This window comes from Haliotis asinina, chromosome 8 (genome assembly GCF_037392515.1).
Source record: "Haliotis asinina isolate JCU_RB_2024 chromosome 8, JCU_Hal_asi_v2, whole genome shotgun sequence".
In the NCBI taxonomy this organism is placed as follows: Eukaryota; Metazoa; Mollusca; class Gastropoda; order Lepetellida; family Haliotidae; genus Haliotis; species Haliotis asinina.
The window spans coordinates 37,668,048-37,900,272 of NC_090287.1; the positions used below are offsets into that span (position 1 = coordinate 37,668,048).

General features: G+C 40.2%; 3 protein-coding genes across 14 annotated transcripts; 1 reads left to right on the plus strand and 2 right to left on the minus strand.

Moving 5' to 3' along the window:
- The first annotated feature begins 28,820 nt into the window (after nt 1-28,820).
- On the plus strand, nt 28,821-179,651 carry LOC137293771 (papilin-like). Of its 11 annotated transcripts, none has more exons than XM_067824485.1 (52): nt 28,821-28,984; nt 45,819-45,972; nt 55,991-56,088; nt 57,875-57,935; nt 58,359-58,470; nt 58,939-59,075; nt 59,874-59,997; nt 60,792-60,872; nt 61,332-61,498; nt 61,912-62,050; nt 62,783-62,927; nt 63,612-63,825; nt 64,535-64,720; nt 81,017-81,137; nt 87,144-87,320; nt 117,837-117,965; nt 118,304-118,435; nt 120,383-120,514; nt 120,699-120,833; nt 121,018-121,158; nt 121,548-121,688; nt 121,908-122,048; nt 122,311-122,451; nt 122,787-122,927; nt 123,988-124,128; nt 124,525-124,665; nt 125,272-125,412; nt 126,006-126,146; nt 126,732-126,860; nt 127,182-127,316; nt 128,282-128,407; nt 130,188-130,313; nt 130,650-130,775; nt 131,278-131,397; nt 135,611-135,919; nt 142,680-142,856; nt 143,468-143,653; nt 144,128-144,240; nt 145,379-145,424; nt 147,090-147,251; nt 148,578-149,027; nt 150,265-150,552; nt 151,728-151,832; nt 153,071-153,238; nt 154,201-154,620; nt 155,467-155,664; nt 172,342-172,467; nt 172,838-172,967; nt 173,522-173,676; nt 174,564-174,836; nt 175,196-175,468; nt 176,800-179,651. In XM_067824485.1, exons 2-52 carry the CDS (start codon nt 45,907-45,909, stop codon nt 176,925-176,927), a joined length of 8,094 nt encoding a protein of 2,697 aa, XP_067680586.1. In that variant the 5' UTR covers nt 28,821-28,984; nt 45,819-45,906; the 3' UTR covers nt 176,928-179,651. The 11 variants fall into 11 exon arrangements, with proteins under 11 accessions (XP_067680586.1, XP_067680592.1, XP_067680589.1 ...); XM_067824494.1 differs by having other exon boundaries at nt 28,826-28,984; nt 59,874-59,993; XM_067824491.1 differs by lacking the exon at nt 175,196-175,468.
- Nucleotides 179,652-180,856: 1,205 nt separating this feature from the next.
- On the minus strand, nt 180,857-207,534 carry LOC137295446 (transcriptional adapter 2-beta-like). Of its 2 annotated transcripts, none has more exons than XR_010957566.1 (17): nt 207,279-207,534; nt 207,082-207,141; nt 200,271-200,371; nt 198,907-198,947; nt 197,887-197,937; nt 197,157-197,213; nt 196,933-197,036; nt 195,704-195,776; nt 194,793-194,955; nt 194,090-194,169; nt 193,857-193,928; nt 192,552-192,659; nt 187,303-187,352; nt 186,690-186,730; nt 186,230-186,315; nt 185,011-185,073; nt 180,857-184,022 (listed from the first exon to the last, which is right to left on the minus strand). XR_010957566.1 is itself a non-coding variant. In XM_067826819.1 (17 exons), the coding sequence occupies exons 1-17, from the start codon at nt 207,369-207,371 to the stop codon at nt 183,900-183,902; spliced, it is 1,323 nt and encodes a 440-aa protein (XP_067682920.1). In that variant the 5' UTR covers nt 207,372-207,534; the 3' UTR covers nt 180,857-183,899. The 2 variants fall into 2 exon arrangements, 1 of the variants encoding a protein (XP_067682920.1); XM_067826819.1 differs by having other exon boundaries at nt 192,595-192,659.
- A 5,084-nt stretch (nt 207,535-212,618) lies between these two features.
- On the minus strand, nt 212,619-230,672 carry LOC137295445 (uncharacterized). Its single transcript, XM_067826817.1, has 3 exons — nt 229,608-230,672; nt 215,455-216,451; nt 212,619-214,941 (listed from the first exon to the last, which is right to left on the minus strand). The coding sequence occupies exons 2-3, from the start codon at nt 216,436-216,438 to the stop codon at nt 213,244-213,246; spliced, it is 2,682 nt and encodes an 893-aa protein (XP_067682918.1). The 5' UTR covers nt 216,439-216,451; nt 229,608-230,672; the 3' UTR covers nt 212,619-213,243.
- Nucleotides 230,673-232,225: the final 1,553 nt, after the last annotated feature.

Below are 232,225 nucleotides of genomic sequence, written 5' to 3' on the forward strand. Positions count from 1 at the left end.
AAGGCGTTGCTTGTTTGACAATGGAGATATAATTTTGTTCTTCTCGCACGGGTCAGTGGTTTTTCTTATTGGCGGTCAACGTTCTGTCTGCTTTAAACGATGAATCACCAAACTGCTCTATGTAAATATAACCTTTGATAGATGGAGTCACTACTCCGAGGAATACTTGGAATAAATGAGAGCAGTATCTGATAATGACGAGAAAGTGTATTCCTAGTAAACTACATCTTCGTGTTTTCAATATCATTTTTTAAAACTTTCACGGAGAGAAATTACTTCACAGGTAAATATTGTATGTGCAAGACTGTTACAGGTAAACAAAAACCTCATTCTAATTTTGTTCGCTTCCCTCACAAATTGCCCAGCACAACGGAAGGTGCTGACATACATAATCACGTTTTATAGTTGGGATGTGCCTGATATATAATTATACAACACGGAGCTCATTACTTATCATTCCGTGCTATTTATGTGTTTATATACTCTGATGTACCGGGAACATTTATCGACAGTCTGACTCCGTTGTTCGCATAACAGGCGTTACTGTCAGTCACGAGAAAATAAAATGGTTTGAGGGATCGGTGAATAGGCTATGGGAAGTTTTGGTAATATTCATCCTAAGTGATCATTCGACATTACGCATGCATACTGACGCTAAAACAAGCAGATACACTAACACTAACATAAAACATCGTAGGTAGCAAACAGAAGTAGAAAGTCGTCATTTAAGGTAACTGCTGTTTATACCGAAGTATAAAACGAACTTATTGGTGTAACGAACATTAATAGGCGAAATGGATTTAACGAAATACAGGTATGATAAACTACGGTTGTACTAACTACGGTTATAGCGAACTGTGGTTATTGTGAACTACGGTTATAACATACTTCGGGTATAACAAACTGTGGTTATTATATAAACTGCAGTTATAACATACTACGGGTATGACGAAGTGCGGTTATTATTAATTATGGTTGTAACGCACTACGTCTATCTCGAATTAAAACAGATATCCCTCGTTCGTTCGTTCGATTCCCTACATGGGTGCAATGTGCAAAGCCCATTTCCGGCGTTCCCCATGTTATTACTCGAATATTGCTAAAAGCGGCGTAAAACTAACTCACCCTCACCTAGAATTGGTGAAGCGTCATAAAACGTTCACTCACTCACGCGCTCTGTGCCTGGGGTCACCGTGATGGTGAGATTGAGGATTAACGTTTTTTGTTCTTGTTATAAAGCTGATGTATTCTTTGATGTTCACGATGTCAGTCAATGGATTGTCTGCTCCAGACTCGATCAGTTACTGACCGCCGCCATACAATATATCACAGTTCAAAATTTTCCACTTAACACTGCAGAGAATCTAAAATCAAGTTCTGGAAGCCGTGTCATGACTGTTTCATAATGCTGCAAGAGAAACTCATCCGAATGAATTGGCACACGAAAAGCAAATCTCATCTAAAGATGGCAATTATGAAATCCTCCTACGCATCGAACTGAACACGTGGCATTTAAATAAAACCCGATACAGGCTGTTATTTGCTGTACATGTATATATACTGTATTCCTTACGACAACATATATACCCTGTCGGTAAAGGAAGTGCGGCTTTGATGAGGCGGCGTCAATGAGGCAGCGAGTTGTGTTTTGCCTTGACATTTCCCACCGACAGGCTCTGATGAACCGTCGCTTTCGTCTCAAGGTTCCGTCTCACTAAAAACAGTCGATTGGGAAATACTACCACAAGGCTGGCAGACGACATCGACGAAAGGTAGGAGTTTGAATCTATATTAGATGTTCCTCTTTGTGCAAACCGTCATGTTTATAATATCGGACGTCGAGGAAAGTAAGAGTTTGTTTCGTAAGATAAAAGTTTATTCATGGAGAATGTAGACCTGATGCAAGTCAGCATATAATGGACAAATTGTTTTGTAGAAATATTATTCGAAAACTGAACAGAGTTGGCTTTATCAAAACAAACTTAGATGTTTGTTTTGTGACAGTAGCATAAAATATGTTTACGGGTTATTTTGCGCTATTACAGGTTGAGGCTCAGTAATTTGGCATGAGTGCTATCTTATTAAACCCGTATTTATCTTGACTTCTCGTGCGTCAGGCCTGGGTTGCCAGATGGGTCGATCATATAGGCATTTTATATAGAGACCTCACTGACATTGTGACAAAAGAACCATAACTCATATAGAGTCACAATGTCACTTACTGACGCCCAAGGCCACACAGGATTGTCCTCACGTTTTTCGGTCACATTTGTCGATAGTGTTCCTGTGCTTTAGATCCATATGTGTAGTTGTAGGAGCAGTCGTAATAATTCTTGGGAGTGTTTAGCCGTTGGTGACGTTGTCAGGCGCTTAAGCTCGGTAAATTGCAAGGCTTAATATTTAGACAGTTTAGAGGGCTTGCTAACCTTTCAGCAACAGACATGTATTAGCATGGGCTTTTTTCATAATGGTTGCTACACCCGTGGTTGCAAAGTATGTTACAGGTGACTGCGTTGCTGTTTTGGTTGCTTAATATCATTTTTTGGATATTGCTTGTACGCGTTTATTGTGCGATTTAAGGTGACGATGAAAGGTGAGAATGTGTTTGCTCAGTATCTCTAAAGTAATTATATAGTTACAAAAACCCACGATTTTGAAAATCAGTGTTATTTTTGATATTCTACAAAATATTCTTACACAACGGCAGAAAACAAAATCTAGAATATAGTGTGAGGGAAATTCCGAACAACGCATTCATCAGAAGTATATTTCTTAATATAGCGTTCATAAAAAAATCCACGTTCAACGCACTAAACTTATGAGTGGCATGACTTCACTTCTACAACAGCTGCATGGGTACGAGTGTACCCAAACGCCCATCACCATGACAACATGCACCACGATCACAAGGCATCACTGTCATAAGCATGTGATGCATCTCTCAGCAGCATCGATGCAGCAAAAAAAATAATATACCTATTCATCATCATGATAATAACTGCATTCATACGTTGGTTTTGTGGTCACATAAGCAAGCTCATGTATATTCATGTATTCATGATTACTGTGCACTAAAGCCTGCCTGTTGCAGGTTCAAGCGGCACAAAATGCTAAAAACCCTCTGTGTGTGTGTGTGCGCGTGTGTGTGTGTGCGTGCGTGCGTGCGTGCGTGCGTGCGCTCTTAAAAAGTAAGGGACCTGAACTTTGGAATCTAGTAGAAGGAAAACCCATTGAGGTACCCCTTACAATGACATTCATCTTGTGTATGCAGTATTATTTGACGTTATCACCACACGCAAGCACAATGCGTGGGAAGCACGTGCAGAACATGGGAGCCTCCTTCACGTGCATGGGGTGTCATTATGAATCTTGGCGTTTTTCAGGCTGGTTGATAAATCACTGTAGACCATTTTTCCGAAAATTTTCTTGCATCTGTGCATGGTCAGGGTTTTCAGGTTCAAATCACACACTACAGACTGAAAATTGTGAACCTGAAATTTTCATGTCATACTCCAGTCACCGAACAAGGGGGATAACTGAACGAACAGGTTTGCTTTCAATGAAATCCAAGTGGTGATACCGTGATGCATTCTCAAAACATCCATTATTATTGTATCAACATTGATTCAATACCATGTATCTCCAGTTTCGACAATAGTACATTGAAAGTACAATTCCCCACTTTTTTTAAGAGTATAATAGCTAAGAAAGAAATGAGAGTGTTAAACACGCTCTGACTTATATTTCCAGAGTTTCTGAGGCCGTAATGTGGAATTGACAAAATGTGGATATTCCTATCGCAGTTACATCAAGGGTTTGTCATAAGGCTGACTGACGTGCAAAGTAAACTGTATCTTCCTAAAAACTAGTTTCCTTTGTCGGTGTACTGGCAACGGGACCCGCTCACCTGCTTGAGGGAAGGGGGGAGGAGATGGGGGATGTAAATGTTCACAGATACGATCATGGCGCCCAGTCACTCTTATCGGTACAATTACAGATAAACATGATAAACATGTTAATGATAGACATCAGGTAGACATGCTCTAGCGTTACATGTCTATGATTACAAAGCATGTTGGCATGCTGAACTATTAGTGAGTACAAATTAGCGTCAATACTCAGTGTTATTAAAGTCTTGTTCAGACAAGCTGGCGATAACCAATGCACGCAACTTTCTGTATATTCGAAATCAGAATATAAGTTAGCACCTTTTAATTAGTTTGTTGAGTTTGTTGTTGATATACGCAATTGGGATACGATAACATCTCAGTTAAATCGGCAAGTCTGACCACCCGATCCTGTATGTCGCCCCTTAAGACATGTAAAGGTTACTGAAGATCCACAATAATTCTAACACGGGCCTTCCCGGGTCCATTTCATTTTACCATCAATGAACATAACAGACGACGACGGGGGTTTGTTAACTGCGGTTATAACGAACTCACAGATATCACTAAGTTTAGTTCGAGATATCCACAGTTCGTTATAAACACCTTCCTGTACTGGGGTATGACGTTCGACGTGTGTCATACTGACATCTCATACTCCGTGATCGGGTGGGGGTGTTAGCCTGTAGTGGTTAAGTCGTTGGCTCCTCACCCCGAAGATTCGAGTTCAATTGCCAGCCCCACAAAACAATACAATGTATGAAGTCCAATTCTGGTGTCCCCCGCCGTGATATTGTTGGAATATTCCTAAAAGCGGCGTAAAACTCAACTCATTTACTACTCGCGCCCCTTTCGTGTAGTGGGAAGCGCTGTCTGAGAGTCTCTCACAGTCCCTGATCCACATTATGTCCCCAACTGCCCAACCCCTCTCGGCAATGTTAAAGCCCTAAATAAAGCAAGTCTAGATTTCCTCAGGTTCAGAATATTAATCTCCCATCTTACTGGGCTCATTTTCAATTAAAATGAGATTATTTGTTACTATCAACATTGTATCTATTCTAGACTAAACGTTCTATCAGCGGCCATATAATAGCTTATTATATGGTCACTGGTTATATATATAGTCCCGGAACACCTCAACAGCCCTGGTGCAGCAAATCTGCAGATATTTTATCATCAACCGACATGCATGGAACCAAGAAAGAGACGCTGATGTTGGTTTGTGAGCGGCATTCTGAGAATGCAGTTAGTATTGTTGCGCTGTCGGGTCCTTGTTGACCGTACCTACTCTCTGGGTCATTGTCAGCGTTCACAGTAAATATCATTTCTCTTGCGAATGCTTTGAAATACCAATAGAAATTGATGTTATGTCGATATATCATCTAATTACAGGAACATACATTACAAAATAGCTTATGAGTAACCCTACATGGTGTGGAAAATCCATTTGTTTTGTGAATTAGTATAATTGAGTGAATCAGTGAATAAGTGCTGTTTAACGCCGCCTTTAGGAGCATTCCAGAAATAGCACGGTGGGGAACGGCAGAAATGGTTTTCTCACACTGTATCCACGTGGGACTCGAACCTAGATCTTAGGTGTGACGAGAGAACCCCAGCGTCTTGAAGAAACTAGACTTATTCATATGACGGCGTGTTGCAATGTCAGGACGTTCATATCATTTGTCCAAGAAGTTATGAAAGTAGTTTAACAGCCTTGATAGAAATACTAAAATGAGCAGTGTTGGATGCACAATGTCACCTGACTAAAATGAGTAACTGTTTTAATTTAGCAAAATATTACGTCTAAATTTCCCTCCGAGAGGCAGCTGGCAAGTAACATTATTTAAACGCGAATACAAAATTTTTGAAAAAGAAAATTTACCGTCACATTTTGCTGAGTAAACCATAAGAATAGTTCTGATTCAGCATCTTATCCTCATATGGCCAAACGCATTTTTTGTATTTTTTTTCAGCAACTGGGTCAAAGTTCCATATAGGGAAATAATGTCTTTATATAATGTAATGAAACAAAGAAAACGAGTGTTCTGAGTCACAATGCGGAAAAGTAAACTCTAATTAACTGTAGTTTTTGTTTAGGCGCTGTATGTGTGTGAAATAGGAACCATCGCACGTTTATGAAGCTGAAGGCGCCACTTGAAACACGAGATATTGGGGAAGCCGGAGAAGGGTGCACGAGGCGCCCTGTTCTAGCGGCCAATTATTGAGAAGTGGTGAACACAGGATTGATATGTTCATTTCAGTCCTTGACGTAACAAATGAACTTTTCTTTGTTGATAAACAGGTGTTTGGATCATGCAGCATAGTATCGGTTTTATAACAACACCACCCCCCACCCCCACCCCCATCCCAAAATAAATACAAAAAAACACACAACAAAATAAAAATAAACAAACAAACAAACAAACAAAACAAAACAAAGCAAAAATACCCCCCCCAAAAAAAACAAACAACTACAAAAACAAAACAAAACAAAAGAACAACATACAAACAAATACAAACAAACAAACAAGCAAACAAACAAACAAACATAAACAGCGAAAAACGAAAAAAACAATAAAGCCAACCAATCAACCGAACAAACAAAGGTAGGCGAGTAGTTAAAATGCTCGCTAGTCACGCCAAAGACCCGGGTTCGATTCCCCTTATGGATATAATGTGTAAAGCTGATTTCGTGATATCGCTATTACGTTGTTAAAAGTCGCGTACAAACCAAACCCACCCACGTGCAGTCTCGCGCTCTCCCACCACTTAACGTTCAGCAAACTGACAGTGACACGTCTTCCCAGCGGTCACGAGCAGTGATAGCTCTTGCATAAGCAAGTTGCTCGTTCAGCTGAATTATGAACTGTAATTTCAGCACATTATATTGTTACATAAGTCGTGTAAGCATGGAAAAGTAGCCATGACCTTCAGTTCAGGGAAACCAAATTGAGGATATATATGTCACATAGATTTTGTCCTAATAACACTGTGCTGTGGAAGATCATGCCTATCATTTTCAAATATAAAGAATGAAAAACAATTCCAAGAACATCATTAATATCACTTAAATTCTTTTAGTAATAGCATACATAACATATTGCAGCGACAGATATAGTTTGGTACGAGGTGTTTTAAATTCGACCTGTTTATATAAATGCCCATATTCTGAAAAAATGTCACCAATTCGAGAATGATAAATCGTTTTAATATTCAGTTCTTTATTATGTGCAAACCCGTGTTTGAAACTGAATGAGTACTGTAATATTAACACTAATAGTATGTACTGCAGCTGTACTGCTACTACTGCTGCTGCTGCTGCCACTACTACTACAACTACTGACCCGTGAAGGTCCGAGGTAGAATTGTCCTTCAGCAACCCATGCTTGCCATAAAAGGCGACTATGCTTGTCGTAAGAGTGGATCGGGTGGTCATGCTCGTTGACTTGGTTGACACGTGTCATCGGTTCCCAATTGCGCAGATCGATGCTCATGTTGTTGATCACTGGATTGTGTGGTCCAGACTCGATTATTTATAGACCGCCGCCAAATAGCTGGAATATTGTGGAATGTGGCGTAAAACTAAACTCACTCACTACTACTACTACTACTACTGCAGCCGCTGCTTCTGCTACTACTGCTACTACTACAACTGCGACAACAACAACAACTACTACTACTGCTGCTGCTACTACTACTACCACTACTATTGCTTCTACTACTGCTACAACAACTACTACTGCTACTACTACTGCTGTTCCTGCTACTGCTACAGCAACTACTACTACTACTACTACTACTACTACTGCTGCTGCTGCTGCTGCTGCTGTTGCTGCTACTGCTACTACTACTACTACTACTGCTGCTACTGCTGCTGCTACTACTACTACTACTACTACCACTACTACTGCTGCTACTACTACTTCTACAACAACAACTAATACTACCACTACTACCACTACTACTAATGCTGATACAACTACTACTGCTACTGTTACTACTTCTACTACAACTACTACTGCTGCTGCTACTACTACTACAGCAACTACTACGACTACAGCTAATTCTGCTATACTACTGCTAAGACTACAGCAACAGCAACAACTACTACTGCTACTTATACTACGACTACGACTACGACTACCACCACTGTTACAACTGCAACGACGACTACTGGTATTTCCCAATATTATTTATGGATGTTACATCGCATACCATCATCCTTTAATCAATATGTACACTTTTCTTCTTGACAACCAACCCATAGAATCTCATACACTGTGACATAAATGCGTTTTGATTGTGGTCATTCCAAGTATTGTAAGTATAAACATGTATGTTCCATTAAGTGAGCTTATAGTTCAGTGGGTTGATGGAGGTGGTAGACCGGTGAAAGTATTCACACCCCTCCCTTCCTTCAAAGCTTGACAAGGCGAGTATGTTTCTTTATTTAGGTCAAGTGTTGTCTGAATTATGTCAAGTATGTGTATTCGGCAGTTGCTATTAAGGATATTAAATATAAGAAAATCGGTTCATAATCAGAGAAATAAACACGCGGATGGATGCTGTGTAAACAACATAGTGTGGAGGAGGACGTGGGGATATAGTAGGTGGGTGGTTTTTGTCAGCGATTATTGAGGAGACACGGTGAAAACGGTGATGTCATTCTGCAGGTGCTCATTGACGGACTGTATGTGCGAAATGGGGAATGCGGCTGTGTAGGTCTGCCGGTTTAAAACGTAGACACTTCTGTACACAGTGGAGCCAGGATCACTGGATCAATGGTGTATGGCATATCCTGATTCACAATACTTACATATCCTGATTCACAGTACTTACATATCCTGATTAACAGTATTTACCTACCTTGGCTGACAGTGCTTACCTATCTTGACTAACAGTACTTACATTTCCTTCTTAACAGTACTTATCTATCTTGGCTGATAGTACTTACATATCCTGAGTCACAGTACTTACATATCCTGATTAACAGTACTAACCTACCTTGATTAACAGTACTTACATATTGTGATTAACATACTTGCATATCATGACCAACAGTAGTTATTTATCCTGATTAACATACTTGCATATCCTGACCAACAGTACTTATTGATCCCGATTAACATACTTGCATATCGTGACCAACAGTACTTATTGATCCCGATTAACATACTTGCATATCCTGACCAACAGTACTTATTTATCCTGATTAACATTACTTGCATATCATGATTAACAGTACTTACATATCTTGACTAAAAGCATACATGTATCTTGATTAACAGTACCTACACATCTTCATAAAGAGTACAACAGGGGGACTAGCAGTTACAGGTGTGTAAGACCAATGTTGTACATGTACCTATAGCAGTTTAACAAAATGTAACAAGGATAACACATACATACACATAACGTCAGTGTATCATCTACCAATACACTGATACTTTCTGCCAAAATAGGGATACAACCTCAAGAATCGATGGCATCCACCACCATAAGGAAATTGACTGACAATAAAAGGATATCATCTACCAGTGTATGGATAGCATCTGGCAATATATTGAAAATATCTACTATTATTTGCATATCATCCGCCAGTGTCAAGATAACATTTATCATTATATCGTCCAGGAAAGTAGAGATCTTCCAGTGAAAGGATAACATTTAACTTTGTATCGTCCAGGAAAATAGAGACCTGCCAGTGAAAGGATAACATTTAACGTTGTATCGTCCAGGAAAATAGAGACCTGCCAGTGAAAGGATAACATTTAACTTTGTATCGTCCAGGAAAATAGAGACCTGCCAGTGAAAGGATAACAGCTGCCTATATACAGTGTTCCCAGAAATTATTGAGAAAATCTTTGTTTGTTTTTTTCTAATGATGCTAAGATTGGAAAAAGGGCTTTCACTATGCACTAAGCATACTAAATAAGGGAGACAACTCTTGAAGGCTTAGAAGGCAGCTCATTACGTCAATAGTTATCTCCCTTGTCTGAGCAGACGGCTTCCTGTGTTGACATGGCAGAATTTACAGCAAGAGAGAAAAGAAAGCTCATTCTAGATGATTTTGAAAGGGGTGAGGCTGATGCTAAAGTGTTAGCTTGTAGACATGGTATTCCTCTGTCTACAGTATGCAGAACTTTGAAGAATATTCAAACAGGAACCGGGATAGAGCACAAAGCAGGGGCAGGTCGGCCTAGGAAATTCAGTGTTGTGGATCGCCGAAGACTTGGACAGATTGTGAGTAGGGGCAAATTGAAAAGTGTTGAGAACATCAGAAATGAAATGATTAGCAGAGGAAGTCCTCAGGTATGCAATGAAACAGTTAGGCAGGAATTACAGAGACTTAATTGTGTGAAAAAACGTGGAAGTCCCTCGCCGTTGATGAAAGATGCACAAAAGGAAAAACGTTTAAACTGGTGTCTGGCTCATGAAAATCAAGATTGACTTGTTCGACTCCTCTTTCCAACCATATGTTGTCGAATGAACCCGTCTAAAAATACCCAAACAGCTGGGCCTTAGTAGGTAACATTGACTGACAATGGTATCACTGAGATTGAAGGAGAGCAGTATCTGGTCGGTAGAATACTGACCATAGATACATGTCACTCATATCCCTCACACTTTACGAAAGAGGAAAGAAAAGTAAATTAAAGGGAGAATAATCGATGCTTAATACCCGTCTTTGTAATTCTCCAACAGCACTTTACCTGACCGCGATAAAGGCTTATACGTGCACGAAGCTCTGGAGACATTGCAGGACAAAATATTCAAATCTGATAGAAGGCAAAGCCATGGGGGGTGTCCAGCTGGTATTATCACCGTTTAATAGTGATTCATACACCTATGCTGATGACAAGGCCGGAATCGCACAATGGACGATTAATGGAGATCTACTGACGATTCTCGGGTTTTGTTGCCTATATTTGTATAGATTGACAGTGTGTTGGTCAGCGACTGGGGCAAGCGTGGTGTACGGCCATACCTCCATATGTGTCAGCACCACAGTGAGAGATACACCTTGTTATTGATAACATACACGGGTCTCGTTTTGTTTGAACAAAACGTTCCCGGTAACGTGGACATAGCGACACAGTAGAATTGTACTTAGAAATGGTTTGTAATTACTCGTTGGGTGTGGTTGCAATGTCTCCTTCGGCCATATAAATCGCGATTTTTATTGTTGACTACCGAAAGAAGGTGGGAAGTGGTTGCATCTAATGTCTGCTGATGTTTGTGAAACTATTGTAAAGGTGGGCCTCTATACACTATGTCTAATATGCGTGAATCTGAAAGGTCACCTGTAGGCTATTCCAACCCTGTTTTGTTTGTTTGTTTGTATACTGCAACACTCAGCAATATGCAAGCCACATGTACGTTAGATACATAGTTGAGTGTAGTTACAGATGGTTCAAATGTCACACATAGATAATCAAGTAGAAAGCATGCATACCAGACGGAAACGTTTAAATATTTAACTTTTAAGGTTCAAATGTCAGCTTGTCATAAGCGATGACACTCATTTTGTTGTACGTCCAAACATGAAGTCTATATAAATGTAGTCGATTCGGACCCACTACATGAGGTAAAAGGTTCGCGTTCACCATTGCTGCCGTTATAGAGTGACGTGCGTACGTGTGTGCGTGCGCGTGCGCGTGCGCGTGCGTACTCATGTGTGTGTGTTTGCACTGTTGTCCAAGATAAGGACGGTGTATTGAGCAATCCCACAGAGACACGTAGATGCTCATGATGTTGATCATGGGATTTTAATATTGTCTTGTGCTCCAACTGGAGGACATCAACAGAATGATCCTGTTCACACCAGTAAATGTCTTCCTGTGGGGGAATGAGGACCCGAGTCTCTAATTGATGCCTCTCTTGGAGTCGAGAGAACGTATTCAAATGTAGAAAGCAACAATTCTTGCGAGGTCAAAGATTAAGAATTGGTTGCCGCTGTCAAGGACTGGTTGACAGACCAGCATTGTCCATTTACAGAACAGCAATAACTGACCTGGCGAACAGTATTGAACTTCAAGTCAGCTATGTTTGAGTGGTGAGTTAAAATGTAAAGTCACATCCGCCATGTTTCAGTCGTATTTCAGCCATGGCGTGACTATGAGTAGTGTTATATATGATGTATAAACTGAAGCAATATCAATATCCGTCAACAAACTGTAGTAATATTAATGACATATCTAGATTATTACAGATGTAGACTTTAAAGTAGCAACCATAAAACAATATTTCTACAGAACAATACAATATATAATGGGCTTTAGACCCCCAACAACTGAAATTAGACCACCAGGGACTATGGGGACTTGCAGTACTTTGGCTTTCTGCATGGACCCTATGCTGGATTTACCCCATCTCTTCAGTCTCTGGCGATAGTGACTAATTCTGGCCAAAATTAAAGCAACAAATACTCTTAAAAACAGTTGCAGATAAAATATGTCTTGAACGATATGGACCTGCAGTATAACTATGTTGGAAAATGGCAAAGCGCAAGATTCTATTGCAGTCCCATGTTTTCCAGACTCAAAACATTTTGATGTACGCTCTTACATTTCATTGACCCAAGTGTAACGAGGATAGAGCAAGACAGGGTCATATCGCAGGTCACACTACCGTCAAGAGAAATAATTATTTGCATAGGTACGTACAGGAGGAATCTGTAGACAGATTCCATCCGAGGCATGCCCTCCTGTAATGAGTGTCACTGGGACAGACATTTCCTGTATACAACATAGCGGAGGTGAATAATTACCGTCTTGCAAGGATATGATGATCACACTGCGAGTATGTACAAACGTATGTCCACCGGCTCTGACCAGGTCATCTGAAGGCATGCCTGTCTGGATTTCCCAGAATTCAATCTTTTTCACGAAGTCACCAGACACACATTTTACGGTACCACCTCAAAACAGTTGAATTATGAAGCAAAGATATATCAATCAATGAACATGGATAGAAGGTTACAGATGTTACATTGGTGAAACTTAGCAAAACCGTAGTCGCAGTATGTTGCTGATTGGTGTGGTGACCTTATTATTATATTATAAGTTCTTCACTGGTCCAGAAGGGTCATGGGTTGATGTACCCTCTATGTTTATATTCCCTCTTACCGAACACCTCAGTGTTAATTTTGAACTGTTTGAAGCACGGGTATTGGATCATAATAAGGAGTACCGGAGTTAGGCAGCCCAAACACTGCTAACGCGGAGTACCAAATACTTTCTCACAGTTCGGCATTTACGGCGGGTAACATAGAAAATGTTACTTGCTTGTAAGCGGGGTACATATATTGGCTAAGCCAGTCAGAAAGCGACATTCATGTGTAAAGTAAGTTAATGGCAAATGTTATCCTTGAATTGAAGGGTGACTCTAGACGGGCGGATATCATTTTTATATTGGCATACATTATCCTCCTGTAGAGCAGATGTTATCATTCTGTAGACATGTGCTGTAATGAGGTATTGTATTTATCGGTGAGATTTACGATTATTAACATTTTGAAAATGCCCGTGCATTACACTAAAGTCATTTCATATACATGCTGGAAGTAGTATGTGTGCAGTTTTTGCATACACCTTCACCAAGGTATGCTCCCCATGTCCTGAATGTGTCCACTACTTCAGGCAGCCACGTGACGAGTTGTTCATTTATTTCAACACATTATACATAGCCAGTTACAGATTGGATTTACAAGTGTGATGACATTCTTTGGTATATTCAACAAGTACAATATACTGCTGGAAAAGTTCAAGAACACTCCTTGTATTTCTATAGTTAATATCCCATCCTAGTGATACAGAGGGGTGGTGAGGTAGCCTAGTTGTTAAAATGTTCCCGCCGAATACCAGGGGCCGATTTTCCATGGGTACGATATGTGGATCCCTACCTACTACTATGATATAAATCATACAGTGAGTATTTATTGTGATCATGAAAGTATACGAGGACACACCGAGCAAGGTATTCTCAAGGTATACACGTGTATGTATTCATGTCCCAATCATCCTATTCCGATACGTGTTAACTGATACACAAGCTAACAATACAGCACCCACGCCTTGCCCTCTACATGGCCACAGATCAGCTGGCTGTCCCAGCTCTACTTTGATATGGGGCAGGGTAATCTACCCAACCAGTCATCCAGGCTTACATTACATATAGCTGAACATCGCCAGGTAAACCCGGCTTTGTTCAATTGTACCCAGCTGTCAGACCGCCCTATCTGTGTATATATTTGATCATAGTTTAAGCCTCATGATGGAGAAAATCCTATGGTTATGCAAACCGTGAAGATCTGGGTTAGAATTGATCTTCAGTAATGCTTGTCGTCATAGACGGGATCGGGTTGTAAGGCTCGCTGACTCATGTCATCGTTTCCCACTTGTGGAGTTAGATGCTCATGCTGTTCATCAGTGGATTGTGTGGTCCACACACTATTATTTACAGACCTCTGTGTATTTATTAAGGAATATAGACTCTGTCCTTGGCTCACTACATTAAAAACTAGGTTTGCCTGGGTGCTAATCCAATGTTTATTACATCTGGCAACCAAGACGATAAATATTATATCTGGGAAGATAATTAAGCTGACCATTGCTGTGAAGTGATGGGGCAAAGACCCCGTTTAAGTTCCGCTAAGCGCTGAATGTTGAATATACAGTGGAAGTTGTCTAAACCGGCACTCACTTGGACTGAAGAAATAATCCAGTGTGCAATGTGCCGGATTATGGAGCTGATGATACATGTACCAGCAACGGATGGGACTGAGATTATTTGCCAGTGTTGACAACTTGCCGGATTGGACAGATGCCGGTTTTGATAGCTTCCACTGTAAATTGTATCATGCGTTGTGAAATGTAAATGGTGATGTTTAGGATTCGTCAATGCTTCTTTAAGTCGTCAAACAGTCGTAAGTTACGAGATGACTACATTCAGTGAAAACGAGAAGAGCTCATTTCCACCACCAAGCCACTCAAACGCGTCACGAGGTATGTTCATTGACGCGGTAGGGATTGAAAGCCTTCACGCCACTCGAGGGATATCTCACTATGTTCAGACTCGTTAGCATCAATTTACACAACTAAAGGATAAAATCTATTGATCAGGGTTACTCTGAAAAAAACATTCCAGCGAAATGTCTGCTCCCGGTATGGCGTGTGGCTTTGTTCACAAACTCACAAGGCTATAACTATTACAAAATATCGTTTTTTAAGTTTGTGAGACTAATACTACCCTGTGTGGTCGTTCACTACCCATTGAACGGGGAACGCCGTCTAGGATGTATTTTTTAAACTACCGTATCGTCTCTCGTCATCAAACCTATCTAATACAATATGGCTTTGTCAACATGAACGCACAGGTGCAGAACAAGACACTGTCAAATCTGTCTAAACACTGATTAATCTTTAAGCTCCACTTCATCGAGGATTCTCTACAAGTGTCATGTTTTCCACGCCGGTGACTTATTAATCATGGGATGAGTTTTATGTATAGCCCCACCAACCCGGATAATATTGGTTTGGGGCTATTGTCAAAACATACAATGATGAGTTTTACCTATTCAAACCAGCCAACACATGTAGCGTTTTACCTGTGATAAGATGTTGTTCGCATGGTCATTCATGCTGGTTACATTGTCAGAAGAATAGAAGGAATTGTGTCTGAGTACAGATGCCGGGCAAAGACCAGCATGTACTTGAACTGGATTTGACCAATAGTAGTTTCATATGGATTCCTTCTCGGCACTTGTGCACGTGTTCCTTGAACACCTGGCTGTCCGTTTCTCTGCACTCCTCACTCGTAACAAATAGTGAACTGTGTCAATATTTTAATGATAGTTTGTTAACCAACTTTTTTATTTTAAGGAAAGATATTCTGCAAAAAAACCTCACAGAGTTGGTATGACGTTCTGATTATGATCAGCGTTTCATTGGGTATTTTATGTTTATTAGATTTCGAGCTACATGCCTACATTCATCGGTCCGCGTTTGAACCATTTGGACGGTAGAAGGGACATTGTCGGGTTGTCGGCATTTCTAAAAAGAAAAAAAAGATAAAAGAAGAAAAAACTTTGTCACGCTTTTGTTAATTTTGGCTCTTTTTGAGAGAGCGACAACGCAACAATGTCCTTTCTAGAGTTCCATAGTTTCAAACTTTTTTCATAATGTCCGAGAGGGGACATCGTCTTCATCGACTACGGCCGCGAACAAGACAGCACAAGACCATCAAGCAGCTACTCCGGCAACGGCATTGGTCTGTCGTCCCGTGCGATCCCTTTATCTTCTCGTGAACCAATTTGTAATCATTTGTTTCAACGTCAGCGTCTAGATGAACACGGACCGCGTTCTTCAACCTGTTTTGTTACCATTTTCAGAAGCCGAGACAGAACACTCTTACAGTAAGATGAACTAACGCTTAGTATTTGACAGTATGTGTTGGTGATGGAAGGAAAGGATTATATTTAAATTAAAACGAGTCCATAGTGAAATGGGAGATTCAGAACCTAAGAAAATTAGGTCTTGCTTCATTAAGGGCGTTTATAGCACGGCAAATGCATGTTAAACTACTCTGGATCATTATCTGTGACTCATGCTAACAACACGACAGCGTTCAACAGGACTAGGTCTCCTTGGCTGCACAGTTCTTTCCTTAAACCTTAGACTGAACACTAGTGGGGTCGTCTAGACAGTCCGATCAGATCGCCTTCAACCACCACAGTGCAGGCTACACCCGGAAGTCGCACTGAGGGACGAGTGAAATCCGATTTCACAGTGACGTCATCATTTTGTGACGACACCAAGGCATCTGGATCAGTATGGGCGTGGCATTATGCACATAGTAGTCCTATTCGAGGGCTGGGACAGGTAATTAACCCGGATACCTAGGACGGGAGGGTTATGAATTTGACCCGGATACCCGTCTCAATATCCGTACCCGTGGTGATCATCTGACTAATGCATCAAACAATGTACGGATTAGACAGGTGCCGGCGTTTACAGGTTTCACTGTAACGCCTTTTGTGTCCAGGTTTGATGTGTCGATGTTACCTTCTTTAGCCATCAGTTTACGTTTGTATCAAGCGTCGTGTAAATCGAATAATTTACGTGGGTCCTTTCACCCTCGACATAAAGGTGTTCGACTATATGTACAAATCGGATGTTCTTTAATGTCTTTTGGGTAACAATTTGACCATTTTATGTCAAAAGAACCGCGCAATGAAACCATCTGTATACATTTAGCCGGACTTTGTGTCTGTAATAATTTATTTAACACACGCTGGAGAAATATTCCAATTGAATAATCTGATTTGAATCAACATCAAAATTTCCCCGCAAATTCCACACTACCATGACCAAAGCTAAGAGACCCCCCAACAACCACACCCCACTGGTTTTGTAACAGAAGCTGAGATCGTATACATTTCCCGTTTCCCATAAAATTAAGTTTAGATTCTCACACAGGACAATAAAAGTAGTTTGAATTGTTCACGTCTCCGTATTTGCTAACGCCGATGTTGCCATACAGCACAGTGTTGGAGACCAACAAGGTCCGCTTTGTTCTGCGGGGTAGGGACTCTGCCTGTGTGTAGAATCTCCCAGGGGTCAGGTTTTGGGGCGGGGCTGGTTGCACGGTGTGCAGACAAGCAGATTTTTCAGCTGTTCGCAAGTCTCACTCAATTAGGCATTGTACTGGTACGGAGTGCGGTAGGTACACAGGTGAAGCCGGATACAGACAAATGGTTGTATCTGAGATCGATACACAGGAAACCTGATGTTGTTAATTTGGAATATATGACATTAGTAGTCTACTGTGCACCCATTCGAAGTTTTTTAAATCGATACATAGGTAGTTTTGAGTCACATTTTGCTGCGGTAGATTCTGCAGAATGATTTATTAAGTCATACTAATTACTTTGCAAAAGCAAATGCCATGACGGTTAAAATAAACCCAAAGCGTGTTGCTGTAGTTCGTTATAAGAGTTTCTACTACTACTAAAGTATGTACCCTTATATTCCGACCGTTATTTCGATATAAACGTATATGCATATATTGATCATGATGTCTTTCATAATTCTCTTTCATCTTCAGCAACTCACGCGTGTCGTAAAAGGCCACTAACCTTTATCACGTGGTGAGGCTCACTGATTTGGCTGACACACGTCATCGTATCCCAGTTGCATAGATCGATGCTCATGCTGTTGATCAATGGATTATCCAGCTTCGATTATTACAGACCTCTGAGTATTGCTGAATGAGGCGTGAACCACTCACTCACTCATAATTCTTGTTTCACACATATGCATGCAGCCACCAGGTGCCAGGTGCATCCTATGACATATCAAAAGTGACCTCGACCCTTGTAAACCTGATGGCGGGTTCCGATAGACATGTACATGTGTGTTGTGAATGAAAACCTTGCTGGCAGCAACGACCGAGCGCATAGCTTACCATCATCAGCTTGTGTTTATGATCCAGGAAAAAACAAAATTCAAGACACGTTCCTCTTAAGCGTAGGCTGAATGAACTTCATACAACGTTTACACACCAGTGTTAGGTTCTTATCCATACAGAAACTACAGGTGATGTTTAACACACTGACATCTTCGCCTTCGGCTACTGTCGAATTCCCTCCCTTTCTTCCCTTGTAGGAACACCAGTTTTTCCTCGGTTTAACCATCTGAGAATTTCACCAGCGGTATCATCTGTTCATTCTTTTTGTAGCATAGAATAAAAATGAGATAACTTTGGTGGGTATCCCCAGCAACCGTTTAAGTTAACGCTTGTTTTGGTCCCACACATTTGTAATGAGTTATCGGTGTGTATAATGGTGATAGTTATATTGTTTGTTAGCTTGGATTCAGAAGTGACACCATGAAACACCCATCAATATAACATATTCCACATTTTAAGTAAAACCACTTCAAAGGTGAAACATCATACATTACAGATCACTGACATTGCACTACAAGCTACTGACGCGGGTTAGAATTCATCCTCAGTAACCCATACTTGTCGTAAGAGGCAACTAACGGATGGGGTGGTCAGCCTTGCTAACTTGGTTGACACATGTCATCGATTCCCAGTTGCTCAGATCGATGCTCATGCTGTTGATCACTGGGTTGTCTGGTCCAGATTTGATTATTTACAGACCGCCGACATACAGCTGGAATAGCGTAAAACTAAACGCCTTCACAAGTCACAATCAGTATTTATCCTACAATTTGATGAAACTAAATAAGGGAAGAATTTATTAAGTCATACCACTTTGCATATGTGTGAATGTGTGTGCGTGCATGCATTCTGTTACGTGATCGGATCATGGGTTATATCATGCTGGAGAATGAACTCCATCAGATGGCGTGGATGGTGTAATTGGTCCCATGACCTTAGTAACATCTGCCAGAGTGGCCTCCCAAACATGCCGATTACGTTAATGATATCATTGGTAGAAGGGTCATCACTCCTTGAACTTTACCGCTTCTTTGTTGGGCTGCATCGTCACATTCCTTGTTGTTTTCTCGTGATTGCAGAGATTGGGGTTCCTGACATTGTGTAGCGGTGTAAGTATATCCAGAGTATCTTGTTTCCCAGAGAAACTCATTCATAGAGTGTTGTGAAGTGGGAAAACTTATCAAATTGTAATGGCGCTGAACGCCACGGACCACGGGGACAAGGCACATTGTTCTTTCACTAAACATCGTTTAGTTAAACAGTGTTGTATGTATTTCAAATTAGTGTTCCATTGAGTTTAATAAGAAGTGTGCGTAGGTACTGAGATCATATTTGATGACGTACGTTAACGATCGGGTACCAGACTCACTGACTCGTAATCGTATGCCAACTGCGTTGATCGATGCTTATGATGTCAATCACTCGGTTGTCTAGTATTGAATAGAGTATTCATAGATGGCCATCGATCATAGAGCTGACAGGAAAACAGTAACGATTGTCAATGGATTAACACATATGATTTGAAAAGTTGGTGCATGTTTGGACGGTTACAGTTCAATCACTAATCGATGAATTGATTGTGTTATTTAGCCACATTTGAATCATATAGTCATGTTTGTTAAACAAGTGTTTTTCTTTAGATTTGGATCATATGTGTCAAAACATAATATTCAAAGTGAAATATATTATTCAGGGTCTTATCCATTCAGATTGACAGGAATGTGGTCACTGGATCGATCGTTATCTTGGCACATTAACACAGTCACAAGATATCAAACAGCGTTTTAGTGCTTTGCTGAATATATCAAATGACTCGTACATTAAATGGTGACTTGATAGCATATTCATTACCCTATGCTTAACTTGTGATGTGTATCATACTGGAGCCTGTGTTGTAGCCCAAGTGTCCGTTACTTCACTCATGGGCCTTGATAGTCTCAGATCAAAAGATGTGGTAAGTCTCTAAAGGCCATTAGATACATACAGTAGTGTGCATAGATGTTCAAGCTGTGTACTCCCAGTAGTTTGGATTAGATCTTATGGTGAATGAACAGTCACCATTGTGTAGGTTCACGTGTATTTGTACTGGTGCTTTCAGTAGTTGGACTAAATGTCTAGTTGTAAACGTGCTCGAAGTAGCTGGACTGACACCTTCAGGTGGGTATATGCCTAGTTGTACACGTGTTCGCAGTAGCTGGACTGACACCTTCAGGTGGGTATATGCCTAGCTGTACACTTGCTCGCACTTGATAGACTGACACCTCCAGGTGGGTATATGCCAAGATGTACCTGTGCTCTCACTGGCTGAGCTGACACCTGTAGGTGGGTATATGCCAAGATGTACCCGTGCTCTCACTGGCTGGGCTGACACATGTAGGTGGGTATATGCCAAGATGTACCCGTGCTCTCACTGGCTGGGCTGACACCTGTAGGTGGGTATATGCCAAGATCAACACGTTCTCTCATTAGCTGGGCTGACACCTTCAGTGACACCTGACACTTTCAGTTTGGATATGAAGTGTAAATGTTAACAAAGACGTCTACAGACGTAGAAGTACCACGTGCACCATGTCTTTTTAGCACCACCCCTGGAGACAACGCATGGAATGAATACGCATCCATGGGATGTGATACTGAGTTTGACGGTTTTCAAAAAGGTCGATAAAGCACAGTTGACCATTCATGTTGAAAATCATCTGTTGTCACACACTTGTTAGTATTTTGTTCTAGAAATGAAAATCGTGCACATGCAAATTTTACGTCATTCACCAATCACCTTTCAAAAGCTATTAGTGTACAAACAAGTATGCAAGTAGTGGTAAACTCAAAAAACGTTCGTTATTATCACGTCAACCTTGTTTGACACCGATATGTATTCCTTTTTTATCAATCGTAAACTAGAAATGAATCTTCTTCAGGTGAAATCCGAATCACCATGACATCATTGTTATGGGGTCGTTCATCTAATGGGTTTAAATGATCACCAAGTCCATCATGGCCCAGTGTTGTCCAGCGTGTAGAACAAGATGACTGGTCAACCACCTGTCCGTTAACTGCAGCTGCAGGTGCCGTGACCCTCATCTTATCATTATCACACAGACAATACCACTCAGTTGCCTTTCAACATGGTGACAGGGGTGAAATATAACCCTGTATCACCGTGCGGTAAGCGTCCCATACATGCCTTGACCAATGGTCAGTTCAACCAAGACACCGAAACCAGTGCTGTGGGATGAAAGTAAGTACTGTTCAACACACATTGCAGTGTCAAATACTCTTGTAGTCTTTACCGGATCAGTCTCTGTTAATAATCAATCACTGTTTTACCGTCGTTATCTAGATCTTCAAAACTAAAATACATTTTAGAACCTTGAAGGTGATCTGTCTTTACTGAATATAATTATACTTTTAGTACCTTGATGCTTGTATGTGCCATCAAACGAAACATTCAACATTTTGGTTGTATCAGCTTTGTGAGCTATGTGTACACTGCCTGTTGGTTAGTAACCATTACCTCTGTTATGTGGAGGAAAATGTATGTGTATATGAATCACCCTTTCTGATTAACTGGACTGAAACAGATTGATTCTGTAGGGCACACGATGAACAATGCTGGGGTGATGTCACAAGCCAAATCTGCCGAGTCAGCCAGATTGAATGTCAGCGTTCGAGATTTCACAATCCGTGTACATTGCATTTGTGTTTAATATATTAATGTTTTGATGGCGTGTCAAACACTGCCTCATTTTCACTTAGAACAGAATGTCTGGCAAAAGAATGGATGCAGCTAATAAAATGTATTTGGCCTAAACCTCCACAATCGTTACCTGACGTTAGCAGGGTTACAGAAACACTGCAGTCTTAAAAACATAAGTGTGATACACATGGTAAATACATCGTCATCGAATAATCGTTTTTATTTGTTTCACTTTTAGTTCCCGACAAAAATGGATTTATACGGTCTACGTGAAATGGTAGATAGATGTATGTATGAATGTAGCATCACATTGTTAATAGGTACATTAATTCAGTGGAACTGTAGTCAAATAATCTACAGCTCCCATGGAATTCAAGATTAAAACCCCGGGACCCTTGTTCAGTTACCTGTATCATGTGTCCCTGCACGTGTCCAGGTGTCTCTTGGTGTGAGACAAGGAGATTACTTGAGCCCCTAGATAATTCACTAGATTATCACTCGTGTTAAAGCAGCAAGTCATCTTCTTTCAAGAAACATAGGCACATTGTATTCAGGTTTGCCATACTCCACTCCATAAACGACAATGTACACGTTGGCGTGACGTCCCGACAAAGCCTCTGTTATCTGCCTATAACGCACATGGGAGTGAAGTGCGTGGGCGCGCCGAGAAGGTAGCATATCAAACAGTACGATTTTAAAAATATTAAACTTTGCAAACTTGAAAAAAATAGCTGAAATATTTGCTTACGCAAGCACTTACAGAAACTGTGTAAATGGCGTTTGCTACTGGTGGAGTGGGACGTGTTTTATCTTACTGCCTCGTACTCGAACACGTGGTGTCATAGCTTATTTCAGTGATTCATTCATATTAAAGTTTACCACTAGTTGCATTTATTTTGGCATGTAACCGAGACTTCTTTGGCGACAACGTTTCGAACATCGTAGAATATATCTTGTCCAACATATGTCTAACAGATGTCTAATTTTGGTTATATAAAGGTGTTGAGAAGGGATATACAGCTGTGTTTCTCCGGTCCCTTATACATAATATTATCGTCAGTGGATTTCAAGCCTCATAAATACAGCGACAAAGCAGACGGTTTGCTAGTTTTTATTTAACGCCGAACAATATTCCAGCTAGATGTGTATAAATAATCGAGTCTGGACCAGGGAATCCAGTGATCAATAGTATGAGCATCGATCTACGTAAATGGAATACGATGACCTGTATCAATCAAGTCAGCGAGCCTGGCCACCCGATGCCCGTCAGTTGCCTCTTTCAACAAGCATGAGATACTGAAGATCAATTCTTCACCGCAGTTTTAAGGTGGACAGAGCAGACTGAGTTAACATGGCTTTACGCTGAGAGTAGCTTTGAGAACTGGGCTACATGAGAACTGGGCGACAGAGCAGTGTGGTTCATTGTCTGGAACTAAAGCATTAAATATAATGATGATCTGATGGAAGCCTGACATGTGTGTTTTGGTCCACCCTATCCCACCCTTGAAGGCTCAGCGTGTTGACTTCCCTGACACATGAGTGCCTAGTTGTGCCACCGTCATCCTGTAATGATGCACTTGACCAACTTCTGCTCGTCATCAGCGTGTGTCACGACGTTGACATGGTCGACATTTGCTGCAGGGACGTTTAACCTTTGATAAGTACTTACACATCTACATACATAGGTGTTTATCGGGAAATCTACTGATCCTAGTGGGCCAACTCAGAACACGGTAAACGATTGCTTGACACAACTGCATGACGTCGCATAATCAACGTTGCTACTCCGTGGATATTCATTGTGTTGATATGTTATTGTGCAACGCAAGCTGAAATTTGCTTTATTTCGCACATGTCCCATAACAAATGATCCCATAGCTCTAGAGCATTGGCATCATGATGTATATGACAACACAAGGTATATCATTGAAAAAGGTTTTGAATATGTATTACGCCTTTGTATTGGCTGGATTGATACATGGTATATCCTGTAGCGATAAACCATTGCCTCGAAGAAAGCAAGGCATGTGAATCCAAAGCAGATGGTTGAACTAAATGAAATATGGACAAATATGGAACAAATACCGGATTGATGATATATTCACACGCAGTCGTAGATTTCATCTTTTTCCAAACGTTCCTCATTCTGTGTACTTAAACGTAGAGAAAGAAACCATTTTAGCATTTTGTCACAAACAGGGATTGCTTCTTGATTATATTAACCCCGCTGTCCTACAGTGTTTTGGAGCACTTCAGCAGTATCTTTATTACCTGATATAATACAGTTCATGTTGTCATAAGGTGAACTATGTTATACACGTGAATGGCATAATGTCTTGCCATGCGCATATGTAATCCTTCGTCCAACGAGTAGCAATGTCGCAAGTCTGGTTCACCAGCTCAAGCATGTTGTCATAGTTTAAACATGTTGTGAACTAACTATGTCTTCAACCGGCAACAAACACGGTCCTTGTGTTGCGCGTCTTGTCCTTCCTCCAACACTGTTGGTTGAGATCCGAGTGTCAACATGCTTTCTGCTCTTCAAACAAATACACTGGGAATTATCCGCGAGGAGACCGACAGAGGCTGCTAGATCCTTGAAGACGAGGAGCAGAGTGATTGTGCTTATTGCCATGGAGGATAGCTCCAGGCATTCTTTTTATTATTACCGGCGAAGGGTGTGCCATAACAGGAGTCGTCGAACTCTGACGGTTGTCTGTCTGTCCATCGTGTCTTCTTTTTTTCAAGGTCGTAATCCATAATCTGTTGATGAACATAAGTTGTTCACTAAGATCAGTGTGTGAAACTAGGTCCGTCACATCGTACGAGACGGGCTAGATTTCTGACGGATGGTCCAAATTTACGTCTTGCCAGCCTAATGGTCTGGTAATTTTTTTTGATAATATGCTCCATACATCTGAGTAAATGGACCATATCATAAAATCTGTTTTTCAAATTAGACTTGATGACGACTTTTTGAACATTGAACTGTCTTATCGCAAGTTCAAAGCACTGCGTTGACATATATTACCACTGCAAGAGCGACACCTATCAGTGGGTGGAGTCGGATTTCTGTGAAAATGACTTGTGAAAAGGCTGTTAGACAGTAACTACAAGTTTCATGCCCATGAAATTATTCATTGTAACTTAAAATAGAGTTATTGTAATTAAAAATAAAATTTAGCTGTTTTCTTTGGATTGACTGGTCTGGGTAAATTCATTATGTGCTGGTAACATTTTGAAGTTGAAGTTTTGAAGCACTGATGCCTGACTGGGTGTCGGGCTTGTCTCCTACACCGTAGGGATGCATTTCAGTAAAGAAAAAACCCTTGTCTGTTCGTGTACTCACTGTCCCATATATTGTTTCCGATTCAGCAATGTTACTGTCATACATATGTATACCAATTGTCACGTTTTTAAATTACTTCTCGTGACTTAGGTGAGTAGGGGACAAAACAGGTGTTCTGAAGTGGCTGAGCGAGAAGGCGAATGCCCGGAGACGATCATTAATTTACCGTGACAACGTCATGAAGGAACTCCATAGTCCAGGAAATTCTCGGTTAGATACACAGATGTCTAGCAGTGTAAATGCATTAAACTGCAACTGACGACGCACTGATACCGGTTTAACCAGGCGAGTGATGGATGTGAGTGAGGCTGGTGCGGGTTTTGATGTCGCGGCGTCACCTGCCATTAACTGCAGGTATGACAAAGGAGCAATAGATATATTTCAACACAACAGTCATAGTCCCAATGTATGCAAAACCTGAACAAGTGACCATCATCTCCATCGAAGGTGGAGACACAACAATCACACACCACTGATATGTGTTTCTTTCATTCTATGTGACATTACGTTGTGACTTGAGGTTCTTTAGAGGCATTTAGAAATTGGTAGTCTAGTATGAGACAAAATGTTATGGATGTCAACTTCTTCTTTATTATTTTCCACAACGTTTCTGGGCTATTCCTTGCTCTTTCTATTCCTTGCTCCTTCATCCACTTCACGAAGGGGCAAGGAATAGCCCAGAGGGAATTTACGTGTTCCCCATGATAGCATTTAATTGTAGTATTTAGACAGACCTCGAGTATTCCATCAAAGTGGTAAGAGTCTGAGGTATATCACTTTGACTTCAGCTGAGATACTGTTCGAACCAAACTCATCCCAACCTCCAAAGCATGTTGAATTTAAGGCATCAGTGAGTGAGTGAGTGAGTGAGTTAAATTTTACGCCACTTGACCAATATGTGGCACACCAGAAATCGCCTTCACACACTGTGCCCATGTGGGGAATCGAACCCGGGTCTTCAGCATGTCGAGTGAACGACTGAACTACTAGGCTACCCCACCAAAGACATTGGTAAGAAAGGCAAAACATGAGCATATATTTGAGCGGATATAACGTGTACGTATAACAATGTGTGAAAGATGAGCGAAAGAGAAGGGTTTAAGCTAATGTGTTTAACTTTAGCATCCAAAACTGTGTTCCACAGGAGATATCGCTTGTGTGAGATCAAACGATATCTCCATACGCACTCATTTATCTGACCTTGCTACTAGTCCAAAAGGAAACATACATCAATTCAACAACGAGTTTGTGTAACGCCGATAACACAGATACCTGGGTACAAAGAAGTACTGTAACATTTGATTGACATTTCCCGGACTGTCTGGAAATGAGTCTCCTGATGTAATCCCCGCCTGATATGAAGGTAGAGTCAGGTGATGATCTTACCCCTCTGACCCACAAGGTGAGCTGGTGTTATCCCAACAGGTATCACACAGGCCAGTTACATCTAGTCGACTAAGATGGCCTGCAGCGACAACAGGCTCGTATTGCCTAGGCTTCGTGTGAGATCACTTCCGGTTGCGTTTGCAGTTACTGAGATATCAAAGCAGGTCGTGAAGAGCAGAGTGCACAACCGTTTCCTGTAATTCGAGGACGTCTCAAGCTGTTTCGGGTACGTCTGTCTCACAGCTGAAGTGCGTCTGTCAAGAGTTGACTGTGACTGGCCTAGATGTCGATACATCTGTTCTATGCCATCGTCCTACAATTTAAGTGTCCTTGTCCTGTATATCTGCATGTGTCTGGCCTTCAGTGAATGTGCAATTGGAAGTAGATCGTGCCATACAGGTGCTTTGTCTAACTGTTGGAATGTGTCTGTCTTTCGTGTGACATTGTGGCCTTCAGTATATGTGCAAGTTTAAGTAGATCTGTCACATGGGTGCTTTGTCTAACTGTTGGGATGTATCTTGTCGCCATGTAGTGTTCTGGCCTTTAGTGAATGTGTAATTTGAAGTAGATCTGTCAAACATATGCTTTGTCTAACTGTTGGGATATGTTTCCTCGTGTATTCAAACCTTGACTCAGATGCATACGTGTCCTTGAAGTAGATCTGACAGGCATTTATTGAGTCCAGCACGTTGGTATGGCTGTATCTGTCTTGCTCGTGTGATGTGTCTTCTGCCTGGAATGAAATACATGTTTCTGTATTGTGAAATACGTGTTTTCTGCAGTAGGTCTATCTTGAATTTACTGTATGCTGTTTGCGTGTGTCTGACCCGCCCTGTAAGATGAGTAAAATGTAGACTTGAGTTTGGTCCGTCCAGTGTGGTGTATGCTTTCCTTTTTAAGCAAATTTACGATTTGTCCTTGAAGCAGATCCTTTACACAGTTGAATAATATTCTTCGACTGACATTATGTGAGACAGTTCCTGTACAGACTGGTGGGACATGTGTGCCCTGTCTCCTGAGATACGATGAGTATGCATGAGTTTCATCACGAGGCAGGATGCTTCTGCAGAAATGCTGCAAATATACTACCACTCCTGTTTTCCTTAACTCCCACTAAATGATTTTACAAAAAGACACACTGGCTATACCTTCGACGAAGATACTCCTTAAAATCAATTTAATGAATATTAAGATCGGTAAGGTTGTATTAGGAATCAAGGGCTGAAAATCCCCACATTAATGCAGTGTGTAGCTTATTAGAGGTCGGGGTATTGATACCAGGGATGTGACACAGTTCCCTCACTCACACTAAAGGCAGGGCATTGACACATCACAATGTCATTTTGTTCAGCCTCATAACAATGATCCTGTTATATACATAAAGGTTAACCTTTCATGTTACAGTATCCCTGTGACTACAGACCAACGTGGCTCCCAAGTTAAACCCTAGCAGACAGGTGAACTACAGACGAATACCAATACAATATAAACCCCCAATTAATCTAAATTTGATTCAGTTTAACTTAAAATCAATAACCGCGTTCCGTGTGATAAGTAGCAGTTATGTGTGTCACACAAATAGCTCCCAGTCCACCTATTAATAGTGCCAGCAAAACCCCGCCTTAAAGGCGAATTTTCTTCAGACGTAATAAATCCGCATGTCCCTTAGTCTCGTTAGACCAGAGGATTATACATAGGCTAGGAGATAAAATCCAGCCTTACGTTATGGGATGATGCGTGCCCTAATATTTGTACCGGTCTCGATACAGGTACCTGTTTGATCGGCCTAATCTTGTCAGACGAGGGGTGATACGCAGGATTAAACAGCCAGCCAGCAAGCCCAAATGTCACACAGCCACACGACTCCCATTTCAAGTTAAATAGGGAATGAACGCTTGGGTTTAAGAATCATCTGTGTAACGATTTCTAACTTATTTGTCACAGCTAGTAGATTTGGACTAGCTGTGTCCCCTCGCGACAGTAAGTGGACTGTTCCAGGTATACAAGCCCATAAACCATTCTTCCGGCTCGGACTGTCTGGATGGTGCAGTGAGTGGAGGGGAACAGGGAGAACTTCTTAGTCCCGCTTTATTTTCATTCTGTGCAAATACGTTTACATACTTACAGCTGGATTTACCTTTTACCTATAGGGTCTTATACACTGGATATTATCACACACCGCAGAACACCAGACAGGTAGGAAAGCTTTTGTTTTATCATAATCAAACTAAGATGATACATGAACCTACCTAATTGCAAAAAAACCCCCATAGTTTAATTCGATCATTATTTAAGCGTTACATCATGACCGATTAACAGCCGAAGGGCGTTCGCGCTGTGTCAGCGCTGTAGACGCTTTCATTGAAACGGGATAACAGCCTGCAGTTCTTGGCTTAGTCAGACCGGGTGTTATGATCTTTGTCATCAGTGTACATCTTTGGGTAGTCAGTTACTGAATATAGGCACAGAAGCGGGTGGAAAGTGTTCGTGGCATCTTTTAGTTCACTGATAAAGTATCACCGACAACTTCCATAAAGGAGATAATAAGCTTTCGCCTATGGGTGATTTAATACACTGTTTGCTTATCTAATAGTGTAGTTTCTGTCTCATCATTTACCCAACAAACACATAATGTGTGTACATAAAACTAAATAAAGTGTTTTTACGTGACAGAGACTGAACGTTGAATGACAACTCATACTCGAGACGCACTTAGATACAACCCACATTTGATGGTCTGTGCCTAATGTATTCTAACCCACACATTTGAGGAAGAAAAGTGAAAATTTCATCAAAGACAGCATTATCATAACGTGAGGAAAACCGCTGTTCTGTTCAACGTTAAATGTTGTCTTCGCGACAGAGGGCTGCGTTTGTTTAATCAATTCAGCTTTCTCCTTTTGTGGCTGGTCTGAAGCTTGAAATAACTCCCGATGATTTTTTTTCTTTCTTAACTGGGACGTCTTGAGAGGTTTTCACTGTATTGAAGTGAGTGACATAATATGCGCAGTATTGACAGACTGCCTGTTTGATATGATGTTCCCGGTAGTGTCAATACCCCGTGTAAAGGCAGCACACCACAGTGACGGGGTGCTCGGCGTCTATACATTAAGGAGTGATGGCCATGATCTTTAATCTAAACTATAAATATTGTATTCCTTTCTGACTTCTGAATCAAAAGGAAACATCTGTTTTCTGGTTCCCCGTCATAGTGGTGACGCTTTCATACATCGAGGCGAGGAGTGCTTCCTTTCTAATGCATTCGAGAGTCGGGAAACTCACTGCATGGATAGTTTGAAATGTTAATGAGATCCGGTCTAGTGGGTTTGAATAATTACCACAATATTTATCGAAAGTTCAAGATCACAAGTTTAGACAAAAACTGTATAGGACATTATTACACGACGTCATGCGCCTCTGGTCAAAGTGAAATGGAAAAATCATTGTGACATTACTTCCAGGGAGACATTAAGGTACTTTCTTTTTAACAGTTGTTTGAATCCATTACCAGTTCTGAGCTTGTTGTTGAGCACAAACAAGTCCCATCATCGACTTTTCCGTCGCAGAGCATTAGCTCGACCTTGACATTAAAGCGTCAATGAAGTCTTCAAAATTCTATTGACGTTGTTGAAATCCTACCCGCATGTATCAGCAGGATAACTAAAGTTCACGTATCTGTGACGATGTCTCCAGCCATGGTGTCTGTGTCATGCCCTGACGTAAGGTCTCAATCCGTGTGTCAGTGCCCCGTCAGTGTACGATGGAATCCACACTGAGGGTGGGTGTTGAATGTCATTGACCTGTCAGCGTCGACACTTACCGTCTTCATAGGGAGTTCTTTCACTGGTCTTGTCAGTGGAGAGACGGCGTTTTGTGCTAATGTTTGTATTCAGAAACATGGATATATTATTCTGTAGTTGAATACGGCTGCGAGCAATATGTCTCTATGCCACATGTACTGTAAAGCTTCCATAGGTGTCCCTCTTGTTGTTTGTTATGGAAAGGATCTGGGGTTTGCAGATGAAAACGCTTTGGTGCCATGCATATATGGTCTTTATACTATACTATACTATAACAGCGACGACTGTCTGGTATGTTAATGAATATTTATGTTTATAAAACACTTTTGATCACATGATATAAATAGTGGCGAATATGATCAATATCAGGGTAACTTGACATGCACATGCAATGCATTTCAACGAAACAATGATAAATTTCTTGATTTCATATATATACCCTATTTCCGAAAAGCACTCATACAAATTAAAATGTTATATTTCAGGTATAGTTACATGCACACAATCTGCGTACAGATGAGCTAAACTTCCTATTTAGATCTTACTACAGGTCTTGTGTTTCACAGCGTAAAATAGTGCGAATTGTTCCTTTACTGAAATGTTCTTTAGTTGTTCATTCGTCAGTATCTACATTCTACTCACTGATGTAAGATGAAATACCACAACAATTGGATTGAAACCAGATTGCACTTAATTACCCTCACATGTTCCACAACACACGCGTTCCTCAACACCATGCTACAATGCAATGTCAAACAAACTGCCAACACACCTATCCTAAAAACACACGTTCAAGGACACAATGTCAACATGCATGTCCGAAGAGCACATGTCGAAAATACCTGCAATAGACGTCGCTGCACAGTTCCAATAACACCTCCCACCACCAACACACTCGCGCACACACACGCACATACATTTCCACCTTACGTACCTTGCAACGCACATGCTAAAGGCAACGCACAGTAGTCATCGTATATGTCTTAGGCATTGCTAGTGTACCTTGTCTGCATGAACGGTTCCGAGGATAGTTGTGCCTTATGTGCCCTGTTCTGATGGGTTGGCGGGATAGCCTTGTTTTTAAAACGTTCGCTCGTCACGCCGAAGGCCCGGGTTCGAACCCCACATGGGTACAATGTATGAAGCCCATTTCTGGTGTCCCCCGCCGTGATATTGTTGGAATATTGCCAAAAGCCACGTAAAATTATACTCACTCACTCACCCCACTCACTCACTCACTCACTCACTCACTCACTCAAACAGTGCATTTATGATGATATTCTAACACCATGAACGGACTCTTTCTTCAATGACAAAGAATTTGTGTGAATGAAATGTTCTCTGTATTGGGAAGTACCAACTATAAACTATCACTATGTCGAACACTCATTCACGAGACGCCTCTGGATCATATCTGACACACCCGGCCTTACGGGACGGGTGTCTTCTTCGAGATTCTCCCTGCCACGCTGAAACTCTGATGTATACCACACCTTACTTCTTGCTTCGTGAATTTTCATTAGGTCGCAGACGTCTGTTTACTGTCACGACTGGATGCCACAGTTCATCTTCCTTGTATGCATAAGTCGGTCCTTGTAAACATGACTTGAATGAGTAAGTTGTCTTCGGTGTTTGGTCACTGAAATGTCCATAGTTAGCTGCGTATCTTATGGACCTGAGTATAAGTATCTGGTACCCCCTGAGAGGACTGCTGGGGCTTGTTCCCGGCCCGGTCTTTAGTAAATTATCTGTCAATTATTATTCAAGTGGAATGTTTCCCAGTTTCTCCTTTATTAACGTTCTGGAATCATCTCCGATCCATCATGTTACGATAACTTACAGTTTCACTTCCTGGTATCTCAGCGCTTTGGCGTTGGGATGTCAAGACCTTTCTAACAAATATTAACTCCTCTGTATGCCACAGACCTCGTTTGATTTGAAACTGTGTACAATGTAGTCTACACAACGATTATGTTTCAACCAAGTCATCGAACCTGACCACCAGATACCATCTGCGCGGATCGCTGCTCGTGCTGATCACTGGATTGTCTGGTAGATACTCCATTATTTACAGACCACAGCCATACAGCTGGAATATTGCTGAGTGCGGCGTAAAACTAAACTCACTCACTCACTCGCTGCCACTTACGACTAGCATGAGTTGCTGAAGACCAATTCTAACACGGGCCTTAAAGGTAGTAGGTATAAGCATTGCCTGTTCCCGACCATCCTTCACAATGTTATTAAATATGTGGGTCACACACGTCAAATTGCAGTTGATAAATGTCCTTTTCTAAACCTTAATCATGAAAACGCTTTCCATTTGAGCTACTGTTTTGTTCTCACAAGCGGACTCAAGGTGTGTGAATTGGGTCACCTCTGTGTTCGTCATTGTGATATACCGAAGGAAATTCGTAATGCTCGTTACAGGTAAATCTACTTGAGCTTCTCTCTACCGACAGACACTGAACCTGTTCAGCACAAAGTACCCCCACAGTATGTGTGTTGTGAAAAAAACGTCTTTGTATGGAAGTCGGTAAATACATGCTTAATTCATGAATATCAAAAATACATTAGAGCAGTCCAACGCTGCCTGATCCAACACGGCTCTGTTATAAATCCTTTGTATTCTTATAGACAAATCTTAACATTAATGGATTATATGAACACCCTTTTCCACAATATCCGATATAACACGAAACCTGTATGTGTTAGTATGGATAAAACATGATGGCCCTAAACACCAGAATGAACAGAAATGAAACCTAGTCTGTTTCACAGTCCCTGAACCACAATATTTTCCCTACTGCCTTGCCCTCCCTGCAATGCTAAAGCCAAAAAATGAACCAAGTCTACATTTTGCTAGATATTTTCTAGACTTGCGTGGGCTTTCTTGGATAAATGTGCTTCAGGGTCTATACGACAGACTAAGGTGCTTCCTCAGGTTCAACCCGTGAAGGTCCCGGGGTAGAACAGGCCTTCAGCAACCCATGCTTGCCATAAAAGGCGACTATGCTTGTCGTAAGAGGCGACTAACGGGATCAGGTGGTCAGGCTCGCTGACTTGGTTGCCACATGTCATCGGTTCCCAATTGCGCAGATCGATGCTCATGTTGTTGATCACTGGATTGTCTGGTCCAGCCTCAATTATTTACAGACGGCGGCCATATAGCTGGAATATTGCTGAGTGCGGCGTAAAACTAAACTCACTCACTCCTCAGGTTCAGGTTCTGAACCTCTGGTCTCCCTGGGGCTCCTTTTCAATTAAATTGAATTATTTGATACTGTCAAAATTTCATATATTCAGAGACTAACGGTTAGTCTACATAAAGCATTTAAACACCACACTGAACACAACATGAAACCACTATGCGCTAGTGAGGACATAATGTGACACCCACATATACTCCAGAATTTACATGAAACCTCTAAAGTTGGCAATATATCATAAACGGACCCCAGAACAGAAGGATATACACTACTCAGATGCCACAAAAACATTCTCTGTCGGTTGTTCCTTGTATGTAAACATGTATACACATTTCACAAATATTTCACGACTTGTCTTCATGAAGCTGTCATCCTGAATATGTTACACACATGACCCTCGGCCGACAGTCACTCCATACAGTGGAACACGTCATACAAAGTACTGTTTCAGCACACCATATGAGGCATTCTACCGGCGGGGCATGCTTACCTTTTAACTAACACATGTGTCACCGATGTTTATTAATCTTTGAAATTTTCACAGCTAATGTCTGCACGCCCGTGGGAGATGATCGACTAGTTATCCTCTAGGGCATTATGCAATTATATAACTCTTGCTACCTGCGTTGTGTACAGAGAATATGCAGATGTATGAAGTATATGGGGGACCTGTGGCGTATCTACTGTCATGATAGTGCTGAGATGCATCAAATCTACAAAACTGTGGAACATGGTCTCCATTTGAAAGGCGATGGTTTGGTGTATGTGTATACGATTTAATCCCACGACGTCTTGATCTGTCGTACGCATAGCATGTTAAGGTAGAGGGCCTCTGAGATCACTGTGAGGAAGGGAGTCCCCTGGGAAACCGTTGATGCTTCATGTTTACCGGACAATATGATATCCAGCACCTTGACGTGTGACAGATGATGTCGTAGTTTCCTTTCGAACTTCTACTTCATCTTTCCCTGCCAACAGCACCGTGTGTAACAAGAGACGATGTTGTTCTGCATTATGTCGGTCTGTCAACAGGTGCAATTATAAAGCACCGTGGTCCTGACGCCCCGCTGTTGCTTGGACCACTGATGTTGAAGTGCCGTCGTTCACCCTGTAGGGGTCACAGCCCACGGGTCAAGCGGAGACCAAAATAATTCTGGCTTTTATGTTCAACATGTTCATTGCAGTGACAAACGATGCTACGATGACAATGTGTCTTTTTCCATTATGAAAACTGTCAGACTGCCGAAGACCGAACATCACTATGCCGGTATAACCTGACTCTGGTTTGCAGGGATGAGAATGAAATGAGTGCAAAGTGATCTGCTGACCAGTTTAGTAACTCTGTAAGGCCATTAACACTCCAGCTCATCATCATCATCATCATCACCATCGTCGTCGTCGTCGTCGTCGTCGTCGTCGTCAGCATTTTGTTGTTCGCCACTTTTGCGTACAAAGTTTCCGTTTTCGAGCAAAAGATAAGTATGCTAATTAATGCATGTTACACGGCAAACAAAATAACCAGTGTATTAACCGAAGAACCTCCCGTGAAGATCAGGGCTAGAACTGGTTTTCAGCATATCCCATGCTTATCGTAAGCGGCGTAAGGGAATAGGTTGTCTGGCCCGACTTGGTTGACACATGTCATCGTATCTCAGTTGCGTAGATCGGTGCTCATGATGTCAGTCACTGGTTTGTCTGTTCCAGGGTCGTTTATTAAGAGACCGTCGTCATATAGCTACAAAAACGCTGAGTGCGGCGTTAAACAACAACGATATTAGTGCTACCTTGTACAGAGGCAAATCGTTAATGAATGCCGATAACAGAATTAGCCGACAGATGCTATCACATTTTAATGTGACATGTGACGCTGGGAACACGAGGGTGTACATAGTGGTTACCCCAGCGATTGTGTCCCTTCATGTACACCGTGTGACGTAGAGAGTACACTGAGTAACATTTGGACATAACCAAGGTGAACTGTATGAATGTACGGAGTGCTCCCCCACAACATAACTGCATATTAACTGATAACAATATTATTGTCATAGGTGACGTCACCAACACGTGACATGCACATGAACGCTTCGGGATAAACATCTGCTAAACGTTCCGAACTTCCAGTCAAATGTATACAAATTATTTAAGGCACAGTTGATATATATGAACCAACAGTACACGAGTGTTCTAAGTATGCAATTAAGTGTATATTTACCCTGTGCGTCAAATGGAATTGGTGCAATATGCAATTTCCACTTCCGCTTGTATTTTCTCACGTGAACTACGGCAGGGCTGCTCCCTATTCCATTTATCATTAGTAGTTTCCTAATATTTATTATTAAAAAGGTCAGATGTCGACTCGCTTCATACAACTACCTCGAAATTGTATTATAACAGTTGTCTCATCCACGAACCGTGACTGTCGCTGGCAATGGCCCCCATTCGTCTAATGACTTCGGCAGCAAGGCTATTTCACAGGGGTATAATGTCTCTATTTTTACAGTGCATGTTTATTATATAAATAACCTTATCGTCTCACATGTATAAGGAAAGCGGATAACTCATATTACGAAGCACTTGACTTTTAACTTCACACCAATCTTGTAGCCTCAAGCAATACGCCTGCTATTATTCTGGTTGTGCAAGATGTTTATCTGATTTGAGCCTTTACCATGAAAATCACGCTAACGATATGGACAATAAAGCCGGTACACGCGACGGTGCACCTGTGTGACCTCTGCCCTTCCTATTTTAGGGTCAAATGTCACCTGGTACGGTATATGATGAATGTCATTACTATTGGCGCGGTGGGGTAGCCTATTGGTTATTGCGTGTAAAGAGGTGTTTTGAGTTCAAAAGAACCTATGTTGATGAAATTTCTTAATCTTTGCTTACTTATATTATCATCTGTAAATGGTACATCAATCCCTAAATAAAATCATACATTGGCTGACGTTTAAACAGATCTTTTGATTTTAGTCACGAGTGATAAACATTCACCAGATTTCCTTATCTGTTTGAATGTTTCGCAATAACCTAAAGGTTTCTATAACTATAAGATGTGCTTTATAACCATGACATCAGTTATTGGTTTGTCTGGTCCAGACTCGAACATCTCAACGTGTCGTCTGTAAACGGACGTGCTACAGCACCAAAGCACATGCATGTCTGTATGTAAATATTGAGATGTATGCTTGACATGCTAGAATTTAAGAGATAATAATAATAATTCATTTATATAGCGCCTAGTATCCATCTGACAAAGTGCTCACTGGACACTGTAATCAGAATCTGATTATATCTCATCACGGATAACCCCAGCTTCCTGCGGGGCAGTAGAAGGTTAACAGTCTCATGCCATCTCGCCGGGTACCCCTGTTCTGCTGAGTGAACAGAGGCCATTTTGAACAAACTCAGTTGCCTAAGGTGAGATCACATGTAGCACCTGTGTTTCGCTGCGGGGCAGGACTGAAGTCCTAGAAACTCTCAGGAGTCAAGCTGTCAAAACCAGTCACTCATCCAATGGCTTAACTTCTACTGATTTGTGATTTGCACAATATGTCATCTCTGTGCACATATTTCTAGCATCAAGTTAGCAGTCCAATGCATTCTTGAAACAGTGACCTTTAAAAATGCTTGGTCAGTCAGAAACCTTTGGAAAAATATATAGTAAGCGTTTATCGGATTTCAGAGGTGTATCGATGTCTTGTCTCCAGAAACACTATCGAAAGTGCACTCAGGGAAGGTGAGGCGCATCATTCAGTGCAGCCATCTCCCTGGAGATATCACTTGCAGCGACGAAGGCATTAAATACAGTTAAAGCCAATCCTTCATTGTTGTGACAAAGAGCAGTATTACTAATGTGACGTACAGATGGACACGCTTCAGGTTCCGTCAATGGACGTCTGGGAGTGCTCAGCTGGAGGTATGGGGACGAGTCGATATGTCAGACGTTCTCAGGGGGAATATGTGCATGCATCTTGGCTGGAAGGTAGGCTCGATTACCCAGCATATTGTATCACTATTCTATTATGCGAAATACGCTCACTGGGTCTGCCTTCTACCAAACGAAGTGTCGGTAGTGACGTCATCATCTTCATGTCTCTGGTCTTGAAGTTAACACAGAATTTCTCTCGCTCGTTGGTGTGATCTGATTGGATAGTTTTTTTCCGGAGCGTCATTGGACTACGGTTCACGGCACCGTTTTCGTGGGTACAGGTTATGTACGTGTCTTACACAGGGTAACCGAATTTTGTTTTATGACACATTCAGAACAATAATGATGATTTTATTGTGGCTGTTGTGTTATTTAAAGACAGATTAGTTTAAATGTGTGTGTGTGTGTATCTCTCTCTCTCTCTCTCTGTGTGTGTGTGTTTGTGTGGACAGCTGAAATGGACGCAGCTCGTAGTCGTTTGCCTTATTCGTGAAGGCAAAACGTCTTTACAGACTGGTCACATGCTGTTACCGCCTAGGGTCCGACCTAGTCGGTCTCATAGTCCCTGAAACACATTATTTCCCTACTGCCCAGCCCAGTCTGCAATGCTAAAGCCTTAACTAAAGCAATTCTAGGTCTCCGGTTTCCTTGGGCTTCCTTTTCAATTTATATGGGTTAGTTTCTATTGTCAAAATTATATATGTTCAGAGATTAAGCATTAGTCCATGCCCTGTCCAAAATGCGATCGTCCCACTATTACGATAAGGCTGTGATAGACGACCTAACTTTAGTTTCGACAGCCCCTAACACCCAGAAAGCTCTCTGCGTCGGGACAGATGAACAGTTTTCTAGACTTGACTCGCTGTTGGAACTGGATGCCCTGTTAACGCGGTGGTTTAACATCAGACCAATTGTTGAAAGTTGTTGGTTGACATCAGCGGAACGCGGACGCTATGTTCAACAACAAATCGACACGACAACAGGAGTGCATGAAGGTTGTTGACGTCCTCGAGGATGCAATATGGTTTTGGTGTTTTCTCGTATAAAGAAACTTTTTGACCGTTTATAAGAGGCGAGGTGTGAATGTATAATCAAAACGTTCATTATGTATTATAATATGATATCAAAACAAACATCACTACTTGATTACGGTTAACTGGGGTTGTTGGTTGGTGGGGTTGTGGTTGTGGTGAGAAATTTGGCTACGCGTGGGGTTAGCAACGTGGTTGGAAGGTCGACCGCGTGGTGAGGTTGGAGTTGCGGTCGGAGACTGGTTGCTAGGAGGGGTTACGTGTGTAGTCAGAAGGTTGATTGTGAGGTGCTGTTTTGGTTGGGGCTGTGGTTGGGCCTGAGTCTGAATGGTGATTGTGTAGTGTGGCTGGGGTTTGGGCTGGGGTTGAGGTTGGGGTTGAGGTTGGGGTTGAGGTTGGGGTTGAGGTTGGGCTTGGGTCTGAATGTTGATTGTGCAGTGTGGTTGAGCTTGGGTCTGGTGGGGTTTGTTGCTCTTTGGCGTGATTGTAGATGGTTTGGTGTGAGGGGTTTTGTTTGAGGTAAGGTAGGCCAACTATTTTATAACGCTATTTCAAGGATAAGACGTTGATGACGGATGTATTCTTACTAAATAGGCCAATATGAATGAAGAGATATCCAAGATATTACACACATGTGCTTCCTCGCTAATGCCTACACCTTTTCCACATCTGCCCTCGTGACATGTCCGCCAACATTCCATGCAATGTTACACATTTTGTTCAGTCTACTCTGCTGTCTGTGGCGGTGAGTCCACGATGTTGACTCGGACATTGTTTCCACATTCCCGTCATTCAGAGTCGGCGTATCGGGTTCACAACAGGAGCCCACGAGTTTGCCCCGATCCTATCGGCTAAAGAGAGTGTTTAACCCCCTAACCCTTATCTAAACACTCCATGGCAGCAACGACTGCTCCACATACGCCACGTCACGTCCATGACGACCTGGGTTGTGGTGCACCGCTACCTTCGTCGACCCAAGGTAAATCCCCAGTGAATGAAGCAGGGGGTTGTTCTGTTGATGAGGACGTTGACTGTGTCCGGCGTCAGTCCAGCCTTTGTGCAGTGACGACCCACTGGCACATTGCTTTGTCTCACCATTGGTAATGATGGAAAAGGGGCGCACACTGGGGCAAGATGACAGTATGAAGGTCATTGCAGGTGAAGGTCATTTCAGGTGGTAGGATGAAGGGATAGAAGACGATGGTTCCAGAAGTGAGTCCCTTAGGAGCGATGAAGGGGAGGTGATGAAGTCCTCGAAAGGGTCACAAGTCCACTAACAGTGATGAAGGGGGAGATGATGAGGGTTCCTGAAAGGGTGAGGATGATGAGTCCCCTTTGTAAGATGAAAGGGGATGGGGGCGTGATAGTTTGAAGGGTCTTGTGGAAGAGGGAGAACGATGGGGACCTAATGGAAGAGGTTGGTAGGGACAGTGAATGAGTTAGTGAATGCGGTTTTATGCCTCTTTCAACAATAGTCCAGCAATACCACCTCGGCGGAAATCACAAATGAGCTTCACTCATTGTACCCATGCAGGGTATGCTATTTTGGAGGTATAAAGATGTATGTAAATATGCAAAGTCCGCGCTAGGTTGAAATAATCTCCAGTATCACAAGTAACATATCTCATGCACACTATCGGTGACAGTAACATGCGACATTGCAATGAACATTTGCCGACGTCAGCAAAACAGTTGGGTGACGGATACACATATACTGTCTGACCGAATCGTTGAGTCGTTAAGTGGATGTTAACATGTTTCAGCACTGCGATGACAGTAAGCATCACAACATGGGTTTTGTCGTGTTTTGACACCTGTCGTGTGTACGCACTTCACAAACAGGTTTCAAAACACGTCAAGACCCAGTCCAAGTTGAATGGTACTGTAATAATGTTTCTTATCAAACCCTTCTCATTCATAATTAGTAAGGCAAGACCTGTAAATGCTTTGGTTGGAGCGTTTAGCTATTGTTTAGCTATATGCGGGGTTAATGTGTTACTTGTCGAGTCATCGTAGAACAGGATTTATGTGGTGAAATGTGCAGTGCAGACCCAGACCAGTTTAGCTGTCGACAGCTCCGTGATTTATGAATAAGCATACATACAGTCCATTGTCATATTCCGCACTTTCAGGAGCTTTGGTAGTTAAAGCGTTGACCCGGGCTCGAATCTCCATTTCTGGTGTCCCCTGCCGTGATAGTATTGGAATATTGCTAAAAGCGGCGTAAAACCATACTTACTCGCTCAGTCAATCCTGCACGTTCAACATAGGTTCAGATATTATCTCCCACCTTGTTGCGTAAGGTTGGCTGGTCACGTGACCTCTTATGGAAATCATACGGTGTTTTTTGTGGAAAGATCTTGGAAATTTAGTTCGATAGTGAGATTCATCAATACCCAAAATATTGACCTTATTGCTACCCAAATGAATTCACAAAAGAAAAAAAATATAAAAACTTTGGGTGATTCTATCGGTAACCTTTTGTACTGAAAGATCTTAACAGTGTGGTATCAATTGAGTGAATTTAGTTTTACGTCGTTTTTAAGCAATATTCTAGCAATATCACGGCTGGAGACACCACAAATGGGCTTCACACACTGTATCCATGTGGGGAATTGAACACTGGTTTTCAGTGTCACCAGAAGGCTAACCCACCGCTCCAGCTATCAACGGAAGAGGGCAGACCTTGGACAGTAATCTGTATATATGAACTTCCAAAAGTGTGCACAGAAAGTTTCAGATACCTTTCTGTAATCCTTAGAGCGTTACCTGTGTCATACCACACACATAATATTGACCTGGGCACATACGTCACAACTCTAATTTATAGATATCATTACAACTCCAATCTGTTCTGTGGACAAAGTGCACAGACCCTTAAACATTCAACGATGTTCATGTCGTCTGCTGTCTACCGATTGTGCACACATTTCACAACCTCTCCCTGATAAGAAGACTGTTGTTAGAGTTAATGCTTGTGCACTCTACAGACGGACCTTCGTGTGTTTGTATTTGGACCAGCTGTTTTGTCAGAGGCCCTTGTGAGTGTAGATTTGAGCCTGTGATTTATAGGTGTCGTTACGTGACACAGTTAAGACTGAGATAAGTCTATTGTGCATGGTAAGACATTCCAACAGACGACACTGCAGTACCTCCATGTTCCACTTTCTAACTGCTTGTCGTGAAAGTATTATATATAATACCTCAAAGGACACTTTGTCCATCCATATTGGGGGCGGTGTGGTAGCCTAGTGACTGAAACGGTCGCTCGTCACGCCGAAGGTCCGTGTTCGAGTTCCACGTAGGTACAATGTGTGAAGCCCATTGTATTTCTGGTGTCCACCGCCGTGATATTGCTGGAATACTGCTATAAGTGGAGTAAAACCATACTCACTCACCATCCATATTGACATTAACAGTCATAATAAGTGAGTGAGTTTAATTTTACGCCGCATTTAACAACTCTCCAGCAATATCACGGCGGGAAACACCAGAAATTAGCTTCACGAGAATCGAACCGTCATCGGCGAGTCGAGCGGCGAGATGCTCTAACCACTAGGCTACCCAACCTCTCCTAAATCCAAATGAACGACAACGGGATTGTTGTAGTAAATGTAATCGAAAGATTGTTTCAGTAAATGTAAATTCGTCAACGAGGGTTAATTATGACAGTGAAACTGGGTACATTCTCTTGCTAGACTGGTTATACGACTCAGAACTGAACCTAGTCCCGTAAGTATTTCGGGGTTTGCAACTAGGATATTCACCTCATTTTAAATACTAGTACTCATCTTCCTTGCACCCAGTCTGAATCTGAAGTCCAGATTTGTTCTTGTCCCATGGATCCATGGAAAGTTCTGACTACTGACGCGAGGGTCAGATGAGTTCAACTCCACTTCAATTTATTCTATCGGGTCTCAGGCGTCTAGCAATTTGGTGCAATCGTATATGTTTGTGCAGAAGAGTGTGTAGGTATGGTTGCGTGTGTGTGTGCGTGAGTGCATGCGTGTGCGTGCATGTTTGTAGGTGTGTTTCTGCGTGTGTGTGAATGTCGTTGTAGCATGTAGCATGTAGCATGTGTCAGATCAATAATTCATTCTGTTTGACATACAGTTATCGTAACTCAAACAAAACATTATCGAGCAAGCCAGCGAGCACCTGTTTAAGTGAAAGTTATATATATCTGACATGTCTGCTTGGACTCTTGTCGGTGAGCCACCTTTTATATTTCACGTACAATTACAGAACAGGGGTTCCCAGTGGTTGATTGTGTGTGTACTGGATACAGGGTGCAGGGTAGATATTGAAGGTAGGCACGAAACAAGACCATGGGAAAGTCCACTATGGTTGGATAGCCATACACACCGAGTGTGTCGAGAACGCATTCATGGCGACACATACACGTGTCCTACAACTTTATGTTATATCATATGTTGTTATCTTAGAAGCTACAGGTATGGATAACATAGTAAGCTGGGGCGGACAGAGATTGTCTTTGTGTGTGTGCGTGTGTGTGTGTGTGTGAGAGAGAGAGAGAGAGAGAGGGGGTGTGTATGTGTGTGTTTGTGTGTGTGAGTGCGCGTGTGTATGAAAGAGAAAGAGGAACTGTGTGTGCGTGCAAATTTTATTTTCACCCTTTTTCACAAGAGTGTCTGTGGTGTTTAAGGACAAGGGGCCGCCCCTGCATTCCCCCTCTTGATCCGCCTATGATAAGCATGCTCATGTTGAGATAAAGTTTTACGTCGCGTACATGATTAATGGTACATTAGCTGGTTACAACTGTACTTCGTAATACGTATTCCACTTATTATCAACCGTTCCTTTTATCGGACACTGCGTTTGAATCGGAGTTCATAACCTCAGTAGCAGACGTGTGGCTCGGGTACAGATAACACAGTGGTAGAGCAGGAGGGCAAGCCCAGTCTGCAACAAGAGGACACATTCAGATGCTCTGTGTGTTGCTACTTGAAGTACGACGACGCACGAGCCAAGTGCCACCGACACGTACTTAAAACTGCATCAAGAACATCACGCAGAACTTCTCTCTGAAGTCTTCTACAGACCGTTCCCCGGAAGTCAACGGCCTTGGTGACTGAACTCCTTACACTTTGACCCCGTGACAGGGTCGGTGACTGGCTCAGCCGCCACGCTTTGTCAAGTAACAGACGCACGACGACATACTTATGTTCAGTGAGGGGGCGTTTTGAACATGTCACACTGCACTGGTTGAGGTCCACCCTTTAAGTTGTAGTTGACAAGCACTTTGATTGAACGTTATGATCAGACACCGTCATCAAGATATAACATGTTGCATTTCCGCTCCGTCCATGTCGTCATTGTCCAATGTGATTTATCTGCTTTCTTAGGAGATTTTTTGGGTAGCCTAATGGTTAAAGCGTTCGCTTGTCACGCCGAAAATCCGGGTTCGATTTCCCGCATAGTTACAGTGTGTCGCCCGTTTTTGGTGTCATCCGCCATGACATTGTTGGAATATTGTTTAAAGCGGTGTGAAACCAAACTCACTCACTCTGTATAGTTTACCCTTGAGGATCCGGGTTAGAATTAGTCTACATGCTTGTCTCAGCAAGCGACTAGAGGAATTAGGTGGTCAAACTCGCTGGCTGCCTGATACATGTCATCAATGCTGATGCTGTTGGTCACTGGACTGCTTGATCCAGACTGGAATATGTGCAGACCACCGTAATATAGTTAAAATGTGCTCAGTGAGACGTGAAAAAAAAGAATATCGAAAATTCGTCGCCATAGCTCCACCTGGAAGTGATGTCACCACTTCACTTCTTTTGAACGCGAATTACGAGTAGGATTTGCGGCCTCGTCCACGCAAAGCCTTGTTTTGTTTATTTGAATTTGGTAGAATGCTGTTAATGAGCCATTAACTGTAAAAGATGTTTATTTTGGGCTCTGTCGCAAGGGGTGGGAAGTAGTTTTTCAACAAAATCCATGTAGTTGAGACGGCACATGAAGGTTGAGACAAGTAATGGCCGTAGTTGCCGTTTGTTTTAATCATGAAAACATTTATTAGAAGAACTATTTTGGGATCATGCCATTCGATATTGTCTCAAAACCCTATGGTAGCAATAGTCCAAGGCCTAAATTTTCGAAGCTCTCTTAGCGCTAAGATAGTCGTAGGTGTCATACATTCACATTAACTTACGACTAGGTTAGCGCTAGGAGAACTTCAATAATCTGGGCCAAAGGTTTTAACATACTTGAAAGACTATATATGACACCAAATGTTCGAAGGAGATTTTCCCGCTTCTGCATATATGCCCTAAAGGTATGTGCACCACATATCTCATCAGACAAAAAGACCCCTCTTTAAGTATAGTAGATTTAATCTCCGTCTACACCAATTCCCAGATCACATCTTGATTGTATTCAGTGTATGTGCTTTTATATATAGGTATCTGTTTGTTTAACAAGCCCTCGCTTCCCTATTTCTAGTGCGGGGTATGAGTCACACCCCAGCCTTCATACCTCGGCAATACTATAGGGGTACGTGCTGAAAGCACGCAATGTATTGATGGCCTGCATGTATAGGATCACACTGTCTCAACAAGTATACAGAGTTACAGCATCGTATTTTCTGTGAAAAGTTAAATCAAATTATGCAGGGTCACGGCTGAGAATAAAATATGGCATTCCTTTGACACTCAAAGCTGATAGTCGAGTTGCACTTGCAAATGATAATTGCAACGTTAGGCATGTCCCGTCCAATTGATATAAGGTGTGTATGGGATAGTATAGGACATGTTGCTTTGAATAACACTCACGCACAACACGACACGAGGCGTCTGCCCGATGCAGGTCTCTGACGCTCACAATCACGGGTATTGCACTTACAAACACAGCTACAAAAGCAAGGTCAAAGTAAAGGACTCTCGCATCTTTGATGATAGTCACATTCCCTAGGTGAACATCGGACTCTTGCCAACATCAACGAGGGCATACAATGAAACATGCAGTTGTTAGGAGATCAACGATGTGCGATACAAATGATGGCCCGCTTCAAAGACATGCTTATGTCTGTTTCAGTCAGAGCCAGTCAGCATCATTGGCGGAGTGACGAGGTGAGAGCAGACGACACCAATGACCCAGGCAGTGTGAGGACCTAACCTGGAAAATGATGCCAACCGGAAGTGCTTGTTCCATAGCCTTGGTGGTATTGTGCTGTGTGTCACACGTCACGGTAAGAGCTGACAGTAAACTAGGAACATTCTGAACTGATATAAACTGAATGGTCCGTAATATTAACCCCGATGAGTCAGTGTCTCTCTGTTTCCAATCGTCATTTCTCATCAGTTAAAATGTACATTCTCTCTTTACCATGTGGGTTGATGATTTTTACATAATTTTCGTAGAGACTAGCGGCTCCATTCAAACAGGAAAGGGTCACCAATGAGATGCGAGTTTGGAACGTCAAGACTTGCTTCATTTCATGCTTGAAAATTTAAGTTCCACGCGAGTGACTAAACCAACCCACTTTGTTGCTTCATTGGTTGCCCAGGCGTGACTTTAACGCAGCAGCATAAGCGTTGAGCTGGCGGTAAAATACTATGGATTAGGGTCTGTGAGAAATACTACTTAATTCATGTGCACTTGCAAAGGTCTGTTTGTGCCGCCAATGGGACAGCGGGGTATCCTTGTGTTTAAAGCATCCTTTCGTCATGTCGGAGACCCGGGTTCGATTCCCCACATGAGTACAATGAGTAAAGTCCATTTCTGGTGTCAACAGCAGTGATGTTGCTGGAGTATTGATAAAAGCGGCGTAAAATTAAACTTCACTCAAACATTGTATCTACAATGAAGAGAGCAATACCTAACACCCTGAAGGCGAGGTTTTGCTTTTGCACATCACTTTTCTCGGGGAATCTTAGTGAGACAGACTGAGTATGGTTTTACGCCGCTCTTAGAGATGATCCAGCAATATCATGGCAGATATATTTGAGACACCAGATATGGGCTTCACGTGTTGTACCCATGGGTACATCGAATCGAACCCGGGTCTTCGGCATGACGAGCGAACATTTTGATCAATAGGCCTGAGCATCATACGTCATGATCACTTCAAAGAAAAACTGCAAAATCAGGCTGAGTCGCATACATAAACGCGTTGTGTCACCCACCTACTTGTGTTGTCTGAAATCGGAAAAATATATTGCAAGTCATGGACGATAGTACTTACGTAACGTCCTTTGTCGGCATCACTGACTAAACTACCACAGGACAACAGTGTGCAGTTGCCTATATACAGATGTGTCGATCTTTGTGGCAGAGTTTGAGGAACGTACACGTGACAGGATATCTCATCTGTATGCAGATGTGTCGATCTTTGTGGCAGAGTTTGAGAAACGCACACGTGACAGGATATCTCACCTGTATACAGATGTGGCGATCCTCGCACCAGTTCTCAAGGAGCACACGCGTGAAAGGGTATCTCACCTATATACAGATGTGTCGATCCTCGTACCAGTTCATCATAACCGCTCAATAGTTTCACTAAATATTTCTACGACCCTCGAACCTGATTATTCCTAGTGCACCCATATTTCAGCACCCCTTCCTGGTTCACCCAACCGTATTATCTATATCTGTACGTCAATGCCAACCGTCCAATCCCAAGATAATCCACCCGACCACACCAGAAGCCATTAGAACCCCTCCATACCCGAAATCTCTGTTCACAAAAACCCAACAATTACAGCACCGAGAGTTTGCTTGGCGATCACACAAACGACCGAATGATTTACGATTTATTGCGATGACGTCTGAATGCACGGGTCTCGGGGTTGTTATACTATCTGTTGTAAAGTAGCAGGGAGGGGAGGTTAAAATGGCGACTGATGCATACGTACGTTCCTCATTTCGCTGTGAGATATCAGGGACACAAAGACCGCAGAGTATCTGTATTGTACCCCCCAGCCACGACCCGAAGATAAAAGAACCTGTCGCTCTAGTGTGGATGATCTGTGACAAATCAGTTAAAAGAAGCGCCATGAATTACTACTGATTACATTGCCACGGTCTCGCGAACTCAAGCAACATGTTTAATCACTGTATCGTCCCACGCACCAATAACACTGAAAGCTCTCTTTCCCAACTTGTAATAGGTGTCTTTTATGGAGAATATGCCCACAATGTGTAGGTTGTATCTCAGTGTATTCACGCCGAGGCTGGTGCGGCATTATTAACAAGTAGATAATATGAGCTTGATAATCCACAAACCTGGGCTCCGTTCCAAAAGACGATCTTAACACCTACGATCACCTCAGCATAGTCTGTTTCACAGTCCCAGAACCACATTATTTTCCCAAATCCAAAATCTGTCTCACAGTCCCCGAACCACATTATTTCCCCTCCGCCCAATCCTGTCTGCAGAACCCGTGAAGATCCGGGGTAGAACAGGTCTTCAACAACAATTGCTTGGCATAAAAGGTGACATTGCTTGTCGTAAAAGGCGACCGACGGGATCGAGTGGTCGAGCTCGCTGACTTGGCTGACATATGTCATCAGTTCCCCATTGCGCAGGCCGATGCTCATGCTGTTGATCACTGGATTGCCTGGTCCAGACTTGATTATTTACAGACCGCCGTCATATAGTTGGAATATTGCTGAGTGCGGCGTAAAACTAAACTAAACTCACTGTCTGCAGAGTCAAAGCCCTAAATGATGCCAGTCTAGATTTCCTCGGGTTCAGGAACTGTTGGTTTTCATCACAGTTCTATATATTCAGGCACTAAGCGTTAGGCTAACCGCTTTGTGTCTATATTAGGAATACCGCTGTGATTATGAACCTACAGTGACGTACCGTTACAAGGAACTCAGAGGGGTCACTGATATTAGTTCACATAATGGTCACATTTGGTCACATTTGTATATTTCATATATACATAGTGTTAGTTACAGTAGAGAGCTACAGACATGAATTTGTTTAATACACCAGTAGTGTGCTTTCCCCTTACCCGACCATATACACACAAGAAAGTAATGAGAATACCAAGCGTACAGTTGCAGATATATAAGAAGTAGTTTCCGAAATAATAACACAACAGGGATCTTCTCCTACATGTTTCAATCGTGTATCTTCAGGGAGAAGATAATGAAGAATGAGATAATGAGAAAATAATCTCATGACCATGCTACGATATATAACATATATAATTATATCCGGAATCTGATGTCAGTCAAGCTGAGGCTAACTGTCTAGTCTCGCGCGACCTCGCTCTAAATCCCTTTCATTCAACAGTTCTTAGTGAGGGCAAAAACATCGCATTAACGAGAATTTGCATGTTAGTGGTCTTGGGCAGAATGTCGGGGCTTCCTGAAGTGACAGATATAAGAGTCTCGATAAGCAACATGATAGTGTTACCAATTAGAAACTGTATCCTGCAGTATGTGGTGATTATAGCACCACACGTTAATGGGTGAAAGAATATTTAACTTACAGCACAGTAAACAGCAACATCATCGTCTCATCTTGAACATCATCCACCCACTTTTGTGTTCAAATCACCAACGGGCACCTGCGACCCGTTGGTCAAGGAGTAAAAAAGACTCCTGATTAATGGGTTAACGAGGCTAATTCAGCGCGCTGGTAGGTGGCAATGTGGTAGAATATGTACATGACTGGTCTCAGTCAGCAAGAAGGGAAGACTTATCTGATTACTCGGCTGCTGGTGTTGTTGTTGTTGTTGTTGTTGTTGTTGTTGTTGTTGTTGTTGTTGTTGCTGCTGCTGCTGCTTTAGTCCCTCATGTAGCATCATCGCCACTAGACTTACGCTTAGTCTCTAACTATGTAATTTTGGTAGAAACAAATGATAACTTTTAAGTTGAAAATGAGCCCCAGTGAGAAGGAGCCTGACAGAATCTAGACTTGCTTCACTTAGGGATTTGTGATTGCAGGAAGGGCTGAGCGAAGTGATTGTAATTTGGTTCACAAACTGTGAGAACACACAACTGCTGCTGCAGCCTCTCAGCCTATGTAGCACCTCCATCGCGCTTCCATCACAACACGTCTACTTCATTGACGGTGTTTTTTTTTTCTGGAAAATGGCCCCAGAGCACCAAGTGTATGTTTTCTGTCGTCACTTAGTATGCCGTTGGCACTACAACCACTGGGGCGTTGAAAGTGTTTATGGTGGTTTAAATAGACTTCTTGTTTCGATTGTTGGAGCCTTGAGAAAGCGAGGTAAAATAAAAATCACTTACTGTAAAAGTTCAAAACCAGAGTACGGTATTCCTTGAAGCTGCAGACATTTCGGAGAAAGAAAACTACTCCTCTGGGCAAAGGAGGTTTTTTCCCTGCTGAAATAAAAAAAATGACGACTTCAGCGTGACCTTTTCTCTCACTTGAAAATATCAAGGTTTCAGTGTTTTGTGAGCGTGTTTTGGGATACACGTTAGTGACTCGAAACCAACTGTCGTTTATTTTACAATCTGTTAAAAGCTAAGTCAGTTCTAGCCATAGATTGATTAGACTACGGCGTCAATCGATTCCAGCTTTTACACTGTGTCCATGACGACGAAAACATACTGAACATAATATGCAGTTGCACGTATCATTATTTTTGAATGCCTGTAATCAGATATTCAGTCCTGAGCCCCGTGCCTCAAGGCGATCTTAGCGCTACGTATGTCGTAAGTCTATGTTAAAGTATGGGAGTTACGGCTGTCGTAAATCTATGTTAAAGTATGGGAGTTACGGCTGTCGTAAATCTATGTTAAAGTGTGGGAGTTACGGCTGTCGTCAGTCTATGTTAAAGTATGGGAGTTACGACTGTCGTACGTCTATGTTAAAGTATGGGAGTTACGGCTGTCGTAAATCTATGTTAAAGTATGGGAGTTACGGCTGTCGTAAATCTATGTTAAAGTATGGGAGTTACGACTGCCGTAAGTCTATGTTAAAGTATGGGAGTTACGGCTGTCGTACGTCTATGTTAAAGTATGGGAGTTACGGCTGTCGTAAGTCTATGTTAAAGTATGGGAGTTACGGCTGTCGTAAGTCTATGTTTAAGTATGGGAGTTACGGCTGTCGTACGTCTATGTTAAAGTATGGGAGTTACGGCTGTCGTATGTCTATGTTAAAGTGTGGGAGTTACGGCTGTCGTACGTCTATGTTAAAGTGTGGGAGTTACGGCTGTCGTACGTCTATGTTAAAGTATGGGAGTTACGGCTGCCGTACGTCTATGTTAAAGTGTGGGAGTTACGGCTGTCGTACGTCTATGTAAAAGTGTGGAAGTTACGGCTGTCGTAAGTCTATGTTAAAGTATGGGAGTTACGGCTGTCGTACGTCTATGTTAAAGTGTGAGAGTTACGGCTGTCGTAAGTCTATGTTAAAGTATGGGAGTTACGGCTGTCGTACGTCTATGTTAAAGTGTGGGAGTTACGGCTGTCGTACGTCTATGTTAAAGTATGGGAGTTACGGCTGCCGTACGTCTATGTTAAAGTGTGGGAGTTACGGCTGTCGTACGTCTATGTAAAAGTGTGGAAGTTACGGCTGTCGTAAGTCTATGTTAAAGTATGGGAGTTACGGCTGTCGTACGTCTATGTTAAAGTGTGAGAGTTACGACTGTCGTAAGTCTATGTTAAAGTATGGGAGTTACGGCTGTCGTACGTCTATGTTAAAGTGTGGGAGTTACGGCTGTCGTACGTCTATGTTAAAGTATGGGAGTTACGGCTGTCGTAAGTCTATGTTAAAGTATGGGAGTTACGACTGTCGTAAGTCTATGTTAAAGTGTGGGAGTTACGGCTGTCGTAGGTCTATGTTAAAGTATGGGAGTTACGACTGCCGTAAGTCTATGTTAAAGTATGGGAGTTACGGCTGTCGTAAGTCTATGTTAAAGTATGGGAGTTACGGCTGTCGTACGTCTATGTAAAAGTGTGGGAGTTACGGCTGTCGTCAGTCTATGTTAAAGTATGGGAGTTACGGCTGTCGTAAGTCTATGTTAAAGTGTGGGAGTTACGGCTGTCGTACGTCTATGTAAAAGTGTGGGAGTTACGGCTGTCGTACGTCTATGTTAAAGTGTGGGAGTTACGGCTGTCGTACGTCTATGTTAAAGTGTGGGAGTTACGGCTGCCGTACGTCTATGTTAAAGTGTGGGAGTTACGGCTGTCGTACGTCTATGTTAAAGTGTGAGAGTTACGGCTGTCGTAAGTCTATGTTAAAGTGTGGGAGTTACGATCGCCTTAAGGCTACGATCGCTATGAGGAACGGGGCCGAGAACATCATGAACACAGGAAGTAAGGCATCATTGCAGTGGCCTGTGATTGGTCTTCTTAGCATCCTTATGTATAACATTTGGTCTGCAATGAAGAAACTGTCCTTAGAGAACACAAGATTACAATATGTGACTCGAGAGAGACGAGGAAAACGACAAGAGAAAAATGTTAAATCCGGACAATCCAGTGGCCTACGTCAATAACATTGATATACGATGGGATAATACAATAGCATGCATCAACCTAGTCGCCGAGCCTAGGCTTACAATAAGTCCCAGATGATAGCTATCTTTCTTGAACACATGCCGCATTTCCTCCAATAAGCGCCTGGGCGCTTATTATTTTTTTTCAACGGAGTTCCAGACCCGGCACTTAGTAGAAGCCTGGCACTATTGAGTCTAATTAGCTTAATTGAAAGTGAGCTGGTTTATACCGGCGCTTATTAGACGAAATACGGTATACCTAATGCTGAAGTCGATGCTGCTGCTGCTGCTGCCGCTGCTGCTGCTGCTGCTGCTGCTGATGATGATGATGGTAACAACAAATCTATATAAGCCCAGAACAGTTCTTAATTTTCTGAGACAGTCTAAACATTCTCGAGCAGAGCTTCTTTTAAAATATGTTCTCCCGGCCCTGGGAGGGAGACAACCCAATCCCATTAGTCGCCTATTACGACAATCATGGGTTGTCGCAGATCACTTCTAACCCCAATTTACACGGGATGAGTGTCTCATATGATCCCCACCGTGCAGGAGACAAGGCCTATCGAGTCTCACAATAGACAGTGTCATTTGTAACAGTGTTACCTCACAGCAGGAAACAAGATATGAGTAATGTTGTTCTTATCAAAACCTAATGAGACACGTACACGCCCTACCATCCCTACAGTGCATGGATCCGACTTTGTTGGTGTGTACAGCAGGTGCTTGTCACTAAGCTCGATTTGTCCTTGCCTCTGCACGAATGTGTTAATTCAGTTTTGCGCTAATCTTTGAATTTGCTTTCATGAACATGCTTCCCACACGCCTGTCATTTTTGACAGTTTGGAGGAAAACCACTAAAGTCAGTTTTTTTCATGACTTAAGAAACAGCTTTATGCAGGCCCTCTGAAACGCAATATGACATCTAGTCCGTGTGTAAGGTCTACTTACTACATATAGTGCATGTACACACATGTATTGTCTTCATACTACGTGGGCAACGTTAAATGGAATGCTTTAGGTCTTTACATGTTTCTTGTAAAACCACACCTGAAATATTTTCAGCTCGTTTCATGGATTAGTTGAAATTCAACGTCTTGACGAATGCCTTACTCGAGTGTTCGAGGTGCGTTAGCTCTGAAGCTGACACATTCTCTGTACTGATCACATGACATGATGTAGCCAACGCCTTTCAAAGAAAAATGGTCATTGAAAAAGAAATGCACCTGAAAAATAGAACATGCGGTGTGAGTGAGTGGGATTAGTTTTACGTCTCAATATCACAGCCACATCACTTTCGGGGGACACAAGAAATGGGCCTCACACATTGCAGACTCGATTCTTTACAGACCGCCGCCGTATAGCTGGAATACTGCTGAGTGCGGCATTAAGCAACAACCAAGCAACCAAGATTATATATTGCGCGATAGTCTCAAGAAGGCTGTATTCACCCGAGTCGTGTTTAATGTAATAGCGCCTCCATGGTGTAGCGGTCCGAACGTCCTCCCGGAGAGCGGATGGTTGCAGGTTCGAGTCTCTGTCGCGTCATACGAAAAGACGTCAAAATATGGTGCTTGTTGGTCCCTGCCTGCCGCTCGGCATTAATGGGTACAATAAGGACTGTTCGGTTGGCGTGAGTTGGAGTGTCTGTCAGAAGGAGTATCTGAAAATGAGTAGGTGTGTATGCTCGATGCTTGGGTGAATTAATGCCTAGCTGAGGAAGTTGATGTGTCTGACAAATGAGTTTGTCTGGTCGAGGGAGTAAGTGTGCCTTTCCGGATAAAGTTTATAAAGTTTGAATGTGACTGGATGCTTGTTGTCAGTGTGGGAGAACAGGAGTGCCTGATAAATAGTTCCCTTTTAAGCCAATGTGAAGTCAGTATAATGTGTCTGAGTGAGGTATTCATTGGGGCATAGTATCTCAATGAACTAGCACTATAAAAACATCTTCAGTACAACGTTAAAACCCATTTCACCTCACCTTTCTATTAATTTCTGGAATATATTCCTTCACCCTGTACTTTGTGGTAATTAAATGTGTGTAACCCTATGGAGCGGTGATGCGCTTCACGTGTGTATAAGAGATGAGCAGTATGCACGAAACGAAACAAACCCCCAAGAGATATTGACCACGCTGACACATACAGCTGTGCGCACCCTATTATCTCGCCAATATGTTCTTGACCATACCCGGTCATGGATAACTGGTCACCATAAATAACATTACGGGAATTACGAAAAGCATCAAAAAGTATTACGGAAAGGCTTAGTGTGTTGGGAGGTTCTTTAAAAGTCCAAGGTTGGACGTAATAGTTGCCGACTGCACTTGCATACGAAAAGACAGTTGGGAACTTCGTGGACAGTTTTTCAAATGGAATGGTAAATGTATCTATAGAAAGGTGTGCGACAGAACATTATATTGTAATTCCATTACTAACCGAAAATTCAGATGCCTGTTCTGCTGTCCCCCGCCGTGATATTGCTGGTATCTTGAAGTAACAGGCGTAAAACCACACTAACACAGTCATATACCTGTGCTGTTGCATATGACTAAAGGAAATTTAACACTGATCTTTCTTGTACTCATTTGTCCTGTTTGAAACCTAGAAACAAATTTAACACTGAGCTGTTTTCAAAGAGGTAGATATTTTATGTATACGTGTCTTTTTCTTTATGACTCGGGAGCAATTGCAAATTGAGTACTTACACAGGGCGCTATATGCCAGACTTTTATGCCTCTCGTTTATAATGATACGTTTCATCAAAAGAATTTGATTTCACCGTTGACCTTGTGAGGAAAGAAACACTTGAACATCTGAAATTGCTATCCGGTACACAGCTTCGTTTATTTCTAGAACAATGGAGAACAGCGTTTAAATAACATCACAGAAAAAGTTTACAGTATATTTATAACCTATGCATCCGATTGATAGAATACGTAAAACCACGTTGTACAGTTCAGTTGACTACCTTCAAGACTTGCTAAGCATGCATGCAACAATTAAACCATTAGGAAACTTTACTCAGTATATTTTCACGTGTCTCTCCTTTACTAACCAATGATCAATTTATGAGAGAGTGTGTTTAGTTTTACTCCGCTTTTTGCAATATTTCAGCAATGTCGTGGCGGGAGACGCCAGAAATTGTCTTCACACATTGTACCCATGTGGGGAGTAGATCCCATACGGAGGCTTTAACCACAAGGCTATCCCTCCGCCCCTATCCAAAATAACTGATAAAGCTGATATTGACAAAAGACATTTTAAAATGTGTGTGTGTGTGTGTGTGTGTGTGTGTGTGTGTGTGAATGAGTGACTGTGTGTGTGCGTGTGTTTTGTGTCTAAGACCTGCATCATTCCACAATTCTTTAAGCTGACGCACCTCGATATAACTAAAATGCTGTTCAAGGGGCGGTGGGTTACCCATGTGGTTACAGCTTTGTTTCGTCACGCCGGAGATCCGTGTTCGATTCTACACATGCCTACAATGTAAAAAGCCAGTTCCTGGATCCCCTGCCGAGTTAAGACTAAAGGCGATGTAAAACCATACTCACTCACCAAAAGAGATGTTAAACCCAACCCAACTCTATTTCGTCTATCTGTGCCAGTTTAAGGCCACACGCGACGCATTCGAGGTATCCCATAAACCTTTGCAATACTTGTATATCCGGTTCGTCTGGTTCAACACAAGCGATACAGAAACAATGAGACAGAGAAAATATCAATGACATTTACATTTCTGGAAAGTTCTTTGTGATTTTATTAACATCCTCCTATGTTATATTTGCAGGGTGACGGCATGTGGGACCAGTGGAGTGACTTCTCTCCCTGCTCCAGGTCTTGTGGGGGAGGCGTGCAGTCGCGCACTCGGGGCTGCTTACACAAGGGGTACGGGCGCATTACATCTGTGATGTGACGTTATGTCGTCTTATTTATATCCTTCCTTTAATTAATGCATTTCATTGCTGTTCAAAGTTCAGTTACTGAAACATTGTTTTAACATAATGTTGGCGGTATGGAGCATAGTGGTTTTCGTATGCGTACGTCAGGCCGAAGGTCCGGGTTCGATTCCCCACATAGGTACAATGTGTAAAGCCCATTTATTGCTTGAATATTGCTAACAGTGACCTAAACCCACACTTGTTCTTACCTACTCGTTCACCAATGAGCCAATGAACCAAATTTAAACGTCTGCTCGGAATTAAACGTCCATCAATCACTAGACTTCATTACACACTACCTTATTGTGAAATAATAATGTGTTTACACTAGACTGTTTTCCAAAACAACTGTGATCAAAGAAGCTTCAATATAAATCCATGCTTGCCATGAAAGGCGACTATGCTTTCTTAAGAGACGACTAACAGGATCAGGTGGTCAGGCTTGCTGACTTGGTTGACACATGTCATTGGTTCCCAATTGCGCAGATTGATGCTGTTGTTGTTGATCACTGGATTGTCTGGTCCAGACTCGATTATTTGCAGACTGCCACTATATAGATGGAATATTGCTGAGTGCAGCGTGAAACTAAACTCACTCACTCACTCACTCTATGGTCATTTATCTGTCTTAAGGTAATGTAGATTTTACTGTCGCTTCAAACAGTTTTATATCATGTATTGGTGGAGCGGCACACTGTCAGTGGCACTCCTTTCATGTAAATATTTATTTAGGATTAGAAACTCCTCAGTTACCTGAACTCCTCTCATGTATCAAGGATTATTCATTCTTAAAGTTGATTCATATGATTTCAATGACACGGTGTCGAAGTAAGCAAATGAAACACTTTGATCCTTCTGTTTGATATCAGTAAAATACAAGTCAGCTCTGCAAGGCCCTTGCATGTGTTAACTGTTGGAACATGAACTGGTATTTTTTGGAGCTTGCACTAATCGGCAATGGCTAAAGATGTATGGTCTACAAGTGAGCAGGGTAGTTAATTCTATGTATGTTTTTCTCTTTGATTAACTAACATGCATGTACATATATTTGAGCCAATTAATGTTTGTTTTATTACATCATGGAACATGATGTTGTTAGTTTTGTTTAGACTGTTTTAAACAAACTGTTGTTTTGTTTATAGTGATATGTTTAGAGTTGAATGAATGAATGAATGAATGAATGAATGAATGAATGAATGAATGAATGAATGAATGAATCTTCTCATATATGGTCACAGGTGAAAATAGTCATTCATGAATTTTAAAATCAACTAAATTTAAACCATGAAGTGTAATGTTTGAAACAACTCAAGGATGTGCCAGGCAGTGTTACAGTTTCCACTTACAGCAGTGTCGTAAGAAAAATGCTAACCTTGCATTCTGTATCCAAGGCTAGAGACCACCATTGTACTAGTGAAACATTCAGTTTTGCCCATGTAGATCTATGAATACCATCATTTCATTTACCTTAAGCATGCAGTACTGTTTGGTTACACCCTGTGTCTGACAGAGATTCTTGGTACCAACAAATTCTTATCTTTTCCAAATATTCAAATATCTGACTGAAACCTGGCAAAATTTAGATCTTTAAAATGTGATGTGACAAAATCTCACTGTGTGGGCAGACACAAGAGCACCAGTATATAGGTCAACCTCTGCCGGTGATGTCAAAATGATGTGTTCATTTTCAGTGTGTGGGTTTTATGAAGCTAACAATGATTTTTGCATTTCAGCTCCGGCAAGGGTATGGGATGTGTTGGCCCCGACCATGAATATTCCTCCTGCAGCACAGATGTAAGTGATTTACAACACTGTAACAGCTGACTGGCATGAAGCAGTTGGGAAATACTGTGTAGTTTGAGTGATTGAAGCACTCGTAAAATCTAATCATTTGCCAAGTGAGGCGTTGACATTTTCCTTAACATTTAAATGCCCATCACTTCATTCCAGTGTCATCCATTCACTTTCAAGTGGTTCTAGTCAGGCCTTTGTTTGATTGTCCAGTGTTTTATATTTATGATTAGATTAACCAATTTACATGCAGCATTGTCAGTGTTTACAAATATACTGAATGGTGAAAGAAATGCATGTTTTGAAAAAATGAAATCTCATAAAAGTAAACATTCATGTTTATGTCTTCCGTATGAAAACTTGACAGAAAATCCAAGTTGTAATTCTTTTGCTGTTCAGTATATAATGGTATGTGTCTATATTCAGCCATGCCCACGTGATTCCGAAGACTTTCGTAGCATGCAGTGTGCAAAGTTTAACCAGCTGCCAATGATTCTGAATGGTCATGCGAGGAGATATGACTGGGTGCCTCACTTTGGTAAGGAGAACAACAGCTTCAATATATGTCATGTGTGCACCACTATACACACTTGTGAATCACTGTATCACACCAGTGTTTGAAATGAAACAGATATTGAAGAAATTGTTGTACAAAAATGCAAATAACATGTGTGTATATAATTCCAAAATCTTTCACCTTTTTCCATGGCACAAGTGGCTGACTTTACTGGTTTTGCAGGTTTAGCATACTTTCCCAACACACAGACACACAGACACACAGACAGACACACACACACACTCACTCACTCACTCACTCAAGAAATTTGGTAATTTCCTTGGTTGACTGTTGCCTTTCATTCTTTGATTATAATTATTCATCAGAACATCTAGCATGGAGGTCGAGCTTTTAGAACCAAGTTTCACACATCATTCATATTCTAGTTTATCATGTGACAGGATTTATATCTGAAGTGATTGGTGCTGATTAGACTTAACTTCCCTCCAGATGAGAAGAACCGCTGTTCTCTGAAGTGTCATGCGTTGGGCACATCGGTGGTGCGTGACCTGGAGGAGATGGTTACAGACGGAACGCAGTGTGACAGTCCCGAACACTTTGGCATCTGTGTTGGAGGAGTGTGTCAGGTGAGCTAACTGGGAAGGTGATGGACCTCCACGGATTACACTATTTACTAAAACTGAGTGGGTGAGCGGGAAGGTGGGTGGGTTTTGAGGTAGGGAGTGGGTGAGTTAAGGGAAAATGGGAGGGAGGGAGGGAATGAATAAGTGAAAATGGTTTTATGAATCTTTTAGCAAACGTCCAGCAGTAGCTTGGTAGGGGAAGCAGGTTTCAGTTATGTGGGGAATTGAACCCTATTCCTCAGTATGATTAAATACAATTACGACAAGGCTACCCCGATGTGCCAGTCACTGACCATTGGGAGGTAATGCTGCAGTGAAATAACCATGTCTGGTAGCTTGAATACTGAATGGTTCTCAGACTTCAGTCCTGCTCCACAACAAGGCACATGTAACATGTGATCTCACCTTACGCAGGTGACTTTGTCCATACTACCCCTCAGTTCACCCAGCAGTGAATGGGTACCCGCTGGGTGTAACTGTTATGAGATGGATGACTGTTCACTTCCTTGTGTCTCAAAGGCTATTTGGGTTGTAGTAGACACTGATCCATTGACCAAGGTAATGATGCTAGCTCTTTGAGCACACACTTGGATCTGGAGGCTAGTATGCATCTCATTCTTGCTTAGTGGGTGTTACTGGAGGTAATATCCTGGTTCTCTTTATAGGCATCATTATTACTCAGTAAACCGTTATTTTCAAACAAAAGAGCAAGATACACTCTTTGACCTCTGACCTGTTCCTGTTGCTGATACAGCATATTGCTGCCTGTATTTGTACTGACCTCTGCTTCGTGTGTGACAGACTGTTGGGTGTGATCGTGTGATTGGCTCGGTGATGGAGGAGGACCGGTGCCGTGTGTGCGGAGGGGATGGCAGTGCGTGCCTAACGGAAAAGGGGGCCTTCACACAGGATAATCTAAATGTAGGTAAGATCAACCAGCAACATGTTGCATCATTTCCCTTATTGCGTTATATGACATGACTTCATTTCCTGTCATTTAAAATTTATTTAAGTGATTGCCAGTGGAAGCTTGTCTTTGGTAAAATGGCAGGAATCTGTTGAGGTGGGAAACGGTGTATTACTTACCTCCCCTTCATCTCAGTAGAGCCAATACAGGGTGTGTGAGTCTCTTAAATTTACTTCTTCGACAATCACTCCTGATGTGAACCTTATTGTAGTTATATTAAGGCCTTTAGACCATGTGGGGTTTTCTGTCTTTATTTGTTGTTTGTTGTTTGTGCTCAAACATTCAGAAGTTTGAAAAATGTAATTGATAATAGAAGTTATTTATTTTTCCTGACTGTAAGTCATAATTAGTTATGTTCAGAGGTTCAAAGACACATTTTAAGAGGTGTTATTTATGGTAATACAAACCACTAAACACTAATTCGTTCATTTTCCAGTAATGGGAAGGATAGGATGTTGGGATGGTAATTGGTTTCCTTGTTTCTGGTCGGAGGGAAACCTCACTGCTTTTTAAGCATTTCACATTTTCACACATCATTCTCTATTAAATCTACTTAGTTTTAAAAGAAGTCTGAGTTTAAGTAGAGTTTAAGGTTATCCCCAAAGGGCTGGTGTAGAAATTTACTGCTTCAAAATCTACCGGACAGGACTTTGGTCCTGATTGATCTAAAGTCAGTTTTATATTACTGCTTCTTTACATTTTGTTTACAAATGACATTTCCAGTCAGCAGACTAAATGCATGTATGTTTCAGGCTACCATGAGATCCTCACCATTCCAGAGGGATCCACAAGCATTGCGGTCAAAGAGATGAAACCAAGCCATTCTTACCTAGGTAGCTTTATGTCCCATAATGGTTTTATTGACCTCTCCATTATGTACAGTATATCAAGGCACCTAATCATATCTTTTAAATACTCAGTGCTATTGCCGTAGAAAAAGTGAGGCATCTTAGTTTATATAACCGATTGCTAGTCATCATTTTCTGATGATATAAAATCGTCTAGGCAGAGTTGTCTCCCTTGATGCGTTTTTGTTGTGTGAGTTTGTCTTCCTGGATGTGCAGCAATGTTATCAATATGTATTTTTTAAATCAAATGTTATGCATCTTTGGCAGATCTACTAATCTGATCTATAGTAACTGTATTTCTGCCCGTGAGTGCATTAAGAACTGCATCCAGTTCAAAAGCATAAGCATCTCTGCCAAAGTAATCCCAGAAATATAGAAATATGTAAATATTCAGTTTATAGTTGTCTTCAGTTCAAGATTTATAAAACATGTCCTTTGCTCCAGCTCTGAAGAATTCTAAAGGAATGTTCTACATCAATGGGGGCCGAGACAGGACATCCCAGAAAGCTTTTGCCGGGACCATCTTCCAGTACTACAGTGCTGAGAATAGGGATGACAAAGTGGAGTCGATCCTTTCAAGAGGTCCTACAAATGAGACTCTTATTGTCATGGTGAGGCATATGCTAGTGTGTTCCATCACATTTCAGCAAGTAACAGAATATGACATCCTGCAGCACTTGACATTCACCAAAATTCCCAAACAAGATCACAGGACTGTAACTTTTAAAAATCACTGGTCCTTACAGATTCTTACTGGCCATGCTAAGGGACTCTTAATATCAAATTCAAATTTTCACTTGCTTGGTAGAATTTTATCTTAAAAATGTCAAAGAGCTAAGACTTCCTCCTCATAAGGCTTTATTCAGTCAGAATCAAAATAAGAATTTTCAGAAAACACCTACTAGACTGTTGGAAAGCACTTTACAAAGTTGTGCTGGTCAATGTGTTATTAGACTTGGGCAAGTGGGGTACTGTGAATGTGGAGCCCTGTCCTGTCTTAACTGGTTGTCCTCTTCTTCTCCAGCTTATTGCAAGAGATGGAAACCCGGGTATAAAGTATGAATACTCAAGTCCACAGTCTCTGGTAGATAAGGCCAATCCCACTGACAGGTTCACGTGGGTGTATGGACATTGGACACGGTGCTCAGAAGAGTGTGGTACAGGTACGCTGTGGGCTGTACCCTGGGCCCACTTGCACAAAGCAATCTTAGCGCTACACTGATTGTAACTCTCATTCACCAACATAGACTTAAGACAGTCGTAGTGATAAGATCGCTTTGTGCAAGTGGGCCCTGATCTGTAACAGCCTGTGACTATTCGGTTAGAATTGATTTTCATTAAAACATGCTTGTCGTAAGAGGCTACTTACAAGATTGGCTGGTCAGGCTTGCTGATTTGATTGACACAGGTCATTATATCCCAACTGCATAAAATGATGCTAATGCAGTTGATCACTGGATTGTCAGGTCCAGATTTAATTATTTACAAAGCGCTGTCATATAGCTGGACTATTGTATATTACCAAACCAAACAAACCTAATCTGTATCACAATCCCTCAAAAGCCATTAGTTTTCCACTTGACTAGCGCTTACTGTAATGCTGGAGTTATCTTATTTCCATAACTATAGAAACTAACTGGAGTTCCTTTTCAACTTGAATAGAATTTGGAATTTTTCTGTCAGAATTGAATGGTTTCAGAGACAGAGCTTGTTTTGTATGACACCCTCTCACCAAAGTACAAGTTCTTTGGTTGATTAAAATCAAAATACTCTGTTGAAACTCAGACCACATTAATAGATAACTTTGGGAAAACCATCAGAATTTGGGAAAGACCTGTGTAATTATCTGAACACACTGAAGGACACTTGATGAAGACACATATGTCTGCTTACAGGGTATCAACTCAGAGCTGTGTCATGTATGGACCGACAGTCAGGACAGACGGTTCACACAAGGTCATGTGATCTTCTTGAGCGACCTCGTGCTAACCAAACCTGCAACATGGGATCTTGTGCGGAAGACAGGACGAACGGATACAGGTGATCGGGGAAAACTTGATTATCATATGAACAAGATGTAATGTGTCACTAACCAATCAAAGATAAACTTTGTCTGAATCAAGCCATCACACAAGTAGTTACAATGTCTGTGTGATGCGGCCTTCCTTGTTTTTCAAGAGTGTGACCTACCATCCCCAAACTTATAGCATCACTGACCTCATGCACAGTGAAACACATGAAGATAAAGATATGGGTAACACTTAAGCTGACACAAATTGCTAGGATACACCTGGAAAACTGTTGACGCATGGGCACATTGTTGAATTTAGATACATTAAGTCACCCACCTGTATTTTTCTCTCTCCTCAATAATAGAGAATACATAGAGAATCCTACCAATCTATCTACTGATACCAATCATATCATTCAAGTCTTCGGGGGATATTTTACCTTTATCAATGGGTGTTGATGTAATTGATATCAATAGACATGAGGGTGTGATTTGGTTTAACATAGAAAATCACTCTTCATTAGTTTTCAGTGACAAATGTACATATCTGAACACTGTACTGCCATTAGACTTGCAGTGCAGTGATGTCACATTATTGTGATGTCATCAAGGTCATGATGTCATAGCATTGTCAGGGCATTGTACAAAGTCAACTGCCTTCTGATGTTTGTTACGACATAGTGACTGTACAGATATATGTTACTGTGTTGCAGCTGGGTGTTGGGCCACTGGGATGAGTGCTCCGTCAGCTGTGGGGTAGGGGAACAGACCCAGCTGGCCTACTGTCAGGAGAAGGGCACCATGGGACAAACCATCTTTGTGTCCGATGATATCTGTCTGAGGTACCTAGGGGAGAAGCCCAAGTACAAGCGAGTGTGTGAAGGAGAGAGTGGTTGTCCCAGATGGGCCACAGGGGCATGGAATGAGGTGAGTAAATCTCCACATGTATGTATATTTTGTTTGTTGAATGCCACACTCAGTAATATACATGTTGTATCATGTCAGCCTGAATAATGATGTGAATAAACGTGACCTGACGTACAAGTGATTCCCTACACACATCATCAGGATATGATGAGAGACACATGACGATCAGGGTTGGAATTGGTTCCCCGCAGAAGGGGACACCACATTTTTGTATGTATCCATGTGGGGAATACAATTGTCTTCGGTATGACGAGCGAATGCGTTAACCGCTAGGTTACCCCAGTGATCCGCTTGTCATAAGAAAGCTTGTAAAGAATTGAGCGACTTTGTTGACACATGCTGTAGTATCTAGCATTCCTTACCTGTGAAGATAGGGGTTAGAATTGATCTCCAGTAACCCATTCTTGTTGTAAGAAGTGACTAACAGGATAGACTGACCAAGCTCAGTGACTTGACATGTTATTGTATCTCAGTTGAATAAACTAACGCTCGTGATGTTGATCACTGGATTGTCTGGTCTAGACTCGATTGTTTTCCATTTAGCTTGAAAATTGCTCACTGTAGCATTAAACAAGCAACAGAGATAATAAACAGTGATATACAATCAATCCAGGTGCTGAGCCTGATGCGCTTAGGGAAGATTTATGAGCTTATATCAACTGTTATGTCTTGTTATGTATTTATCAGTAATTACATTGTTTTGTTCCAGTGTGGTGTGACCTGTGGGTATGGATACCAGACTCGACGTGTGTATTGCCAGCGGGATTCCGACGGAGAGGAGCCCACTACAGTGCCAGACTCGGAGTGCCGAGATGCAGACAAGCCCGAGGGCAGGAAACGATGTTTGCTGAGTTCATGTCCAGGTGGCAGAGATGGCATACTGAAGGAACTAGAGGTGAGTCCGGTGTGAGACAACCTGTCTTCAAACAGGCTTGAAGTTACAGAGATGACTGCCGGTGTCATAAATAGCCCAGCTGTATGTGGACACTGATGGAAGCAGCTGTAAAATATGTAGAATTTCAGTTGAGATGACAAAAATTGTTGTCTTGAGTCTGTATGAAGAGTTTATCTGAACAGTTTTGTTTTCTCCATTAAAAGGAGTGATACGGAGATGTACTATAGCTCTGATGGTATGACATGGAGCAGATGTACTATAGTGTAGTGAGTATGACATGGAGGTGATGGACTATAGTGCTAGGGGTATGTCATGGAGAAGATGTGCTGTAGTTCTGAGGTATGATTTGGAGGAGATGGATTATAGTTCTGGAGGTATGACATGGAGGAGATGAACTAAAGTTCTTGGGTATGACATGGAGAAGATGGATTATAGTTCTTGTGTATGACATGGAGGAGATGGACTATAGTTCTGGGGTATGATATGGAAGAGATGGATTATAGTTCAGGGGTATGACATGGAGGAGATGGATTATAGTTCTGTGGTATGACATGGAGGAGATGGATCATAGTTCTTGGGTATGACATAGAAGAGATGGATTATAGTTCTGGGGTATGACATTTAGGAGATGGACTATAGTTCTGGGGTATGACATGGAGGAGATGGATTATAGTTCTGTGGTATGACATGGAGGAGATGGATCATAGTTCTGGGGTATGACATAGAAGAGATGGATTATAGTTCTGGGGTATGACATTTAGGAGATGGACTGTAGTTCTGGGGTATGACATGGAGGAGATGGATTATACTGCTGGGGTATGACACAGGAGGTGTTCTCTTGGTAAGTTCTATGGGTATGATGTGGAGATGTACACTAGCGCTGTGGATACGACATGGAGTACTATAGTGCTGGGTGCAGGACACTGTCCTGTGTGTAATACATAGAGAGGAATTACATGTGGTTTTGATTATGTACACCAATATAGAACAGATTAAAGCATACATTTTTACCCTTTAAAAGCACTAATTGAGTAAGGAATCTACCTCACAGGAAGAAGGAATTCCACCATCAAATTACCTCACAACTTACACATTTTTGTATGAACCACTTGAATTGTTTTTTATTCATTTGACATCACTTCTACTGAGGACTTAATCCTGTATCAGTTTAGTTCCTCTGCATGTCTTAATGAAACCAAGATGCTGACGGGAACTACTTGGTTCGTTCCCAATACTAAACCTACCAAGACTGGTTGTAACCCAGAATACACAAGTGGGACTGTGTAGTCTCTCTCTAGACATTACAGGTACTTTATTAGCCATGTGATATTTCCCTCGCTCCCTTATTGCAGCTGTCTGCTCCAACACGTAATGCAGCCTTTAGTGAGGGCAGAACTAAATGTGTCTTGATAGATTACAAGTCCTTTCTAATACGTAGTAAGATGTTGTGAGTACTTTGCTCGGAGATGGGTGCATGGTATCATTGTCTGGGTGTGGCACATTAGTTTGTCCCATTGCGAATGAATGCTGTTAGCTGTTGTAAGAACGATGCTGCTGTAACCACTGCTTCACAGTTAGTGAGGAATAGGGTAACGTACCTTAATGCTAAGGTAATGTAGCCCCGTGAAGATTCGGGGTAGAATAGACCTTTAGCAACCCATGCTTGCCATAAAAGGCAACTATGCTTATCGTAAGAGGTGACTAACGGGATCGGGTGGTCAAGCAGGCTGACTTGGTTGCCACATGTCATCGGTTCCCAATTGCGCAGATTGATGCTCATGTTGTTGATCACTGGATTGTCTGGTCGAGACTTGATTATTTACAGACTGCCGCCATATAGCTGGAATATTGCTGAGTGCAGCGTAAAACTAAACTTGCTCACTCGCTAAGGTAATGTAAATGACATGTTAATATTTCTTGTATTTTTTTTATTATTATTTATTTTTTTTGTGTGAGGCAGACATCTTGGGCAGAAGTCTTACCGTAATGTAAACCCTGAATAAGAATAAGAAGCAGAATAAGCTTCAGTTTCAATGCAAGATTATAAGGTCCCATATAGAACCTTTGAATTGATCTTCAGTAACTCATGCTTGTTGTAAGACTAGGAAAGAGCCAACTAACAGGATAGGGTGGTCAGGCTAGCTGACTTAGTTGGCATAACACCAAAGTTGCTCAGATTGATGTTCATGCTATTGATCACTGGATTGTCCCATCCAGACTTGAAAATTTACAGACCACAGCCATGTAGCTGGAATATTGTTGAGTGCGACTTTAAACAACAAATAACACAAAACAAAAGGTCCCCGTGCTCCTTCATTTAGCTCCCAGAATTCTGCAATTCATGACTTCTGATGAGACTTGTCAGAGATGCTGATACAGCAGTATAAAGCTGCTCCCTGAAGTTAATGGCTGTCATAATGATAAAGGCAGGACCATGCACAGTGGATGCCTTGCCCCTATACGTCTATGTTTAGAGGGGAGCTATCGCCTCTGATAAGTAGGTATCATGACATATGTTATGAAGTTCAACATGACCCTTACTGATGAAAGTAAGACATGATCTGTAAATAATTATCAGAAATTGATGGAAAGGCCAGATGACCGATTTATCACTGCATTGTTTTCAAAATAAATAATGGTTTCATTATGGAACATTTTAATGTTCAAATTTGAACATTCATCAATATTGTTCTGCTATCTGATTGGACTGTTTTATATTAACTCATACAAGCTGATTGGCCTGTACAGATATGATGAAATATAATTTGCCCTTTTCTCAGTTTGTATCCACTGTGGATGGTAAGTATGTCTAGTGTCTGTGTAGTGTCACACAAACATTTTTCACAGAAATTAGTTTCTCTGAGAATTTCATATACTCCCTTGGTGGCCTCTTGGTGGACAAGCCCAAACAGCTGTAGAATGCTGTACACCCTGATAATGACACATGCAACTCGTATTATTATTTTCATTTGGTATGAATCATCTTTTATGATAATATTTGCCCAAACTGTAAGTGACATGAAGTTTAAATTCCATTAAGCACTTGGTAATTGAGAATGATGAAAATATGCTCTGCAAGTTTCCTCACAGTGATTTCTTTTATTGTTGATGTATATTTTCGCTATCATTTTGCCTCATGAACAATGGTTGTGCTTATTGTATTTGTTAAATGTATGTTGGGGGTTTGAATTTTTTTACTCAGAGGGTTAAAGGGGTAGCCTAGAGGTGAAAGTGTTTGCTCATCATACTGAAGACCCTGGTTCCATTCCCCATATGGGTACAATGTGTGAAGCCCGTTTCTGGTGCCCTCCATAGTGATGTTGCTGGAATATAAACTAAAACTAAACTCACTCACTCACTCTGACTCGGAATACTCTACCACAACAATAGCATGACATCACAATAGTGGTTTTAAATCTCTTTGTGCCTGTATGAAACTAAATACACGGGTGTGCACAACACAGGGATGGCAGCGAACATCTATATCTAGAAATCTGGTTCAAAAACATTTGCCTTGCTGTGCATTTACTGAAATACTCATCTTACTTTTGGATGTTTACATCCTTGAACTGCCGATCAAGTTGCCTGGCTTTGTCGTTATACCTGTTGACCTTTTTTTCTTTCTCGCTCATAAAACGTTGTATGTAGCAGCACATATATATAGAGTTGGTAATTTGCAGTGTGTTGAGCCATGTTGTTAGCTAATGAGATGGTATTCTCATGTCTTGGGAGGAGCTGCTTCATGCTTTGCCTCCAGCATTAAAGGTGTACTGTTATCCTTTCAATCAAACTCTGTCACGTGGGAATATTTTGGGCAGGATTCAAGATAAACTCTAAAGTGAGGCATCTGTACACCTGAAAATTAGGATTTTACCTAAATTTTATAAATGTTATCCAAACATTGCTAAGGTGAAAACAGCTGATGGAATACTTCAGACTTAAACACCCTCAGCAGCATATGTACTTTTGCTAAAAATCTCTATTAAATAATCATTTCTTACTTGTTTCATTTAAGCCAATATCAAAGATGGGTGTATAGTCTCTTTTGACTCAGTATGCAATAGAAGATGCTTGTTTTTGTCACACATGTGTACACCTTACTTTTGTCTTTAATATATGCTACATAACCTTCAATGGGATTAGTCTGAATTAGTGTATTTAAGTATATACTAGTATCTCACCTATAAGAGTCTCAGCCTTGTGTGTCACTGAAAGATACAAATATCCGTGTCAAAAGTGGACTAGTATATATCATTGTTTCTAATGTGATAAGGTGAGCAGTTTCTGGTGGAATATGGCAGTAGCTTCGGTCAGTTTCATCTGCGATCTATTCACTATATCACAGCCATTATGCTATATATGCAGGGGCTTGCTTTTTGTCTTCCTGGTGTGCTGCAATAAGGGACAAATATGAACTGAAAATTATATACTGGCACCTAGAGGCATTGTATGACAACTAGAAATATTACTTGACAACTGAAATATTTATTTGACATCTGTAGCATTTAAGTGGCAACTAAACTCTTTACTTCACATATACATTATGTTTGAAAGCAATTTGCCTGATGAGAAGTTATTTCTTGACATTGAGAATAATTCCTTGATGGATAGAAGCATTCCTTGACAACCAGCAGCATTCTTTGATAATAGAAACATTACTTGTTAGCTAGAAGCATTATGTGACAGCTAGAAGCATTCCTTGACAACCAGCAACAGTCTTTGACACTAGAAGCATTATGTGACAGCTAGAAGCATTCCTTTGCAACTAGAAGCATTCTTTGATAATAGAAACATTACTTGTTAGCTAGAAGCATTATGTGACAGCTAGAAGCATTCTTTAACAACCAGCAGCATTCTTTGATAATAAAAAACATAACCTGCCAGCTGGAAGCATTATGTGACAGCTAGAAGCATTCCTTGACAACGAACAAAAGTCTTTGATACTAGAAACATTACCTGCCAGCTAGAAGCATTATGTGACAGCTAAAAGCATTCCTTTGCAACTAGAAGCATTACTTGACAAGAAGAAGCATTTCTCAAACAACTGCCCAGCTTTAAACTTTTTTCTTACATGATACTGGTAACTAAGCATTTTGCAAACATTGCGGCATTGAGAGATGAGTTGTAGTCAGTTTAGTTTTGAAAAATGATATGGTATTTAGCAAGGAACTCAACTCATGTGCACTCTCTTAACTTGAATATTACTTCTCCTGCTAAACCCTTAAATTAGCTCTTCTGCCTTAGTCTGCTTGCACAAGCAGTCAGGTGTAGATGTGCCCTCGCGTTGCATGTAAACAGGCATATGATCACATGTGTTTGCCTATCTCTGGGACACAAACATTTTTTATGATAATACGTGTTTGCCTACCTTTTGTACAGAGTCAGTTGCAGTCTTGGTGTTACATGTAGATATGGGTGTAATTACATGTGGCCACCTATCACCTATCTACACAGGTATGATCACATGTGTCTGCCTTGTCTGGTACTCAGACTTTGGTTATGATCACAGGGGTCTAACTTCCTCTGGTACAGAGACTTTGGTTGTGATCACAGGTGTCTGCCTGCCTCTGGTACAAGAACTTTGGTTATGATCACAGGTTTCTGCCTACATCTGGTACACAGACTTTGGTTGTGATCACAGGTGTCTGCCTGCCTCTGGTACAGAAACTTTGGTTATGATCACAGGTTTGTGCCTACATCTGGTACACAGACTTTGATTGTAATCACAGGTGTCTTCCTGCCTCTGGTCCACAGACTATGGTTATGATCACAGGTGTCTGTCTACCTCTGGTACACAAACATTGAGGTGAAGGGTATCCACAGCGTTTAATGTAAACATCTTGTTTGATCTCAGATACATGGCCCCAAAACCTTGAATGCTTACAGACATTATTGTGGGAAGCTAGTGTCTTTATCTTGAGGGAACATCAATGATTGTGACTTTTATAGGGATGGTGGTGAGAGATTTGTTACCCCATCTTATGAGATAATAGTAAGTAAAGGATCATTAGCGGAAGACAGCTTGTTCTAATAGTGGATACTGAAAGGTCAGCTTTCTACTTTGACGTGTGTTTTTAGAATAGGAATTGAATAAAATATTTGATGTGTCTGTGAAGCTGCATGTGTGAATTTGAAATCTCATTGCAAGTGCTTGTGGATTACCTGGCTGTTCTGCCAGCAAGTAGTCTCCCATCATGAAAAGTGACAACTAAATAATGATCGTTTGTCAAACAACTTTTTTATTCAGGTTTCCATTATGTTCAGTTATGAGACAAACCATCTGATGTAGTCTGTCCATTATTCAGGTGATATCACTGTAGTACCCATCAAAAATGTGTTTCATACATGTGGGGAATCAAACCCACGTCATCAGCATTTGAAGGTAACGCTTTCATCCCTAACCTACCTGAACAACATTGATAGTGAAAATTAATAACAAGATACACACACACACACTGATCTACAAATGTTCAACAATGTGCTCAACATGTAAATGCCTCAGGCAAGAGAATGGCTCCAGTAGTCAGTTAGGATAGTCATCCAGTGTAGTAAGAAAACTATCCATTGATACAAACTTGAGTGTCTTTGTGTCCACCTTCATGCTGCTTGTTCCCCTTACACTCGACAGGCTTGATTAGGAATTCATACCGACATGAACATACTCTGGGTTGCTGATAAGTAGGTAGGCAAATATAGTCCTCCATTTGTTACCATCCATGACCCTGGATAACTGGCCAGTTTGTTTGTCCAACCTATTAGCAGGTCAACACTTTTATAAGGGATTATCATTATAGAAGGGCAGCTGACTGCTGGCTTACATTACAGGGCGTTGGCTTGCTTTGACCGCTTTCTGGGTTTAGCTCCGCTTTAGAGACACATACATTTCCAACAGTCTGAGATTTTCTTATCAAGGGGAATGTGGTTATTTCCATGTTCATTATCAACACATCCTAATAATTCCTGAGAGAAAATATTGTGTTGTGTTACTGTAAGAGTTGAAAGCCATGTTAAACTTCACTTATCACTTATTGCTCGTTTGCTCCCTTGCTCACACCCTCACTCACTCACTCACTCACTCACTCATGAGCGAAAACCTACCTTGGTTAAAAAAGTTATACAAGTTGTTTTGTGCTTCAGAATATTCTAGCATGTTGGAGGTAATATCATAGTTTAACATGATACTCTCCTGACAGTCGGCCAACTTGTTTTAATTTGTCTTGATAGCCGTTGCGCTGCCTTCCCATCCAGGTACTATCAAAGTGTGGTGGTAGCTTGTGTATACACATAGAGCCGGTAGTTACAACAATCCACATTTCTCATTAATTACCTCTGATTGCCACCTTTATCTTTATGTATGAAGTTGAGTGCTTGAGTTATCAGCATAACGCCTTTCCAATTATACTATATTGAATCATATCATGTACTGCCCTAACCGTATGTAATTTCCTCTGTCTCAACTGTGTAGTTCCCTGTGTTTAATATTTCATCATGATCCCCCTTAGAATACTTCATTTACTGCTAGTTTAGTCTATGCTGCTAGGCTGGATTTACATTGCCATCAGCTGGTGTGAGGAAGCCTGCAGGTAATGGCCGTTTGGGGACTACACATAAAAGATCAGCCTCTCTTCTTGAGGACTCTGCAGAATCTCTGAACACTTGGGGCACTTTGTTAATATGATGTGCACAGCTGTGCTGATTTCATAGGGAGGTATAATATTTATCTTTCTTGGACAAACACCAAAGTGTTCAAGTGCTTTTGAATTGAAATCCTAGCCTGCAGCATTTTACACAGAGAAAACAACTGAATATTGACACCCAACTTGGTTGCAGTACTTGACACAGAGAGAAAACATGAATACTTACACCCAACTTGGTTGCAGGACTTGACACAGAGAGAAGATATGAATACTTACACTCAACTTGGTTGCAGGACTTGACACAGAGAGAAGACATGAATACTTACACCCAACTTGGTTGCAGGACTTGACACTAAGAGAACACCTGAATATTTACACTCAACTTGATTACAGCACTTGACACAATGAGAACACCTGAATATTGACACCTAACTAAGCTGTTGTACTTGACACAGAGAGAAGACATGAATATTGACACCCAACTTGACTACAGCACTTGACACAGAGAGAACATGTGAATATTGACACCCAACTTAGCTTCAGCACTTGACACAAAGAGAGAACACCTGAATATTAACTCCCACCTTGGCTGTTGTACTTGACACAGAGGGAACACCTGAATATTGACACCCAACTTGACTACAGCACTTGACACAGAATGAACACCTGAACATTGACACCCAACTTGGCTATTGTACTTGACACAGAGATAATACTGATTGACACCTAACTTGGCTGTTGTACTTGACACAGAGGGAACACCTGCATATTGGCACCCAACTTGACTACAGAACTTGATACAGAATGAACACTGAATGAATATTGACAATTGCAGCCAGAATGAGTACCTTAACAGAACATAAACATCTCTGATATCTAGGAGATGATTTGACCAACCACATTTTTCTGGAACTGCCTGACATGTACTAGAACTAAGTCTCCTTCTATCAATACAGAAACCATCTGGCCTCCAGCTAATGTACAATAAAGAGCTCTGTGATAGGTGATGGGGAATGGCAGTGTAAACAGGATGGATTGAAACTATGGGTCCACTGTAGACGTATCAAGTGTGATATTCATCAAATTTGTTACGTAAGATTCCTGTGGAAATAATTATGCTGGACTAAAAAATGGTGGAGGGTGGCTTGCATGATGATGAAAGAAGTGACTTCATACCCGAAATGAAGTCATAAGTCAAAATTTCCTCAGCATCTGAGTCTCTGATTTCCTTTGGGCTCATTTTCACTTTTAGTGTAATAATCGCTTTCCATCAGATTCATATATTTTATGAGACTTAACCCACAGTATGATTCTTTCATTTGGTATGGTATTCATCTAGAACCAGACATTGGTATCTGATCAGAATTGTGCATTGTTTCAGTTTTGAAGTTTTAAATTGTTTGGGTGGCATTTTAGAAGTTTTGAAGTACAATCTAGAACAGACTTTATGGATAACAACTTCTTTCCTTCATGATTCCAATGTTTCGATACAGATTCTTGTACAAGATGTGTTCTAAATTCTGAAGTTGTTTGACAAGCAGTCCTCTGTCAGTCACAGAGACACATTTCTGTACTCGGGCTGAATGGTGTATAGGTGGGGTACATGTGTTCCAACCAGACAAAAATACCGCATGCCAGTTTCCGCAGATGTCCGTGTAGAGTGATGCAGGTCCCAATGTGTTTATCATGCGGGTCCCTGGCACACGCAAATGTTAGGGTCATTACAGATGCAGAAATACACATATAGAGACATTAAACCAGAATGTCCTTTGATTTATGTTGTAGTCAGGCAGTTGGTTGGGAGATCACTCTCTATGATTAATTTCTGGGCAGGTATTTGTGTCCATTGAACTTTACCGCTGACAAGCAGCTGAAAACCACCTGATTTTCTTATGACTGTAGTTACTCTGTTATGCCATTGTATGTTCTTTAATGCTTTTCACTTGTATATATGGCTGGTATGACATTAACAATCAAGGTTTTGTTTTTGAATTGATTGATTTGTAATTGCACTGATATTCAGCTACGCATACAGAATTTTTGGTCAAACTTTTATGTTTTCAGATTTACATGAGTCAGTGAGATAGATTTAAGAGAAATAAACAGATATAACATCCCCACTGATGCCTATTGAAGCATATTTGCTTTTGTGTGTGTTTGTTAATGGGTGAGTGAATGAAAGAGTGAGTCAGGCTTTAATGCTGTTTTATACCGTATCCCAATCACTGTATCAGCTTAATATCTGAGGAACACAAGATGTGATGTGTGACAGTTGCCAGTACATCGACGCACTGGAGCATGGATATGGTGTATACAAACCTAGAAATATAGTCAAAGCAAATGATCTTGGCTTCATACCTGCAATCATTAATGTCTGGCTTGCCCAATAAATGGTTGTAAAATCAATCAATTAAATATTTATCTTTATCTACATGTTTGGGTTTTCTTGTTGAATGATAAATTGAGACATTTGGTCCTACAATACATTCTGTTACAAGAGGATTATTTTGAGTAACATAAAGGACAATTGTATGGACTTGATGGTGGGCTTCTGCTTCCACAGGCTTATACAGATGCAGTGTTATCAGACAGAAGTTTCCAAAGAAATGCTGTCTTGAATGATGCAGAGTAAATGGGTTTTGATAGAAGGATCAGAGGCCTGCCTGTATCAGACTACTACAGGGTTTGTTTGCAGGCACAGACTGGTATTTGTGAGAAGGCTTATTTTAGGGATGGTCTGTGGAAGCGTTGTTTTAACTTGAAATGCCCACCGCTCTCTCTTGCTGATGACTTTGATATGGACATCAGAATGTGTACATTTTATAATTGTTACCCCAAGGATTGGCTTGCAGTTGTACCTCTTGGGATGGGCTTTCAGAGTTAAGGAGAACTGTATTTCCTCTAATGGGTGCCCAGGCTGCTGTAGTACAGTGTGAGATAGGCCGTTGGAGTTAAGGAGAACTGTACTTCATCTAATAGGTGCCCAGGGCACTGTGGTACAGAGTGAGATTCACTGTCAGAGTTAAGAAGAACAGTATTTCCTCTAACAGGTACCCAGCTGTGGGCTTTTAAGGAGAACAGTATTTCCTCTAATAATAGACACTGGCCTCATGTAAGTGCTGGGTACAAAACGGCAGGAAACTAAACAATAAGTGTGTGAACTGATGGTAATATTAGATTTGAATAACTTACATCTTAAAATAAATTCTGCATGCACATAATATTCTCTTTCAATTGTCAGTGTTTTTCAGACTGTTGCTTTTACAATATTGTAGCTAAAAGATTGTCATGAAAAGCTTTTTCCGTGAGGAAGCACTATGGGATTTTAGGGGAAATATGGTATGTTTAATCTTGCTATTAAAGTCCCACATCCTTTGCACTGAATAATGTTTTAAGATGTGTATTTTGGATAGATAAAACAAATAAACTATGGTCCAGCCATTGTAATATGATCTTAATGTAATGAGTCTTAATTTCTCTGATAGCATGACTCAAAGCACATATGGTTTACCGTGGAGTCATGCTTTTGGGGGACTGCCATGGGGCAGTTTCTTGGGGGTGTACCATGGGGCAGTTTGTTTGGGGGAGTACCATGGGGTCATGCTTTTGGGGGAGTACCATGGGGCAGTTTTTTTGGGGTAGTACCATGGGGGAGGTAAAATGGTGGTAGCATTGTGGGATAGCACCATGGGGATATTACCTACAAGGTACTACCATAGGATATTGCAGCGTGGGTAGTATTGTGGGATAGTACCATGCATAGTACCTTGAGGATAGTGTTGTGGGACAGTACCCTGTGGTACTTGACAGCTAACATAAAATTAATTTCATCTTTTTATATTTTCATGAGTGAGTGAGTTGGTTTTTGTCACTTTTAGCAGTGAGTGGACATGTCAGACAATCAGTAGATGTATCAGGCAGTTAGTGGGTGTGTCAGGCAGTCAGTGGGCTTGTCAAGCAGTCAGTGGGCATGTCTTGCAGTCAATGGGGGTGTCCTGCAGTCAGTGGATATGGCAGTGAGTGGTCGTATTCGACGGTCAATGGATATGGCAGTCAGTGGGTGTGTCTGGCAGTCAGTGGATATGGCAGTCATTGGACATACAGTGATGGTGTCAGTTCGCCTGGAGTCCTGTGTGGAATCTGACTCACAGGGTGTTGATTATCTATATATAGTGTTTGTCAAGCAAATGCAGAAACCAGTCCTAAACCAGTCTCTTTAACCAGTCTCTTCAGATATTTTATATTTGTGGAAGAAGGTGTTTCTTTTAAGTAAACTGTGTCAACATTTCTTTAGTCTAACAGACTTTCAGAATCGTTTTCCTGTTATCAAGTAATATCCTATTAACTGATCTTACCATACCAACTGCAGCTTTTTCTAAACTCACAATTTGGACTCAAAATACAAACTGAAGTCCATTTCTGGTGTCCCCCTGCCGTCATATTGCTGAAATATTACATAAAAGTAAACCCAGAAACTCACTCACATATATTTACTTGTCTTCACAGTTTGTTTTTCTGTAGATAAAATCTCAAAAAAAAAATCTTTAATGTGCCCCAATCACTAATCAGAGCTGTGGTCCTTAGTTACCAGGATCTGCAGATGTGAACCTTGTAAAGTAGGTTATAATTACTGGTGTGTCACCACTGCATGCAAGTCAGCACAAATTTCCAACCTGTGAAAGTCTGGGTTAGAATAGATCTCCAATAACCCTTGCTTGTCGTAATACGGGACTAACACGATCCTGTTGTCAGATTGACTGACTTGGTTTACACGTGTCGTCATATCCTAACTTTCACAGATGATGCTCATGATGTTGATCACTGAATTTTCTGGTCCAGACTTTATTATAAACAGACCCCATCATATATCTGGAATATTGCTGAGTGCAGTGTAAAACTAAACTCTCACTCACTCACTCACTCACTCACTCACTCACTCACTCACTCACTCACTCACTCACTCACTCACTCACTCACTCACTCACTCACTCACTCACTCACTCACTCACTCACTCACTCACTCACTCACTCACTCACTCACTCACTCACTCACTCACTCACTCACTCACTCACTCACTCACTCACTCACTCACTCACTCACTCACTCACTCACTCACTCACTCACTCACTCACTCACTCACTCACTCACTCACTCACTCACTCACTCACTCACTCACTCACTCACTCACTCACTCACTCACTCACTCACTCACTCAAAGTATCCAGTGAATGTTAGACATGAAACCAGCATGCTATGACCTGCAATAAACTACATTTGCAACAAACATGCTTGTAATGAAGTGACAGATATCAAGAACTCTTGTTCTTGTTCCAGACACCAAAAGTTGTTTTTGTTTTTTTTGAGTTCCTTATAAGCTGATTGTAACTGACTTACAATTAAGTGAGTGAGTGAGTATGGTTTTACGCCACTTTTAGCAATATTCCAATGATATTACGGCAGGGGACACCAGAAATGGGTTTCACAAATTGTACCCACGTGGGGAATCAAACCCGTGTCTTCAGTGTGATGAGCAAATGCTTTAACCACTAGGCTACCCCACTGGCCACTTACAGTTAATAAACTGTGACAACTGATATGAGAATTACACCTAAATTCAGCTGTCATTAGTTGATTTCTTAAAACGGTACGTGAGTGTGTAAGTTTAGCTTGATAGAGCTTTTAGCAATATTACAGCAATATCAATAATGGGATTCTCACATTGCACCATGTGGGGAAACAAACCCGGGACAGTGGCCTGAAAAGTGAACACTTTAACCACTATGCTACCCACTGCCCCAATTTTTTTAAAGAAACAAATGCTTCAACATTATGTTTTCTTTGTGTAGCAGTGATTTGATCATTCCATTGGCCTTGAAACCTTGAATAAGCTGTCTAGACACTATTTATAATCATACTTTTCATTGTGATGGAGACAGTCCTTTCCAGACAAATGAATTAGTTTTGTGGAAGTTGGTATGCATGATCATGAAACAACCAGTACACGGGTAGTATTGTTAAAGTAGACATTGTTTTTAGCATTATGACCTACTCACAAATCATAATGTCATGTAATGTGTTGACTGTTTAGGTTCGTTGACGTAACTGTCAATATGATAATCTCAGTGGTTCGGTGACAGGAAAGCTGGGCTTACATTAAGCTATGATGTCAGTGTAAGTGGTTGAGTATCCTGGCCATCAATCACCTCCCACAAATGTTCCCCTGACCTCCCCTAGAGCAAGAGCTGCCCCCAACACAGGCAACAACAATGGGCTATTTCATTCATGATTCCATGCAAGCTTCACCACATATAATGTCATTTTTAACTAAGACACTTGCATGTGAGACAGTGAACCCTTTTCTTTAGCAATTTGCATTTTAAAGAGATGATGACACAGCTGGGGAAATATAATTATATATTGCCATCAGATTCTGGACTTAGGTTTGGTGCCTGCTGTCTGATGTTGGTTGTATGCCTGGTCCCTGGTCTGGTCCCCGAACAGCATTATTTCATTACAGCCCATTCCAACCCCTACCCCACCCCTGCAGTGCTAAAGCCCGAATTGAAGCAAGATTTCCCTAGGTTCTAACTCTTCCTTCTCACTGTGGTTCCATTTCAATTTAAAAAGAGTTCTTTGTTTCTATTGACATCATATCATATACATTTTTGCAGAATAGATATAAGTCAATTGCTCGGTTACGTCATAGCAAAGGACATTAAAATATGGTACTTGGCATTTGGCCTTAATGGGTACAACAAGAACTTGTCGGTTTTGAGTCTGTATAATGTGTCTGAGTGGTGTATTCATGCTTAACTATTGAATGGTATCTCAGTGAGATAGCACTATAAAACAAGCTGAAGTCTGGGCTGGTACAAGCAGCCACAAATATACATGCATGCATGTCATCATATGAGCGAAATATTCACCTGAGTAGACATATTCACCTGAGTAGACAAGTGCTCAAAATATTAATCACTGGATTGGGTCGTCTAGATGCAATTATTTAGAGCCCACTTGGTTTGTATTCAAAACTCACACAATTATGCACTCAAACATGTGCATGTGCATGCAATACTGCTGAGTTGTTTATAAACAAAACACACAGAAATATGCTCCCATGCATATATGCACACACACAACATGGCTGAGTATGTGATAAACAACACCCCCATAAGGATGCTCTCACACAAGCTGAAACTGGGAAGTCTACCTTCTTGCTACATGAGGAAGGTACTTTATGTTTCTGCTCCCAAGAACAAAGAAAACATTGCAATGATTCACCCCAGATTATATTTTGTGTATATATCACTCATCACCTACATGTTTCCCTACAGTTAAAGGGGCAGTAGGGTAGCCCAGTGGGTAAAGTGTTTGCTTGTCATGCCGAAGACCCAGGTTTGACTCCCCACATGGGTATAGTGTGTGAAGCCCATTTCTGGTGACCCTGTCATGATATTGCTGGAATATTGCTAAATGCAGTGTAGAAAACATACTCACTCACTCACCCTTCAGTTAGATCTTCATTCATTGTTGTCTAAAACTGGTTGAAGTCCAGAGAAGAAAGCTTCTTTCTACACAGAGACTGATATATGAGATGAGGTCTCGTCTCATATGAAGTGGTGTCATCAGTGCTTTGTGTTTCTGTGCACAGGGACAATAACAGCTTAAAGGAGTCTGCCATGTCCCTCCCATACCTGTTGTGTTGTCATATTCTTGTTGTGCTCCTTGTGATCCTACATTGTGCTGAGCCACAAGCCTGGCTTGGTAGTGTTTCAATAAAGAACATTCACACATGGCAGCAGTTCAACTGTGCCAGGTGAAGGGGTCACACATTGAAATCATTGAAATAGACCTGCAATCCTAAATGAGTGCTCCTGGGGTCCGGTTACAGGGGTAATCACTGTTTCTGTGGCTTCTTGGGAGGAGAAATAGATGACACAATGACTTTACTTCTTGTCTGGGACAGAGGTGTGATGTGATGAAGCACCATTTAGATAGTAACTGTGGGAAACATAACACCGTTAGGTGGAACAGTGTTAATTGCAGTACTTATAGATTACAGGAAATGAGAGATACCAGACTTCATCTAAAATAGGAACCACTTAAAATGGAACTAAAACATCACATTCACCTTTTTAGAGTCAGTTTAATTTGGCTAAAACAACACAAAAACAAGTTGTTTCAGTGTAGGATGTTTTATATAATTGCGCAGACATTTCTGTATTTCTGTGTGAAATGTGCTGAAGTCTGTTGGCAAGTCTTTTAATGATGTTGGCTTTACTACGCAGATGGTTTTTGATAAGGACATGCTTCGTCATGCTGATAAAACGTGTTAACTATGATTTGTCTATCTGTGGTATCCTTCTGTTTCTCATACTTTATGATTCCCCAGTCCAGCTTTTAACTTACACAATGAATCATGTTGAATTTCAGCATGTGTTTTAAAATGATAAAGTTTTTAGTCATTAATTAGAATTTTGTGAGGTAGATCATACACATTCATACACATGATTTTAAACCTTTTTGTGTTCGAAAGTATGATATGCATTGTCTCACTGAAAATTTCTATTTCAAATTTGTGTTTTTTCTACCTATTTTATTTGTTGGAGAAGTTGATATTTCTTCCTCCTGTAGTATTATCCAATTCTTCCCTTGCAGGGGAGGCCAATCTCTCCGCTGCCAGTCCAGTGTTCTGCAACTCGATATGGTTGCTGTCCTGATGGGGTGACTGCTGCACAGGGGCCTAACTACCGCAACTGTCCCATTGCCAGGACAATCGGTATGTACATCCTCGTTGTGATGTTGCCATGGAGACTGATTCATAGATCCTTGCTGTCCCAATGCCAGGAAAACGGATGCATAGATCTTTGCTGTGCTGTTGGCATGGAGACCAGTTTGTGTCTCTTTGCTGTGCTGTTGCCATGGAGACTAGTTCATAGATCTTTACTGTGCTGTTTCCATTCAGACTGGAACACAGATCCTTGTAGAGCTGTTGCCATGGAAACTGATACATAGATTCTTGCTGTCCTGCTGCCAGGGAAACTTATAAGTGGATACCTGCTATGTTGTTGCAAGGGAAAAGGAGACATAGACACTTTGCCACCTCGATGATGATAACACTTTTACGATTATGCACAAGCTGAACACAAATTAGTATGAGATAAAAAAATGTACCCAGATACAAACATCATATCACCATTATAGTTTTGTGTCTATGTAAGTGATAGTAAGTTTACTTATGGCAATATAGTTTTATGTTTTATTGCTAAAGCTTTAATGAAACGAATAGTTTTGTCCTTCTTAATCAGCATGTACTTAGTTGATTGCTTGAATCCGAGTATGCCTGAAATGGAGGAGACACATGCAATCTGCTACAATCTCCATTCAGCTGGGGAGCCTCACTGCCTGAAATACTACCCTGTCAAGCATGCAGGCTGAGGAATTACATGTCAACCCGACCCTACCAATAAACAAAGAATATGGGCTTCTAGTGTAAATTGCAATCTTCCATGATTGACTTCATTTCTTTAAGATGGTTGTGTTTGCCAGGTCCTGTACAATCTAATTCTGGTGTTGGAGGGTTGGGCACTGCATGGTTCTGGTTGTGCACAATGTATATACATATATCCCCATATGGGATCAGTTGTCGTTGACCGGACTTCATTTCCTCATCTTAAGTGATGGATTCCTGCAGATGGGTTGTAGTCTTCAGCCATGCCAGATTTCATGATCATATGAAATTTAATAAACTTGTGAGGGGATAAGTTGTCATACTGACTGTATTTTGTGAGGAATGGTCAGATGTAAAGGGAGGGAGTGGCGCTGGTGAGATTAGGAGGAGCCGTGAACAAATGGCAGATAAGGCACTTAAGCAAGATTCTGAGTGTCGATTTGTGTGCACCAGATATGTGCAGTATTATTATCAGTAAGATTTATTGCCAAAGTCTATCACAGCTATATGAGAAGCCATAAATAATGACACAGGTCATTTTAAAAAAATTTTATTAAAAAGTTATAAGTATGCACTATGTAGTGAGCTATTGTGGGAAAGAGGAGAGTGTGTGACACAAACTGTTACATATATGGGGAGCATAAATAGGTCACATTAAATGACTCGTTGGGGACAACAGAATATCATACAGTCCTTGCACCAGTCTCAAACCAAGAATGTACAATCTAATCTGTTGTACAGAAAATGAAACAAATATGCCCAGTATAGTATCGTAAACTAATGGTTCATTTACATTTTTAATTAAATAGTACCACTACAAGTGATATATTAAGAAAATATAAATACAGAATCTTAGATAGGATTCAGATAATAGGAAAATATGGAATATTAGTTTCATCATCATCTGTAATAGGTTAGCGAAAGAGTCCAGCTGAAAGTAACAAAAACTCTCCACATGGCTTGCCTATATTGTTTTTGGTCATTAGAAATATTTGGACAACAGCTGTTCTGAATAGATGTCATAGTGACAAATTGTATGAACTATTAGTTCATGATGATATCCCATGCAAAATAATAAAGCAAAATCCCTTGGCTCCTTTTTATTGTATTCTGTGAATATAACTGAAGAATGTTCTTTTCTGTAATACATGTTAGTTCAGCATTAGAAGTGTTTATTTTTTTATTTCCAGCTTTCAAAGTTACTCTTTCCATTCTTAATGACCATTCAGTGGTAAAGTGTGCTTCAGAATTTAAAGTTTCTGTTGTAAATGTATTAGCAACATATACTGATACATGTTCACAAGTTTCATCATATCTTACTGTTGTTTTTTAAAAAGTTTAAAAAGCTCAGTTTAGTTATTTTTTATTGAATTTGTAAAGGAGAAATTGTGGTATCATGAAAGCACATTGCAAGAAGTGCTTATCACAGAAAATTGTGTACAGTAGTTGTTGGCACACTGACTTCACAGAGAGACAACCACCCAGCCCACCCAGCCCCACCGGCCCAACCCACCTGTCAGGTATTGGAAGTGTGCATCACTGAACAATCATGAACAATGCTATAGTGTCCCTTAACCATGGGTCATTTATACATGTCTTGCTGGGTCTGATTCAGGTAATCTCATTGTCAAGGGACGAAATAGGATTGACATGTTTTCTTCTGACGAGTTAAATTCCTCGAACAAGTCAATGAAGTAAGGATTATTAATCATTAACAAAGATGGGAATACATTTTGCTTCTGTTTAATCCTTGTTGTGTATGACATAGAACAATATTTCATATCTGTAAGTTAAAAAAATTAATGCTTCAGTGTTAAAGTGTGAACCCTGATCTGTCTTTGCTCTGGATAAATGTGATGCATTGTGAGAATTTTATATTTGGTTTCTATTAAGGATTATTTAAAGGATAATTTTGTCATAATTGGGCAGTAGGGTACTTTTGTGGTTAAGACCCGGGATCGATTCCCCACATGGGAACAATGTGTGAAGCCCATTTTTAGGGTCCCTAGGCATTGCTGGAATATTGTTTAATGCAGTGTAAAACTAAAATCATTCATAATGAACATCTATGGCACAGATTCGGAAAAGATTTCAAAAGCCAATTTCTTTAAACCTATATCCCAATCATTTCCCAAAGTGTTTTATTTAATATTTTACTTTATACGATAAAATTTTCTTTCTGCAGAGAGAAAGGTAACATGCATAGAATGATATAGCTTGGAAATTCCTTTCATGAACCAAGAATCTTAACAGTATTATGTGATAAACTGTAAGCAAACATATTCTGGATCACACATCAGGTTGGAAATGTTATTCACGAAAAGGCTGATCACCCATTGTTTGTGTAACAATGGAAAAGAAACAAGGCCGACTAACACCATGGAGGTGAAAAACTATATGACCTGAGAGACAAGTTTTAAATCAATGACCCATTCCCCCATCACATCTCACAGTCGGGGCGGGTGTTGGGGCAGAAATGGAAGTTTGCTGTAGTCCATTGTGTTTCCACCTTCACAGTATACAGCCTTACCTGCTCATGTTTTACACCACTGGGTCCCAACCCACAAGATGTTCATACAGCTATGACATTTGTAAGACTATTCTAACATATGGACAGGGGTGGAAGTAACTTTTACACAGTGGTACAAGTAAAATCACTTGCTTTGATTATTTTTCCATTTTACAGGCTAATTTTCTTGTTTAATTTTTAGGTAAATAATATAATTAACATTGGATAGTGAAATGAACATCAATACAGCATGATATACTAAACTGCTTGCCTGACAGAAAATAACACTGAACTGGTACGTTGGGCAATGAGTTATATTCACCCCTGTATATAAGAGTTATGACAGGATGTAATGATATGAAAGCTTTGTGAATCAGAACCATGGTGCTCTCATTCTGTTTCAGGACTAACTATTGAGACAAAATAGCCAAACAATTTGATTGGTTAGTTATTAGCCTGGGGGTTGTCAAACACTTGTCAAGATGTAGTTCCTCAAAGTGGGGATTGAAATAGATTTGATAAAAGATGAGAGCAGAGATAATCAGATTCTGTGAATGGAGGAAAGTGGTACTGCCTTTACATACAACAAAACTGGGAGGGGCGTGTAGATTTTGGATTGTCATTAATCAGTAGATATCTCAGCATCTCAGTGATTTACCTGCAGCTGATAGCACCTTTTGAATGGCATTAAGAGAAATTAGATTAGGTTGATTAAAGCATGCCTCATCAATGTCTCTTGCCCTGACATGAAATGCGTGTTCTGTAGTGATGAATCTTGTCTTGCACAAAAATGTATCACGCTACATTATTTGTTAGAAAAATGATGAAATATAAATCTGTTAACCAGTTGAAAAAACAAGGATGTGAAATCGTTTACAAATTATGTAGAAAAAAATAGAAAGGTATTCCTATTAAAAATATATCATGAGGTATATCTCGTACAGTATGTGTTGTTATTGATCTGTCTTTGATCAAGTTGTTGTGATATCCCTGTTTCTCACATATGCAGTTTGACAAACTTACAAAGCACTGAGGTAGGGCAACCTAACATAATGATTGTCCATGAAATGAGACGGAACGCGTCAGTTTCATCTGAGTTTTCTGCAAGGTTTGTAGATGGTTTAGCCAGATGACAGGGTAGTATAAATCCCATGCTCAGCCGGTAGCTACACTCAAGCATGCTCTCCACTTGCTTCTATGCGGCGGGCTCTGAAAGAATGGGAAACAGCGATTTCACTTAAAAGTTCTTGAAACTAAAGTGCAAGGCAAAGGAAACTATAAATTGGATTTAACCAATGAATTACAAATATTCAGTTCTTTCAAGGAAGCTAACACCCTCTAAAACACTGCAAATCTAATGTTAAGCTATGTTACTCGTATTAAAAAATTTAAGCAACTGATATTAAATAAAACTTTCAGTTTTGTTTAATTTTTAGCTCCATCAAACATGGGTTTCTACATTTTGTGTTGCTGTTTAGGATCTTTCATTAAATTATGATATTAGTCATAGAAGTGTTAATGATTAAATATGAAACATAAAAAATGTAAAATAATATTAGCCTCTTAGCTGCAAATAATCATTAATATTGCTGCAAGAATCTGAACAATTTGAAAAGTTTATTGAAAGGAGAATATTCATTCAAGTCATTAGGTAATAATGAGTATCAAGTAGTGGTGAGGAGGGATTGACAGTTTAGAATAATGACTCACTGTGAGGAATTAATGTCTGTTTGAGTGTAATGTAGGCAGAGTGGCATGAAATAAAGTGAACTTTGAGTTCATTTGTGCTAAGGATGTGTGGGACTTTGACTTGACCTGATCTTCGGTTTATCTGACCATATAAATACCAAGGACAGTAAATTTCATAATGAGAGAAGTCCCGTGATCAGTGGTCAGTCATGAGATGACTAGCGTCAACAGGGTGGTCAAACATCACCGGGAATACATCCGCAATTGTCAAATGAGCAGGCAAGCAAGTTGAGAGACATTTCTTTTGTAATGTAATAAAATGGCCAGGGAGGACTGTCTGTGCTGACAATGGACTAAGTACCAGAGGTGATTTTCAAGAGAGGGGCTAGTTACAATAAGTGGACAGAATCCGGTGAATTAGAGTGGTAGCTGTAGTGGTGACTTCCTCTGGTCAGTCAGTCATATCAAAAAGCGTTCAGGCTAGCATTGGCCGTAAGCTAGGCCCCTTCAGCCAGGCGTGTGAGAGGGGCTTGATAATCACAGAGAACCTACCTACCTATCCCAAGCAGAAGGCTGTGTTGACTAGGGCCGTCTGCCTGCTTGTTTGCCTGCTCACCGACCCACCAACAGACACTAGCAGCCAGCATACTCTCAACAAGTGGCTTTACTCTTGCTGGGATACGCTTGTCTCTAGGGAACTTCCAAGCATCCCTTTTCATCATATGTTTTACCTGTGTCCATGCATACATTGCCGTCTACTCATAGCTTAATTGTTTCACTGGGATTTTTGAAGAGGCTGCATGTGAATGTCATCAGGATGACAGGAGTACCTTCTTAAAGAAACAGCCTTTTTTCTTCTTGGTGCAAGGTGTAATAATTGAGAATGGCAGAAGCTTTGATGCCAGTGGTTGTGTCACTTGCAGCATGTCGTCTGGCATCAGATCCCGGACCATGTGATGCATTTACTGTCAAATGGTTCTATGACGTCAGACTGGCCAGTTGCAGTAGATTCTGGTATGGTGGATGCAAAGGAAACAATAATCGCTTTGACACAAGGATTCAGTGTGCAAAATCTTGTGAAATGGTGCGAGAAAAAGTTGAATTTGATGATAAAAAATATAATTCTGAATTTACAGATCGGTGTAAACTGGAACGATCCCGAGGACCGTGTGCAAATTACACATTAAAGTGGTACTATGATGACCAGGCTAGCATGTGTAATATGTTTTGGTACGGAGGATGTGGTGGAAATGACAACCGATTCGATAAGGAGGATGAATGTGAATCTACCTGTGTAGCTAACGATGGCACAGGTAAGTTACTTATTCTCATTTGCTTTCATCCACTTATTTACAATGTTTCAAGTTGTTATCTACTGATGTATTACAGGATTAATATACATTTTATCCTGTTATCTATCAATTTCCCTGAGTCTATATACACAGCTTGAGCTAGCCTGTCAAATGTTTGTCTAATTCATATCAAAGGTTTGTGAAAGACCCACGTGGGAAGGTTGAATTTCAGTTGTTAGACAAGCTGGATAGATTAGCATGGAAACACCTCCTAACAACAAAATGATTTCAGGATTCAAAGTATGACATACATTTACTGAGAAAACATTTCAAATTGATAACAGCATCGCAAGAAAACCTTGAAATGTTCGGCTTGTTCCTGTTATATAATAAAAAAGCTTGCCATAGTAAAATATTAATGTGAACAAATTATGTAGTAGGGAACTATGTTTGAAATTGACTTTTTGTAAAAGAGATTTTGAGCCTGTGATCCAAGGGCATACACTTAGTGACATTTGAGGTACAGAGTGCTACAAGCAGGTCTGTCCCAGCACACAGATCAGCTAGGAGCAGTGTTTTGTCAATACTCTTGTGGAAAAAAATTCTTCGCATGTTTTATCCATCACTATTTCTTTTAAACTCAAAACCAAAGACATTCCAGTTTCTGTGGGAAAGGGGGGACACTGTTTGAACTTGAAAATGTAAAAATTTAAGTAATGGTTGTCCAATGCCGAAATAATTACTTCTGTAGTCAGCTAAGTGTACTGAACAGTAACCAAACACAGATTTTATTCCAAATTTTGTATATAATTTGTGTGTTTCATTTTTCTATTAGCTGAAGATAAACATAACCTCTTTTTTTTTTCTTTTTTTTTTTATAGAGGATATAGACATCTTTTCAGCAACACCCAGCATCATGAGTATTTGATATACACGTGCTCGTGATACAGTCAGAATGGGCTTCTTTTTGCAGACACTTTTTTTCAAATATGGATATGGTTTTGTCACTGTGTGTTTTTGAAAAGAAAATGTCAGTGTTACTGCTTTGCTTTAAAGAAGTATGTATTTGTGTTTTTCCAGCAGTAAATATCTGTGTATGGCTAATTTAATTATTTATGTAGCTGCAAGTGACAAGCCTTGAGTTGTGATCTTTCCCCCACTCCGACTGTGTTATGAATAAACGCTGACTCAGCTGTTTACAAATGTCGCTGTAAAATAGTTCAAATTACTTTGATGTCTATGTCAAACAGTAAGCTGGGTGCGTTTCAATACATATCTTCCTTGTTAAATGCTCCAGGGGTTAGAGTGGGAAATTATGTATTTTAGTAAGATCTATGTGCAAACTTAGAAAACAAGGGCCGAGACCAAGTACCCAAAAAGGAGATCAGGTTTTTGTATTTTCCATTGCATGGAGTAGTTGCCCACTTTGGAACCTACCCATACCTCAGTGCTGGTCTGTTGCTGTGTGCTAGTGTTGACTTTGTTATTTGTAGATGTGAACAAACAGTGGCGGCACTACAATCCAATGAATCATATGTTTGATGGACGACAGTGAGTCACTTGGACTAGATAGACAAGTCATTGACACCCGTCTTGTCTTTTTGCTCTATAAAGAATTATCTGTTACTCAGCTGTAAAGGGGAATGCACTTGTCTGTGTGTAGCAGTGTTCTGTTGATCACACTACTGTAGTATAACTTGGGGGCATGTACGTTGTTTGTAGCTCATGAATGTAACGGAACTAAAACTTGTTTGTGTCACCATTAAGATGGATGATAGTGTTGGTGACCAGAAAATACACGAGTTTGTGACGCTGACCGGAAAATACATGTGTTTATGAAAATACATGTGTTTATGATGCTGACCAGAAAATACATGAGGTTTAGATGTTGGCCAGAAAATACTCATGTTTGTGACATTGGCCAGATGGATGGTCATATGGATGATTGTGTCAGTGACATGAAAATGCATTATTTCTTTAAGAAGCTGGTTTGATGAAGAATAACATTTCTTATGGATAGACAACTATCGATTTCTATAAAGAAGTTAATTTTGTCTATCCATAAAAATTGTTCTTCTTCATGAAAATGCCTTGCTTGTGATTGCAGATTATAATTGTAAGTGAGTGATGGACCAGACTACACGTATGACTGCCTTGTTGAAAAAAGCACCACGCGTATATATGATAATATCTCTGACAGGCTGCCAGTATATAAAAAATTGTACCTTTTACAATCAAATGGTCACAAAAGACCAATCATTAATCTGGTCTTCAGTTGTTCGTCTTGTCTTTGCTCAAGTTCAGTTTTGTTGTTTCTCTACAGTCACTTGAGACTAAAGGTCTATATTTAAATGAGATTTGCGTGACTCAACTGTATTAACTGAGCACCGTAATCCTGACGTCTATGTAATCAACTTCCCTAAGCTCATCAATACCTATACTGTCTAATAATCTGTGTTATGACCTCTAATACTTTCAACTGCTGATTACCGATCACCACCAGCATGGTCGAGCACATTCATTCAATGAAAATTTCTAAAGAGTTGTGACTTTTGTTCACAAGCTGCTTGATCAGATTTACAACATTCAAGGTCAGAAAAGATTAGTGGTAGGCATGTGGAGGACATTTGTAAGTAGGACCTACTAGTGACAGAAAGGATGTCTCGAGCTATCTCCTATCTTGGATGTACAATAATTGACCAGCCTTTGCAATTATTTTCTGACAGGTACCACTCCTGGAGCAGGATATTCCCACCCTTTTGCTAACACTTGGTATCATCACTGTTTGTTAGTCAAATCAATGACATAAATGTGTGGCACACTACATGTGTTATACAGCATACATATAAATGTGTGATACATGGCCATATAACATACATATAAATGTGTGATACATGACCATGCAGCATACATATAAATGTGCGATACATGGCCATACAGCATACATATAAATGTGTGATACATGGCCATACAGCATACATATAAATGTGCGATACATGGCCATACAGCATACATATAAATGTGCGATACATGGCCATGCTGCATACATATAAATGTGCGATACATGGCCATGCAGCATACATATAAATGTGCGATACATGGCCATGCAGCATACATATAAATGTGCGATACATGGCCATGCAGCATACATATAAATGTGCGATACATGGCCATGCAGCATACATATAAATGTGCGATACATGGCCATGCAGCATACATATAAATGTGCGATACATGGCCATGCAGCATACATATAAATGTGTGATACATGGCCATGCAGCATACATATAAATGTGCAATACTTGGCCATACAGCATGCATACAAGGTGTGATCCATATAAATGTGTGGTACATGGCCATACAGCATACATACAAGGTGTGATACATGGTCATATGGCATGCATAGAAATGTTTGATACATTGCCATATGGCATACATATAAATGTTTGATGCCATATAGCACACACACAGTGTATGATACAGGGCCATATAACATACAATGTATGATGCATGGCCATACAGAATACATACAATGTGTTATACATGACCATGTAGCATATATATACATGTGTGCTACATGGTCATACAGCATACATAAAAATGTTTGATGCATTGCCATATAGCACACATACAGTGTGTGATACAGGGCCATATGACATACAATGTATGATGCATGGCCATACAGCATACATACAATGTGTGATACATGGCCATACAGCACACAAAAAATAAGTTATACATGGCCGTATAGCATAAATATAATTGTGTGAAACATGGTCATACAGCATACGTAAAACAAGTGATTTATTGTGGTAACACTTGAGTGATATATTGCCCAATACAAAGCAGACAGAAAACCCAGTGATGGTCAACACAGCAAGACTTTCATTGCATGTTTAGGTTGCCAATGCAAGCTAGTTTTCCAAGTCTATGTGGGAATAGACAGAGCTGAGTGAAATACCACATGTCAGTATCTGTATCGATACTGTAAAAAATATAATCCCCTGATAACATTTGTGAAGGGAGAACTCAGTGATGTGTTCAGGTGATATATGAGGCCTGTTTTGATCAACCAGATGCCATGTCATGTACATATACTTTCTATAATCCAGGTATACTTCTAGAGGTATTCTTCAGTACTGTAGCCCCAGAACTAGACTGATACCTTGTCTCTAAAAATATTTAATATTGATAGAAGCAAACAACTTCTTCAAATGAAAAAAGACAATGGAAGATTAAGAACCTGAACTGGAAATCTGTGCTTGTTCATTCAGTGTTCTGGAGAAGTCTGTCTCACATCAGTCTGTCTGTCAGTCCCCAAACCACATTTAATAAGTTTCCCTTCTGATCACATCTACAATGAAGCAAGTCTAGATGTTCAGGATTCCGAATCTCCAAACCCATTGGAAGCTCCATTTCAATTTAAAAGAAACAGTTTTGTTGCATCAAAACTATATATATTAAGAGACTAAGTAATCATCTAGACACTTGTGTAATAGAACGGGCTGGGTTGAAGGAAGCAAGTGAAGTTTGTGGACTGTGAAACTGATTGCTTCACTGCCACTTGGTAGAGGTGGCACTTTGTACTTTATACAGCTCCCAGAGTGAGTGCTCTGCAGGGGTTTCATAAAAAGTCCCTGTTTACATTGTACCTCCTATGGTGTTTCATATTCACCTGCCAGCATTCTTGTGCATCATGGATGCATGCGCGGGGCAGAACTGCAGCGTATTGCATGATGCGCCCACAAATGAAGCAGATGGGTCTAGATAACAATATTATGTCACCTGACATTCATGGTTCTTCATATAACAGTGAATAAAAAGATAATATTTTGCTCTGTCAGCCATTATTTTCCAAGCATCATGTATCCCGAATCTTCTAAATTCAGTCTAACCTTGTGCAGCTTGTATGAGAATGTGATCACTTCTTTCTTTTTTGAAGACCTGCCAGCTGTTTGTGTTGTTAATGGGTGCTATGTACAAGTTTGCAATCAGCATCAAGTGTCAGCTGTATAAGATTGAGGAATAATCACACAACTGTATCTCTTTAGACAGACATTAGTTCCAGAAATAAACTTATATTACTTAGGAAAATATGTCTACAAAATAAAATTTAAAAATCAAATCAAACAGAGCTCCTAGCATCATTAATGTCAGGGCTGTGGCAATCTAGAGAAATTAGATTTGAGTCATTTACTTTTTTGTTCTTTAGCGTCTGAGACACGGCCCTGTATCTCCATTTGGGCCCAGTTCTATTAGATCCGCTATGTGTAATTATTTGAGGGCCTGGTACTCTGTGTCTATTATCATTGTGTTCACTGAAATAAACATTATGCATAACACCCTCTGACTTGATTGCTAAATATTCTTGAAAGCTAATTTTCAAAACGACAATGGCTGTTGACATTGAGCCAAGACCCTGTAACAATGAAAGTGTTTAGTGCAAAAGTCTACGTGTTCCCTCCAAGGACTGTATAATCTGTTAAACAAAAGTCTGTGTGGTCACTCTACGAACTGATTTATCTGTTAAACATGCTGTGAACAAAATATTAACATTTTTATTATTCAAATGTGTGTCTTTCTTGGAGTATGTGGGATATGTTCCTTCTTGTCAGTACCTCCCTCCACCTCACCTTCCAACCACTCTGGCCACATCCCTCTGATGTCCGCAATCTCAATACAACGTTCATTAACCCTAAGCTCACCAAGTTTACTAAACTAAGATTTATAGTGTAGGTGATAAGACAGGTTTGGAGTGGCACTTGAACCTGAGACAACAGCATGGGTGAACTGAATACCTACTGCCTGAGAAACATGCCTTGAAACATGCATGAACCAACACAGGTTCATTGTTGGGAGACCTACCCTTTAGCACAGATTGTGAGAGCAAGACCTCGTAGCGTTAGTAGCATGGAGCACCTCAATAAACATGGGTGTAAATTGCATGTCAAAGCCAATGTGGGCTAGACACCCAGCTGTGTGGAATGCAAATGTTCAAACCTGTGATTAGGCTGTGTGTTACCTGTAATTAGGTTACCTGGAATTGCTCAGATGCTGTCAATGAGTACAGTGATCATACAAAGGGCTTTAAGCTGGAGTCCATGGATTCCCACGTTTGTCAGCCTTTTACGTTTCCTCAATACAGGTGTTATCTCATCAAGGTTCAAACCAACTGTATAAGTACTTCTCCGTTCTTTTTCTCTTATCGTGTTTGTTATCAAATTGCTCGCAGTTACTTAATAAATCATTCTGGGTTCTTCATGCTGTTGAAGTTGTCTGGTGTCTGTTACATCCTTCATGGCAGCTTCTGGCTAGCACCAGATTCCCAGTGCCACCTGTACGCTGCTGTGAGAACTATTTACCTGTGTAGAAAGTCATAACTCGTGTATGCTAAGTGAACTTGGGTGAGTTTATGTCATTTCCAACAAAAGTAACCCTGTATACAGTCAACGCCAGCAGTAACAAAACATTTTGACTGTGCCAAACTGGTTGCAGGATTACAACAATATGACATGGATATCTTTATGTCATCAACATTCAGATATCTGATAAAAGTGTGTAATCTGTTACTGAATCACTCTGAAACATGATATAGTTACAATCATGATTTTTTTTTTATAAGATCTGGATATTTTTTTCCTTGTGCTGGATATCATAACATGGATTAGATAAAATATTTACACGCACAGTTGTACCTCTCATAAAAATATCATCTTTCTGATCTGGTGTGATGAACAATCCATCATAGTCACTACAAACACTAAATATTCTCTATATTGTGGTGTTAATCAAACTGTAGCTTACCTGGGACTTGCCCCGAAGTCACCAGTAAATAACACACGTGTCATCTCTGTGCCTCAGTGGTCTTGAGCGGCTTACTTGGCTGTAGCTTCATCAGTCTGTAACTTAGTAGTTTGAAGCTCACATGGTTTGTCCTTATTCCCCCTGTCTGTAACTTATTTGGTCTGTTCTTAGCTCCCCCGGCCCCTCTCTCTGTACCTTAGGTGGGCTGTCCCTAGCTCCCCTGGCCCCTCTCTCTGTACCTTAGGTGGTTTGTCCCTAGCTACCCCGGCCCCTCTGTCTGTACCTTAGGTGGGCTGTCCCTAGCTCCCCCGGCCCCTCTGTCTGTAACTTGGTTGGTCTGTCCCAGCTCACCCCCTCTGTCTGTAACTTAGTTGGTCTGTCCCTAGTTCCCCTCTTCTGTAACTTAGTTGGTCTATCCCATCTCACCCCGTCTGTCTGTAACGTAGGTGGTCTGTCCCTAGCTCCCCTCTTCTGTAACTTAGTTGGTTTATCTCAGCTCACCTCCTATGTCTGTAACCAGAGACCATATAATAGAGGGATGGCCCTCAAGCCAATGCATGAAACCATCAGCGCTGCAGCTTGTACTGCACAGCCTATCCGGAAGCTGACTGAAACGTGTGTTCACTTCAGTCATAGATTTCGCATATTTTCATTCAAAGGTAAGATTGAATTTTTCTCATTTATTTTCATGTACATACTTACATTTGCAACAATGTGTCTGAGGTTTATTTGGGATGCTAAAGCATGTACATGTTTTTGTATTTGATGAATGCTGTCATGTATGATCGTTGTTCTGTGAGAACAATGGTGGTGGAGCAAAATCGGCGAAAGTCCCGATTTTGATTTTCAATAAGGGCTACTCATTCTCAATACCAATCCTTAGTTACCAGGATGTAATAAAAGCAGATTAGCGAAAGTTTGATTTGGTGGTATCTATAAGTCTGTGGAGGTCACGTAATTCCTTATTTTGACTCATGCGATACGACAAAAAATGAACGTTTTCTGAAATATTTACTTGATTTTCGCACGCTTTCACAACAACAGCTTACTACTAGCATTTTTAAAATAAGTAGGTGAACATTCACGGCAATTTCATCTTTTGCTTGGTACCAAATTTATATGGCTATGATCGGTATTTTATTTTTTATGACTTTTTGACTTAAACCCACCTTTGCATCATGTACAGCACATTTCAATTACCATGTAGCAGACATTTAACATTCATTTTGTGTGTTAATATGACACGAACATATATTTAATTCATTCTACAAAAGTCTCATGCACTTATGGGTTGACAATAATTGTACATATTTTCATTTTTGTTCATTGTGTTTATCATGAATTAATATATTTTATATATATTTTTATCATTATTCTTCTTAATGAAGTTTAATTATGAGTCAAATTACCTTATTCAGCTATATATTTATATCATTACACCAGTCATGGAGTAAACTTATCATTATTTTGTCTTGTAGATGCCCAGGAAAAAGAGTGAGTGAGTTTAGTTTTACGCCGCACTCAGCAATATTCCAGCTATATGGCGGTGGTCTGTAAATAATGGAGTCTGGACCAGACAATCCAGTGACCAACGACATGAGCATCGATCTGCACAACTGGGAACCGATGACACGTGTCAACCAAGTCAGTGAGTCTGACCACCCGATCCCGTCAGTTGCCTTTTACGACAAGCATAGTCGCCTTTTATGGCAAGCATGGGTTGCTATTTCTACCCCGGGACTTTCACGGGTCCCCAGGAAAAAGAAGTTTCAATGAACAGTCATTGATGATTGCAGGTAAGTAATAATAGAAATAATATGTTCAAAATCATGTCTCTGTTAACTGAGGGTGCACACCAAAGAAATCATTTTTTTCAATGAAAAATTGTTAATAAAAAGTTGATAATTTGTAGTTATTGGTAGTTATTATTCTATTGGTATTTGTATTATCCGTTACCAGCAGAAATAATTTTAAAATATCAAACCATTTGTATAATCAAGAATTAATATTGCTTCTTTTCCTATGTAAGCAAAGATACAGTGTTAGTTAAGTTCACTATCCCCATCTTGACAGTAAGTAAACAATGTTGTTTGAAAGAGTATTGAAAACCAGCTATTGTATAATTTCAACAAGTATTTCGAGCACTTAATTCTTCTTATTTTTTCTTTAATATCAAAATTGTGCATTTCTTTTTTTTCAGTTCAATAGATGCACTGTTTGACAGAGCATTGACCTCACTGATGAATGCACAGATACCCCATGCCGGCATGAAGAGACAGATTCTGATGGTTGTCCTGCCATAAAATCTGTGGTATAGCAAAAACTACACGAAAATGTGAATAAGTCTATGATGGCTGGTGACTTCTACACAGGTGTGCATAATCTGAATAAAATATTCCTGTATGCACATCTGATGATATATGATCCAAAGTACCTCTCTGTTGCTTAATAATGAGCTTCGGTTGCCAAATGGTGTAACTTTATTCTCACAATAACTATGGAGTAAATAAAAAAATTGACTATCCATATAATTTCGTTTTTCTTCAACTATAAAATGGTTTATTACATCGGAATCTGTACTGAGGCCTTTTGCAATTTGAATTTGATCATGACCAAGTATTGAACCTGACTGTGATGCATATAGGGTCACAAATATACAACTTTCCTGCATCCATCATATGAACTTATGTTAGGTTTGAAACTGTGTGGTTGTTCTCTTTAAGATATCCATGGACGAAATTGTGTCTAGATTTGATGATTTTCATTTACGATATCATGTTTTGATATTTTTAAAAATTAGTATATTCTTTAGTGTTATTCTCAATTTCAAACAATTGACAATCATATTTGTTTTTAATGAAAGAACATTATCTAAATGGTTGCATATAGCAATACATATACATACACATTTATTTATTTTTTTTATAAAATAAATAACATAACACCAGAATCACACCTGCACAGTTCCTATCAGTTGGAATTCTGGTACATCCACAAAGATATGTGATGATAAATTTTTCATGGTAAGTAACAAGATAAAATTAGAGTTATGAACCCTATGAAAATGATTAATTTCATCAGGTAGTGTGCTTTGGGGGCGGAGATGCCCCACAACATTCATGTCATGACAAGTTCAAGTTCTCAAGTCATTGTTTCATTCTCTCTCAATCTACTGTGAAAGAAACGGTCAAATGGTCACAAAATCAGCTATGCGCGGTTACTGTATAATGTTGTACATTGATGTTTGTGAAAGTGGCCCTAGTGGCTTTAGTAGTTCTGAGTAGCTTCCCTTTGCAAAAACTCACCTTAATGTGCATAGAGATATTGTGATGATACGTTCAGCAAACATCTTGGATATTGACAACAGTACTGTTACGTGACTAACCTAAAACGGATTGGATTTCATGAACGATACACATTTACAGTGATGTTGTCAGTTGACATGTGCATATGAGAGACAAGACAAAGATTATGATTATTGTAATCAGTTTATTGGAGCTGTTCATGTAATCTTTGACTGTCAATAGCAGCCGGTGAAATGCAGTTAAGGAATTAACTCCGGTCTGGATATTACGCAATAGTGTTTACGTGGATATCAGAGTGCTCATTTGCAAATGTGTGCGCATCTGTTGCGCATGTGTAATGGTAACCGGAACAGGAACTTAGCAGCAGGGTGGGCTAGAGTACAGTGAATTGGGGATTACTGAGCGCTTGCAAATGAGCACGCTGTAGCGAGCGTGCTCTGTAGAGCTACTGATCTGTCTCTCTGTACCGCGTTGCTGTATCCTTAGTCCTTGGGCACCCCCTTCTAGATCCTTAGGGTTTGAGAGTAAAGGCTAGGGTTGGCTTACCTTAGATGCGATTGTATCCATACATATCTATCCGATCCATGAAGGTCCCGGGGTAGAATAGGCCTTCAGCAACCCATGCTTGCCATAAAAAGTGACTATGCTTGTCATAAGAGGTGACTAACGGGATCGGGTGGTCAGACTCACTGACTTGGTTGACACATATCATCAGTTCCCAATTGTGCAGATCGATGCTCATGTTGTTGGTCACTGGATTGTCTGGTCCAAACTCGATTACTTACAGACCGCCACCATATAGCTGGAATATTGCTGAGTGCGGCGTAAAACTAAACTCTCTCACTCACTCATTACATATCCATCCATTGTGAATTTGAAACACGTTTCAAATATCATCGCTTCGCTGGATTGGCTGCACGACATCTTGAAAACAATGGCTAGGTGTGGTTTCTTGCTTTGATGAATGCGTAGGCAGGGCCTAGCTCTGCGCATGTGGAGTAAATGAAAACAAACCATAATAGTTTGTGATAACTGTGATCGTACTGGTGGTCCCAAGGTAGCGTGTCCGCTAATTAGCCTAATTAGCACCCGTTTGGAATCCCACGACCCCTGCTGAGAACGTTCGATCCCCGCGAGCACAACGAAAGAATCGGAGAAGTGCACCCGGTAAAGTGCACTACTCCCGCAGGGTGTTGATGTGTATCAGTTACATGCCAGACCTAGCGCTAATGTTTAATGATAAACTGTTGGAGAGGGCCGTCCCTCTATTATATTGTCTCTGCTGTAACTTAGTTGGTCAGTCCCTAGCTAACCCTCTCTCTCTCTGTAACTTAGTTGGTCTATCCCAGCTCACACCCCCTGTCTAACGTGACTGGTTTGTCTCCAGTTCATGTACATTGTGTATAGCTCACCTGGTCTGTCCTTAGCTGATCCTCTGTGTCTGACTCTGATCATTACAGATCCTGAAATGTAGTGTGGAAGAATAAAGAGATTTGAATCCATAAAAATCTAGGTCTAGTCTGTCAGTAACTTTGTCTTTGGCCTACTTAGTCTGTTAGTAGCTATCCTTGTCTCTTTGTTTACTCAGTCTGATTGTTACACTTTCTTTCTACAACATACTTTGTGCCTTTAACTTTGTCAATATTTGTTCATAAGTTTGTAAGTGGTGATGATCTCTGGATTATAGATCTGGAGATATATGTAGAGGACAGACACAAGGTGGCAATAATCTCCTCATGATAGATCCAGGACTGTATGACTGGACAGACACAGGAAGGCAATCATTATCTGGAATATAAACCAGTAATATAAAATGGAGTGTGTTATCCCAGCACCTGTACAGTTTAAGTAATGCAAGCTAATCCATGGAAACACCTTCAGAATACCACAAACATGGCATTTTCAGTGATAGAAGTCATTTTAGTGTCTGTTACATGGTGCTTGGATGAATGTCCTGGAGATGTGCCTCCAAGTCCAATGGCAATGATGTTGGATAGGTATGAGTGTGAATGATATTCCCAGGGGGCAGTGTCTCCAAGATGGAAGTGACACTGCTCCGCCCATTCTATGCCCTTTATGTCCGGGGTATGTCTCCAGTGTGTCGCCAAACTGTACACCTACACAGCTGTATATGACACAAGGCTAAGCTTGCCTTTCATCTTCAACCATGGCATTGGGAACAAAATCTCAGCAGGAGTTACCTGAGTCTGCATTAATTTCACCTGAGTCTGCATTAATTTCAGAAAGAATGTTTAAGGATGTTTAAGGACTATGTCAGAACAGATTTGTGTATATTTTTTTGAATATATTTTTTATTTGGTTATTTAGACTAAACATTTCACAAGTATTATTCATAGAGGTAATGTAAACAGAATGTACATTTAGATGACTGTTTGAGGGCAAAGTTTGTATACATATACTATGTTGTCTGATGGTGTGAATATATAACAGTCAAAGAACATGTTTTCTTGGAGCTCAGCTAGATTATGCATGAATAGTACACAGATATACCACATGAAGTAAGTCAGTGAGTAGAGTAGGACTTGGACAGTGTTGCAGTTTCTCAGTATATCATGGGATGGCGGTCTGTTGTTGCAGGAGGGGGAAGCCTGAATTTATGCAAGATGTCAGATGTATACCACGTCTGAGAAACCCACAAACCTTTGTGTGTTGCTGAAAAACCATGATTCAAACCTACCACCTTCACCATCTTCTGGTGTCCCCAAGAGATGCAACTTCCTATGGTTAAATGCTGCGTGAGAGCCTTATGTTGGACAGCCTGTGCTCACAGTTTTAGCTGCGTGAACATGCAAGACCCATAGAGAGCATTAGGAAGTGTTATACCACTTTGAACAATATATATCAATTTTCAACAATAGCATCGCTGTAAATTATTCCACCACTATGTGAAATCAAACATGAACTAAAACTTTACTCTGTTAGAAGTCACATTGATAATATGTTGTAGGTGTCCATTTAGTATTCCAACTATATCTTGTAAAAACTGTTGACAATTTCTTCCACACATCAGTTACACTAGTACCAAAGAGTTCATTTTCAGTCATGGTTTTTGGAGGATATACCAGCATTTTTTTTAATAACCAGTTCTAACATCAATTGAAACCTTTAACTTTTCAAACTCTCATTCAAGTTTGAATGACATTTGCAGGTAGGGATTCTTTTCTTCTTTTAGTGGCTTTTTGCTGCTGGTCTGATGAAGAGGATCACATTTATGAGTAGACATCAACCTCACTGCAGTATATGTGATGCTTCGGTGAAGATCCTAACACGGTTATCATTCACTTCAAATGTTGCATCTGTTGCAGTGTAGATGTTATCGATAAAAGTGTTTCTCTTATGAAATATGTGTTTGAAATCTCTGAATTGGAAACACTGTAGGTATGTCTCAGAATGAAAGAAAACTATCGACATGATATTGCACACAGCCAATCGATACTCTGAGAATGTGTTAATATATAATGTAATATTTCACCTCACTGGAGCCCATGCATTAGTTGGGCTTTATATATCCCCCACAAACAAACACATTCGAGACAATGAGGTGTGAATGACATCAGTACAAACATCTCTGTGAGAATACAATTCATTAAGAAGTCATAGTTTTGTCTGTGAGAATGTTGATGTTTTCATCTGAGGTAGTGGATGTGCTTGCTGGGGTATTTACAGAGCAGACGGCCTATTCTCAGAGCAGACGGGTGAAATGTATAGCCAGAGCAGATGGAGGCGATGTCCAGGGTGTGACTGTCTCCTCATGTTTCTAACTGTCCATCACACTGTCTGTACAAACACTGTCTTGTTGTTATGTTGCTCTCAACTTGTGTTCATGTACAAGACTAGAGTCAAGAAACGAACAAGCTCTGACGCCATGTCATGTTGACTTAATGCTTCATTCACATAGTGATTCACTGAAATGAGTTTGTTTCTTTAATATGTTTATGATACTTTGGCTCTGGATCATCCATGTTGTGTTTCTAAAATCCAGATTGCACAGAACAGTCATTATTTTCAAAATGAAGCAATTAAGGCTTGCCTAGTCACACTGCAGCCCAACTCACTCACCTCATCTGGTATGTCTGTGGGTTAATGTGTGACAATTACTGGCCCACAATGTTTAAGTTCAAAGACAGGAAAGATTCTGATGAAGGCTGTTTCCGTGAATATCTACAGTGTGCTCTATATACTATACCCACAGATGCTGAAGGCAAAGTCCTGAGCATCAGCAGACCCAGCAGCAAACATACCCCCAACTAGCAGTCCTTTCACCAGTTCTTGATCCTGGGGAGGACTCCATGGCTTGTCTTGGGATGTATTTCACTTTTTGAGAGATGATTGCTCTTGATGTTGTGTGAGGGGAATAGTCTTTTGACCTGGTTTGAGGGGAATAGTCTTTTGACATGGCATTAGAGAAATAGTCTTTAGACATGGTGTGAGAGGAATAGGTGTAGATTTCACAGACTTGTTCTGTACATGGAGAAAACAACAGTCAACATACAGGATACAGGTAGACTTGTTTTCTTGCTCTCGCCAGGAAAGTCACATATGCTAGTACAGGGAGTAGAGATTGGAGAAGAATGAATGGCTTCTTTCATGCTCAGGATTAAATTCTGGCTTAGATTTCATGTTTGTTATGTGGCCATGATCCCAGGTTAGGCCTTTTCATTTTAGGGAGGCAGTCACCACAAGCCACAACATAGTGGAACGGTTAGCAGGGGAAAATCCTCCCCGATATTGTAGGAGGAGGTGAATCCCAGGCGTCTGTGAGGAGAAACAGGTTTCACAAAGTATCATGTATAAATGCCAGTACTGATGTCGTACATCATTAATACAACCTGTTTGTCTTAGTGACAGGCAGGATAAGAGGCTCACAGTAGACAGTAGGTACTGGAGGAAATACTGCTTGTCTAGGAACAACTAGCCTGGTGCATATGCTACTCAGAAGAAGTTAAGGCTCAACCGATTCTTTCTTAGTATGACAGATTAACTGTAGTGCTTCAGTTTGTGAAGAGTTCCAAATGCCAGATGTTGAATGACAAGATGTGACAAGTATCTCATGTCATGGATTTTCGGACACTTAAGAACACTCACTCTTTAGTCACTAATAGTGTGTCTTGCCGTCCCTGAAAACATTACTTTCTCTTACTGCCTAACCCTCCCTGCAGTGCTAAAATCCCTGATAAAGCAGGTGTAGATTTCCTTACGTGAAGGATCTCTGAATCTTCCATTTCACAGTAGTCTGTCTTACAGTCCCTGAACCATATATTACATTCCCTACTGCCAAGCCCTCCTTGCAAAGTGAAAGCCCAAAATGTCTAGATTTCCTCAGGTTCTGAACTTTCCATTTCACTTTGGCTCCTTTTCAATTTAGATAGGGTCATTTCTTATAATCTAAATTGTATTTTCATTGTATGTGTTAATCTAAGTTACTGATTGCATGATTAACTGTGAAACAAGCCACTTACTTATAAAAGACAACTCCAACTTAAGCTCATCATCATCCTAGTACAATATATTATAGTCTGTCTACAGTCCCTGAAGCACATTATTTTGCCTACTGTCAAGCCTTCTCGACAGAACTAAAGCCTTAGATGAAGCAAGTCCTAGATTTCCTCAGGCCCTGGCCTCCATGGGGCTCCTTTTCAATTAAAATGGACATGCTTGTTACCATCGAAATTATATATATTCAGAGACTAAGCATTAGTCTACATATATTACAGCACATAAGCCGAATTTGAGGACCAAAAACAGCAGTTTAGAGGCGGGTATTTACAATGCCTGACTGATGCAACACACCTTGTTATAGCACACGTACCAGTAGATACTGCCATTCTAGCATAGAAGTAAGGATGTTAAAGCCACAAAAACTTGGTGTGCTTTGTGGCCGCAAGATTTGTATGATCCCCAGGGAGTTTAGATTGATAATACGATGTTGAGATTTGACGTCCAGTGATCAAATGAAAATGCACCATTGCCTTGAGTATGCACTTGTGCATGGATATGTGCGCTATATAAATATCCAATAATAATAAGAAGAATATAATGTTATAATACATGATGAATCTAAAGAAATTATCTAACTACTGTTTGGATTTGTGGTCAGCACTTGCGAGAAACATTTTTAATATATCAAATTAAATCCAGGATAAAAACTCATTTACTGAGAATGAATTGGCTGAGACAAATGTCAATATGTTAAGCATTGTGAATGCTTACATGTCAAATGTTAGTATAAATTACATGATGGATTTGATATTTGTTTTAAAAAGATATAAAAAGATATAACTTTACATTTATGGGCTTAATGCAGGAATCCGAGCAGGTATGTTTAGTAGATAAACATTTTAGAGAAGTTTATGTAATGATTGTTTGTGTAGGTGTCCTCATGGTGCAGGGACTTGCCAGTCAATCATACATTACTGAGCTTGTCAAAACATAATACTGTAGAACATGGGGGTGCTATTCCGCTCTCATCTCATTTCAGCTATAGATCGAGTAGGTGAGAATATTCCAACAATATCATGGCAGTGGACATCTGAAGTTATTTCTATGTACCCATTGTACCCATGTGGGGAACCGAGCCCTGATCTTCGGTGTGATGAGTGGATGCTTAGGCCAATAGGCCACCACACTGCCCCTTTGCTGTAGATGATGTTCAGTGACTCGAGGGTTTCTTAAAACCAATGATTCTTTGGAAGAATATCTTGTCAGAGGACATTTATATATTTGATTCCTCAGTGATGTCAGATGCAGTACCCACTTTTCATTTGTTCCCATGATTTATCAGATTGATAATTGAATTGTCTTTGCATGTGTTTTTGATATTCTTTACTGATGGTGCAGTATATGCTCAGCCTTTAACACACACATAGATATCACCGCTGTTTGATAATGATTATAAACACATGATCATAATAAACATACTATCACTGCATCATTTCTGTTTAAGCAGACATTTCTTGTGGCTATGAATAATGTTTGTCATTTTCATTCCATTCACAATACTTCAAGGACTATATGTTTGTCCAACTAGGGATCAGAGAATCAAGAGTCAGTGTTTTAATCCCAAGTTAGTCTATGATATGGAAATAATATATTATACACCATGAAATATTGCTGTTAGTGTTAAAATAAACTAGATGTTTTCCCCCTACAAAATGCAGCATATCTTCGCCAACAAGCAGCATGTTTCCTTGAACCTGCTTGCCTTGCTATAAACATCGCTGAGGCACAGGAGCATGCCCCATCCAGTGACAAGTGACCGACCAAGCTCTGACGCTCACACCACGACACAAATATTTGGCAATTAAATCTCCAGGCAAGTGTCAAATCTGGCAACAAATAAGAAAACTAAATCATTGAAGATTGTCAAGTGAAAGATCAAAGGCGAGTGTGGTATGACAGTAGTTGGGAAGAGTGATTGCTGAAGGCAGACGCGGCATGTAGATGTCGGGCTATGCCGGGTATTCACAGAGGTCAAGTATCAGGCCAGAGCGCTGTCACTTACTACCAGAATATACAGCATATACTTGTCACAAGTAGCAAGGGTACATTGATTAGAAGACTTTTAATCATTAAACGAAGTAGGAGGAATACTATCTTTACTGTAAAACCTGAGATGGTGAACTGTGAGGAATGTTACATCACTTGCAGCTGTAGTTCATTACATGCTACGCAAGAGAATATGTCTGTAGCATTGCACTGAAATCAGAACAAACAAGATGAACCACAATACTGTTTTCAGTACGTTTCATTCAAGTCCGATTCAGTTGTGTTAACATTGATTTTGGTGAAATCATGTATATTCTTTGTCACATAACCTTATTGCTGTTCACAGCGACCATAATTAGATTACCACTGCTGACTTCTTGAAGGAAATCTCAGCTGTAACAAAATGCAAACATATAGTGTAAATGTCATCACTCATTATAGATAACTTTGTTTACTGTATCCATTTCCATCACTGCCATGTTCAGCTATATACACATAATAAATTTCAAGCTAATTCAAGCACACCATTGCTAATTGCATGTTAATCTATGTATTATTAAGGGTCATTATTTTATGACGTAATAAAATCTTTTATGTTGTTAATCATTTTTTGTCTTTAATTTTGTGTTCCCATTAACACATAAAGTTAAGGGCTTTGGGTAATTTTTTGAGGGCTTTTGGCCAAGAGGCTTTTTGTATCGAAGGGATTTTGTTCCAAGAGTATTTTGTCCTTGATTCAGCAATATGTACAAACTGTTGATGGACAAGTCTTTTTCATGACAATCGATAATACCCATTCAGCCTAAACAACTTAATGTCAGTCAAACTATGATACTCAGAAATCTAGGAGACAATTACTTTATTGTTCATAATGATAACAATGGCTTAATCTTATGAATTCATCTGCTTCATATTTGCTTTTTTATTTTTAAAAGTCAGTTCATAAATGGATTACTTGTTTTAAAATGAAAAAGAGTTTTGAGACTTTTGTGCTTTTTCATACAATATTAAAACTGTACAAGACCACAAATGTAGACTACAAAGTGTTCATAGCACTTTGACATTCTTCAGCCCATGGTAAACTGTGGAATTAAGACATATCGTAACAAAACGAATGTTTTGTGGATTGGGACCTTGAATGTTTCAGGGAGTTTACTATAGTTATAAAAATATGTGGAAAAAGTTATTACTTTTCACTTTTTCTGTAAGGATAATTAATAGGACACGTGTTGAAGCCCATGTTCAATAGAATCTGATCCAGCAAATCATTAGAACTGGTTATTCTCTGCTGTTTTGTTATTTTATGTTCTACATTCACAGTTACTGTGAAGTATTTTGCCCTTTAGCCAGCGTCTATTTCAACCATGTATTATTGGGTAAGAAGACAGCTCATGCATGGACAAAAACACATTGTAGCAGTCTGATGAAAGTCATTAAACATATAAGTTCTTCTGGCCCATCTAACTTACATTACAGCGGTATGAAGATCAAGACGAGATGAACGTTACTTAAGATGGCGTATGGTCAGCTTATTGTTAAATACTTAATGTAGACACCCTGTTTGGATGAAAGGTTAGCCAATGATACCTATGTTCAATAAAGAAATCACAAAGGGCGTCTATTAAAGCTCATGTTTTTATGACAGGACGTAAATACAGTTCAATATATCACACCTTCCTGACTCAATTTAATGTAATAAATATCCTTCAAGGTATCCTCCCTGTAGTTCCATTAGCAAGCGATGCATGTATGATGTGTCATTTTGCAATAAACTTGAGTGTGCATGGATTCTTTTATATGCTTGTCTAGTTGTGAAGCTGCCAACAAACTGTCACTGTCTGGTAGGTTTCAATAGAGGTGAAATGGGCACTTGTATATTTCAATGTGACTGTTACGATTGAACAAACGCGTACCTCCAGAGTGGATAATATTACTTGTGAGGGGAAATCCATGCCATGAGATGGTTACTTGCCCATGAGATTGACTACATTAACCTTTCCAGGGACTGTCTGTTTAATATATTTCCTTCATTCACAAAACTGAGTTAAGGGCCGCTTCTCCATCTTGTTGACACAAAGAAAGCAGTGTTCTACCATACCCCTGTGATCCTACACCCCTTATATGTTCCTGAACAATACCGGCACCATGCGGACTCCATTTTGGGGACAAGTTTTGTTGGTCGACGGTTGGTTTACCTGGGTGCATCAGCGAGGACTATCAATTGAGTGTTATAATGGGTCCCAGCAGGCCTCCTTGCTGGTGGTTATAGGTGGGCCCGAGGCATCACATGATTGGCCTGCAAGTTTCACCCTGGTCAGAATACAGCACTACAATGTTGAGACATATCTCTATAAATGGGACGGCTGTCCAATCCTGTGTGGCATATCATAATAGAAATCGGAATGATATTACAGTCATCTCTTTGAAGAAACACTCTCCTACCACTCATAAGATGACTGTCATTTATTTATTCTCATTGTGGCAGATCATGAATGTTGTATTCGTAAATGATACAATGACCTCATCATTATATGTCATGTAAAGTAAATCCATAAAGAATGCAATAAAAACATCAAAGATAACTTGACTTTAAGTTCAGATCTGATGCACGTCATGTATCTGTGTCCTGACCTTGTTGTTGTATTATGTTCCCTACACCAATGGAAGCCGACAGAGAGTTAATAAGGATACTGAAATGGAACTTTCCAAAATGCAACTTTTCTCAGATATTTTGATTTTATACTACTTAATAGAAATTACAGCATTCCTGATTTTCAGTATAATCAGTTCTACAATCCAGCACATTGCCTAAACCGGATTATTTCTTCAGTCCCAATGAGTGCTGGTTTAGACAGCTTCATTTTCATCCAGGCAAGTTACACTTTAGAAATATTGCAATAGACTTCTATAGATTTGCATTTGTTGTTCTTAGCACAGTGCAGTGATTTGTATATGGTTTATTGTCAGGATAATTTGTTTTTCAGTTTGCCTTGAATTGAGTGTCTTACAGTAAAAAGTGTGTTTAAAGAAAAATCATAGTTTGAGTCAAACATTATAGTTTGTTATGTACCTTTTTTACACACTGACGTGTCTCCATCTCTGACAGGATGCAACACAAAGCACTTCTGTCAAGATGGAAACATAGCCAACACAGGTATGTTCCTGGCTGCATATACGTGTGTGTGGAGTGGACATGCAACAGCAGTTGACAAATTACCAACATATATTTACTGGAAGAAGAAAGATGACATAAATGGAATGTCTTCACACAGAAGATGTATATCCCCTTCCATTTTGCACTGCTTGCAAAAACTGGAATTGATGAGCAGAATGTGCCACCTTTCAGTGAAATATACTAATGTTTTAGAGATATAAAGTGAAAAAAAATCTAAAGCTATCTTTTCCATTACAACCACAAGAACTGTCCATTAGTGTTATTTAGGTCATCAAAGAAAAAAACATTTACTTATGTAATATAATGTACTTATATTCACTGGTTAACATTTTTGTTCATTATTTCAGAGGACCTTTAACATACTATGCACAAATGTTGAGGCGTAAATATTGTTTTCTTATTATTTGATGATCAAATAGGTTTTAAGCCATGAAAATTACACATATTAGATGAAAAATAATGTAAAGAATATTTGTTTATCATTATCTAAGGAGCGGAGCAAGAGTTCTCCTAAAACAGAACATTAAATAAAAAAAATATCTGTTTTACAGCATGGAGCACCTGTGGTATAAGGGGGATGATTCTACATCAGTAACCATAACTTGAGAAGCCAGGACAATTCACACATGTATACCTGTATATTACATGTTTTAGAATCTGTTACTTTTTAACACTTCCCCTCAAATCTAAATGCATCAGTAAAGATATTTGAAGTAACCATATCTTGAATAAAAACACTCATTCATTGCATTACTTTTACATTTTTGTTTATATATTCATGTGTATCAAACAAAAAGAACCTATATGTCTGAGTCCCCTCAAAATAACATACACCAGCAAAAGAAACGCAACTTTTTTGTCAAGTCTGTAATAGAAGATATGCTTAAACATGAATGTGTACTCATATGAGATTTCATTTTTTGGAAAATTGTGTTTCTTTGCTCTTCATTATATTTTAAGAAATAAATATCTTATGTTTAAAAATGTTGAATGTCTGTATAAGTTTCATATTTATGTGAGCCCTTCCAAATACCTGTACTGAGTAATGCAGGACAGTTTGTTTGAATGTTTTGATGGGAACAGTTCACCTTTAAGTAACAAGAACATTTTTCAACTCAGGCTTTTCAAGACTAAGACCTATTACTGTACAATATGGATGTTCTATTGCAGCTACATGTTTGTGTTAGGTATGGTGTTGAAATTGACGCAGCTTTGTGGAGGTCATACAATGATGTGCCAGTAACACTAACATGGAATCAGACATTGCATGCTTAGCTTGTGAGCCACCATTGATTCAACCTTTCACGTTGATATAAATAAGTGATGTTTTTTTCTGAAATGCACTAAGATGGAAGGGATTAATCCCTTTTACTGTCCCATACTCGATGAACTGGTTACCAAAATAGTTTAATTAATGGTATCAAACTTTAATCATAATTATATCTTCTGTGAGTAGTTGTCATGTCATCATGCAGGATTTGGGATCTTATTGTAGCCCTTCAACATACCACACAAACACAGATCCTTAAGATGTAAATACCCAGGGATCACCAGTCTGAAAACTGCACAGGCCAACCATGTAGTCTAAAATGAATGTAATTCCTAAACAGTTCCTAAAATAAACTCATAACGTGTAATAAAATGGAGCTTCTTCACTTTCTGAGACCCTGTGGTAATCTACACTTGCCACATATTCATCGGCAATGTTAGGTGTATTTGTTGTAGGGTTTGTATGGAAGACTTGAAACCACAATAAACAATGTTAATAAGGAACATGTTTATAGCAAACAGATGTAATGAACTGTTATTTGGTTCGGAATACTTGCTGTATATTTAACTTGAAAATGCATATAATGGACAAACTATAATTAGTAGTTCCTTTGGGTTTGTTACAGTATAGGAAGCATGAGTTACTAAGTGGGAAAACTATCAGTTGGTAGCAATTAGTATTTTCATTTTATACCACTTTCAGGAACATTTCAGCAAAATCATGGTTGCGAAGTGTTCCTCTAGCTTGTCTGCATTTGAACTTGGGTCCTTAGCATGATGAGTTGATATTTCACCAACGGGCTAACCCCACCATCACACAATAAAATTGCCTCTGTTCACCTAGCAGAAAATGGGTACCCGGTGGAATAAGTCATGTGACTATAACATCCTAGTACCTAACAGGCAGCTTGGGTCATTCGGGGTAATAATGAACTGTCTACACTATGAGCATGCTGTCAGAGTAGATTTAGCAAAATATATATGGACTAGTTATGAATTATAGATAAACTGGTCATTTTGACATTAATCAGTTTTTTGACCTTGTGCAAGCCCATGTCCTACAATGGAGATAAGGCTTGCTTAAACTGACACACATGCAGCAAATTCAATACAAGAGGAAAGAAATATGAGCAATTCAAACCATTTGGTAAGAAATGGCAGTGCATGCCACCAGAACTGCAGACAGCTACATTGTCATCAATGATAAATGGGTTGAGTGAATGTGCAGCTAATTACTTTCAAAAGCAATATATGTTTTGCCTGGAGTGGTTGCCAAGTTCCCCGATTGGCAGCTTTTAAATGGACAAGATGCTAAAGAAGGATGCAAGGTTGTTAAGTACACAAGATGGCATCTAGGCCGCCTTGCTCAGGTAAATCAGTCTTTGAAGGGGGATCTCATAACATGGAAACATGAATTCAACACGAAGATAATGGAGTGAAAAAGATGTAGAAACCAACAACTTAAGGACTTGTTACTTGTCAGTTTCTTTTCTGAAATCCATGTTGGACAGTTTTACCTGTGATGGCACGACACCTTGCATGTTGTTGACTAAGGTCAAGCTTCATGACTGTCACTATGCATTAGATGGATGGAAAGTGAATACTAGCTAGTTGTTCATTTCATGTGTTGTTAGTAGGGTCAGTTGCTAACAGTGTTTACAGTGTTACAAATATGGCACTACATCCGATGTTCACTTTGCAGTGTCAACTTCTGGTAAAACAATCAGTAATGGGTTCTTCTGGCAGCATGGCTATAGTCAAGGATACTGTTCAAGCAGACATTCTTGTGGTGGTACTTGTTTGTCAGTTTGTAGCATAACTTCCATTTCAGTCTTATGTATAAAACACATATGGATTAAAACATATTTGGTTTTGTGTTCCCCAGTGTAACTACATGTAGATTTTTTGTTAGTTAAGTGTATTGCACATACAAAACCATCATTAGCCTGGATGACGGAAGGATGTTTACTCTGTGTGAACTAACCAGTTGTATATTTGAAAAGGATTTGGCTGGTTTGTTGTTTAATCCCACAATCCGCGCGCCATATTACAGCTAAATGTTGTTCTTCTGTAACTAATCACGTCTGGACCATACAATCCAGTGATCAATAGCACTGACATCAGTCAACACAATTGGGTTATGATGATATGTGTCAACAAGGCCACCAGATTCCTTTATTCTTCTCTTGTGACAAACATGGGTTGCTGAAAACCAATTCTAACCTGGATGTTCAAGGGTATTTGAAAAGGAAGTAGAGGGAGTAGCCAAGGGCTGATTCCTTTCATATTTGTGGGGCTTCATTTTCAAATTTGTGAAGTCATTTGTTTGTTTCTGTTTATGCTGTTGACATTTTACTGTATTATGTCAATTTACACCATTACCTTACCTATGCAATAAGTTTATTGTAGACGTTACTAAAAATTGGTATAAACTTCGAATTTAGTTGCGTGTTTGTAGTTATTCATTGGTGGGAAAGAGTTCAGAATATGCCATCTTTGAAAACTGTAGAACTGTGAAAAAAAAAAATGTGTGCAACCTGACTGTGTTTTCAGTGCTTCGTTATCCTAGTGTACCTTAATCTGACATGTTTCACTGCAGCCACAAGTGTCGGATAAATGAGAGCTGACTGTACTTACGTTTTAAGCCTAAGGATATCAGTTACTATCATCTTTATGGTTAGTTTAACAAATATGGTTATGGTTGGGTTGAGTTGGGTAGGGGGAAGGTTAGTGTTTATGAGGGTTGATTGGTGATAGGGTTTGGTAACATTCCCATGCTCATTCGCTCCATCTCAGAGAATTGTGTAAGTTCTGTTTGTTCAAAAATGCATATATTTCTTATTTGTGATAACTTACCACTCACTTTAAAAATGTTGGTTAGTTTACGAACAAGAAGTCATTCCAAATATTTTGACTTTAATAGTTGTTTTAAATTTTAATGCTTCGTTACCTTTTCAGATTTTTTAGTTTCCTAACATAGGCAGTGCATGTGACACTAAAGAATATGGTTGCTAGGTTACTGGTCTTCTATAGGTATACTGATTATTGCAGCAGAACTAGAATGTTTTGCAATAAAGTATACTTGAAGCTTGCCTTCTTGTAATTTTGAGGAATTATGACTTTATTTGATAGTACATTCACCAGATATGTTTGATATAAAAAATTATTATTAAATCATGTATTCATTGAGTTTTGTGGCATCAAAACTGGTGCAGTTTGATGTATAAACTTTCAAAGGAGGATGAGGAATTCATTCAACCCCATGACCCTTGTTGAGGTCGTAGGTGTCAAACAGACAGTTAGCTGAGGGAGAGTCGTAAAGATTCCATTCAGCACTCCCCCCTTGTAATTGGCTCGGAAGCTAATTCATTGTTAAAGTTTCAAGATTCATTTAGCACTACATAGTGTTATGGGGATCAGTATCATGTTCCAAGTAGGCAGTTGTATTCGCTGAAAGTGCAAACGTGTTGATAAAATCAGAACTACAGACACAAGTACCTATCAACAGGCTAAGATTCCTTCACAGATTGCCATTATTTGCTTGATGGAACAAACAAAAGAGAGATTCAGGAACAGAGGTGCTTGAAAAAAACCACCCTAAGCTTTAAGACTGGAAATACAGCTAATTCAATGAAGGAGAAAATTGGTCATTACTGAGCAGATGCAGTGATCAATGTGAGTGGACATACAGAGGTCAGTTAACGTCCAGTCAAGGCTGACCTCCAGTGCTCACCTCAGCCAGGTGTGGCTGGTTCACCTGCACGATTGTCTGTGGTACAGACACGGTCATACATTTCAACAGTATCACATCACTTTCTGTAGTCCTCAGCACATAAAGGGGCAGCTACAGTCTGCTAGAGACATGAGTCACATGACACCATGAAATAGCCTCTCAGTGGGCTAGTTCTGGATCAGTGGTTTTTCACTTAGCTCGTACCTTTTACATAATTGACAAACTTTAACGCCAACCATACACAAGAAACCTACACCTTTTTCAGCTTCAGCACAATGACTCATGAGCGTTTGATGAGAGTCATAATGGAAAATTACTAATTAATCCTGTTAAGACAGAAGATACGTAGTGAAACATGACAGTAATTTTCCTCAGACAGAGAACTTGTGTGAACATGCATGCGTGCAAATTATGTCGATGTTGCACTCCATGCTGCCTTTACGATGCAGCTGATGTAATGTTATCTCTTAACTCTTGGTTCACTCAGTTAACTGGCACTATCAACAATGTTTCACATTTTTTCACCATAAGTGCATGAAATGTGTATGCTAAAGAGCTTGTTTCAGCATTTAAAGTGATGCACTATATTATTTTGAGATGCTTCTGTGAGTTTCTTGACCTGGTTCTTGTTTCAAATATAATACTTCATGCACTCAAATAGATGGTTCCTAAGGAGATGTGCATTAGTGCTACAGTCTTAAAGTTTTTATCATCTTTATACAGGATACTCTCATCTACATAGAAGAATGTTTGCTACAGTTTCGCTACTTTGCATTCAGCGTTTCCTATATTTTTACATCTTACTGAAATCATTTTCAATTAAAACATCAGTTTCAGGAAATCAAATACCATTCGATCATGTTTTTCAACCAATCAGATTACAGAACACACTGATTTTTGGTTTACAATTTTAATTAAACTATCAATGTTGAATAATGAAGCAACTGAAATAAATCCTTTGAAACATTTACCTGAAAAATCAGTTTATATAACAGTCAGGTGGTACCTCAATCAGCAAATATAGTTTTTACAAAGTCAGACAAATTGCACTTATAAATTAAGCCCAAGGTTGCATGAAAAAAGGAATGAGTGAGTGAGTTATAATTTAACCTCACATCAGCAATCTTTTTGAAAGCCATATAGTCATGTTACATATAACAGACACATAACAGTTGTTGATAACTTGAAAATATGTTGTTACAAGATAAGGTGATAATTAGATGGCAAATACCTTCTAAGTAGATCATAAGATCTGATGAAAGTGTCGTCTACATATATAAAAGTATCTTCAATGTAGATGTATCATCATATATATGATAATTTGATTTTTAGACTATGGCACAAGTAGGCTTCCATAGATTTCAGTTGGCTTATGCTGTCAGCTATCTTACATCTGGTATTTCACTATATCCGTAAAATCTCCAAAAAACATGCTCTCGGCTGTGTGAAAAATGTCCATTGTTGATTTAATAAAATGAAGACAATGCAAGTGCCATGACATGTACAAATTGTTTGTACATGCATGTCATGGTAGACATATCTGACATTGCTTGATGTAAAATTAGTCTGCCTAACAGGCGCAAACCCACACAATCTGAGACAAGGTCATTGTACATCAGGATGGAGGTTTAGGGAAGGACATGGGGATGGAAGTAACTGTTAAAAGTGAATGGACTGCGGTGTGTGCCCATAAATCACTAACTCTCACTATGCTTTCTATGTAAGTCAAAGATGACTGTATTTAAGTTAACCCAGTTGTGTTCTAAATGACAGCAAAATAGATGTTATTCACATGTCTTGTAGGTTTTCTTATTAGCCTACTTTCATCAGTTAAATGTCATTTAAAGTGAATGTTGTGTTTCAAAATAAAAAAATATTTTTGCTTACATCATTTAAATTGGTTCTCTGTCTGTAAACATTAAACAGCATGTCGTATACATATCTGAAAATATATTCTGAAGTGTAGTGTAAAGTATGTTATAATAAAAGTCTTCTTCCCATGGCACTGACTGTCTATTTAATGTCACAATGCAAAAACAACAACGAACTTTACTGTAAGCACTTAAAACCAGAAATAGCCTGTTGGCAAGTCTGTTTTAAAGGCTTGGGCCAAGATTTTTGAAGCTCTCTTAGTGCTAAGATAGTTGTAAGTTAATGATAATGCATGGCAATCTTAACGCTAAGAGAGTTTAAAAAATCTAGGCCCTGGTATTACATCGTCTGGTCAAAAAACCTGTTCAGAGTATTACAGATATAGTTTTAAAAAATTCACTAGTTTCATTCAGTATTGTGTGCAAAAGTTTGGGTGAAATTATGAGCAGTGTTAGCAGTTGGTTGCCCTAACTTACCGTAATTTACAGCTGTAGCTATCATGATCAGGTTACCACTTCTGGAGATGAACCCTAGTAGTCTGAGAATATGTAAAAGTATCATAAATGCCACGCTTTGACTTGAAATAAGTTTAAAATAAAGAGTTAATTATCAGTTTCTTCTACAAGGCTTTGTGATTGTTATGTGTATAAATAATAACAGCTAGTTACGCTTGTTGATAACCTGGCTGTTCTACCAGCAAGTGCCACCCCTTGTACAAAATAGCGAAAGGTGACAAGAAAATGATGATCGTTTGTTAAACAATTTTTTTATTCAGGTGTCCCAAATTATGAGACACATCATCAGAGTTGGTCTGTTGCAATTATTAGATTTTGTGTTAGTGAGCAATTCATCGGTCTCAAATGGAATCAAATGGACTGTAGTTACTGGGAGATGGATATTATATGCAAGAAACTTCAGGGCTAATTACTTACTGGTGTATTTCCATGTCTTGACGATCCTTAAAGATTCAGGTTAGAACTGGCACGTCATCATATACCTATTTTGTAGATTGATGCTCAGGCTATTAGTCACTGGATTGTCTGGTCCTGACTCAATTATTCACAAACTGCTGCCATATAACTGGAATAAACAACAAACATAAAACAAACCTAAATTTCACTTTACTGTGAGGTTAATATTTCACAAGATAACTACTTTGTAGAATTGATACTGCCAATCATGAGATAACAAACTGTTTTAGGAATTTTGAGAGATTTGAGTTTTATGCCGCTTTTAGCAATATTCCAGCAATATCATGACAGGAGATGCTAGAAATAGGCTCTGTACATTGTTTCCATGTGTATATCGCTCTTTGGTCTGACCAGCAAACTCTTTAACCACTAGGCTACCCAACCTTTCCTTTAGGGATTGTGAACATCAGTTCAGTCAAAAACTTCTCACACTTGAAATAAAACGTACAAATGTGTTCAGGTAGCAAATGCAGTTGGCATTTCGTTTGACATCTGCTGATCCAATCCTTCCTTTCTTATGTTGAAGATGCTTATTTCCTGCAATAACGGCTATGTAGTAGCCTTTCATGTTCTTCAGCAGTTTATGATTTTATGTGTCCTATTGTTGCATTGAAAGGTAATATTCTGTGACAGTAAATTTCCTATAATTACATTACATTAGCTGCCTTTGATCATATATTCAGTCCCCTAAAATGAATTTTTTGCAAACTCAGCTATATTTCACAGATTAACTGTTTTCAGTTTAATATTCAGACTGGTAATAATATTGAATATTCAGTGGTAACAGTGAAAATGAAGAGCTTGCAAAAGTGAATACTCTTCTCTTTTTTGCCCATTTTACATTTAGTGACTGTATCTTCAGTGAGCCTTCTCAAAATAAACAAGGTTGGTATGTATTTCTGACATGCAGCTATCAAGTATCTCCTACTTGTTTACTACCATGCTGAGGGCTTGTCAGACATGTATTTTCATTTCATGAAGGGAAATATTTGTCCAGTGTGCCTTTTGCATACACTGTTAAGTTTGTAACTTGAACATACAAGCAGCCTACCATGTCTAAAATCGACATCAGTAAATAATAATGCTGACAGGATTCCATGACAAACTAATTAACTGGCTTTGATGGTTTTGTAATAAACAGCCAGCTGATTATGTACCTGTCTGACAATAGAGAGACAGCAGGAATGCAGTATTGTCTAGTCTACAAAGTTTTAAAACTACAGCTTTATATCAAACAGGATAATAGGTCTTAGTTTTCCATTATCCACCATAAGTTTCAAAATTAATTTCTGTTTGTTTAATTGAAATTTAGAAGAATTATTCACATAACATTAAAGACCTCATTATTGAGGGTTTAAGAAGTACTGAAGGCAACTTTTTTCATACTGCTTAATACTGTGATCTAGCAACTACTCAGTATATTTTTTGTTGCATAATTAGATAAAAAAGCAACAAAATCATTTCCAGGTATGATCAAAGTATGATCACTACCATAACGTGTGTTTTTGAATGTTTGTGAATCACTATCAAATAGAGATCATGTCAGGTGGCAAAAGGGTGAGCGTGCCATGCCCAACATATGACTGTGGTCACAAACACATGCAAAGTCAGCTCAGTTGTTCAAATGAAAGAAAATGGAACTTGCATTATAAGTCAAAACAGGAAACAGGACTATTTTATGTCTTTTTTTTTTGAGTACAAATAAGGCTAATGAACAAGAGGCTCTTTGAATGATATTTGTCTATAGCCTGTGATATTATTGTAAATTGAATTAATAACCATCCTTCCCTCCTCAATAAGTGAAAACCACCTAATTAGACCTATTAGCTTTTACTACACTACAGTCCTTGGACTAATGACGAAAGTAACAGACTGCTTCTTAACCATCACTTCCTGCTTCAGGTGGTGCTCCGTGCAGCCCGGGCAGTTCCAGGTGTCGGAACCTCGAGAAGTGTATCCCTAATGCACGAGTCTGTGATGGTTTCAATGACTGTGGGGACAATTCCGATGAAGAAGACTGCCAGACAATAGGTAGGTCAAACGTGCTATGAGGGTAGTCAGTCATACAGACCGTAAAGCAAATATATCCAAGAAAGCCCACACAAGTCTAGAATATGTGGCAAGTCTTGATTTCACAGCTTCATGTAAATGAAGAAAGTCTTGTGGCTCCTTTTATTTTGTTTAACTATGAGCATTTTTTCTGTAAAATATGTTCATTTCTGAGAGTAGTTCTTAGCCTAGCTGAAAATGTTGGTTGATAAGGCCTAAGTCTTACATGGAAAGAATTGCATAGTATTGATAAATTTCTGAAGTAGTCTTAATGTTATATTCGTGTTTATTCATTAACAATGTTTTGTTTTCCATGGTAGAAGCCAACAAGCAGTGCGGGCCAGGTCAATCTATGTGTAGCAGTATCAAGAAATGTGTTGCTGACTCTCAACGGTGTGATGGACACGATGACTGTGGAGACAACTCTGATGAAGATGGCTGTCAGAGCACAGGTACACATACAACCAACATGCTCAATAACATCACTCAGACCCACCATCTTCATGCACTCATCACTTGAGAACCATGTACATCGCTTTGGGTGCATCCTGTATTTTGGTGTATTCAGGGATAAGAAACCCATCATTAATTAAAGATGGAGGGATAGATTGAGTGTCAGTAATTTTGGTGTACTAATCCCTGAATGTAATTATACAACCAGGCTATTAGGACTAAAAAAAATAACTAAATATTCTTGAGTCAAGGTAAGAAGGGTGAATGCACTGGGTTACGATTACTCTGGTCAAATGTTTGACCCCTTGAATGACCTGCCTGCAAACACAAACTGCAAGCAATCATTTGTTATTTAATGTCTATTTCTCCAGGAACCTTTTCAAATATATGTTATTTTTTCAAGACCTTTCTTTAGAACCTGTCATGTTGTTATATGATCCTCCCAGGATTCTCTTTGGTTTTTAATTAGGTTTGTACGTAGAGATAAGCCAGGCATAGACAGATTAATACATCTGATTTGCTGAAAATGTGCTTTCCCTACAGTGTCCTTTTCAACATGGATAGAATTTCAACTTTTTCATAGTCTCTCATCTACCCTTAAATATCTGCTAAGTAATATAATGATATAATACCAATATTTTAGTCTATCCCAAGAGCCTGGATCCTTTCAAATTGGGTTACAAGTGATGAGTGCATGTTACATCTAACAAAATAATCTAATGGTAACAGCATGACAGTTATCGAGCATGGATTCATTAATCAGTAATTGTTTGTCCGACTGAGCTAATAAGATGTATGGTAATGACCTGTCAGGCCCACAGATTATACATACTGACAATGTCATCTCTTCTCTCTTCTTTTTCTTGTCCGTCAAATGGCTGTGTTTGTGATTATACTAGCACACATGAAGTGTGAAGTAATCTGATGAAATATCAGAACTAATATGGAAGGGTTGTTGTTGGCTCGGGTGATATAGCTGTTATCCTCTGGTACTAACTGACATACAGATATGTGCTTTAACCAAAGTTAGAATACAGAATGGTACCTGGTGCCTCAAACGGTGGATTTGACTGCTTCTCAAATTGAAAGCAGTTCATGATACAGTTTTGGCTAACTTGTGCCAAGAGAGACAGGTGCATGTTCGGTACTGGCAAATTTCAGTATATGCAGCTCTGTGTATTCCAGTAAATGCTTGTCTTTGTGTCCTTCAGCATGTCCTGCAAAAATTAAACTGTCATTTTCAGAAGCATTTAGTGAACTGTGAAGGGTTAGAACCCAGGTCTTGAGCAATCCAAACTTGAGCCAACTAATGGGATCAGGTTATCAGGCTTTCTGACTTGTTTGACACATATCATCGTAACACAATGCGTAGATTGACGCTCATGTTGTTGATCACTGGATAGTTTGATCTAGGTTCGATTACTGAGAGACTTCCACCTTATAGTTAAGATATTGCTGAATGCAGCATTCATTAAACCACAAGCAAACGTTTAGACAAATATGTACCGGTGCTTCTATTCTGAATATTACCATTTTGGTGTACAGGAGTGAGTGAATTGTTTTATGCCACACTCAGTATATGGTGGCAGTCTGTAAATAATTAAGGTCGAACCAGACAATCCAGCATTGATTGGGAACCTATGACATGTATCAACCAAGTCAGCGAGCCTGACCACCCAATCCCATTAGTCGCCTCTTACAACAAACATGAGTTACTGAAGGTCAATATTCTAACCCGGACCTTCATGGATCTGTTGTACTGGAAGCATGTTTAACACTCACAATGGACTCATGCCAGAGTACCATTCTGTATTCCAATTTTGGTTTGGCTATATATCTGCATTCAGAAAAGTACCACCTGTGCATATCCTAAGGACCCAACAACGACTCCTTAAAGAAAACTAACTGTTGTGTTGGTGATGTGGTAACTGTACATGTACCTGCAGATGGAAGGGACGAGTGTAGTCCTGGCTCTTCCATGTGTCGACGAATCAGGAAGTGTGTGTCTGACTCTCAGAGGTGTAATGGTCATGACGACTGTGGGGATAATTCCGATGAGGAAGACTGTGTAACCAATGGTACTGGTGCTCAATTTTGGTGAATGTTTCTAGTAGTCGTAGTTGTAGTGTTTGTCCAATAATAATGGCTTTTAATTATAGATCTACATGGTCTAATTGCTTTTGTGAAAATTAATTCATTTCATGAGTAATAATGGCCTGAATGACGATGCATGTATAGCAATGTAGCGTACATGATTGACAGGTGTCAGTCAATGTGGGACTGGATCCTCCACATGTCGCAGAGTCAGGAAATGTGTGGCAGATTTACGTCGGTGTGATGGATACGATGACTGTGGTGATAACTCTGATGAAGAGAACTGTCAGACTTATATGGAAGGTTATTCTAACTTCTTATAGTTCTCCAAGCTGTAAGCTATACAAAGTAGAATCATATTAATTCAAATCTAGTATTGGTTAAGTTCGCCAAAAGTTTTCTAAAAATAGCTAAATCTTACAAAGGTCATTTAAAATATTCAAGAATATTATGTTCATCACAAATCTTACCATTACTTATTCACCAGAAACCATCAGAAATCCATGTGGTCGTGGAAGATCAATGTGTCGTAGTGTCAGAAAATGTGTGGCCGACTCACAGCGTTGTGATGGATTTGACAATTGCGGGGATAACTCTGATGAAGAGAACTGCCAAACCAAAACCAAAGGTTGTTTTGTTTTATCTACCAACCTGACTCCTGATATTTCCAATCTCTTGAATGTGAACAACATAAACCTTTAGACTACTTAGACCTTGGATCTTAGAAACATGTTTCTTGATGCACAAAACAAAAAAAAGGGCAAGAATTTCTTGTAAATGGTATATAGATCTGCAGACTAAAATATTAAAAAGCATAATAAGTAATGTGTTGACAACTATGCAAAGGTTGAATTGTGCATCCATCAAGACCTTTTACACAGAACACTTTCTCAGAAGGAGAAACATAACTAGTTAATATCTGGTAACTATCGAGCAGATTTTGTCCTTTTGATGTATACAAAATCAGTACTCTGAAATAAATTATACACAAATGAAGAAAGCCAATAATATTCTCAGACACCAACAGCAATCCGTGTGGCCGTGGACGATCCATGTGTCGTAGTGTCAGGAAGTGTGTGGCTGACTCACAGAGATGTGATGGATATGACGACTGTGGTGACAACTCAGATGAAGAGAATTGTCAGACAAAAATTAAAGGTTAATGCTGCAGTATTTATAGAGATAGAATACAATGATGCAAATGTCTAGGTCTGGCTGTAATGTAATTATTAAGTAAACGTTGAATTAGTTAAAGTAAAATTAGTTTCTAACCTCTTACTTTGCTTTCTTTTTATTAACATATTACACTCACTATGTTTTTGGACTTAAGGCTTAGAATAGTCTGATATTAAAGTGAATATTGCAAATGTTTAACAGACAACAACAACAATCAATGTGGCCATGGACGATCCATGTGTCGTAGTGTCAGGAAGTGTGTGGCCGACTCACAGCGTTGTGATGGATATGACGACTGTGGTGACAACTCAGATGAAGAGAATTGTCAGACAAAACTAAAAGGTTAATATGAAAACGTCTGTAGCTGGTAGGTTTTAATTGGAAGATGTGAAAAATAGGACTGGAAGCATTCTATTTTCTTTGTTAAGATAGCAAAACCTAAAATTGGATTTTTAATAGACTCAGCCATGCAAACATATTCACATTTCACAATAGATATCATTTACGTATATAATGATTTATTTGTAGTTATGTAAAATATCAGGGTACATTTATAATCCAGTGATTATGTTTTTTCAAACTATCCTGTCACAAATTTTAACAGACAACAGCAAAAATCCATGTGGTCGTGGACGATCCATGTGTCGTAGTGTCAGGAAGTGTGTGGCCGACTCACAGCGTTGTGATGGATATGACGATTGTGGTGACAACTCAGATGAAGAGAATTGTCAGACAAAACTAAAAGGTTAATATGAAAACATCTGTAGAAGTAGAATACAATAAAAACATCCAAGTGTCTGTAGCCACATGTATAGTGTGTCAAGGAAGTAAACCTTTTGGGAGATCAGGCTCGCTATTCTCGAAACATTCGTAACCTTACGAACTTCTTTAGCCCATTCTTAACACATTGGCTACGATCAAAGTTACGAATTCTTAGGGCTACGAATGTTTCGAGAATAAGGGCCCTGATACTTGCTTCTTTCTTGTGATGACAATTAACATATTCTGGGAACCAACTAATTTTGGACAAAAAGACAAGAATAGCTTGATACTGAAGTGTCATTTTGCAAATTTTAACAGACAACAACAACAATCCATGTGGTCGTGGACGATCCATGTGTCGTAGTGTCAGGAAGTGTGTGGCTGACTCACAGCGATGTGATGGATATGACGACTGTGGTGACAACTCAGATGAAGAGAATTGTCACACAGGAACTAAAGGTTCTTTAAATTGAAACTCATTCCTCGCTAACAGAACTTTACAGGATGTATTATCGGACCCTCTATTATTGTGGGAGTTAATGTTGATAATGTGTCACACAATCGCAGCACCTTTAATATGATCGCAGCCATCCTGATTGCCTGTTTCAAATTGAAACAACTATATTATCGTGGTATTGCTATTTTCTTACTTTGACTCGTGGTACAAGAAAGTGACACTGCCATATGTTTACTTCAGACAAGTTATGGATCCAAATAGTTTTGATATTAAAAATTATTTTGGAGTTCCATTAAGTAAGATTAGAAACATCATGTTTTTATCCAAAACACCAGAAACTTCTGTTCATTGGGATATGAGGTAACAATAGAGTTACAAAATAATTTTTGCTGCTGCATGCAGGGTGAAGTTTCACATTGTCACTTCCTGTTTCAGGATGGAAAATATGCAGATGACCTGATAGTCATTGCAGGTTTATTCTGATGAAGTAATTTTTGATTCGTGCAACATGCAATGGCAGGTCACACTAGTTTCAAAATGTCCTAGAAGCTACTGCAAAGATGAATATTTTAATATTTCTTTGCTTAAATGTGATGTTCCAATGAAAAATTTCCTTTTTCAAGAGCAATGAAGTTTTTTTGGAATTTGCATATGTAAACAGCTGATGCGGGGTGTGGTATTTCCAGCTTTGTCGATGTTTTCATGTGTCAGGATAAAGCAAGAACCTGCAATAATAGAGAGTCCCAGTATAATTTTGAACCATTGTAATGATAACAAATGGCTTTCCTTGAAACTGAAGAAAGTAGTTCCTTTGTTAACCTTACCACTACAACTGTCCAAAGTCTGTTTCAAGCAATAGGTTGTGGGATAGCCTTTTGGTTAAAGCTTTAGCTTGTCACACCTAAATCCCAGATTTGAATCCCCATATGATACAATGTATTAGTACCAGGGGGGACAATAACATCAAACCTAATGCATTGATCTTGTACACAAAGATTCAAATAATGTGCTGTGATAATTTTTGAAATACAAAATGTATGAAATGTCCAAATGATTTTTCAGGCAACAACAATAATCCATGTGGTCGTGGACGATCCATGTGCCGTAGTGTCAGGAAGTGTGTGGCCGACTCACAGCGATGTGATGGATATGACGACTGTGGTGACAACTCAGATGAGGAGAATTGTCAGACAAAAATAGATGGTTAGTGTTAAAGTATCACCAATTGGTAGACTTCAGTAGGAAACAGGAAATGAATAGGAGTGGAAGTATTATCAAATCTGTTGCAATACCAGTTAATGCTGTCATGGAAACGGTGGCTGTGATGACAGCTCAGATGAAAAGAATTGCCCTCCAGAAATATAAGATTAATAAGGAAGCATATGTAATGGTGCACCATGAAAAATTATGGAACATTTCTTCAGTGGCTAGATTGTATCAAGCAGATGAACATGAATTTTGTTTCAGGAATATCATTTGCTTCTCTTATCATGACAGTTAACATAATCCTTTCACTAACTATGCTTTGGATTAAAGGATTAAAAATAACTTGATGTTGAGGTTGCCCTGTAAATGTATTATTTTGCAAATGTTTAACAGACAGCAACAACAATCCGTGTGGTCGTGGACGATCCATGTGTCATAGTGTCAGGAAGTGTGTGGCCGACTCACAGCGATGTGATGGATATGACGACTGTGGTGACAACTCAGATGAAGAGAATTGTCAGACAGAAATAGATGGTTAGTATGAAAGCATCACTACTTGGTAGACTTCAGTAGGAAAATAAAGGTAAAGGTTAATATTGAAGCATCTGTAGAGGTAGAATACTGAAGAGATGCTAATGTCTTGGACTGTGTATAATAGATAAACATGAATTTAGTCTTAAGGCCAGACCAGTTCTATTTCTTGTTTTACAGATTATGCCCCCTGAAAACTTAAAGGCAGGTGTGAAAAAAACTTAAAATATAGTTTCCAATCAAAATAAAATTCCTGCTAAATACTCAAAGTGTTTTACTTTTGGCAATTTATTAAGTGAATATTGGTCAAAAAAAGGCAACCTAAAAAGTATTTTCTGGTGAGTTTACATTTTTAGCCAGTAATAACATTAGGATTTTATTTTTTGAGCGGAGGAAATTAATTTCTTATTTTTTTTCTTATTCTTGAAAAAAATATGGCAGCTGGATCCGTAAAACAAGAAATAGAATTGGTCTGGCCTTAGCAAGATCTTTTGCTTCTCTCTTATAATGACAATTGGGATATTCCTCTCGCAAACGATGTTTTGGGCTAAAGGATTAAAATAATTTTAAGGTATCCTTAAAATGTATGGTTTTGTAAATGTTTAACAGACAACAACAACAATCAATGTGGTCGTGGACGATCCATGTGTCGTAGTGTCAGGAAGTGTGTGGCTGACTCACAGCGATGTGATGGATATGACGACTGTGGTGACAACTCAGATGAAGAGAATTGTCAGACAAAAATAGATGGTTAGTATAACAGTATTACTAATTGGTAGGTTTTGGTAGGAAAATGGAAATGAATAGGAATGGAAGTGTTATAAAATCTTTGTAACAGGTAACAGTTTATGTTGTCATAGAAACTATGACTGTGATAACAGCTCAGACGAGTGAGTGAGAGAGTGAATTTGGTTGTGATGGATATGACGACTGTGGTGACAACTCAGATGAAGAGAATTGTCAGACAAAAATAGATGGTTAGTATTAAAGTATCACTAACTGGTAGACTTCAGAAAGAAAAAAGGAAACAAATAGGAAGGGAAGTTTTATCAAATCTGTTGTGAAACATGTTGTCATGGAAACGGCGATTGTGGTGACAACTCAGATGAAGAGAATTGTCAGAAAGTAATAACAGGTTAATATGGAGGGATCTGAAAAAGTAGACTGAAATAAAACTTACAACTATTGTATATAAAGTGTTTTGAGCAAGTATAAATTTTTTTGTTCAGTTTTTTTGCTACTTTCTGATGAAGATGATTAACATATTCTGGTAACTAATTAATTTTGGAGAAAAGGACAAGAATAGTTAGATTTTGAAAGATTTTATTGCAAATTTTGCACAGACAACAACAACAATCCGTGTGGTCGTGGACGATCCATGTGTCGTAGTGTCAGGAAGTGTGTGGCCGACTCACAGCGATGTGATGGATATGACGACTGTGGTGACAACTCAGATGAAGAAAACTGTAAAACCAACAATGAAGGTCCGTGTGAATAAGTTAGATTTTGTTTATTGCATATATTATGGTACTGAAATATAGAAATATGTATGTTCACTGCTTTTTGTTTTAATATTAATCTGTGCCAGATATAATTACATCACCAGCATATCTCGGAGTTATCTTCCATATACCCTCTAACATGATCCTTGTTTTCTTTGTCCAAGCCTGTGAAGCTCCGGGTTAGAACTGGCCTCCAGCAACCCATGCCTGTTGTATGAGGCAACTAGTGGGATCAAGTGGTCAGGCTCACTAAATTGGTTCATGCATGTCATCATATCCCAAATGCATAGATTGATGCTCATGCTGTCGATCCTCTGGTCCAGACTTGATTGTTCATAGACTGCTACCGTATAGCTTGAATATTGCTGAATATAGCGTTATAGAACAAACAAATAAATCTTTGCACCAAAGGGAGTCTGCGATCTGTGGAATGTTGTTAACATGGAAGCAAGTAACTTTCATGATTGTCAGGAAATCACCATACATCTTCTATATGTCATCATTGTAATTAAAATCCATGAATTTTATTCTGCCTGCATCATCACTTACTCTGTATCACTTTCTCAGACAACAAAAATCCATGCGGCCCTGGACGATCCATGTGTCGTAGTGTCAGGAAGTGTGTGGCCGACTCACAGCGTTGTGATGGAAATGACGACTGTGGTGACAACTCAGATGAGGAGAATTGTGAAACAGGTGGGGATAAACATATCTGTCACCAATAATTACAATTCATTTGTTACAGTCGACAGACAACAATGACTCTAAAGAGTGAGTGAGTGAGTGAGTGAGTTGAGTTTTACACCACTTGTAACCATATTCACAGCAGGAAACACATGAAATGGGCTTCATGCATTGTACCCGTGTGGGGAATCAAACTCGGATCTTTGGCATGATGAGACAATGTTTTAACCACTGGGCTACCTCGCCAGTCCAGTAGTGACTGTCAGTATGAGATGTAAGTTTGAGATAGTGATATGAAATATATCCATTGTAACATGTTTCTTTTTCATCTAGAAATTGACACCAATCAGTGTGGGAGTGGATCTTCCATGTGTCGCAGTGTGAAGAAATGTGTGTCTAATGCCAAGCGTTGTGACGGATATGACGATTGTGGGGACAACTCAGATGAGGAAAATTGTATCGATTCAAGTGAGTACCTACTGATTGTCATAAGAGCCGACTAACAGGACCAGTAGGTCAGGTTCGCTGAATTGGTGAACCCATGTCATCGTTTTCCAGTTGCATACATTGATGCTCCTACCGTTGATCACTGGATTGTCTTGTCCAGTCCTGTCATAGCTTGATTATTTACAGAATTTGGCCATATAGCTAGAATATTGCCGAGTGTGGCATAAAACTAAACTCACTCATGTGAGTAAATATTGAATAATAGTGCCAGGTACCATAACATATTGTGCATAGACTGTTACACTGGTCACAAACACATGGAAGGGCAAGTCTGTTGTCTACCTGATAAAGTATGTTGAAATATGGTCCAAGTGAAAATGAAGTATATTGACAGCTCTGCCGTTGTTGAATATGCTATTTAAGATGCCTCATCTGGTGGGGCAAGGTAGGCGAGCTGATTGAAGCACCAGGGTAGTGATTCAAGAATAGCTTGAGGGGTGGGACTGAGCCCACCTGTGACCGGTGTAAAAACTTTAGAGTCAACTCTTCCAGTGTTGTCACAACCTCTAGTGTACAACACAATACCCTGTGCACTTAAAAGAACCCACAAATCTGTTGGTATATGACCAGATGGTGGCCGTATGAATACATGCAAACACCTAGTTGCGGGTACAGCAGTATTCAGTAAGCTTGGACAAAGTACTGTGACTATGTGTCTCAGTCCACCCACCTGTTAATGGGTGTCTTGTAAGGATGCGAAAACTGAAATAACTCAGTGCACCTAGTGGCAGCAAGAGTTGTATGATCCCTGGGGACTTGAGATTGATAGTACCTGTGTTGAAACTGACATCCATTGAATCAGGGAACAAATATCAGAGCCCTCAGCATGTACCAGCTGCATGGATATGTGAGCTACATAAATATCCAATGATAGTAATGATAAAAAGCGTTTGTCTAGGCTTATGGATGTATGTGGTACATTTCAGTTAACAAATGCCGTAAAGGCAGTTCCATGTGTCGCAGTGTCAAGAAATGTGTGGCCGACGCCAGGCGCTGTGATGGATACGACGACTGTGGGGACAACTCAGATGAAGAGAACTGTGTCGATTCAAGTAATTACCTGAGTTTACTTGAATTCCCTTAAATAATAGCTACAAAACGATTTAAACAATCGTTATAAGAAGTTTCTGTTGTAACTGAATCTGTTGACCAATCCATTTATCCAACAATCAGCTTTATCTGATGCTTTTGTTGGTAACAATTTGAATAAACGTAATTTAGTCTCATTAATCTCACAATCCAGCATTTTGACTCCTGACAGCCCCAATTAACAAGCGACAGTATAATGACTTGGTAATTAGTCATGTTAATCTGACATTGAGATAATTGCATGTGAATACACTGCATGTGTCTCTCAAGATGTTATGATCTAAGATGCTTTGGTGAAAGATTTGGTTATCAAATGATTATGCTCTTTTTGCATATCGTCACTATGCCTTGGCGTCACTGTGCCATTCTAGTCAGCCCCCGTGTAATCGAACACTTTTGCATTACGTCACAAGGAAATCAACTTCATGGTGCATGTCAGTCGCCATCGCCTCATACAGCCTGCTACAGTAAACTTAGCTCTATTGCTTCCTGTTTCTTGGTTTGCAGTTGCGTGACTCAGCTGACATCACTGGTGGAAACATTATGTATATGTTTTCTGACAGATAAAATGTCTCATAGTTCATCTCACAATTTTTCAGCAACACGGTAACATTCGCTATGTTTACTTTCCCACAGTGCAGTTGTGGATTGTTGGAGTACCATCCTCGTGCTTTTATTATAATAGTTCAGGGTAAACTATACTTTATTACAAAAAACATTGGGGTAGGGCGAACTTTATTTCCTAAATATGTGAGGAGCAATGAGGATTGTGATCACAAATTCTGCCATGTGATGAGCATCATATAACTGCTGGAAAACAGAACGTCAAATATATTTATTGCTTGCCGAGGGAGCAGCTGTTTTGTCGTTTTATTGTTTACACCCATATTTGAATGCAAGGACTGATGAGGGTTTCATAAATGTTAAATGAAAATAGGAATTGATTTTGAAAACAATGAATATTACCTAAGAATATTAACATGTGATTGAAACAGGCAGTTTGATTGGCTGACAAGTCAACAATCAACAAAATGTCTCCTTTCCTGCATGTGTTCAAGAAAACATTTAGCACTTTGAAAAGGCTCAGTTCTTGTTGAATTCATGAATAAGGTTGGAAACAGATACATTTATTGATATTTGTTACATCTACTCTTAAATCCATAGCCGTTCTATTCTGATTTCTGCATAAAAAAGTTGACACATAGATCTGGAGTTCTACTTTCTCAGTTTTCACACAAACGAATATCTTGACATATGTATCATTTAGCTGTAAAACGTGTGATCTGAATTTAATATGTCCTGTTTTTGACTGTGAAAGTGATCTGCAACACACAGGTATTATATATTACAATACGGTATGGCAGATTTACTAGTAATGTGAAAGAATAATGTATTTTGTGTTGTATATGTGACTTGCTACTGACTGATAAATGACAATGTTGATGGTTTTGCTGTTCCTAAGTAAGTCATGCAAGACCCCCCATCTGTTTGTTTGTCTTGGACACCTGTCAAGATCTAGGCTAGAATTGATCTTTAGTAACCCATGCTTGTCATAAGAGGTCATCGCATCCCAATTGCGTAAATTGATGCTCGTGCTGTTGATCACTAGATTGTCTTGTCCATACTTAATCATTTACAGACTGCCACCATATAGCTGGAGTGTTGCTGAGTGTTGAATGAAACTAAACTCACTGACCTACTCACTCTTTGTCTTGGCTTATGGACATATGTGGTACATTTCAGTTAACAAATGTCGTAGAGGCAGTTCCATGTGTCGCAGTGTCAAGAAATGTGTGGCCGACGCCAGGCGCTGTGATGGATACGACGACTGTGGGGACAACTCAGATGAAGAGAACTGTGTTGATTCAAGTAATTACCTGAGTTTACTTGAATTCCCTTAGATAATAGCTACAAAACGATTTAAACAATCGTTATAAGAAGTTTCTGTTGTAACCTGAATCTGTTGACCAATCCATTTATCCAACAATCAGCTTTATCTGATGCTTTTGTTGGTAACAATTTGAATAAACGTAATTTAGTCTCATTAATCTCACAATCCAGCATTTTGACTCCTGACAGCCCCAATTAATAACCGACAGTATAATCACTTGGTAATTAGTCATGTTAATCAGACATTATGTTTACTAAACTCACTGACCCACTCACTCTTTGTCTTGGCTTATGGATGTATGCGGTACATTTCAGTTAACAAATGCCGTAAAGGCAGTTCCATGTGTCGCAGTGTCAAGAAATGTGTGGCCGACGCCAGGCGCTGTGATGGATACGACGACTGTGGGGACAACTCAGATGAAGAGAACTGTGTTGATTCAAGTAATTACCTGTGTTTACTTGAAGTCCCTTAAATAATAGCTATAAAACAATATATACAATCGTTATAAGAAGTCTCGTCGTAAGAGGCTTGTCGTAAGAGGCGACTAACGGGATTGGGTGGTCTGCTGACTTGGTTGACACAGGTCATCGTTTCCCAGTTATGTAAATGGATGCTCATGCTGTTGATCACTAGATTGTCTTGTCAAGACTCGATTACATACAGACTCCCACAATATAGCAGGAATATTGTTGAGTGTGGCGTAAAACTAAACTGAGTGACTGACTGATTGACTGACTGACTGACTGACTGACTGACTGACTGAGTGACTCTCTCTCTCACTCACTCACTCACTCACTCACCCACTCACTCACCCACTCACCCACCCACCCACCCACCCACTCACTCACCCACTCACTCACCCACTCACTCACTCACTCAAACACCCACTCACCCACTCACTCACTGCCTTGCCTTATGTAAGTATATGGTGCATTGTTTCAGTTAACACATGCCAGGAGGGCAGTTCCATGTGTCGCAGTATCAAGAAATGTGTGGCTGACGCCAGGCGCTGTGATGGATACGACGACTGTGGGGACAACTCTGATGAAGAGAACTGTGATGGTGAATACAAATTCTTGTCATGTATTTCTTTTGAAATTACAAATAAACCAGTGTATGTAGATAAGGCTAAAACAACTGAATTCAGTACAGTGTCACATATAACATTACTTTGGATACTTGATTTGCCCAAACTCATGCCATAAACCTCTACAGTGAGATGAGTGAGTATAGTTTTAACCACTTTGAGCAATATTCCAGCAATAATCTCAGCATGGTACCCTGGAAATGAGCACCACCCATTGTACCCCAGTGGGGAATTAAACCCAGAACTTTGTGTTATAAGTGAACACTTTTCCCACAAGGCTACCCTGCCACCCTTTCCCCTTTATGACAAATACAAAACAGAGTAACAGGAAGTACACCTTTTAGTATGGTGTGGCCAGGAGTTGAAACCACCAACCTTCCTTTCAGCTTTTTGTACTTTCTATCTCCCAGTTCATGGATACTACATCCTGATAACCAACACAGCATGGTATAGAGTCTTTTCACTTGCCAGCCATCAAAATCATCAGCTTTGTCAAAGTGATGCAGTCTTGCACGACATCATTATTTGTGTACATACTGAAACATCACATTGCAATAAAGCATAACAAGATGCAAGTTCTTGCCTGTTAAGTATCTTGCCTTTAATTGAAAAAGTTGGATTCAAACCTGAAACTATGTACATTTCTGAGAGCATGGATCACTGAGCTCATGTTTGTAGACATTTAATTCATGTAATGAAAGACGACTGAATCCTTCAAGTGCTCTACAAGTCCATCAAGTACTCCTGCTTGTATTGTCTCAGTGAAATGCACACCCACATCGACTGTAATGTGAGAAGACAAGCCATTCACATACCTTCTTCAGATCTCACCTAAGGGCCTCATTGCCGGGTGTTTGTTCAAAGGATTACATAATCACGAAGATCAGAGCTAATTCTAGTGCTAAGTATAATCTCTTTAGATGGATATTAGTCCCTGAACTTACACTGAGGTTTAGAGTGTACATAGAATGAAGAAGCTTCACTAGAGCTGTTGGACCAGTGGGGGATAGAGTGGACATGAAGGGAAGACTGGTGTCTAGCTAATCCTATTGTATGCTGTAATGAGGGCTTGAACTTTGGATCTGTAGGTATTAGTGTAAACATGGGATATTAAGATTATCTGGGTGTGCCGGTTGCTGGTCTCATCATAGGCTGAGCAATGTAGGTACCGGGTTATGGGAGACAGAAGATTATCCACACTGTTAGATGTGTGGACTTGTATACATGGCTTACACCATATCCATTTACTTGCAGTACAAAGGAAGCAAACAATTAAGAGATAAACATTTTCTTGGTTTCAGTCTAGAGCTTAGTTACTTGTGACTGACTGAGAAAGTGAGTAGGATTTGACACCACTTGTACCAATATTACAGCACTCATGTGTGGAATCTTACCCAGGTCTGCAGCTTAGTGAGTCAATGCTTTAACCATTAGGCTACTCCTATACCCCTACACTTGATTGAATTCTGAACCACATATATAAACCATCCTTACTTCAAGACACCCACCCATCTTGAATTGAAAACAGCATGTTAGCTTACATTGTATCACCTTTTTAAATTGTTTACAAATGTATATTGAAATGCCAAGGGTTGAGGATGATGATGTTTTCAGTGTAATTTCAGTCTGAACTTGAATGACAGAATCACTGAAGGTTTCATACTCATGGCATTATTATGATCATTAATATTTCTTCCAGTGGCATTTTAGAGGTTCAGAAGTACAATATAGAACAAACTTTATGAATAACAACATTTCAGTTCAGATTCTTGTACCTTGGTCCATTCCTGCTTGCTTGACAATGGTACAATGGTTTGTACTGAAATGTCAGACTCACAAATAAAAGAAGTTGTTATCCATAAACTTTCTTCTATATATTGTATCATTAAGACAGCAGGATGATATGATGTTACACATAGAGAAGGACCAAATTTCATTATCACATTTGACCTCTAAACTACAAGTTCTTTCTTTTGCAAATAATATTGCCAAATACCATCAGCTACAACTTTGAGTTCCATAACCTATAAATTGTCCAGATAATAGCTTAAAACTGCCTCCTGACAAAGACTGAAATGATGTATTTTTATTTACCGTGAATCATTTGTCAAATCATCGGTTTTGATCAGAATGGACTATTGTAATTTGATAACCTCAGATTAACTAAACAAAAACAATTAAATTCCATATTCATGGTAGAATTTGTCTTGGTTCCATTGAACTGATCAGTTTCTGTAAACCGTTTAATATTCCATTGGGCCTGGGTTATTTTAAAAAAAAAAATAGATAATTTTGGAAAATTCCTAAAAGCAATTTTATCATAGCAAATGAAAGGTTTCAACAATAAGCATTACATGAGACAGAGTATATTTATGTTTGTGTTTCTATATTTTGCAATACTGTATGGGTTTTATATTCTCAACAATTTTATTACTTTTTGGTGAGGTATGTTTGAGATAATTTCTGGATATTTATAGATTACTTATGAAACTAATAATTAGAGGTTATCATGCAAGTGTGTTTAGGATGTGATTATGCTGTATTAAGATGAATCTTTGTATCTAGGTTATGACTAGTAACAAACATGTTATGTAACATAACAGTCTGCTTTAATGAATGTTTACTAAATACCTGCAACATATGTCATATTTGGGATTTCACTTTCTTAGTAATAATGACATATGTTGCATTTGACCACTTTCTAAATGGCATCGTGTAATCATACTAAATACCTGCAGATTTCTTAATGCAGTGGTATTACTTTGGTTTCCTCTACATGGGAAAACTACCTGTTATATACTGAAACAGTTTAGACACCATGGTGACATTTTAGGTCAATGTATTGATGACTACTATTGCTTTGTGGGACTGACTCACTATTCTCAGATTCACTGTTAATTTTCTATTGAGTTCAGACCCGTGAAGATTCGGGTAAATATTGATGAGCTTGCTGACTTGCTTGACACATGATGTTCATTATGTTGAGTCTTGGATTGTCTGGTCCAGATCTGATTATTTGCAGAATGCTGCCATATTGCTGGAATATTTCTGGGTGTGGTGTAAAGCTAACCTCACTCACTCACTCTAAACATTTCATGACCAGGCCTTGTTCTACTGTAGAAAATGAAACATTAAGGACAGGGGTCTCTTCAGTATGTGTTCTTTGGGAGAGGTATGTATGTCATCAATGACAAAACATCTTGAGTGTTTCCTCCTTCAGATGATTCAAATAGGCAGTAGACGGTCAGCAAATGCAACGGGTACCAAAGTCCATGACTATTTCATTAAAATCTGTTGGTTTGCTTCACTGATACCTCACTGTGTGGAGACCTTTGGATGTTTCCATAGAGGTCACGTCAGGTGAACCAAGGCAGCTGACCAGCATTAGGCTGCTACATTCTCAACTATCAGACATGCAGATCTTATTTCTGATTCTCTAATATGAACAAGATCATGAAGATCTGTATGCAAATATGTACAGCTGTGCTGTTTCTAAGATGCCAAATTTAATACTTGTTGAAGATTTATTAAAGGCACAAAATACATAAAAAACAGGTGTTGTTTGGGACATAAGTTAACTATCCTCATTCAAGGCTATCTGACAACAACTGTGATGTTGAGTTCCTGTTTCCGAGTCAAATGGTAAAGAAATGAAGCCAGATTGTTTTAAAAAGTTTAATCCTGATTGGTCAAAGAACCCATGCATGCTGTATTTTGAGTGACTGGTGTTTATTATCTGTTGTTACTTGTTTGGGTGGCAAAAGATAAAGGTGAATTCCAAGGTTATCTCAACATATATACACAAGAATGAACCCATGAAGATCTGGGTTAAAACTGATCTTCCGTAACCAATGCTTGTTGTAAGGGGCACCTGAAGGGATCAGGTGGTCAGTGACTGACTTAAGTGACACATGTCATTGGTTCCCAATTACATAAAAGGATGCTCATGATGTTGATCACTGGATTATTTACAGACAACAGGAATATTGCTGAGTGTTATGTAAAACTAACCTCACTCACTCACTCACTCACTATGTCACGAATGATATTGTGTCATCAAGGTCACCGTCAAGGTTATGACTTGAATGATGTCGAAGTATATGCATGTCATACCCAAACCTATCCTGTGTCTTTCCACATAAATACTGATTGAATGACAGCTGTGTAAATGTTTCCTGATGTCTGCAGATAACCAGACATGGTTCATCGACTGCGGTACCAGCACCTATGGCTGCTGTCAAGATGGTCAGACAGCTGCTGATGGACCCAACCAAGAAGGTTGTCCCAACACTGGCAACTCCAGAGATGGAGAATGTCAGCGTTCCCGCTATGGCTGTTGTCCAGATAGGGTCACACCTGCTGCTGGCCCACACAACTATGGCTGTGAGGCAGAAGAGTGTGAGAGATCGACCTACGGCTGCTGTCCAGATCGTAAAACCAAGGCAACAGGCCCAAACAACCAGGGCTGCTCATCTTCTCATGGGTCTTTTGATCCAGGTAAGCAGAATAATAAAAGAAATTCTTTTAAATTGTGGGATAAAATGTGAAAGGCAAAACCTTTTGTAAGTCTTCTTGACTATAGAATTTGGTGATATGTTTCCACAAATTTATTGACAATGTTGAATGTTTAGTAATTGCATGTGTCAGTAGTTCTAGATACATTTTAAAAATATTCAATGATGAGTAATTGAGCTGAGTATAAAACGATTTCTAAAACATTTACCTGAAAAATGTCGTTACTTCTATTGGACCCAGGATATCATTCTTGTACCCACTTTGCATCACACAGCCATAAAATGTTCCTAGCAAAACAGACATCCCAGTTCTCCTACAGTGCAGTCAGGCTGACTTTATGTAATATGATGTCAAACATCATCAATTTTTCATGCTGTCTTTGATACTGATGACTTCAAGTACCTGTTTAATGTACTTCAGGCATGTTTCTTTCAAACAGCATAAGAGCTTACAATGGTAATGAAAAGCAATAGAGTGGTGAAAAATATGTAATTATCATTAATTATTTGTAATATGTAACCAGATATTGCCAAAAAAGGTACACATGTCTTCCCTACTAGCAACACCCATCACTCACGATTTCAATAAAATGTTAATGATTGCATGGATACCACAGACTGCAGTACTCCTGCCTGGCAACTGTTCTGTGAACCATGGCATACAGAGAATATTGTTATTATACATGCGTGGTATTACTGTGAATGTAGTGTCCATCCTGAGATACTGGAAACACTATCTGTGGTCAGGTTGAGAGGTATTCCCACAATTTACCTACAAATGACTGGCCTTCATACTTCCAACACTGAGTTGACATTCTCACAGGGGGAGGTAACCCCCCATGTTTTGCTTGACCAGATCCCAGATGTAGGAGGCCTGAATTTTCCTGATGGCCAAAATAACATAAATATGCAAGGGCTGTGGTATTTAAGTTGAATGTTGTCTGGACCTGAATGATTGAAACATGAATCATGGAAACAACATCCTTTCCATGTCATTAGTAAGATGATATGCACTGTTGAAAAGTAGTTCTCATGGTAATGTACCTCAAGCAGATGTGAAGATGGATGCAGTCTACACTGATGTTTCTTAATATCATCGTTACTGATTATTTCCTCCTGAACATTGCTTTGATGAAAACACATAATATGCCACATATGTTGTACATGGTAGTAATTGGAGCGTCTTATATTCTCGTCAAGGCCAAAGTTATTTGTTGAGGACATGAAAAAATGCATGTTTTGAAGGAATGCCAAATTCATGCATTTGCTGCAGGAGTTTGTCTTGTCTGATATCAGCCAGCAGACGGCAAACTCTGGATGCTTGTTTGCAGTTTCTGATGTCCTTTTCCTATGAGTTGTGATATACTCTCAGTAACTTCTGCACATTTTGAGATTGATGTAACTGACATGTAGTTTCAGAAGTAAGGGAGATGGGGTAGCCTAGTGGTTAAAGCGTTTGCTTGTCACGCTTGTACCCATGTTTGATTCCCCAAAAGGATAAACTGCTCGAAGCCTATTACTCTGTTGTGCCATGCAGTGACTATCAGGAGTAATGTTGCCTCATTAGAAAATGTCTATTTAAGTAATATAAATCCAAACTCAGCCCAGAGCTAGTTGTGATTTTTGAGCCGAAACAATTTAGATTAGTCCAGTTATTCTGGACTTGAGTTTGATGCCTTGTCCAGTTGTTTGATTCCTTGTTTTAATGTATTCTGTAGGGTCAGAAACACATGAATTAATATGAAATGTGGGCGCATCATCATGTCAGGTTCACTGCATATGGCCGAAAACACTAACATCCAGAACAAAGCTGACAATAAACAATAAGAATTGAGAACTGGATATAGACAGTGCTCCTCATGAAGTTCCTCATCAAGTGTGGCCAGATTGTCTGTACAGGTTTATTTACTTCTTTTGACAGTCACCAGCCATGTACATCAGGGTCTTTGCTCCTGGTAAACAGTCAGACGATCTAATGACTTGTAATTACAAGCAAAACACTGCTCACATGTGAAGCTAACCTGCCAACAGACCCTCAAACAAATATTCCCGATCCAACCCTACTGTTATTTTTCAACTTAAATTTACAGCAAGTGTCCATGACTAAAATCAGTCCATTGTATCTATTAGTTGTTTATAAATATGTTCATTATAAAAATTGTTTACTGTAGTTTATAGTCTTTCATAAGCAAATATATCCCTGAGGACCTGGGTTAGAATTGATCTTCACTAAACTATGTTTTGATGTAAGGGGGGACTAATGGGATTGGGTGGTCTGTCGCTCACTGACTAGATTGACAAATTGTGTAGATCGATGTTCATGCTGTTAATCTCTTGATTGTTTGATCCAGACTCAGTTATATTCAGACCGCCACCATATAAGCGTTGACTTATCATGCTGAAGAACTGTGTTTGATTCCACAAATGGGAACAGTGTTTGAAGCCTATTTCTGGTGTCCTCTGCTGAAATTTTGCAGGAATATTGCTGAAAATGGTATAAAATTAAACTGGAACCTATGTTTTCAGTGAGACTGGTGAACACTTAACCATAAGGTTATGATACTGCCCGTCAAGGTCATTTAAGATTCCACACATTGAAAGACTTGGAAATATATTTTTGTAGGCAGCTCTCAACTGAGATTTGAGGCCAAGGTCTCTCAAGTGGATATGCTTATAATATTAGGATAGCTGCTGGCAGCTCCTGTTAGTAAGGAAGCTAATGGCATCAATTATGTGTTTAAACATTGTACTGTAGAGGGGAAGTATTTTAGGAGTTGTATAACTGTATTGGAAGTGTTTATCTCTTGTTACTTGAGTAGCCTTGGGCAAGGGAGCATGTAGTGGTTGAACACAGCTGTCATCTGATTGGTCAAGACCTGTCAAAATGATTCATAATATACTGAAAAGCAAAAGAAACATTGCTGGAGATTGTGTAGACATTCAGTGACTTGTTGTTGTTCATCTCTTGTTAACCTGGCCATATGTGCTGTGTTCAAGTGAATGATTGCCATTCAAGCTGTCAGTTTATGCCTTAGTGCATGCATGATGCATGTGCATCTTGATTCCAATGTTGTATTTGTGCAAACTCTGCCCTTTCCAGAAACCTAACCTCCATCTCAACCACACAAAAAAACCTTATTGGACGAAATGACCACCTTTCATGCTTTCCTCAAACTTGACTTCCACTGTGTATTGAAAAAAAAAACCAGGTTCAAATGCTCCATTGATACTTAATGTCATTTCCAGTATTACACTGTTTCTTTTGCCTTTCAATATAGTTAATTCAGTCAGAGACCATACAATAAATATTTCTCAATATGTCTCTGATTCAGGTGTGAATTACTTTTGTAGTTATTTCAGAAAATGAAACTTGTTTCTACAGTTCAAAAAAGAAAGTACAATGCAGGTTGCTTAAAATTACACATGTAGTTTGTGAATCTACTGGCACCCTTTTTTGCTGTATCTTGGTTTTTGTGGTTCTCCTTTAAAAATCATAAATGTAAGATTTAACAGTAATGTGTGAGAAAAAATCTAATAGTTTAGCTCAGTCTAAATAATTTACATGCATGTTTATCAGTGTTAAAATGAAATAATTATTTTTATTCCTGTGTTATGCTGAAAGAATAATAATCTGTTCATTTTGAAATAACAGATAAACCAGTGCAAAATTAGATATGCTTTCCATAAGTGACAAACAAATATTTTAAAATACAAATCCAGATCTTGGGTGTTAATAACAAAACTTGAAAGATAGGAAAAACTGGCATGAGAACCCTTAAAAAATAGTTGTTTTTACAGTAGATGTGAATAACAGAAATTCTCTAGAGGTTGTTAACGTGGGTTAGGTCTGCCAAGCTATCTACTGGGTTGGTGGCAATATCAGCACTCCGGGTCTCAACAGGTGGTGTTGTAATGCTCTATACCCTGGGGATATAGCTGTTAAACACCAAGCACCTTGCCCATACAGCCCTTATCATCCAGTGTCTTTACCCGGTATATAAGTGGAGTTTCATATCCATTGCTTTCATTTGACATTTACATTTCCAGGTGATATACTGATTTCAGTATTTTGCGAAGAATATATACTGTTTTGTTGGCATCAATTCTACCATGAGAGATTAATCAGTATTAGAGCTTGCTTCTCAAGCCGTATGAGACAGATGTACGCAACTGCATACAAACAGGTGCATATTGTATTTAGCACAGATGACAGTGTAACTGCTGGTTAACAAAACTATTAACTTGATAATTGGATTCAAGCAAAATATTACAAATGTTAACAAAACATTTCCATTCTGGGCTACGTTTCACATAACTATTGTAGCGCTGAAGCTGTCGTAAGTAGGTGTTACAGTTTGTGAGTTATGAATGCTATGAGAAAAGTTACAAGATCTTGGGCTTACGAGAGCATTGTGAAACAGGACCCTGAATAGTGAAAAACACAGCTTTGATAGATGTATGAACACATCCCCATCACATGATAGTTTCTTTTTTGTTTCAAACATATATGTTTTCTCTTGCCTGGTATGTTTGTTCCCCTACAACAGTTTTAGTCATTACAACATGTTCAGGCACGTTTATCTAATTTACAGTGATAAATACAAACTGTTGATGAAATTCTCTCATGTTGTCCAGATAAGATGCATGTGAAGCAGGAATATAGCTGATAGCTCTACATTACTTTGCTGTTAGATTAGACCTGAAAAGAAGAAGAAAAACAAATTCATAACGAATAACAGCAAGTGATGCCTCAAGTAAAATTTTCCGGATGTGATAAACAAAATTAGCGGTTTGGTAAACTTCAGAAAACATCAGAGACCTTATCGAAAATGAACTGCTCGAAATAACAAACACATTTTGCAGTGCGTGTCTGATATGTAAATGTATATTTTGAGAGATGCGGCCTAGTTGTATAATTTCCTTCCTGTAGAAGGGCAATGAGGGTGGCCAGCATTGATTACGTACACAGAGGTAAGAGAGATAGACAGGAGGCCGATACCACAAATATCTTGGGGTCACATACACAGTACGAGAAAGGTTAGACACAAACAAAATATGAGTTTTACTGTTTGAGAGGTGATTCACCTCATTTCTATTGCAGGACTACTGACATGCTGCACACATCTGACATCCTTCAGAGGCTTGTTACATCATGTGGATTCAGATGTGTTGGGTGTTCAGATGACCTCTAATTATTTTTATTGTTACTTTCACATATGGTATTTGGGAATATGTAAAACAGTATTATCGAAAATTCTGTTTTCCATTGTTTTAAGAGCTTTTTGATATTCATGTGATCAAGTGATAGACATTACTGTCTTTTATTAGGGACCTTTGGGAATTTACAGATTATTTGATATGGTATTATAAAACTTTGTTGATATGATATTGTTTTCTATTGTTTAAAGAAATTTGTGTAATTCATATGACCCCTAATCAGCATTGTTGCTTGTTTTGACTTGGGAATTTTGGATTAAATCATCAAATCTCTATCTGGGTATCTAAGCTAAATAAACACTTGCTTGCAAGTATGAATCTTGAGCGGAGTGTCTTTGGGAGCAGGGTCTAGGTTTTCAAAGCTGCCTATGTGTAAGGATAATCATAAGGTAACGTTAATGTGTGGAACTTATGACTGTCTTAGCATTAAGAAAGCTTAAAAATCTAGGCCCAGGACCTTGAGTTTCACCTGTGACTCTCTTGCCTAGAGTTTCACCCATAAAACTTAAATTGAGTCCCACCATTATACCTCTACTTGAATTTCACCCTTTACTCCCATGCCATAGGATCTCCCCTTACCTCATTTATGAATGATGGCAAAATTGCAGTATGATGAAAAGTGAAGATTTTATTGATGCTTCTTCCACTTTTTTTACAATGTGAAGGTGTCACATTCCTTGAATTTTTATCATTTCGCTGAGAGTTGCTTTAGATGTCAATTAGAACAAGAGTAAGATGAATTAAGTACCTCTTTGGCTGTTAACTGAGGACCAGGGTTAATCCCATCAGCTGTTCCATGCTTCATCTTTGTCAGTGGAACAACTGCAGCAACAATAGTATGATGTTAGCATTAGTGTATATTTTTCGAAAACACCATACACATATTACTACGGAACATTGAGGTTACATAAACTATAGTCCACAAACATGCTTTCAAACCAACTGACTGATGTGCAAAACTTTCTTTGCTGTGTGTTTTCATTTGACATAAAAATATGTGTAACAAACTATGGTTAAATGAACTAAAATTAGTGATCCCTAGGAGTTAGTTTGTATAGACTGTAGTTTAGTGTGGTATGTCCTAAAGTTGGCCTTTAGTTGATTGTGTCTCAGACCTGACCATTGTGTAGGAATGTACATCTGGCAGTGTTTAACCAGATACCTGTCCCTGTTGTGAAATTGTTGCTTTATAATGACATTGTTGTCTCGAGGAATTTTTGCCATGGAACAGTTTTTTACTATAGGCATTTGTTGGTTACACATTTTGGGTAGTGTCTGTCTAAAGTGTCTGCTTATGATGCTGAAGACTTGGGTTTGATTCCTCACATGGGTACAATGTGTGAAGGCCATATTTGGTGTCCCTTGCTGTGATATAGCAGGAATATTTCTTATAGCAGGATAGAACTATACTCACCCAGTCACTCCATTAAACATCTACACTGGCAATATTTGTTCTAAATGGCATTCATTCCATGTGGATCTGATCATTGTTGACACATTGGTTGATGCATCGTCTTTTCCTTCAGCGTCTTGTGGCCTGCCAGAAGAGAAGGGGGAGTGTTCCGAGTACACCGCACAGTGGTACTTCAGCATGGCGATGGGCACATGCTCACAGTTCTGGTATGGTGGATGTGGGGGCAACGCTAATCGCTTCAACAACCAGAGTGACTGTGAAAAATCCTGTGTTCATGTGAAAACTCCAGGTGAGGCATTTGCCATAATGACCTGTGAAGATTTGGGTTAAAGATTGACTTCAGAATAATACTGGGAATGAATTTCTACAATTGTTAGGCAAATGTGATCATATCTACAACATGCAACTGTCTTCAGAGCTTGTCTTGTCCATTGTAAAGGCAAATGTGGTTTTTGACAAGATCTCATGTTATTGGGTGGTCAGACTTGCTGATTTTGATCCATGTCACCATAACTGACTTACATTGATTATTTTCATGATGTCAATCACTGACTTGACTGATCTGGACTGGATAATCAACATGGCCATCATAATATAGCTGGAATATTGCTGAGTTCAGCATTAAACAACTTGCTTGCATTGTCTCCATACAGAGATTTACTGTAAGGTTTGGTTCACTAACGGGGGCATGAGGTGGCATGGTGGTTAAAGCGTTTGCTCATCACACTGAGGAACTGGGTTTGAATCTCCACATGATCCCTGCAGACTACTCTGCATGCAAAATAACCTCAAACTGCAGTTCTATGCAGTGCTGGTGATAATGTGGATATATCAGAGGAAGAAAGTTGAATTCATTTGGACAAGTACATGACCATGAAAGATAAATGACCATTTTTGTAGACTCCTGTCGTCTGCCCAAGGCCAAGGGCCCCTGCAAGGCCAGGAAGCCAAGTTACTACTTCCATCACCAGAGTGGGGAGTGCAAGAAGTTTACTTATGGTGGTTGCCGTGGAAATTCCAACCGATTCCACTCAAAGGCCGAATGTGAAAGGAAATGTTCAGACTCCACCTACATTGATTCAGAAGGTGAATATTTTTTAAACTTATCATGAAGAATCAGTGTTTGAAATGTTAAGTATTTCACTGAATTTTATGCAGGAAAGGCTTTATGGGTGATAAAATATATAGAAATGTCAAGATTTTTCTTTTCATTTTGTGAAAGTGTTTATATATTGATGCCAGACATTAATCTGCAGTATGTAAGCGAATTCAGTTTGCTTGGGAGTTCTACTGCAGTATCATGACAATATAGAGACTTTCTGCATGTGTGATTTTTCAGTGTTTAAATCTTATTTGATGAAAACCTGTTGTGATATTGCTGGAATATTGCTAAAAGCAGCATAAAACTAACTCACTCACTGTTTGATTTTTAATTTACAACTTTGCTGTCAACCTTTCTAATTAAAACCCAGCAGCCATACTGACAGTGAAAAGGTACAGATCTCTGCATCTGGTATTTTGAAGGATGAAAAGCTTGTAAAAAATGTTTCTGTCTTCCAGATGATGATGGCCCAACAAAATCCCTGTGCCAGTCATCACGCTATGGATGCTGTCCAGATGGCCGAACTCCCGCCAGTGGGGCGAACAACGCAGGCTGTCCAGCCTCATGCCAGGTAATGGCCACCAACTCACATCATAACTGCATCATCGTCAAGTAAATCAGGGAAACTATCAGTGTAATGTTAGCTGATATAGTGGGTGAACTGCATGTGATGCCCCTTTATTATGGTTAAAACTGTCTGTTTGGTCCAGTGGATAGAGTGTCTGCCTACCCAGCAGAAAGTCTGGTTTGATCTTTGGGTGGGTCATATCAACAGACGTTAACATGAGAATGTCACACGTTGTGCTTGTGCAATGCATTTGAAGGGATAGAATAAGGAATTGTGTGCTCATTGTCGTTATACTGACTTACAGTCAGTCTCTTACTAATACAAACATCCACACACATACTTCACCCATGAAAGTCTGGACTGGAATTGGTCCCTAGCAACCCATGGTAAAGGGATCAGATGATGCTGACTTGTGTCTTGTATCCTATCCCAGATGCCCAGATTGATGCTCTGATGTGAATCACTGGATTGTCTGGTTCAGGCTTGATAGTTTACAGACAGCTTTCCTCTAGCTGGAATACTGCTGTGTCAAACAACAACAAACCAACCATAATAATAGAGGGTCATATAGTTCTGACTAACATAGCTGAGTTTGTTGTGACGAGTTCTGGAGAAAGATAGCTGCTCCTGTCAGTAAAGGAATATTCTGCTATTCCAGAAGTGTATTAGAAAGTATAGACATTACCCAGTCCCTTCATTTACACAAAGGGTGGAACATTGCCTCAAACATTGTCTACCTGTAGTGAACATGTATGACGGATATACTGACATTAACAGTGAGTAACAGTGTTCTCCACAAGTTGTAATGCCACCTCCACTTGTATCCCAGTTGCACAGATCAGTGCTCTGATATGAATCAGTGGATTGTCTGGTCCTGACTTGATTATTTACAGACAGCTTTCCTCAAGCTTGAATACTGGAATACAACAACCAACCAACCAACGAACCAGTTCCCTGGAGAAATGGAGGGTCCTATAGTTCTGACTGGCATTGCTGAGTTTGGTGATAAACAATAAACAAATCAGCTAAATGTGCTCACATGCTGCTAATCAAAGTGCAGTAATATTGAACACAACATTATATCCCATTTCACATCACCTCTCCCATTGCCGTAGCTGAATCATGATTTATTCTATTGCAGTCATCACAGTATGGATGTTGCGACGATGGAGTCACTGAAGCTCAAGGTATGCACTATCAGTCTTTGGAAGAGTCTTTTAATATCTTCAAATATACAGCATGTGAAACCCATTTCTGGTGTTCCCTGCAATGATGTTGTTGGAATATTGCTAAACTTAGCAGAAAACTAAACTCATTTAGTCAGATATACAGAATTAAAGTGCGCCTCTCAAAATATAAAACAGATTTATTCTTTGTTAACAGAAAGGATAGCTGTGCTTCATATAAAGTGCTATAAAAGTAATGTTATTGACCAAAACAACACAATAATTTGCCATTCATCTTATTAATGTCTTATCATAACATATACAGTGACAACACCATTTCCTGATAACAGGAGACAGCCTGACACATCTCAATGTACATTGTCAGTATCTAGTGTGACCACTATGTAGACTAATGCACGGTTGGCAACAACCAGACTGAAAACAGCCAGGAAGATTTGATCCAAATGTCAAAGATTGGCCCAAACCAGCTAGTTCTACTGAATAGTTCTGTTCCTATCCTTCTGTCTCAATTTTGTGGGGAAGAGTTTTGGAGAAAGATAGCTGCTCCTGTCAGTACAGGAATATTCTGCTGCTCCAGAAATGTAATAGAAAGCATAGGCATTACCCAGTCCCTTCATTTACACAAAGGGGGAAACATTGCCTCAAACATTGTCTAACCTGTAGTGTATGGTGCCAGACATACTGACATTAACAGTGAGTAATAGTGTTTGACCACAAGTTGTGATGCCACCTCCACCATAACACTTCCACTCCCAAACTGATGATGTATATTGCTTTGTCACTAAAACATTCTTTTGGATGAGAAACCATTACTGTGGAAGCTGTCAAAACCGGCATCTGTTCAATCCGGCAAGTTGTCCACACTGGCATAAGATCCCAGTCCTGTTCATGGCTCATAGATTTATCATCAGCTCTACAATCCAGCACATTGTCTAAACCAGATTATTTCTTCAATCCCAGTGAGTGTCAGTTTAGACAGCTTCCACTGTATGTCTGTCCAGATGAAAGGTGTTTGTACTTGTCATTGTCCTTCAGAACCTTTGACAGATTCTGTCAAAGCAGAATGGGTCTGACTGACTGTGACATGGAAGCCAAATGAATCATGTGTTGGATGCTCAGTTGTGTTACTAGAACACTTATTGGTCTATAACCAGCAATTTTCTGAAGATGCACTGACTGAAAATGGTTGTATTGTTCATGTGACGTGACATGTGGATGACCAGTCCATGGCACATCATGAGTGTGTCCCTACCTCAAGGTCAACAAGATGTCATCATCACTATGCCTTAAATTTTTAGTTTTTCAAGTTCAGAATAAATTTATTTTTATTGACCTTAATATTAAGCTACCTGTGATGATCCAGGTTAGAATTGATCTTCAGTAACTCATGCTTGTCGTAAGAGGTGACTAATGGGATCAGGTGGTCAGACTTGCTGACTTGGTTGACACAGGTCTTTGTATTCCAGATATACAGATTGATACTCATATTGTTAGTCTTGTCCAGACTTGATTACTTACAGACTGCCACCATATAACTGGAATGTTGCCGAGTGTGGCATAAAATTGAGCTCAATTACTCATTATATGAAGCATGGTTGTCAGGTACAGATACAATAATGTGTGACTTGAACTGTGTATGACAGGAATGTCTTTCTGTCGGCACAGGACCCAACATGTATGGATGTGAAGCAGGGTCTGGTAGAGAACCTTGTGAGAACACACAATATGGCTGCTGCTCTGATGGTGTTACCATGGCGACAGGATACAACCAGGAGGGCTGTGATGAGGACGTCATCATTGGGGAGGAGAATACTAAGGTCTTTGGAGGTCAGTATTTTGTATTTTGTGTCCTCCATTTCTTTATGGACAGATAGTCCCCTGAGAGTGATTTCTTGTAAATTATTGGCACATGGTGGCTTGCAGTCAAGAGCACTGTGGGCTAGTCACAAATCAGGTCATGTTAAACAACACTTGTCATGAAGAGCAGTTGAGTAGGCAACCTTGTTGACAGCTTGAATCTGACAGGTTCTAGGGTTTTTGGTCCTGCACCACACACAAGCACATGACATATAATGTCTCATTAGTAAGTAGGGATGTCACGATACATAAGATTCATTAAATGAAATATGAGTGTCACAATACCCATGTCATGATTCGATATTTATCACAATACCTATTTTCACAGCATTATTGTGTAAATTTAGTAATATGTTAGCATTAATATTTCATATTTTGTAATTGTCCATGAAAAGATCAGTATTTTTATTCTCAGATATTTAAAATTTCCCATCTTTGTTCATGAAAAATAATCCTTTATGACTTTCAGGACATAAGAAGGCATCATACAATTGCAAAATGTAAATGATACATAAACATATTTAAACCAATACTTTCAGAACTAGATACTATATCATCTTAGAAAAAGTACTGACGCATTGATGTATCTTGGCATCCATATTAGTAAGTAACTTTGTTTGAAATTTGCCTCTGTTGAATGGGTACCAAGTAGGGTGAGATGGTTAGATGATAGTAATCTTCTATGGCTTCTTAGACAGTATACGCTTTTAACTCCCTTTGGATCTGTGAGAGAAAATCAGTTACAGATTGTGTCAACAGAGGGCCTGGAGTGCATTATAAATATCCATTTTATATTTATAATTATCCCTCACAACACGTTTTGCGGGGAGTATTAATATACACTCTGTCAAAGAGTAAGCACATCTGTACACATTCGTCTTTTCTGGAGCAGAACTTCAAAATCGTTAACTATTTCTAAACCAAACTTGCCCATAGATCTGATGGTGTACTGGTGCCTCTTGGTAGTTTTGGAATACTGAATAAAATATTTTTTGCGTTTCCAGGGCAACAGGTTTGACTTTGACTGAATTTGGTGGTAGTGCTCTTTTCTGGAGCAGAACTTCAAAACCATTCAGTACTTCTTCACCAAACTTGGCACATAGATAGATCTGGTGGTGTACTGGTGCCTTTAGGTAGTTTTGGAATTCTGAATAAAATATTTTCAATACTCTCCTTCCACAGCTAGTAGACATATTCATGAAGAGTATTTTACCATTGCAGGGGAAATTGATGACTTTGTCTCCTTGTTTGTTTACTGCTTGTGCAGCGTGCATCGATGTTGATTTAATTTTTCAGGTAAACCTAACCCTTGTACACAAGACAAAGACTCAAATCGATGCAAGGACTTTGTGGTCAAGTGGTACTGGGACAGAGAGAATAAGCGCTGTGATAGATTCTGGTTCGGTGGCTGTGAAGGCAGCCTTAACAGATTTGACAGTGAGGATGAGTGTTTGGGACGCTGCAGAGATGCTGGCAAAACCACCTCTGTTGAAGTTAACAAGTGTCAGCAACCCAGGGTGAAGGGTTCATGTTTTGCTGAGCTAACCCGCTGGTACTTTGACACATACAGTCAGCGCTGCCTGGCCTTCCTCTATGGTGGTTGCGGGGGCAATGATAACAACTTCATGTCAGAACGAGACTGTCAAAAACACTGTGGAGGCAGTGTGGCAACACCTGCAACAACTGCTGCACCTCCAACAACGACAACTACAGAAAATCCTGGAGTGAAGCCAGAGAAGAGCTCAAGTGAGTGATGGTTGACTTTCTTTAGAACACTTGGATTGCATATAAAATTGTGATGGCAACCAGTCATTACTTTTAATTGTCAGTCCTAATGAGGAGAATGAAAATCTCAGGTATGAAACATAATTCTGTGTCCATTCATAAAGCACTAAACGCCACACTAGGTATGCACATAGTGCTAATAATCAATAGCACAGCACATTATTACCCTGGATAACCCACTGGTAAACATGGCTAGCTCTTTCACTTAGTAGTATATCATGCAATGTAGACTTTAATTGCAGGATTCCAGATTTAGGCACCTAAATTCTGGTTGAAAGCAAATATTCAGTTTCAGTTGTATTTTATATTTCCTAAAAGATAACAGGTTTTAATCATAGTAATAGGCAGTGTATTTAAACTGTGAAAAATTGTGCTTGGACTGAAAATTATTTAAACAATTTAAGTGTTGATGAAATGAAAGCATATGCAGTCAAGCACTGTTGTCTCAATATTCATAGATCCAAGGAAAAATACCATATATCTGAAGTCTGAGACATCTGACCAGGGCATATCATAACATATCACTATGAATAGAAACAAACAAAAAGTCGATTTTGTGTATTTATGTTTGTAGAAACAAATTTACTCACAGGGATTGCAATCAAACATGCTACAGCTCATGTTAATGTGTCCATCCTGAATGGTACAAAGGTTGGATTTATTCAACAAAAAAACTAAAGAATTCTGAAACTTTAAATGTAATTTAGTTTCGGAATATTTTCCCTCTTTCCAAATTTAAATGCCTAAACCATGTGTGAAACATTTTCATCCACATATTTGTGATCGAAATGGTTACTTGTATTTGGTTGTATATTGTTATATTTTGGTTGTAAGTATTATTTAAGATGAACTACCTGCAAACAATGATACGTTGAGCACTGACCTGACATTAGCATGTATGAGTGTGGCCCACTGGCGCCTGTCATTGTGAGTGAAGGTGCCCACCCACAATCAAGTGTAGTTGCTACACTGACAACAGCAAGGAGTGTGCATCTACGTGTGGAATCAATTTCATCATCATACATTGCATGGGCACAAGCCTCCATTTGCTCGACCTTTCACAAACCAATTTATATCATTGCTGTGCATCTCCTGTGTTTTTTCTGTGCCAGTCCAACTTATCCTTGTTTGCCAGTATGTACATGTACTTGCTGAAACCAATGCATTTCCTGTATCTCTTGCTGGTGTTTTGTGACAGTGCTGATGGTGGGTCAGGACTATGTGAAAGTTGGCCGCCACATCCGTATCAAGTGCGATGCTACAACAATGAGCTTGGACTCTTCACGTTTCATTGAGTGGTTCAAAAATGGACGCCTTATGAATGCCAGCACCAGTCCACGAACGGGCATCACCCTGTCCTTGAAAGGCTACATGATGGTCAGTGAGATGACAATAAAGAATGCTAAAAAGTCTGACTCCGGGATGTTCTATTGTCGCAGTCGGCCAGATGGGGATGTCAAAAGCATGGCTGTCAAAGTTGTAGATGGTCAGTATAACTTGTTCAGTTGGATATTGTGACTTTGTGTTTTGATTGCGTGTTTCCTCTCTTGTTGGTCTTGAGCGGACACAGAATTGGTCTTTAGTAACCCATGCTTTTGTCATAAGAGGTAACTAATGGGATCAGATGGTCATGCTTGCTGACTTGACATGACATCATATCCCAATTGATGGTCACGCTGTTGATCACTGGATTGTCTAGTCCAGATTTGGTTATTTACCATATGGTTGCTACCATATGGCAGAAATAGTGGTGTAGCGAGAATTTCCCTTTAAATTTACTTTGTGGATCCTGAGTCATGAACATAGTCATACAAAATTGTCAACAAATTCTAAGTGGCAAATCCAGACTTCCAACTGTTTCTTTAGCCATGTCACTGATGTTTAACCATCTCCCTCCCCTCACAGTATTCACACTTTTAGTGACATTGGATCTTCATCCACAAGAATCATGTAAAATATTCAAATTCATCTATGCCATTTAAAAAAGAAAGGAATATTGGATTTACAAGTTTGATAAAATGTGTATGATGAAGACAAGGAGGAAATGAATGATGAAAAGAGATTGAGGGAAAATGTGGCAATTTATTCCATTCGTGTGCAAATGTTTCATATAATTGGTTTCTCCCATATGCATTGGCATAGGCTAGTGGCATGCATGCAAAATGGAATATCCCCTATTTTGAATGGTATATTCCTCAGACATCTGATAATATTTCATTGTCAAATTTGATATTGAATGCTGTGAAATGTATACATAGGATTATTGCTTAAGCTGTATTGTATTGCTACAGTTTTTAAACTTTCATCTTCACCTGTTTAAAGCCATGAACCTGAAATGTACATAGTGGTGACATTCAACTGTGCAAAGATGTGGAATTGAATTCCAGAATTCCTCTCATTGTCTCTCAGTACCACATGCTTTCTCATATTTGTTGGTAAACATGCCTAGTGGTTAAACCGGGTTTAATTCCCCATTTGAGTAATTTCTAGTGTCCCCTGCCGTGGTATTGCAGGAATATTGTTATAAGTGGCGTAAAACCATACTTTCAGGACATTACTATAATGATCTAGACCAATCCAGCTTACTTAAACTGGCATCATTCTCAATCTTCATAGGTGGAGGTTGTTTTAACATTTTAATCATGAGTGATCTATTTCCAGCCTCATTTGGTGTGACAGCGTCTCCAAGGACAACTACATCTACAACCACTCCCTACCCTGACAATTACTTCACCACGCCATCCCCCAGGCCATCACAACCTAGAGGTAGGACAATACTTTTATTGTGCAACTGTCTTCAACAGGGGATAATCACTGAGTGCGATCAAGCAATACGTATACAGGGATATCACTTGGTGAAATTTCATCACAGTGCTTTGCAGACCTTTGTGAGATCATTAGAAACCATGAGGTCATAATCAAATGACATCAGTAATCTCACTAAGACTGGTTAGCCATACTTTTCATATTCAGAAGACCAACTGAAAAATTGGTAGATTGTGGAGAATCCCCCAATAGGTTTTTGATGTCAGTTTCACGAATCAGTCCATAAAGGTTTAGACCTCTAAGGCTTTCAAGTGCTTTGTTATACCATTTTACTCACTTGTCTCTCTTTTGTGGCCACTGTTCATCCTTGTTGTGTCTTACTGACCCTTTTGACCCCACTGAACCATACAGTGACCAACTTGTATCTACTGTGCGCTTTGACCCATTGTATGCTATGGTCCCCTTTCCCTACTGAGCTGTTGTGTTTCTGCTGTACCATTGTACCCTGTCCACCTGCTGTACCCATTGTACCATATTAATCCTATTGTACCCACTGTGATCTATTGACCCAGCACATGTTGTAGTCCCTTGTTGTAACCCATGTAATGAACATTGCTTACCACTGACTCATTATAGCCCTGTTGTATCTATGAAGGCCCAATGTATACTTTTATCCCTCTTATAAACCTGAAGTGTGCTTCTCACTATATACTAGGTTGTTTCATGTTTTCCCAGAATTACCACATTTGAGGTTTTTGTTTTGTTAGTAAGACCTCTTCCCAGGTTTTACTATTTGTAATTGTCTTTCAACTTTCAAACGAAATATGAGTGTTTGAAATCAGTTGAAAAGTATCGTTTAAGATTAAGTTCAAAGTGCAAATATTTTAGGATTGGAACTGCAACTTTCAGATTTGAAGGCAGATGCTCTACCAGATGGCCAGTGAAAGAATGGGCTTGAATTTTCTATTAATAGTTACTGTCATTAAATTGATTTCACTTGTGCTTCAGTTATTGTTATGTAGCTTCATTAAATGATCATCTACATTGAAATTATCAATCACTGACGGTATATATGTTAGAGAAAACACTTCGCCTCAGGTTTTGGTAGACAAAATAAAACCATTAGGTTAGGGAAATCTGTACCCCTCTCTATTTACATTGTCTGCCTAAACCTCAGAGGCATGTTTTCTCCTATACAGTGCACCACAGTATCATTGATGCTGCCCTCTTTGTTCCAGATGTATGTTTCCAGGAAGTGAAGCCAGGCCAGTGCTATGGCAGTATACCCAAGTGGTATTACGACTATAAAACTGGTGTGTGTCGGGAGTTTTCATATGGAGGCTGTCGTGGCAATGAGAACAACTTCAACACCAAGCAGGAGTGTGACACGTTTTGCAGATCACAAGGTAATTTATGAACCCTTTCTTGGCAGCATTGGGTATCCTTAGCAACACCCTAAAATTGTTTCAGGAACATTTGCTAAAGACATTTCAAGGACATTGCAACTAAATTTCCAAAGCAATTAAGCTGCTTGAGTATTGCAGAGGCCATTTTTGATACAGGACTCTGATTGGACAGTATCAACATGATTTATCTTACCTCACTCATAAACATTGTTTATGATTATCTGAGCAAACCAATGTACATTTTCTATGTTACCCGCTGGAAATGCGGTCCTTTGGGAATGTGTTTGGTACTTCGTGTTAGTAGTTTTGGTCTGTTGCCTAACTCAGGTACTCCTTATTATCATCCAAGACCCATGCTTCAAACAGTTCAAAACTAACATTGAGGTGTTTGGTAAGATAAATATTGTTGTTCACTGGTCCCTTTGGGCCTGTGGGTTGATATACCCTTGACAGTTGTTTATGTTTCCCTGGACCTTCACGTGAATGTTGCTATCTGATTGGTTAAGCGCTATTCTATAATTTTCAGTGTACCCTGCTTACAGGCGATGTATCATTTTCAATGTACAGCGCTGGGAATTCTGAACTTTTCTTACCATGAAGGTAGTCAGTAACTTTTCTGCCTTGAATAACATTGAATCACGCATCAAGCACGGAAATTACTGATGTTTTGCGAATCGATGGAAGGGAGATAACTCTAAACCTGTTTACCTTGTTTCGTCAGCAAAATGGCAATTCGCCTCGCATTCAACAGAAGTGCTTCAAACAGTTCAAAATTAAAATTCAAGTGTTCAGTAAGATACATACGTTGTTCACTGGCTGTGAGGGGGCCATGGGCTTATGTACCCTTGAGGTTTGTTTAACATGAACAAACCTCAAGGGTACATGAGCCCATGGCCCCTTTGCGACCAGTGAACAACTTATAGTGTTCTTCAACTCTTCTCCAAAAAAAATCTTGTTTTCAGACATCTGCATACTCCCCTCTGAAACAGGACCATGTAGAGCACTGATTACACGATGGGCCTATGACAGTTCCACTAATGAGTGTCGAGAGTTCACTTATGGAGGCTGCTCAGGTAACCCCAATAACTTCGAATCCAAGGAGAGCTGTGAACGAAGATGCAGATCCAACAGACCAGACACCAACAAGGGCAGTGACGTCTGCATCCTCCCTCGCGCAGGGGGTACCTGTGACGGCTATGAAATCCTGTGGTACTATGACTCTGACAGATCAAAATGTCATAGGTTCATCTACACGGGCTGTGCTGGCAATGGCAACAGGTTCAGGACAGAGTTGGAGTGCAAGGCAGTCTGTGTGGAGAGAACTAGAACCGCAGCTCCGCCTGTACGCACAACCACAACAACTCCTTCACCCAGAGTCAAAGGTAATGTAACCTTTCACATATGTTTGGAGCATATGGTGGCGAGCACTTGGGTTAAATATTTCAAATCGAAAGAGTTTCAATATTTTGGCATAGCCATGGTAGCTGGAGAGTAGGAAGGGAAACGCAGTCTAAGTCACTTCATGGGCTAAACGCAAGAAGGGTATACAGTGCAGTGTTCTCAGGGAACAAAGAGCAGGTGCCCCTCACAGTTTTCTTGGATAATTGCAAACTTAGGGGATGTCTTACAAAATATTTACTTGTCCTAATCAGTTGTTTAGTACCAATTATGAAGTACTAAAATCTCTATGCATTGAATGGTGGATTTGTGATGTATCATTAGACATCTTCAGATAGTGTTCCTGGGCTTGTAAGGTCACAGCAATGCATGTGAAAGACTATATGGAATAACCTTGGGTGCCAAGCTTCATGTAAATTATGTTATAGATCCAATATAATTTGAATTGAACCAAATAAAGAATAAGAATGGAATAAGTATGGATTATCCTTAACAGACTTTGAGTACTTGAGGTCTCAGTATATGCTCTCCCTATACCTTAGATATTTTGCTCATTTGATTTAAACATATTTTATTCAGTGAAGAAATGGTTGAGGAACAAGTTATCCAACTTAGGTAACCATCTCCCAAGTATTTACAGTATGATAGATTTACAACAACATACAAGTAATATTGAAAGAAATATAATACAGAAATGATAGAGAGCTATGTACAGAGATAGTTATTTACCTATGTGAAAATATTTACAGCCCATTCATTCACCAGTTTAACATTGTTCCAGACATGATATGAAACGCTGTATTTATATCCGTGTGTCATTGTTTCTTTAGCGTCAGCTCTGTGTGACCTACGACCAGATAGTGCTCGCTGTGACAATAGTAACGATCCCTCAGATTATGAAATCAAGTGGTACCATGATTCAGAAAGAGGTGTTTGCACTCGCTTTTATTATGGTGGGTGTGGCGGAAATGAAAACCGCTTTGACAATCGTCAGGACTGCCAGTCTCGGTGTGTCTATGGAAGACAAGGTATATCCTGCATGGTTTGAGATGATAGTCATCTGTATCCTCACTCACTCTGTACCCTAATGTTCTGGACCTCAACCCTGTTCCGTGTTAGACTAGCTCCTCATACAGCGTCCTCCTTTACATGAAAACGTCTGTCAGAGAATATTTGTTTTCCAAGTACTGTAGCCTAGATTGTCCTGTATCTTCTCACTGATTTGTTGATAAGTTTTCAGAAGTTTTATTTTGTTGCATGGTTGTTTCTTGCTATTAGCCCACAGTACTGTGGTTTAGTGGTGATTATTGGTAATGAAGTAGTATAGGGAATAGTGATTCTAAAACACTTTCACAAAATGTCTCTACAAAGCCTTATTTACTAAATAAGGCTTTGGTTGGGCCATTAGCTCTTGCTACTATTACCCCTACTATAAAAAAGTTGGCGGTAATTACTGTGCCTTGGTAGGAGGTAATACTGTGCCGTACGGTACGATCAATAATTCTTCTCTTACAAAACCCCTACCCGGCCCATCCCTCAAGTAGTACAAGTTAGGTTCGTCGGCTTTCATATCCACTTTATCTATGTTGTAAGTTTTGATTGACCATATAGGATCGGTGGCTCGCTTACGGCTATCGCCCCTATGTCATGTTTATATCAATGAAACAGTTTAATGTGAACCGCCTACGATCTCTTTGGTGTTCATAATAAAGGCTTGCTGGGCTTTTTGTATTCCCTGTGCTATGTACTTTTTTTTCTCGTCCTCGCTGATAGCAGACTTACGAGACTTGGACCGAATATCTTGTTTCATTCCGTTATATTTTTTGAGTTCAGAGAGGATTGAACTAAACTCCTCTTCTGAGATCTTACTGTCAGAGAGTGCCGTGGAAATTCGCTCACTCACTGTGTTCAGCTTTGCTTCGGCCAGAACCCTGATCTCGTCGTGTTTCAATGCCTTACGATTAAGTCTGCGTGATACTAACTTAAGCGCCAACCCTACCAACCCTGTCACCCCAGCCGTTATTTCAATACCTAGCACTATAGGTGCAGCCACGATGGTGGTTAACAACCCAACGCCTGCCGCCCCTAGTCCCATGCTGGTTGCCATAAGGGTAGTGTCAGCCCCGTCCACGATATTGAAAGCTCTATTATACTTTTTACATAGTGCTTTCCGTGTGTCACGGTCTTGTTCTAGTTGACGTTTCACATCACATAACTGCCTCAAGCGGAACCCATCTACGGTTTCCAGCGTCTTCGCTACTTCCTCTACAACTGGGTACAGACCCATCCTATAATATATATTACGAAAGATATTTTAATTGGGTTTCAGTTAATACTCTATTAATGTATTTGAAGCCTACAAGTTTTAGATCACTAGTCAGGGCAATAGGTGAGAGGCTAATAGAATTTCCTATTCTAATAGAAACCCCACTGAGGCTTATTAAGTGGTTTATAGGGCCCGTGGTATCCTGTTGTATAACAATACGACAATATTGGTGTACGTAATACCAGCTTATTGAAACCCCGGGTAAAATTTGGTGTACTTTTGGGGGGGTTCCACGGTAATCTGTAAAGAAGACTTCTATGATGAGTGTGAAAGGGGGGGATATTATTTCAGGATTACTAAATGTTAATTTATCTTCGAAGAAAGCCGTTAACCCATTTTTTTTAGGCATTATTAATCCCTCCTCCGGAATGAAATCCCCGGGCCAGATACCGTTGTTCCTAATCTTAGTGACCCACTCATTTTCGTCCATTATTATATAAGGTGAGGCGAGTGTTAAGTTGATCAACCATTTGGGCTCTTTAAAATCTGATAACGACACCCGTCTGTACACGTTGTCTTTGAAGTGTAGGATGTATAATTCATCTTCCTCACCAGGCTGATCGAATCCCTCCGTGTCTCCTAGGTCGTTAAGCGTAGTGTTGGGATGATGACTGGTCATTATTATATTATTATGATATAATTTCCAACTGGTTTTCTGATAATAATTCAGGGGTTAACTTCATACCCATGAAGTGTATGTTGTCAGGCAGGAAGATATTGATTAGTGATATCTTATTTTCCACGATCACGTTGACCCCCTGCAGACTGGTCTTGGAGTCGACACCCACCCGCACGTAAACGTTGCAAACTTGAAACTGGTGTCGTTTCACCCACCCGAGTTTGATCCCCTTCACGATCTCGACGTCATTCCCCGATGGTTCCCCTAGGTAGACTTTGATGAACAATGTTGAGTTTGCCGGTAGATCCTCTAGTATCTTGACCACGCCTTCGAATTCAGACACCAACTGCAATTTCACGTTTTGCATGGCCGGTTTACTCGATAGCATGTGGGCTGCTATAGTGTTGACTGGGCTGACGACTATACTACGTCTCTGAGTTGGGACGTAAGCCACGAGCAGGGTTCCATTGTTCACGACTTTGTTTAGGTGGTTGTCTTTGTTATCCGTGAACACGTAAGGGGAGACGAGTTTAATATTGAGAAACCATTTGTTATCGGGTAACAACACCCACTTGTCATCTTCGGTGAAGACGAGCATATATGGTTTGTTTTTGACGACGGTAGTGCTCTCAACATCGTCTAAGTCGAACAGTTTACCTTCGAACGATGGGTATATTACCCAATTATTATCACCGGTGTTGACAAGGGAGTACTTAGTGTTTACTGTTGCTCTTGTGGTATCTATCATATCACTTAGGGTTCCACCGGAGGGGATTTCAACGCGTTTGTAAATGTTGTTTTTCAGTTGCAAGGCATACGATTTACCATCTACTCCGGGAGCGTCGAAACCGCGCGTGTCTCCAAGGTCGGAGATCCCGATATTGACGCATTTTTTCACTCCGGGCCCTTGTGCGCTGGTCATGTTACGTGAAGCGTTAAGCTGAGGTATCCTATATTTACAGGATTATGATTTATATCTAACACCGATATTGTCAGCTCAGGTATGTTGCCCTGGGTTAATCTCTTATACTGCCGTGGTGAAAACGACTCGGTTCTACCGTCGTTGAATTTCTCAGTTTTCACCGGCACTGCTCTCAGTATAGTGGAAGGGTGACCTCCTTGAATGTTATACGTTGTGCTCACCTGATCGAGATGAATGTACAGCTCTCGGTACGGTACTAGGTCGGGTAACTTCGTGCCTGTGACGGTTGTTGTTGGTTTTATCTCGTCAGGAGACATACCGAGTATCCTCGCTAATGGCCGGCCGAGCCTCAAGGAGGTTCTTCCGTTGTTGATTAACACCACTGTGCCGTTTGAGTCGTTCATCTTGAGTTCGGCTCCCAGGGGTTTGAAGACCTCGTCGTTTAGCGAGCACACGCTGTAGTAGCCGTCAGTTATCTGGCTGCGAGTTCCACTGACGAACAGCTTATTGTTGCTGATATTAATGTTAGTCCATTGCGGTAGGTAGGTGATATCACAGAGTGCGACTTCGAGTTGACCTGACGTGTTATCGATCGCGTGCGTCAGCTGAACGGCCTCACCGCTCGTTATTCCTGGAAGTGTTATGTACATATTACATATATATTTATTTATATAATAGTTTTAAAATGTATTCCCCTGGTGTGTTTTACCCTAAACTGGATGTAGATTTCTCCCCCATGAAGATCGTGGTTGCTCCTGAGTTGTATTTCAATGCCCAGCTTTTAGATGTGTTCGATAAGTATAAGCTTATGGTGACTAACATTGAGGCAGTCCACGCGTGGTTCAACAACCCTATGCAGTTCTGGCAGAATCAATTCAACTTTGCTGTGTGGTGCGCTACAACGGGGTGTGGTGTGGCATTGGCCGACTCTCAGCGTGGACCGCTGAGTCAGTCTGTGTTCAAGTTCCACGTGTACTACCAGGTCAGACGTATCCTTAAAGAGATCAGTGCCCCCCTCCCACAGGACAAAGCGTGGGACGCAACAAACAACCCATACGATAGACGGGCCTACGAACGTATTTGTAATGAATTCGAAATAAACCCGAAGACGGATTGGCGTTTGCCGGGGCCGAACCACGGGTTGGGTATTCCTTCTGATGGCGTGCGATCAGTGAAAGAACTCAGTGATCTTGTACTGAAACAAGGTAAACTACGCCCGGACTTTGCTTTGTCGAGTAATGAATGGAGGGATGATCGTATGAACTTTAAAGGTGGTGTTGCTTTCACAGTCCAGAAAGTGGAGCAGTCAACCGCAGACGGGTGGAAAATGTTCATGCTGGACACATCGAAAGGATTCACTCGTGGTGGTACAATACGCTTGAACGACTCGATTCGAACGTATGTGTGGTCGCTGTTGGGTGCGCAGTCGCAAACGCGTTCCAACATCATCGGTAAGGGAACTGCTTACGACGCTCAGAAACAGTTCGTTGCCAACGTTGAGGATGCTATTAATTCTCCAGTTGATCTCCCGCGGGCCATCGAACGCTACCAAAACGTGTTAGAATACGCCAGATCGAAAGTTAACTACGTGTTCGGTGTGGGGCTGTATATGTCTCCGAGTGATATGCAACTGAGAGTAAAAAAAGTGGTGGGTTATAACAACAAAATAGTCATAGCCACGGCGGACCAAAAGTTGGGCATCAACCCCGATATTAACACCCCCTATATCCCACACATCCCACCACGTGAAACGGGTATAGTGGAGCCACCCCCGGAGCCTAAAGTTCATGTGGGGGTACCCCCCACACACCCCCATATTCAGGCCTCCAATCAGCAGCATATTGATAATAAAACAGCCCTAGTGGTTGGTGGGGTAGCTTTGGGACTTATTTGGTTAAAGATTTCTTAGCCGCTACGTACACCAGACCCGCCACGGCGACGATGGCTGCCCACAGGTTTTGACTGAGCCACATGGCAGTTTTAGACAGAGCGCCCAACAACCACGAGACGATGCTACCCAGGATGCCGGGAAGGGCTTCGGCGGCTTTACCAGCCAGTTTAGCTAGGCCTTCCCCGAGTTTTTTTATCCAGTCTTTAATACCACCGCCTGTGGGAGTGGGAGTTCCCCCGCCGGCAGGTGTGGGGGTTCCCCCCACCAGTGACACCACCAGGGTTGATATGATGAAACCCAATGCAGTTAGAATGCTGGCGATGGTGATCCCTTGCTCCCGGAACAATATCCGAATCCTGTTGGCTAAAGTTGTATCCTCATTCAGTATTCTATCGATTGTTTCCCGAATACGACTGATCTGGGATCGAAGCTGTTCACGATTCGAGGAAGCGGCTTCCAATCGTGTACGTCTCTCGTCTTCTAAATCACGTATTCGTTCATTGATACGACGCTTCATATCATCGTTTTCAGTTTCGTTGAGTTTGGTTTTTTCCCTAGCGATGTGCTCGTCGATTTCGTTCAGTTTCCCCATGTTGTTCACGAGTTCTCCACGCACGCGTTTCACGGCTTCGTCTAAGCCGCGCAGTTCCCTTACCGGAAAGTCAAACCCCGGTAACGGTTTGTCCCAGTAGGTGCTCAACAGTTTTTCTATGCTGTCCGAGGCTTCTGTAGCACGCTGCGGTGTCATTTCATCTCTAGTGGTGAGGTGGGATCTGGTAGTTTGCAGATCTTCAACAACGGCCTTAGGTATTGCACCACCGTAATCATGCATGTTTAGATGTTCACGGATAAATTCAACACCATAGCGTCTGGCTAGAGTTGATAAGGCCAGTGGTTTTTTATTGCGCTTGTTAACGAGGTCAACCTCTGGTTTAGACTTAAGACGTAGAACACCCTTTGTATCAATAAAAAAATTATCAATGTATCGGCCCTGTGGATTAACGTAGTTTTTATCACTTCTTAAACTTTCGTAATAATCATCTACCGTTGTTGCCAAGAGTTCTTGGTTCAATGGTGAACTAGTAAATGAGGTCTCCTGCTCATCATCGAATGTCTGGGCACTAGCGCCCGGTATCTCATCCATAGGTATGTCTTCATCCATTAGTATTTAAATATATTTTATTTATATATAACAATGTACGGTAGAAAATTAGATCCTTTCAGAAAATTGAGAGAGCCATTAGGAGCCAGAGCCGTGCGACAGTCGGTGACCATCACCAACAATCCCAGCAAGATAGACCAGAATCAAACTCTGCTGGTTAGATTTCCAAACCTTGGTGAGAATGACCTCATTGTACCAGGCACTGTTCGACTGGCGTTCAATATCACGTTGACCTCTGACAACGACAAACGCGAGCTAGTGCGTAACGTGGGTAAACGACCGTCAAGATCAGCGGTAACGAGGTGCTGAGTATCGACGACAGCGACGTGTTTCACTGCTACAAGGATCTCTGGAAAAGCGAGGGAGAACGAGTCAATGATGTGTACCAGGGTATCAGCAAATCAACCCGGGCGCGCATAGGGTATGTCTTCACGACAGACCAGCAAGACAAGCTATCGGACGGTGAAAAGGCCATCGCTCTAGCATACGGGAATCGATTCTGCGTGCCGCTCGACTTCGAGTTGCTCACGGGACACGCGCCGTTTTACCAGGCCGCGCTGGGTGATAGGCTCGAATACGAGCTCACGTTTAACGACTATAGCAAAGTAGTGCGTACGCCGAACGGTGATGAGGCCAGTTATGCCATAGACAACATCTCTCAGGAGTTCGACATGGTCACTAGCCCGGAGCTGGCCAGGCAGGTTTGAAGCCAGTACTCTGGGAAGATGGCTATCCTGTACGATCGCGTACTGAGGCATAGATCAGTCGTGCGAGATAAGAGCGACACTGTGTGGAATATCAACCTGAACGTGCCGGCGCGATCGATGAAAGGTATCCTGGTCGTCCCCGTGGAGGATTACGATCCATTCCGGAGGGACAGCGAGAAGTTTTTCAACCCCGAGATTGAAAAGGTGGAAGTGACCATCGAGGGCGTGCCCAACCAGCTGTTCAGTCATGGTATGAGGCCACACCAGCAGTGGGATGAGATAAAAAAGCTACCAGTGGGGGATTACATAACAAAGGACCTGGACCTCGGCTCCGTGCAGATCGGTGAATACCTGACCACCAAGTACGCCCTATGGTTGGACATGCGATCCACGGATGATGACAAACTGCACGGTAGCGGGCGTCGTATAGATAACGGCAGCGAAGGGATAACCATCCAGATTAATAAGAAGGCTCAAACCGCTGGTAAGTTGAAATTATATCTGTACGTTATTATGGACGCGCAACTTAATATAGACAATGGGAGATTCGTGCAAGCCATCTACTAGTGGGGGAGACCCCCTGGGGTTACCCACTGACCCACACTGCGCTATCATATGCGGGCAGACTGGCTGTGGTAAGACCGTTTTCGTGTTGGATATGTTGGAGGGTTACTACAAGGATGTGTTCGATAACATCGTTATCATATGCCCTACTCTGAGCATGAATAAATCGTACGCGCGACCTTGGGTGATGACGGACCCCGACGTACACAAAATCGACCCTGGAACACGCCTGCAGGACTGGTTGAAAGCTCTTCACGAGAAATTTAAAGGGGAACCGACGCTGTTTATACTGGACGACTGCAGCGCTAATCGTGAGATAACAAAAAAGAGAGACATGCTATCGTACCTGGCCTTCTCCGGCCGGCATGCAAATCACAGCGTCTGGGTGCTAACGCAGAAGTTCAACTCGGTGTTGAAAGACCTCAGGGAGCAGACGCGATGGGTGGCCTTATTTCACTGCAAGGACAGGGATTCGTTCGAGGAGTGTTTGAGAGAGAACGATGTGATGAGTAAATTAGAACGGGAACGGGTGAAGAAACAGCTCGCTGAAACTAAACACGCTAAGCTCGTGCTAAAGACCGACCAACCCGTGGCTTATATAGTATGCTAAGCAAAGCTAAGCAAAGCTAAGCTAAAGCTAAGCAAAGCTAAGCTAAAGCTAAGCAAAGCTAAGCATATAGCTATGATATTCGAAGTATTTGTCGTGTGCAACTTAACCTTCATTTCTCTGTGTTTTGTCTGCATCGGGTATTATATAGTTAAAACTAAATCTTACTTGTTATATTATAAGATGGAGTGTGAGGAATTACTCGAACAGTTGGGGGGTACCCCCAGTGGGGGTGTGGGGGATTCCCCCAAGCGAGAGAAACTGGTGGCGTTGGCTGTTGGCGGCAAAGCCAAACATTACTTTGGAGACTACACTCCAGATAAAATTAACAAAATGTCAGCCGAAGAAATCGATAAGCTGTACGCTAGATACGAGTCCCGGCTCGGAGCAGAAATGACAAAAACAATAGGATCGGCTATGACCCAGATATACACCGGTATTGTATCACACTTCCTTCCCATTCCACCAGAGCGCCGACTTTACCTGTGGGAGGACCTAGATAAAGACCCTTTTATCGAACATGCCGTGAGCTCTATCAGCTGCGGGCTGTACCACAAATATGGTATGTTGTTGGCTCCAGTGACGGCGGCGATTATCACGGCAAAACATTGTCAATTTGAGAGAAAGAATAATAATAATAGTATAGATGGATGCTGCTCCCGAGGTGACACAGGACCCAGTGAGTCCCGAGGTTATACCCCCCACACCCCAAACAGTGAGTTCACAGGAACCAGTGACCCCAGTGAGGGAAGTGACCCCTTCACAAACAGTAACCAGACAGAAGAATCCTAAGAGAGTAGCTGCCGGTAAAAAACGGTGGTGTAACCAACATAAAGTGACCAACCCAACCAGACTGTTGTTGGCTGTAGGTGTAACTGCTGCCTTGGCTATCTCGTGGTTATACGTGGGGGTACCCTCCCACAGTGAGCCACCACCCACCAACAACAGTGGGGGTATGGGGGTATCCCCCATGGTAGACCCGCATATCATGTTATAATTTTAATATTTTATATCATATACATAATGTCTGAGGGGAAAACGTTCGTCAACGACGCATACCACGCCACAGTGGTCGCCAGTCTAGCCGTAGGGTACGCTCGGTTGACTAAAATGGTGCTTAAACAACCAACTATCAAGCTAGATTTCAACCTGCAGGATATGGGTATGCTCATAATGAACCTTGGTATGGCGATGGCCACAAAAGACATCCTAGTAAAACAAGGAATAATACCTGATAATATAATGAAATAAATATAGGGATGGCCACGATAGCTATGATGGTCGGTGGGGCGTTAGTGAATGCCCTGGCATTTTCCGGGAGTAATTTCCTCTTCTCGAAACTACGAGATGATCACGCGGCTGAAATACAGGAAGAAAGGAAGCGACACGATCTCGCTACTGAGAAATTACAAAGAGCACAGGACGAGTACGTTAAAAAACGCCTCCAGAGGATCGATTTTATTAATGAACAGCTCAAGCGTGAAAACCATGCCATTAAAACATTCTACAATGTCGATGAAGCAATGAAAGAATACTATCTACTAACTGGTAAACAATTGGAACCGCTCAATAAACCCACACTCGCTCAGTACTACACACCATCCAAGGGACAAATGAATCGTGAACTGGGCTTCATAGTGTTGGGTATAGCAGCTACTGCGTTGGTTGCGAAGCAATTAAACTAAAATACCTATATAAGTAAACATGAGACCCGCTCCATACCGATGCGAATACATACTTATGGGGAAGACCGAGGCCTGTGGTAGGAAATGCAGAAATCAGGGGTTCTGTTGTTTCCATATGGGAAGTCCTAACTACACGTGTTCTGTGTGTGGTATCGGGGTTAAAGGACACTACTGTCTATGTAAAGCTCACGGAGCGAACGTAGTCAGACATCAACTCATCTACGAGAATAAAAAAGGCTACATAAAAGAACGTAGGCGACTGCTCAAGATAGCCACTTAAGAGTTACCTCCCCTTACTGTGAACCAATTAGACATTAGTTCTCTTAGGTGTAAACACGATGTCTACTGTAAGCGAGCTCAAGAGGGTCGCAAAACAGAGAGGTGTTATCGGGTATTCTAGAATGCGGAAGTCAGCATTGTTGAGATTACTAGGTTTAGAAGCCCCTCCTACGGTAAAACAATTAAAAGCTCAAGCAAAACAGCTTGGACACACGGGTTATTCAAACCTGGGGAGAGCCGGGTTAACCGCATTGTTATCACATGCCCCCGTAGCACGTCCCACTGTAAAACAACTGAAAGCCGAGGCACACGATTTGGGTTTAGGCGGGTATTCCCGTATGAGAAAACCACAGCTTGTAGAATTATTACGACAGAATAGAGCTATTGACCTACAGTTCGTGCGCACTGAGCGCGCTGTAGGCAACTATTTGAGAGGTTGGCGCATGCACGTTGATAGAAACATAGACATTACAGATATCAAGCCTCTGATAGCTGATAAGGTCAACCAGGAACTAAATAATCTAGGAAGTATCAAGTTTCAGATCACAGTGAAAATGTCGCTCGATAAGCAGGTTGGGAGTACCACTGAGTATGTTCAGCCTTACTTCCGAGGTCAACAAGAGGTCGTCACACATGCAGAGATCATTGACGCATCAATCGATAATAGTTTTCAGCAGATACGAGAATACCTAGAACGCTACACACACTTGGGGTCCGGGTGGGCTGTAGATAAAATCGATAACGTCTATCTAGACATAGCTAACTACGTGCCGTTCAGAGGCGGGTCATACCTAGCCTTGCCCCCCTACTATAAGAACAAACAAGCCATAGTAAACGTTAAGAATAGAGGAAACGATTGCCTGAGGTTAGCTATCAGGTCAGCTTTATTTCCAGCTGACACTAATCCGAACAGGGCTTCTAATTATCCACAGGACGATGGGCTCAACTGGGATGGTATAGATGAACCCACCCCCATATCTCAGATCACTAAAGTAGAAAAACAGAATAATCTGGCTATAAATGTCTTTGGGCACGAAGGTAACACAACAATAGTACACAGGGTCAGCCCGGTGAAGGATCGCCAAGTTATCAATATATTCATGATCCAGAAAGGTGACAAGTATCACTACACATGGATAAAACACTTTAGCAGGCTGTTGTGTGACCAATCGGCATACAGAGGGAAAAAACACTTCTGTGAGCGATGCCTACACGGCTTCACACGAGCTGATTTATTAGAATCCCACCGGGAGGATTGCCAAGGTGTGGGGCAGACGGCTATACGAGTCGACATGCCTAAGGAAGGTGACAATATCCTAAAATTCAATAACCACAAGAACCAAATGTCTGTGCCTTATATTATATACGCCGACTTCGAAGCCTTAGTGGTTGGGGAATCCCCCACACCCCCTAGTGGGGGTAGCTTCACCCACAAAACCCAGGAACATAAGGCCTGCGGTTTTGGATACATTGTCGTCCGTTGTGACGGGGAAACTAAAGCTCCGGTAGTGTATAGAGGCCCTGACGCGGCTGAAAGGTTTCTAAAGTGTTTGCAGGAGGAAGAAAAAATTATTAGGAATGCATTGTATAGAATCGCTCCCATGCGTATGACCCGAGCCGACAGGCTAGCTCACGCTAGTAGCACTAACTGTCACGTGTGCGACTCACCACTTAACGGTGATTCGGTGAGAGATCACTGCCACATAACTGGTAAGTATAGAGGCGCCGCTCACAACGCGTGCAACCTCAAGCTTAAAATCAACCCTAAGACAATAAACATCCCCGTTGTCTTTCACAACTTGAGAGGGTACGACTCACACTTGATCATGCAGGCCATCGCGAAAATCGATGGTAATATAACGTGCATCCCCAACAACATGGAGAGATACATCTCCTTCAGCTTAAACGGACTTAGGTTCATTGACTCGTTTCAGTTCCTCCTGTCGTCACTCGACAGTCTGGTCAAGGCCAACAATACCTTCCCTATCACCGATCGATACACAGACGCCGAGACTAGACCCCTGCTTATGAGGAAGGGTGTGTACCCCTATGAGTACATGGATAGTTGGGCCAAGTTCACCGAGACCAGACTACCTCCTATTGACTGTTTTTATAGTAATCTGAATGAGGCGTCCGTCTCACGAGACGATTACTCGCACGCGACTAACGTATGGAATAAACTGGGTTGTAAGAACCTGGGCGATTATCACGACCTGTACTTGAGGACAGATGTACTGCTGTTAGCCGACGTGTTTGAGAGGTTCAGGCGGACCTGTTTCAAGCAGTATAAACTCGACCCCGCATGGTATTACACCAGCCCAGGTCTGTCGTTGGACGCCTTGCTTAAAAAGACCGGAGTTAATTTGGAATTGCTCACAGATTACGACATGCACCTATTCATTGAGAAAGGCTTGCGAGGTGGGATTTCCATGGCATCCAAACGATACGCGAAAGCAAATAATCAATACGTGAAAGGTTACGATCCTAACAAACCAACCAATCACATTCTCTACCTCGACGCAAACAACCTGTACGGCTGGGCCATGAGTCAGTATCTACCTACAGGGGGATTCGAATGGGTACCCCACGTTGATGTTATGGGGGTTGCACCAGATTCGAACAAAGGTTATATCCTCGAGGTTGACCTAGAGTATCCCAAGGAATTACACACATCGCACAACAGCTACCCCCTGGCCCCCGAACGTATGAGGGTTAACCCAGACTGGATGTCTGAGTACCAACATAACTTGTCAGGTGGGCGTGTGACAGACGTTGAAAAACTCGTGCCTAACTTAATGAATAAGACCAAGTACATCGTTCACTATCGCAACCTACAGCTGTACCTGTCGTTGGGTATGAGGCTGACCAAAATACACAGGGTGCTCATGTTCGACCAGAGTCCATGGATGGAGCCCTACATCAGAATGAACACAGACCTACGAAAAAAAGCCACCAGTGATTTTGAGAAAAATCTCTACAAGCTCATGAACAACTCGGTGTTTGGTAAGACTATGGAGAACCTGAGGAAACGCGTGACCGTGAAGCTGGTTCGGTCGAGTGAGGAAGACAAGCTCAGGAGATTGATAGCCAGTCCGGCATTCAACCGTAGTAAGATATTCACAGACAACCTGGTTGCCCTACACATGAAGAAAAGCCACATAAAATTTAACCGGCCTGTTTACGTGGGGATGAGCATCCTCGATTTATCCAAACACCTGATGTACGACTTTTACTACAACGAGCTCAAGAAACAGTACGGTGACAGGTGTGAAGTACTGTACACTGACACGGATTCCCTGCTGATGGAGATTCGAACCGAGGACGTGTACGAGGACATGAAAAAACACCTCGATTTATACGACACCAGCGACTACCCTAAGACCCATACCCTACACAGCACGGTAAATAAAAAGGTCCTAGGTAAGATGAAGGACGAGTGTGCTGGCACGCCCATAGCCGAGTACATAGGTTTGAGACCTAAGATGTACTCCATACTGAAAGCCGACAATAGTGAGATCTGGAAGGCTAAGGGGGTTAAGAAGTATGTGGTGAAACAACACATCAAACACGCTAGATTCAAGGAAGCCCTGTTCAAGACCCGTACCTTTAGGCATAAAATGAACACACTTAGAAGTGATGGACATAAGATATACGGACTGACTATAAACAAGACGTCCCTATCGCCTATGGACACGAAACGTTGGATAGCTATTGATGGAATAAACACATACGCGTATGGACATGAAAAAATTTGAGGCTATTTACTACAGCCCGCGTGGGTACTGGAAAGGAGCTAGCGCAGTAGATAAGCTAGCTAAAATAGCGCGAGTACCCCCGGAGGAAGCCAAAGCGTGGCTTGAAAAACAAGCCCTGTGGCAGATCTATTTGCCGGCACCACGCTACGTGCCTAGAAGGAGGTTCGGTATTAACATACCTAATAGCATTCACCAGGCAGACCTACTGTTCCTACCCCACGACAAGAGGTACAAGTATGCCTTAACCGTAGTGGACGTAGCCAGTCGTTACAAGGAAGCCGAACCCTTGACCACGAAAGATTCGGCCCAGGTAGCCAGAGGATTCGAACGCATATACAAACGCAGTCCGCTGACGTGGCCAACAGAGCTGCAAGTTGACCCCGGACGGGAGTTCATGGGTGCCGTGTCACAACTGCTAGCCAAACACGATACAAAGGTCAGGCGTGGCACGGCCGGAGCCCATCGCAGCCAAGCCATAGTTGAAAGATTTAATAGGACTTTGGCTGAGCGCTTGTTCGGCTATCAGTATGCTAGGGAGATGGCCACCCCTGGAAAACGATCGACTGAATGGGTCACGAGGTTACCCAAGGTGGTGTCGGCAATCAACCATGAAGTCACCCGTCTCACCGGTAAGAAACCGGCAGACGCTATCAAACTAAAATCAATAGTTGCAGAGTCGGCCGCTCCATTGCGTGGGAAGGAGAAACAGATACCAGATAGGGCCCTAGTGAGGTATCTATACCAGCCGGGGGAACACGAGGGCGATAGTCGTAAGCGAGCCACCGATCCTATATGGTCAATCAAAACTTACAACATAGATAAAGTGGATATGAAAGCCGACGAACCTAACTTGTACTACTTGAGGGATGGGCCGGGTAGGGGTTTTGTAAGAGAAGAATTATTGATCGTACCGTACGGCACAGTATTACCTCCTACCAAGGCACAGTAATTACCGCCAACTTTTTTATAGTAGGGGTAATAGTAGCAAGAGCTAATGGCCCAACCAAAGCCTTATTTAGTAAATAAGGCTTTGTAGAGACATTTTGTGAAAGTGTTTTAGAATCACTATTCCCTATACTACTAATGATGGTAATATCAGCAAATGTATTGTTAAGATGTTGGATGAAGTTTCAAAGTCATTTTGTCCTCAGCAGAGGGTCCTGATGGGGGAGGTGACATGGCATCGTAATATTTTGATTCTAAAGTTATTACGTTTTTTTCTGGTTTAATAGTCATTATGCTTTTTAGCCCATAGAAAGCACATGTGAATAGCAGACAAGCTGTCAAGTTGAATCTTAAATGTGAAATCACCTTTAATCAAATTTTGAGAATAAGGCCATAGAGAAACAGGTGCTTGTTTTTTTTTCCAGTGCTGCAATTTCTGTTTTATAAATACAAAACATGGCCTGGTTTTGTTGTTTTGCTAAACCTACTACAGACCCGTGCCAGTTATATTCAGACACTTGACATAATTTCCATAGACTTACATGTTAATTTAGTGTAGCCTTGGTAATTTTCATGAAGTGATGGATCTTTGTGAAATTTGACAGAATCTGGCATGAGTCTGTAATATATAGCCTTTTGCATGATTTCATCATACATTAAAGTTTGATTTCTGCTGAGCCAATTGTTATGGACAGTTTATGTTAATCTTTTAGAAAAACAATAACATTTACAGTACACCCAATCAGGACCCTCATGAAAGTTCTTTCATATAACATACTTTTATCATTATGTTATGTCTTCATGTAAACATTCTCATATACAGCCCCCATATGTTCTCTTCTGGAATAATGTACTCTGTCTTTCTACATATCAACTTCAGTCTCTTATTTAAATTAATATGTACAATGCATGTTATTACACATGTAAGAAAGTAATATAGGAAATAATACCGGGTAAGTGCTATGCAGGATATAACCTGCCAACAATCAGAGGAATCCATGTTCAATGTAACCAGTACATCCACCCACTGTCAGCATGATGGGTTGTACTGCTAACAGCATGACTCGTAGAGGTCTTCTTTGTATATAGAATCGGCATTTAACACGCTCTTACTTTTTTGAGAATCGTGAATTATGAAGCTGTATCTCTAATCTTTATGTCCTTTGTGACTAACAAAGTGTTTTCGATTTGCAGATATAATCTACTCAAAAGAACTTAATTGAGCAAGTGTAGTTTTACGCTGCTTTTAGCAATATTCCAGCAATATCATGGTGGAGGACATCAGAGAGGGGCTTTACACATTGTACCCATGTGGGGAATCGAACTTGGGTCTTTAACATGATCAAGTGCTTTAACCACTAGGCTACACCACTGCCCCCAAAAGAACTGAAAGAATACAAGACTCTTTCTTATTACTATATCTGTGACAGATGAACTTCAGTAATGTGATGTTTGTTGTTTAAGTTGCACATAGTACTGTTCCAGCTCTGTGATGGCGGCCAGTCAATACTGTAGTGTGAAAGAATCAGGTCCTAGTTCCTTAACTTCTTTTGAGCAGTATATACATTCTGTGACAAGACAGACAGAAACTCACTGAAAATTATTCTGATAACTAATTCTGAAATACTTGGATGATTATCTCTACCTTTTATGTGTTTGTTTTAACAATGTTGCATTCACTTTAGTCAGATAACACTGAATGAGAAATATGTCAGAAATCAGTGCTTTGAGCCCCTCAGTGTGAATTTGAAAAACAGTGTCTTTGAACAGATCATGTGGGTTTTTGCTTTGAATTGTGATTTAAAAAAACAAAAACAAATTTCTGTCATGCCCTTAGGTTTTCTGAGGACAAAAATTCATAAAACAAGAAATAAAATTGGTCTGGCCTAAAGACCCATAGATGTGTGAGTAAAGTACTCTTCATCAATGGACTTTGCTGCTGGAAACAAGTATCAGGAGTTGTAGTAGCATGTCTGTAATGGGGATCAGAATCTGTGGTCAGAATCTTGATGTTGTCCCATGTCTTCATACCCCACTGTCTTGTAATGTAACATTACATGTCTAGCCGAGATGTGATCAGCTACAGGCCAATATGATGCAGATAAACTATTACTTACGGTGGTAAGACAGTATTCATTCACTGTTAACATAAGTATGAAATCTGTGTACATTGGCTGTGTTGCAACTGTGTAAGTTGTAAACTGAAGTAATGTCTCACCAGCATTATGTTGGCTTCCTTTCAGTGAAGACCACAGAATATCCTGTGGTGTTGACAACTGCTGCCCCTCTTCACTGCCGACATTCACAGTATGGCTGCTGTAAAGATGGCTACACCACTGCAGATGACGAGTACCACAGCAACTGTGATGGTCAGTCTTTCCAATGTCCAGCGTTAACCATGGTTACATCATTTGTTGGACAACTTCCATGTTGATGTAGCATAGAACAACTAGGTCATTTATAAATACTACTCAAAAAATGGATTGACCAGGACAGATTAATTTTAGTTTGTTGAAAACATCAATTATCCGTAAACCTTTTGTGAAGTATACTTTCAGAACTAGATGCTAGCATCACTTAAATTGTATTTTACAAGATACATGGTATTTTTACAGATTTAACTATAAAAATATAAAAGGATTGGTGATGCTTAACTTTTTAAGCAGGATACATTAAGAGCTTAATCCTAGCATCACTTAAACTGTATATGAGTTTAGTAAATCTGATCTCTTGTTTCAGATGGGCCAAATGTTATTGAGCGACGTAAGGGAGATGACTATGAAATTCTTGTGCGCCCTAATAGGGATGTTGTTATTAATTGCCGGATACGTCGCACAGATCAAGACATTGTCACATGGCTCAGAGACAGGTATGATATCCAGGATGTTGTATTGTTGCCACAACTGACGAGCAGCAGGTGCCCTACGAACAGAAGTGAGAAGTGAATACACCATGCCATTTAGAAAGTGGTCAAATGTACCAAGTTATAGTACAGGGCCGCGTTTCACAAAGCTCTCGTAAGCCTAAGATCTCGTAACTTTTCTCGTAGCATCCGTAGCTCCTGCGTTTCAATATAGGAGGCACAATGGCTACGAGAAAACTTACGAGATCTTAGGCTTACGAGAGTTTTGTGAAAGGGGGCCCAGATTCTTGTACTTTGGTTGGGTCTAGACTGATCCATTTTTATGGAAGTCGCAGTGGCTGAGTGGGTTAGGCAGCTGACTTCGTGTGCTGGTGGTTAGGTGCCTGACTCTGTAGGTGTGGGTTTGAAGGGAAGGGACTCAACCCGACAAAAGGACTAGAATATGTAATTTGCTGAAAAACTCAAATATTTTGTGTTACAAATGGGTAGAATAAGTCACGGTAAAGATTTTGCTGAAATATTTTGCTGAAGCAAAATTGATTATGCTATTTATGTGGTAGGTTTGTGGTCCAGACGGGCTACAGGTTTACCCTGTTCAACAATGGCTCCCTGTGGATCAAAAACATCAAACAAGAGGACACTGGAGTATACAGCTGCCAGGTTGCCCGAGGAAATGATGTACCACAGATTGAAAGATACAACGTGCAAGTCCTAGGTGAGGCCCTTGTTATCCTCCACGTGTTTTGCAGGTGGTATTAAAATGCACTCCATCCATGCATCTATCCATGCACATTTGTCTTTTCTGGAGCAGACCTTCAAACCTGTTCACTATTTCTAAACCAAACTTGTGGTGTACTGGTGCCTTTTGGTAGTTTCGGAATTCTGAATAAAATATTTTCAGTACTCTCCTTCCTCTTTGCGAAAACACTTGACATCATCATAACTAGTAGACAAGGGATATTGATGACTTTGTCTTCTTGTTTATATTCAGCTGAGCAATTTTACAAGGAGAATGGTGGTCCTTCCTCATGTGGAGTATTTTCACTCTCTTCTATCTCACTGCATCTTCTTCTAACTAATCAACAAGTATGACTGTCTGCTCTTGGTGTCCACTTCTCCATGCAGCAGTGGCCTCCTGAAGATCTCAGTTAGAATTTGTCGTCAGCAATCAATGATTCTCAGTAACTGCAACTAGCTGGTTTGGTAGTTTCTGTGTCATTATTACCTTCATACCCACTTCCAGAGTTGATTATTTACAGACCATTATCATGTGGGTGCATATCCATGAAGGTCAAGGTTAGAATTGGACTTCAGCAAGACACTAACAGTAGTGGATGCTCAGGCTTGCTGACTTTGTTGACACATATCATTGTATCCCAATTGCTTAGATTGATGCTGATGCTGTTGATCACTGGATTGTCTTGTCCAGGCTCGATTAGTTACTGATTACTGTCATTACTGATTACTGTCATTTAGCTAGCATATAGCTGAGTTGTGTATTATCCAACAAACCAACCAACCAACAAATACAGCTGCAATATTACTGATTCTTCACAAAAAAAAACCCCCAAACCATAACCAGGACATAACTCTTAATTTCAGTACCTCTGCGAATCCTGCCATCTCCGAAGGTCATTAAGATACGTCCTGGGGACAATGCCTTCCTCCACTGCCAGGTGTTTGGCCAACCAACACCTACCATCACGTGGTTGAAGAACGGACGCCCTGTGATGAGCACTGGCCACTTCAGGGCCTTTGACAATGGCACTCTGATCATCATGCAGACTCGGGACTACGATGCAGGCCAGTATGAATGCCAGGCAGAGAATGGGGTTTCCTCCATGGCCAAGAAAGAAGTCCAACTCATAATAAGAGGTATGCATGTGTACACTGTCCAGTTAGTGCTTGGACATTTCATCATATCTAACAAAGTTCAGGATTTATGTTTTGTTGAACTTCAGTTTTGAAAATCTCTGTGGCAGTTATGATATTTCCAAACTTAAAAATTCAAAACATTTTCACACCTGGATGTTTTTGAGAATGATTAAGAACTCATCACTTCTAACATTTTAAGAAATGTTTTGCAATTTCCTCTGAACTTACATTTAACATTAACCGAGAGTGTAGTTGAGTTGCAGCATGATATTAACAGGCATTTCAAGAGCTTGCATGATGGCAGCTTTGTTTTCATTTGATCTTTGTTTTGGATATTTGACTGTGTTTTCATTACCTAGAACGTGTTAGAGCCAAACTGGATCCATACAAAGGAAAGGTGATGGAAGGAGGAACTGTCCGATTACGATGTACAGGAAGTGGCCATCCCAGACCCACAATTCACTGGGAGAGGGATGGAAAGGAACTTACTAAAGATGATAGAATTTCAATAAGTGGTCGACAGTTGATAATACGTAAAGCTACTATTGACGATTCGGGAATATATACATGTGTGGTGAAAAACTCGCGAGAGGAGGCAAAAGCTGTCACCATAGTACAAGTTGTTATGCAGCGTAAGTACACACAGCCTTCATGCGTTTCTCTTGCAGGAATCTCATCAGGAATTCAAGGACTATCATTTATTTCATTGCATGCTGGAATAATTTGAGAATGAGATCTTAGAATGAATTTTAACATGCCAATTCTTACCTCATTTAGTCAGATATCAGTGCCTCTACAATGCTTTTCAGAGAACACATGCATGTTATGCTTTTATTGAAACAATGACTGTCCCAGATCATCCCCAGCCTAAGCTTTACACACTACAATATAGTGTTATAGTGTGATCGACCTATTTAATAGGCATGCAAAATACGACTCTATTACTACTGATTATAGTTGGAAACCTTTTACCAAGTGCCGTCTGCATGGTGATGTTTGATGCTGCATAATTGACTAATGGTGAACACTTCAATTCCTAATGTGTACAAGGACAGTGTTCAGGTGGTGTATCATCAATGGGAGTTAAAGGATGGCTTACTGCCCCCCAAACCCTAGTGATGATCACCCATAAACCCTCACATTCGTCTCTGTATATTGTCACACTGATCAACCCTCAGAAACTCATATATCTGCGTATCTGTCAAAGTAAACTTATGTCAATACATCATCTCTCAAACCACTCATTTATCTCTCTTCAACACTCACTTTCATCAACCCACATTACATCACATTCTACACACTGGACATCTCCTGAGAACCTTTTTACAAACCAGACATCACCTGAGATACCCTCACCCACAGGACATCTCCTGAGATTCCCTTTTACACACAGAACATAACCTGACATACCCATTACACACTGGACATAACCTGAGATGCGCTTTTACACACAGGACATCACCTGAGATACCCATTTCCGTATAGGACATCACCTGAGATACCCCTTTACACACTGGACATCATCTCAGATACCCTGTACAAGCAGGACATCACCTTAGATACCCTGTACACACAGGACATCACCTTAGATACCCTGCACACACAGGACATCACCTTAGATACCCTACACACACAGGACATCACCTTAGATACCCTGCACACACAGGACATCACCTTAGATACCCTGCACACACAGGACATCACCTTAGATACCCTGCACACACAGGACATCACCATAGATACCCTGCACACACAGGACATCACTTTAGATACCCTGGACACACAGGACATCACTTTAGATACCCTGCACACACAGGACATCACCTTAGATACCCTGCACACACAGGACATCACCTTAGATACCCTGCACACACAGGACATCACCTTAGATACCCTGCACACACAGGACATCAACTCTGCTGCTGCTGTGACACACATTAAAGATGAGTTATCCATGTTTCAGAATCCGGAGTTTGTGAAGATAAACTTCCAATGATGAAGTGCAAGATGATCCGGACAGCCAGATTGTGTGGACATAGAAGATTCTCTAAAATGTGTTGTGCATCCTGCAAACATCAGCGTTTCCGCTGAGTTTCCTAGATGACACTAGAGTTAAAAGACACTCTTCAATGTAACATACATGACGTGAAGATGTTACCACCAGAAGATGGCCGACAACACCAAGTGGTGCTGAGATGTGCAGCCACAATTTGCCCAGATGATTATAAGTGGTGGTCCGTTTATATGACATAGCTAATATCTTTACACCTTAAGTGTAATGTGTCCAGTCTTCTCAAGAAAGAACATAATAAATTGAGACTATTCCCTTGTACAGTATCTGAGTGTTTATAATGGACTGAATACAAAATGTAAATCTTTCAACTCATCACTAGCAGTGAAGACTGATTTGTTATGTATTACATAAAAGAAGTTAAAGAACATGCAAGTTTTTCATGACTGTAGGTATTTAGTCATATCATGGTACGTAACTATACTGTAGCAACATAAGAAAATCAGGGGTTCTGTTACTTCATTTTTGTAACTGCTGGCTGAATTTGCGTTTTTCTCACGTGTACAAATCAGTGATGACAGCATAAATGTGTGGCAAGAAATCGAAAGCCATAAGATATGTATCCTCCCAGTAGATGATTTGATATTTTAGACTTGACAAGATGACAGATGGCAGTATTGTAGTCTTCTCTTTAGGACTTGCCTCCTCTCAGGAATTCTTAACATCTCTTCTCAAAACACCTCATCAGCTTTGCTTTCAATGCTCCACGATTGTTTGAAACATAATATGTATGTGATGACTTTTTTCCATTCTGTTTTCTGATCAGTTCAGTGTTTTCCTACACAATGGGACATGTCGCTAAAGGAGAACTTGCAGCCCCATCGACAAACCCAGGCATGTGCTGGTGCTAGAGCCCATTTTGTAACATGTGTACATCAGATATAAATAACTGCCATGGTTACTTACGTGACTGCATTTAATCTATCTCATACAGACAACTGTCTAGCAACCATCCAGGACGACATGCATCCATACTGCTTCCGAGAAGTTAAGGACGATTTAATTCCCTCAAGTAACTGGGTAGCCTTGTAGTAGGAATATTTGCTGGTTATGCTGAACATGTGGGTTTGATTCCTAGCAAGGGTACAAAGTGTGAAAACTTGTTGACCAGTCATGATATTGCTAAATCAGAATATAACCATACTCACTCGTAGTTAATCGGTCGCGTCATAAATATATATGTCATGCCATCATTTATGTGAGTGTCATGCCGGCTGTTGCACCTCAACAGCGCTCTCACATATTGTTTGATATCATGAGAAAGAGATTTAACTATAGTAATAGGAAAGATTTAGTCTTAATCTGTTTTAAGTAGGTTATATAACCTTTATCATGTGCCACTGAATATTGATCATATTGTAGCTGACCCAAACAAAGTGGATCATTGTCCAGTGTGGTTGTTATACAGGGAGCTGTCATTGTATAGCATTTTGCCTCAATCATCACAAAGTCTAAGTACTACAGCATTGACAAATAAATAACACATATGCTGCAAATATTGTGCCAGAGAATCTAACATTATATTTAAAAACAGCTCATTTAAATATCTTTTGCTTTTAATTGTAACTAAATTTAGTTGCTTACATGGGAGTTTAACCAAGGCTGCTTAATAGCCTTATCCATCAGGCCCTAACACATTGAGGGAGTAGCCTGTCCATGTTTAGGTGGTTGGGCAGGAGACCGGTTTCGGTTTTGAGGTAAGCATTTTGAATGTTCAGTTCAATTATTCTTTTTCTGCAGAATAAATTGAACAGACAAACATATTATTCAGACACATTACTATAAATATCTTAGAACTTAGAAGAAAAGGTCAAATCAATTTTTTTCAAAATATACTGGTTGCTCCCAGACTCCTAGGTGGCAATTAGGATAGCCAGTACCTGATGATATACCCTAAGGATGAGACACCTGCATCAAAGAAGTGAAATGGATGTGTACAGTATAAGTGTGTTTGTGTGTTAGCTCTTGATAAACAAACAGGCAGTGGACTGGATGGTGTCTGAACATTCACACTCCCTTCTGGTGAATACTTTATTATATCACACTTCAGTCTGGGGAATACATTATTACATTTGTAACTGTCCTGGGTAAGCATGCTAACCCCTAAATAATGTACGTATTTATAACACCAAAGATGTTCACAGATTGTAGATGTAGTTTGACAGCCATAAGCCATGATTTATAACTGTTGCATCATTACACCTCTTGCTCCAGAGATTGTTACTGTTTATCCAAGACATACATGTCAAGACATATTAAACAAAAATAATTCTTATATAGTGTGAACTTCAGCTCCACCAAATCATGTTCACAATTAGCTGTCAACATGCTTACTAGCAAGTTATAATTTGACAGTTATATTTAAAACTTAACCCATTTGTTTAGTTCTAGGGGAAATGGAGTAGAATTCTTACATATTATGAAAATTTCCAATTTTCTACTTACAAGACTGATCGACTACACTGGACAAATAATTTTTAGTCAAAGTTTGGCTCCAATCGATACTGACTGAAATATTCTCCTGTCCATTACCATAAGGTCAATCCAGTACTTCTAGAAGCAGGTTTGACATTTTGCATGCAAGTGTCAAGGACATTCATGTACTTACACCTACTGTGTATTGAGTGCGGAAGTAGTTCTGTTTATTTTGAAACAAGCTGTATTTATACTGTTTTTACTCACTTTATATATAGATGTTGGTCTCTTAGATTTGTTGTCGCTGCAATTAAATATCTTCCATTTCTTATCTGTTTTCTTGTTATACTGCTCAGTTTTTCTTGTTTAACATTACATTCAGCATTAGTTCAGCTGAATGGCAGCTGTGTGTAAATAATTGTTACATTAACACTTGCCTTTGTGTCCCCTGAATGCCCAAGACACATTAAAGAGTGAGTGAGTGAGTACAGTTTTACGCTGCTTTTCACTACACAGTAATGTCATTGCACAGGATATAAAAGATGGGGTTTACCAGATTATCAGCGAGTTTAATTTTACACCACACTCAGCAACATTCCAGCTTATTTGGCAGCGGTCTGTTAATAAGCAAGTCTGGACCAGACAATCCAGTGATCAACAGCATGAGCATCAAGTGGGAACCAATCACATGTGCCAGTGAAGTCAGCGAGTCTGACCACCTGATCCTGTTGGTTGCCTCTTGACAAGCCTTTCATGGCAAGCATGGGTTGCTGAAGACCTATTCTACCCTGGACCTTCACAGGTCACTAGATTAATCAGGACAATACATGTATAGTTCAAGGAATTGGAATAATCACCACATACTGTAGACATTTAACAACAACGCTTGTTGCTAACGAGTTCCCAAAATACTGAGGTGTGTTGGGGTAGCTTGCTGTTAAGTGTTTGCTCAACATTGCCTTAGGCCTGAGTATAATTTCACACATGGGTACATAGGATGAAGCTAACTTTTGGTGTGCCCCCACCAGATATTGCTGGTATCTTGCTAAAAGTGGCATAAAACCCAAATCACTCACTGAGGTGTGCCTGTAACAAAGAACCACACCAACATGATTCAGGATTTCTCGATGGTAGTGTGGTTTGTCTCGTGGGTTAGTTTGCTAAGAGAACAAGTTGTACGCACTTAAACAGAGATGTCAACCATCCCGGATTTATCAGAATCATTATGATCATCCCCCAAAACGCATGTGAATTTTTACCACCCACATCGGTTTTAGCCCGAAGTGGGGATATCAAGAAAGGTCGAGTGGTCATGTTTTTGTTGACATTTAACTTCATCTTAAATTATGACATTCACTTTCATTCCTTTTTAAGTTTGATTTGATAATTTGCGCGGGAGACTAGTGACAATATTTTTTGTTTTTGTTTTATTTTAGGAAGCTCAGATTTGTAATTGCACCAATTTCTGGTTGGCATTCCTGATAAAACAATCATTACATCAGGGGCTGACTTGATAAATGACAAACACAGTGTGTAAGATTAAAGAATTTATTCCCCTCATCGCACTTGTATACAGTGGGTGTAGAGCAGGAGGGTAATACCAGATGACGTACATTGTACATCATACTGAATGTATATATGGTATGTACGTACACACAGACAGACTGACAGACAGTGGATAGTGGGGTGGTGCTATCACACTCTGATATATCTCATACAACATTCATTCAGCTGACACACCTGCTACACATACAGCTGGGTTAGTCACACACGTCAATTTCTGCGTCTTCTGCTAAGAGGCATCACACCAATGCCAAGGTCACCCACACTGGTGTGTCATACAAGCACGGTAACATGTCACATGACATCAGATGGTAGCAGGGAGACACTTTTGATGCACAATGATATTTTGATTAAAAATCTTGAATCTGAATAAAATCTAACTAAATAATAGGCATGAGCCCTAACATTTAAGCTAAAATTTTCTTCGAATTGTTTCTATAAAACTGTTTCAGATTCATGAACAAATAAAGAGGACTATATGACCCATATACACCTCTTAATCAAAGAATGCCTTAAGATTACTACATACAATTAAATCTTCAGTGACCATTAGTTCAAATGGTACCAGTTTTTACCTTAAGAAATAGAAACCTACTGAAACATGACTCGATTCTCAAGCGGCTGTTTATGCAGCTGGTGCCTGCCTGAACTGTTGTCATACGAATTACTGAGGTAACAAGAGCATTTAACGATGAAGGCAGGGAGGGGAAGAATGAATTTACAGCAGTTCTGCAACGTCACAGTTCTCACAGAGTTATCTGTGAAAACAGCATGTGAATACTGTCCAGAGCAACAAGACGGGCAGTCCAGGTGGCGCTGCAGTGAAAACCTGGGGGAGTAGCGGCTCCTGTATCCTGGCAACAGAGAGATTCGTTATCCTCTACACTAACATGGACTAGAGAGAAGCAGTGGCTACAGCAACACATTGTACATGACACACAGATACAATAACCAGGAACAAATAGACAGCATTTAGCTCCACACACGACTCCTAGCCATACATCCAGCTGAATGTACAACTGTTGTCTCTCCCCACTGTCTCTCAATAACATTATGCATCTCATAAATAGAAGAGAGTAAGACGAAGTAAACAAATACCACAACACATTAACTTCTAAGTTTTCATCACTGTTTTACTGAAGACTTTCTTTACACTCTAACTATGCAGACAATGTTTTGCTTTCAGTAAGTGCAACACTTTATATAGCCATCTTGTGAGAGTGCATAGAGATAAAAACTAAGTTAGTTCTAACATAAATGTTAATCTGCGTCAGCATTAGATCCTACTCAGGATGAAATAATACAAGAACAAAAAATAAGAAATCTTTCCCGTTTCAACTGTCCTGTCTTTGAATTGCAATCCTTTAAAAACACCTTGAGCCTTATAACAATGGAAGTGAGTGAGTATGGATCTACGCCCGTTAGCAATATTCCAGCTCTATCAAGGCAGGGGATACCAGAAAAGGGTTTCAGAGACTGTACCAATATGGAGAGTCGAACCTTGGTCCTCAGCATGATGAGCAAACCCTTAAACCACTAAGCCATCCCATTCTACCCGTAACCGTGGAGGTCTCCCCCGCCTCCTCACCTAGTATATACTAAACAGTTTAGATGGTGGCATGAATTGTTCTATCTGGGTTTGAATTTGGTTCATATCAAGTCAACATTGGCTAAGGCTGTCGCTCAGGAACCAATCCATGAACTTAAAGGCATTATTCAGAAGCTAATTCAAGTCATAATATAAACTAAACTGGCTGATCAACACTCTTACATAACTTGTTTGTTAAACACTATTTAAACACCTGATTATTTTACAAAGTTGATAGGTTTTTTTTAGACGTTTAAAACCTCAGGTGAAGTGAGGGACCCTCAAATTGTTTTAGGATTATGGGAAGGAAACAAGGCCAAGGGCAGTTCTAGCAGTTAAAATGTGCTCACTGTCACAACAAATACTAGTAAAACATGGTCATCCATGAGATAGGTAAATCATGGGCCACCTGAAGCAGACATGGTCAATCTAACTTGATAGATTGTATTTACGATCACCAAGAGCAAGCCAACTTGACAAAACATGTCGGCGAAGTCATCCATATTTCCAGACTAATGATATGAAATTTATATTCAACAGTCAAAGTCTCAGACTAAAGGTGTTTTTAGTCGTTTCTTTCAAGCACTACCATTGTCATAAGGATATTTAGGTAAATATCATCTTACATCAATTATGGATGGCCAAGACCTGGATGACCAATCCCATAAGCTGTATACAATAACCGTTAACCAAATCAAAAGTTGTGAAAGTTGTATGAATGAAAAACAGTTCAACGTCCATGAAACAAATGAGCTGATTATTAAAATGATTCAATGATCATATAATGAGAAGAGTGTATTGCTTATGATATTATAACCTACATGTTACCTCTCTGAGGGCAGCTTGACCTCTCATGAGGTGATGTTCCTGAGATACTGTGATAGAACTACCATAAAAGTTCAACGATGGTTCCAAAGATATGTGGTACACAATCCTGCACTGCTAGACGTGGGAGTTTGCCTTGCTTGCAAATGCTGAATATGGAACACGTATGAAAATCCCCCGTCTCTCTGTCAGTTATGTACAGCTACACATGATAATCAGAGAAGCTAACACACAATGGCTGCAACTTGCCAAACCAAACACAAGATTTGCACTAAGAATAAATTACAGTCAGACCTTTTATACATGGAACAGGTTTTGCGCTAGTACATTACAGATTGTACAGGAACTTAACAAACACTGTTAGAGACGACACACCATTGTGGCTACACAGGAAGCATCATTTGGCATTGCACACCACTGGGAAATAAATATGACACTCAAAGTGCCTCTCCCTGTCTTTTTGGCCCCCAGAACCATCCCACATGTGTGGAGACCCCAGCTCCAATTTTTCTTGACTCCTTTGTTGCTTGTTGTCCCCATGATGCGTCTGTGAATCTCTTCCCTCACTGAATCTGTTGCCACACGCAGGCTACGGGCAACTTCACGTGACACCTATCCAGCCATTGTCTGAGAGAAAACTCATGATTTTTCGGCGATGAGTTTTATCCATGCCACTTGGATATCGGATTTTTACTGGAAATCCTTGGCGCCTCTGGAGGTAGTCCTGACACACAAAAACGACTCATGAATACTTCACAACAACTATATGTAATTTAATGTTAGATAAATCCTTTACAAAGAATTAACATATACAGTGAAACCTGCCAAGGCTGGTACCTGTCTAATCCAGCACTGTCAAAACTACTATATAATGTTGGTCCCACCATTTCACAACATTATGATCATTAAAACATTGTCTAATCCATCACAGGACTTTCTGGTCCCAACTAGCAATTTTAACTGTAACTGACATTGTCTAAATCAGCATGTTCAGTCAAGGATCCATAATCCAATACGCTAATTAATCCTCTTGGCATGCTAGATAATCTGAAGTGGTGATTGCGGGGTAAATCAAATGCTCTAATGATCATCTGTCATCAACATTGTTTTAATTTGTTACACAAATACAAAAGATCATTAATGAGATAGAGAGAGAGATGAGTGTAAAGGACAGCCATGTTCGAAAATGATCGTCACTGTCTAATACAGTGAGTGAGTCAGTGAGTGAGTGAGTGAGTTGAGTTTTATGCCCCATGCAGCAATATTCCAGCTATATGGCTGCGGTCTATAAATAATTGAGTTTGGACCTGACAATCTGGTGATCAACAACATGGGCATCGATGTGCTCAATTTGGAACTGATGACGTGCGCCGGATGACCTGACCACCTGATCCCGTTTGTTGCTCCTTACGACAAGCATAGTTGCCTTTCATAGCAAGCATGGGTTGCTGAAGGCCTTTTCTACCCTGGACCTCCACGGGTCCTGTCTAATACAGTTTAGACAGGTTTCACTGTATAACATGGATATATTTTGACATGAAATAAATTCATCTATCATTGTATGATCAGTCAACTGACATGCACTAGTCAGTGTCCACTATATTCTATTGAACACGATGTTAACAACAAATGTCTTGACTATTAGACTCAAATACTTAGGCTACAAATGAAATTTGACAAAACAAGTAGAGAATTCTGAGCACTGATCTTACTTTGATGATGCAGGTTTTTATAGTTGAATAGTTGGCAGGTGTCATTCCTATGGAGTTGCATAGCTGAAAGTGAACAATGTACAATAATTAAGGCTGTTATCATACACTTGCATATTAGGTGAAGTAAACCGTAGCCTTCATGAATTCAATTTGTTATTCATGATCACCTGAACCGAATATGAATGAATATTTACATTTCTTTAATAGAGCATGTTCTTATGTCCTTCAAAGAGAGATATGCAAGAATGGAATAAGTACTAGTCTTGCAGTAACTAATGTTAGTTTGCAATGGCTGCACACAGCACTGTGGACTATAACAATTAAACCAAATTCAGTGTCACGTCAGATCACTGGTTATTACTACAACAAATTAACAGTCAACATGGGGCTTCCATGTTGTGTGTCAATCACTTAACCATAGTATTGTATTCATGAATAATAAGTTGTATTTGTTACCTAATATTAGTGATACATACTTGCCACACAGTGTATTCGTTACAGCTCTAATAATATTGTCCTTTCATATATCAAAGTATCCTGATATCTACTGCAATTTGCCTCTGCAATCATGAACTCATCAAGTTTGTAGTGACTTATATCAGTGCTCATTATTCACATCTTACTCAGTATCAGGCCCTACTATGGTAGCTTGAGTGTGTCTATTGGCCCAACCACAGTAGCTTGAATGTGTGTATTGGCCCAACTACTGTAGCTTGAGTGTGTCTATTGGCCCAACCACAGTAGCATGAGTGTGTCTATTGGCCCTACTATGGTAGTATGAGTGTGTCTATTGGCCCAACTATGGTCACATGAGTGTGTCTATTGGCCCAACTACAGTAGCATGAGTGTGTCTACTGGCCCAACTACAGTAGCACGAGTGTGTCTATTGTTCCATATACAGTAAGCATGAGTGTGTTTGTCAGGCTGACCAGCATGAGTGTGTCTAAACAATTACAGCAGGATTGGTCTGTTCGTACACCAGACAAAGGTGTCTTGTATCCCTGTATTGTTACATCCCTGAAACACCTCAATATGTCACAGCTCTAAACAAAATTTTCTATAGGATATTTATAACCTAAACACTGGGGCCTTGTTCCACAAAGTGATCTTAGTGCTAAAACCTAAGAGGTTCGTAACGCTATGATCACCTTAAGGAAGGGGGCCCAGCTCTGTCCCTAAGTGATTACTACAATGCTCTTCAAAAGCTATTCAGTCATACTTTTCTCTCCCTCTCGGACAGCATCTCGTAGCCTGGCTGTGAGGCCATCTCCTTACACTCTTCTTCTGTGTCGTCATCTTTTACTTCTGTAACAACAAGACAATCTAAAAGACACCATATTTTGAATGCATAGGCTCTTCTTATGATCAGGTTATGATCAATGTGCATTATCATACACTGACAATGATTTTCATTTACCATGTTTACAAACGTGTAAACATGTTTGTTATTACACACTGCACTCAGCAATACTGCAGACATATGACTGCATACTTTAAATAATGAGGCTTTGACCAGACTATCCGGTGAATAGATAACGAGTATGGATTTACTTATTTGAGAAACGATATGAGGCATCAACCACATCAACAAGCCTAACCACACAATCATTTATATACTGACTCACCATGTTAAGAAAGTGAACAATTAACAACACACCATTAAAGTAAGTTTTACTCACCGTCGTCGTCGATGAGTATATCTAATTTTTCTACTTTTCCTCTGCAAAAAGAAACAAAAGTCACAATGAAACCTTATGCAACAAATATGTGACATTGAAATGTTAAAACTATAGTCCTTGGCATGTATTTTGGATAAAATATGGATTGTATCAACTGCTACTGCAATGAAAATTGGCTTTCAGATGCAATTACTTGGCATTCCCCTTGAGTGAGTTTAGTTCTACGCTACTCTTAGCAATATTCCAGCAATACCATGGAGTGCGACACCAGAAATGGGCTTCACACACTGTACCCATGTGAGGAATCGAACCTGGGTCTTTGGTGTGACAAGTGGACAGTTTAACTAATAGGCTGTACCCTCGTCCATTCTACTTAAATGGACGATTCTACCTAAACATCTTGACTAAATTAATGGCCATACTCTGAAGCATATTAGCTCAAAGTTACCTTTCCAATATTTAATGACAATCAGTCGATATTTAGTTAACCATATTTGACAGAGTCCGATGACTTTGGCCATTGCTATCTGGGGCGAGCGTAAGTAATGAAAATAGCTTTAAAATGGATATCAGTCAAACACATAAATAACATTATAGTAGAACAATGACTTACTCTGCTTTTTTTGAGACTGTTGAGTTTCGTTTGGTCGGAGTTGAGCAGGCCTGTATACATAAACGAAGGGTTAACAGGAGGTTATGAACTGGCAAGAGTGCTATAAAATAGAAGACAAGCCATGTGAAATATCATACAACAAACAGACTAAGCTGACATGACCATCTTGGTTTCAGAACTGTATCACAATGTGGAATTATCTTGACCCTTAGCTGCCTCACATATCATTAAATGTTGACCTACTTTCTTCTGCAACTATGATAAGTTTTTTCAAGTAACATTACATGTAAACCTGTTTTAATCCACAATTTAATTCATGTAACATTAAACGTTTTAATTCACAACATTTAACGTAAGGCTGCTTTAATCCACAACTGTTTCATGTACCATTAAATGTAAGACTATTTTACTCTACAACTGTTTCATGCAACATTACATGATAGCCTGCTTTACTGCACACTTTTTCATGCAACATTAAAAGCAACACCATTACATGAAAATCTAATGTACACCTTTACTGATTCATGCCATATTAAATGCACACGTTTTACTCCAGAACCATTTAATGGAACATTACATGTGATTCTGCCAACATGCCATTAGATATGAACTAACACCGCACCGGTTTCAAGTAACATTAAATGTGAAAGTTACGCTACTCCTGTTTCAAGGAAAAATAAATCTGAATTGACTTTTCAACTGTCTCTATAACACTAAACGTAAGTGAGTTTGTCAATGTTCCATCCATATCATGGCTGTCTGTAAATAATCAAGTCTGGACCAGACAATCCAGTGATCAACAGCATGAGCATTGATCTGTGCAAATGAGAACCCATGACATGTGACAACCAAATCAGCGAGTCTTACCACCTGATCCCGTTAATGGTCTCTAATGACAAGCATGGTTGCTTTTCATGACCAGCATGGTTGCTATTTATGGCAAGCAAGGATTGTTTAAGGCCTATTCTACCCCGTCCCTTCACGGGTCCACTATATGTGAATCTACTCGATTCTTTTCTCATGGAACATTTAATGATAGGGGTGAAACGGTATACTCTTACCATGGTACTGTACGTATTGCAGTACAAGACCTTCAGTTTGGTTCTCTTTGGTTTGTAATATGAGATATGGTCATAATACAGAAAAATGACGAGAAGAGACAAAAAACCTGTTACATTGCTTAATAACATGGAAAAACTTAATCATAATCTTTGTTATTTTGAATGAACAAAACTCTCATGATTAACACATAAGAACTGGCGAGCAAAATGGTAAGTGATCTTTCATGCAATCATCATGATCATTGGTATTGCTGGTAATAGCATGCATTCCAGATCTTGTGCAAGATCACTCAGGTTCACCACAGTTTTGCCAAATAAACACCTAATTTCAGGTCGATTTGTCACATTCATAGCTGACCAGTTGTTGAAACATTTTCAGGTGTAATATGATGTGTATTAAGTAGACCCTTTTGTTATTTTAGTATGAATGAATTGTTGCTGCTGATAATGTTTTTTTCTGTTTAATTGACTGGATTAAAAATGACACTGACATGAGCTGCAGAATTAAACACTGATTATTCAGCATACTGAATTGCAATTACATTTCCATAAGACTTAGAGATCATTTGATCTGAATTCCACTGAGCATATCTGTTGAACATTAATTCAATAAACCATATGAAACCTCAGACATGTATAAATTTGGAACAGTTGCAATATTATAATTATGAGATTCTTAGATAGATCTGCTGAGACTATATGAGGGGTAAGTTTTGCCACGTCACAAGACAAAATTTACCTTTCGATATAACGTTCTCAGTAAATCCAGTGTTCATGTTCTACTTCATACTTCTTCATATAACATTTGTAGCTGTTTGAAAATTAGGAAATTGGATTTTTTCTTATGTATCAGATCATTTTTTGCATTTATTTTGAAGTCTAACATATTCTACCAGTCATATTTGAATAAACCCAATGGGAATTTTATATCTATGATACGTAAAAACCCATCTTTAACGCAAATAATATGTTTACATAATGTCCGAAGTTACAGGAGGTAGAACACGACTGGACAACTATTTTTATTTGAAATAAGTGAAAAAGGAAGCCAGGTATTAATGTCATGCTGACAAGGCTTACTTACTTCCAGGAAAATGACAGCTGTCTAAGAATGCATAGACTTAGATGACATGATTCGATTTCTAGACATTTTAGAAAAGGTATAAAAAAAGGTTTTTAAAATTACGGTACAAAACTGAAAATACCGATTTTTTTGAATCCATTACAGTATACCGAACCAAAGGCCAAAAACCGTGGTTCTACTATTAAATATTAAATGTAAATCTTCTTTACACCATAACATGGGACATGCTGAACATAAACCTACTTCATTCCACAACTGTTTCTCAAAGCACTTTGCACTCAGCCCGACATATACAAGGTATGCTGTGTTGGGAAGTTAGCTGAAATCTCACAACTGATGACTGCTCCATTACCAATGAGTCATTTTTCAGATTTTAGTAATAACATTGTTATGGCAGACACATATAACATGATGCAACTTGCTACTTTAAACAGATGACTAATATATCATGAACATAAATTTTATGGAGTTTTCAAGATGAATCAGTCATGACTTTTCAGGAAGTGAAGTGAGTTTTTGAAGAATTCAACACGTTTTCAGACCCTGAGAACTTTGAACATATCATCATCAAGTGTTTCAAAGACAAAAACAGTAGGTCCAAAATTGTTTGCATCTGACGGGGAAAAATGTGATTGATTGCATGGGGACCAATCTTTGATTATTTCAATTAAACAGAACGCCACTAGTACACAAAACAAACAGATGAATGTAAGCACTTTCTAGTATTTTGATGTCGTGCAAAGTCATGAATTCAGTATATGCTACATTCATATTCCATTTGTTACTTTTCTTTGATCAGTTTCTTTGTTGAAGCAAGTCATGTCATGTTGCTAATGACATACTAGTAACATGTCCTGCAGGACATGAAACAAAAGATGACAGTTCTACATGACAGTCTGGTCTCTGGAGACACACACACAAAAAAAGAAACTATGGAATAAAAAGAAAACTTGGAAAAGTACCTCTAAAGATGCAAACATCAAAAGAAAATATGATCATTGTCCATCATAAGCCTCAATCCTTCTTTTCCTCCGGAAAACTTTCAAATGTTTGCTGAAAGTTCTCCAGTAACAAATCATATGCTTAAGCATGAGAATGAACACTTTCATACAATAGATAACACTTGGTCTTTGAACATGACAAGTTTTTCATATTTTAGAAATGTTTATGAGTCCTATTATCACAAGACAAAGATTTTATCAATTCTTTAATACAATGTTATGAAATTCTCCGAAAAAAAGTACTCCGTTTTGTATTCAATGAAATGTTAAATCGATGAAGGATATAGGATTACCTTCAGTGACATACATGAATGACTGAAGACAGAAGATTATGATGCAAAGCCTAAGGAGAGAATCCAGTGATTAAAGAGAAGTTCAAAGACTACAAAAATGTGAAGTGAACAATTGGCCATTTTGATACATCCCACAAGAAATACCACTGATTTAGTTACTATGTAAAACACACTGCCAGTCATTAACCAAGAGTGAGCAAGTGAGCAAGTGAGCAAGTGAGCGAGCAAGCGAGTTTAGTTTTACGCCGCATTCAGCAATAATCGAGCTATATGGCGGCGGTCTGTAAATAATCGAGTCTGGACCAGACAATCCAGTGATCAACTACATAAGCATCGATCTGCGCAATTGGGAACTGATGACATGTGTCAACGTAGTCAACGAGCCTGACCACCCGATCCCGTTAGTCGCCTCTTACGACAAGCACAGTCACCTTTTATGGCAAGCATGGGTTTCTAAGGGCCTATTCTACCCCGGGACCTTTAAGGTTCTCATTAAGCAAGATGCTGTAACTCTATGAAACAAGAATGTATTTAAATCTAATTTCAGTCACCGATCTTCAAACAATAATATGACTGTGAAAGTTGAGCTAATGCAGATTGACAGGACTGACACCATGACTTATCACTGTGATGGATAAATTCACTCATTCAGACAACATGCTGTATCAAATTTAGACTTGGGTAGACATATAAACAGCGCCACCCATTCTTGCTATGTACCACTTAAATGAAATGAGAAGACTCTGTCAGAGATGCCAACCCCAAAGTGTTGCAAATAGTAGTTTTAACGTTCAAAATTAGTAGTTTGATCATAAAATTAGTAGTAAACAAACAAAATCATGATGGATTCTGAAAAAAATATTAATGATTCGCTTCGCTAAAATTATGTTTGTTACTTGCAATCACTGCAGTCCAAATATGTCATTAAATTTGATGAATGGAAGGTACGTGAAGTCCGAAAATGTATTTCATCTTTGAAAATATATGTTTTTGTCTATATATCCAAATTTTAATGAATTTTATTCAGATTTTGTAGGATTTCAAGTGGATCTGTATTGGCGTAGTTTGAAAAAATCGTAGAGGTTGGCATCTCTGCTCTATGGTATCTGACTAACCAACCATTCAAAATCTATATTTAAGAATTCTTCAAGAAATTATACCTTAGCGTAGCTATTTGCACCCAAAAATCTTGAACATTGAAAAAGCACTACTCTTTCAATCTCAGATCACCAGTTGCAATTTCCAAGATACAATATATGTATATGAAACTGCATTACTAACATCATTTCGCCATGCTGAACTTTTTAGGTAACATGGAGCAGAAAACCGTAAGAAGTACACACATTCTGAGCAAACTTTAGCCGTAAACAGCAAATACCTGTAGTCCCAGTATAAATACCGCCTGTAGCAGATGTATGTGTAACTACTATAGACAGCGAAGTAAGTTTTGGGTTTTAAAAAATGAAAAGAGAAAACTTTCCATGGTGACTTTTCATGAGTGACCTTAGCATGACAGTTCAGTCCAAGTCAACCTTGTCTCACACACATACGGGGTGTGTCACACGCAATTAGTATATCCCCAACTGTCTGTTGAAAAAAAACTAAATCACCTAATGCAGCAATAGTCCAAATGTAGTACATAGCCTTAACTGACATTCAGTTAACATGGTAAGCAATCTGTTGAGCCAGTCCTGTGCTTATGAAGACTTTACATGGAGAAAGAGCAAAGATGGTTTAAGGCGGCTAAGCTTGCATCAAACAAAAGACTGGATTGAGGCTAGATGGATGATCAAATTTAAGAAACACTTACGCTTCTTTGGTCTTAGCAAGCGGGCACTCAACAGGAAACTCACCATCTTTTTACGATTTTCTTTCTTCTTTTCCCGTCTGTACTTTTCATCCTCAAAATCCTCTATTTCTGAAAATGATAAACAGGATACCAAGCTCGACATATTCAAAATGGTCACACCTTATGATGAAGTTTACAAGCACTTCAGCATTACAGTGAGTGAGAGTGGTGTGACATTACAAGTTGGTCGCAAGTGGGTTATTGGGCTCATGTACCCTGGAGGTGTGTTTATGTTCTACGAGCCTGCAGGGCATGGGGAACATAAACAAACCTCCAGGGTTCATGAGCCCATGGACCCTGAGGGACCAGTGAACAACGTACTTATCTTACCGAACACCTGAATTTTAATTTTGAACTGTTTGAAGCACTTCTGTTGAATGTGAGGCGAATCGCCATTTTGCAGACACAAGGTAAACAGATTTAGAGTTATCTCCCTTCCATCGATTTTCAATCGCAAAACATCGGTAATTTCCATGCTTGATGCGTGATTCAATGTCATTCAAGGCAAAGAAGTACTACTATGAAGCATCAGAAGAGTTTAGAATTCTCAGCGGTGTACATTGAAAATAATACATCGCCTGTAAGCGTGGTAGTTTGAAAATAGTATAATCGTGCTTAGCCAATCGGTAAGTGACATTCATGTGTGAGGTAAGATAAGGTTTAATGCACTATTCCAGCAACATTTTATCAGGGACATTGTAGATGTTCTTCAGACATTATACCCGAGTGGGTATCCAGTTCACATTACAAATGAACACTCTATACACTTGACAATCCAACCTACAGAACATAAGTGTCAAGTTCAGTTTAACAATGTTAATGTTATTCAATCATTTCAGGCTTCAAGTTCACCTACAACATGATATGTTTGTTGCCTTCCATTCATCAACCACATACCAACATGATACTATGATTGCAGAATTTTCATCTACAACACACCAGGGAGAACATCTCAGTATCTTGATGTTACAGTAGCTAAACATTACAAGTAGTAATGTCACACAAAGTTTTCACATACTGTACTGATGAGGGGAATCGAACAGGGATGGTTGGCATGACAAGTGAACACCTTAACCACTAGGCTACCCCACTGCCCACATGTTTTTTTCACAAGAAAATATGAGGACCAATTTCCTATATCACCAAACAGACAAAGTGCAAGCAAACAAAATAGCAAAAGTGACAAAACTGCCTTATAAAACCAAGCAACAAGGATTTACAATAAACATGTTATCCCAAGTATCTGCCAAGCATGCATAAACTTACCACTGATAACAGTTAATCCATGCCGTCTGTACCTTGATAGTTCTTTTATTCGAGATTTCAATTCTTTTTCTTCTGCAAAAAATATTCCAGAGAATGAGTAATTTGATGGTCACTTAACATATTTATATTAAACAAATACATCCCCATTGGTACCAGATACTATCCACGACATAACCAGTATAACTGGTTGTGCAATTCTTCATTTGATCTTGAGTTTTTCAAAATCTACTTACTTTGTAAATCTTCAAAAAAATGCTCATGTTCTGCTGCCGCATGAAACTGGGAAAATGATTTCATTTTTTCCTGGAATTCCCTGGAATCAGAGAGACAAAAACATTCATCCTTCATTCACCATCACTGTCACCCTGTTTTTCCACTGTTTCATAGTAATGGAAAACTTTTAAATACCACAAAACTCAACACTCAACAATAAATTCTATTAACATGTTCAGGGAGTGAGTGGTATGATCTTAACTCTGCTGAGCAGTATTCAGGCAATATCACCGCATGGGGACTTCAGAAATTGGCTACATGCATCTTTACGACAAGCAGAAATGAACCCAGGTCTTTGGATTGACAAGCTAATGCTTTAAGCGATTGGCTTGCCAATTGCCCCAGCAGAAGTCATTTGTATTAGGTACATAAAGTATTGTAATGGTCAAAGGCTTCCACATTCAGTGATTCGTGTTCAACACACTTGATCAATTAATTCAACATCACACTCAGCAATATTTTAGGTATAAGTGTGAAAATAATGGAGTCTGGACCAGACAATCTAGTGATTAATAGTATGAACACTGATTTTCGAAAATGGAACATGATGACATGTCAACCCACTAGCTGAGCCTATCACTTGATCCCATTAGTCAGCTCTTACGACAAGCATGGGTTACTGAAGCATGGGTTAATAGACGAGACACATGAGGATCTGATCACCTGACATCTTTTGACATCTTTTTCTTCTGTTGCTGTGATTTGGACTGTTTGGAACTGGTGGATGCTGCCGATGTTATTAAACCATAATCTCTTGCCAATTTTTTTCTTCGCTCTCTTTCACGTATTCTTAACCTATACTTGTCAACCTGGCATAACTTAATTTCTGTCAAAAAGAAAAGAAAATCGCTTTCATATAAGAAACATCTTAATCATCAGTAATGGTGAAGTTTGAATTAGATTTACAAAAAACTGTAGCAGAGGCAGATTTTATGAGCTCTTGTTCCCTTAAAACTAACACATTCACTTAGGGAGTCAGTTTAGTTTTACACCACACTCAGCAATATTCCAACATTATGAATCTATTATATAGCTGTTTTATGTCATACACAGTAAAGGTCTGTAAATAATCAAGTATGGACCACGCAATCCAGTGGTCAACAGCATAAGCATCGATCTGCTCATCTGGGAACTGATGCCATGTCAACCAAGTCAGCAAGCCTGACCACCAGATCCTGTTAGTTGCCTCTTATGACAAGCATGGCTTACTGTAGATGAATTCTTACTCATCTTCATGGGACAGTATGAGTGGTAACTGTGTATGACATAAAACAGCTATATAATAGATTCATAATGTTACATGTTAGATCCTGTTAATCGCCTCTTATGACAAACAGTCGCCTTTTAAGGCAAGGATGGGTTGGTGAAGGCCTGTTCTACCCCAGACCTTCACGGGTCAGATTCACTTAGAACTGATATACTTAGTCAATTGCTCAACCTTCTCAATGTTAACAGAAAAAAGAAATACTCTACAAAACAGTACACCAAATTGTTCACTACTCATTTGTTAGTGTTGCTTGTCATGGTTACACTTGTGACCGTCATCTGTCCCCAACAAGTGCAAGGAAGCTTACCTATATCTAGGTCTTCATCATCATGGTTGATGCTTAGACCACTGACTAGAGTTTCAGCATCATTGTCAAACTCCTGGAACAAAACAGTAAACAAAAAGTCAACATTTCTTCAGATACTTCATGTCAGCTGAAAATATTTTCAACCCTTCAATTTATGGATGTTTTGGAAATCACTTTGTACGTATATTCTCAGGGTTTCACAAATCACGGAAATGTGCATTCAGCACTTGCAAAAAGACTTATGATGAAAAATAAACTGAAGACATGGTCATTGATATCCCCAGCCACAGTGTTCTGTTTCTATTTTTGACAACTATCCATTCTTCCTACAATTAGCGATACATTAGCTCTTAAATAAGAATCTGTCCCAATTGGTGATAATGTGCATACTAAATCAAGAAACCCATAACTCTGTAAATAATTGTAACACAGCTTCTGTTTTCTAACTCGTGTTTGTGTCTTGAAAATATACACCACATTTGGTTTCCCTATCAACAATGGTTTTTGAAAAATCTGTCCCCATTGATGATACTGTGCACTAAATCAAGAAATGCATGCAAAGGGCCATAACTCTGTAACAAATTGTAAAACAGTTTCCATTTTCAAACTACATCACTCTGAACACATTCGAATTTTGGGTTCCCTATCTATAACATTTTCTGAGAAAATCTGTCCCATCATGGAGCTCAAACCTATGTCTCCATCCCACTTGCAGGGAATAAAAACAGTGCAAGTCAAGGGATGTACAACCACAGTGTAAAATAGGTCTTGAAATTTAAGCAATTATCAAATCTTACAGCATTGTACACTACACCATTTCATCACTTTCTAGAATCCCTGTCTTTCCATTATGGACCCTAAATAATTTGTTGTCCCCTTGGCCTTGAGTTTTGTAGATCAGGATAAAATTGTCCATTATTATGTGAAAGCATTACCTTAACTATTTACCATGTTAACAGACAATTAGTGTTTCTATAGGCATTTTTTACAGCTTGACATCGTGACTGGCTGGCATTTCAATTAATAATAATTTGTAAATTTTACCAGTCAAGTGATCACGCTTCTGATTGGTTGTGAGGGTGCAAGGTCTTGCGCACAATGTCGCAATGCCTGGGGGTTTCAAAACTGCTATTTAATATCTGACAACTCCTCAATGTCATTGTGAAAATATGATCTTTCTGGAGAAAAAATACAACAGACAGCCTTAGAAATGACCATACAACACTCACCCTCTCAAAGTCGTCTCTGAAAGGCATATAGCCCAGCTCCTGTTGCTCTTGAATGGACAAGTCAAGAGGTGGCACTGGCACAGTGATACTGGGAGACAAAGGACCTGAGACACAAAATCATAGCTACTGACAAACTGGACAGGTTTCTGTTTTGAACTTACATGAAGTGCTCTTAATCTCTAAATATTTACTTCAAGAGTATGAACAAAAGAAGCCTGACTTACCACCATCAGGACAGGTGTGGTCCAACACTCGAAACCCATATTCTGTTGGGAATGTGGCTGGAAAACACAAGACATAACAATTCCATCAAGAGAGTGTCATAAACTTGGCAGTCTAAACACAAGACTGTTCTGGAACAATTAGTGTTTGGCACTGGTTGAAATCTCACAACTAATGCTTGCTTAATTACCAACTTGAGGAGTCTTCAAGAAATATTCAGTCATGAATTTTCAGTTAGAGAAGCGAGTTTTCTCAGGAACATGTTTTCAGGTCATGACAACTTCAAAGATCGGTTCCATTGTCAAGTGTTTCAAAGACGAAAACAGTACTTCAAAATTCTTTGTGTTTGATTATGAGAAAATGTCACTGACTGCTTGGTCATTTGATTAATGTGACTAAGCTTTGATTGTTTCAATTAATCAGAACACCACTAGATACAAAAAACACATGGTATTGTATCCATCAGCAGTGTCAATGTAAGTCTTCAATATCTTGGCATGTTGACATATACGGCATTAAATAAGCCGTCAAACTAAACAAATTCTTACATCAATTATTTCCTGGACAATTACTTTAAAACGTTCTGGTAGGCAGCAGTAAATGTGTTACTTTGGGTCAAAACATTTATCCTTAATAAATTTTCTTGATTGCAACTACTTCTGTAGTGCTGATCTTCCACAAAATGGACATTAACTTTTCAGTAAAAGATGAAGTTTGAAAGAATATATCTACCTTTTCCTATGTTTCCCTGAACAAAGAAGTTGATATAATGTTCCTGGCATTCTGAAAAACAAAGGGGAAAATTGTTATGAGCTGTTTTAGATGAATGTCTCTTTCTCTAAAACACAAAACTAAACCTGTCACAACAAATCCACTCAAAACCACCTGATCTGAACATGTTGAACTGTGAACGTGTTTAGAATTAAATGAAAACAACATATAGTTGCTCGCGCTCAGCAACAATCAAGCTATTAGAATGTTGGCTGCATATTGACTACAAGTACAACATTGAAAATCCAATGATACATGTCATGAACAATGACCCATAGAGTGGGATCTGATGAAACATAGTAAACCAAGTCACTGCGCCTGAATACTCAGCCAACTGGTCATCTTGTACAAACAGCACAGATGTCTGAGGACCAATTTAAAACTCAGAATCCCAATTTAATCCTTAAGTTTGAACGAACCTTCCCTGTGGTTGCTGTACAAATGTGGCCAATTACAGTTTCAAGAAAACAGGAAGCAAGTGCAACAGTGACGTTACATCAAGCATAGCCAAAATTAATAGAGTCTGAACCTGAAAATCCACTGATCAACATAATGATCATCAACAGATGCAGTTGGGATATGACGACACATGTCAATGAAGTCAGCAAGCCTGGCCACCCACTGCAGTTAATCACTTATTACTATGACAAATATGGGTAGATGAAGGTTGATTCTAACCCGCATTAACATGTGTTGAGTGACACGAACAGTAAAACTTGCAATTCCAATTTACAAATTTGTACTGACTTTTACTGCAGATTTGTATCAAACAGAACAAATGATGTGGCCAGTTCAGATCTGTGAAACTGCTTGATTTCAAGTCAAAATTTCCTTGTGGTTGTGTGGAAATAATTTAGGTAGGTATTCAAATATTGAATAGAAATAGTGATAATGGTTATCGAAAATCGAAACTGAAGTATCAGATTCAATTTTTTATCCTTGCACATCATCGTTGCAGCCCAAATCTAATTTGTAACATACCTTGTGCTTTCTGGCTTTCAACATGGTTAGCAATATCTTCCCTGAAGAACACAAAACAGAATCTGGGTTAGCATATTAGAAAATGTTCTAAATTACTCTGTGTCAGTAAAATAGCGATGTATTTTGTTCATCACCAACATGTACTCTTTACTACCCTGGTTACAGAAAACAGACGAGTAAAATTCTTTCATGTTACAGTCGAACCCCGTTTACTTGGACCCCACATATCCGGAAACTCTCTCTTCTGGATGATTTTTATGAAAAACGAAACTTGCGTCCGGACTTGGACGGCGAATTTTCAAATTATTCCCACAGATTTCCATTGAAAATGATCCAGTTATCCGGACAGAGAGATGTACAACGTGCATGTGTATGTGTCATGTCAATACTGTTTACCGCATGACTTTGTGATTTCATTCTTAATCTATCGGAAGGTATTCGGTGTGAATTGATTAATTAGCCATCAAAACACTAGTGACGCGTGTCACTCATCAGGATTTGATGCATGTGAAAACATCTCATCTGTAACGAAAACACATGCTAAGTATGATTAAGGTAAACTACACTGTAATTGTACTGTATATAACACTTATGAATCGATCCCTGCTATCTGTCTTGACGTAAGTTAAAAATAGCCTCGCACATGACCTAAGTCATGTGATCCCGTCCGGAAGTTTACTTTCTGCAGACAGCATAAGTTCGATGCGATATCATATGTTTTTAGGGCATTTAAAATTTAAAAAAAGAATATGCAGTTGGCAAAATAGAAACTTTTTGTCATCAATTCACGTTTTTCATCTAACTTACCATCTGAAGCTCCACACGCTACATGATTACATCCGAGACAACCTGACAAATAGTAACCTGCCGCATGTATTATCGGTACACTTATATGTTATGATGATTCACTGTTATTACTACTGACGGTTGATTTATTGCTATATGTACATGAATATTTTGGGCTTTCACTTAATTTTCAAGTTTTGCTTGTTTCATTCAGTTAATGGCACATACCGTCCAGATAAACGGGGTTCGACTGTACTTATAATTCTGAACCAGTCTGCATCACTTCAGTTTTGCTACAGTTTACAAAATATAACTGAATAAAAAATAGAAAATGTGACATAAGAAACATTTTGCTCTTTTTCAAGCAGGACTAGCAACAAACTCTGAGTGAATAAATATGGTTAACGCCACTCTTAGCAATATTCTGGCATCATCACGACAATGGACACCAAAAATGGGTTTCACACATTGTACCCATATGGAAATTGAACCCTGTAATAAGCAACTGCTTTGACCACTTTAAAATGTAAGACATGTGGACTTGTTTAAATGGAAACTTTTTTCAAAGTGTATATTACCAGTTGCCAAATCCGTACTGTTCTACAGCGTCCAGCAACATGTTTTCTTCTGCCAGAGACCAGGGGTCTGGATTGTCAAACACAGAGGGAGGGCTGTCACTCTGAAAGACAAACCAGAAAATGTCACTCAGCTGAACATCAGTGCTGAAAACGGAGATGCTGGGAAAACTGAATGGGATAGGTCAGTGATAGAGAACTACTCCACCTGTGGAACAAACAGGGAATTATCTTTACACGGTAAAATTTAATCATCATATTTTAGGTATAAATAACTTTTTAGAAAAGAGACCTCACATATTTCTCACAAGATGACATATACACATGTATCAAGTTTTTATTCCTGGAAGTGGAAACAATTGTCCAGGATTAATGTCATTCACTCTAAAGAAAACAACAATTTTCTCTGATCTGATCCTCTGTTAACATCAAACAAATCCTCTGTTAGTTCTCAAGACTGGTTAACTTTTTAATCAGCTCAGTCACTTTAAGCTTCTTAAATCTCAGTAGACATGGCAAGAAAAGTATTCAGGGAAGCACATAAATCTCTATTTTGTTTTTGCTTGTTTGGTGTTCACACAGCAGAAATAAATATTCCAGCCTTGACTGTGGTCTGTAAACTGTCTAGTCCACACAATCCTCTGAGTCTGATTGACATCACTGATGCACTTCATCAGGATACACTGACACACAATCAGCCAAGTCACTGAGCATGACGTCATACTGACCACTTGGTCCATTTAGATCATTCTTTGGATAAGCATACCTAGTTGAGGGCCTATTCCACATCAGAACACACACTGGGGATTGCATAAAACATGCTGATTGGCCTGAAACAGTGGCCATGCTACTGTAGATAGTTCAGACTTAATTCTTTGATTCATTTTCTTGTTTAAGGCTAAACTCAGCAATATTAAACCTATGTGAATCGTGATGGCAGTTGCTGATAAAATTGAGCCAGGATAAGACAGTCCAGTGGTGATGCAACTGGATACGGCTACATGTGTCAATACTGTCAACCAGGACCAGACCATATAAGTTTCATTGTAACATTTCATTTAATGTACAGAGTTTGTAATTAGGAGTGTCCTCAAACAGCATTTAATGCTAGGGACCCGTAATTCTTCAGCTTTCAACATTTACTAGGGTAAAGACAATGAAACCTTGGACTTCTGCCTTAATTCTGAATGCTGTAATGCTTTATTAGCACTTGTTTACATTGGTTTCAATTTGACTACCACTACTGAAGTTATATTGAAAAGTCATTGGCACTCAAATGTACAGTATATTCAGCATGAGCAATGGTTTGGGTGTATCTGTACATGTTGTTCAACAGCCAGAACCTTTAAAGGTCACATGCAACGAAATACACAAGTTTGCAGATTCTGATACCTTGCTGTATGCACTTACTGAAACAAATCATCAAAAATACCAATTCAACCTATAAAATTGGAAAAAAAAGAGATGAAAAAAAAGCCTGCGAAATCGGAGTTCAAACAATTCACTAAATTTCCCCCACTGCTAGGGGTAAGAGTCGTTTCAACAGCTGTGCTGTGCTGCGCCCATAATGCATGCACAGTGAATAGGTTCGCGAAGCTTGAAACAATAAGCATGCCTGGAGTATGAGGTCGTGAGCAGTAATCTTGGTTGTGTACATAAACAAGTAAATAATCGTTACTTAAAAAAACTTGTTGATTGTGGTAAGCAGCTTCTGTCACAGAGAAAGCTCTATGTTTAATTTATTGGCACCTGTATGTCTGCTTGCCTGTCTGCTAAAGACAATATGCTATACACAGCTTCAATCATTGACCACATGCAATTTCAACTTAACACCTATCGGGCTATGCGCCATAAACAAAATAAATTGATTTATGACACGTGCAGTCAAGTCTTGTCTCCGCCACATTATGTAATTAGGCAGGTGTGATACTTGCACACATGACATGTTTTGATGTCTGTGGGTTGCAAACAAACTGCATCCATTTTTCTCGGATGACTGGATCTGACAGAAACTGGTGCAAACTCTTTCAGTTTCAAGTCCTGCTTTGTACTCGGGTGAATGATAGTTTCAGGCACACATTAGTTCACCATCTCTACGGACATGATTTTGATCGGATCGAATGCAAATTCAGATAACATGTATTTGCAAAACCTAACATCTCTATATACATTCTTTATGGATAACAATTTCTTCTAGTGTATATGATTCTGTCTGACAACGGTAAATGAATCCATACTGAAACGACGCATCAAGTACAATATAAGAAGTTGTTATGTATAAAGAATCTTAATTCTTGTGACTTGCCATACTTCTAAAATGCCCATCAAACAGCTCATCTTTCTGTACACACAATGAGCCCTCACCGTATCAGCAAATGAACCAGCCAATCAGAAGTCATTGTTACACTAGCGTGCACATCCATCCATATGACTGGGTTCGGTCTCCCAAGGGCTTCGTTCTGAGGCAAGTAAAGCTAAAGTCCAAAATATTGCACTTTTGAATCGCAATTGTATGCTTATAATTTTGTTTATTTCTGTTTTCACAAGCAGCAATGCATATCATATATCACGAATAAGTGATAATTGTGTTTTAATTACGACTGATTTTTTGGTTGCATGTGACCTTTAACATGACATGCTCAATATCCACTAATCAGGGTTTTACCATGACTTACAAAAGCTGGGGCCCAAAAGCTGGGGGTCTTTGGTGGTTATATGAGGGTCCTGTATAATATGGTGGCAGTTTTATGTAAGGTACGTGCAAATAATTTCTTCAGCACTTAGAAACTAGATTAAATCAGTGATCATGAAGACAGTTTTGATGACTGATGGGTGAAATAATAGAGACAGATAACTGCTCTTGATGCACAATATGCAAGCTCTCTGTATTTTGTGAGTCTCTCTGGACATGGTATTCTTGGTTTTATGCATTCATCCCCTACGTTTGTGCTTTGCATAAATACCCCGACTAATTCATCAAGATCTGCACATCTCTTTAACAGCCATTTTTAACATTTATTTCAATCAACAGCTTACCTCTGAATGATTGTGTGAATGTAGTTGTTCAAAGTTGGTCGGAAATATTTCAGTTATACCATGTTCTAGCAAAAAAATTAATTTTAGGTGACACAAACCAAAGGATGGCAACAAACTATTTGCTCTGATGTCAGAGTACAGGTACATATGTCACAGAGTACAGGTACATATGTCACGAATCACGTGCATATTCAGAAAGCCAAACCATATCTCTTCATGAAGTCAATTCCTTATTTGTTATCACTTGTGAGTGAGTGAGTTTAGTTTTACACTGCACTCAGCAATATTCCAGCTATATTGCAGTGGTCGAGTCTGGACCAGACAATCCAGTGACAACATGAGCATTGATCTGCACAGTTGGGAACCAATGACATGTGTCAACCAAGTCAGCCAGCCTGACCACTCGATCCAGTTAGTCGCCTCTTACGACAAGCATAGTCGCCTTTTGTGGCAAGCATGGGGCCTATTCTACCCCGGGACCTTCACAGGTCTGTTATCACTTGTACTGATTATTCATTAATGTTTTCAAATCAGTACTCTAAAATATTTATATGCTATTTATCAAAGCAAATATATGCAAACTTGAATGTATTCATGCCAAAAAGATTGGTCAAAACTCAAATTGTATTCAATTAACGCTGTCATTTGGCTAAAACATGTCAGAGAATGTATTTTGCCACTGTCTCACTGAATAGAATGAATATTTTATCAACAGCTGACATATCTGGTTCACTACCTAGTGTTTGTACTTGTTACCTAATATCAGTAATATGTATCATAGTTGCATCATATTTAACATATTGCAGACCTAGTGTACAGCTGACTGCAGGGAGTTACTCTGCCCAGACTGCCAAAGGGATACAGTTTCCACATGAGAGTTTATTGTACAAAGAACTGTTTGCAATATTCCAGCTAAATCAGGACCAACTGTAAATCACATGTAAATACTGTTCACTATGGATCTATTTCACAAAGATCCTTGTGCCGGGATGATAATAAATCTCATACTCTAACAGTCTTTCCATAAAACATGAAACAGTCCCTAGTGTCATTAGAATAGGATATTCTGCCTGGTCCACACATATGAGTATACTATAAAATCTCAGTCACATTAAAGGGGCACTGATGCGGAGCGAATAATGTTTCTCGCCAACGGTCTAATTACGAAACCAAACCGCAAATTGGTCAGCGCCCGCTCCTTCGAACGTGACGGACAAAGGAACTGGGCTCCTGTCCATATTAGCAGAATTTCTTCACCTAAACAGTCGGGAGGCCGGATGCCCATCATATGCCATTTGTTTAAAAATATCCATGGTATTCCTTGTCTGATCGTAACCAAATATCCCAGCAGTGTAGTTCTTTTCAGATGCTTGGATGGTATAGTTACTGATCCAATTTGATCCTATTTCAGTGTTTTTAACCTCGATATTTAATCATGTTAATCATGTTACATGAAAATATGATGTCTACAGGCACGTAGCCATTTGTTTCAGTACGGAAGATTGCAAAGCGTTATATTTAGGTAATTCTGAGTGTTGGTTCAGCTGTGATAGCAAATATCTTACGAAAATTTTGGTAGCTATGGTAGCTACAGTGGTTTATTATTTATGATAATAAAAACACACAGTTGATTTATTTGAATTCGTAAACAAAAAACAATGACTTTGCCTTTGGTAGAGAAATCTGAAAATTTTCTTACGTAAAAAACCCTTATTTCACCTATTTACCCAAGTACACAGCAAATGCCCGTGTGTATTCCCTATGTAACGAAATTCCGTTGGTATCCTCAAAACAGTTTCTGCCCAATAGTGTTTTCAGGCTGCATGCGACACAGAGATTGCATCTTCCTTGCTGTAACTCGCATTTGATTGTGTAAACCTACAAGTGTTATTTGTCATCATTCTCTGGATGGTCAATTAATGAATTTATAACAGGTATAATTAGTAGTAACACAACTTCGGTTACTCAACAAAGGTTCCCATTTGGCATTTCTCCTGTCTGGAGTAAATACTCAACATTATAAATTAAGGTCTGTAATGGCAAATGTATTGTATGTTATGTAATATGTGCATGTAAGTGATGCAAGAGGGTTTATCAACTGAGTTACAAAAACAAACATCGATGAAAGGATTAACTGATAACTCACTGATTGATTAATTACTTTTATCTTCTAGCGGATTTGTCAAAAGGCAGTGTGTGTAGATGACTACACCCTGTCGTAAAGTGTAAGTGCAAAAACATCCTCCCTTCAAAGAATTAACCACCCTTGCGTTGATTGATTGATTGCTCATTATTGGTTAACTAAATTACTTAGAATAGTGGACATCATACAATTAGTTGCCAGGTGTGCTATCTTTGGAGACCAATGAGAGGTTTATCTGGTTTTCACCAACGAAAGACGTGAAACGATGTGTTACTTTTTCGCAAATGAGACAGTTGTAAGACACGCGACACAGAGCAGGATTATTTACTAGCTGCAGATGAATGGAATACGATTTCTTTTACGTGGATATTGATAGATACATTCCTGAACAAGGTAGTAGCCTTACATCGTTGCTATAAAATTAGTCTGTTTCACGTTCATTTTTTGCATTTTGTTTTAATCTATTTGTTGTAACATTCAGCAGAATCTGTATGACAGAAAAAACACACTAGATCGTGTATGTGTGTGAAATAGGATCCACATTGGCATTCTATACAATGTATACATGTTGCTGTTATGTTAGAAATTTACTATGAGTATAAGCAGATCGTGTGTTCTTTTATTAATTTTCAGAATCATACAAGTATGACAATAAACTAATTAGGGTTATGAGACAAAGTATAGAGACTACATTGGCTTCGTTATTTTTCTGTCCTAATAGTTTTTTACCATTTTTACCACGGGCAGATGATTAACCTTCAAAGTGTTTCATTTGTTTTCATAATACATTTGTAATGAAGTAAAAATGACTTCACCTCAGTTGATGTGTCTATAATTAAACTATCAATTGCGCTTACGGATTGCGCAGCAGAGGTCACGAACCAGTCACGAATTCTGGGATATCATCCGGGTACTCACGGGAGAAAAACAATAACAAAAGTTTTCACCAGTCCACGGAAATTGCTCCGCATCAGTGCCCCTTTAAACACATGGCTTTTCCTCTCCCCTCTGATCATTGCTGGGGCAACAGCTTATGTGAAAACTGCAGCCAACCCCTTCTTTTCAGATATCAATTTTCCTTTTGAATGATTAAATACATAAATGTTTTTCGAATCTAATGATATATTATAAATCAATTTCTTCAAATTCACTTGAAAGACAAAAGAGCTTGTTGAAGGTAAAGGTCCATTAATATAGATGACAAGAGATAAATGTTATCCAAAGGCACAGAGTGCAATATTGTTATCAGTGATTTTACATACATGTAAATAAGTTTACAGCAGAAGGTCTCCAACGCTTTGTTCGTTTTAAAGAATTACAAGATGCCAAAATAGAGAGCAGGGCTTCACTTGTTACCCTTTTTGTGTGGACAATAATTATATATCGACGCCGTTCTGTATCTCATGAACAGTTGGGGGCACACATAAACATGTTCATTTTGTTTATTTCAACCTTTAAAATTAGATCAATCACTGGAATAAGACTTTTACTTAGTAAAACTTATTTGTTCCCTCACTTCCGGGTATTACAACGACCGAACTTCGATGTAACGGACACTCTGATTGGCTTATGCATGCATGGGCGGGTTAATCTCAGCTGGGGAAGTCCGTGCCTGTAGCTTCTGCATTTACTCACCCCCACTCGATAACGGTGGTCCTTTCGGTGAGATCCTACTTCCGCCCCGTATGAAAAACACTGCAAAATAAAGAAAAATGTGCAATCTTAAACTTTTGTTCAAATCAAAGGTAAGACTATGCATTATACACTTTGATTTCAGGGGAAAATGAGATGACCTATTTCGAGCGAAAGCTTTCTCGTGACGTCACACTTGCCTGTAAACAAAGGTCAAAGTCTGGGCATTCAGCACATCGAATTCTGAAGCCAGAAATATCACACTGGCAATTGCTACAGCTGTGTTTTTCCATCCCCTACACACAAGGACACATCCGGTGGATGTAATAAAAGGCCAATTTGGTGGTTTGGAGGCGGTTTGGCCATTCAATCCACCAAATCTTCCCCACTCGCCATCTTTTGTTCATCTGCGATCGTGAAACCGTGACGTCACATTCTCCCATAACCCATTTGAATATCCGGTGTCCGAAAATAACTGTACGGTACTTGCACACACCTGTTCGGCCGGGTCGTTGTTGCATGTCTGAGTTTGTTTTGCAGGCCATGGATACATAAAGTATGATACTGCTTTGATAATATTGACGGAGCTGTTTTATTAGAGACCATATTTAGAGCTCTCAAGCAATAAAACATGACATTCGCCTGCGGTAAATTGTTTTGAAAAAAATATTTCCTCGGGATGATGATTTTAAAATCTTTCAGCAAGAATGTTAATAAAATGCGTAAAAATGATCCATGTTTCTCAGACAAAGTTCCTGACAATAACATTCATATTCCTTGACAGCCATTTCCAGAATCATGAACGTTGTCGAATATTTTTAGAACACGTTCGTCATTATTGAAAGAAGAGAACGTAAAATATAAAGTTATGTCTGATAAGATCACGCGTGGGAAACCCTCAGCTTGTTTACACGCTAAAATAATAACCTGATGTGTTGAATATGGCAGTTGACGTTTATTATGGCAATATTGTATGTGGTGTCTGGAATTTCCATCTTTGCGTTTCATCTAGACAGCATGACTAGAGTGAATGCAGGATCAGAAGTGTCGCACTTCAAATATTAATCTATTACATGTATGTGCGTTAATTAGCCAGAGAAAAGACATCCCATGTCAAGTAAGTCTAACGAAGTGGGCGGTTGTTCAGTACAGTTAATTTCTCACTTTTTCATTTATTGAAATGTTTAATTGAAATGTTTGGTTGGACATTCCACAAACAATTGAAACTTTTTATCGATTGTTCGATTCGCACGAGAAAGCAAGAGCATGTATTTAATTTCACAAGCAATATCACTCAAGTTCAATTGAAAACATCAAAATGGGTCATACATGACCGAGATACGCAATATTGCACTCTTATTTACCCGCTATAAATAGTACATATGTATAGCACACCGGCATCCTTTTGTTATGCCAACACGACAAATGTAAGGTTTCAGAGGGAAAAAGAGTGTTATTAATATTTTGCATGTTTTGAGGGGCGGTTGCGGTGTTGCAGCTAGGCGCCATTTTGCTCCAAATAAGTATTTCACAGCTGTAAGTGAGTTTATAGTTTTACGCTGCACTCGAGAATCCAGTGATCAAAAGCATGAGCATCCGTCTAAACAACTTAGATACGATGACATGTGTCATCCATGTCAGCGAGTCTGACCACCCGATCCCGTTAGTCGCATCTTTACAACAAGCATAGGTTACTGAAGATCAGTTCTTACCCGGATCCTCACAGGTTTTCACAGCTGTGGGTCAGTTTGTATTCAGGTTGTCATGGGGATAGATGTTGTTTACTTGTTGCATGTGTAAAGCAGCACTCAGAAATTAACCTACAGATCTGAAAGTGTCCAGAATGTATCGCGTCTGGGCAAGAAAATTCAGTGATAATAATCATTATCACTGACACATGCCGGTACATTATAAGATGCGCATCAACCAACCCCGTGAACTGGTTCACCGACATGCCGCCTTTACCTGAATGGTTCATGAAAACCAGTCCAAGTCATATTTTCACGGGTTGACGCTCGGTTATCAGTGAAGCATAGAACATTATGTATGTTCAGTATTGAAACCGTGTCTAAACATACCATTCAAGTATTAACAAAGCCTTGTGGACAGCGGTTTCATAAGTCTTGATCAATTAAACGGAGTTTCGTTAGAATCCCAGTTTATGAGCTTTGATTTGTCAAATCTGTGATGACGCTTGTCACCACGTTTTGTCAGTGTCTTCTAAGAGCGTGTTAATTTTTTTTATTATAGTTTTCAGGTGGGGCAACACAACATGTAATACTACAGTAATAGTGATGTCGCAAAAAGGCCTACATTTTCGCAATTTGGAGAGTTATGTCCCTTTGGCGCATCTGCAACTCACTCACTCGCTTACACATTCGTAGCCGAGAGTTCAAGTTTCTGTATTTGGAACGTAAACTTGTAAAAGGATTGTTATTGACTTTCATTCCAGCAGTAAACATAATTTTTCAAGTAGATGTGTCAATGAATCAGCCAATCGGAAGCCGTCGTTACACTTGAGTGCACACCTACCCGCTATGACTGGGTTTGGTCTCCCGAGGGCTTCTTTTCGAACTATTGCACTTTTGAATCACTATTATACCTTATAATTTTCTTTGTTTGTTTTTTTACAAGCAACAATGTATATTATATGTCACGAATACGTGATAATTGTGTTTTGATTATGTTTGATTTTTTGTTGCATGTGACCTTTAATGTGTACATATCTAAAACAATATTCACTGTGATTCGAGTGTAAGACAGATCTAGATGCATTTGGCACACTTAAAGTCGTAAAGAATTATCTCCGGATTAATTTCGATTTTGATTTGATCTAATTTAAGATTTCAGCATAGAAATACAATGGCATGATAAACTGGACTTTGACATTATTGATAATCATGACATATTCACTGTCGTAGGGACAGTGGGAGTAGCCCAGTGGATAAATCGTTCGATCGTCACGCTGAAGGCCCGGGTTCAATTCCCCACATGGGTACAATGTGTGAAACCCATTTCTGGTGCCCCTGCTGTGATGTTGATAGAATACTTCTAAAAACGGTGTAAAACCTATACTCACTCACTATCGACGGTGCACTTTATGTTCGCACTATACTAGCTGTTACGAAGCACCCTATAAATATCTGATGTATATGACCTTTAAATAAGCGAAGAGAAAAGGCCTAAACGAACAAACTAATAACAACCTAATCAACCAGGATTGACCCCTACTCCTGTAATCTCATAAAATAGCACACAATACATACCCTTACGTCCATATTCCCTTAATAGATTTAGACACCCCTAATCTCATAAGCTAATACGCAGCATATACCCCGACACCTATATTCCTTTAATTACATCCGGATAGATTTAGACGCCCCTAATCTCATAAAATAACATACAATATATACCGCGACCTTTATATCCCTTTAATAACGCCAGGATGAACCCTGACACCCCTAATACTCAACACACACCACACGATGTAGACCCCGACCCTATATATCACCTTAACAGCAGACATTGGATGTGAATGTTGATGCTACTCTCGAATCCCAAAATCTCAAATCAAACTGTGATGTTTATGGCGACAGGATAATATCGAGCGCCTTCGGCGTGACGAGCGAAAATCACGGCCCCCAGCGTTAGTAAATCCCCTTATAATCCCGACCTCATAATCCCCTTAAAATGACATGATGCATATGAAGATAATCCCCCACCCAATAATCCCTTTACAATAACATGATGTACAAGACCATAAAGGAAAAACACCTTCTATGGATAGTCAGCGTCTTTATTGCAACCAGTTCGACGTTTCAGTGCAGATACTATCGTCGTTATCAAGCAAGTCCATAAAACATGGTTTCTCTTTCGTCTATTCAACTCCTAAAATGCCTCTCAAAGAAATACATGGAGATAGATCCCCTTAAGACAACATAATTGTCAATATTAAGTCGAACCGGTCCCATTCTCTGCGGACCTGAATATTCGATTTCATGCTATTCAGGAGGAAACATGAGAAGAATAAAAAGTGTATTGGTGAGAAATAAGACACACATCTGTCATGTAGGCTTCGTAAAGCCGTCACAGAATCTCGAAGAGTAAATATCAGTGCTGTTTATGCGAACAATACTCATAAGGTGATTTTGATAGATTTGTGTTCAACGCAATGGTCTTCTTTGTTTGATGCAGCTCATTGCATTAGTCCGTGCTGGAAGCTTTCATCAGCGTTGTGGTGACAACCATTAAACGGGGAATATCCATAACGCTGGATAGTTAATAGTTTTGTTCCTGCAGGCAGCTCGCAAAACTGTGTCAGGTATTGGATTCCAACTGGGTTATATACACCCAGTATGACTACTCACGCTTGTAGGTGCAGTTCATGTCGTTGTAGCTCTCGACGTCGTTGCAGCAGTTCACGTCGTACATTTCCATCGGTTGCCGTGACGTGAAATGCGCTGGAACGTCGCTTTCAAGATTGAGTGCATGCGCGTGCGTGCATGTGTGTACACAATCTGGGTGCATATTGCTTTTAAGATTATTGATGTTTTTGATGCTGTTTCAACCGATAGTCGTTCATGGGGTTGTGGAGTCTGTATTCGTGTTTCAAATTACAAGTGCAACCACACACACGTCTCAGGTAGTAATTCAGCTTAAGTATTAGTTGTAATGTGTAGGTGGGTTGGGTTGCAAGTCGCTTACAGCAGTGACAACGCCTTTCTTCAGTACTCTTTGATATTTGGCCGCCGTCTTGAATTTTTCGGAAAATAGACCATAACTATGCTCACTACTCAAAAATATGTTTTATCATGATGTGTTGACTAACACTGTGTCACGTAAAGTCACGTAGTGTCAGAATTGAAACTCTTTGATTTTAGGTGGCCACATGCTTTAGTCCGGCATGTAACTAGAAGCTTCCAAACAACACCGTCTCAACTGAGCTCAAATCTAATCATTTAAACTTGACGCATATTCACAGCTGACATTTTAAGTATGATGTTTTTAGCTTAGAATCTGAAATGTCATTTTGGTTTTTCTTATGTTTTCGTTAGTTTGAACAATTACCAAGGCTGGGAACTAATGTGGTTAAGGGGCTGTGAGACAGACTATCCATTTTGGGCCACAATAATTCGAATATTTCTACGTCTTGTCGAAATGTTAGAGGGCAAATGTTTAACAGCTGTTAAATATTCTATTTTTGGTTATCGTTTGTGTCCTTACTTCATTCACATCTCGTTACTGTTGATAGATCAGCTGTAAGAATGTATCCCATTTGCTAAGAGCCAGAGTCAGCGAGTCAACGAGTTGAGTTTTAGCAATATCCCAGCAATATCCCAGCAATATCCCAGTAATATCCCAGCAATATCCCAGTACATCAGAAATTGACTTCATACATCATATACCCATGCGGTTAATCTAACCCCGGTTTTCGGAGTGACGAGCGAACACCTTAACCACGAAGCCACCCCACCGCCCCCTTCCCCCCATTTTGCTAAGAGTGAGTAACTAGTATTAAAAAAAACAAGTAATGCAAGAAATAGGTCTGAAAACACTTTTAATTCACAGCAACACTGTTACTGTTTTGAATTTAGCTGCGTCTTTCAACTTTGCTGCAGCTCGTTCAATGGCCAGTTGCAAGTGTTACATGTTCGTTTGGTCACTTAGTTGTGACGTCGGCGTGTCTGATCTCGCCCCTCTCCTTATGTTTCTATTTAACATGTACGTGTTTCATATACTGTTGTTAACTCCCTTTGAAGACGCCAAGAGGAAATTTACGTACGCGCATGCGTTATATATCTGAGACAGGTCTTCTGCTTCACATGCCTCGGGTTAGTATCTGTGAGACACAGGTTTTCAACCTTCCATACCCTGGGGGTAGTATCTGAGACAAAGGTCGATTCTTATGGTAACACACGGGACAGTGATGACCACCTTTACATGTCAAGTATGGTAGAATCAGAGGAAGAGGTACCCTTTTTTACGTGTCCCGGGTGTAGCATTTCCGGCAGGTTTTCATTTTCGGGGGAAATGAATGAGATACAAATTTCACAAGTTTTACATTGTCCGGGGACAGCGTCAGCGACAGCGCTGGTCCACCAACTTATTATGCCAGTGGGAAGATAACCCGAGACTGTGGTCACTAGCATTAAACTTGACATGCATTCAAGACTTGGAATCCTTAATGTCTGTTAGCTTTGTCTCTGTTTTGGAGATGGTGAATGCTTTGGTGGTGGAAGTGGAGGAGGAAGCAGCGTTGGTCGCCTTCATCGTCCCTTTCTTATTACGACAACAACATTCCGAATACAGTCGGAAAACACGGCAGTTGCACACAAACGATATGAAAATGAACACACCCTGACTGGCATTTACTATAATGAACAAATAACGGAGGGCCTGCCACTGGACGCCAAAGGCCACGAAGCCCAGGATCCAGGTGACGCCTGTGAGGGAGGACAACTTGATATACACGAAAACATGATGCTCGTCCTGCTTGCTCTTGTCAACTTTGGGCCTGTTTCTGATTTGTTTGATTGTGAGGATGAAGAAGACTAGATTGACGAGAACGGTCACAGCCACGGGGATTCCAAACGCTATTCCAATAGCTGCTCCAGACGACAGGTAGCATCGTGAACCGCCGTAGCCGATGGAGGCACCCTCTGATATAATGATATGCACCACCAATGTGGCTACAACAAGTATGGCTGGTACACCGTATATGAACACGCAATACTGTAGAAACTTACGTCTTCTTTCACTGGAATCCTCTCTATTCCTGAGTGCTGAGAAGACTCTGAACATATGGAATGAGCAGACACCCATCGAACTGAACACTGACAGCCAGAGGTAGTGGATAAATATACCCATAGCTTCACACAGACCCTTTGTCTCAGATTTACCAGAGCCTACAAGGTACAACAACTGGGCTGCAAATAAGGTGACAGTCAAGTTCATATTATTTCTGCCTGGCGTGCTTCGCAGAGTCTTGAAGAGACAATATGTTATGAATGTCAGAAGAAGGCAAACAAGCGACAATACGGTGCAGATAATAGAAACAATAACCTCAGCTTCAGATGCTTGAGAGTGGAACTGGGCTACGAGTAGTGCATCGGGTTTGAAGTGCTCCAGACAAATCTTTACTGAGCCACTATCCTCCTCCTCAAAGTCTCCCTGATACAGAACCTCATCCTGCCAGTCCAGCTGTATTACGGAGTCACCTTCAACATATTCGTCCTTCTCCAGCTGGATCTGAGGACACGGCAGTAGGTTGGACACCCGGATGAGCACCAGGTCTGTGGAAAAAGGGTCAGTTGAGTCCGGTTCTGTCTCCACCTCAGGATCATCTGACTGATACGGGTGGCTCATTGACACACTGATCATACAAGATGTGTGTTTGTACACTCTACCCTTGTGAGTCCGGCTGATCAGACGTGCATTCTCGTTTGGCATTGTATGAAAAGATATGTTCCTGGTTTCTGTTGGTAGAGTGAAATTGGTACTTCTCAAATCCAGAAGCATTGACTCAAAGACGTGGGGGTCAATGTGTTTGGTTGTTAGGAATGTGGCATATATGGAAAGTTTAGTGGTTGATTGAGAACAAAGTCCATTAACGTCAGTTGTGTTGAAGGCCACGACGAAATCATGGAAAGAGATGCGCATGCCTAATGTATAGGGGAAGTAATCCTTGAGACGGGCAGGCAGGGAGTGCAGCAGATCATCTGAGCCAGAGAGGGGCAGTTCATCTGTAGACTCCATGTCAAAGTACACCTCATACCCGAGACCTTTCGCCGAGCCAAATATTGGAACACAGGTCTGATTCAGTAACTGTTTGGCTTGAGAACACAGGATATCTCGACAAGAGTCCTGGAAATCAATATGAAATACGCCGTTAACATATTGTATCTGTAACGAAAGTATAATTAAGATAAATCAAAATTAATATCAAACTAAATTATCAAATAAACACCAATTTACTCTGTTATAACTCCCCGTAATTTCAATGTACATGTTCTTGTGAAAGGTGGTGAGGACATGACTTTTTTTTCAAGAATTTGATGACTACACTTGATTGGACGAACATTGCAATAACTCCAAGTTTCTGTTCGCCACAATATCGATGAAGAATCGTTTTTCACCGTCCCATGCTTGTCGTAAAGATGCGACTAACGGAGTCGGGTGGACAGGCTCACTGACGTGGTTGACACGTGTCATCGTATTACATCGTAGTCATCGTAGATCGATGTTCATGATGTTGGTCACTGGATTGTCTGGTCCAGACTCGACTACTTACAGACCGCCGTCATATAGCTGGAATATTGCCAAGTGCGGCGTTTAAAAACAAACAAACAAACATCTGCGTTACAAACACAGTCTTACCCTCTGACCGTCATACAGCTGTCCATCTGTACATTTGGAACTTGGGTCGTGTCCGCTGCCGTACAGCGCCGAGCTGAAGTCCAACAGAGCAGAGAAGGACACTGGTCTGCTGGATGTCTTCTTGCATCTGGAGAACAGAACTGGATCGTCTGAATTGCAGATGTAGCAGAAGACATTTCTGTAAGTCTGACCCCCCACTTCCTTGACGGTTGTGTAGCTGTGGCATGCCTGTTCCAACATCTCGTCATAATGGGGCCACTTGCCTGTTACATTACAGGACGAGATCATACCCCTACCCAGGTAACATTTCCGGGGGTAGGTGTCTTCGGGGGCAGAAAACACAACCCAGCACCCCTCCTGGGCGAGGGCGTAATCCAGAAACGCGGTAGTCGAGTTGAACTTTTGGAAGTTATGGAATTCAGCACAATCAACCAACGACTTCCACGCCCGAGCGTCGTGTACCCCATGACACGCCGCGCAGTGTTTGTTGAGGTAGGTGACGTTGCTGTCAACATCGGTGACCGGAGCGAGGGAGGGGGAGTGTGCACATAAAGCTGACAGCACAGCATCAGCGTCTGCAGGACAGGAAGTCACCATGAAGAAACTCATGCTCATGTTGATGCGCGCCATCTTTTCATCCATTGTGTATCTGCCGTGAAGGTTGCTCATACACTTCATTGGTGGGAGGGCGACACGGGGCTTCGTAACTCCCGACAGCGTCTTATCTGGGCAACAGTCGTCGTACACAGGGCACATGGGATCACACTGACATGGAGCACAGCGCCAGCATGGAATTGGACGATACCCCTCACAGAGACGGTTACTTAAACAGTACCGGACATGCTGAGCCAGGATCTGGGATTTAAACACGTCTCGGTAGGTGGCGTTGTCAGACGTTGTCTCCACTGGCGGCAACGTGCTGGAGGACATCAATTCCTCGACGAGAACCAGACAGACAACCACGCATCCGAGCAACCGAATCATGACTGCATGTAACCTGTGGAGACAATATCGAAACTATCAGAACATCATTTTCAATTTTTAAAATAAAAAAATGTACTCACATTTAGTAATAAAATAATTTAGTTTAACAGAGAATGCGCATTTGTCTGGTCCAGACTCGATTATTGACAGACCGCCTTCTAGAATACGGTTGAGTGCGGCGTTTAACAACAAACAAACATTCAGTTTCATGCAGGGTTAATATGTCTATCACTGGTCGTTTCTTTCATGTACAGATAATTATCCAGATCGCGGTGAAAATTCTCTACAGGGGAAGTTCCGAAGCAGATGGAAGCCATGATGACTACATTTCTAGAATTCCTATGTGTTCTCAAAATGTCCACCAAGGCAGCAAAAATCGTTGAAAACACGCCTACAACGTTATCTTCAACTGTCATTGCCAGAATGCCTCCACAGTTTAACGAGTGGATAGACATGCACTGCAAAGCTGTATACCTGCTTTCGGGTTTTTAGCGTATTCCTGTTAGTGTTTGGTGGTCCGGGATTTGACAGAAGCCAGTGATGTGTATATACTCAGCTTTAAGTGCGTTGCTACAGTGATACTGTTGTGTACCCAACACGAAACAATCCAGGGACCCAGTTCAAGGTTATATTCCACCAAATCAAAATCCTTTGTTTAACAAGTACTTGTCCCTTCGGTGCAGACTGAATTATCCGTCTGTGATTGGGTAATTTTTGTAAAAAAAATGTGGTTTTAAAATGTACACCCATCCAGTAATTTAAAACTGACTAAAATTATATTATATATGCTGTATATTTTTTACATGATAACTTAGGCTGAATGTCACCATAGGTATTACTTTAAAGCGGTTGACAGTTGGTGATGAACCGAGGTTGGTCAGTGTAGCTTCCAGTACTCAGAAAAGAAGCCACATGTAAATGTGACGGTAGACGAACAACTGCTCTCTGAAATGAACATATTTTGCTTAAAAAAAGTTTATCTAGACTTGCCACACGTTCTGGTCTTGCGAGGCTTTCCTGCCTATATTTGCTTCAGGGTCTGTATGACAGACAAATGTAATGGCTGTTGGTGGCTTAGCAGCGAGTGCACGAAAGAGTGAGTGATGAGGTTTAGCATTATTTAAGCAATATCACGGCGTAGGACAACAGAAATGGGCTTCACACAATACACCTATATGGGGAATCGAACTAGCGTCTTCGGAGTGTTGAGTGACTTTAACCTCTGGGCTACCCCACCGCATGTGTAACCTCAACAGGCAAATCGCAACTCTGTGTTAACGGATAGGAGTAATGGTTGTCTTAGTGCTGACATCGCTTTGCGGGCAGATCTGATTGCTACATTCAATTTGGGGAGAAACGATTTACTGAACTTTCATGTCAGCATTAAACTGTTCGTATAGTCCAGACTCGATTATTTGCAGATCGTCATCTGAAAGTATTTCTTTGGATTTTCTGGTTTTGTTAAATTCGCGTCGGGCTGGTAACATTTTGAAATTGCCAGCACTGATATCTGACTGGGTTTTGGTCTTATGCCATAAACTGATTATCGCATACCAAGACTTGTCTTGCACAGAAGTTTTGCCCCTATAAAAACTTTCACAAATTATGCTGTCAAAATACGGTGCTAAGTTGTTTTTCTTAGAGAACAAAACTTCCGCGTTCGGATGCCAGGTATATGTGTTCTGTTGTTTACAGATAATGAGATATTTCAGCAGTTATACACTTACTGATGAAGGTAAAACATCGGTGGTTTCTCAAGATACAAACACGCATTAGATTGTTTGAAGCTAATGTTAATATGCTAAGACATGCAACAACACGGCGATTTCCTGTTTTGCACATCCTGATGTTTCCAGCTTGAAAACCCTTGTATATGCGTGATATAAATAACCGGCTGTGAAGTACACATGGATAAGGAAATGGAGGGTTCAACGCACTGAAATTTCATGACCTGATGAGGATACTGGTACTGCATGTATGTCTACTCCCATTGTGTGGGAGTTTAAGAGTGAGAGGGTAGCTTGGTGTGAGTGAGTGAGTGAGTGAGTGAGTGGGATGTGTGGTTGAGTAATTGGTTGAGTGGTTGAGTGGTTGAGTGGTTGAGTGAGCGGTTGGGTGCTTGAGTATAGTCATTAAAACGTTGCGGTTTGTAATATCAGGGCGCGGCAGACCAACAAGCTTAAGGTTTGAGAATATACAAATATCAACGAAAATACATATAACATGATAAGAAATTGCATTTCCAAGTTTTTCCCAGTCATGCGAGAAGTAGGTCTAACTCAGCCACACAACCTTAGCTCTAACAAAACTCGTAACGGACATTTCGGTCAATGGCGTGAACATGGCTGCCATACTTGTCTCCCAGTGAACTGACCTTCACAAAGCTGACGTTTGCTCGCCTCATAGGTTCAGAGACCCTCGCCATAATCCTTCGAAAGGATTGTCATTTTAGAAATCATACAGATACTGATTTCTTCACAGTGAGTGCCATATTTTTTATAATTAGTTTTGAAAACAGGTTTTCTATAATAGACAAGTTTGATTCCATTCATATTCCACCTAGACTGTCCTCATTTAGTCAATTCTGTCTCACAGTCCCCGAACCTCATTATTTCCCTACTGCCTAGCCCTCCTTGCAATGCTTAAAGCCCCAAATGAAGCAAGTCTAGATTTCCCCTTGTTCAGTCTCCCAACTCTTTTGGGCTCCTTTTCGATTTAAATTGGTTTATTTGTTACCGTCAAAGTTATAAATATTCAGGGAGTATGTGTCTAGATTTAATCTGACGTATAGCTGAGAGGAATAGGGGAAAGGAAAATTATACACCATAGGTCAGGGACTGTGAAACAGTCTAGGACACAGTCGGATCGTTAGCGCAGGCGCAACAGACCCAGGGAACCAGGCTGTCTAGGACAAAGCCCGAAGGCGCAAGAGCATGGTGAGCTAAACATCAGATGCAGTCTCTTTGTAAGGCATCTGGGCCCAGTAAACAGCTCGTTCTGTCTGTAAACCATCCCAAGTCAAGCAGTCCTGACGTTAATACATTGGTGTAGGTTAATTAAAGGGCACTGAACTTGCTTTGTGACAAATGGGAGACATAGGAGCTACATATAAATCGTCGGTAGCCTCTTGATTCACAAAGATACCTTCAGCTGCAATGTCAAACACATGGCCCTGTTCTGGCAATCGCAGTCAACACGTGTCATATATACCGTCCATAAAAAGCAGCGGATATGAGAGCGTTATAGCATAGTGTGAGTGAGTGAGTTTAGTTCTGCGCCGCAAGATTCCAGCTTGATGGCGGCGGTCTGTAAATAATCGGGTCTGGACCAGACAACCCAGGGATCAACAGCATGAACATCGATCTGTAAGGTTGTAGCATGGAAAACCTATACATCATTAATCAAGAGTGGCATGATGCAAGTAGCCTTGGAAACCTGTCTAAACATGGAAACTGCGTTCCATTAAATATAGTGTCTCTTTGGCATGTGATTATCTCAAATAAATAAAAGTTTTGCTTTTATAATTCAACACACCGAACAAATGGATCGTGATAGATAGAACACTACCATGTATACTGTTAAAGATTTAAACACATTCATAACATGGTTAGATCGAAACATGCCGACAATGCGTTTATTTTCTAAACACATTACAATTGATAGTACTTTAGTGACATTTACATTAATGCGTTCGTATGAATGTACCCGTGAAGATCCGCGCTAGAAATGATCTTCAGTAACCCATGTGTTTCAGGCACGCAGACTTGGTTCACACATGTCATTGTATCCCAGTTGCGTTGTTCCATCATGCTATTGATTAACTGGTTTTCCTTGTCCAGACTCGATAATTTACAGAGCGTCGCCGTGTAGGCGGAATGTTGCCGAATTTCTCTTTGAAGGTTCCATGAAAGTATATTTAGTTTGTATTCGACTGAAAGAGGATAACCAAAGTCACTGACATAAAGTAGATTTGTGTTTGTAACCCTTCCATTACTGCAAGACCTAGCTCATTCTGAACACTAATAAAACTAACTAACTAACTCGTATGAAAGTGATATGCGAACATTGTTGGGTGAATACTCAAGCTATTGGATGCGCCTAGCACGTATAACTACAAGGCACAGTCATGGTTCGCTGGGGCACTGGCGAGCCTGCAGAAATGGTGCCATCTCTAGCAGGGGGGGGGGGGGGGGGGGGGGGGCGGATTTATAGCCTTTTATACCATTCTTCACTCCCAAGGGAACAATATGGATAATTAACACACTGAACCTGTCACTACTTTAACCAGCATGCTCTTAGAACCAGGAATACATTTAGATCCGTAATGGGAGGATAATTGCAGCATTACCATGCTTTGACGACACGAAGGACTGAAATCTGTAATTCGAAAATTCTGAAGTATACACAAATTATGCCATGACATTTGAATTCAAAGTGCAAACAATATGCATAAAATGTCAAGTTTAAATTTGTGCTATGATAATTGATTATAAAACCAAACTTAACTAAATGATCAGAGTTGGGTACAAGACGAGTCAACGTTGTCCAACAACGAGTCAACAAAATGATGACAGGCAAATTGTGTCGATTAGTGAGTAATGCTGCACTATATGTAGCGTTCCCAGCGTCTTCATGGTAGCACAGCGTCCACTTTAGTATACAAACTTTAGAAAAAATCTACGATATCCTTGAAAGGAGGTATGTAAACTCTGTTGCTCTCTGCCCATTTCAACTAGTGAGTAATAAAAGAGAGATATGAAGCGTTTCATGGGAAACAACTTCTTTGCAGTTTCGGGTTTTTTTTTGCTGTTTGTAGCGACGTTTCAGGATTTGTTGGCTGCTTGAAGCCACGTGTAAGGATTTGTTGGCTGTTTGTAGCTGTTCGTAGCGATGTTTCGGGATTTGTTGGCTGTTTGTAGCGATGTTTCAGGATTTGTTGGCAGTTTGTAGCGACGTTTCATGATTTTTCCCCTTTGAATGAGTCACCTCTTCCGATTAAAGGAGACATAATTAGCAACTAGATATTAATCAACCACTGCAACATTGTCACAGAATCCCATTTTACCTAGCAGTCCTCTATCTGTGTGGAGTCTTCTTATGGTCTGAATATAAAACTCATATGAAATAAACGGACATAGGGCCAAGATGTTTGAGTCACAATAAAGGTCACCTGAAAATATCTACGGAAAACTGCACTGGCCCATCATGAGCCAATCACACCAATATGGTATATACTGAGATAACAGATTCCACACTGATTGTTTGGGATTGGATAGCAGGGATGGGACACGGTAAAAACGAGATTGTGGGGTTGTGAATCGGAAGTAGAGTGTTATAGGATGGAGCCCAGACTGTCTCACAGACCTCTTTCCCTTTCCGTCTGACCCTTTATGAAATTCTAATGCAAGCCTAGATTATCTCAGGTTCAGAATGTCTTTCTTTCAAAACTATATATATGTGGGCTCATCTTCTATATATTTATTATTTATACACCTGCTGATATCATATATATGATATATATATACACACACACGCACACACACACACATCCATCCATCCATCCATCCATCCATCCATACATACATATGATATATCAGCCCTCATATATGTTATCAGCAGGCGTATAGATAATAAATATATAGAAGATGAGCCCATATATTTCTTTTTGCAAGAAATACTTGCTCTCCTTCATGTAAAGGAGTTTTGTAAGAAGGACTATCTGGACTCATCTGCATATGCATACATTTCCAGACACTAAGCGTTAGTCGGCGGGAATCTGGGTTTGGGGACGATAAATGGGACTCGGGGATCGCACGTCAGAGGTCGAGTACCCCGGGGTCCCACGTCAAGCGTGTGGTACGTCGCCGTCACGTCAGGATCCACAAAACGGGAGTTGGAAATCCTATAGATTCTCCCCGATCTTGATCTTTGGTTCCTTACCTCCTTTCCCTGTCCACTGACTGCACGGAACTGGTTAAGGTGGATGCATCGGCTTTGAAAGGGTTCGCTGACTCACTCACTGACTCACTCACTCAATCCACTCGCCCACGTACCGGCAAGAATCTTGCACACATGTGACATAGAGGCTCAAAGTGGATGCGAGTACATTTATTATTCCAGCCGGGAGAAACAAGGGTAGACAGTTTCACCGCTAATCCTCTCTTGCTGGCATTTTCCAACGAAAACATTGTGCTAGGGATAGAGACCCGGTTCATAAGCTCTCCATGAGGTAAGGGGCAGGCGTGACCCTGGATCCAACCACAAACACCTGTAGTCGACTGGAAGTAGTAGCGTCGTTATCTCACTGGGCAGTACCACTTCAAACACAGCATCCCTCACACGTGGAAGTGTCTGTCTGTGTTGAAAGGTCGATAACGAGGTGCCCTATTAGCCACCTCTAATTAAAACCAGACGGGTATGGCCCAATGCACAGCTCTAGTTGAGGTACCACACGAGCAAACACTGTATTGTATACGGTTTGGAATACATAGAACATTGTATGTATGATGCAGTGTTTATATAACCTGAGGGGTATGTGGTAATGGTGTTGGAGTTACCAATGCAAGATATGTTATATACTGAACAGCAAAAGAAACACAACTTTGGCTTTTGGGCTGGTTTTAAATTTGGTTTTAAGTATATGACATAAACATTAACGCTTAGTTTTATGAGATTTCATTTTTTTTCGAAAATTGTTTGTCTTTTGCTGTTCAGAATATTTGGGATTTCACTTTCTTAGTAAAATATTGATTCTACTACTTTTGATGGGTTTAGACCACTCGAGATTCGAACTCACACCCTCATAGTCAGGCACCTAATCGCCAGCACACAAAGTCAGAAGCCTAAGCCATTCAGCCTCCACGGTTTCGACGTCTAACAAAAGTACTAGAGTCGGTACTAATATTACTATAGATATTAGGAAAGTGTAATCCGTAATGTAACATGGTACTTCTGACCACTTTCTAAATGGTATTGTGTCTTTATATTACCACTGTTCCTCACTGTTTGTAGCATGTACACATTTCTACGTCATACCTACCTACCAACCTACCTACCTACCTATCTCTGATTATTTTGTTACCTAATTATTTATTTACATAATTGTGATGTTTTTGAGAATCTCCTCATTTATAAGGACATTCATTCATTCATTCGTTCGTTCGTACAGTCAGTCAGTCAGTCAGTCAGTCAGTCAGTCGTCTCCTCTTCCAAGAATGGGTTGCTGAATTCTAATCCGGATCTTCAGGAGGCTGTCCCTCATACTCTTGAGTTGACCTATGTCAAAGAATTTCAGCTAGAAGACGTGAAGCTGAGTAAAGTTTTTGGGCTGACATATTACAGAGACTAGTCCTCTATGGCACCTGTCTAAGCGACGGTATGGTACCGACCGACAAGCCTACACAGTGGGTGCATGTTCTCTTGCATCGTGAAGAATTTCGCCAAATGAACCCGAACCTTGTTGACTTGTTCGTATTCGAAATGTTCCCGCCGTTGCCGTGTGGTCATTCTTCGAACTTGGGCTTTCGTGCCTGCTCTTTCATGTAAGATGAAGTGCTAGCTAATAAAATATTTGAAAAATGTTCTTGGGATATGAGAAAACTGTACTTTCTACATGTCCCCAGTGAGCTAAAGTGGAAACGATGCTTTAATGGTCCGACTAAGACTTAACCCGCAACAATACTTTATATAACAATTACGTGTTCGAAGACTGTCTATTACGGCGTTGTTTGAAGCCAGCTACACTTGAAAAAGTCTTTAAGATAAAAAGTAACAGTTTGGACGATAATTTCTAAAAAGAATAAATAACAGACTTGTGTCTTATACGGTCCGCTTATCTAGACTTGCCTCTTCGAGGTACAGAATTACTGTACACCCATGAGCTCAGCATGCAGTACAGCCTTGGAGCAAGGTTAGAAGTCAATTAGTGCTGCATACCTACTGCATAACAGTACTGCTGTATATAAACTGACGCGCAAAAGAAAGTGTAAAATGGTGTGGGGGATTATTTTTCAAACAACAACGGAAATATTTCGAGTATTTACTCATAAACATGGTGTGTGTGTTGTCAAAACGCGACGATAATAAGAGGGAGGTAGTGCGATATTTGGACAGTATTCCCCCTGAAACGCAAACCTCCCTGACAGGAGTATGCCTACCCTGCAACAGACTGCCTGGAAGGTTCAGATCAAAACATTGACTACACAACATTGTTACTGCTTGCTGAGTTCCGTCCTATTGCACAACGTAATTCAATAACCAGTCAAGAATGTTTAGACCATTTTTTCACCTGGCTATGTAAATACTAATTAGTACTAAATGATGATATAATATCTTATATATTACAACAATACGCTCCTTCTAATCCTTGCATAGATGACGTACAGTGTGCTCTGACAACCGGAAACCCGGAAATCGTGGAAATCCAATAACGAGGCCCGGCCGTTAGAAATGTTTGGCCCTCTGGTACGGACTTGATATTACATTACGAAAATGCACTGAATAAGCGGAAAGAATGCACAGCAGGTGTAACCAGTCAGATGAATTGTGAATCATTGTACGACTTCTTCAAACAGGGCAGTCTGTGATGTCTTAGTTGAACGACCTGCTTCCTGAACTCGACATAAAATATAGAAATACGATTGTTTAAAGCTGTAAAATTGAAATCACTTTGTAGTTTACCATTTGCTTGAAACGAGGAAGTTGAATTTAGTGTAACCATACTTGTTTTTTGTGTCAGAAAAAATCGGATCGGCTGAAAAGTAGGTCATTGTCTGAATTGGATAATGAGACTAATGTCTTGGTTTGCTGGGATCTGATGAAATATTCATTTTATACAGTGTATTTGCAAGTATTGAATACTTAGTAATTTCCAATTTCACTCATTATTTGCTTTTCAGAATTTTTCACGGGACTCTCAATAATTATGCATACGTTCCTGTATAATGTATGGACCATGTTGTACATATAGGGCCGATGGCTCACATCGCATTACCGAATAGAGAGAAATATAGAATAATCATGAACAGAACTGTATATCCTTGATAGCGCGTGGGATTCCAGGAAAACCATGGTTGTGTTGTTCGCACAGGCATGATATGCACCCAGAGCATAGAGATCGTTAGTGGTGTTCCTGTTAAAGGGACACACAAAAACGCCAAGACCATAGACAACGAAGAAGGGGGTCAGCCGTTATAATGTCGCATGGCTTCGAGGCGCCAAATGCCAAAACGTTAGACTTGTAAGACGTGTATGGTAGATAATCATCGGACTAACAGTCCCAGAACTAGGAGACCGAGAGTGACCACACCGCAAGATGACCACCAGTTTCTCCATCTGTATTGCCCCAAAGATGCGCACAGTGACGACATAAGTTACTAGCGTTGGGTCATCTGATCAGCAGGAGTGAGTGAGTTCAGTTTAGTGCGACGACTGCTTGCTGTTGGCATCCGGGCATATCCATCTTTTTGGGGCAAGTCATTAACCCTTTAACATCGAAACGTCTCCCCTTCGGGAGGCAATGTCGTAAATGGGCACGATATGCTTTGATAGTAAGTCGCAATCAAAACACTTTTCAAAATATTTACGTTTTTTTCGAACAATAACCTCACACAACAGGTGTGTAGTTTCTTTTGAGCGTCAGTTTATACTACAACAGCTGTCGGTACAAAATTAACGCCGTCAACGCCGTCGGAATACCACGACACCAAGTCTTCATTTTCGGCTGTAACGGAACCCGAACGGGGATTAGTGACCATTAGGGTTCACCCGCTATTGCCAGTTTTTCTGGAGCGTCTAAGCAGGTGAGGCAAAAGTAATCACGAATTCTCCGACACTGCAATGCAGGCAATCCGGCCTATGCCTGTGAGGGGCCGATGCAAGGTGGGTGGTAGTATTATAATCAAGCACGGCGTCGTCGGTTCACGTTGTTTTTGATGATTTCAGTAATCTCCACATACATGTACTCAGAAGTGGAAAGATGGAGCTTTTCACCGCTTCGTGTTTATATACAACACCTATTTTGGGACAACCCTACATAACGGAGGCCCGTGACATTAACGGCCTTATGGAATGCATATGGGAAATTTGCGAGTATCATCACTGAAATATCTCATGTACTTGCACTGAACTACAATATGTACATTCCGACTTGGGCGGCAATCTAAATAATCTAAATATCTTAATCTAACTAGCGCGGAGGGGAGCCTTGTGGTTAAGGCGTTCGCTGGTCACGCCGAAGACCCGGGTTCTATTGTCCATATGAGCATAATGTGTGAAGCCATGGGTAAAATGTGTGAGCCCTGGCGTCCCCCTGCGGTGATATTGCTGGAATATTAATTGCGGCGTAAAACCATGCTCACTCACCTAATCGTACAAACGTGTATGCTGACAATTATAAGATCCGTGTTAGAATTGATTTTCAGTAACTCGTGCTTGTCGTAAGAGGCGACTAATGGGGCCGGGTGGTCAGGCTCGTTGACGGGGTAGACATATGTCATCGTATCCAACTGGCGAAGGACCCGGGGTTTAACAGGCCTTCAGCAATCCATGATTGCCATAAAAGGTCACTATGCTCGTCGTAAGAGGCGACTTACACTGACATGGTTGACACATGTCATCAGTTCCCAATTGCGCAGATCGATGTCCATGTTGTTGGTCACTGGATTGTCTGGTCCAGACTCGATTATTTCCAGACCGCCGCCATATAGCTAGAATATTGCCGAGTGCGGCGTAAAACTAAACTCACTCACTCATCCAACTGCGTAGACCGGTATACCGTGCAGCCAACCACACATCCAAGTCATCGTTAGGAATGGCAGCAAATCTACGTATAGGGTCTTTCTCCAGCGCACCGCAGTAAAGAGTACATACAACACAGACATGGATGAGGCAGTCGATATGGTTGGGGTCAACAAGAATACAAAGAGCCAGTTTATATGAAATCAGAGTACATCACCTCGAAATACCTATACGTCATTACCCACTGTCTGACATGTCTGGGCGATGGGGTAGCCTAGTGATTACGACGTTCGCCCGTCCACCCGTCAACACGGGTTCGATTCCCCACATGGGCGCAATATGTGAAGCCCATTTCTGGTGTCCCCCGCCGTGATATTTCTGAAAGCGGCGTAAAAAGTAACTCACCCATGCCTGACATGTCTTCAATACCTACCGTGTTTGTAACAACCCTTGGACAAACTGCATCCATAAAGTAGTGTGATATACTGTATACCAGCTTCCTCCGTCCAGATGACCACTGGTGTAAATGTCAGAAGTCTCAGACATTGTTTGTTATTTAACGCCACACTCAGCAATCTTCCACCTATATGGTCACACAATCAACTGATGGAAATCATGAGCAACGATTTACGCAACTGGGATAAGATGACATGAGTAAGCCAGTCCTGCATGACTACCAAACCGTCGGCTCTAAAGACAGGCTTGGCTTGTCGAAGACCAGTTCTAACCCACGGGTTTTCACGGGTTTCTAGCAAAGTTATAATCTTCATATGATTCTGACATATCGCTGTTACGTATACGCTTCATACCTGATTGTGTAGTCCACAGACAGCGTATATAAACATTCCCGTGTGTGGAGTCTACACAGGGTCAATTTAAACCAGTGTGCTGAGTTTACAGATAATGCAAACCCGTATTTTGGAATCCATAGACAATTTATACATGTATGTATATTCCATGAACAATTTATACCGGTACGTGGAGTCCACAGGTAATGTGTACATGTTATTTGGACTCCATAACTGCAGTCTATGGATAGCTCTTCGACCCTGAACTGCACTGTCTATGGATAGATTTTCGACCCAAAACTGTACTGTCCATGCACAGCTTTTCGATCCAAAACTGTACTGTCCATGCACAGCTTTTCGACCTAGAACTGCACTGTCTATGGAAAGCTTTTCGACTCAGAACATAATTGTTCATGGATAGTATTTCGACCCAGAACTGTACTGTCTATGGATGGCTTTTCGATCCAGAACTTTATTGTTCATGGATAGCTTTTCAACCCAGAACTGTACTGTCTATGGATAGCTTTTCTACCCACAACTGTATTGTTCATGGATAGCTGTACGACCAAGAACTGCACTGTTCATTTTATAGCTTTTCGACCCAGAACTGTACTGTCCATGCTAGATAGACCATCCTACACAGTTCTCACTTAATTACCGATAAGATAATTCCTTTCTACAATTGTCTATAACCACTCTCTCCCAGAGGTGTGCTGGGATGAGTAATCCCTGTGTGGGAACTTGTCGATGTATCATTGTCACCGACATCCTGCCGTACAGGATATTGCTATTGCATGCAATGTGTTATTGTCATATCCTGTCGTGATATATAGGATCAAGAACTACCCATGGATAACTCCAGCATGGAGTGTCACTACTCAATGTTCGTTCGATAATATGGTGATTTTGTTATTTTTAGAAACCCGGACCCCTTTCGCGAAGTAGCCTCCAAGGTTAACCATAACTCCCATTCTTTAACATTGCACTAAGGTTATCTTAGTGACTTACGATCACCTCAGCGCTGTGTGAAAGGAGGCCCGGAACTATCAATCGTCTTCCTCCCCCGTTTCCGTTTCCGCGATAATAATGGTAAAGTATGTTCCTGGTAGATGCCTGATCACCTGATCTAATACAGTGTCATGGGTTGATAACTTTAAACTAATCTCGGTGTCGACGAACTATATGTTTTTCCCTTTGATTCAACCCTTACTTGAATTACTGAAGCAAATACAAATTAACTCAGTTTCTAGTCTCCCATCTCACTGAGGTTCTGTATCAATTTAAACTGATTTTTTTCTCTCCGTCAATATTATACATATTCAAAGACTATGCATTAGTAAAGACGAGACAGTGAATAGTCTGTTCAGATGAAAATTGATTGTACTTTGAAATTATGATATACCGAGACGATAACATGACATAACATCTGCCATTATTGAGTTAGATGCACAAGACAGAATTAACGCTCATGTTCCTATTGAATAACGGCAGTATTCAGCACGCAGTGTGTTATTGCATGCCATGGTTATTTCTTACAAGGTAGATATATGTTAGATCACATGCGTTTGTTGTGTTCTGATTTGCCAGGAAAGGCATTCGTAGTAACGGCATTAATAAATATAGCGTGACATATTGTAACCCTACCTGTAAGCGTCTGGTCTATGGTCACGGTGTCAGGCCAATGTGTAATGTGTATACCAGCTGCCTCCGTCCAGATGACTACTGATGTAAATGTCAGAAGTCTCAGACATAAGTTCCCGGTCAAAGTTGAATGTAACTATCATCCAGAGAGGGAGGTCACGTTTCACAACATCGTCACTTGTCTGGAACCTGTCTGGACGTAGTCGGACACTGGGACCTGTTTGGACGCAGTCTGTCACTGGAACCTGTCTGCACACAGTCGGACACTGGGACCTGTTTGGACGCAGTCTGTCACTGGAACCTGTCTGCACACAGTCGGACACTGGAACCTGTCTGCACACAGTCGGACACTGGAACCTGTCTGCACACAGTCGGACACTGGAACCTGTCTGCACACAGTCGGACACTAGAACGTATGAACCTACATGAGTCTTCCACTACCAAACACCAAGTCCGTTATAGTTGGACCATGCACTAATATAGTCTCCGTTGCAGCACCATCTTCTGCGACATCAGACTGGTCTAAATCATCCACAACTCCTGATATCTATTCTCATGGCTTTCAGCAGCTGTGTAACCCCTTGATATAACGGGTCAGATGTGATTTCCTCGTCAAGTCCAGAGGAAACGCCACATATTTCCATACAAATCAACATGCAACAGATTTACTTTTTAAAGTTGAAACACCCTGGCAGTGACACTTGTTTAAGAAGGGCACGAATACATGAGACACTTTCATCCAATCAGAGTTCTCGTTAATGAATTTCACAACGAATTACCTCAAGTACAACGCGGTGTGGAGGTGGAACCACGTGAGAAACGACGCCTAGTGCGACGGCAGCCAGCAGCCACCAACATGAGGTGTAATTGCTCACAGTGAACCCGCATCTCGCGTGCAGATGAAGTAGCGTGGTGCGGCGGTTCCAATACCAGCAGGAGCAGGGACATGGGTTAACGTGTTGCTGATGACAACCGCAGTGGCCTGCCTGACTCTCACAGTCCTTCAACCTGGTCTGTCTCACAGTCCCTGAATCTAGTATGTCTCACAGTCCCTGAACCACATCACTTCCCTTCTGCCAAGCCCTCTCTTCAATGCTAGAGTCCCAAATGAAGCAAGTCTATATTTCACCAGGTTCTGAATCTGCCAACTCGCTGGGGCTCCTTTTCAGTTTGTAAGCTTTTGTAAATGTCCATATAACAGATGTATATTCCGAGATTAAGCGTTGGTTGATCCTTGAACCGTCTAATTCTCTTTTCAGCCAAACGCAGATTTTAACCAAACGCTCTAAATGAAGCAAGTATAGATTTCCTCATCTGAATCCCCCACCTCATTGGGTCTCCTCTTCAGTTTTAGAGGAACTGTCCATTTCTGTCATAATATCATCAGAGACAAAGCGTTAGTCTCTAGACTGACTGTGAGAATTGTCGAAGCTGTGTGATACGCCAACCCTCCTAGTAGGAAGTTTAGAAAATTACAACCACATGCTGTTCATGGTAAATCCATGTATCACATTACTGCATGAGTTAAAGTTCATCGGAATTCAATTAGGTTTCTCCTCGTGAAAAGGGCAGTGGCGTGAAACGGTGTACACTTGTCATCAGCGGGATGATAAGGCCTGCGTTGTTACAACCTCGATCTTCAGCGAGACACCTATGAAGTATACTAATCGCATGGAGCCAATGATCCGTGTAAGAGCCTGTATGGTAGAATCTAACGCATTCAGGCTAGTATGCCATTCACAAATGTTTCTTCATCAGCTGGTCATCCCCCACCCTCCTTCCTCCCCCTCCTGTCGACATGTGGGAAGCATCCCCTACACACATCCGTCACACACTTACCAGTGTAGATAGGGGGACTCTCAGTCTTGAGAGGAATGTTTCCTTATACTCAAAGTTCAGGATAGTCGCTTTCTGTGAAAAATAGTGTTCTACTGTGTGTGTATGTCTCTCGTCACGTCTCATGTTCTTCGGAGATACAGCGGATGTTGTGAAATGAATAGAATCTCGTCAGCATCAATAGCGGATCCGGGGAGGGGTAGGTAGGTAGGGGATTCCTTTATAATTATCCCCCTTCCCCCACCCCTCCACCCCGCTTTTGTAAATGACTAAATACTACTTAGATGTTTATTGATCCAATGATCGGTATTGGAGGAGCCGTGGCATGGTTCACTGTAAAGTGTGGTCTTTAGTAATTTAAATTTAAATTAATAGGTTAGTAGGGGGCGTTAGGGGAGAAGGAGAGGGGGCAATTCACTCACCCATCACTTTGAAAATTCCTGAATCCGCCTATGAGTATGTACCACATAGGAACACGCAAGAGGGCAGACTTACTTAAGAAGTATGTTTCAGCTGTAAATTGCAAAGTTGATAGATAACGTTCAACTCCAGTAAAAGCCAGTTGCCAAGATCTTAAGTTGGTACGAGGCAGATACACAAACACGCCCGTCGACTGTCGAGTGGAGGTTAATCAAACTGTGCACTTTGAAAGTAAAAATGAATACGCTTGCGTTTGTGCAGTCCAAAGTGAAACAAAGAAACATCCGTGGGATTCTACAGCTTTCACACTGGCAAAATGATACCAACCGTTTGTTGAACCTTGTGGTAAACATCATCTCTAGTAT

Coding starts and splice junctions, on each gene's coding strand:
- LOC137295445 (XM_067826817.1), bottom strand. CDS start 216,438: ATGATTCGGTTGCTCGGATGCGTGGTTGTCTGTCTGGTTCTCGTCGAG. Junction 214,942..215,454: donor AGCTGTATGACGGTCAGAGG/GTAAGACTGTGT, acceptor ATTGATTTCCAG/GACTCTTGTCGAGATATCCT.
- LOC137293771 (XM_067824485.1), top strand. CDS start 45,907: ATGATGCCAACCGGAAGTGCTTGTTCCATAGCCTTGGTGGTATTGTGC. Junction 118,436..120,382: donor AGATGGCTGTCAGAGCACAG/GTACACATACAA, acceptor ATGTACCTGCAG/ATGGAAGGGACGAGTGTAGT. Junction 131,398..135,610: donor TGATGAAGAGAACTGTGATG/GTGAATACAAAT, acceptor TGATGTCTGCAG/ATAACCAGACATGGTTCATC.
- LOC137295446 (XM_067826819.1), bottom strand. CDS start 207,371: ATGGAAAAACACAGCTGTAGCAATTGCCAGTGTGATATTTCTGGCTTC. Junction 194,170..194,792: donor AAGATGTCAAAAGATGTCAG/GTGATCAGATCC, acceptor CTCTGATTCCAG/GGAATTCCAGGAAAAAATGA. Junction 186,316..186,689: donor TATACTCATCGACGACGACG/GTGAGTAAAACT, acceptor TTGTTGTTACAG/AAGTAAAAGATGACGACACA.